Genomic DNA, 220,803 nt, shown 5'->3' on the forward strand with positions numbered 1-220,803 from the left:
GTTGTAGGAAAAAACATTCAAGATTCTACATCACGCACATGGGCTCGCATTTCTAACTGATGGCAATAAATTTGTTTCGTAATTGAAAAAACTATGCTGTAATACTTGTATAATCATGCATTATTCCAAAAAAAAACGTGTTTGGGGAGACGTGGAGAATAGTCCTGTGAAACTGCTTTCAAATATGGAGTACGCCAGTAGTGTAAAAGGCATCACACTTCGATAATGCACATTTCAAAACAGTGACAAAATAGCCTAGTCCTAAAATCAAAGTTAGAACGTGAAATCACAACAAAATCCTGGCAGGTGGTTTTGAATGGACAACCGCCTTTTATTAAATTATATTTAGGGCGTCACATAATCACTGGCGCAGAGAATCTCTCCTTACGGCCTAGTAAGACACTTCATATCCAAAAGTATGCAGAAACATAAAACGTTCATGTTGATAAGTTGTATTTAAAACCTTCTTAAAGCCGGTAAGTCTTTCGCAAACACACTTTTGCTGCCACTAATGGAAATCAACTCCGGGCTATTTATGACAAATCCCACACTAAGTCCTTGGGATAAAATGTCAAAATAAACTTCAACAATAAATTTCACATGATATTAAAAGAACTGCATCGCTATGAATATGAATAACTCTGAAGTCAACTCCGAAGTGCAGAAAAAGCCAACAGATGGAATTGGAAAATAGGATTTCATCCTGGCGATGACAAAATTCGTAATTAATGGCACTTTGCTGACTTAAAAACAACCCCAGGCTAACCGAAATTTATTTGATTGTACATAATTGTCATGCCAACGTAGCTTTTAGGAATTCTCCTTAAAATGCATCACTTTTAAGTGATGGTCAAACTTCTCACGTGGTGAAATATTTTAACAGCAATTTTAAAATCAGAGAATAATTTCTGTTATAAGGTTCCCCACTAATCAAATACGGAGACTCACACACCTGAACCTATTTCTTATATTTGTACGTAAAATAAAACGATGACCTCTCTTAAACGTCAAACTATCACAGACCGCTTGTGTATCAGTGTCTCTTAATCCAGTTTAAGGTACTTTCTGATAACGTGATGGCACACGTGTATTGACATTTTCATGACACTCGAGGTTGTTGTAAAACGATACCGCTACAGTATACGCCATAGAGACGTGACATATAAACGACCCCCACTGTAGTTTTACAAGCATGTACAGTACTTAAGCATCCTTGATCTCTATTCAGAAAGTGATTAATTACTTAAAGACGGGTCTTTGCCTGGAGATCTTTTTGGTTTATAATCACTCATTGTTTGCAAACTCCTGCTATCTTTGCTATCTGTCTTGAGAAGAAGGCCAAGAAAACTAAAATAAAATTTCGAGTATCACAGTGGAAAAAATAACTTCTAAATACGTTAAGCAATAAATGTGGTCCCATGATAACTTAACAATATTGATATATCATTTAATTTGGATATCTGAACTATTTTCTGCTTCTGTCACAAAAATTGCAGGCAACTCTTCCCGCGTGGACGACTCTGTCAACGGGGAAGCCACCCGTCTTCGGACATATTTCGGGGTAACAGCAATTGCGGGTAAGATTAGTTTTTTGGCTTCTTTGTCGCCTTGGATGGGAGAATTTCCTAAAGACTTGCTCCGTTTTCTCGAGGAAAACAATGCTGACGTCGTGAGGCTCCTATCTAGTAACGTCACGGCCGGTCTCTGAGCTAAAAGTTTGTGCGCTTTTTTCCTTCTAATAATTTCTCCTGTGAGTTGCCCCTTAGCCTTTTCTATCTCTGGAAGAAGGTCTTTCTTTGAGCCCCTGTATCCATATTTGTCATATTCGTCTTTATTAATACTGGTTTTTATCGTTTCTTTATTCTTCGCCGCGTTCAGTTGGTCGAGAACTATTTTCTCCGCGGCGTGTTCCTTGAGCGAATCTCTGAGGCCGTCGATCTCTCGCGAGAGTTTCATTTCGTGCAGATGCCAGGCATAGGACATCTGTTTCTTCTGAAATTCCAGTTCCTTCGTCTCTCCCCTGTTCATGATCGTCACCTCCCTGCTTTTCCGTTTGCACTGGCTCTCCAGAGATTCTATCTTCGTCTCGAAGTAGAACCGTCCGCTGTAACTATCCCAGAACAATTTCCTATCTTTTGCCGTCACTTTGGCCGATTTTCCGCGAGTCATTGTGATTCTGAGTTACAGTTCTACGACACTGTTTCTCCTCTGAAAATATTCACGAATAAAGAAATATGTTTCCTTGATCCTAGAGCAGACTAACGCCACGCATGTTTACGATAGCTTGCACTGTTTTTAGCCGTCAGCTCAGGCTGCAGCGTAGTTTATCAGGTGCCCGCGGTTGAATTACAGACCCAGACCCGCTTGTTGCTACTTGTTACCAATAACAAACTTTTTATTAGCCCAAATTCCTCTCCAGCTTTCAACTGTGGTATTTCACGGAGCTCGGCGCTTTTAAAAGCTCCAGATGTATTAAACTTTCAGTCCTATAGAAACAGAGACAGATGAATGTGCGTGACCCTTTTCGAAGTCTAGTCGATCTTCGTATTATCTAAGACTTGTCACTTGTCCTTTGCATCGATTAATCATTGCCGCATTCAGCGCTGCTTTCAGACGGAGACACTTAACAGTGAAAGGACGTTTGTTACACTGACAAACTACTAGAATTGTTGGCTCTTTTCACTGGCCGTTTAACATTGCGTGAACGATTAATATTCTCAGTGTTTGATATTATGTGTCTTTCAGTCGATGTTTGACGCACGTTTTTCATCCTTCCTCCAATTTCTGAGCCACTGATACAGAACAGTCCTCCTATCTCGTAGTGAACTTGTTGTTTAAAAGCTTTTTTGTTGAACAAAGACTCCCGTTCATGGCTCAACCCAGGCTCTGAGTAAGATGGGTAAATGTTCATAGACTAAATGACAGGCATGTTTTTTAAACATCCCATCGGCGTTGATTCCTGTTAGCTATGACGACGTGGCCGTGAGAGCACTTTAAAAAGTTTATAATCCCCCGCAGCAGAAGTACATATAAATATCTTCCTTTTATCTCGACCTTATTACTTCGCTGTGTATATTTACACGGGAAGAAATCAGCTTTGGTTACAAGTAAGATCCTTTTGTAAGAGACCACCCTCGGGCTTACTTATCTACCTGCGTCGATTTCCTATCCAACTTTTAAGGTCAGATCGATAGAAAGGCCCTTCTTCGTCCCTAGGCCATTCAATTGTAACGATACTGTAACGTTGCTAGCACTCCGCGGTCGACCTTGAATAAAGTGAACGTCGTTGTTATTGAAAACCCTTGACAAAAAGTGTTTTTTCGGTGAGCGAAGCTATACATTTCTCCCGGCTGTTTTAAAGCTCATATTACGGCTATGAATAGATCTAAAAACCTGAGTGTCCTCGATGTGTGCCTTCGTAGTTTGGGTAAAGTTACAGTGCTCTACCCAAACGGGTGCATTAAAAATTCAGCGACAGTTGGATGGCCATTATCGAGTCTTTTGACAATCAATACCCGGGTCTTGACATAAAGAGCGCTAGACCTCTCTCTCAGAAATTTGAATCGACCGATTCTGTGAATTTCCAAGTGCTGCTAACAATCTGGTGGTGTTGTCCCGGAATAATCGCCGCTGAGAGAATTACCTCGCACCTGTTTTTGTTCCATGCTAAGCGTTAGACCCTCCTATACTGCCTACTGCACTACCCAATATATTCAAGATATATGTTTCTTCTCAACGGGTTTAATGTACGTGAGTCACTATGGCTGGAAATTATTATGCAAATTCTGCTCCATTACGTCACTTTACAACACGTAGTGGTATCTGTTATTGTGATCGCATTCACGTGAAAGGGCGACTATAAATTTTGTATGCGCGCAAGTAATGTCTTATAAGGCATGTGGCGGCTTTATTCAATGAAGCGCATAGGAAAAGAAAGAGCGTTAAATGCGGCATCGGGTGATTTTCTCACGACAATGCTTTCGTATTTTGTTTACGCGTAATGTATTAAATATGAAATATTTCCAAAAGTCTAATAGAAATATTTACATTCACTATGATCTTGCGTTTGTCAACGCGACCTGTGGGTGGCTGTTGTTAGAATAACCCAAGTTTAACAATACGACCTCTAAGGCCAGTCAAATGAATGGGTGACGTCAGAGCTTGTATGTTAATATTGTTAATTTAAGTTACGGATCATCTATTCCGATCATAGCACTGCACTTTTGACTTTGTTACAAACAGTGAAGTTGCTTTTGAGTCTTTCAGCTATTAAAACAAACCGCAAAACATAAAAACAATTGTGTGTTTAATGAATTTATGATTTTCCGACAACAAGAATAAATAGCACTAGTTGACCGGTATAGAAATGTTACGCTTTTCTTTCTGCTTCTATCGGACTGCTATTAAGACGGCTAAATCATTCACAACAACAGTTCATTGTACCAAAGAAGTGTAACTTGCAAAATAAATCTCAAGGCAAATAGTTCACATAGAGTTTACATTAAACGACGCCTATTTTATTACAACCAATAAATACCTTCCCTGTCGCATAAGCTTAAGAAAAGTACAAATAAAGTCATCCTTCTTGTCACTTAAGACCAAGTGTTCCAATGTCATTCTTTGATTTCAAAGCACCGTTGGTAGTCATTTCAGCTTCCTTTAATCTACCACTACTATAAGTGTATATTTGCATGGAAGTGTGTACGTATAAACATTGATCAATACAGTGTCATTGCACGGTTGGGAAGCGACGTCACCGCTACCACACTCACATGCGTCACCGCTGCTGCATTTTAAAACTGGGAGTTCTGTTATAGTGGGGTTGCCTGAGCGACGTCGGCGGCGCTTTACTATGGATTAAAGGCGTTTGTAAAACTCTCCCAGGCCGAGGAAGTCTGATCAAACTCGATTTGTTTTTTGACCAATCCGATGAATCGTTTCTAATTGTTTCTCTTGTCGACTTCGAACACGCCGATACGTTTCGCTCTTTTAAACTGTCTGAACTCTTTTCATCCCCATTCCTTAAATAAGATAACAACTTTTTACGTCTTTTTCTCTCCCTTTCTTCGGGAGAGTCTATTGCAGCAAGATTTCTGTTCATGACATTTCTGAAGTCCGTTCTGCACTGTTGCACAAGGCTGTGGGACAACCTCTGTCGTTGCAACACGGGGTCCAGCTCCTCCAAAGCGCGTGAGATCTGCGGGCGTAGCGCTTTCTGGGTATACTTGGCGTTCAACGCCACCGAGTTGTTGGCCGCCGTAAAGAAACTATGGCTATCCAATACTAGTCTGTACGCTTTTAGACGCTGCAGAGATTCCTGAACTCTCAGGGTGGCGGCGCGCGCGTGCGTGGCGTGGAGAACACGCTTCTTTTCAAGTGCGCGTAAACGTTCTTTTTTATGCTTTTCTTCCAGCTCGTTGACAATTTTGAGACGGCGTCTGGCTTCGTCGGAGAAAGTCGAGGCGTTTCTCAAGATGGAGTGTATCCCCATAGACGTTGCTTGATCGCGTATGCTTTCCTTACTCCGAACCTGTGGCATTTTGCAGAGTTGGTTAATTCAGAGAAATGTCTTTCTGCTTTCGGTGCACATCATTTTTCAGCTGTCTTTTTTGTAGAATACTGACAGTTATATTTTGGCTGTAACTTTCAGCACAAGACCCTAAGATCGATTAGTTTTAAGTCTCCTGCGCGAAGTGCCATCAGTTAAATTTTCGCTCTGAGTCACTGAGATCACGAGTTTATGAACCCACCCTCAAATTCTTTGCAAAAATAAATCCATAATTGTTTGAGTGCAAAAGAATTCAGAGAAATACAACCATCGTCCCTGTCCTCGAAGAAGGGCACATTCTGTGAGTTCCGTTCACATCAACCACATACTTTACACTATTGTCTTCAATCTGATGACTGCAAAGCGCGAAAAAACTCTGCCGAGCACGTGCATCATGTCTCGGGTCAACGCTCTCGTGGCTGTGTGCTTCCAAAAACCACCCTAGCTGAAATGGAGAAAAAATACACCATGTAGACGTTCAACAAAATACTTCAGTCAGTTATTTTTGAAAAGTGACATTCACCAGAGAGATCTCTTCGAGTATGTCGTCTACGGCGTATAGCTAAATCTGACAACTGACGTTTTAAAGGTCAACTTTTACTTGAAAAAAAAGTTTGTTACTACAATACTTAGTGCTTGTGTCCCGACACAAACGTCTTTAACAACTGGTCCATGAACGCTGTTGCTACGCGTGAGAATAAACACGTCGATAACGCAAATCCGTCGCTAAATCAAATGGCTTTCTTAATCTAATTTTCGAGGATTTTCTTTCCAGCAGTAAATTTGTCAACAGCCAATTATTAGCGCCACAATCTTCGTAGCCTTTAAGCTGCAGCATTGCACCCTAAATATTAATTTGTGTGCCAATGGAGAGGCTAGTCTTTTTGTGGAATCTATTTACACTGTTCATTTTTTCATAAACCACCGCTTGGCACACAGACCGCTATTCATTGTGTCCATTCGGCATGGGACTGATCTGTAAAGTATAACAGAAAGTCATTCTGTACTCTTTATGCAGCGGGGTAAACATAATTCTATAAAACAAATAAACAAACAATGGAAATTATAATATGCCGTTCCGCTTTATACTTTTAGTTTGCATAATTTCATTTACTCGCTTGCACCTGTAAGTTAGTCCGATCAGCCTTTAAAATTATTTAAGATAATCAGAATATTTGCCTGTACCACGTGCTTTATAAAAATCTTACCGATATTGTGTGACGCGTTTCTTCTTAAATTAGTTTGCCCTTGTTCTAACCGTCATTTAGAAACAAAGCATTTAAAGTTAATGAGTCCCTAATTTTAAGAAATAAGTTGATATCCGTCCCTTTCGAATTAATAACGAATTGCAATTACTCTCCACGCCTGAGTCTCTATTTCAATTAATCACCAGCATTAATTGGCTTCAGGTCATTTCGAATACGAGACACATGAGTGCAAGGCCATTAAATGTCAATGTTTTTATATTTTCAGCAAAAATATCGAGCTGCTTATCACAAAGATCAAAGACGCCGCCTCTCTCTCTTGACCCCAGGCTCTGTCCATACAAACACGCCCCTCCCGCCGAGATTTTTAGTCTCCAGTGGTCAGTACTGGGTTGCTTTTGATTGGTTTTCACTTTAACGGAATTGATTTACATGAATGAGACACTTTATTGCTGTTAAACGCACTGCCGAGTGTGACAAGAAATCAATCGATCAAGTCAATATTAACCTCGGACAGTTAATCGTGTTCGATATCATATTAAATGTCTCATTACCCTACGGAATCCGAGGTCTTATATAGAGTATCACCCATGGGTTGTCTACTGAAAGCGTGTCTTTGTTTTAGTCGTACCTCAATAGATTAGTTACGATGCCGATTGTTATTTTGATCAATTCACTCCGTTGGCGAACAAGGAGTAGCAATAGTAATTAGGACACGTAATTCATTGTGTTTTCCAGTGTAAGTCACTCTCGCATAGTATGCCTTATTTGATTTTTCTGCACTTCCGTGTTTTAGCATTGCATATAAAAACTATGTTTTAATTGTGTTTTTGCAACTTTGCGTGAATTTATCTTGATTGAAATAGACGGCTGTGCTAAACTGAAATACTGAAATACACGCCCATCACTGAGGCCTTTTAAGGGATTTTTAGAAAACATGTCAAAAAGTTCGGAAATCAGTTACCGCTGTGAATATCTTTTAAGTAAACTGATCTCTCTCTCTCTCTCTCTCTCTCTCTCTCTGTCTCTTTTATTTATTTATTTTTTTTTTTTCAGAACCGTGGACGAGTCATGTGTGGATCTACATTTCATATGGTTAGGATGTGCACGTGATCTTGAAAAATATGATTATAATACATCTTAACAGAAACCTGTCCGAAATGATATAGTTGTGAGCTAAGAGGCAGGAATATTTTAGCTTAATAAATACATTCAATTTTCTTCTCTGTCTCTAAAAAGAAAAAAATGCAATAAAACCTCGGAGCAGTAACATCGGACAGCATATAAGAATATGGTGATGTACAATGTCAGAATACACCATAGAACGGTTGTCTAATTAAACAAAGTGGCTGGATTTACAGCATTAATTAAACTTTTTCATTTATTTATTTTTTGTTTATTTAATTACTGTAGTTAGTTATTTTTGCGTTTTTTTGCAGTTTTTAACTTGATTTCAAAACTTCAATCCAGGGGAGCTATTTGGTTCAAGTAAAATAGTTAATTACATCATGATTTTCACCAACGTGGGTTAGACTTTAACTCTCGTTAAAAATAAGCCGGAAGGATAGAAAAAACGCCTGACTAAAGAGAGAGAGAGAGAGAAGGAGAGAAGGAGAGACCTTGCCTCGTTATTTTACAGAAACCAACATCTATGCCTATTACATGTCTGTCACTTACCGGTATTTTATTAAGTTTAAAAAGCTAAAACATCTTGGATTCAATTTCACTGAAAGCGGTTAAAACAGTAAATTTTAACAATTCCTAAGAAACCGCATCAATCACTGATCCTTTCAAATAACTTTAAAAAATAGGCTACAAAACGACCGTTCACAACTTACCGTAGTTAGACACTGTCTTCTCTTTCCTTTGCTCGTTCCTAACAACTTGAAACAGTATTAGTAAATATGACAAATTCGGCTTTTTAGCTGCAGGGAACGGCAGAACGACACGACCTGCTGCTGCACTTTAGTCGCATTTATCATAGTTTGCTTCCCACATTATACGCAATTAGCACCCACGTACTAGTGTTTGTGATTGGTTATGATCCCTGTTGACGAGGCCTGGTCGTTAAGAACATATCTAAATAACGCAGACATTGTACACAAATGATCCCTTATTTACACGTTTTACGTGACAATGACGTTACGTGTCACTTGTATGAAATGGCCGTGGTGGTAGTCTATTTGATGGAGTATAAGTTTCAGCCCTTTGGTGCCACTTTGTGGAATGTTTAGAACCGGGAACACAATGGGAATATTAAAACTGGTTTTGATGTATAAAAAAGAAAGTTAGGTGTGATTAGGGATGATTAAATACATATTGAAATTATTGATGGAGACGAGAGGTCATGATCGATTTATTCGAGTTTAACAGAGCAAAAAACAAATTTTGTTTGACTTGTTTATTTAGGGACGCACATTCCAAATACATCCTAAAATACTCATGCACAAGCGTTTTTTTTTTTTTTTTTTTTTTTTATTATGGCAATAATGTACTACAAATATCCCCTCCTGGATGGTGCATCAGAGATATTACTGTTGATCGCCACTTCCCTCGGGTACCGTCGTGGGTTTGGGCCTGCCCCCTACTGGCACGCACTTGAACTCTACATTGAAAGCTCCAGGTTTATCCGCTTGGGGCACGCCTCTGCAAGATAGGCCAGATACGCAGCCACATGTTTTGTCGTGGATGCCAAAGAGCGTCTCTCTGAAGGACTTGTCACACACCGCTCCCTGGGTTAGTTTTGGGTAGCAGTTGCCCATACGGGAGAAAAAGTTAAACCAAGCTTTGGCGCAGCATTCGCTTTTATCGCATTCTTTGTCGCTCGTGCAGTCTTTCCCAGGTTTAAGCTGTAATATGAGGGGTTGTTGTTTGATATGCGAAAGCGGCAAATGTGCTTCAGCTCAGTATTTCTGAATGATACATTGTACACTGTAAAAAAGTGTTACAAATGTAGAAAAACTTCTAAAATTTAAAAACTAAAATAATATAAGGGAAATATAGCTACAGGTCAGATTTGTGCCAATGTGCTGATTTTTATATCATCACATGAGAACGCTTACGGCAAGTTGTCACGTATGAAAATTTGAAAATGCGGGAGCTGGCCCACATCTGCTCTAAAAGTCAAGGTTAACGTTGGGCAAGTCGTTTGTAAAATTGTCTATTGAATTTTATTAAGGCTAAGTTAAAAAAACTTAAAAGATTTGTAAGTCGGGCTCAAGACTAAAATCGGAAACAAATATTCTTTTTTCATACAAGGAATTTTTATTGGCATTTTTTTTTCCAATTTTGTCAGCCAAACTATCTTAAACCAATATTTAAAAAAAATATTAACAAACTAACCTGTCCATACACAGCCACAAAACAGAGAGCAGCTAAAATACCCGCCTTCATCATCGTTTCGGTGTTCTGTATTGAACCTGGTGTCAACTCCTATATACAGTATACTGTATGTTAATGCCACAAAGCTGCGACTTAAATGGTATTATGGCGTATTATAATGGAATACCGTGTGAAGAAAGACGGATTTCTTCATGTGAATCCTGCAGGTGATTTTCACGTAAGGATATTTAGTCCATGTTATGAAATTTACCGGGCATAATTCATATTTACAGGGTTGCTACTTAATATGGAATATTTTTTATCATTGTTATTTTTGAGTGCTGATTAAAGTTTTTTCGGGCTTGAGTCATTAAAAAAGTATGTCACTGAGTGATAATATCATCCAGTCTTCTGTTGTGAGATATTTTGGTCAATAATATCAAATCTGACATAAGATGCCATTCAAAAGAAAGGAACACCCCCAGAAAAGCATATCAACAGTTTAATGTCAGTATAAACTTTAAGATAAGATATTAAAAAAAATGATAGCCTCCGGACGGTGATATGTTACACAGTCAAAGATCTCTTTACAGTAAACCATGAAAAGTCAGTAATTGCGGGTATGAACTCCAGCAGCCGCTTACAGCGCCCTCATCCTACATGGCATACCTTGTGACAAGTTTTTAAGAGTTTGGGTGGGGGTATCATTCCACGCAGTGATATTTGCCTGTCGCAGTTCATCACTATTTACCGGCCGAGGACCATAGCTATTAATTCTGTGAATACCTTCCGCCCACAGATTTTCAATTGGGTTCATATCTGGAGAGTTTGCAGGGCAGGGTAGTTGCTGAACCCATTGGTTTTGAAGAAAAATAGTGATTCTGCGGCCTCGATGTGGGGTTGCGCAGTCCTCTTGGTACACAAAGTTGTTTCTGAAGATGACTCTTACCAGTCGAAGCATTGTTTGCTGTAGAATGTCTCTGTAGGAATCCTGGATGAGGTTGCCTCCTAGAAAAACCAACTGGTTCTGGGCACCGACATGAAATGCTCCCCAAACAGAGACGTTACCATCCCCTGCTTGCACCTTAGGCAGTGCACAATCATCGTTTTATGCCCTTCGTACACGTCAGTGGACACGGATTCTACGATCATCCCTAAAAAATCCATATCTGGCCTCATCACTGAAAACGACGTGATTCCAGTGTTTTGGCTGCAAAAGCACGTGGTCCCCAGCCCATTGCAGACGTCGCTGTATATGACCTGCTGTTAACAGTAGTTTCCCTACTGGCCTTCGTGCAAAATAACCGGCTTGCAGTAATCTCTTGTTCACGAGGGACCTTGAAACGGGCGTTTGAATGACATTCTGCCTCTCTTTTCTGAGGACACTGGTTGCCTTTGTACGACCAGCACGGCGTCCTTTAAGGAGAAGGCGACCCTGTCTTCTTGGTGTGATACGCGGACACCTTGGTCGAGGTATTGGAGTAGGTGCCCCTGTTGCAGCATTTCTTTGGAGGACTTTACTAACGGTTCCTGATAAATGTTGAATTATCTTGCAATGGCTGTCCGTTTCTGGCCATTTTCTCTGAGAGCAAGAATCCCATAGTCAGCTGCGTTGCTTAGCTGTCGAACCATATCTTCACTAAGGTACCTGTCAAGTTTCAGAGCGATCCCTTTGTTGCTTCTCTAAACACACTCCAAAGATTGACCAAACCCATGCGTTTTTATACAAGGGCAGAAATTGCCGAAAAGACCACCCCTCACATTTCTGACCACAGAACATGCAACTGCATGCATCAATTGTTTCGAGAGTTGTGTGGTAATTAAGTAACACACCTGGCTACACATGGAGTGACACCTCAGCTTTGGATTTAAAGTAGTTAGAGAGAAATTAAATATTTTGTAGAAAATTTACTCGCCAAAAAATAATATTCCATATTAAGTGGTAACCCTGTAGTATCGGTTGGAGCACCATACACACGTACACACGCTTAGCACTGCCTACACACATGCATGCTTTTACAAAAGCAGGGGCGCAAATTATTTGGAATTTTTTTTAACATTTTTTTAAATTCAGTTCATTGATTTGGTCAGTCATTGTCATCCCACGCAGATGTTTAATCAATATTACGTGACGCTGATTTAACTTAAAGGTTAAGTTGTCGATATATTGGTGCAGAACACTCCACGTTTTCACCGCAGTTTTCCCTCATCCTCATTCCAGCCTAGTAATTCATTTAAAACGCTAGCAAACGCTCTTTTCAAACGTCATTTACAGAATCAAATAAAAAAAATAACTAGATGGGCATTACATTTTAATTCATTAAGTTTAGACCAACTTATTTAAAACTTGAAATTCTAAAACAAGAATCGGCAGATTTCATATCATATTCGTGATGACGTGTCCATGTGTCACGTGACTCTGCGTCACAGTGTCTGATGACGTAGATTACTGAAGGTCGCCGCTTCCGGAGTCAGGGGTTGGCTTGGGGGTCGATTTGGCTATTACGGGGGAAGTTGGAAGAAGAACACACTCTGTACTTCTACCCACGGGAAGACCTGAGTTTCGGGGAACAAAAAGACATATTTAACCAAGTTTAAAGCTTTGACGTCCATAGTAATTAGCCAAATTGTTTGTTCTTTTATAACACTGACCATGTATCAACACTGAATATCTGTTGCAAATTGATTGGGAGTTCTTTAACCATCAAAGCATATGACAGAATTTCGTTTTTAAAATGCACGAAACACCATCAGTGTACATGTATCAAAAGTGTATAAGGAATTCAAATTAACTTCTACTTGGAAAAAGGGAAAAACGTGACACTGATACTTACACTCAGTTCCAACCTCACAACCACATGAGCGATCATGGATTCCAAGCAAAGATTCTGTCCACGACTTCTTGCAATGGCTCCCAAGCTTGACCTTAGGGTGGCACTTGCCCCCGCGGGAGAACACTTGAAACCAAGCCTTTGTACAGCACTCGTTTATTTCACATTCGCTGTCGTCCACACAGGGAGAGAGTTCCGCCTGAAAAGAGAATTATTATTATTATTATAATTATTATTATTATCTCAAATGTTGTAGAATTTGTATAAGAAGTGTTACTAAAATAATGAAAATTGCTAATTTGTAATGTATTCAATCAATAATTCACTTTACCAGCAGCCCTGTCTGCCATTCAGTTAGTTACTTTTCAGGCAGTTAGTATGCTGGTCAGAGACTGAATTGGCTAAATAAGTAAGCTGACTTTAGTCGCTTAATTAGATACCAACTAACAAAACAACAGTACATTCTTAGAAAGCTGGGGTTACAGTGTTAGACGTACTAGCGCTGAACAATTCAGATAATAAATATAAAGAAATTATAGAAGAAAAAGCTGTAAATCAATGGCAACGAATCGTCAGATAATTTAAAAATATGATTCAAAATGGTATAATGATACAAAGATTGTACCTGAATACAAGCGGCCAATAGAACGACTGCAGCAAGGACGGTTAGGTACTTCATCGTGGTGGCAGTAGACGCAACAGCAAGAACAGATGAGAGATGAATGAAGTTAAAGCCCGATGATCTGCTAGAAAATATATCTGCCGTAGCACGTTATCAGGTGACAGTGTACTCGTGCACTGTACGTGTCTCAGATAGTCCTGCGTGAGCGGGCTGTCCTAAAAGAAGGATGTACGTGTATTTAAGGTCAAAATTTCAACCACCTACACAGGGGATGAGAACTCCCGCAAAATAGTAAATGTTAAATAATTTTTATACTGTGGAAATCGCCTATTTCCTTCATTTTATTGATTATTTTCGTTTAATTACAAAGTTGGATAATTTGGTTAACCAGAGAACTTTCCAAATTGATTAAAAGTCAGTTTTACTACTAGTACATATGTCACCAAATATATTTTACCAGTCAACGTGGATCACGAATCAATAATTGTCTCATTTCAAATCCTATATTTGATCTCAGACATGTACCCTATCACCTCACGACAATGACCTGTCTGACACCCACGAAGGCGGCGTTTTGATACTTAAAACTTTTGTACTTATAACACATATTCTTTTAGGATGTAAAGGCTGTCAAAATCATTATCACCAACATCTTCATCATCATCATCATTATTATTATTATTATTATTATTATTATTATTATTATTATTTGCAGGGCGGATGTGAGGTCTAAGTGAAACGTTAGAAAGGCTTCTCTAGCGCATTCAAACGTCTACACATTACACATCTTCACGATCAAACTGTCCACTTCTGGACTGTTTGAAACGGCGCTGAGCGGGGTGAAAGACTGACCGAATGATGCTCTTAAGTCACACAACAATTTAACCATTCACTGTAGTCTTTAAATCCTAGCAATGTATCGTAACTCCAGGATCTATTGTATTGGCATCGAACTCTGTAAAATACGGGTGACATCTTGAAAACAAATGTTGTTATTGATTATCTGATGACGTCAGTTGGATCTCTGTCGGTTCGTGTCTAACTCAGTGTCCGAACCCACCCTAAGTTTATCGTAGATCTTCAATGGAGCGGTATTCGGTTGAGAACATGTCCAGCTGATGGGGGTATTTATCTTACTTCGTGGTTTTTGGATTAATTGACTAAAAACAACACGTATTACCAGTAGATACCAGTACAGTGGTGGTTATGATGTACAGTAGGTCGAATATATAAATTACTTATTTTACAACTGCAGGTCATCTCGTTTAACAGATGTTTGGGAGTGAAAATACAAAAGTATGGGTCACCAAATCGCACACGCACGCGACAAGTTTTTAACAATCCGTCTAGCTGATTGCAGAAAGTGTTGAATTATAATAATTAATGATAAAAAATAAAGCTTCAAACTGGGAATACTGATAAATCACACGTGGTTTACGGAATTGATTCAAAATGGAAATAAGAAAAAAACACTAAAATTCTCATGTTGTGAAATGTTTTATTGCTGTGAAAGTTCAAATCTTTAAAAAGACGCTGGTCATCCTGGTTGGAGTTATCCAGCGCCAGAGAAGCATTTATTTAAAGAAAAAATTATTAAAATTGTTACCAAGCAGTTTAATATCTCCTCAACCGGCATTTAAAATTTTTAAAAGTCACTGCTATATTTCATGATACATGTGAATCCCATACAGCCGTATCTCTTTCAACTTTGGCAAACTCTAACGCAGTTTATGCAGTTGGTGGGGTACTTGGGCCCGGTATAGGGGACGGGATGCCTGTAGATGGCGCGACGGTGCTCGGCCTGACGCACCTGTGTTCCCCGCTGCTGAAGAAGCCCCCGCTCGTTATTTGCAAACACCTCAGCCCCGCCTCACACCCGCACTCCTTCTCCCGTAAACCGAAGAGAGGATCGAAGACCCCGACATGGCAGTCGGCTCCCTCCTTCAGTTTGGCGTGGCAGTCCCCGTCTCGACCAAACACAGAGAATAAACTTAACACACAGCATTCGTTATCGTCACACTCGCTGTTTGAGGAGCAGGCGGAGACGGTTGCCTGTAATGAAAATAAAGGACAGGTATTAATTTCATCAGTTTTATTTGAAGACTTTTCTTGATAATTTGGATAGACCTTCTCACTAAATTTTTCCTGTTTTTTTTTTTTTTTTTCATTTATTAATCTTATTTTCATTTATTTATTTATTACAGTGTATTGTTATCTACACTTAACGGAGAGCAGCTGCTTGTGATCAAAACATACCAAGTCAGTAATGACGTTTGATACTATATCTGATACATTTTCCCCAACAACGCCGAGCTTACTTGTTTTATTTATCAATTATTATTATTATTATAATTATTAAAAATGATCACAAGTTAACCGTAATTATCTAGTGTTGAAAACATGGCCTACAAGTTTCGGTACTGTGTAATATTCACAAATTCTAACATCATTAACTGCCTTCACTGTACTACAGTAGCTAGGCTCAACACTTACCCCTAAATACGCCACAGCTACGAGAACGATACACACAGTCTTCATTTTAGGCTCGTGTCTATGTCAAAGTGACTGGAAGACCTGGGAGGACAACTGCCGAGGTGAAGGTCAATCATCAGGAGATGTGACAGATACAGTGTGATGCCTGATAAGACTGCACTCCTTTTTTTGGCTTAAATTTTGATCAGGCATATGTATCCTTAGTTCTAGGTCATTTGAATAAATTATTATTACTATCATTATTATTATTATTATCATTATAGCATAACGTGTACAACAACACAAGCCACTGTACATATAACAGTGTACAATGTACAGGCAGAATATGCCACATCAACAAATATGTTTGGAATGTTCTGCATAGATTGTAATAATAAATGTTCATGTGTTCATGTAAATACTTTGTAATTTGCAATAATACAATAACTGGGTAGTAGCTGTACCTGTGACATATTAGTCATATTTTCTATATTCTTATGATATAACACACTGAGGAAATCTTCCTGCAACTCCAGAATATAACCTGTTGCTTTCATAGGAGGGGAGGGGGTACACATCGTCATGATGCCTTAAACAAGTGTGCATTTACAAAGAGCACCTGACATATACGTGCATACAGTTTATGTTACCACGGGTTCCCTGCAATGTGAGACAAAACCAGGGAAATATAACACCTGTTGTCGATATGACACCTTGAACTGCTGATCTTGTCGGATGCATGCCTGTAAACACCGGAAAATAATGTAGCAGAATATGGGGGTATGTACGCCGACAAAACCTCTCGCCCCCCTCACCCCATACCCCACCATACCCCCCGAAGGCAAACAAAGAAGGAGAGCGTTTTCGCGTATCGAAATATATGTATTGTAATATACGTAGCGAAATGAGACAGACTTCGCTCAAATCTTTTGTGCGAAATGAAAATGTATTCAATCGTTTTAGGCCTAAAATGATCTTTTTTAAATACAGTATTAACTGTGTTAGTAAGCTTGCCTCTCAGAGAGACGTCACCTCGCCTGAGAAGTAAGTCGCTCACAAATTTGAAAATTCGTATGGTGAAATGGTTTATATGCGAAGCATGTGCAGTGTTGGTTTTAATTCTGTTTGATCTCGAGTTCAAATCAAATTTGAACCAGTAGTAGTCTAGTTAACGTTCTTACGAATAATCAGCCCCTGTTCTCCATGAGGTAATTGTGATTGCGAAAATTGTGAAAGTTTTGTCTCACCAAACGCAATGAGCAAATCGTTTTCTTCTGCGTGAAAAGCTACTTCTCCATTTTGGAACTCCTCTTCCTCTTCACGCATATCATCGCCAGATTTTAACTTATTATTTCTCCCATTTTAATATATCTGACAAAATTCCTAAAAACCAGAATTTCCTGTGGGGGAGAAGGGGACATTGGCGGGCAACTACATGTCAAGTTACGCTGGCTTCTTAGTTACCACACGTGTTGAGACTATGTGCATATATTTACGCTTTGTTGACTTGGATTTCTATATCGATTTCCAATTATCGGACTCGTGTTATCCAACGTGTGCCTTAATACATTTCTATAGGCTGTGCTTTTGCTTATCGATTTTCGATGCCAGAAACCGTGTGTGCTAGAAACTGTGCATTTTCCATACAATTGGTGTAAATATTTCTATAAATATCAAGTACAACAAATCGAATATAACCCAGCACTTGTAGGAAGAATAACTTGATTTTTCAGATAAGAATTCATGGTGCAAGGGCAGGTGAGTGTATTTGTATTGTTTTCTCTATTTTGGTATCTGTAGCTCCAATCTACTGAAGGGGATTTGAAGGTTTTTTTATAGAGAGAGTTGGAAAGTGAGGAAGTTATTATGCCTAGCAGTTGGAGTGTATTTGGCCTTGAGTTTTGAGTGGATATTAGCGCATGGTCTAGGAGTCATACTGAAGCTTTGTACATTTATGGCAAAGTTAAGTGGAGTCAAGAGTGAGTCTGTCAAGTTCAGTCTCGAAGAACGTTTTTATTTATTTATTTATTTATTTATTTATTTATTTATTTATTTATTTATTTATTAATTTTGGAAATACCATACAATGACAATACGGTACAATGCGTTTGAAAAGACAACAATATGATTACTTTAAAATAAAAACAACAACTGTGATTGAATATGCTTATAAAGCAGTAGTTACAATTAGGATGTCTGAAATTATTTCTTCACGAACATTAAAAGATGTTGTCTTGTCTTTAAGGATTTAGCCTACTTAACACATATGAAAACGTCCGAATGTCATATTTTTGGGTCTAATTATCCTACTAAGCTTCTTACTTTTCCTAATTCCCTCTGAAATGTCAGGAAGACAAGGCAGTCTAAATGAATCATAATTCGTTTAAACTAAGTTTTTTTAATTAAAAATTATATGAGACATTCTTGCTGGGACGGGTCGAGCAATGTTTCGTTGGTAAGAAGGAGAAAATACTTTTTTCGAGGAAAATAAGATCTTGCACGAAAATCCAGTATAAAATACTTTAAAACAAAAGGGTCAGATTTGATATTAGATATACCTAGAAATATATGTAAAGTTATAGAGTTTTAAGAAGATTAATTCAGCTAGTATCCAACAACCAATGTTTCATTAAAACTTTTTATTCATTCAAATGCTTTTTAAATTCCCTTTATCATACAACTCAAAACTTCAATCTATTTCTGACCTTCATACTTCCTATCATTAAATGATAACAATTACCAAGTTTCGCCCTCTCCACGAGCATCTTTTGGTTGGTGACAGGTAATTCGCCATTGGTGACACTTACATCATCTTCACTTGATATCTAACAATATCCAAAGACCTCTTATTGTATGATTTGATATTTTGTCATAGGGTCCACGATCTGGGTTACCCATGACGTCACAAACCGATGTGGAGAAGGGGACGCAAGGAGACGCCGAGGAACCCCAGATTTTGAGAGCTATAGAAGCCAAAGATGTCAGGGAGTTGACTTACCTCATCGAAGGAGGGGCTGATATTAACTGTTATTCCAAGGTATGTATTGAATAGTACACAGAAAAGGCGTCGTCTGTATGTGCCTTGAGTTAAAGTGGACTTGTTTCTTAGATGTCTGACATAATCTCTATTAAATATGTCCATAACGTTATTTTAATAATAATAATAATAATAATAATAATAATAATAATAATAATATTTTAATTTTATATTAAAATATCTGGTATGTACTGCATCAGTTTTTGATTTGCCCTCGTTAACTTTAGGATGTTTTGCTTAACTTAAAAGTAACTTTAATCATTACATCATTCAAAGGCTGCTAACCATCTTCCCCTTTTTTTAAATCCTATATGGTATTTTTAAATTAAAATTTATATGCCCATTTTCAGCAATAATCTGACCTGGCAATGAGAATATTTCTGTTTTTTTTATGGCATTTTTAAATTAAAATTTATATGCCCATTTTCAGCAATAATCTGACCTGGCAATGAGAATATTTCTTTTTTTTTTTTTTTTTTTTTTACAAATTTAAATACCTGTATTTCTATCTGTAACCTAGGATGGTTTCTCAACCCCGCTTATTAAGGCCATCGAGTGTGAGGACTACGAAATCCGACGTCGTATGGTTAAGATCCTTATAAAATGGAAGGTCAAGGTCAACCAAAGGCTGCGAAAGGTACTAAAATATATGAATAATAATAACAATAATAATAACTTTTTCTGATCAACATATTCAAACGACATCATATCGAAAATCATAATTTTAGTTTAAACTCCTACAAATGATGCAGGGAGAACATTCCTCTTTAGATGTTTAGCCGTTTCTCATTTTGACTTTCATAAGTGCGAAATTAGCAGTTTCACTCAGTTTCTACGAATCGTGCTTCTTTTAATAGTAGGCCTACTCTTTGTACAGTAAAATGATTTCCATAAGTGAATATTTGCAATATGGGTAATTGGCTGAATAATCATAGCTATGGCCTGCACTATAATTAGAAAATGAATTAAGGAATATCCCTCAAGTGGTATCTCCTCTTCACGACTTCCGCGCCATAGATCACAATGATGTTTATTGTTATGTCCTCGTGTCTTTTCCAGAGCGGGTTCACCGCCATGCACAAAGCCATAGCTCGCAGAGACAGGGAGGTCATCAAGATGTTAATCAACGCTGGTGGTGATACAACCATACGTGGATTTGTAAGTATAACTCTTAATGGTTAACGTCCATGAAGTAGCAAACTATTGCGCGCGACCACCTTTTTCCTACTGTGAAAGGTCGCACAGTAGCAAAGCATGGGAAATGCGTATCCACTTGCATTACTTTTTAAGATTGCCTTATCTATTTGTTTTTTTAAAAATGAACATCTTCCACAAACAAGCAAAAATGGTTAATGCATCAAGTTGCTTATTGTATATAAATCAACGGCCCTGGATACATTTCATTTATCTGATTTTTGTTCTGTCAGACAGTTCTGAAAATTGGCATTTCACTAACTGAAGAATATAACAACAAAACGTGTTCAAAATCTGTATAGAGGGGAGCTTTTGCTTTTTAGCCTATCCCATTGTCTCCAACAAGAATAAAGTATGTGTTATTAACATCTATTTTTTTTCAAGAAAAATGTCGTTACTGTTTCAGAATGGCTCTCCGGTTCTTATGTGGAGTGTCAATGACCATACCCTGCTAGGCTGGCTGTTGGAGAACAACCATTGCGATGCGGACACGAGAGCGGAGGTGAGGAATGCGGTAGATGTGCTTTCTCAATTGCTGCAATGCAAATTTGTCCAGCTCCGCTATCGCAACGTGGGAGCATTTACTGTAATAGTGTGCTTTGTTTCTTTGTTAATGAGGTTCCCTATTAAACATGTTATGACTCCCAGAAAAGACGCCCAAAATATGGCAAATGCAGAGAGAATGCGTAGAATACTCAAATGAAAATAATAGAAACTGGCACAAAGATTGCATAAAAGCAATTTGAGTTATACATGTACTAGTACATAAGGCAGAATCATTAAAATTGTCTCAATTTGATGAAATCTAATTAAAGTTAATATTATATTTATGCTTATATTCACGTAATCTCGTAAGTTACCCTTAATATTGAATTTCAGCAAATGAACGGGACCGTCCTTTTTTACTACGAGGAGCAGGGTGACGACTGGGCCGACGCCATAGAGACAGCCTTGGCCCACGGCGCTCACTTGTACCACCGGGATTACCTGGTATACTATAGACTTCAATTATAACGTCAAAATATATGACTTCGCTTTGTCATCATGCCCAATTGCTAATTGCATTGAGATAGCAAACTTAAAACCTGTAGGGTATAGTCAAACTTTGATGGATATCCCTGGTCTTTTTTGTTATATTATTATTATTATTATTATTATTATTATTATTATTATTATTATTATTAGCTCACGTTCTTCTCTGTTTAATCTCAGACTAATAAGACCGTCTATGACCTGGCGGAAGAACACAAGAGGAAAGATATACTTATCAAACTGAATAAGGTAAAAGAAGTGAAAATTTCATTGCACACGTATACAGACAAAATGCCATACGTCAGCAACACAAAGTATTCATCTGACCCTCTTTGAACCCATCTACGTCCTTATCTCCTGATTCAGTTGTCGGTTTCGAAAATTCAAAAGATTTGAAGAATTAAAGATGAAATTTAGTTTTAACTTATAAAACTGTTTTCTTAGTTAGTATAAGTAGAGGTCCTCTTAAATGAAATAATGTATTTATACAAAAACAAGAAACTGCTACTTTTAAGAACCCGAAGTTACTTCACTTTATCAAATAACTACACATTAATTTCAAATTGAACAAACCAAAAAAACCAGTATGAAAGCTCAGTCAAGGCCCATCGTGTTTTCTTTTATGAGGCATGCGTGTCGACAGCGTTATGCTTGCAACAGAACTAATCAGTGTTCAACGTTTTAGCACTTTATGAAATGTTTTCTTCTTCTCTTAAAGTGTCAAACTACAAATGTGTAGATTGGAATGAAATATCTTTTATTTTCCAAACAAAACAAGATAGATTTCACACCCCGAACACGCCTAGAAGTGAGTTTGTTTCTTGTGTTCCCTAAATTTGTTCTTATTTTTATTGCAGCACATATTCAAGCTAGTCGACAGAGGTGATTTTGATACCATTTGGATGGAAATCCACAGAAGTTTTGATCGCTGGAACAAATTAAAAAACCAGGTGAGTGTTGCTATATGTCAAGTTCGAGGACGGCCATGCAAGTGCTAGTTATGTCTGGATAAAAGATAACAATTCATTTTTTTTCATAGAATATTAAATTCAGTTAAAACAAATGTAAGAGTTTAAAAGATACAAACATTTGAACACTAACCATTTTAGTCAGATCGGAGTCCCCGCATCTAAACTTGTAGTTTCCCTGCCTCCCTCCACCCCCAAACCACCACAACCACCACCACCACCACCCCCGAAACACCACTACAACCACAACCACAACCACCACCACCACCACCCCCGAACCACCACCACAACCACAACCACCACCACCATACACATATTCTTACACGCACACGGACATAAATATCGCCATAGTGCCGCAATCACTTTATACTTGTCCAAAAACATTAACGCAAAGCATATAAATCAGCCTTGGTTCATTTCAGGACGGAAAGACTCCGTACGAGCTCGCAATGGAGAAAGGAAACGAAGAACTGTCCCAGTTACTGGACAGCGACAATATCAAGAGGTTCCACGTAAGTTCTGTGTTTCCTAAAATACACGTTAGAAGGGAAACATTACTTGCATTAGAATTATTTCTGAAACCTTATTGTTAATCGGTAACCTTATACTCAAATGTTCTCTGCTGTATAAGGAGATAATATTAGTTCTAACGTTTCACAAATTTTAGGAGACTATTGAAGAATGTGTGGCCAAGGCAGGGGAAGGGGACATTGATGCTGTGAGACATTGCTGTGAAGACGACTTCATAGACCCAAAGTGCCTCAGCAAGGTAAAGGTCATCAGCCTGTAGAAGCCATTGACCCGTTAACGTTTTTTTTTTTTTTTCTTTTTCATAGCTGACTATGCAAACTCACACAATTTCGTTTATTTTTTATTTATGCATTTTGTTGACATCATTATTTTCTTTTAATCTTATTTATCATGTATTTTGTATTTCTATTTTTATATATTTACTTAGCTTATTTTAATTTATTATTTTAACCATTTTTCGGTGTTGGAAGGTAGAGGATATAATGTAGATTTGGTCAATGTCCAGTATATATCTAACAAAACTGAATAACAGCAAAATTTTACCATTATAAATGAGCCAATTAGATGTTTTTTTTTCTTGAAAATTAACTTTCCCTCTTAATGCTTTCTGCAACGCAGACATTAAGAATTCGCAAAAAATGAAAATACATCGTACTTTTACGATAAAACAATAATTAAAGAAAGTTTAACGCGTCTTTCCAGTCGTGCCAGAACCCCATCCACACTGCGGCAGAGAACAACCACAAGAATGTCGTGGAGTACCTGCTCAGTACAGGGGTGGACGTCAATATGCCGGACGGCAAGGTAAGGGGGACATAACGACCATACAGGGTTACAGTGCTAAGACCATCCTTCATGACCAAACTGAGGAAAAAAAATAAATTATCATTTACAGCTTTTCAAACACCGCAAAGCTTTTTATCTTTAATAACTCAAAGTTACACCAAGTACTTTCATTTAAAACGTCTTCATTGTCTCCAAAAAGATATTCTAAACTTCTATCTATTTTCTACTGTTTTTCCTCTTTTTATCACAAGTAAGAAAATACAGGTGGCGAGACAATAAACAGTTTATTATTTATTTATCTATTCGTTTGTCCACAGTACTGCATGACGGCGCTGCACTATGCCGCAGGGAACGGTCACCTGAAGACGGTGGAGTTCCTGATCAACAGGGGGGCCGACCTCAACCTCACGGACACGGTGGGTAGCCTGCTAGTCTTCTAGTCCCGGTTTCACAAAAGAAAAAACTTAAGTCAGGTTCTCTTGCTAAGAACTTAATTAGCAAACATCTTACCTTATCAGAAGCACTGTAACATCACTCTCATGGAAACCCTAGTCAACTAAGCCAGGGAAATGAGTTTTTTGTTTGTGTGTGAAACTGGGGCCTGGTCACACTGTCAGTGATGTCATACCAAATTCTTGATCTGATTATTCGTCATTATTATTTTTATTATTATCATTATTGATGTAATATTTCAGAACGGTATGACGCCTCTAGAGTACGCAAACTATATGGTACAGTACGAAGGCAAGGAGTTTGACTTGCTGCCGCTAGCCGAACTTTTCTTCAAACACGGTTATGACCCAAACAGACCAACCTCGGTGAGTACATGTGCCGCATGGTAGCCAACGGTACCTGGTCAGCAACAAGGGTTACACAGAGGACAGAAACCCGTGATTGCCCTCAGACGCAAAATTAGAGAATAATTGTCAAGTTTCGGCTTTCAATGAGCTCTTTTGTTTTTAATATCTCACGTTTAATGAGAAACTAAACCCTCCGGAACTTTTAGGCATACTATATTTAAAACTTGAATATTTCGGTTAACCTCATGATGTCAAAGGCAATTTTACGAATTCAATGATTCTTTATTTTATTTTAAAATATCCAAATGCATTAAAGATATTTTCAAAACGTCATTGTTTGTTTCAGACTGGGTTGACGTTCCTGCACGAAGTTGCCACCTACTCTCAAGCTCTTGTTGACCTGGCGGTAGAAAACGGCGCCAACATGCACCTGAAGAGCGTTGCGGTAGGTTTTCTCCTCAAAACAGTTTTTTTTTCCTTATATCACACGGAGTGTCAGAGACTGTCTTTGCATTTAATTTCAAGGAAAAGGGCAACGTTTGCGCAGGACATGAAATTGGTTAAATGATCGCACTTATTAGCTAGGAATGAAAATACTAATCGGATAAGACAGTCAAACGTCTTTACCCTTACTCTTGTGTCTTGTCACAAAAAATATTTGATTCTTAAAGATGGGTCAGACAATCGAGCAGATGCTAGAAAACGACATAAAAGAATGCAAAGATGACGACCGCAAGAAGATCCTGATGTACATGAGCAATTATATCCAGGAAAAAGCAACGCAAGAAGCGGCAGTGGTGAGCTCAGACAATTTCATTCGTTTCAGAGATGATTTTTTTTCATTCTGTGATATGTTTAGATAAAACTTACCATTTCTTAAAGTGAAAAGTAAAAGTTTCTCATGTGTATAAAATAGATAGATGGCAATACATATATAGGCCCTAGTTAGGGTAATTCAAAATAAACTATTTGTTCAACATCCAGAATTTTCGTATCAAATTCTGTTTCATTTTTCTTGTTTTATAAATATCCTATCGATATATTGCATCAATGTTTTCCTTAAATTTATTTTGTAGTGAAATTATATAGGATTTTGTAAACAGTTGTAACTTTGGAATTTATTCCCTCTTTCATTGAAAGAAATAAGTTGCTAATATTTACCCCAGTACGCATATACTGTATCTTCAGTGATACATGTGCACAATAATATTTAGCATTAAACCATCACATTGAATAACTGACATGCACAACCATAAAATCAAAGAATAAATTTAATGTTTCAGAACTCCCTAAGCGACTCTCAGTCCGACAGGTTCTCCGAGCTAGACCGCCTAAACGACAAGACAGACCAAAACGTAGATGCACCCCTAGAGAAGGACCAGAAAAAGCAGTCCAAATCCTGTACAATAATGTGAATTCGTTATACAAATGGTTTACTGTGAGGCGTCTTATCTCGTAGTATGTGTATATATATCTATGCTGTCTTCTCAATCTCTAAATCTCACACAAAGAAAACAGAAAGAAAACAGAAGAAAGCAGAAGATGGCTCCCATCTCTCTCCGAGTATTGAAGGTGCCTCAGACAATTTTTTAAATCGTGTACAATACAACCACGGAATAATAATACTACATCTAGCATATCTTCAACCGCATTAAAATCACAAGGGAATACTTCAAATATTGAGAGGGTCTATTTATTGGCATGTATATGTACAAATGTATAAGTATATGTACATGTATATCAGTCGGGTACCGGGTATGGTGTAAATATGCGCTCTGTTTCCTGCAGTCGTTTCTTTTTTAATCATTTGACCTTGCGACGTGTTCTTATTACGTATGAATGGGGGGGGGGGTTAGAGTATCTTCCATATCGAGAAGACAGTATTCTATGTAAAGTAATTTAACGATGAACAGATGCAGGGGAAATTGTTAATAACGTACAGTCAAAATTAACATTTCGGTTGGTATGTATGCACTGTATGGGGAATTTCTATTTCTTTTAACTTCCTTCGCATATGAGTCAGTATTTATCTTGTGAGCACTAGTGCTACATTCGCTGTTTTACGTAGCAGTGAAGTCATGTATTATAACGTTAAGTCTTTTTTATATTCTAAGATATCATGACTGTATATAAAAGTGTTCTTTCTGATCTATTTCAAGTTTTATAGCACGATTGAATGATGCCCCTTTCTTTGTGATTTGTGTTTCTTAAGACTAAAATATATAACGATATAGGGTAAATGATTTGAAGGTTTTTTCTGTTTAATTTTATCGCATGTAATAGACAGCATTCCAAAAACAGGTGTGTAAGTTAGATACTTCGGTGTTTATATTTCGCAACAATTAAAACAATCAATAGAGTAACCAAATTAAAGCACTTGCTTTTCAGTGTGCATAGAGTTATAAAGAAAAAGGAATGGACTTCGGCAAACAGGTCTACTGCATTGTAGATTGTGCACAACATTGGTTTATACGCCTAGTGAGTGGTAATTCTCAATTACCACGATTTGATCAGAAATTGGAAAGAATTTAATGAAAAGCAATAAAAGAAGGCCCTACTGGGATTCGAACCCAGGATCTCCTGTTTACTAGACAGGCGCTTTAACCAACTAAGCCATAGAGCCGCTGATGTATCTCTGTACTAGACCGACTTTCTTTTTAAAGAAACAATGCCCGCTTTCTGTTCAGACGAAGATAAGAAACACTGTCAATTAAAATTGATAAAATCTGTTGCGCGTGATATGGATCTCAGTGCATTCGATTGTGAGTAATTGCTTCATTGTGAATGATACAATTGTAAATTGCCTTTGAGAAAAGAACTTTCCTACACAGTTTGAGTCTGTTGGCCGTTTGTAAATGAAAAAGGGAGAAAAAAAGAATAAATGAATGAAAAATGAAAGAATGTGTGAATAAAAAGTTGACAGATTGTCACTGAGCGGGCACGTTTCATATCTACGTCAAAAGACAGAATACAAAAATTAAAAAGCAAATGAAAGAAGTTATTAATAGTCCAAATATTGCTGAGGAACGGAGCCGTGGGAATATAACCGGCTGTTGCCTTGATACTGTTGCCAAGCAAACCAATATTGCATCACCGTTGAGAGGTATAGAGTTCCTAATGATAAAGCTGCGCCTTGCATTATATTACTAGGAAAACAGCTACCAGTACTTTTTCTATGTTGAATCTTACAAGCTGTTGTGTTTTGCTACAGTAATTCAGGAAACCAAGTTGTCATGAATTCTTTTGGCTTCAATTTGAGAATCCCTTCGGGAAACAGCCACGTTTTCTGGAGAAGAACTACTTCAGTGGCAGTGACAAATGTCATGATCATTCAGCCATGGGCATGCAGTAATCTCATAATGAAAGTAATTTTGTTTCTCTGATTCGCAGGAGTTGGGAGTAAAATAGATGAGGGACTAAATTTTTAACGGACAATATACTTATATGCCGCTTCAAGGAACTCCGGATTATTTTACATATATCTACATGCTGATGATTTATTCTCAGAATATTATTTCTGGACTTATCTGTCAATTTTGAATTCAGTGATGCGTATTCCGTATTCTTTGACTCGGAGCTTTTAAACCACTCGTGGAATTCTCGATAAATTCTAAAGATGTTTTGTTTAAAAAAAGATCACAAAAGATACCTGGAACCTTATTTACGTGATTGATCATCATTACAGTTGTATGTCGCATGTGAGTCCAGTGATGATATAAGAGTACTGCCAGATTTCCGCTGCCGCTGACCCACGCATTGAGACTGGCGTGAACATGTTTTATAGCGAGACGATCGTCCAATGACCGATCAAACGAGTAGTCAAGATCACTACACAGTAAATTTGTGATTATAGTCACGGGTCCGTGAAATTTTAATCAACCAGCCGTACCTGATTGACTGTGCCTGGTTAAATATTGGAGCTTTGTGACGGCCTGTTAACCCCTTCTGTGTAGCGGTTACGCAAGGAACATATTGGTCCACTTTGATTTTTCAAAGAGCAAGGACGAGTTTTCAATTTTCCTTTGCGATAACTATAGAAGAATCATTCAAGGTGGCAAACGGTGCTGGACTTTTGACCATTGTCAATGTTAAATGAGAACGTTTCTAAATCAGGGGAGATGTTAAACCCAAGTCGTTCCAGCAGCTAAATTAAACTTCTGTCAAACTAAATGTGGTGAACTTGTGGAATGGTGATCCATGATGCAAATGTAGGACCTGAACATCACACTCAGCGTGACATTGAATAAGTCTTATAAAAAAAAACGATAAAGACACTCTATTCACAATGATCTGTTCAGAACGGGGACTGATGAAGTTCAAGGCCAGATTGGAGAGAACGGGGACGGGAAACGCTGGGGGCGTGGAAAGTTCTGGTAACGCGCAGCAAAGGAAGAAACCTCGGAGAAGGAGCTCGGGAAGGGAGTCTGAAACTTCCAGCGGTATAGAGTTGTCAGAGCAAGATGAGGAGGAAACTACGTTCGGCAATAGGTGAGAGTTAATGGTTCACCTGCAGGGGCGGATCTAGAGATATTTTCTGACAGTCTTCTAAATTATCATTGTTGATCCATCTTCCATTTTTGACCGTCTTCCGACAGAAAACATTAGATGGCTGACAATGTAAAGTTGAAAATCTGACAGTCTTCCAGAAGACCCAGAAGACGGCCTTAATCCGCCCCTGCATTGTTTTCTTCAGATTAATAGCCCAAGTTGCATAGTTATCACTGTAGAAGTGGCCTTTATAAGCTTCGGGGTAAATTTGCAGTGCATGGCTTCATTTGTCACAAAATTAAAGCGATACATCTCATGCCTTAGGCTTCGTTATTCGTAAAAACGTTCAAATCATCACGTATTCATAGTTAAAGAATGACGTGTAGGACTGTCTATTTTGAATGCCAAGTCTTACGAAAGTTTTTAACATGGACCTTATCTCTCATTAGGTCCATGGATGTGTACAAAAAATATCTGGCTATTCCTCTGCTCTTTTTAACTTCATATTCAACTGGCGGAGAGCAACGAGTGTAACGATTGGAGTAACGATTGGAAAGTGTAACGATTGGAGTAACGATTGGAAAGTGTAACTATTACCAAGGGGATAGTAACGACTGGAAAGTGGGGGAGGGGGGGGGTAGAATTCAACACGTGTTTTTCAGAGTTAAACTAGAACCTGAAGTTCCTACCGGTACATGTACGATATATATAAATTGAACATTTTGGTTTGACCATGCTTTGTGTTTTTGTGCACGAAAATGAAATAATCTCACCAAAATCGATTAAAAGAGAGAGAGAGAAAGAGAGACAGACTCTGTCGTTTGTGGCCACACTGGTAGACCTACTGTGTGCGTGTACTAGTATATGTTAATTAATGAAAACATTGCGTTTCACTAATTTTTTTGATTGCAAGAGATAAACGTTATCTGCAAAATATCTAAAAGAATGCGTGAGTGGGGTGGGGGTGGGGAGAAGAGATTGAGGGATAACAAACGTAATGTGATGAGAAACGCACACATATGCAAATCACCGTCGAAAGATGAAATCAACCTCTTTTATGTCTTCATTGTCTCCTTAACAACAAAGGGTATTTATCGCCTTTATTATGAGACGGAGAGAGATATAGCATGGGAAAATATCGAGGGCTCTATGGCTTAGTTGGTTAAAGCGCCTGTCTAGTAAACAGGAGATCCTGGGTTCGAATCCCAGTAGGGCCTCTTTTATTTCAATATTTTCTGTTCGTTTGTTTTACTATATGAAGTACATACATGCACAAGACCAATTATCCGAACGTCCACTCTTGCATGCCATGAGTGTCAGAGTCACTGTGAATCGGGCTGATATGGGATAAATATGAAATCAAGATCGAGCTGGCAATAGCGGAATCTAGAACCTACGGTACGCTTGCAACGCACTGAGAAAGAGATGCTGGCCAGTTGAAGATAGGAAAATGGGAAAGGGTTTGTGAGAGCTGGATAGGACGAAAGAGGAGATAGAAATTATCACCAGAATTAACCGTCAGAACCTGGCTATAAAAAGGGGTCATCTATGACGACAAGGATACCTGTATTTTCCGATACATTATCAATACCCGGTGTTAGCAATGCGAAGGGACAGATCAATATCTTATCGACAAGTAAACCAACACGTGTTTTCGTAACGTTCAAGAATTATTGATATTTCCCAAAAAATCGAAAATAAAATTGATACTCGCGTCCATAGGTCAAAATAACACATGTTCTACAATGCCCAAATGTACAGAGCAACCCTATGAAGGACACATTACGAGTATTGCATTCTGCCGTCTTGACTTTATAGGAAAACTGTGTTTCTACCATTTCCTCAGGGTTAGGCCATGTAGTAAATCAAGTATAAAATACCGTTCATAAATAACTTTTAAAGGAGCAATGGACCGCAGAAAGGGATGGGATCGCGTTCGAAGCGTAGACAGCCAAGCGTCCATTTCGTCCATCATGAGCGAGTACGACGCCGGCGGGTGCAGCACACTCGAAAGCAGCTTCGGTTCCTCGTGCGGTTCCAGGGGCAACGTCTGGTACGAGTTAAGACAAATTAACGCCAAAAGAGGTAAAACTGTGAGTGTTGAGAACACCAGTGTTAAGGATACAAAACTCTCTGTACAAACAAGTGAAATACAAGTCAATATCACACGGCCCGCGTTCAGCACTGCTGAACTTTCAGACGCTGCCACACCGCTGCTAAATGATGAAAATACGAAGCACAAACAGAGACGACACATTTTTAAAAAACATACAAATGAAAAACCCAAAGTTGGCGGCGTGGATGACGTCACTGGCGGTCATTCAGCATCCACGCCTCTTCTCGCCAGTGGCGGGAGTGACCACGAGGGGGAGAGTGACTCCTCCCAAGCCACGGTCAAGTCACCCATCTGGGTACTGCGAGGGCAACAGAGCAGTGGTAGCTACAGCAGTGACGAGAGGGTCGCCGGTGCACGAAGGAAGCGACGACGATCTTCTAAGCAGCTGCCGAAGCTGAAATTGCCGGGGAGAAAACGGAACAACGCACGGGTTGAGATCAGTAGAACGCCGGAGACGCCAGTTAGTGCAATGGTAGAAAATACGGTGAAACGCAGGTACAGGACTCTGTGCATTTCGATGTTTTTTTATCGTTTTTTTTCACGGTATCACAAAAATGCAGTTATCTTGACCCGAAACAAGTATGACAGGGGGGACGCCATGCAAATGCAATGTATTCCCCCAAAATCTTATGCGTTGAAAGCATAAACTGTACAATTGCCGTGTATAGCGCACGCTCAACACAAATACATGTACATGTATATTACGGATATTTAATTTTAATTTTACACATCCGTCAATATTAACAAATCCGTTAAATTCCAGCAAACTTTTTCTTTCTGAATTCCACTTAAAATCATATTCTATTATTTCCTCTCTCATACACTTTTACCTCCAGGGTCAGGGTGGTATTTATGGGTCCAGAATACGGAGGTAAGACCAGTCTCATTCACTCCATCATAGGCGACTCAGCGGAGACGGTGCAACACAACACCGACGCCGTAGCGCAGTTCTTGTGGTTTCCTTTCACCGACAAAAATATCGGTAAGATTTGGGTCAAGTTACCAGACTTTTCAAGTTATTATGACAACCTTTGGTTATTAACGTTGCAATAACGGCGAGAAAAAGCGAAGTGTTCAGCACAGTTAAAGTCACCAAGAAGTTGTTCCACCTCCTGTAGGTCACCGACAATGATTTGAAATCCAGGGCGCGTGGTGCTCGATTCCTTCACAAATTAGTGAATGTAAATTACTTATGATTTAAGAAATTCACAGAAAAACTTAATCGGTAAGGAATTTAAGTTAGAAATAATACCATGCATTTGTCGTCAGAATTTTATGGAATAACAATTTAAAAACAGCGCACATGCGTTGGTGTATTAAAATGCAGTTAAAATAAGGATCCATTGCCATTTAAAGGATCAACCCTTTTCTTATTTCTTTCAAATAATTTACTCACATTAATTTCAATTTATATTTCCAGAGTCAATCTTGGACTTTCAACTCAGCAGAGAAGAGAAATTTCTGTTACTTGATATATGGGATTTGTCTGGCAGACCGGTAATACGTGATTTATAAAATTGTACTTTTAAGATGGTGATACGAATGTTTTCTTTTTCTATTGACTGGTTTTCTAAAATGTTATATGATGTTAAATGTAATATTTTAATTCTAGTAGTACATACTACATGTAAATTTGATTTCTCTCTCTCTCTCTCTCTCTCTCTCTCTCTCTCTCTCTCATTCTCCATTTGAAAAACTGTAAAAAAAACATTAATCAAATGTTTGATTAATTAACATAATATACTGAAAAGATGCAATAAATAAATAAATAAATAAATAAATAAATAAATAAATTTCCATAACTATCTCTCTCTCTCTAGATCTACCAGGGCTGCCACCAAGTGTATATGACAGGTACCGCCCTGTATGTGTTGGTATTTGATGCGGCCGACCAGGCAAACTATGACGGTGTGACACAGTATATTGATGACATACAGTATAAGGTGGGATAAATAAATTGGAACCGGTGTGACAGGAATGGTTGTCTTAAGAATGGAAGTCCAGGGTCCCCTATAATTAGTACAGGCTATGGTAAGTCGGGATATTGGGGTTAGTAAATAGGACGAATGTCACCTGTACAAAGTAATGGGGAACGGACTACGGTTTCTAGCGGACTACCATTCCTGTCACACGTTTTTTTTTTGTTTTTTTTTTTTAGACCAAATCTCATTTTATTTCAGGATAAATGCGCAATAGGTCTGGTCCACAGTTTTTAGTGTCTAAAGAGATAGGATTTGTTTTGAATACGTTGTAGTTTTTTAACGTTTCCCGTTGCTTATCTTGTTATAAGTATTTCGTTTAACTAGAAAACTGCTGACTTGTCTGGGTTTTTTTTCCGAAGCGTGGAAGTATAACTGGGACTTCCCTGCTCTAAAAGCTTTGAAATATTTTATCACTTTAAATAAGTGTCACAAGGCAAAAGGTGATTAGTCCGGCTACAAAACAATCGTTGTTAAACTCGGCATCATTTAGCCTCATGTAATTAGATATAATTTGGATTCATTATACATGTAAATGTGAATAATGGATCTAAGGGCATACTGTATAAAGTTGTGATGTAGATGGTTTGATAAGGTGAACTCGATTTCCAATGTCGCATAAAACTGGTTTTTACATTGTTTGAGGTAGCACAACAAGCGTGGATGGTGTAACGGTTAGCATGGTTGCCTTCCAAGCAATCGATCCGGGTTCGACTCCCGGTCCTCGCAAATCCTTTTTTCCTTCTTGAAAGGATAACAACTGTTCGTTTTGGCCAAAATAGAATTTTCCTGGGGTAAACGACAAGTTTACCATACTTAACAATGGTAAATGAATCCATTTCAACATGTAAAGTTAGTCCCTGTTCTTTTCTAAAAAGTTTGTTATTAAGAGATTATTACAGAGTATAGCCATCTGTGAAGGTCCGATGACAAGCACAGATTGCAGAATAATTGCTATAACTGCCATTTTTTTTTTTTTTTTGTTAAATGGAACATATTATATTTCTATGAGTTGTTAATAATTTATTTATTGTGTAATAGATCTCATACGAACAGTTGTTATCCCTTTTACTTTTTAAAGTTAAAATTTGTCTATTAAAATATGATCGCAAAAAAATGATCAATTTTCTCTGTGTTACTGCAAGTGCTCTAACAATATTCTACACGTTTTTAGGCTCCTGGCAGCTCTATCATCTTGGTGTCCACAAAGACGGAGAAAGTTCTGCCCCCGGAGAAGCTGAAGGCTAGACACGACCTAGTCAGGTGTAAGATAATGCAGAATGAGACGAGACAAGTGGACAGCATAGCCAGCGAGATACATAAGCTAAGGTATGATAACAGCGGTGTATGGAATATTTAGACTAAAAGCTGTTGCCAGTTGGGTTGCGTGACGTATAGACAGATAATTATAATATTATAATGATATATAAATTAATGAATAGGCCTACATACACACATACACGTAAATAAATATAGATTAAGTTTTTGTTATGATGACATTCTACCTGCAAAAGTCCCAAGCCAAAACTGATGTCATTTTATGAAATATGTGTAATTTTTATTTTTGTTTTTATCTAGAACCTTTTTCGATTTTTTTTTTAGATTTTATGTATCTTAATATTTTTTGTTCATAAAAACCTGTACATGTTTCTTTTTTATGAAGTGTTCTGAACTTTAAATGGATTTTAGACTCCAAATAGATACATGTATCATGTGTTATTGTTATAAATGTATTACATTATTTTCATGGATTATTTATCAAGCTGTACTAAACGATTCTTTCCATTTCATTTGTTGAACTATTTTTTTACCACAGTTCTGAAGAGAGCGACCTTCGAGTGGACAGGAAAATAAAAGAGTTAGAGTATAACCTGAAGCATAGGCCTAGAATACACTCTACCATCATAGGGGCAAGCTCTAAAACTGCAGCGGTAAGAAAGAGAGAGAGAGAGAGAGAGAGACGCGCTCTTGTGTCTTGTGTAGATTTCTGTGACTAAAATGCCGCTATGACAGCAATGTAAATAACACCTGTCAAAAAAATTTAGATATTTTTAAAACATTCTCTACCGATCTATCCAAATAGAACACGACCGTCTTAATTTCATAATATGAGAACAGGGGCTTCACTACAAACGCTGCTGTACGCAACGTAATGTGACGAGCTCGAACTTCATAAGATCGGACAAATTATTTAAAAAAAAAACTATGAGCACTATATTATTAAAATATTTTCAGGGCGTTGAGGAGGTCCGCAAGGTTCTCTTGAGCAAGGCAGTGAACTTTGACATCTTCCCCCATCTAAACTGCCGGGTGCTCCCCGAGACCGTCTCCCTCCATAACTACATCACCAGCCTACGCCAGGAGGGCACCTGCCTCCTCAGCTGGGAACAGTACCGGGACGACGCCATTAAACAGGCTGGGAGAGAGTACGGAGAGCATTTGGAGAAGGAAACGGCTTTCATGCACAAAGTGGTAAGACGAGGCAGTCCCCAGTGAGAGGGGTATATACAGGCCTAATGTATGTTACTCTTATTTATCTATTTATTTATACTTCACTCATTTGTCTGATTGTTGATTTTGTGTTTAGAAATGTACAGACATATTTTTCTACTTTTTGTAAAATCCTGATCAAAATGCCATGAAAAATTGAACGCATTTTGCGATCTCTTGGGTAAAAATACTTTTTAATTTTGGTCTTTCTATACGGTAGAATTTTCTATTTCTGGTTTTTGACATTTGCGCAATATTGCAAACGCTGTCGTTGTATTCGATTAGTTAGCATGGCCATCGGTAGGTTGAAATAAACAAGACATCTGTCCTTTTTTTCTTATTTCACCAAAGACATTTTGCTGATAAGACTGCTCTTAGAGTATTTCAATGGCAAGGGACGGTTAGCCAAGTTGAACTGCAGCTTCATGCTACGCATTTGATAACGATTTAAAATCTCATTCAGTTTAACCTGGCACAATTGTCGTAATTTATCTTATATAGAGGCCTATGGTTTTTACTCCAGGGAGTCATTCAAGATTTCCATTTCAACGACGACAACACCCAGAGTAACTCCAGCCACAACAGTCACAGTAGTCATTGCGCTTGCTTTAGAGTCATCTGTATCAACCCAGTGGGTCTGGCGAAGATGTTTTGTGCACTGCACCTAGACGATCACAAGAAGGCTTTCAAGTTTGAGGCGTCCAAGTTCTGGCCTAGTAAGAGCAACGAGGCACGCCCTGATCCCGGGCTCCTAGTCAAAGCGTTGGAGGAGATCCCTTTAAAGGGACTCGTAAGGGAGGTCCTGCTCCCTCTTCTGTGGCAGGTAAGGGGCAATATGCATTTCCAAAAGCTGTTATTGTGTATGTCATCTCTGGTATTTTAAACCAGGCAGGGTTTGTAAGTTAAAACTCATGAACATTATCAACAGACCACACATCAGAAAATAATTGACTCCATTTTGCAATTCAGAGATATCGAATGAGATACTATTTCCAGGATGTCAGCATGAACCAGGACCAGATAACACTGATGATTCAGCTACTGAAGCGACTCCACCTTTTAACGTTGCACTCTAAAACAAAGAATGGGTTCAGGAGCCTTGCTCTTCCTCTCTATCCACACTTGTCTCCAGATGTCAGGTTTTATGCTCCTCTCATGAACCGTTTGCCTGATAAAAAGCCTGTAAGTCATTAGTTTAAGAAAAATATATATCAAGAGTTTAAAATGCACAGCACAATTGCCTTCACACCTGCCGCAATTGAGAGCACATCTCAATGCAATCAAGTACTAGTATGCAGTTTGTTGTTTTGGTTGTTTTTAGTATGTCAACAAAGTCATAAACACCAATTAAGCACACTGACTTAATGGTCTTTACTGTTGTTCAAGATACAGTAGAATACCTTAATTACTATTAAATTTATTCAGTTTTCTCATTGTTAACATTTTAAATGGTTCTTTCACCATCTACATCATAGCTCTCTCTAAAAAGCACCCAATGAAAAAGTAACCTTTTCATTTAAAGCAACTAAATTGGACCGAAAATCCCCTAAAAGGTGATCTACAGCTGAGCTGGTGCTTCGAATTCCCACTAGGGTGCGCCAGAGGTGCTCTTCCGAGAATGCTGGCCCTCTGTAAAGATCTGCAGCATGGTGCGAGCTATCAACATTACTGGAAGACTGGGCTGTTACTGAGAATAGCAGAGGTGATGTAACACCATTACTATGATTTTGTGCTTTCTTTGGCTGTTTTTTGTTTTCTTTCTTATTTTTATAATGTTTTTGATGGTTTAAAGAGTTTAAGGTTTTTTCTAATGTACCTGAAAAAGGTTATTGTATTCCTTCAGTTTTCCTTCCCAAAATGCCAGTTTATTTATCATAAGTCTGGGACAGCCAAATTGCCATTTAGAGAAACCCTTCTAAGCTCATTGTACACAGTGTGTATGTTTTTTCAGGTGCATAATGCAAGACACCAATAGTCTGTTTAAAAAACCCAAATGCCTACATTTGGCAACATAACGCTCAGTTTCTTTCCAGTCTGTATATATTCTCAGTGGGTAGGTGCACATTTGTGTACATTAGGACATCAAGTACCCCGCAGCTTCTGCATAAAAACGGTGAATCTCCATTTCGTCTGTATTTATTCTTAGGTGTACGTTTGTATAACAACCCCTACTGCCACATCTCTGCACATAGAAGCCAGGACAAATGGCGAGGAGCACCTTGGAGATGAGAAGTCAGTGGTGGAACTACTTTGGGTACATTTAGCTCTCTTTATTCAGTCACTCCAGGAGTTTTTAGGGAGCTGGAAGGGAACCCCATACACAGTGAGTTTAAGTGTTATATACAGTATTAATTCAAGATCTGATTAAGTTATTTGGTGATCCAGTCACTAAATGTTTTATGCTCCATCACTGGTGGATCCAGGATTTTGCTACAGGTAGGGGGCAGGGGGCTTTTTTTGGGGGGAAGGGGGGGGGGGCAGAAAGAAGAAATTAAATATAAGACAATAAAAGGCAATAATACACATACTGTAATAGGGATAGGAAAACTATACTATGTATTATCAAAAGCATAGGGATGGGAAAACTGTCTTATTCTGCCTAATGCCCTGGTTGTTGGGACAGAGAGAGAGTACATCACCTAAGTTGGAGGGGTGGGGGCATGTGGATCTGCAATGCAGGGGCGGATCCAGAGCTATTTACTGACAGTCTTCCAATTTTCATCTTTGTTGATTCATCCTCCAATTTTGACTGTCTTCCAACAAAAAAAATTAGATACCCGTCAATATAAACTTGAAAATCTGACCGTCTTTCAGAAGACCCAGAAGATGGCCTAAATCTGCCCCTGCAATTGTCAGCATTTAAATATGTACATAGTCACTGGGCAGTTGGATAGAGATTCTGCAATATATACCTTACTAGTAAGCTTGACTATATGATGGAAATATCTGATAGCAAACAGTCACTAGTAACAGAGCCACCAATTTTTCAGACTGGGAAAGTGAAAAATAGCTCAATCAAAGAATGTTATTGAGCATGTAGAGTAATCACAGATTGCAATACGGAGTAAATTTACAGAGAAAGATGAGGGTATATATTTTTATTTACGATCCTCTGATTGGTATCCATAATATTATGATACTGTCAGAAAACGGGTATATTAATGACTTCGAACACAAATGAGAATGTGCAAAATTACATTTCCTTATCAGGTGTGGCTGAAACCATCGGGAACAGTTTTTTACAAAGGAGCAAAAGTCACAGAGCCACAGTCTTTCCCCCTCTACCAGTGTCTGCACAGTCTACACAAGGGAACCAGTGTCAAGTTCAAAGATGGTGGAGACACCAACCTTCAGCTGGACCTAGAGGTGTTGTTCCCAATACCTGGTGAGAATGGAGTTTCATGGCACTGAAACAAACCTGAGTTCTCTCCCCCCCCCCTCTCTCTCTATCTCTCTCTCTCTCTCTCTCTCTCTCTCTCTCTCTCACACACACACACAGACACATACATACACACACGCACACACACACACACACACATTGACTGATATATGCCTCTCTCTTTTTTCTCTATTTCTCCGGTTCTCTCTCTCTCTCTGTCTCTCTCACTCATTAAAGGACAGTTCTATAAAATCCACAAAATCCACAAAATAAATAAATATCATTTATTACACTCCTCCACCCTTAGTTTTACAACTGAGTTAAATAACTGGAAGCTGACCCCCACTATCAATACATGAAGGCTTCAGTTGGTTTCCAGAAGAATCTGAAACTCGGGGTGACAACCACTATTCAATCTGCCGGTGATAACCAAATCAAACAAATAATGAAATATTGAACAGTCTTGAAGTTCACTTCCAGTCCGGTATTGACTTCCAGTTAATGAGCATAACTCATTTGACACTTTGAGGACAGAGAGAGTATGTTCCCTGGCAGCCCTCTAAGGAAATGTTATTTCTTGTTAATGTGCTAAAATTGGGATCGACATACACAAGACTGAATTTATTCAATTTCCTTGGAGAGTCTTCCTGGTGATGAGTTTATTTTGTTCAGTTAGCTCAATTTAGGTATCAATGGATTCTTACAGACCAAAATTGATTTTCCATTCATTTTTCCCCCAAGTATAGCCTTACTGGTGATAATACCTTATCTACTCTCCTAGGTGTTAATCAAGTCACTGGCTTCTGTTATCTTCCTTTAAATCAGCTACTTTCATTGGTCTCTCAGGCATTTCACTCGGGTTACTGACTGCGCAAACAAGTCAGTTTTTCACACGTTTCATGGACTTAAAAGATATCCATATATTAGCACAGTCCTCCTTTGAAGTATATTAGCACAGTCCCCATAATATTAATCCACTTATCTTGTCCACTTGTGCACTATTTTTGTCATTTGTTAAAGGCCATGACTTATTTAATTTACAATCTCAACATTGAACATTACCTAAGGAGATTATAGTACTAAATCATGCATGTGAGATACATACTGTAAGCCATTTTAATTTTTTTGTTTTATCTCAGATTTATTTAGTAATTAGGAATACTGGTACCTGTAGATTTGAAATGCCAGAATTAGGGTTCACCATAACAGTAAACTTTCAAGTACTTACATTTGGTGTTTCAAATTACAGTGCTACCCAGTGATTTGGTAAATTAAGTTTTTATAATGGTCTTGATGGCAAAGATTTTAGCTTTGTTTATATTTTGTGTCCTAGTCCACTGTAGATAGACATTTTTGCCACATACACTGTACATGTTACTAGTACCTCAATATCACTGCTTGTATATGTAATATCTACCTGTGGCTGATTGCTGTTGAAATGCCAAGACCTTTTGGCAACTACGTAAATCCAAGATGGTTTGGATTTCACAGCTACATGGTTTGAGTTTATGGTTGTTCTAAAGATGACAAATAATGGGATGAAATAAAATGACATGGAAAAATAGAAAAATCTGAACATAAAAACAACTTCACACTCCATTGTCCTTTCTTTTTTCTGAGAAAATTGTCAGGACATCAGTCAATATGATGTCAGCCAGTGACCTTATTGGACACGTCCAAGAGCATTTCCTACGTATGTGCTTCATAACTGTCCAATCCTAGCTCTCAGCCTTCCCTTGTTGGCTTTTCATGGCATTCAGTTTACTGCACACTGTCTATTGATCATAATTCAGGTCTGCCACAGCACACAGTGGAGGAGTGGATCCGCCAGGTATTACTGAGACGAACCAGTGTGGTTCAGCAGTTTGAGGAACAGTCACCCTGTGGCACCCCGCCCACACCTCTCGCATCTGTCCCAACGGTGCTGTTGCCAAATGACATGTTATCTTCCACAGGGAGTCATGGAAAGACAACAGTCACTAACAAGAAAAAAGTAAGTATTTCACAGCCCACTTGAGGCTGAATTCTTTTTGCCCTAAAACTGCTGGATACTGGTACACTGTACTTCTAGCCAAGTTGAGCTGGTGTACCAAATCTGTAAAGGGTTTGGTGGAAAATGGTCAAATGTATTGATTTTTCTTCCGCCAAATTAGATTATTTTCTAGGAATAGTTTAGACATACTGTATTATCCAGCAGGCCTAGGAAAACTATTTTATGTGGACAGCTACCATTAACAAAAGTAGTGATGGTGTGGGGAGAGAGATAACAGCAAAGATGTACTTGAAATTAGACATCAGTCAGTTATCCATTAGCTCAGGCTCCAGGTCCACCATGAAATACCAATTTTTTCATGATATATTATGAGATTCAAGTATACATTTGAATTTTAGAATTGACCAGGGCATCTTAATTAGTACATGTAGCTCTACTGCTGCAAGTTACTTGGCAACTGACTTAGGGCTGCTATATGACTGAAAAACTGGGGAAAGTAATTTTCTACACGTGAGCCGTCCTTGGCTCCCTCCCCCCCAGCCCCCCCCCCCCTCCACACACACACACACACATACATGTATATACACTCATACATACATACAAACACACACACACTCTCACACGGAAGTCGTATTCTAAGATGGGCTAGAGGATTTTGCCAATAGAGGGCTTCGTGTGAATACTAGTTATTTTACATACCACTTGGTGCGCTGTATTCACATTCACAAAATGATGACGTAGACGTATGACCCTATTAAGCTCAAGAAAAAATATAAGAAGAAAATAGGGATAAGCGTACTTAACAGCAAGTCACAATTAAAATATATTATGTTAACGTGTTTTCTTGTGTGTGTCGTTTTAAGGAATTGTACATGTAATGTGATAACAGAATAACTCAAATGCAGTGTATGTTATATTAACCGGGTATACTATATAAACTACCAATTGAGAATTGTTGAGGGTAATGCATTAGTACCCCCCGCCCCCTTAAAGTTACTCTTTTGCAGCTGAAATTGTCAGTTACATCTAAGAGCATAGATAATCTAAGGATACTTGAAATTAAACAGATTAATTACACTGTAAAAAATCACACCAATGGTCTCTGTTAAAAATTAGAATTTTGAATCATAGTTCTAAATTGTACCAAATGGCACTGTTCGGCCTATTGAGGGGGGACGTGGGTAAGCTTTCCATCTGTAGTCTGTCATGCCAAAAAAAGCCGGATCCCCCTTCAAATAATCCTGGATCCACCCCTGACATGCATGGATTATTTCTAAGTAGTAGTATCAATCCTGTGTCGAGAAAAGTGGCAGCAGGGTGTGGCTTGATTTGTCCATAGAAGTAGATTTGTCCTATATAAAGTTTATAATGTTAACCTGTAAATTGCCCCCCCCCCCCCGATTTGTGAATTTAATGCTAGCCCAGGAAGCATAAAAGCAAATGCTGTATATAAAGAAATAATTAACTTATTCTTCCAATTTATTGCCACCAACAAAGTATAATTTAACATATTAATTGATCCATTCTTACCAAGACAAATGTTCAAAGAAAAAATAATTAAATTTACAGTTTCGATATGAAAGACATTTGTGGATGGATTGTGGATATTTTTTGTTTAAAGACTTCTTCGTTCTTTAGTAAATTCAATTTTTTGTTTCTTTTTCCTGTTAGGAATCTTGTAACTGAGGTTGTAGAAGTGAATATTTTATTAATTGTGTATTTATTTACTGAGCTGCGCATGATATATAATCCACCGAGCTTAAACCTGTGAAACATATTGGGTCGAGAATTTTGCACATAAATGCCCACTTTTAAGCAATGCCGTTGGTTATTAAAAAATGGCAAAAACTAAAAAAGTGTAATACCAAAAGCATCAAAAATATATTTATTCTCATAAAACTTATAGTACTTTTAGCATTACCATGTCACCCACAGAAAAAAAGTGGTTTGAAAAAAAAATAAAGAAAAAGATGCAGTTGATAAAAGGGAGTTTAAATAAATCTCAATTATGGAATATATTACATACATACATACTTATTTACACACACACACACACACATTTATATAGGAGATTCACATTTCACATTGAATACATTGTAAACAACTCAGAGAAATATAAATTCTATTTTACCACTAAAATGGTGGTTCTTGCAATTATTCTGGAATCTGTGCTTGCCACTTAACCATGTGACCTTCACAGATGACTAACCTCTGATAATCTCTTAAGAGTTGAGGGAAATCCGAACTTATTTGTTCTCTTGGGTAGAGTACTTTTTCGTGTAAATAAACAAAATCAATAAATATTTGGTCAACATTTTATCATCTAATGTGATCTTTTCTTAAAATAAAATTCATTCACACTTGTCTTTAATAATACACAGTACATCATTGGAAATAAGATAAGAGGAGAGCCTCATCTTTTAATTAATATTTTACAACAATCAGTAGGTTAATCATTTTAAGTTACTGTTGCACATATATTGATTTCTGTTAGATAAACTGCATAAGGTGTGTTTACTGCAGGTAATAGAGACCTTGGGTTGGAAGTGGAAAAAGTGTTGTGAACCATCCAAATTTAATTTTATTTTAAATAACTGTATTCCAGTATATCAATTTTTTTCATAAAATTAACTTAGAGGGCTCTGGCATAACTTAAGATTGACTGGCCCTTTTACTTCACTTGCAGTGTTTCATTCAGATATATATATAAAAAGAAGGACATAAATACAGTACAGTATTATACCCTTAATTCAGATGCCAGTGCACATGACTTTAACAAGTCCATCACCCAGACACCATTTTCAAAGAAATACCAACAGCATCCCATCTGCACCTTATAGAAATAGTAATAGTAATAAAAAATTTAAAAAATAATATATTAATGTAATGGAACCCCCACAGTTAAAGCAAAAGTTTGATCCAATATTCTTTATATATAATATTTGATGTGAGTATTTGGCAGTATATAATAGTAACATTATTTCCTGGATTTGGTAGTAGTGGCCCATTCCAGAATTATACTGGATCCATTATCGTTTGTTTTAAATAGAGACATGTCACAGTTATAATCACTGGGCCACATAAGATTCCCCTTTGCACTTGTATAATTAAAAAAAACTGTCACAAGTGTTGCATTATGACAAAATTAACCTGCTCTTATGCCCAAATGGTATTATTTTGAAGTGCTTTTTATCTGCAGCCTCTGAAAATCAAGAAAAAGATACTATTAGTTATTAGCATTAAACATCAAACCAAAGGGACAACACAGTGACAGTTCCAGACAGACAGGTGGGAAAACATGACCCCATCTATTTTGGAAGGTACAAGAATCCAGGAATTTTAAGTGTCAAAAACTGTAAGATCCTTTAAGGCTTTTTCTGGGCATAGTAAACTTTAAAGCAATCAAATGAATTAAATTCATAAATTTAAATGTTAATGCATGTCTTGAAAATAAATATGAATACACATTACGTTAGAAATTATACAAGCTAGAATTACATTTTTTTTTTGTATTTTAAATCTAATATCCAACTCTTACTTATACATAAATATCATAATTATCATTATCATTTTTTAACAAAAATAAATTCCATATTCATACCAATATTTCTTAAAACCAGAATGGCCACATTTAGCCTATTATAAAGTCTGGCTGGCAGATCTTTGGTGTTTTGCCCAATCCATATACCAACAGGTGCTCCACTGCCTGAATAAAAATGAATAATGATAACAAAATTTCTATTGATATACCAGGTAAAAAGGAAAATCCCTACACAATGGTTTAATGTTTATATACAAATATGTCTATATACAAAGTTAATTTTGTTGTTCAATAATTTATGGGTAACTGTCTGTGCTGTTCGTAAAATGTTAATAAATTCACATTGGGTGTGTATACTTTTGCTCTGTGTTTATGTACATGGTCTGGTCATATTGAATAATGTTTAACCCTTGCTCGGGATCTAAGTAATAAAGTATAAAAATTATTTTCATTGGCCTACAAATGTTTCTCTTGGGGACTCTTTAGAGGTGTACAAGTTTAGAACTTATACTGAAATGTGTGCTTCCTAGGTAACATAACTCACATGTATACACCTCAGCCGACAAGTGTAGCCATCTACATGTAGTTGTTTTTCATGGCCAATGGTGACAAACTGGCACCCGATTATTTACTCCTGAAGAAGTTGCTGAAAATATATTACGAGAAAAATTATACCTTTCAACCAAATCATAATATTGAATTGTCTGCATCTTGCACATATAATTAACATAATTTATATAAACACAGGGGCAGATTAAAGATTTAGACCGTCTTCAGCTTACATAATTGGTGGGTATCTAATTTTTTCTGTTGGAAGACGGTCCAAAAAATAAAAGATGGATTGACAAAGATAATTTGGAAGACTCAGAAAATATCTCTGGATCCGCCCCCGTAAACCTTTTATTAATATATATATATATATATATATATATATATATATATATATATATATATATATATATATATATATATAATTTTTTTTTTTTTACATGACGAGACTACCCCCAGTTTCTTGTGATAATGTTCTATTCTTGGCCAGTCTCTCAAAGGGAATTGACATAGGTGAATTTACCCTCCTTTCTTCCACAATACTAAGTACAATAGACACAACTAAAAAAATAATAAGCCCTAGTCAGTTCAATATGTCTTCACGTTTCACAAAATACAAAAATTGGTGTTGGGTGGAGAATAAGTCAAATGTCAGATCTAATACAGAGTACTAAAATTCTCCAAATTATGTCTTTTAACTTGTTTTAATATACAAATAAATGTAGCGATTTTTTTTATTAAAACAGGATAATTAAAAATTATATAGATTTGTTACTGCCTTATGTCAAGCATATCTTATAGCAGAGTTACAGTTATTGAAGAGATAATTAACTGCCTACATTTAATTTAGTAAAATCAATTCAAATACAAAATTTAAATCTAAGAGTCCCATATAATGGATTGAATACTTACCAAGACAGCACAGTACATGTCCTCATCTAATGCAAACTCTGACACATATAATATTCTCAGGTCTTTTTATATCACTGACAGAGAAAAAATGAAAATCACAAGCAAGTGGAATTTAATTCAAATTAATCTATTTATTGCAATTTGGGATAGAAAACAATTGTACTAACTAAATGCCACCAAACCTATACGTGTATGAAAAAAAAAGAAAATGTAGAGAAAGAAAAGTATTGAGAATAATGTTTTTTTTTTAAACATAAATAAGGAAGGTAACCTTTTTTAATAACTACTACATATATATCAATGCATTTTAAAAAGTGCCAGTACATTTAAAGGTGGTTATATAAAATTCAATTTTTTTCATTATACAGATATTTGAGGTTTAATTTATAACACCTATCACAAAAAACAGTGCAATGTTCTTTGAGACATTATGAAAAGGAGAAAAAATTAAGTCAAAAGAAATATTTATGTATGATGGCTAAAAAATTATTGATTTTTTTTTCTTTAAAGCATATTCATTTACCTATTCAAAGAGAATATGGCTAACCTTAGAAAAATAAGCCATGCCTTCATAATATACAATCCTGGACATTACATGAAGGCTCACATGGAATGAAACACCTGTAAAAAGAACAATTTAAATGATGATGTTTCTACCTCATATGACCAAAGCATTCATTTTCTTTTAAAGATCTTGGAAACATCTTGACAGCTTTAAAGTTATAATATGTATTATTCAAACACGTAAACATAATAAATTTAAATAGCGACCTTCATTGCTGTCATATCAAGTTTACCGCTATTTTCAGCTTAATATGTCTACGTCATCATTTTGTGAATGGGAATACAGCGCACCAAGTGGTATGAAAAATAACTAGTTTTCACACGAAGCCCTCTATTGGCAAAATCCTCTAGCCCATCTTAGAATACGACTTCCCTCTCACACACATACCCTGACCACATATACCTGACTTTACTGTATGTATGCCCTAGAGAGAGCAAAAGTTTTGAACACTATGAATTAAATCTGTTATCCATAAGAGGCAGTCAATGTACCAGTACAATAGTATGTACAATGGAAAGAGTAGAAACATAGGTAGGTGAGTGCACATGGTGATTTTATTGTTTCCACACTATGAAATTCTGACCACAGGCCACCATATGCAGTTGTTTTAAGGGTACAAATGAACACGGAACAGGTAGTTTGTTTTTAAGTTGATTGATTATCTAGTGCTAGAAGCCTGTGTATTTGCTGATTAATGCCTAGAGAACTGAATTGATTTTTACCCAGAGTTTAAAGATGTGATTATCTTGTATTCCCCATTGAGCTTAACTTTATTGGTTTCTCAAAGCACATATAATCAGATATATATAAGAGATGGAGAAAGAAAGAAAATATTTATATGTTTAGTTTGAAGTGTTTCAATTATTTAATCAATTCTGTCAAATTTAAATATATACTACTGGAAGATTATAAAGTTCAGATTTTTTTTGTTGGAATCAACAGAAGTCCTGTAGCCTGCAATTTTGAAAGAAGGTTCCCCATAGTCTTTTTTCAGTCTATAAAAGTGGATCTTTTTACCCCCTTAAGTTGATCCAACTTGAGAAATAACATACAGCTTTGTTCAAATTTTGTGTCAAAATGGATTTTATCAAGCGAAAAAGGACAGTTCTTCCAGAACCAGCACACCAATCTCCTCCTATTGGCTATTTGTGTGTCATAGTACAGTGCAAGTCTCTGAAACAGCTGTCTTAAACCCCCTCTTGCGTAGCTCAGTGACAACTGCTTAACTGCTCACTTGTAGATAAAACTAAAACCGTGCTTTCAACAATAACCACCTTAATTTATGAGAACGCATTTGATTAATGAGCCGTAGGATATTTCAAGGATTGAAACTTAGCTGCAAAGTACATTCATGTGTATCAAACGCAGATTTGATAAGAGAACAGAAAGGTTTTCTGATAAGATTTGAACGTACTTAGCAAACGTGAAGTGAGCTGGAGGCAGTAAAGATTATTGCGTCAGTGCATCATATTCATTTGTCTGATATCTTTAAGCGCTGACTGCTAATTAGGGCCATTATTGGGATAAACTCCCAGGCATACGATACAGTAAACCAGTCTGGACCATTTGAATTATGCTACTCCAGTGTACTCACAATCAAGGTAAATATAAAACCATATACCATTACTATCAAGTGCAGGATAGCTTTTCAAGTCTGCAATGTATATGACTAATGGTTACTATAATATGTGCATTTGCTAGCTGTGAAAAAGGTTTTTTATGGTCTCTAGATAAAATTATAAAACAGATTCAGGCATTCAGCTGCTAAATCACTGCATTTATGTAAAAAAAGATCTATAGATGGTGGATATGGCTCTCATTATTCAATTACCTCTAAGGCAGAAAAATAGCTGTTTTATCAATTTACTTACTTATGGAATCATTAAAAATATATTTCTATGCAGTATTTTTAGTGTATAGAATAGAACTAAGGAGTCTGCTTTTCAATTGTGTTGCTACCACTCAAAAGGAATGTTCTAGTTTGAGGGACTTATTACTTTAAAAAAAAACATAGTTGTGTTTGTAAAATTCACAATTTCCCCCAGTTGAAATGATTGAGCCAAAAGCCATTCCTGTACAGTGAGCTGTTTGGAATTTCATAACTCAGAGTTTAATAATTTTTCTTTTAGAAATAATTTTACACATGCAGTAAGAATTTCGGAAATTTTCCTTATATTCTTATAACTACAATGAAATTTACATACATATGTCATTCACGAAGGCTTATGCTCAGGCACAGTTACAATTACAGGTACAGAGGTACTAGTATGTACTAAGGTCCGGCTCTTCCCCAAGGAAGAACTAAATACCCCAGTACCGGAACATATTAACATGTCCAGTGCTAAAAGTATATTAATTCTCAACAGTATTACTGCCCCTCCATGGATTTTACAAATAAAAGCCAATATATAACATGTACATGAGTACTGCAGGGTAAATTCTCAACATAATTTTGATTATTCGTGGATGCTTGATGGTATGTAAGGCCCCATTCAGAATGGATGATCCCAGTACTCACTGATCCGCTGACTAAATATGGCCGGCCACAGATCAAAAGCAATGCTGCTGATTCCTAATGGTCTCCCCCACCACCACACGCACCGTTGCAATAGGGGCCTAGCAATTAAACCTCGGAGCAGGAATTTAATCCGTTTAAAGGTGCATGCATGTAGAGTCTTGGAGACCATCAGGAATCATTGGCATTGCTTTGAACTGTGGTCAACCGTATTTAGTCTGTGGATCAGTAAGTACCCAGATCATCCATTCTGAATGGGACCTAATACACCCTGAATTCCAGATAAAACTGTTTGATGGTCCAAGATAAATGGTAAAAAGTATATTGTACAATGTAGTTCTCTGATTACAGTAATTACTCGACCTTTTCAAAGGGGGTAAACTGTGAATTTAACAGATAATATTTTTAAGTCATTACATCTTAAAATTTGAACGTTCCCATTGAGTGGTAGAAAAACAAAATTAAAAAGCAGGCTACTCTATAGTTTGATTCTCTGCAGTAAAAACACCACAAATGCTGTATAGCAATATCATTTTTGTGATTAAAAAATTTATGTATCTGAGAGCCGATTGAAGAGATTGAGTAATTAACATACTTGAAACTCACCCTGAAATTCAGGGTGCCCTGTCTTGGTTATTGAGGAGAAATATCAATAAACTAAATTGAGCACATGGTGAGGTCCTCATAGGTGCGTGCTGAGGAAATTAAAATCAAGTTTAATTCCAAGACTCAAAATGAGTTCTGATTGCGTGTCTCATTCTGTTCTGCTCTCTTGCCAGGCATGCAATTCCTCCTATCAGTACATAACTTGTTTGATGTGCCTTAAGAACCATTCCCAATGAAAAAAATCATTCTTCATAGATCAATCCTACTTTGGGGGAACTTTTGCTTAATGCAATCAAACTAACATATTAACACGCCTCCTCTTGTTCCAATGTACTTCTATAATCACTAGCTTTTCTGTATTCTACTCAACACCAGGAGGCATGTTAATCTGATTGCATTCAGCAAGAGTTCCCATGGGTTTGGATAGATCTATGTGGAACGATAGTTTCATAGGGAATAAGCCCTTAGTTTGTATTTTTAACCAGACCAAGTTAGACTATAGAGTTTTATTGGTGGCATTTGGTCATTTGGTGACATATATACTGAGCTTAGTTACTTAGATCCCATGTTCACGCATCCACATACGTAATTGTAGTATTTACAGTCAGATACCCAGTATTGATGTCTGTTCACACAAGGAAATAAGTTACATTAGAGGTTCAGACTAATATGCATCATTTGACATCACAAAAGTTTATAATGGAGCAGGCTAGGGCCTTACACTGAGGCAAAGGGAGAGTCAGTGAAGTTTAAAAAAAAACTCAACTTATATACTGGATATATACAGGTAACTTCATTTTGGAAAAAAAAAATTTTCCTGGTGTAAAGGACAATTTTCCCATGCTTCTCAATGGTTAATGAATCCATTCCCACATTCAAAGTTAGTGCCTGGTTTTTTTTCTAAAAAGTTTGGCTTTTTGTAATATTCTGTTAAGAGATTATTTATTACAGAGTGTAGCCATATGTGGAGGTCACATGATGTGATGGCAAGCACAAACTCAAGAATAAATTTGTGTTAACTGTCATTTTGGTGGTAAAATAGATTTTATATTAAATCTGTGAGTTTTTTGCAATGTATTTATAGTGAAATATGGATATCTTATGAACAGTTGTTATCCCTTTAACAAGTATATATATATATATATATATATATATATATATATATATGGATCATTTTGGTGGATCAGAGGTAAAGGCATCATTGACAAGCCTGCATATGAAGTTTTCTGTAGATCTGATAACATCAAACAATTTATTTATTTATTTATTTATTTATTTATTTATTTATTTATTTATTCATTATCTTTTGTGGTGGCTTTGCAATACAGAAGTGGCGTGATTTTCTTTAATAACTTCTGACTAAAGACCTATGAAGATTGTGTCAATGGGATTTGCATGGTTTAATTCTGAATGTTGACTAAATACTTACTGATATAATAATATTTGGCACATACTGTTGTGAGTGTATGCCATTAACACCTCTATCAATATGCTGTCAGATGGGACTAACACCCCATTTCCATAGAACTTTAGATTGATCTATCCCTGTGGGGAGTCTCACTAGATTACTGTCAGCTTGGCCGGCTTAAGCGTCTGTCCTGCCTACTAAAAGCTGTAAGGGGGTAATTAACTATGGTGCCCGCTCGGCTGCCTACAATTTAGAGTGAACCCCCAGGGAGTTAGGTCGATCTAAAACTTAATCTTTAGATCGATCTGAATCTCTGGGAAAGCACCCTAAGCTGACAGTAATCTAGTGAGACTCCCCATGGGGAAAGATCGATCTAAAATCTGTGGGAATGCAGTCTTACATGGTTTAATTCTGAATGTTGACTAAACAGTGGCAGATTTAGAGGGGGGGATCCTACCCCCCACCCCTTTCAAATTCTGAAGAAAAATATCACACCAGTGGTCCGCTCTTAAAATTATAATTTTGACTAGCTGAATCATAGTTCTAAAACTACCAAATGGCACCATTTGTCCTCTAAAATACCTTTTTTCCGGGTCCTTAAGCAGGGCGGGGGGGGGGGGGGGGGGGGGGGGGGGGGGGGGGGGAGGGAGGGTCAGCTTCACATCAGCGGACCACCCTTGAAATAATCCTGGATCTGCCCCTGCTACTTACAGATGTAATAATATTTGGCACATACTGTAGTGAGTGTATGCCATTAACACCTCTATCAATACGCTGTCAGATGGGACTTTGACTACTTACAGTTTAGGTTTTTTCATTTCCTGGCCAAGAAAGTGAAATGTTTACATACACCAGGGATTTTTGCAATTAGCTTTCAAGTAAAACTGCAGGTACTTGGTACAAGGCAGAGAGTGGTTCACAGCAGGTATAGTGTATGTCAGGTAGGCAATACTCATCATTGGGTATGACATGGTTATCAGGGGTGGATCCAGAGATATTTTCTGACAGGCTTCCGAATTATCTTTATTGATTCGTCCTCCACTTTTGACCATCTTTCGACAGAAAAAATCTGACCATCTTCCGGAAGACCCAGAAGACGGCCCCTGGTTATGTGGTACCAGTACCTTGAACAAGAAATATTAGAGTTCCGTATTTGATTGTTAGAAAAAAACCTGGCACATTTACATGTTTGAAAGCAGGTTGAACCAAAATATTCAATTAAGCCACTATAAATAAGGATGGTAAATATACTGAAGGTAAATCCATATGTTACTATTTGCCCTATTATCTATTCATGGGTTTAATACACTAGTGAATTAAAATTTTGCTTTGAACTACTCATTGCTTAATTTGTACTATTGTTATAGTACTAGTAAATGTTGTACCTTATATTATTTGTTATAACCTGAAAACAAATTAAGGCATGTCCATGTACGTTGTACCTCAGGGATTGCCTTTAATTATTGAATAAGATTCCAGAGGGCAGGTGAAGGGGGGAGAGGGAAGTGGTGGGGTAAAGCAAGGAGCCAGTTTGGCTACTTGTATAAGAGAGGGGAGATAATAACCTATAATATCCAATTCAGATATTTCTGTGATAGTTTATAACATCCTTTGGATAATACGGTAAAAAAAAAAAAACACTGAAGAAGAAGGTCACTGAATATATTGGCTTCATCAATTATCTAAACAACTTAGCAGCTGACTTGGAAAATATGTCAAGTCAATAATGTACAGTTACCTGGCAATTGCATACGAATGAATACATGCATGAATGGGATGTAGTCAGTTACATGTAATGGAAACTGCTCCTTTAAATATAGATTTAGAACAGCTTAACTTAAACAGCTTTCCAACAAAAGCATCCTTAGTAAATTGTTAAACCTGTATCCATTATATCTGAGATCTGCAGAGAATCTGACTACAGGAATTACGTTATAGTTAAGGCGTGGGTAATTTTATGAGAAGCAATTGATCTACTTAGATTGGGTTCCCATACTTAGATCGATCTAACAGGATCCATCCATCTCCGAGGGGTTTATCACTATATTGCTTCCATTTTAAACAGCTTAGATGTCTGGCATGCCTACTGAAGCTGCTAAATGATAATTAATTCTCCCCAAGCAGCTTCAGTAGGCGTTACAGACATCTAAGCCAGTTAAATTGATTGCAATTTAGAGAGAATCCCCTTGGAGATAGATCAATCCACAGTTAGTACGACAGGGTCTGGGAATGATCCCTCAGTGTGCCAATTATACAACATATAAACTGTAGATATCCTTGTAAAAGTAATGGCATCTTATCCATTCTTTGTATAATCACTTATATAACCATTACGCTTTAGAATAATGCAATAGTCATTCATTAAAGACTAGCTAGCTGACATACTCTGGGGACTCTGACTGGTGCTAATGTTACAATGTTTGGGCAGACATCATGTCAATAAAGCTGCTTTACTATCAGAGACAGGGGAATTTTGTTTGCTGAACTTTTTTTGAGGGGTGGGGGGACTTTCTGTACATGTAGTTTAATTTGCAACAAAGGTGTTAAAGCATGAATGCACATTTTTAGCTCCAAATAATTAATGGTATGTGTACTACATGTAGTACCAGTATATTACACTATATAGTATTGTGCACATATTTTATGTGAGTATATAGTGCACAAATATAAGTGCATGTGAGAGTAATTGTGTGCAGTGTGTGCATGGACACTTGCACAGTATGAGAGAAGGACTTTACTAATAGCTAGCAGTGCATGCTTATGCAAACCCATAACTTTTAAAAGATTGGACATTCCTTTGAGTATAATTATATATAATAGTACCAGCAAAAACTAATGGGTCATAACTTTTTAAAGAAGAGATTTATAGAAATATGTACAGTTGCTACTGTTACTCTTAGGGTGCATTCCCAGAGATTTAGATCGATCCAGAGATTTAGATTTAGATCGACCTAACTCCCTGGGTGTTAACGCTAAATTGCAGTCAGCGGAGCGCGCACCATAGTTAATTACCCCCTTACAGCTTTTAGTAGGCAGGACAGACACTTGAGCTGGCTAAGCTGACAGTAATCTAGTGAGACTCCCCACAGGGATAGATCGATCTAAAATCTATGGGAATGGGGTCTTAGTACAGTATGCAGCTCTTGATAATCTTACTGGTATACTGTAATGTCTCCATTATAAAATCAATACCTTCAGCTTATTTCCGTCATTAGAGATTAAAGGCATAATTGCTTCCGTTAACACTCTTGGGATGATGAATACCACTTATTGTGTTAGTTAACATTGTATTGTCTTAAGTACTTAATGGCAGACTAAGTGGTAAAATAATCTAGTAGCCCCCCCTCCCCCCCCCCCCCCCCCAGCGACCCTGGATCAAATTGAGACACAGAGCTTATCTTTTCCAGACAAAAGCATTGTTTTTGCTACCCCCCCCCCCCTCAACTCCCCTCTCCTCTTACACCCTGTTTACGTGCATGGATTGTGAGCCTGACAGTGATTAGGCCTACAACTTTACAATGACTTTCCTCAGTGACTTTCTTTGGTGAAAGAGCATGTTAGTTTCCTAAATCAATTTGTTTGATTATTTTGGCAGAAGTTACTGATATTTTTATTTGTTAATATTGTCACAATGTTTTTTTTTCTATTAGGTTTCTGTTTATTTGTAGTTTTGCTGCCTAATTTTGGAATGCTTTAAATTTGGTGGAAACAAGCTGTTTTAATGATGGGCACTTATATATACATGTAATAGCCCAGATATCTGATACACCAAAAGGATTTATCAGGTAGAAAAGGAGGTGGAGCAAAATTTTTCACTATACCCCACTATAGTTGCCTTCAAGAACTTGATTTGAAAATATACTGTAATTTGTAACCTTTTTTTTTTTCAAATCTGTCATTTAAATCAATGCTAAAAACACAGTTGTCAGACCTTAAAAGTCATCTTAGCTTTTTTGAATTTCAAATTATCTTTTTTAGTCAGTGGCTTGACCTGAAATTTTATTGATCTACCTGGTATAGATCTTGATCTCAACAGATAATTATGGCAGTCCAGTCCATATGTTTATACTATATACTGGGGTAAAGAAACATCAACATGCATGCAGTAGGCCATCACAAGTGAAAATGTAGCTACATTTATCTAGAATTGCAGCAATTAAGCACCCGCATAAGAGTACAGTACTGTTAACGGTCATTGTTGCATTTTTAATTTGAACAAATTACAAAGCACTCCATCTTTGATTTAGTATGAAATTACTGCACAGCATTTTGCTTAAATGTTTCTAGTAATCTTATAGCACCTAAAGACCTGGAACTAATGGACAAAAGCAGGAAAAGCTTTGGGATGATTAAACTGTCTATCCGGGCAGTTTTGAAAAGGTTAAGTTGCCCAGTGGCAGATACCGATTAATAATGATGCATTGTGGAGTTGATTGTAATTATATACTGATCAGTGTGAGTCATACATCTCATTAAGGATACGGTGTTTAAGCTTTTTTATGATATCAGTGTCTGGAAATGTCCTTAAATCATATTTTCTATGTTTACTTGTATTTCCTGCAAAGCTGAACTTATCTTTACCAATTCAGACCTTATACAACTGTAATTGATAAACCACTCCAATTTAAATAATTTATTAAAAATTTTATTTTGTAAAACCCATACCTGATGTCAGTAATGCTTTCTGAAATGTTCGCAAAAACAATTAATAAGAATTACAATTGTGTTAATTATTTATAAGGTCCCAGTCCATGTGAATGGCCTGGTAGATCAGCAATTCTTGAGCTGATTAGAAGCTGAAAATAGAAATGATTAAAAAAAAACATTACTTTCAGTTAAATTGGGTATCTGCAGGGATTTAATCATTTCTACATGTATTTTGATACCTCTCTTTGCTGAAGTTTTTTGTAGCTTATAGTCCTTAGCCATAAAAGAAAATGAATGAATATAAATACATCATTTAATGTGTGAATGATGGAATGAATAGATAAATAAATGATACAATAAATTAATGAATAGATAAGGAGATAGATAAATGAAAAGATGAATAAATAAATCTTATGTACAAGGTAGATATCTAAATGAATAAATATCACATTCGAGAAGGTAAACAGAACGAGTAATAAAAACTCAATCTCAAGATTCTAGAATGGAGACTCCTACAGGTCTAGCAGTTAATTAAACAGTTCATGTAGGAGTATCACAAGGTATTAGGGGCATACACAAAGGTTTATTTTCCTGTTGACATTTGCTGTGCACAGTTCTTCAAAATCAGATTACTCGAGCATTTAATAGGGTTTTTATGACTTACTTCAGACCTCACATTTTCTCAGCTATGGGGTAATGAAACCCTCTTCCTGATGACAAATGAGCAATTCTTGCTGGTTTTATGACAATATATCATTGCTAGAAAAGCACTCACGCAGCTCAATACAAAATTGATGCAGGTTAGTCAAACATCCAGACATTTACATTCCTGATAAATAAATCATCTCAGCGTTTCTCATTTGACTTCAGAATGTGGTGATAAAATGGAAAATTGATGACACAGAGACAGCCACTAGTGAACTAGCGCCTGATCCTCTTGGAGCTGATGGAGGCAGCATAGACTGTGAATCCGTATCAATCAAATCTAATGGACAAAGCAAAGGGAAAGCTAGCAATATGATAAACAGCGACCAAGGTGCAAGATTGAAACAAGTCAATTCATCCAGGGATGCTGCAGTAATGAATGTCGGGGAAAACAATGCATTTAAGTCAGCGCCAGCTAGTGGCAGGTCGCAACCCGGTGAAAGATATCATCCTGAAAGCCAGTGCAGCGAGACTGGATTAAACGGCGTGTCAATAACATTACAGCATGACCAATTAGACCTGGGACATCAGGCAAAACATGCTGGCATGGGCAACAAAGCTGTCAAATGTGTTGAGAAGGAGTCGGATCCTGAATGTTTTACTGAGGAGGACTGTCAACAAGAAATGAATCGCGTAGCCTCTGGATTTGTTGCGGCGGTTCTTGCTGGGGCTGTTGCGGAGTACATAGCACAGGAGTTTGAAGACAACCACAAGGCCAACCACATGGTAGTGGCAGCACAGGTAAACACACGTTTCACTTCTTTAGGGGTGTGATTTTTCTTTTTTTAATAATAATGTTTTTTTACCTGCACTAAGGATCAGGAGGTTATGTTTTCACTCTTGTTTGTCTGTCTGTTTGTTTGTCATCAACATAACTCAAAAAGTTATGGACCAATTTTGATGAAATTTTCAGGAACTGTCAGAAGTGGTCCAAGGAAGAGATGATTAGTTTTTGGTGGTGATCTGGATCAATAATCAATAATAATCAAAAATTGCTGCCTTGGCGGAGGTCTGCGCTCTCAGAGTGCTTTTCTAGTTAACTTTGTTTTTATCCTTCTGGGATAATTGAACAGCATCTTCAATTTTCAGCCTCCCCCCCCCCCCCCCAAATCATACTCCTGCTTCCTAATTACTATTTACTATTTTAAAAAAATTAAAAATTTGTACTATTTATTTATTTATTTATTTATTTATTTATTTATTTATTATTATTATTTTGTAAATTGCTGTTATATATTTTTTGTTTTTTATTTGTATAAATGTATATGTGTAGGGACTAGTTCTGAGTTTGGTACTTGACAAATGTGTGACCTATTTGCTCTGAAAAATTGTACAGAATGGCAAACAAAAGGTCAATACACTGTCTCTTAGAATATATAACAATGACATTAACTCCACACCTGCATTAATAAGAGGATGTCACACATGCAGACTTTACCTGTGTATAAATGTGAATAATGTACGCAGAAGTGGTTCACTGGTCTATGGCATTTGTTTAGAGAATTACAGTATAAGATTCGTGATGTTCTTGTCGGATCTGTGGGAAAAATGAAATTTCAGACATTTTCTAAAGAACTGTTCAATTTTTTTCACTAGTTAGCTATTGACCTCTTCTTTGCATAAACAAATTTTGTCAGCTCTTAATTTGTCTCCACACTGCACTGGATCGCTAGTCTGACATTTATAATGGCTGACCCTTTTTTGCTCCAGATCACACAATTTCTTGCTGATTCAAGACTTATTTATGAGATTTTGGGCTGTCACAAGTGATGGCCAGATTATTGTAGTCTAACAGTTAGGGATGAGACTGCCATTTAATGAAAAAAGTCTGAAAATATGACATGGGGCCACCTGCATCAATCTCAATAGTAATATTTTTGGCTCACAAAAGTCAGAAATCTGCCAATAGTCATATAAATTACATCACTGAACAGTACAATGAACCCAATTATACATGGACTATTTTTATAATTGTATAAAGAAAGCAGAAATGATATATAGAATATATATTATCATTATATATTTTAAAAACCTTACTGTAGCTAGTGCATTTATTCACCACATGCCATGGCAGAAAATTGCAGGGCTGAATATGAAAGACATTTACTGGTATATCACTACCCTTTTTCATTTAGCTTTATCATTAGGGTGAAGAATATTATTGTCCCATTTATTCATGAATCAATACAAAAAAATTTGACAGATAAAATGGCCTCTGAAATTACACGCAGGAGAAACTGACAGCTTTTTATTGTTGTTCGTGATCAGTATAGTATTGTAGAGTAATGGTGTTTTTGCTTATTCCTTATCCTGTGCAGATGAAAACCCAGTTTGTCTTCAAACTTCATTTTGGTTATGATGAAAGAGTTGCTTATGTATTAACTACGTATGCTACTGGCCAGATCATACCTGAACTAAAAACACTGCTGTCTATACAGTGTTAGAATTAAATCACTGACATGTTACCAAACAATCTCTTTTGACTGTTTGGGTAATTTGAGATGCACAAGAGATTTAAAAATTACAAAACAGTCAAAAGTTGAAGCTTTTACACAACTTAAATATTATATCAAGGTTACTTTCTGATTACTTAAAAATGAAAATCCAATGCACAGTTCCAAAGCATACATGTAACACGTACATCATCAACATCACATACATTTTGTACATTATTTTGCCAATGTAAGTCAAAAAATTTACTTATTATCATCAATAATGATTAACATGAAAGCACTAGTAATATATAAGGATTACAAATTCCCTCATGTACTTGTATATCTCTGTATTACTGTGTTTGTTGTGATAGTACGTTGCCTCTGGTGGCCAGGTTTTTCACTGGATCTCAAACTTGTTTATCATAATTGAACCACACCTGTAAAAATGAGGGTCTTTTTGTGACAATGGCAAATGTACAAGCAATTCTTTCATCCCTGTTACTCTACCATACATGTGCATATACCAGTGTCTCTCAATTGTTTTACATATGCAAATATAAAAAGAAAACATATCGGGAATACCAGTATTCAGTGGCGGATTTTCAGTTTCTGAAATATACCGGTACATATATCACACCAATATTCCCCGCTTGAAATTAAAATTTTGATTAGCTAAATCATAGTTCTAAACTGTACCAAAGGGCACTAGCTGTTTGCCCTCCAAAAAAAACAAAAAAAATTTGGGGCCTTTGAGCAAACCCCCAACCCCACACAAGGGGGGACGATGGTTGGCTTCGCATCCGAGACCTGTCATTCTGAACCCCCTTCAAATAATCCTGGATCCGCCCTGAGTAGTATTTATCCCCCATGCAAAACCCTGGATCTGCATTGAAAAGTCAAGAATCGTCAAAGTTTGTGCCAGTGGAAAATCTGTCATTTCTTTGCAGTCAGTGCTTATATGTACTTATATGTTTCCTGTCTGTGGCTCTGTTCACAGCCAAGTTGATCCGCTGACTAACTGAGCCTAAGATCAAATATGGCACTCACTTGAAGACATATCCAATAATCCCCTAATAAATTCCCCACCTCCCATGTGTACCTTCCTTGTAGGAGCAGAGCAATGGATCGAGTTGCACTGCATATTTGATCTATGGCTCAGTTAGTTCACTAATCAACTTAGTTGTGAACAAAGCCTTTGCGTCCTTCATACTACAATGAAATGGTATCTTATAAATGTTTTTCTCATTATTACCTATTCAGCCCGTCCAGGTGAAGCTAGATATGATGCAGTGTCCTCATTGTTCTGTGCCTGTAAGTTTACCAGCATGCTGTGTATATATAGAGGGTCCCATTGGGTGTTTTATTTACTCTTGAAGACCACGTTTTATTTCCCCTAGATGCATGAAACGGCATGATCTGTGAAGCACCCCATTCCAATGACTCTTCATTGTGGCTTTTTATTCTTTACCTTTCGAAACGAAGGGATTACTTCTATTGTCAGTGAAATGAGAACAAAGTTTTATTTACTGTTATTTATTTATTGTATATATATATATATATATATATATATATATATATATATATATATATGCTGTGTATATACATGCTGTGATGACTGGAAATCTGCTTCTATTGTATTATAATGAGTGTGCCTCTGCTAAAAGAGTTGAGTTTCCAATTATCTCTGAAACTCCGGGTATAATACTAGTCCCTCACCCTACTAGTACCGGTATGTACATGGTACACGTATGGTTTACTGTATGCATTATATTGAATTTCATGTATTTGCACATGTGATATTATTGACTTGACAGTGAAACATTCAATTTCCTGATCGTATTTATGAGATTTTTTTTCACACTCCGTTACTCTGAAATCATTAGCTGAGATGTAATTACAAAGGTGCCTATAAATAAGGGCATTAATTTTGACATTGTCAGGAAATCTTCTTGCAAGGTCAGTCAAGTTGCATATTGTGGCATATGTAAAATAGACATGATAAACCTTCTGGTACCGGTATGTACAAAACTAAGGCTGTGTTCACATGAAAAATCTATTTTCTAAAAATCTATTTGCGGTATCTTGTGATCACGGTCTGTGCCCTGAATACCCGGCAGCGTAATTACCGGCAGCGACGAGAATTAATTATTACAGCTTTGGAAGCAACTGGCTAGCGCTGCCCGTATTTATGCCGTGGGGTATTCAGGGCACAGACCGTGATCACAAGATACTACAAATAGATTTTTAGATTTTTAGAAAATAGATTTTTCATGTGAACGCAGCCTAAAACAATCATGTATTTTTCTTCCTGCAGTTTCGAGACAAAAGTCAGTGATAATATAATCCCACCTGTATCCATGCATCTTTGGGTTCATGAGTCCTTAGGTCTTTGAGGATGTGCATGGACACGTCGGACTTCAGTGCAATTGGGGGTTGAGTTGTCCCTGGGGGGGAGGGGGGGGGAGAGATTGATTGCTATAAATTCTTTTCATGTTGTGATTTCTGCTAACTCTTCCTAGTCACTTTTAATCAAAAAGTTCAGTATTTGGTATTGGCAGACCTATCATGACATATATGTACATGGGGCCTTTAACTTCAACTACAGTGTATCTCCTCCTAGGCCATTAGAGTGAGGAAGTCAAAACTTTTTGGGATTAATAGACCTTTTATCAGGCATGTGGATGGGCCAGTCAGTTATGTGGGCATTGGGGCTGTGTTGTCCCAGGGGGGTAGGAGGGGTGGATTATCCTTTTTTATTTTTTTTTATTTATTATTATTTTTTTTTTTTTTGCTGATCCTTTTTATGCAGTTACAATGAAGATTATTTGCAACAATTTTACAAATTGGACCCAGGCATTGTCATACAGGTATACTGCCATAGATATCTAGGGAATGGGGCCCCTGAGGGTGAGCTACCCTTTCAGTGTGGGAAAGTGCAGGGACATTCCATGGCTACCTATCGACAATATCTAGTTATCATTTGGAATTTCTCTAAATTGCTTTAAATTGTTTTCCTTCAAATTGTTTTGAATTTTTTTTTTTTTTTTTTTTTTTTGGAAAAAAACTTCAATTATTCATGAAATTTATTTCAATATTTTCTAAAAAGAACTTCGAAAAATATCTGACATAAGGTTGGAAGTATGTTATGTACAGTTTGCATGCCCTTATGGATAGTGTTAGTTCTGAGTGTCTTTTATTGATTTGCTGTCACCATTATTTTACATTATCAATCACATACAATATGTACTTCAACCCCACCCCCCCTTCATTAAGCAAACATGGGTTTTCAAGGGCAATTAATTGTTTTCTTTCATAAATTTGGCTTGCCTGGAGAGTCCATTGAAAAGGTCACAAAAATCATATATAAGAGTGTAAGGTAATGCCCCAATCTTTTCAATGGGCAAAAATTAACAAACTTTCAGATACATCATTTTAAATTCATTAAAATTATATTTTTGTATAGCATTTGTGGTGCTTTTAAAGCATAGAGTAGAACTACAAGGTAGTCTGCTTTTTAATTTTGAAGCAACCACTCAATAGAAATGCTCTTTTTTGAAGAAAGGATGACTTAAAAAATACAGTATCTGTAAAATTCACAATTTTCCTCCATTGAAAAGATCAAGTCATTACGGTAATTGGATTTGTGAAACAGTAGTTTGGAGCTGGTTGAGGTGGGCTCATCCATGCTTCCACACTCATTTCATTTCTGGTATCACCCATTTTAGATTATTAAATTGACTGTCTGATGAAAATGATTTGACTGCTTTTGAAAAGACTGACTTGATCAGCACCTGGCCATTAATGATGTTTCCCTGAGAATGAATACAATGGGAACCAAACAGCTAATTGTATTTCTAAGACTTACTGGTACTTACTAGCTATTGAGCTAACAAGTTTGGGTTCCATTTTGTGTGTGTGTGATAGTGATTGACATTTTTTTCTTGACACTGTGTTTGCATTATCTAATGTCTTCATTTGAAAAAAATCTATAGTCAGCTTAATTTTTAAAAAATATTTTCTTTACCTAATACATGCAATATTACCACACATTGTATACTTGTAGTAGTTCTATATACTATGTATTACATTAAAAAAAATATTTTATTTAAAATTACAGCAAAACTGAACTTCTATTATGGAACTGATGAATCAAAAAGATGTACAAATAACTAATCATCAAATCATCCAACAAGTACATTTTACACATTTGTCATAAAATGTACAGTATTTCATGCTACTTATTTTCATTTTCTAATTCAGTAAGTTTGGTTCTGACAAGTATTTTATTTGATTAAGAACCAAATGAGAGATGGGTCATAGTAACAAACAAAAATAGTTTGTTCCGTAATGACTAACATTCACTTTTAAATGTTCATCTGAAACGTAAACTTGCTTACTTCAGGTTGAGGCAGCCAAATATACAGCTGCAGCAGCAATGGCCGCCCACAGCGGGGATCCCCAAGCTGCAGCAAGGGCTGTCATGGAAGCTGCTCGCTCTATGCAACATGTGGTAGACACGGAGCCACCGGACCAACATGCGCAACATCATAGGAGAGGTGATGCTATCACAGTTTTTTTTATCAAAATATAACTATTTCAGCAATGTAATTTTTAGATTTTAAGCAATCCTTTTTCATACTACTGTAGTTTTCTGTTCCTTCAAACTTCCCATCTTGAAGAACTTACATTGATTTGTCACACTCAAAAGAGGGTAGGGAATACCCCCCTTAATCAAAATCACCAAGATTAAAACAGCTCAATCTCGGATCACCAAGATATATTCAGACCAATCACCAATCACCAGGACTTCCTGAATCACATTTCACACAGAATATTGGGTTCAAATAACGCATCACGCTAAAAAAAAGGCCTATATCATGTTGAAAGCAAAAGGTATTCCCTACCCTCTCAAAAGTGCCTTACTTCCCAAATGTAATTTGTATGTGAGTTTTATTATGAAGCAATTGAAAACATTTTGGGGATTTTGCCATCTTTTATATTTTATCTCACTTTATAATTTATGGCATTATTAATTCTTTTTTCATTTAATGCCTTTAGGTGTGTGCTCCAGATGTACATGTTCTGTCTCCTAGCAGCTGGTTTCCATGGCTGCACAACATGGCTCTGTCTCCTAGCGGCTGGTTTCCATGGTGACACTATGTCTAGGAGCACCCTAGACATTTGTTTAATGGACACCTTCAACAAACTGCTCTCTGTCAGCATTTTACTGCTGTCAACAAGAGACTGCCCTTTTCAGATGGATAAAACAGTTTTATGGCTTTTAAGCCCAACCATCAAGACTGATGTCATGGTAACAAATCATAAAATGCATTCACACAGTGTCCCTGTAGGATTTGTTACTGTACTGGCACTTGTTATGGTTATGGCAGACAAAGGACAAACATAATGACAAGGCTCTGTTCACAGACAGTGGAGTGGCTCACTGAGATTGAAGAAATTACAATTTATGTAGATGATCAAGCTGACATGCTATGTGTGCACATACATTTCACATGTAATCGGGAAGAAACCCATTGTACTACTGCCGGCTGAAATGAACAGTGGTTCATTTTTTTTTTTTTTTTTTTTTTTTTTTTTTTGAAGAATACAATGTCCCGATTATGTCAAAGATCATCTTAACATACTGATATATGTTGGTTACATTACATTTCTTAAAGAAAATTGGAGAGCATACGAAGTTCAGTACATCTCCTATATACATACTGCAGAACACCACATCATTTTAATTTCAGTGTTTACACTTAGTTATACAGTATTCAAGGGATATAAACATTGTAAACCTTCTGCTGAATACAGCCAGGTTTCATTAAATATTAATAGTATTGATTTATCAAGCTGAATTATTAATCTGTTAATATCCATATGTGGATCCAGGGGGTGTGGTGCCTCCTCCCAATAGGAGGTGATGCCTCCTCCCACCAGAGGGTGGTGCCTCCTCCAAATAGGGTGTGGTGCATCCTCCCACTAAAGGGTGGTGCATCCTCCCGACCCAAAACAATTCAGTAGATTCAGCCCACTTACTTCCATTCTTTTTCATTTCCCAAAAGGGGCAAGAATACAAGAAAGGCCAACAGAGAAGGCTTTCAGTTGAATCAATATGCTGTCAAACACACTATTTTCTTTTCATTTTACTGTGGTCGGTTGGGGGGGGGGGGACTAAGAAATTGTTCCCATCTCCTTTCTTGATATCCTGTAATTGTTTTGTGTATTCCACTAGGACTGCGTTCTTTGTATGTTATACATATATATATGTTGTAAGATGTCAGATCTCTAACCTTAATTTATGTTTTATTTTTACATTACATCTGATGGACGATAAATGAATATAACGGCATCGCAGTGAGGTTTTACAATTGTAAGTTTACCTAATGAGTTCTCAACTTAAACCTCTCGTCTGCCACCTGGGAGCTTCGATGCCAATTTCTGTTGATTAATTCCTTTGTGAGATATGAACAGTATATCCAACAAACTAAATGGGCAACGGTTGTTATCTGATATATGAAAATGGCATTTGCCATAATTATACCGTGTTCATAATGCTGTCAGCACAGATTACCTTCTCAGCTGTTTCCTGCAATGACTTCAACGCACTTGCAAACATTTTGTAAAACTGAGCCTTTTTTTCTGTTGTGAAAAATATATTGATATTCAGGAACAAAACGTTATTCTTCGTATTTTTATTGTTAATTTGATCTTGTTTAATGTTTTTGGACCCGATAGTCAAAGTTCGACAATTTATGTTTGTTCACGTATATACTTTTCCATGAAACGCAATTTTCAGATCAGAACAAGTACAAGCTCGTGTTATAAAATCAAGATGTTTAATGGAAAACGAAATGTTAATTCACAGATATGTCTCTAGCTAGATAGATGGTCATTTTGGGCTGAAGTCACCCTGTTGAGGAATCCCATGTGGAAACAATTATCTCTGCGCGCGCGCCAAAGGCTTTGTACTTGCTCTGCATGAGCTGAGCTTCACAACGATGTGATAACTGCTCGTTACGCAACCAGTCTAAGGCTTTTTTTATCTGTCACAGAAGAGCAAGTGATTGAAGTCAGAGCAATTAACTGTCTTGATTGCTGTCACGCAGACTTAGACTGGACCTGCTAAGTGGCAGTGCCTGAGCAGTTATGCAAACAATTACCAGCCATGTAATCAGCCTTGAGATTTCTCAAAAGAGTGACTTCAGCTCAAAGTGGCACAAATGTTCTTTGGACTATGCTGATCATTTTCAAGGGCAGTGCCCAAAATTTCAAAGCGTTGCTTAGCAACCGTTGCTAAGGAAGTGATTTACCTTAGTAACAAGCTAATTGGACCTTTCTTGTTCAGATTAAATTATTTAAAAAGGCTTTTAATAATGTTTCAAACCATCAGAACTATCACTATACTATTTTAAGACATTAAAAACCCAAGTAAACCATTGCAACAGTTGCTAGGCAGCATATTACCCTAGCAACAAGTATTTAACATGCTGAATTAGCCCAGACAGTTAGTGTTAAGGTTGATTTTTTTTTTTTTTGAGTTCCTCTAGACAGAGGGGATTTCAAATGTCATTTATAATATCATTGATGTAAAAAAACCAAAATCATTTTTACACCATCTTTTATGGAAAATAGTTTTTTAATTTCTTTCAATTTTTGAGTTTTGACATAATGGTTGTGATAAGATTTCATCTGGAGTTAAATTGAAATTTTCCTGAATTTCACTCAAAGAACCAATAATCTTTGCCAAAAGGGATAAGAAGTTGCTTTTAGTATTTTTAATCCACCTTTTGTTACTACCGATTCCTGACATTTCGCCGAGAAAAACGCTCTCCACTTACTCTTATTTTCTTCATAAAGAAGTCTTTTAAGCCATGTAAAGTTTAGGGCCTTGGTAAAATTTTTATTTGCGGTACCTTTACCGTCCATTTTTGTAATCAGACGCCATCCTTGCTCATTTTATTTTGTATCTTTTTCCATTCCTGATAAAGTTAAATATGATATGCATATTTTAAGTATTGGGGGGGGGGGGGGGGGGGCTGGTAGGAGAGTTAATACATGCCCTACGTAAGATGAGAAATACTAAAGGTTTAACCAGTGTTGACTTTCCTATAATTGAAAGGTTTCTCATAGACCAGATTTCCAAGATATTTTTCATTTTGTTCAATATTTTCTAAAAAGTTTTTTCACATTGTATTTTGTCAGTTTCTATTCTCTACCAAGTAACTTAAATACACCTGCATGGTTCTATTTTAATTCTATTTGTTAATCAATGAAGTTCAAAAGTTTCTGTTCACACCCAAAGGCCGTTAGATGCCATATCGTACTTCCACCAAGGCTGCTCTACAACAATATAAGAGTATTCTTGCGAGATGAACATATCTGAATCAGCACTACGGTGCCATGTCATCAGATACCATGTGCTCACTCTGGTTGGACTTTTGCGGAACAGTGGGCCTAAGTGGACACATTTGCCAGAAGCTATTGACCTGTCCAGAGTTGCTCCAGTGTGCATGTAGGTGCAGATGTAGAGGCTGACAATGTGCAAGGGCAAAATGCACTGTATATTGCACATACAAGGGAGAATTAACTATTATTATTATTATTAACTATTGCAAAGTTTTATAAAGAGTCATAAGGTGATAAAAGCATGGAAATGGCTGGTTACTAATTTTGAACATGCTGCCTCAAGTATCTACACTAGCAATTTATTTGATCGGATATGTGTAAACACACAATTGGTTCAACTTACTGGATTAAAAGTATGAACATCTTGCTCAAAAGTGTAGTTCTTAGCTAGTATTATAGATTTGCCTTACTTAATAGACTAACGCAACTTTAAATGCTTGTTGCTAGGATAATATGCTGCCTAGCAATCGTGGCTAAGGTTAATTTGGGTTTTAATTGCCTTAAAATAGTCTAGTGATAGTTCTGATGCCCTGAAACATAGTTATTAGCATTTCTAAACCATTTAAACTGGACAAGAAAGGTCTAATTAGCTTGTTACTAAGGAAATTCACTTCCATAGCAACGGTTGCTAAGCAACGCTTTGAAATTTTGGGCACTGCCCTTGAAAATGATCAGCATAGACCAAAGAACATTTGTGCCAAGTTTCATGCTTTTTCCACATTTTGAGCAATTTGGCCAAAATATAGCACCAGTCATCCAGACTAAAATTCAGTCCGACCTGTACAAATGTAGCAAGCACGTTTCGTTGGCGCCAACTTCCCCACCCAGCAAACTGTATATCCTTGTTAATATTTAAAAATTCAAGCGAACCTGTCGCCTGCTTCTTGCCATACCTACTGCTACTGCTGGAGTGTCTCGATAATCCGAAGATTAATTTGTCCGAAAAATCGTTTGTAGGCGCATCTGATGGACTTTCCTTAGCTGCCAGTAAACTATACACTTTATATTCATGCATTCGAAACTTTGAACCAAGAACCTTGGGACTATTGTTACGGCCACGCCATGAAACAGTACGGGTGGATATAAATATATATAGGGATTTTGTCACGGGGAGCCACAATGTAATTACTTCGTTTGGTGGGGCTCATATACATTATTAGACGAGGGCAGGTTTTACTGAAATACGTACAATAATGTTAGACATGTTACAGAGAGAGGGGCACACGACAGGGACACGTGACAGGGGCGTGTGCCCGTAGTTCCGTCCCACGGTTCCTCCATTGCTGACATGTCCAAAACGGGAAACTTTGTGTACATTGCAAAATGCATTACTGATGCTAAAGTATTTTGTTGTAAATTTATATGTTCAAAGGTATCAAATAAACACACACCACTTTGACCGTTCAGCGTAAATATTTTTGATATCGACCACAAAATATTTTCAAGGGTATGAATCGTACTACATGTACTATAATAACCCGGTTTATTCTGTATCTACAATGCCAATTTCTACTATGAAAACCTATTATTTGTAAATCAGGGATATCTTGAACGCAGATCACCTATCCGCATGCACTTAAAATGTCATTAAACAACTTCCTTGGCAGTTCAGGTTTGACACTTGAATCGGTATTTATCCACGAATTGATCTGGTCGCTGCCTCATTATTTCCATTCTCGGTGAAGTAATCCAATTCCCCTGGGGCCACTTCCTTGTACTGTACCCAGCCCGTAATGCAATTATGTCAGAAAGAATATCTCTACCAAATTTCTGTTATCTTATTAATTGTTGTCATTGAAGGCAATAATGTTTTTTGATTACTAGGTTTACAATAATAAGTAATAAGAAGAATCGGGTTGGAGAGAGGGGTGAATTGTCGGATAAAGATTTGTTGTCAGTGGCTTAATTCTGAATTCGTATTTCCCCTGCAATACACATCTGGCGTCTAACAATCGTGTATTCTTGGGCAATTTGAGAAAATCCAAGAAGGCCTTCATTTGCGACATGAATATGGGTTTCAACTTCTGCCAGGGAGGTACAGTGTCCACAATCAAATATACCTTGTTTCTAAGTATTTTCACGTCCTTTTTACCCCTATGCTATACTGTATACCTAATGCATGAGTAATACAGGTAAACCACTGGGTTATTTTAGAGTGTCCAAAATGACCCCCATTGAGCATACGGGCTTCAACATAGTCCTACTGTCAAGGAGTATTTTTGTTCCTTGTCAAATGAATTCTGATCATCGGCGTCTTCTTTATTACAACTATGATAAACATCAGGTGGTTAACAAACGTGCCCAACTACTTTATTTTAAGGTGAATCATATCTCCAACACGGCAAGTTTGGTAATATTGTTTTGGATGTGAAACATTAAAACAGTGAGCTTCACTACTGCAACCACTGCCTCCACACTTATATGACGCAGTCATGGTCACCAACCAAACTTTAAGTAGAAGTATATATGTTTCTAGGAAACTGGCAAAGTCGTCGTTTCCTTTTGTCAAATAAATCAGATGTTTTACATGAAACGCAATGAAATGTTTATATGAATGCACCTGTCCACATGGATTTAATTTTTACAAGCAACTAATTAGTTGAAAGTGCTTGCAGCTGAACAAATTAGCAGCACAAGTCTGATCTGGCTGTGTTCTGGAGAACTCTTAATTAGTGAATATCTGGCCTCAGTTTACATCTACATATACATTTGTGTCCTTAACTCATATGCTACAGTCATTACACAGGCTAAACAAAAAGCAGCAATTATTTCCCAGGCTGTATTACACAGACTAAAGAAAAACAGTATTTTTTTCTCCCTTGTTTGTTTATTTAAGTGACATGTGAATGAATTAATTTTTATAGTACTAGTGCATACATTTTTTATGTATAAAACAATTTATTAGGTAAAAAGTGCTGGTCCAGAATGTGAATGTAACGCTAATGGTTCAGGTTACCACGCATCAATTCCATTACACCAATTCCGTAGAAACCAATGCACTCCTGAATCATTATTGAACTGAACGGTCTAGCAAGGAAATGCATGTTCTTTGGCAGGTAAGAAATGGATGATGTTTTCCATACTCTCACTTGTCTATTCACGTTTTTTACGGTGAATACGGTCTCATCAGAAAATATAAAATGGCAAAAGTTTTTACCTATTCCCATGCGATGATTCTTGCAACCCCGTGCCATCTTTGTTTGTTTATCAATGTGATAAGTGGTTTTTCCCCTGGCAACCTTGGTGTGAATTTCTGAAGCATGTTGCTTTCTTCGAACAGCGACCACTGCAAAGCCGATTCGCTGCGCGGTTCAAATCACCTAAGCCTTGACAGCATAAAAAGACACCCGGTGTCTCTGTCATTAGTCTTCTTCGGGCGGCCACTTGGTGTTGACTTGTGGGCATCAGCAGTGTCCTCCACCCTTCTGCAAACCCTTTATACAATTTGGCCAGATACATCATATCTAGCGGCTCTCACCTGAATGCACCTGTCCACGTGGATTTTATATTTACAAGCAATTCATTAGTTGAAAGTGCTAGCAGCTAAACAAATTAGCAGCACAAGTCTGATTTTGTTCACGCTGTGTACTGGGGAACTCTTAATTAGTGAATATCTGGCCTCAGTTTACCTCTACATATACATCAATCTGGCGGCTATCACATGGGGGGTATTTATATTAACCACACTCGGAAAAACAATCCAAACTTCTACAACTCTCTCCCTCCCAGGGTTTAACCAATTAGTTACAACTAAAAGCAGTACTGTACATGTCAAAACATGTTTGTGTATTATTGCTTTTCCAACAGGCTTGGAGTCATAAAAATAATTTGACTTTCGCACTTTTTCAAGGAAATTCCCACAAAAGTCAGAGATGGCCTTTGTAGGAAATTCTTCGAAAAATGCCCACATCAGTTGGCAGTGCCACTGTCAGTGACGTCAATAAGAGCATCGCCAATCAGTGGAATATGTCGTTACAAACCCTTTACTGTCAATCATTTGTTATTCAGCATAATGACCACCTCAGACTTACTACCAGACAACCAATAACTGAATAGTCCTAATTGGACAACAGTCATGACTTATTTGTATATGTAGCAGTACATAAGCGGAGTTACAACATGAACAAAAGAACTCAGCGTGTTCGGTTCTTCTGTGGTGCGGTCTGTTCGGAAGGCATTTCTCAGCTTTTCAAAACCTGTTGACGCAGCTGAACATCTTTGTTGGTGTCGAGAATTGGGTCCGAAGACGCGCCAAGAGCATAAAAAACCTCCAGGTAAGGCTTAGCTAAAAAAAAAGAAAAACGGAACAAATGTAGTTAACGTAATTCAACTACTGAATAAAAACGTTCGCTTGATTCAGATTTTTATCCAAAAAAAAAATAAAATAATAATAATAATAATAATAAATCCCATGGCAAAAATTATATACAATGTCAACTATTGCAATAGTTTTCAATATTTGTTTCATCTTATTAATATACATTTATGCGATAACCATTTGTAATAACGTGAAATAAACGGGCACGTGGCGTTGGACAAACAGGCTGTCTATACTATACAGGGTATCTATACTATTTGAATAGTGTCTGTTATGGGCCAGCGACCTACATGTAGTGCCAGCGACCTACATGTAGTGTCACCTTGAATGCTGCATGCAACTGCACTTTATACACAAGACAAGTGTACAGAGACACACACCCATAGCAACAGATAAATATTAGGTTTTATATCAGTTTCTCAACCTAACATTTTTTCTATATGATGTGTCTTAGAATCGGGCACATATGAAAAAATTGAGATGAATGACAGTTTATGGAATCAAAATATTAATAGAAATCATCTTTGTAGAAATTTCGTTGCGCTTTGCGAGATTCCCATGGGCATATTTTATGGTAAGTTATGAATAGCTATATTCATGTATTCCAGGTGTTTGTGGTTATAGGGACGCCTTGCTGTCCACTTTGATGACACGGTTTCATGACAAATAAACACCTTTCATATGGACTTTGTGATCTGTCTATTAGCAAAGATATTATTAGATACCGATATGATACTTAAAAGTTCGCTGTAATCTCAATGTTCCTTTCAGAAGTGCTTTGAATAAAAGGGTGATTGCACTTATATAGCATTCATTTTTTCATTTTATCTAACCTTTCGGCCCTATTGCTAATAAGAATAACATGCAATGTTACAGAATATAAAATGATATAACACAAAAGTGATTATATTCTAAAGATGACTATATTTTAAAGATGTAGGCCTACCTCATTTTAGTTTCCAAATCTTTCTTTTTTTAAAGTCAGTCTCAACTTTTTGCATTATGTCGCTCAAAGACGTACAAATTAATTACCAATTATTAACTATTGATTACTTAATGGATCAGTACCAATGTCTAATGGTTTCCCACTTTGTTTTATTAAAATTTCAGAAAAATCCGTCCATACCTCTTTCTCTAAGGTTGCTAAGAGACAAACAGACTAACTTATGAACGTAACCAAAACATAAATACCCCTTTTCTCCAAACGCCAACCATGATTGATATTAATACTAATTTAATTTCCTAATGTACTAATTATACATACTTCAAAGAAAGCTATACATAGAAACCATATATATATATATATATATATATATATATATATATATAATTCTGTTTTGAACAGCAGATTTACACAGTTAAGTGGATGGCAGGTGATGAATACATATGTGAAATTATACAAACATTCTCCATGCTATCTTATTACAGTCCACCCAGGCAAATCTATCGGAACCTAGAATTAGTGTCTCTCCGATAGTGTCTCTTTGTTTCAAAAAATGCATTTCCTTTTACGTTTTTTCCCTTGTTTCAGGGTCTCATTGGGCCCTAAAGAAACTTTAGCTTGGTTGCCATTTTGACAATTCACTTTCAAACAAATGACCTATTACCTTAAGCCATTCCAAGAATCAAGTGTTTTTCTTTAATCAATAGGTAATAATTATTTTGTTTTTAACCTACAGTATTTTGATGGATTCAGTAATTGATTGAATTGCTTGGTTAATTGTCTGATTGACTGAAGAAATAAGAATGAAATTGCTCACAGAGCAAGGGCTTGCGAATTATAGCACACAAATATTAAATAACGATGATTTACTGTATACAGTTGGCACATATTAAGCTTTGATTGCCTGACGTAAATGATATTTAACACACTCTGCTGCAATGCACCCCTTTTTTTCAGAAGATGCAACGTAGATAATAGTTTGAATTAAATTTGGTGGTAAGGTCTGTGCTGCTGATTTTGAGTCCTCAACTACTGCAGTAATTAATTGAAAACCAAACATAAAAATAAAATAATAACGATCATCTATCCCCGGGGACAGCTCAACCCCAAGGGGCCCATGTACACCCGTCTCCCAATACTCAAGGGCAGGACTTCCTCATTTTAATTGTCTAGGAGGAGTAAGCAGATATTACAATGTGAAAAAACTGTAGAAGTTGTCCCCTAGAATCTCTTCACGCAAGTTGGTGAGATTTCATCTAAAACTAGTTGATGTCGATGGGTAGCTGTCGCATATACCGCACTTTCCCACAATGAAAAGAGTAGCTTACCCTCAGGGACCCCACGCCCTTGATATCTATAACAATCCCTGGGTCCTATATGTTGTTACAAATGATCTTCATTATAACAGCCTAAAAGTAACGTAAAAGTCATCTAACCCCCCAGAGACAGCCCAACACCCACGCACAGACAAATTATGACTGACCTATCCCTGATGATAGGTCTACCACTCCAAAAAAGGTTTAACTTCCTCACTATTATGGTTTATGGGGAGATAGCTTAAGTTACAACTTTCTCACCTTAAGAGTCTAGGAGGAGAAAGCGGAAGTTACAATGTAAAAATAATTTAGAATCATCTTCCCCCAGTGACAGCCTAACCACAAAGCACACCTAAATCCCAAAGTGCCCTTGCACATCCCTTATCATATGTCTGTCCATCCCCAAAGTTTCAACATTCTTATTGAAATGGTCTAGGATGAGGTAGCAAGGGTTAATTTTTGCACATCCCTTATCATATGTCTGTCCATCCCCAAAGTTTCAACATTCTTATTGAAATGGTCTAGGATGAGGCAGCAAGGGTTAATTTTTAGTCGATTACTTGTCTTGGTGGACGTCTGTGCTCTCAGAATGCCATCAAATGTCTCCAAAATGTCCTTGGCTACACTGTCCTGTTGCTCGTTGATGAATATTCTGCATAAAAACCCCCAAGTCGTATGTTCCTTTAGAAGTTGGCAGCTACATGTATTTTGTTCTGTGCAGGTATAAGTCCTCTTAGTATAGGGAATTCCCACAAAAATGCCACTACTTTCAGGTCTAATTATCTTTATGCCATTTTTAGATTTAACTTCCCTGCTGGGATTATAAACACATGCATACTTGTATTTTGTGTGGATTTTTTTCAATTCGTTTTAAATACTGAACTAATTTTCATCGAGGTTCATTTTTTAATTCTTTTACATGTCTTGTTTTTTAAGTCATTTTTTCACATTCATTTACCTATTGAGGCGACAGCAGACAGTAGCTGAATTGTCAAATCATAATCAATATCTACATGTATAATTCTCAGCAAATTTTTAATATTTTTATAGTTATAGAGAAAGATTTTGCAGATTTTGAGTCGACTGCTATTGCCTGGTTAATCGATCTATCGGCACTGAAAACTCCAAATCAGAACCACTCTCGACAAGAGATTCTACAATTACCTAGACAGCTTAAGCATTTTTTCGCCATCATTCCTATTTTCGAAACCATGACACCTGATAACACGATACTTTTTCATTTTCCTTGCCAAATATCGTGATATCACCATGCAACTCTAATTATTGCAAAGCTGGTTATGCAGACAAACTCAGACCAAGTACAAATACAGACCAAGTCGTCCACTATATGCGTCATACAAAAGCGTAATAATGTCGAGGTGCATACAGTAGGCGACTCGTGTCTCAACTAGTACTAACGTTATATGAATTTGTATTTAAATCAACATCTTTCTAAAAAAAAAAAAAAAAAAAAAAAAAAAAGGCAAGGAAAAAAACTTAATTGGAAACCTAACGCTACCTAACTGCAAATTATACCCGGTGCATGGATGACAGTCTTAGGCTTGATTAACCGGTGGTCTCATACCAAGATAATCCTATTAAGGCAACATCCTGGCAGAAATCTTGGGTCCGCCTCTGTTCTGGAAATAAAGTCTCTACTACGAGTATTTGTCAGATGATTATAATTAAAAATTAATTTCCCAGTTTTACCTTTGTGACTGGACAACTAATATAATGAACAAAAACTGATGAGATATTTTAGCATTATTTTTCTTTACCCATAATGGTCGTTATTTTCCAAATGGCAACCAATTAGTAATTTTTCAGTCAGAAGCAATTTATTCCCAAACAAAATATAATTTAAAACGTATTGGCATTACAAGTGTAAAACAACGAACAACTATGGGTGTATAAACATTTCAATTTTCATGAATTATTACCTTAGTTATAAGGGACGTAACTACTGTATGAAAGCAACCACCTCCATTTACCTGAAAGTTTTTGAATTAGAATTAATGGAATGCTGAAGATATTGAACAAACTTACCCATAACCCATTGCATTTGTAAGGTTCTAAGGTACCAGACAAATCTGGGTGCCTCGGTAAGGCAACTGGTCCCACGATACTGCAGCACGATGGAGTCATTCTTTTTAATGATTGGTACTGACGACCTGATAAATGATTCTGAAGCCTTCTTTAACCAGCTTCCAAAAAAGTATGAGGAGACACATTAATTGCACTCAGTTCTTATAAAGAGACTACGTAGCCCTAATTACATCAAACTCGAAGAACGCACTTGTTATTGTGACAGGTGTTTAATTCTAATTTTCTTCGTCTTTCTGGATATTTTTTCGAGATTTTGCAATAGAAAAACATGCCATTTTAGTGTGGAATAACGTTGGAACCATATACAGGGGTATTGTTTAGTTGTTAATATTGAAAGTTTCGAATGTTCCTCTTAAAGATCGCATGTTAAACATGAGACTATCACAAAACGACAACAACACGGTTATTATCTTTATCCATAACTTTATGCTTCTCCTTTCTTCAGTGAAACAGAAGTTGGCGTTCTTTTATTTTCAGTCACATTCAAAATATTACTGAACAGCTTCAAATATCTTAGTGGCTTTATTCTTTTACAGATATGGACCTCCTCAATTCCACCAAATTGGAGGACGTCACAATTGGTCTTGATATCAACTTGACATATGACCTCGGCCTCGACAAAACATACGACCCTGACCTCGACTTCAACCGTTTCTATGACAACAACAATAACACCAATGAAGTATACCAGATACCGATGCGTGTTTGGGGCTACTTAACGATACCAGTAGTTGTCTTTGCCTTTTTGGGGAACTTTTTAGTAATATGCGCTGTCTTGATGACCACTAAACTTCACAAGAACAGCAATGTCCTTATCATCGCCCTGAGTATTACAAACGGCCCAGTGTCTTCACTTGTCCTCGTCCCCTACATATACACTCACGTGACATGCCAGTGGGGATTGGGCGACAGGGCGTGTGCTCTGTTAGGTTTCACAGGCTGGGTAGTATTCAGCGCTTCTTGCCTCATCCTTGGATTCATCACCATTCAACGCTACTGTGCTATTGTATGGCCCTTGTGGTTCCGCACTACCATGATGCTGAACAGCAAGCTAATCAATGGGGTTTTTGTGGTTATCAGCTATGCGTTCCCCTTTGTGATCCACCTTCCTGTTATGTTTGGAGTTGGTGGAGAGATGGGATTTGACCCCATAGAATGTCGTTGTAGTATGCTGACGTCCAATAGCAAAGCGTTTCGATTCATCAGCAAGGCTTTGGCATGGGGCATTCCGACTTTCACCATGATCTACTGTTACGCCCACATTATGTACTCAGCGTACAAGAACAAGAAGGGACTCCTGGAAATCAATCAGGCTCAGCATCAGCAGGCTCAGAAGTTTCGCATGAACATACGAATTGCTAAAATGTTCGGAATGTGTTTTCTGGCTTACAACATTCTCCTGGTGCCCACCACCGTGATGGAAATCATGACCAAGAAGCTGCAGTCGAGGAATGGTAGTGAAGCCGCCACCCTTTTGTTCATGTGCACCTTCGTTGTGAATCCTATCATCTACGGGTTTACCAATAAGAACTACAGACATGCCTATAAGAATATATTAACTGGGAGGTGTATGAAAAACAACGCGGTGAGACCGGGGGCAGAACCAGGACCCAGCATAGAAATTCCAGTCCTACCAAGCACTTCGCGTTCTAAAGAGGGGGAGCCAGGCCATCAGGTATCCTCATCCTTTTCAGGTACCATAAGTTAAGAGGTTCACAAAAGGCTTCTAACATACAGTTGTGTTAGGGTGTCTGGGAGGGCCTCCCATTCACAGATAAAGACGAGTATGCGCTAAATTTGTCATGCCTGTTGCCTTCTGCAATTTCCGACAAGCAGTCGCGCTACCGGAAATAGACGGGGTCATGTCGATACTCCCCCGCACCGTTACTCCCCCGCACCGATAATCCCCCCTTAGTAATTTTTTGTATTATGCTCATCGATACGACCCCACACCGATACATCCCTGCACCGGTACATCCCTGCACCGATACTCCCCCGCACCGATACTTCCCCGTACCGATACTCCCCCTCAGTATATCTGTAATTGTGGGGGAGTATCGGTGAGGGGAAGTATTGGTGCGGGGATGTACCGGTGCGGGGGAGTATCGGTGCGGGGACGTATAGGCATGTAACCAAATAGACATGCACACACGACTAACGGAAATGGGTTAACATCGCATAATTTGCGATATTATCTATGGAAAGGTATATTAAAAATGGGTATAGAATAGAACTGTTCAGCTGCAGGGTATGGGGCAACTTATGTTGATAATGCATATTTGCAAAAGTACCCCAACGGGAGATGTTTTTCAACGTTTATCTTAGGGTGCATTCCAGAGATTTAGATCGATCCAGAGATTTAGATTTAGATCGACCTAACTCCCTGGGGGTTCACGCTAAATTGCAGTCAGCCGAGCGCGCACCATAGTTAATTACCCCCTTACAGCTTTTAGTAGGCGGGACAGACGCTTAAGCCGGCTAAGCTGACAGTAATCTAGTGAGACTCCCCACAGGGATAGATCGATCTAAAATCTGTGGGAATGGGGTCTTATTTACCGTGTATACTGCTCAAAAGAAGTTAAGGAACACAAGCTTTTCAGATGCTTAAGATTGAACCATGCCTACTGTATTTCAAATGAGCAAGTCATCATTATGTATGGATGACATTTCTACTTTAACTGTGTTACAATAAATATAAACTTTGCACTAGTTAAATGTCTTAATTATAATTATTTTCGGGCTGAAATGGGGCATACTTAAAAATGAGTATTATTTGGCCACCCAAATTCTGGTTAAACCCGGGCAAAAATAGGGGTCCTGGTTGCAAACACCCACGTGAATAGCTATCGTGAGAATCACTCTGCAAGAGCTTTAACTGACACGTTCTTTGGTCGCTTCAGACATTAATTACTCTAAGGAGAGGCGAAAGTGTGGTTTCCAGAGGAAGACAAGCATGAAACGGAAGACTCTTACAGCTGTAAAATGTTTTTCTTTTCTTATTTATTTATTTACTGACGCCTTTCTTTTTATGCTCATTTGCATAATGATAAAGTCCAAACAAAATGAACCCTTTCTTTAAAGCGATTGTTGACAAAGTAGTTATACTTTCTAAGATATTGAACAGTGAACGTTCTTTTCACTGTCTGCTTTTCAAAAGCGTTCCCAAACTTCTTTTGAGCAATATATTTGTCAGAATCTTTCTGGAACCAGTAGGTCTTGCTTGTACGCTACAAGACAAAAAATTACTGCCAGGTATTGTATTTAGGGTGATCACTGTCAGGGTGACCTACTGGTTCAGAAAAGCTTACGCACAGAAAAAAATTGATCAAGTGTATATTAACGTGAAGCACTAGCATGATTGATTTAGCGCTCATATCTTATATTTTTTAAGGAAAAAGTAAAAAAAGGCAAGCTACACTTCATGTGCCGTTGTTTCAAATAAGGCTATATTTATATGATCAAATGGAAGAAAATTTGATCCATAAGTAATAAGAGATAAGCATTGCTTTGCTATCAACCAAGGGCTAACACCTTATTGAGTGTGATTCATAATTTAGAAATATGTAGTAGTTACAACACGAGTCGTCCACTGCATACCACATACAAGAGTGTAATTATATCGAGACGCAGCCAAGATTTGCTCCCGTAGACGTTGTTGTAATTAGTTTACCCCACGGTTGGAGCTTCGTACAAAAGAATGGGAATGGACGCATCAAAATGTATGAAAATACAGGCGAGCGTGTAAGCGAAATATAGTTGCAATTCCATCGTGTTGTTAGAAGCGGCAGCCGTTGGATATGTCAATTACAGCTACTGGCCGTACACTGTATGCCACATACAAAAGCAAATGATATCTCGGCTGCTCCTCGATATAATTACTGTTGTTATACAGTTGTTATTACTGTTATTATATTATATTATATTATATTATATTATATTATATTATATTATATTATATTATATTACTGTTATTCTGTTGGGGCATACAGTGGACAACGAGTAGTTGTAACGTGTACTAAGTCATGCTTTATTGGTGCGTAATTAATATGAACAGTTTCTTACATATTATTAGCTATTGTATTGTACGATATTGCTTTTCTTTTAATTATAAATATACATGTAATATGCTTAGTCACCGCAGCACTTATTTACAAAATATCACGTCCAATATTTTAAGGACAAAATGGATTCATATGCATGGTCACAAGTGGAGGGCATTTCATGAAAGCGTAGTTGTTTTAAATATCTAGTTTTTTAATAATGTAGAAAACGCACAAAGCAGGAATTCATTACTGAGTTTAATCTACCATATGAAAATATAAGTATTATTAAATAACAATAGACAATAACTCTGATGGTATCTGGTAATTAAAAAGATATCAGGAAATTGGGCGTTTAAACACTTTTTTATTCATTGGAGAGCTTCCTCAGCTGTGTTCAAAGAAAACACAGCAGCGGATGAAATTCTTCATTGGATAAAAACACTTCGCTCTTTAATTGCCCATGCCGTTTTCGCATGTCGTTATGTAATATACAAGTAGCTACTGGTATAGTGATATACCCTATCGTATTCTCACTTGATCACCTGTAATTGCATGTGTGTGATTACAGTCAGATTGTGGACAAAACAGTGTAAGCCTAGCTGGGATCGATCTGAGATTTATTATAAAACAGCGGATTTTTCGAAGTTTGGCAATTGAATACATTTTATCATACCCCGTGGACATTTAGTTTCTCAACTATTTATGTGTAATAGTGTGACGATATTTCAGGACAAAATACATACACTTCACACTGTTATGTCAAAAAAGCCTCCTTTCACGGTTTATAATTATGAGTATTACCACGACACCGACAATTGGGAGAAAACTTAGGATGTACACTAAGATATATAGAAATACTTTATATAGCATGTTGTACCTATACTTTTTTTAATTCTCACGAGCACTTATTATTTTTATTTTGTCTTTGTACTGTGCAATCGTTGTTTGAAAGGCTCAGGTTTATTGGTTCAGCTAAAGGGATAACGAATCTGCGTATGTGATCCATATTTCACAATAGACACATTGAAAGCAGCTCATAGAAATATAACAGATTTTATTCTACCACCAAAACAGCGGTCATTGCAACTATTCTGGTAGGTATGCTTGCCATCGGGCCAAGTGACTTCCATTAGATGACTTTCCTCTGTAATAATCTCTTAAGAGAATAAATAAATAAATACTGCTCATACGAAGTTTAGGACCACCCGTTATTTAAGTTGCTTTAGATTGAACCATGTGCCTACTGTTTGTAGAATTAGTAATTATGAGACAAAGTCATCATTCTGTATTGACAACACCTTTATGAAAACTAAGAGAGGAAATCAAGGTCAGGGTGACCTACTGGCTCAGAAAAGCTATACGCACGTATTAAATTTGTAATAGTTTATAATAGAACGCATATAAAACAAGCATTCTCATTACCGAGTGCATTTGAATCCATCATACGGATAAAAAGTATTATAAGACAATAACTCCATTGGTAGCTGGTATTTAAAAAGAAATCAGAAAATAGAGTATTTTAATATAATTTTAATAAAATTTAAACGATAATGTTTAAAAACACTTTATATTCATTGGAGAGCTTCCGTATGTTCAAAGGAAACAAAGAGCCGATGCAATTTTTTCTTAATTAAAAACACTTCGGTTCTTAATTACCCGTGTTTTATCCACGTCTTGTCAGACATTTCCCATATCTTGTTTATCTGTATCTTTTTCTGTAACAATGTCGTTATGTAATAAACTAACAGCTATAATGATATAGCTATTTGTGATATCGTATTCTCACTTGATCACCTGTAATTGCATACATGGTTGTCTGATTGCAGTCGGATTATGGACAAACTAGTGGAAAACAAACTGAAATTGATCTGAAATCTGTTATGAAACGGTCGGTTCGTCAAAGGTTGGCAATTGAATGCATTTAAGGCCCCGTCAACATAAAGGCGGAATGAGCAAGAATGCCGCCGGAAAGACAATTCTTTGTACGTTCCTGGATATTCGAAGAGCATTATAAAATATCTGAGTGCATTCCGAATATCTTTACCCATTCTTACTCAAAACTTTTGAAGTGCATTCCAAGTGGAGAGATATCGAATGGCATTCTAAGTGTATTCTAACTGCACTATGAGTGCATTCTAGATATTCTTAGGGCATTCCAACAGCATTCGAAACATTCTGATCGCGTTCGAGGGAGAACCGAAATGGCAAGACACTTCAGATCCTGCTAGAATGAGCCGAAATGCAACTCGAATGCATCTCGATGACTGCCGAAATCCTATTTCAGCCAGAAATCGAACTACACTCGTACTACATTCCAGCTGCATTTGAGAGCTAACACAGCCGAAATGTGCATTAATCATTCCAGGCGGATTCAAGCACATTCTGATTATTTCAACAGCATTCTTACAAAAATGTAGGTCAATTTGAATTTTTTCCCGAATGCAGTACGAATTTCGAAAATTCTTCATTTTGGCTGGTTCTGCTCGATTCCTGCCGATTCCAAATAAGTGAGACGGGGCCTTTACTATAACCTGTGGACAATTAGTTTCTCAACATTTAAATTTAATCGGGTAGTGTAACGGTCTTCCAGGCACATCAGTTATGTAATGAAGGCCTCCCTTCATGGTTTATCATTACATGTACGAGTATTACCACGACACCGACAGTTGGGGGAATTTTATGATGTACACTCAGAAATATAGAAAACGTAAATACAGACAGTGGCTGTCTATGTACATACATACATTCATATTCTGATCACTGTGTCAGAAGGGCATTAAACATTCGATGACACTCTTGATTGCGCGCGTGGATGAAAATGAATCACTGCTTACGCGAGCAATAAACCGCGAATCCTTTTTTACGTATGGGTCCCCCGTGTGACATAGCGCACTATTTACACAGTTGGTACATTACTGTTGTCACCCACCTGCAAATATATAGACGTTGATCACCATACAGGACCAGCCAATGGTTATTTCAAATATATATATATATTTTAACTGCAATTACCTTACAGCATATTATACTTTTATTCTCACGAGTACTTATTAGTTTTACCTTGACTTTGTACTGTGCAATCGTTGTTTTTAAGGGATGTGTCTCTTGGTTCAGTTAAAGGGATAACAACCCTCTGTATGAGTTCCATATTTCACAATAAACTCATTGTAAACAGATTATAGAAATATACCATATTCTATTTTACCACGAAACGGCGGTTTATTATCGCAATTATTCTGGAAAGTGTGCTTGCCATCGAGCCACGTGACTTCCATTAGATTGCTTCGTCCTGTAGTTACTTCGTTTACTTCACGCATCTCTTTTCACATTATCGCAAGCCCATAAACACAGCATACACTACACTTTCTCCCCCAAGTGGCTGAAATTATTAAAGACAAAATGGATGGAGAAAACAACAAAACGAATAATGGAGATCCACCCGGCGAAGTTTCTTTTTAAATTCTTATCAGCAATAGTAGACTTGATTCTGACTTTTAAGGGCAGTAAACGTTTTTTAAAGTGGATTTAAATCCTACACAGTATAAAAATTTTATTCCACTTTTATAAATATTTCAGGTTTAGTTGTTAATTTTATTATTATTATTATTTATTTAATTATTTTATTTATTAATTTTTTTTTTTTTTATTTTTTTTTTGCACTCAAAGGAAAACAATTTTTCATACCTACATTGTTTTTAAATTTTATATAGGCTTAATAAATTACTGGTACATGTATCTCTTATCTCTCATTTTCGTGATAGTTTGGATTATAAAACTCTAAGTACTTCCTATTTCCCCCAAACCCTAATCGGTTCATTCAGAAATATAACAAGTAGGTGTCAAACGTTCACAAGTAGCAATCTATCACTAACAATAGGCAGGCTTAAATTGTACCTGTTATCAAACGTGTGTATTTTAAAACACTTAGTCGAACAACTATACGCACGCGACTGCCTTTCGTGCGCTTTCCTGTTTTTGTTGCTTCCTTCATGATAATGCAAATGGTTCGAGATGCGTACAATTGGATAACAACTGTTCATTGTGGTGAAAATAGGATACATGGGATAAAAGACAATTTCCCGTACATTACCAGGGGTTAGTGAATCCGTTAAGAATTCAAGAGTCAAGAATTATTATTATTTATTTATTTATTTATTTATTTTATTTATTTATTTATTTTGTAATAATCTCTTAAGAGTGCTGAAATGGAAAAGAAAATATATTGAATTGATTATTATAATTCCTGTTTATGGTCTTTTCTTCAGCCACTGAATTATTTTCAAATTATATAACAGATCGGTTAAAATGCAAAAAAAAACTGGAAATACAATGTACATTGTAGCGTCCTTCCCGTGCAACTGACTGATGTAAGTTCCACTGTCAGTGTTATGGATATTTATTATTCTTATTCTACTGAATTTGTTTTTTATGAAACACAAAATGCTCAAGGAGCTTCGCTTTGCTCAACTACTGGAACTATAAGAGAGTGGCAATTCAAATTTCTTCTACTTTTCATATGCCATACACATGTAGTGTTTGGTTAGGAAACGTCTGACAGTTTTTCAACCAAATATTTTTGAGAAAGGTTTAAAAAACAAAGTACAAGCGTGATATTAGTCACTTTTATACTTTCTGAATAAGCTTTTTACTTTCCATATCATTTAGAAACATAGGTGTACTACAAGATAATGGTGTGAATGATTATCTTCGTTAAACCCCACTTCAAACGTCGAAGATCTATACCTCGATCACGCATCTCTTCAACATCATCGAAAGCCCATTAACGCAGCATACACTACACTTTCTCCCCAACTGGATTATATCATAATAGACAACGGAGAAAACAACAACACGAATTATTTGGGATCCCATTCATCTAGCAAATTCTCTTTTTCAATTCATACCAGCAAAAGTAGACTTCTGGCTTTTAAGGGTAGTAAACATTTGCATGATGATAACTGATAGTAAAGTCAACAAAAAGCAACATTCTTTAAAGATGCATACAAAGTCAATTTTTTGTCACAAAAACCAACCAGATGCCAGCATATAGTTTCAAGTAGTATAACTAAGAGAATTACCAAAAGGCATTGTTTAATTTTACCTGAAAATGATGTTTGAACTGATTTTTCTGCTGGCATTCTAAGCTGTGCTTAATGGGGCAGGAAAGTAGGTCACGAAAGTAGGTTAAATTTACAACCAAAAATTTAAAGAAAGGAGCAGTCTAAAGGTCTTTTATGGCTGATCGAGTGATCAGTAGAAGTAGAGTAGAAGTGGTTTACATGTGTTACTGGGAATCCACGCTCCAGCGATGCTCGGTTCGTATGTACCTTTAGAGCGATTGTTGGCATCTATTATTTTTACGTTTTAAGTTTTATAACATTGAACGTTCTTTTTTAATACATACCTAGGGATGTTATGTGACCGTGGCGATATGCTGATCACTGAAGCCTGTCTATTCAGACAAGCTTCAGTGAAGATAGAGGGAAACCTCGAGCCGCTACCCAGAGTTATCTCGGTTCACTCGACATTTCTGCGTAGCATCTCTCGGAAAACTCGGATTTAACCTCGATGTAGTCTAGAATTTCACGACTACATATTGGTTAAATCAGTCCAGGTTTCTAAAATGCTGAAAGCCGAAGACAAAGCTTTATATGTAACCTTCTTGGCATCAAGAGCATAGCGACTTTGCTTGCGTTATACACCTAGACAAATTCAAAATCTCTCACGCTCTTAAAAATTTTAATGTTAAAACATAAACTTTTCACGTTCAACAATTATTGTTAATCATTTTATTACATATCATATGGGTATGGGTTGAAAACGGGAATCATTTTACATTTAAACCACAAGTGCATACAAAAAAAATATTTGTAAATCTATAACTTTGTAACGACGGTTGTGTTATTTACCTTTTGTTTTTAAGTTGTTCATTCTTCCTATTTATCAGAAATATCGGTAAAAATCAAATCTATTCCCCCTTTGAACTTGCAATTACATGTAGCACATAAATGCTCTGAAAACCAGCACATGTATATTCCGAAACCGCCTCGTACATGTAGTAAAAAATGTCACTAAAACGTAGAATCATTTCTCCTGGACTTGTGGACTTGTAATAAACATCCGACTGACCTTGACTATATTCCGAAACTGCCTCGTTGTCAGAAATATCACAAAAACGTAAATTTCTTTCTACTTTGCACTTGTGAAAAATTAATTTGACAATATTCCAGTCCGACGCTCCTTGTTTATCAGAAATGTCGCTAAAAAGAAGTGGATTTGTCTTGGGACCTTTTTTTCTGCAGCTCCCCAGCTAGGTGTGGCTCAACTGAGACGCTCATGGTCAGTGTCGACGGTTGATTAAAAACTGTTCAAGCGAGTTGAACTTCCACAACAAGCATTTAGCGAAAATTGACCAAACTGGTCAGACATTACGTGAGAATTTGGCGGGAGATGACCCGCGCACGTGGACGAGTTTATTCCATATAACATTTCTGATATAGGGTCACTTTATTCGGTTTTAAGGGTGTTTTAGGATGAAATGACTGTATTTTTTCTCGATATGTATGTCAAATAATACACTGTCACCCTTTCGCGATAAATGCCATAACACCTCGAGCGCCAGCGAGAGGTGTTCATGGCATATATCGCTCTGGTGACAGTGTATTATCTCACACATGTCTGCTTTTCTTAGTATTCAATAACTTCTTTTGAGCAATATATTTGTCAGAACCTTTCTGCACCTCGATATAATTACTGTTGTATATCGCATACAGTGTACAGCCAGTAGTTGTAACTAGTACTAAGTCATGTTTAATGGTTGCATTATTATTTTAAAATTTTATTATCTATTGTATTGTATCGTGTTTTTATTTTAAATGTATTGTTCTAAGTCAAGGCATAGGTGTATTTGATTTATTTAATTATGCAGTTTTTCACTGTCTTTAATTTAACTAGAACACGCACAAAAACTAGAGTTCATTGCTAAGTGCAGGTGATCCCAACATACGGATATAAAAAATATAAGACAATACTTCTGATGGGAGCTGGTCATTAAAAAACATCAGAAAGTGAGGTGTTTAAACACTCTTCAATACATTGGAGAGCTTCCTCAGCTGTGTTCAAATTAAACAAAGCAGCTGATGAAATTTCTCATTGGATTAAGACACTTCGGTCCTTAATTGTCCATGTTGTTTCCACATGTCTTGTCTCTTGTTCATCTGTATCTTTTTTTATGTTAATGTCATTATGTAATATACTAGTAACTATAGTGATATAGTCTATTCTATTCTCGCTTGAGCATATTGAGATATTGTCAACACCTTTGAGAAAACTAAGAGAGGAATTCGATGTCAGGGTGAACTACTGGCTGAAAAAAGCCGCGCCATAATATATAATTACCTTTGTATGTCGTATACAGTGGGTGACTAGTAAATGTAACTAGTATTTACTCATGCTTTATTGGTGCGTAATTAAAATGAACAGTTTCTCACATTTTATATCTATTGTATTGCATTGCATTGCATTGCATTGTAATGTATTGTAATTTGAGTGGAGTTTGATTAATGTCACGTACAATACTTTTAAAGAAATAATGGGTTCATTTACATGGCATATTATGAAAGCGTAACTTCCGGCGTAGTTGTTTTTAAATATGTAGTTTTCTATAATTACGCAGTTTTCCTCTTTCTTATATTTTACTAAACACGCACAAAAACAAGAATTCATTGCTGGGTGCAGTTGAATCCATCATATGGAAATAAAACTATTATAAGGCAATAACTCTGGTGGTAGCTGGTGATTGAAAAAAATGGAGTCACTTTAAGTCACTAGCAGCCGATGAAATTCTTCTAAAAACACTCCTGTTCTTCGATGTCCATGCTATTTCACACGTCTTGCCCTCCATTTCTTGTTTATCTGTATTTTTGTGACAATGTCGTTAGGTAGTAAACTAATAACAATAGTGATATAGCCTTCACTTGAGCACATGTAATTATATACATGTAGTCGTACAAGTATGTTTTAACGTGCGATATTTGCAAATAGGCATTAGGAATAAGAAGGGTGTCTGATTGCAGTCAGATTGTGGATATATCAGAGGAAGATTTACTGAGATTGATTGATTTGTAGAAGGTTTGCAATTGAATGCAGTTTACTATATCCTGTGGACATTTATTTTCTAAACTGTTTACTTATAATCGAGAAGTGTGACGATCTTTCAGAAAAAGATACATACAATGCTGTTCCAGGTACATTAATTATGTCAAAAAGTTTATAATTATGAGTATTACAACGACACCGACAATTGGGAGAAAACTTAGGACTTAGCATGTTGTACCTATACTCTGTTTTAATTCACACGAGCACTTATTAGTTTTACTTTGTCTTTGTACTGTAAAATCGTTGTTTTTAAGGCAGGTGTCTCTTGGTTCAGTTAAAGGAATAACAATCCTGTGTATGATATCCATATTTCACAATAAATACATTGTAAGCAGTTCATAGAAATATTACTAATTCTATTTTACCACCAAAAAGGCGGTTATTTCAACAACTCGGGAAAGTGTGCTTGCCATAGGGCCACGTGACTTCCATTAGATTGCTTCCCTCTGAAATAATCGCTAAAAGGGATTGTTAAAAAAAGGCAAACTTTTAAGAAAAAGAAACTGGGACAAACATTTAATGTCGGAGGTATTCATGTCAAGGGTTTGCCAAGAAGTTGCAAGAGCAGTGTGACCCAGGCTAAATATATACCGCTCAAAAGAAGTTTAGGGCCACCCGTTATTTAAGTTGCTTAAGATTGAACCATGTCCTACTGTTTATAAAGTAAGCAATTCTAAGACTACGTCATCATTCTGTATTGACCGACATTTCTACATGAACTGTGTTGCAACAAAAATTGTTAAAGATATCAATTATGATTATTTTGGGGCTAGAATACATAAAAATTGGGTAAAATTATTTGGATTCTTAAATTCCTGGTGTTATACCCGGGTAAAAATTGGGTATCTGATAAATAGATAGTATGCTTGCAATCACCCATGTGATTAGCTATCGTGAGAGTCGATTTAAACATTAATTACTCTATGGGGAGGCGCTTTTTATCCCTTCGCTTTTATGCTCTTTTGCACAATAAGTCCAATAGTAAAGTCCAATAGTAAAGTCCAAACAAAATGCAAAGCGATTATTGACAATTACTGTTTATACGTTTAAATTTATTGGACAGTGAACCTTCTTTTTAAATGTGTGCTTTTCAAATGTGTTCCCTAACTTCTTTTGAGCAGTATATTAGTCAAAACCTTTCTCTTGTCAGTAGGTCTTCGTTGTGCGCTATAATACAAAGCAGAACTGCCAGATATTGTCAACACCTTTATGACCACTTATCAAATCAAAGTCAGGGTGACCTACTGGCTCAGAAAAGCTTACGGAAGTATAAAACTTGTAATAGTATAGCATAGAACGCACACAAAAACAAGTATTCATTACTGGGTGCAATTGAATCCATCATACGGATATAAAAATATTATAAAACAATAACTCTGATGGTAGCTGGTTATTAAAAAGACATCAGAAAATGGAGTGTTTAAACACTTTTTTATTCATTGGAGAGCTTCCTGAGCTGTGTGAACGAAAACAAAGCAGCTGCTGAAATTCTTTATTCGATAAGAACACATCGGTTCTTAATTGCCCATGTTATTTCTTCGTCTTGTCCTCCATTTCTTGTTAATCTCTATCTTTTTCGGTGACAATGTGGTTATGTAATATATTAATAGCTATGGTGATATAGCTATTAGAGATATCGTATTCTCACTTGAGTACCTGTAATTGTATACATGGTTGTCTGATTGCAGTCAGATTGTGGACAAACCAGTGCAAAACAAACTGAGATTGATCTGAAATCTGTAATGAAACGGTGAATATGTCGAAGGTTGGCAACTGAATACATTTTACTATAACATGTGGACATTTAGTTTCTAAACATTTTATATATAATCAGGTAGTTTGACGATTTTTCAGGACGAGATACATACACTGTTGTTCAGGCACATCAGTTATGTAATAAAGGCCTCCCTCCATGGTTTATAATTATAAGCATAATCATGACACCAGGGAGAATACATTTTAATATCACCCAGTGGCACATGGTAGCTGTCTCAAGGCGAGGACACAGTTATAGCTCGTAATTTTGACTTTTTTTCCAAACGAGCAATTTCCGACGCTGGACCTTAATGTTGTTTCGAATAAACGATCGCTGCATGCATAAGTGCCAAGTTCTTTTATAAGGAGTTTTAATATTTCAATATAACGAATTCTCCAAACCACATCTATACATACCCAAACACATCTATAAATGGACCAGGAGTCAATTTTTTATCGATTTTTATCGAAAATCCCTACAAAGTCGTGTGTGTGTGTGTGTGTGTGTGTGTGTGTGTGTGTGTGTGTGCGCGCGCGCCTGCATGGGAAAGCGATATTGCCAATTATTATTTATACGTTCACAGTTTTTGGACAGTGAACGTCCTTTATAAATGTCTGCATTTCCAATGTGTTCCTTAACTTCTTTTGAGCAGTATATTAGTCAAAACCTTTCTCTTGTCAGTAGGTCTTCATTGTGCACTACAAAACAAAACAGAACTACCAGGTATTGTCAACACCTTCATGAAAACTAAGAGAGGAAATCAAAGTCAGGGTGACCTACTGGCTCAGAAAAGCTTACGCAAGTATAAAAATTGTAATAGCACAGACTAGAACGCGCACGCAAACAAGTATCCATTACTGAGTGCAATTGAATCCAGCATACGAATATAAAATATTATGAAACAATAACTCTGATGGTAGCTCGTAATTAAAAAGACATCAGAAAATGGAGTGTTTAAACACCTTTTTTTCATTGGAGAGCTTCCTGAGCCGTTTTAAAGAAAACAAAGCAGCTGCTGAAATTTTTATTTGATAAAAACGTTCGGTTCCTAATTGCCCATGCTATTTCCACATGTCTTGTGCTCCATTTCTTGTTAATCTCTATCTTTTTCGGTGACAATGTCGTTATGTAATATACTAATAGCTATGGTGATATAGCTATTAAAGATATCGTATTCTCACTTGAGCACCTGTAATTGCATACATGGGTGTCTGTTTGCAGTCAGATTGTGGACAAACCAGTGGAAAAACAAACTGAGGTTGATCTGAAATCTGTAATGAAACGGTGGATATGTCGAAGGTTGGCAATTGAATACATTTTACTATAACATGTGGACATTTAGTTTCTAAACATTTTATATATAATCAGGTAGTTTGACGATTTTTCAGGACGAGATACATACACTGTTGTTCATGCACATCAGTTATGTAATAAAGGCCTCCCTCCATGGTTTATAATTATAAGCATTATCGTGACACCGGGGAGAAAATTAGGACGTATACTCAGAAAAATAGAAATACTGTGTGTAAAGACAGTAACTGTGTCTATAAACATACATTAATATTCTGATCACTGTGCCAGAAGGGTGTTAAACGTTCCATTTTTTTAATTATTCGGCTGAATAAATTCTTATTTTATCTCTTAGCCTCATTTTTGTGATAGTTAGTTCAAGAATTCTTTCCTTTTTCCCCGGAAATCCAAATTGATTCATCGGGAAAACACAAGTGGGAGTCAAGCCTTTCATAAGTTGCAAACTAACCCTAACAATTTGCAGGTTTACAATTTACCTGTTATCAAACGTGTTTATTTTTGAAGTATACATTTGTTTTAATTTTAATATCACCCAGTGGCACATGGTAGCTGCCGCAAAGCCAGGACAGAGTTATAGCTCGTAATTTCTTTCTCCTGACATTTTTCCAAACGAGCAATTTCTGACGCAGGACCTTGATCCTCTTTCAAATAAACGATCGCTGCGGAACTGCAAGTTCTTTTAAAGTCTTTATAATTATAAGGAGTTTTAATATTTCAATATAACCAATTCTCCAAACCGCATCTACATACACAAACACATGTATAAATGGACCAGGAGTTAATTTTTTTCGAAAAAAAACCTACAAAGTCGTGTGTATGTGTGTGCGTGTGCGTGCGTGCGCGCATGCATGCTAGAATATAAAAATTAATTTAATAATAATTCCACTGTTTAAATCATGGTAATACTTAGCTAGAAAGAAATTGGGGCCACTTTCAATGTTAAACATTCGTAAACCATTAAAATAAAACCACTCGTTTTTGAAGTGAATATTGAAGAGCACATCCCAAGCGTTGTGTTCAGTGACATAATAGCGCAACTACCACAATAATGACCAGCACTTTCCAAGTATTGTGCTCAGGATCACGTCGCAACTAACACAATGTGGATCAGAACATTCCAACTGATGTTCTCAGTACCATGCCGCAACGCACACGATGACCTTAACCGCGAGACTTATGGCAAATGTTTCAACGCGAATGCTGGCACTGGTCTGTATGGCCGCAATACTGGGCGAGTATCGGTCACTGTAGAAATCCTGGTGCCTTGTGACGTAGCTTGAGTTGATTTCAGACAGCCGTGTGCAACCTGGGTGAAAATTAAGAAATGAAGATTAATAAGTTGTTTCCATGATTACTTCATGCACATGAAGGCCCACCTGTAAAAATCGGTATACTGCAATTTGAAAGTAAAAACACAATCAACTGTTTTACAACAAGATTAAAAACCAGCAATGGACATACTTCCTCACTAATTCACTGTAGTCAAGAGTATGAAAAAAATTAAATAACGAATCAAATCAAGATTTAGTAACTTTCCAGGCGTTCGCAATCTACCGCGAACAACATGAATTCTTGATGATTTGACACATTTTTGCGTTAATTAAAGATACATCAGTGTTATGCATTTGACATAAGAACCTGTTAATGCCATGACAGACGTAAATTCGTTCGAGAGTAGACGCAGCACTTCCGTCACCCCTTGCTCTCCATTGTAGGTCAACCCGTACAAAACTGGTCGACCAACAAATACAGCACGTGCACCTAAATGATGAAAAATACCATACAAATTATCGAATAGGACACATCATAATTCTACTTACTTTTTTGCAATACATCCTCGTGAAACAAGTTCAGATTTACCAATAAATTAGAGGCTTATACAAAGAGGAAGAGGCACCCATGACACCCATGTTATAGTTGTATTTCAAACTATTAAGATATGAATATAGACTTCCTTAAACCAACATGTATTACCTGTTGGATATGAACCCGTGAGATAATAATGATTCCAGATTTATCAACTAATTACAACACTATTATAAACCCATATGCATTCACCAAATTAATGGAAATTGGGAAATTGCAATGCATGTTCTTACTCCAATGTGTCAGAAGCTAGAACTTCATTATGAACATCGTTCTTATGAAATAAATAACATCTGAACAGCTTATCTTTGCACATTCCCACAAAATACATTTTTGTTTGTTTGCTTTAGAGATGAGGGGGCTATAAAGAAAAAAGGAAGTCAGATTTTAATAGGTCTACCTACATGTATTAGTTATTGTCCTTACTGTTAACTTTTGCTTGGAAATTGAATTTTTCTCGCAGCTTAGTGTGATTTTACGTCGATATTTTTTAAAGAGCACAACCGATAAAATGAACTCTGAAAATGGAATTGGGCGTTGTTTCCTGCCTACCTATAGCACGAAATCCATGCACTAGCACTCCTATTGACGACTCTGATATAAACTGGCAGAGTTACCAGTGTAGATGTCAAATTCGTCAATGGGAGTATTAACTCATGAATTTCGTGCTAGCCTACCTAGAGCCAAGGCGGTGAAAACGTCCCGGCCAGTTCTAACACCACTGTCTAGATACACTTCACAGCGCCCTCTCACGGCTTGAATCACCTCAGGCAGAACCTCCAAAGTCGCTGGAACACCATCCAGCACCCTTAAAATGGAATATCAATATAATATTTCAACATATCTTATTAGATTTAGAACTAATACCAAGCTCTGCTCTTATCCAACGACAGACAGAAAGACAGACAGTAGATCACAGTACAGAAAGGCAGTGGCACACGCGTCAGCAGACATGTTCTCACACAAACAACACCTGCACAACTCTCACCTTCCACCGTGATTAGACACTATAATAGCGCTGGCCCCTCTTTCCACGGCATTTGATGCATCTCCACCATTCAGCACCCCTTTTATTACAATCGGCAACTTTGTAATACTTTTCAACCACGTGATGTCGTCCCACGTGGCGGCGCCTCTGCTCTTGAATGTGTTAGTGGGCGCATTGGGCAACGACCAATGGCCCATATTCAAAAGTCCACGCATTGCGGCCCACGTGACGACCTTGTACGGACGGTCTACAGTTACCACAATGGCATTTGCACCTATTCACGATATATTATGAAATGCAATAAAAACATATATGTTACCTTTTTACTCAAATGTCCTGTTAAACAAATAATAATAATAATAATGCCTTATGTCAGTTGTCTTTATAACTCTGTCCTTGAGATCGCATTCAGTCTCAGAATCGTCAACATGGTTATAAATATGGACGTGTTAACTTGAAGTGGAAGAAATCAGTTTCAACTTCGATGATCGTCATTATTCGTTGTTTTCCGGGTATTACGTAAGACAGTCACTCGACACAGCCGGATTAATTTTGATTAGTTTTAATAGATGGAAGCGAACTTGTGAAAGAGATTACCCCCCCCCCCCCCCCTCAACTATATGAGTAACGCTCAATGTAAATTGGGTCATAAGAAAGAGAAAAGGATCCACGGGTATACATATGTAATTCTTTATAATGCTGAACTACTCTTTGTATTGGTGTAACAGACACGACTTAGGTCGCGTTCACAAACAAATATGGCGCGCACTTTTTCGATGGATTCCTGCATCCCACGCGCACCATTCCAGCATTTAATATTCGGCTCGCTTTCAAGTGGGTCTGGCTACAGTTGTTCCGTTGACCAGTTAGTCCGTGGATCAACTGGTTGCGAACGTGGCCTTATAAATAAACTGATGCATTTCAAATATATTTCGGTAGACTTACCAGCATTCTCGGCACGTTTCACCCACTGTGAAGTAAGGTTCAATGGTCTTAAGATGTAGATTTGTTGCCAAAGTTCAGCGTTAGTCTCATTGACGACCGTTTCTATAGTGGTTGATGAAGCACCGCCTAGTATCATTTGGAGGTTCATATTTTTCGCAGCAAAGGCTGTGGCAATCTCACCCATAGGATGAAATAACTTCTGAAAGGACGTCGGACAAATCCCTTTTGAAGAAAAAAAGGGTCGTAAATATTAATAAGAACGTAAAATGAGAGTAAAAATATTTCTTAACACTTTATAAAAAGTATAGGGGAGAATTGTATCAAATGAACAATAATAATTACGTACAGTAGATCTACAATAAGAATTTCAAATTTGCTAAGTTTAGGCAAAAGGACAAGATATTTTTTGAGGAAAGCGAGGATAATTTTACAATATTGTACAGGGCATAGTAGTTGTAAACTCCGTGTTTTTGTCTAGGTTCGATTGTGCTGTTCTCTTTCTGGAGAGAAAAGGGGACCCCCCCCCACACACACACACACACGCACGCACACACACACTCACACACACACACACACACCTTACCGGATTTGCAATTGCCGGTCGGTGAATTACTGATACTAATATAACTGTTATAGAATATTTCAGACCCATCTTTTTTCATGAATCCTGTACACAAAATTTAAAAGGAAAGACGATAACATCCTCATCTCGGTTAAAAAATACCGTACCGATAGGAGATGCCACTGGACGCCCCAGAAGCGTCGTAGAAGTATCAATGGTGCTGACATCTCTCGCCATATAGCGGGGCCTTAATCTGTAGCGTTTGAAAGCCTCCATATTTTCCCTGTATGTGGTCAATTCTGTGCCGCCGCTCTGCATATATTCTCGGGTTTCGTTGGATAGATTACTCTCTGCGTACTTTCTGAAATCATCGACGTTGACAAGGGGGGTGGCTTGCGATATTCCACCACGAACCTGAATAACAAATAGGCCTATGGTGCATTCAGACACTTGGCAATCTGTAACGAAAGATACACTCCATGGGTTTGAATATCCCCCAATGCTTATTTTTGCCATCCACTGCTTCTTATAAATCTTACATACACGTTTACAACGACTGGATTCCTTAAATATTTTTGTGAAGCGTACCTGATGCTGATATTTAAGTGACGGGCCAGTCATTTTATACGAAATCAACTTTTATAGATTTAATTAAAGGTTGAATCCAAATGCAGGGAGGGATAGGTAAATGATTCATGAGTACGAAAAAGTTGCTTATTCCCTCGAGAAAATCCATTTTGGCAGGCAAATCCATGCAGTGGCCCTTTAAGTCTCTCTTAGTCTCTCTAATGTCTATCAATAATCTAAAAGCCTTCTCACCGCATTCAAAAGTCTTCTCTTCGCATCCGTTTAATTTGTCTAATTTATTTTTCAAAGTTTGTACGATTTTTAATAATTTTATTTTTAGGAATTTTTAATTGTGTAGTGAATATACTTGTAATATGAGGTGCATTGAAAAGAAAAACAATGTATAGTAATTATTATTATTATTGTGCTGCATCTAGTCAAAATTAAGTCCCAGGTTATCTATTTTTCGCATGAAAAAACCCAGTGCCGGATTTAGAGGGGGTTCAGTGGGGTCCCGACTCCCCCTTCGGTTTCTGAAAAATATATCACACCAATATTCCCCTCTTGAAATTAGAATGTTGGCTAGCTGAATCATAGTTCTAAACCGTACTAATGGGCACCGTTTACCCTCCAAACTTCACGCCACGGGGCCTATGGTCGGCTTTGCATCCGAGACCTGTTGTTCCGCCCCCCCCCCCCCTTCAAATATTCCTGGATCCTCCCTTGAAACCTACATATTTAATACTGTTTACTAGCCTACACCAAGTCTTCGTTTCCTGTGTCTGTGACTAATAATTGTGTATTTAACAAAAAATGTAAACAGAGGCTGTTTGTTCGGACAGTCACTTTCCCAATCCGGAGCGTACACTATACATAAAGCAAAATACAGCTATAGTATAAAAAACATGAAGAGAATATCAGGAATGTGGATAACTGTTGCTTCTTACCTTACTGCTGAACTCCAAAGTAATCAGCAAAAACATCAAAAGAAAACTCGACATCGTTGCAGCTCTGTTACTGTGGTGGTAATTTTGTCACTGTGTGGTGTATTAGCGACAAACACCAATGGAGTACGTTAATGCATATCTCTCTCTTCACAGAGTAACATCGGTATTCATCAAGAATTCTATTCCTGACTGGCCATCGGCTTGAAGGATTAATTTCCTTGACCCGTGACCACGCGTCGCGAACCCTCTACTCTTGACCTTACTTTAAATATTTGACTGGGTTCCCATACCTAGATCAATCTTACAGGATCGATCCAACTCCGAGGGTTTTTTCGCTAAATTGCCTTTAGCTTAAGCAGCTTAGATGGCTGGAACGCCTACTGAACGATAATTAATTACCCCCTAGCAGCTTCAGTAGTGGTGTCTTCGTTTGAAGTGCCAATTAAGTGTTGCTGGAGATTCCTATGACTCTTCTGAACATCAGATTGAAAAGTCATACCTTATTATTATTGAAACGTCTTAACTGACATGAGGCATGTGCGCCAAGTGGAAGTACATAGTTTCTCACTCTTGGGAGGTAATAAAGTGCATACACATATTATACTGATTTTATTTATGCGTGTTATTTTTAAAAGAATTTAATGTCAATACTTACAAAAAAAAAAAAAAAAAAAAAAAAAAACAGTAAAGATTTTATTAATCAACTTGTATTCCTTTCTGAGGGAGAATTTAACATGATTGATTTCTCAGGTGTGTGGGTGATATAGCTTAGGTTTTAAGTATCAGGTTATCACCTGATCTTTCATACAAACCAGGGTATTGCTGTGGTGGATCCTGCAATGGACATCATATGTTCAGTGATACATAATAGTAAAGATGGATTGGTTTACAGTACGGGCCAAAGAAAGCTAGAAAGAGGCAACTCCAAGAGGTACAGAAGGTAAGCTGCTACAGTGCCGCCGGAATCTCCCCTTACTTACCCTCCGGGTTGCTGCGGGTTGTGCGGACGACCTGGCTCGGTAACTATGGAAATAACATTGTCATCCATTCGCTGTTTGGTTTCTGTTAACAATAGTTCCATACCCTGCCCGTCGGGCAATTATCGTGACAAAATTTCTGCCAACAAAAGAGCCTAACCCTAGCTCGCTGAGATAAAGATCGAAGGTGAGCGTGGTCGCAATTAAGTGTTCGTCCAAGCGTTAATTGACCTTTAATGCGCGGTGGCTTCACTCTACTTTGATCACTCTACTCTGATACGGAGATTTTAAGTATAAGAACTTGCCAACAGTGATTTTTAAAAGTCGCTTTACCAAAAGGATTCGGTGATGACAGCAATTTTCGTGTACATTGTAGCTATGGATTGATTGAATTTACATAGAGTTTAATAAATGAATTTATGAATTAATTAAAGATCAAATAAAACACTACTCGTACTTGTACATGTAATATTTATTATGCTTCAAACTGTCTTTACTATATACATATTATTAACAAGATTGAAATTATTTTTATAGTATGTCCTTATATTTCTATTAGCTTTGTTCATAGACGAAATGCATTTTTTCCAAAAAGACTTGTCAGTTGTTTCAGTGATAAACATTTTGTTAGCCATATCTTTAATATAGTTCAGTCTATATTTGCATATAGGATCTCGCCCATCTACACCCGTAACATTTCTGTCCTTTCGTATTCGTTCATCAATCGTAAACAACCTTCCCATCAACTGAACGCATAAGTTGCCTGGTGAACTGGCCCGTTGTCGAATTTCGAATATTTCTTTATTTGACAAGGCGAGAGGTGGCCGGCCGAAAGACGAATTCCTTGATTTTGTAGGACACAAAGTAGGAACTGTGTACGTGACCGGTGGCGGTAAAGTTGTGCATGTAGACCTCAACGGTAAGGGTGTCGCACAGAGGCTTGGGAAAGGAGGAGGAGGCGGCGGTGTCACACATGGACTTGGAAATGGAGGTGGCGATCTAAAGCCCAAACTTAACCAAAGGCCTTCTTCATACTTAAAAGCATCAAAAGAAATTAATTTAAAAAGCTGGATTACAATCTCTCGGGCTAACTTCACTGGTTGGCACGTGTCATCTCACATTAATTAACAATCAGTTCAGGTTAGCTTTATTCATGCTGGGTAAACACAGTGATTAAGCCCTGACTATTACATAATCAATACTGTGTGACACGCGTCGTCTAAAATTAATGTTAACATTGCGATGACACTCTTTAATCCAAACTAATCAACTGGTCACGTGTCAACAGGATTGTTTGTGTATCTGGACTTCCTAAACGGCCAAAAAGTATTTTGTTTAATATGACATGTTTATGTCACTGATTTCCATGCCATCGTGTCAGCTGCCAAGTAAACGGTATAAATCAACACTCAAATTTTTGTTTAATATTGCCGATAAGCCACGAAGTGGACGTATTTCAAAGGTTGACCTGCGCCAGTGGTGTAATGAACGCGGACTTTTACACAGATGTATTAGGTGAGGCCCTGATCCCAGCGATACGTGATATGTTCCCAGACGGCCACAAGTTTCAGCAGGACAACGACAGCAAACATACCAGCCGAGTTGCTGCTGCATTTATTGAGCAACACGGTATTAATTGGTTTCGCACCCCTCCAGAAAGCCCCGACCTTAACCCTATTGAAAACGTATGGGCTGAAATCAAACATCACCTGCGTACGCGTGCTAAGCCTACCACGAGGGAACAATTTGTTGACGGCATTAGAGAAGCATGGGAAAATATTAACGCAGAAAAGTGTAATAAATATTACACTAAAGAAGGTTATTCCAGCGGTAATTGAGAGAGAAGGTCGTGTATCAGGCTACTACACTAGAAACACATGTAATAAAGGCGATGAGACATTGATATTTATTTGATGTATTAGCTATTTAAAATTTTCCATTTTAACTACGCTTTTGTTGATCGTGACTTATTATAATCAAATAAAATTGTTATACGTGTTTTAAAACTAAGCCTGATTTGTTTTTCAGACTTTTGTTCTAATATTCGACTTGCCTTTACTCGAGTCTTCTGTTGCAGTTGATATATAACCCGGTATTGTTTGCTCGTGTCGATAGCAATCTCTATGCATCAGCTATAATAGAAACCTTAAGAGAGGCAATTAAGAAGGGGCAGACCGTGTTCGTTAAACCGACTAATTTGGGTGTCTGATAAGGATTGCTTGGGGATTCCCCTACCCTGTAATTATCATACGGCCTCTATTGTTTGACCATGTGGGGCAGGGTTGGGAAACCATACGGCCATTTGGTAAGGGGAGATTCCGGCGGCACTGTAGAAGGAAATTTGGAAATAGAGTGTACATAAGACACATCACGTGAAAATTGGGGTTTGGCTATCGTTTGGGCGTGGTAGTCAAAAGGGTATAAAAAGAGACCACTGGCTCTCTTTTAACTACTTGCTTACTTACTCACTTACTTACTACTTACTTATTCACTACTTCATTTACAGTTCTTCGTGTGGAATTATCTTAGTGCCGGCTGCAGTGATCTTCAAGCTATTAATTTCAAGTAGCTATCCCGGAGCAGATTGTTATACAGATCACAGACTGGTAATGGCGAAATTAAGGCTCAAATTAAAGGGATAATAACTCTTCGTTTTGGCCAAAAAATGAATTTTCCTGGAGTAAACAACAATTTTCCCATACTTACCAATGCTTAATGAATCCATTTTCACATTCTAAGTTAGTCCCTGTTTTTTTTCTAAAAAGTTTGGTTTTTTGTTAAAATCTCTTAAGAGATTTTAACAGAGTACAGCCATCAATGGAAGTCACGTGATCTGAAGACAAGCTCAGATATCAGAATAATAGCTATAACTGCTGTTTTTTCTGGTACAACAGAATATATTATATTTCTATGAGTTGTTCACAATGTTTTTATTGTAAAATAAAGATATCATACGAAGAGTTATTATCCCTTTAAAAATTATTCAAAGAGGCAAACGAAAAATAAGGCTGGACCTTGCACACCTGAAGTGCGATTCAACTCTCCGGGAAAAATATCGTGTAGCGGTCGAAAATAAGTTTGAAAGTCTAGAATGGTCCAACGAAATCGAGCAGAATTGGGAAAATTTAAAAATGTGTATAACAGAAGCAGCAGAAAAAGAAATACTTAAAAAGAAAACAGAAGCAAAACAAACCTGGATGACAGAGGAAATTCTTACTCTAATGGACAAACGAAGAGAAGCAGAGAACAACAAAGCTGAATATAAAAAACTGAATCATGAAATCAAAACAAAATGTAACAAAGCAAAGGAAGAATGGCTGGAAGATAAATGCAGAGAAATTGATATTCAACAAAGGTTTGACTCTCAGATTCTACACAAAAACGTTGAAGAAATAACGGGAAGAAAAAGAACATGTACGGCGACAGGCTGTTTAAACGCTAAAGATGACACTGTAATCATGGACAAAGAAGGCATACTTAATCGCTGGGCGGAATACATCCAGGACCTCTTTGAGGACGATTCCAGAGACGAAAATTTTACAGTAAAGAACAACTTTGAAGGTCCCTCAATTATGCAAGATGAGGTTAGGAAAGCAATGGAAAGAATGAAGAAAGGCAAAGCTACAGGCCCAGATGATATCTCAATCGAACACCTAGAAGCCCTCGGCTCTTTTGGCATCAAAACTCTTACAGATCTTTTAAACGATATTTACAACTCTGGCAGGATTCCAAAAGATTTATACAAATCGGTGTTTATTGCCCTCCCGAAGAAACCCGGTGCCATTGAATGCGAGCTCCACAGAACGATTAGTCTTATGAGCCATGTAACTAAAATTCTCCTTACAGTAATTATTATGAGAGCAAGAAACCGAATTCAGCCTGAGATAGCAAAAGAGCAATGTGGCTTTGTCGAATGAAAAGGCACGACAAATGCAATATATATACTACGAACACTGTTAGAAAGGTCTTTGGAAATGCAAAAAGAGGTATACCTCTGCTTCATAGACTACACTAAAGCTTTCGACAGGGTGACGCACTGTGAATTATTGAAACAACTCGAGCATTTAAACCTGGACGGAAAGGATATTAGAATTATCAAAAACTTATATTGGGAACAGAAAGCTGCTATGCGGGTCGATAACGACTTAAACTCATTCCAAAAAATTAAAAGGGGCGTCCGGCAAGGGTGTGTACTGTCTCCTGATCTGTTCTCTCTCTACAGTGAAGAGTTAAACAGCAAGAAGACGGAAGTAATGGTAGTTAGCCGAAAGAAAGAAATAGCTAACTGTAAAATTTACACAAACGGAACAGAACTAAAACAAACCCTTTTTTTAAATACCTAGGAACTCGCATTGCAGCCGATGGGCGCAGCGACACGGAAATAAAATCAAGGATTGCTCAAGCAAAGGCAGCTTTTCAAAAAATGAAATCAGTTTTAACCAACAAACATCTATCAATTATCACGAGAAAGAAAGTTTTACAATGTTACATCGAACCTATTCTTATGTATGGATGCGAAGCTTGGACCCTAAGTAAACAAATGAAGAAGAAAATCGAAGCAACGGAAATGTGGTTTTACATTCGAATGATGCACATACCTTGGACTGATAGAAAAACAAATACAAATGTGTTGAAAGATGCAGACGCCAAAAGATCGCTCTTTAACAAAATTAGAAAACGACAAGCAAAAATTTTCGGCCACATTATGAGGAATGGTGGTCTTGAGCATTTGACCACTACAGCCAAAATCAATGGGAAAAGAAGCCGCGGAAGACAACGGGAAAAAATCACAGACGGTCTGGTATCCTGGATGGGACTGGAGACGACAGTTGACTTGCTGAGAGCCAAGCGGGACCGAGATGTGTGGAGAGACATGATCGCCAACGCTGAACAGCAGGGCACTGAATGAATGAGCTACTTTCTAGGCAGTTGCTCACCAGGCTTTTAAAGTGTATTATCAATTGTTTCATTGACGGAATAAATAACTTTTCGGAAAAATCAGTGACTTGTCCTTCCTTGATTATCACCGGGATAGAGAGACTAACATCGGGAATAGACCCCCACGTTCACATACAATAAACTCGGTTGATACGCATATACATGTAGTGCCGGACACTTGCAGGTTTACGTTGAAGTGGTATGACAAGTTCCTCCCCACAAAAAAAAAAAAAAAAAAAAAAAAAAAAAAAAAAAAAAAAAAAAAAGTTCCTTCCTTGATCACGTCTGATATGGAAAACTTTCGATGGGTATTTCTTAGACGTTAAAGGAAACCCTTGCGATTTTAACCCCCTTTTTTTCTAGAAGTCTCGGCGTAAAGACCATGCAAGACCAATACAATACAAGAGGTTCTTCATGATCATATGTTTTGAAATGCTTCATTTTGCCTGGAACGCGTCTTGATTTCGTCTTAAATACATTCCAAGTGCATCATCGCTACATGCGGTGTTGTAACAAGTCGCAGACTCTGGGACTAAGGCGCATTGATGTCTTGCTCTCTTGTGCATGTCATAAGATTGATAATTTTTTGTTTTTTTTAATGAACATTTTAATTTTAATAAAGTCTAAATATACTGGGACTAATTTGCCTTACATTTGAAAAAATTAATATCTAAATTATTCATAATGAGAGCACGCCGTGAGGGAAGGGATTTTGTAGTCTGTCACAAAATCCCACTCAGGAGTGGATTTGAATTCATTATGCATGTATAAGTGAGTTCATGCAAGACATAATCACTGTGCATATTGTTCTCACCTTGTTTTCGATCTGCATTAGTAGAGACGACCTCGCCTTGCAACACAGTTAATGATTGTATAATTGAATCAAAATGAGTCATTATGATTAAGTGCCATTTATTCCTTTACACAGGGTGGTCCATAAAAAACGACATATTTTACAATTTTGATGCAATTAAGATATTTCCAACTTTCTTTTTCCATAAGGATGACCATTTTACCCTTGCAAATTCTGCAGAAATTGGAAACCTTAAAGGTAGTCAATTTGACTGTCGTTTTTCATGGACCACCCTGTATATTGGTACCACAGAGAGCCACGTGGTATTGTAACGAATTTTTCGTAAAGAAATATTTCCAAGAAATCTCATTAGATTTATTATATTGTTGATAAACCAGTGATTTGTTTTAAATTTAATGCTTTTACATTTTGGCTATAGCACCTTGCCCGCGAGTTCAGTTGGCACAAGTATGAAGAAGTGTAAATCCGTCCTCTAACCCGTGTCTCCTTGTGCTGAAGAGTAGTTACAGTTATACATGTAATAACTGTCAATATCGATCATTTTTTTTCTTTTTTTTTTTCACGTAAAATTGACACTCTGGGTCACGTCTAGTGGCGCGTTTTCTGTAGTATGTGCATTATGCACCCTTGTTCCATTATTGAACAGAAGCCTACATATAGGAAGTAGAAAGAAAAAAAAACTGCAATAAAAGAGTGTTATGGTACAGTGGTGCAAAGTGTGTGTGCCATTGACGCGATTCAGATGTGATTTTCTAATCAAAACACATTTCAACACAAATTAACAGTTATAAAAACATTGTGAATATAAACTACCACTACCCGAACTCGAGCTGTAAACTAGTCCTACGCCCGTCATACGTCTTGCATTCCTATGCTAAAGTTAGTAAAGACCGTCATAAGTTGTTGACGCGGGGTGAGGATAACGGCCCTGGTACGTCTTTATTTGGCATTCGGGTGAATAATTTTGAAACTGGCTCCTCAGTTTGCAGGTCTTACGTACTCAAGCGTTGTGCCATCCATGCATGTATGATGTAGTGATTTCTGGTTTTTACAAAGTCTTAAAACGTGTTCAATTTCTTAACACGGAGATCTCACTATTAAAGCGTATGGCTGATTGGGAAGTGTTTGTTTTGTCAGAAGTGAATGTTGCTTAAAACATGTATTCTAAGTTAGTATACTCAGTGCAATGCTGTAGCTAACACAATGACCATAACCAAGAGCCTGCCAGCAAATGTTTGTACTCGAATGCTGGCACTGGTCTTCATGGCTGCAATGCTGGGCGAGCACCGGTCACTGTAGAAATCCTGATGCTTTGTGACGTAGCTTGAGTTGATTTCAGACACTCGAGTGCAACCTGGATCGAAAAAAGCGAATTAAAATAAATATTTTTGCAAGTCTAGTTTGTGCATACTAAGGACCATCTGTAAATTTAATTTTATCCCAATTTGAAAATAATAACACAATTAAATGTTTTACAACAAGATCATAAGCAAGTCCACTATTGTGTAGTCTGTAGAACGAAAAACTCATTTAAAAACAAAATATACTCAAAGAAAGGGTAACTATTAAGGCGTTATGCAATCGGTGCCTTATAACAAGACTTACTGATAAATTAAAAAAAATTGCATCAATTGAAAATTCATCAATGTAATGCATTTGACAAAAGAACCTGTTAATGCCATGACAGACGTAAATTCGTTCGAGAGTAATCGCAGCACTTCCGTCACCCCTTGTTCTCCATCGTAGGTCAACCCGTACAAAACTGGTCGACCAACAAATACAGCTCGTGCACCTAAATAGTGAAAATGCCATACAAATTATCGAATAAGACACATAATATTTTACGTACCTTTTTTGTTTCATCTCTTCATGACACAAGTAGATTTACCAACAAGTAAAAAGATTTCAGGAATCTACATGGCATCCATGTTAGGGGCATTTGATAAAACTTTCCCGAATCACCTGGATACAACACTATGAGATAATATATAACGATCTGGTGCAGATTTATCAAGTAATTACAACGGTAAACCCACAAATGATATGCTTCTTTCTTCTAATATGCATTCACCAAAACTAACTATAACGAACTGTGTTTTTGCGCACAATTGCCATTTGCCAATACAAAATGAGTTTAAGATCATTTTAATGACTTTTTAAAAATTTTTGACTGCGTATATTTGTACATTCCTATAAATTGAGAGAGAGAGATTACCTCGATGTCCCTTATTCAATGTTGATTCTTGCTCAATGAGTGAAATGTACAGTTTCGATAGTATTTCACAAAAATAAAATAAATCAAAAGATTACAAAATAGTAAAAAGTTAACACACTAAATGGCGTTGTTGCCTGCCTACCTAGCGCCAAAGCAGTGAAAACGTCCCGGCCAGTTCTAACACCGCTGTCTAGATACACTTCACAGCGCCCTCTCACGGCTTGAATCACCTCTGGCAGAACCTCCAGAGTCGCTGGAACACCATCCAGCACCCTTAAAATGGAATACCAATATTTCAGTTTAAGACAATGTTCTCACAACACTCAAAACTAAGGCCAAGTTCTACACTAAACCAAGACAGACAGACAAAAACAGACAAACAGAGAGAAACGAAGCGTTACACATGGCCTCAAGCAATCGGCACGTTTGCTCACCTCCCACCGTGATTAGACACGATAATAGCGCTGGCCCCTCTTTCCACGGCATTTGATGCATCTTCGCCATTCAGCACTCCTTTTATCACAATCGGCAACTTTGTAATACTTTTCAACCACGTGATGTCGTCCCACGTGGCGGCACTTCTGCTCTTGTAGGAATCAGTGGGTGCATTTGGTCTTTGCCAGCCAGTCTTATTTAGAAGCCCGCGCATTATGGCGTACGTGATTGGCGGGCCTTGGCGGTCTATAGTTACCACAATGGCACGCGCACCTATAACACCAAAGATGCCAATTATTCATGATTGATATTTAACAAAAAAAAATTGATGTTTAAATGCCTCTTTTGAGAGAACAAAACTTCGTCTCAATATCAGTAATCTTAAACCATTTTGTAACACTAGTACTGCTCTTGCAACAGCATTTGGTGTCAGCACAACCACTTGAAAGCTTGCCACGTAATCCCTTAATGAACACTGGATTCGGACTCGGTTTGGGAAAATTTCAAGTGGGTCGACCATATTTGATCCACAGACTAGTTAGTCTGTCCTACTTCATGTGGAATATATATACAATATATAGTTTATAACAATGATTTGCGTCTTAGAAATACACTAGTTGACATTTCAGTTACCTTACCAGCATTCTCAGCACGTTTCACCCACTGTGAAGTAAGGTTCAATGGTCTTAAGATGTAAATTTGTTGCCAAAGTTCCACGTTAGTCTCATTGACGACGTTTTCTAAGGCGGTTGACGAACTAGCGGCTAATATCATTTGACGATTCATGTTTTTCGCAGCCAAGGCTGTGGCGATCTCCCCCATGGGATGAAATAAATTCTGGTAGGACATCGGGCAAATACCTTATGAAGACAAAAACAGTTTCAACGTAAATGATAGTGACAAGCAAATGATGTTTACATTATTATACGTATAGGATGGAATTCTCTGTAAAAAAAAAATAAGGAAAATAATTCCACATTCAATATATACCCGACCCGAGTGACTTACTGCCCCAATGCCCCTTGTTTATTATAATGGCGTTATATAGTGATGGACTTTGGTAAGCAGTTCATGTTTTATTGGATTGAATTATATGAAAATGACACTGGGCAATGAGTGCAGGGGGGGGGGGAGGGGATATAAACTATACAGAGTATCTATCTACGTTCTATTTTCTCTGGATCGAATCCTGCACACCAACCCCGGCAATCTTACATAATGTATGAAAGGCCACTGAAAGGCGTTAACAAGTTACTGTTTGATACTATATAGTCACTGACTGCGTTGTCATAGTACCGATAGGAGATGCCACTGGACGCCCAAGAAGCGTCGTAGAAGTATCGATGGTGCTGACATCTCTCGCCAAATAGCGGGGCCTTAATCTGTAGCGTTTGAAAGCCTCCATATTTTCCCTGTATGTGGTTAACTCTGTGCCTCCGATCTGTATATATTCTCGGGTTTCGTTGGATAGATTACTCTCTGCGTACTTTCTGAAGTCATCGATGTTGACAAGTGGAATGTCTTGCAATCCAAATGCCTGGGTAACAAATGTAATGCATTCAGACACAGATTACATCTACTTAGTCACAGTGAAGGACTCCAAGAACCTCTTACTTTTTTCGATGAGAATTTGTGAACAATTTTTTTTCTTTTGTTATTTCTACTGTCATTATTATTATTATTTGTACCTTGTTTTGTTCATCTCTTGTCCACCATTCCCCTATTCACGTATCACAGATTTATGAAAAGCGTGAGCGGGAGTACAAAAGTCGGTGTTTGGTAGATCCCCCCCCCCCCAACCCACCCACCCACCTTAGTGTGTACATTAAGCAAAATCAAGCAATGTTATATTAACAAAAGACATGAAGAGAATCTCAGGAAATTGTATAATTTTGTTGACACCTACCTTACTGCTAAATCCCAAAGCAATCAGCGATAATATCAAAAAGAAACGCGCCATTATTGCAGCTCCGTCACTCTCGTTGGAAATTTTAGCGATAAACACATCAGTGACCTAAAATTTAAATTCTGTCCTCCCTCAATCCGTTCAATGACCTACATAGATAATACTGGTGCTATTCTGATTGTCGAAGAATGTTAATTTAGAACAGGTTTCCCAAAGTTCTCGTTTCCGTTTCTTCTCTAGTTTTCCACGCTCTGGCATTTAAAAGGAACTAAAACTGTAGTACGGACCAGAGTGCTTGAAAATGATTGTTGGGACATGCTTGGCTTTCACTTAGATTTGTTTAATAGCATTCAAAACCTCAAATAGTGCTTTACGCTATGACGACGATATTAGTCAACCATAGGACATTTACCATACCATGCGCATGCATAGTAGTTATCACTCAATGAAGAACCTTAAAACAAACAGCCTCGGTTTTCATAGATTTATTACTAATGGGTCTTCCGATAAATATCGACAATGATTGTATAATTTTACAAATTTTGTCAATTCTTATGTTTTTCATAAGTACATCTTTAAATGCAGGCTTATATCATAAACAAAGATGCCTTAGTATAGAAATAGAAATCCTTAAATACATCAGTCAACACATATGCTGTGAATTGGTCCCAAAAAGTAGGTAAAAAAGAGGTTCAACCGTTTTGACCTCAAATATGAAAAGCTTGGAAGACCCCTGGGCCATCATATTTGCACAGCCATAAAAACATAAATTGCTGTTTACCTAAAGCAATGCTCAACCTTTACATACATGCAAAAGCTGAAGTTTAGGGAGTATAATGGTTCTGAAGACTGGAAATCTAATATAAATATACAATGTTTGACTGTTATATAGCCATTCCACAGTCAACAAGTTGTACATTCATATTTAAGCTACAAGCATGGGTTAAAATTGTCATATAATGCAAAGACATAACTAGCCAAGTACATTAATTATTGCCAAAATGCCAGGTAAAACACATATAATACTATGTATATCAAATAGTTTCATTACGTGGCGGGAATATTCACAAGAGCAGAAACGTGGAAGTACGTGAGCAAACTAGTATCACTTTCAAACATCAAAACATGTTGTAGTTCAGTGAAAAAATACACAAATATTGGCACAAATAGGATTTGCAGATCTCATATACAGTACAACACAAAATATACACATATTGCATATTATTACACTCTCCACTTGGCAGTCTCAGTCTCATTCCATAAACAGTTGCTAGCCTTTATTTACAACCACATTGCATGTTAAAAACTAATATATACAGGTATTGCTATCGAACTTTAAGGCACAGGCGAACCCAAATGTTGTCTATATTTTAAAAAACATTTCTGTTCTACACATTGATATCTCTTAGCCCTAAAATATATATATGTTGAATTCTAATACAAAAAGACAATTAAAATAAACATCACATGTACAATTTGTAAGCATTAGCAATACACCAAGGATATATCAAATTGTGGTGCACAATATATCTATTGTGCCCTCTTACTATTAGAAAAAAACTAGAGCAATTAAAAAAATGGCATCGAGCATTGTCCCAGATATAAACAATATGACACCTGCAAGACAAATATGTAAGTTAAGAAGAGTAAAAAAAAGAGATTCTAATGATGTTTCTGGCTGATAAGTTCTGTTTTAAAAAAATATGCAATAAAACCTAGCCAATTTTGTTTTAGTTTGATTTTTACATAAGCTCTGTAAGCTGTAGCTATGTTATGTGTGCATTCTATTGCATCACATAGTTATATTAAATATATTACTCAACAAAAGAACTAAAGCAAACCATTGCTTCTTCTAACTTAAAATCACATAGTAATGTTTTTCAATATTCGCTTATTTCGTCTTGGCTGCCTGCCCTTTTATGGCTTGCAGCAGTATCCATGTATATTCAAAGAACATTTAAATCAAATAACCTAAGAAAACTATGAAATAAGAACAAAACAAGGTGATTTTGCAACTTATAAAAAACAGCAAATGCAATTTTTAATTTGACTAAAAATTTAAAAGATTATGTACAGATGGCAATGCAGATTACGGAGTCATGACAGAGCCATTTTGGAATTGGCTGCCATATTGGAGTCCGCTTTTATGTCTGTAAATATGGCACACATAACTTTTAAGTGCGCCATTGTGTGCATGTGTACATTCTTAAAATAATTCTATAAAAATACAGTCTACCATCTTTAAAAGGCATAAAATATATTACAAAAGGAACTGACATTTCAAAATATTGAAATGTGCAATGTAAGCCCTTAGTCATATTGTTAAAATGCACAGCATGGCACCAAATTGTTGATGCAGAATCCATACGTATTTTACCATTGTCAAATACTGCCAAAAATTACAATCAGATACACAGAAATAATAATGATATTAAAATCCTTTGAAATTCATGCTTTTGACAATGTAACACTTCATGGCAACATGTTTTTTTTTCCAATATCACATTAAAAATGGAATACTTTCCATTGGAAACCACCACTCTTTGCGCGGCTGCAATTTGCCTATACTTAATTCTGCTATCTACATTTTGCATAACTTTTTACTGCAAGTTCAAGCTTATAATCTCTACAGCATATTTTCATAAGATCTCTATATCTATAAAGCCTTCTTTAGGAATTTTAACAGTTATTTTATTCTTTTCCCTCATAACTCTATTTCTTTGTTCATTTTTTATCCAAAGCAATTTAAAGAAACAGAAGCAGGAGAATAACATTTTACCTTGACACTGAGTCTATCTACTTTAGGTGGTTAGAATTTAGGTTGTAAAAATTTTTATGAAGCATTTGGGATGTAATAGAGATAAAATATACTGTGGAACAGCACAATTTCATCTAATGCAGTGTTCAAAACAGTGCAACTTACGCATTAAGAAATAAGCTTGTACTCAAACAGGAAAAGCATCCCCCCAATATTTGGAGTCACGTATCTGACATATCAAAATAAGTACACAAAACTAAAAGGTCAGTAATCTGCTGTTGTCGAATCCCTTGCCAATGCAAATCTCCGGCAATGCCTTCATGGTTTCTTTCACAGTCACATCTCTAGTGTTGACGCATAACATCTTCAATAAACAGTTTGGCAATGTCAAAATAGACTGGTGCAAAAATACATACTGGATACCTTTAACCAAGGCTTCAGATTTGAGGACATACTGCCTCCAAAGTCATTAAAGTTTTCTTTAAACACTGATCATTTTAAGAATCTGAGGCTTTGGTGAAGCTAGCATTTGGCCCAGTTGCATATATGTAATATATACTCCTGATCTGAAATTCATTCTAGACAATGATGTTGCATAATTTTTTAGACTGGGATCTGATTTTTTTCTTCTTCTTCTTTTTCATTTTGATCATACCACGGTCATCCTGGAACCGGACGACTCATTTGGCATCAAATATCCTTGATCGTGAGGGACGTTGACATATATGTCATCTAAGTTGACACGATTTTGGCCTTGCTCTAAAGTAGTTATTACGCTGCTGACTGCTTCAACAAGCTCCTGGAAAGTGGGCCGATCCTTAGGGACAGCTGCCCAGCAGTGGTGCATTACCCTGTACCTGATAAATAGGAAATAAAAATCAAGAAATTAGAACTACTCTAGAATAAAAATCTTAATTCTTTCTAATTAACAGGGCTCTTGGCTTGGCTTCAACCAAGAAAGTTTTATTGAGAAAAAGTTTTAAGAGAGAGAGGATGAAGGGGGGGGGGGGGTACTCACAGCATATCTGGACAGTACTCTGGCTGCAGTAATCTTCTGTTAGATTTAAGATATCTGAGGATATCCCAGTTGTCCACATCAGGGTATGGAGTGACCCCCCTGGTCATCAGTTCCCACAGTACAACACCGTATGACCACTGAAAAGAGAGGGGGAAAAATGCAATCATTTTCTTCGATGATATATTTCTCTATGTCGCCTTATCTCTTTATATTCTATAATAATTCAAAAACATATGTTCATCTGTTCATGTTGTATAATAACTCATAAACATACTCTTGATTTTAACCTCCATTTCACCACACTATTTTTGTTAGCATCTACAAAATAGGCCAGGCTATGCACCACTGCATGTGTTTGTATGCCTGTGTGAAAACATTAATGCATGTATCTTTTACCAATTAAGGCAATATTAAAACTTCCCCAAACATTTAAACTGTGTCTTTCAAATAATTCATAATCTGGCTTATTTTGCGTCTTCCTCACTGAAAGATTATAAGATTATAGCCCATACAAGAACAAAATAAATAAATAAATGTAATTTGTAGACTAGAATACTTACCACATCTGTTTTGGAGTTGTATATATTTTTCTCCATGCTCTCTGGTGCCATCCATTTCACTGGGAGTTTTGCTTTTTTATCCTCACTACTGTAGTAATCGTGCTCGTAGATATCTCTTGAGAGCCCAAAGTCTGCAACTTTGACGTGCATCCCATCATCCAACCTAAACATCATAAACATTATTGTTTATAATGGTAAGAAAATAAACCAAGTCCCCATGCCTGTAACATGACAAGGACCTGCTTCTATCTTCTAATACTCTCTAACTTTTGGGGCTCACATCAATGATTCAGTTGTGATTGATGTGGGTAGAAAATATGTTATGTCTCTTTTTTATAAAATTAAAAAAAGACCCTGTCTTTTTTATTGTTGCAAAGTTAGGGATTGGGGTCCAGGGGAGAAAAGATGCCATGTCTCTTTTTTTTACAAAATTAAGAAACAATTTCCTTTTTTTGCAAATTTAGGAGTTAGGGAGAAAAGATTTTATGTCTCCTTTTTATAAAATTAAAAAACAATTTCCCTTTTTTTTTTTTTTTTTTTTTGCAAATTTAAGAGTTAGGGAGAAAATATGTTATGTCTTTTTTTATAAAATTATTTCCTTCTCTTTTTTTGTCCAAATTTAGGACTTGGGGAGGGTGGGGGGTGGCAACCTACATGCAGTTCCTAGCTGCCAGGTCTCTGTGGACAAACTTCAGTTCTGCCAGGTAAGCCATCCCCCTGGCTATCTGTATGGCAAACAGGATCAGGTCACGGACTGTGGGCATCTGGAAAGAGAAAAAAAACATCACAATGTTATATCCTCTGTGATAGGTGGGTCAAAATGTTAGCTGCTTTGTGATTGGCTATCAATAATGTTATCTGCTTTGGAACATAGAACAGGCATGCTTACTGGCCATTGGTGAGGGGAAAGGCACAAACAACAACAGACACACATGAATTCACAGACACACACATCCACACATTTTCTCTCTCTCTTTTTCTCTCTTTAGCACACACACACACACACACACACACACACACACACGCACTTATCCTTTAGATAGCAATACATCAAAAAGCACAGTTCTCACATTCAAACAAACATCATTTGTAATAATATCAACAGAGACACTATTTCAAACTTGTCCTTCCTGGCTTTCCACTTACATGGCCCTCGTTCCTAATGTAAGACAACAGGTCTCCATGTTTCATGAAAGGCAGCACTACCAAAGGGGTGTTGTCAGTGTCCATACATATCCCCACCAGCTGCAGTATGTTACAGTGGTTGAAGTCCTTCATGATCAGCGCTTCCTTCAAGAACTTCTTCCGATCATCTTCAGAGTTTTCATAATCTTAATGAATAAAGGGAATTAAATGGGTAAAAGTCTGAATGCTGCCTGGATTGATTTAAAAGAAATGTATTTGAGATATATTTGGATTGTATTTTTTTTTATCACATTACTTCAAATTGAGCTCAACAAGATATTTATTTAGCTCACAAACAACTTAACTAATGGTACAGACTAAAATCTTTTTCCCTTTTTTACAATATATCAAGTTAAATTAAACATATCATAACTACCACCTAACAAAAAAAAAACAACACATATGAATTCATACTCATAACAAACACCATAAACAGTTCAAAATTAACTCACTAATTTTAAATTCTTTGTGCAATGTTTTCACTGCCATTAGCATTTCTTCCTTCTGTCCTTTGACCGTCAGATAGCCCTTGAACACTGTTCCAAAGTGACCTAAAGTAAAATAATAATGCAGATGACTTACTTTGTACAAAAAGAAAGAAGTATCAGAAATAATGGGTTAAACTGTGGTGTAAAAGTTACTGTTGCATGTGCTTGTACAATCTAACACACGCAGCACACACAAATGCACATGTACACACACAAGTGACCTTACTGTTAATATGTAAATTGAAAGCAATGAATATTGGCTAAAATACTTTTTACTAAATATTTGCTAGATATGCTTCAAACTCATTTCTTTAACAAATGTAATATCAACATGCACAATTCACTGACAGCTAGATCAGTTCAGTTCACAAACTGATAATTGAAACAACCAAAAAAAGTTTTTACAAGAGTCTAAATTCCATGGCACATTCCTACAACTAGATCATACCTTGTCCAATTTTTTCTCCTAATATCAAATTATCCCTCTCAATGAGAAGATGAGAGTCCTGGATGAGAAGTAACGTTTCACCGTCCACCCCATACTCATCTGAACCTCGACCACCTCGCCGACGTGACGTGATGACCCCTCGCCTTCTTGCTCCTTGTAATGGGCTGTATTCTGAAATGTGGTAATATTTATTGTTATTATTCGGTTAAAAAAAACAAAAATATATAAATATATAATTATGAGTAACTTAATATGACAAACACAAAAACTGATCATGGCTTTACTGGAAATCCTATTTCTGGGTAAACACCTTAAAGATATTTTAACAATTCACTTGAAACAATTCTCACAAAAGACTCTTCAAAGATATGATCATTATTCATAAATGATTGGTGGTCCAAAACAACTGACCATTGTCATTACTGCCCTGCCTGTGGACTCTCAAATGTCCATTATCACCATTCCTGTGCGGGTTGGCAGTATAGCGCACCAGGGGCTCGGGGGTCGGTTTCGGCTTGAAGGGCCCCTTTTTAGCTCTCTTTAGGTAGAACAGGACAGATGCCAGAATGATGACCACAAAGGCACACCCGGCTCCGGCCCCAATGCCCACCACCATGATGGAGCTGGACACTTGCATGTATCGCAGAGAACCGATGTTGAACTTTAAGTTGCCCACTGTCACCTGTTGAAAATACACAGTTCAGAAATAATGACCAAACTTGCTTAAATGCTACCATATCTTGTACTAGTAATTTTTTTTTTAAAGTGCACATTAAAACTATGTTGGTGTTTGATTCCTTTTCTCTGAAAATACTGAACATGTAATAAAATAACCAATTCCCTGTCCACACATGTAAGGGTTTCTAACACTTTTTCAACTTGGCACTTATTTTAGTCTTCAACAGTAAAACAGGGATCATCTCCACTAGGTCAACACACAACACCAGGTTGGAAAGCATGGGTCCTTTTTTTTTCCACAAAACATACCAGGGCTCCCTAAAAATTGCCGTGACCTTACTATTAACAAAATACGTACCTTGACTGGATAAAGAGGTTCATTGGGGCCAACCTGTGCTGGCTTATTGCCTGGTTTACATAACAAGTAGCTGGACTCAAGGGCGGTCACGGTGCATGGCGCTGATCCAATAGTCACACTTACGTCACCAATGTTGTGGACCAGATGAAGATACTTGCCCTGATGTGAAAAAAGAGATTCTGGATTAATTGCCCCTTTCCACACTAATGAATACAACTGTTACAGACTTGACAAGTTTTATAAAGCTAGAAATGCATTTACACACTGGTAACCGAAAAACACCCCTTGAAAACAAGTACATTAGTTCTTCATAGCTCAAAATGACAAACACGCTTATGATTAACATAACTCCTATCATAATACGCAATTTAGATTTTTACAAGGCTTAAAATGCATTAACACAATGGCAAATGTAAGAAAAAAATTGATACATCTAACATGGTGATTTACAAGATTACCACTTACATTTATCTTAATCTGCTCATCATCAATGTAAAATGGATTGGGGCTGTCCTTGAATGCAGTGTAGACTGGATCAGGGTATATCTGCAGAGGGCTCAGTTTCGGATGAGTCTGGGAGAAATTCCGCAATTTACTCACTCCATCCATTAGAAACCAAATATCGGCCGTAGTAGGTCTGGCTGGTGTTGGTGCGATTGCGATGAGATGGGTGACATTTGGGGTCACACATTTCATACTGAGGCCATCGTTTGCAGCTACACATGCCTGCAAGTAAACGCCCAAGTGAATGTTGTATTGCTTTTCTTGTCATTGTTGAACCATTTCTTCAAACTTTCAATTTAAAAATTTCAAAGTTTTAATTCATGTTAAAATATGCTATAAAAATCATGATATCACTTTGAGTTGCACATAAATGATTTTAACTATGTTTCAGTACACATACAACATTATTTGCAGTTGAACAGGTGATTATGTGCCTTCCACATCATTGATTTTTCAAAATATATGACCTCTGCATAAGGCAGCAATTAAAGACAAAATGAAGCATTTCAAAGGATAAAAAACAAATGTTTAAAAATCTTCACAACTTTATTACAAAAGCATACTGATACACTTACGAATGGTGCAGTGGTGGTTTTCTGTGGCAGGGACAATCCCATTCTTGGATTTGCCACCACGTTCAGGTAGGTACCACGTACTGTTATTGTGGTGCCGCCGCTAGTACAGAAAAAGAAAAATGAAAAAATTCCTAGAGCTTTAAGGTTAGATGATGAAGATAATGAATTAAACTGTCAAGTTTGCTATTTATTTTCAAACAAATTATTTTTTTAATGAAACTTACCTTTAAGTTAATCATAAAATCATTCTTTCAGTTATTTTTTTAAAACAAATTAATATTCTTACAATCAAAAAGTGTTGATTATATGCCTTTTGAAGCATGTACAATACTTTGTCCTGGATGCTTTTGAATATTGAAACGATTCAGAAGAAAGGACACAACAAAACAAGAGAATTATGACAAATAAAATCAAAATTAATATCATTACAAACAATTTCTAGTATAATCATAAAACATTAAACTGACCACCAGTTTTAAAAAAACCAAAATCATGCTCCGAATCATGTTTTATCATATTCACCTTAAGGTACTTAATCTTGGTGAAATAGACGTTATGGTCGGATCTTCTTTATAAGTATAGCGCAAGTTTCTATCACTCAACACAGCGCCATCTATGAAGACCTCAAGGCGGCCACTGCCAATGTCACGTTTTCTCCTCACCAGGTAGCGCCTGATGTACTTGTACATGACAGTCATGTTCCAAGCTGTGGTGGTGCACTTAATGCTATCTGACAGCGTGCTAAGATAAAAGATCCAATGCATTCTTATTAATTTATAAACTGGACATTACATGCAAATTTCATAGTAAATGGTTTTTAAAATAGGTTTTTTAAGCTTTTGTGTGCTTTTAATCTTACCATAATGTGAAATAAGCCCCACAAGACTTTAAAATGAAAAAGAAACTGACTTAATATCTTTCAAATTAATTTGACTAGCAAAGTAATGAAATTTTTATTCATGGAAAAATGTTATTCTAAAGCTATGTGACAAAATTTACTACTGCAAAGATAACATGTCACATATATAACCAAAATACAAATATAAATGACAAAACACTCATAAAAAATTGACAAAGGAAATAAAATTTTTTTGAAGTTAATTTTGATACTTTGATCCTCTGTAATATTTCAAGCATTTCAACTGTCTTCGACATATGGCATAAAATTAGTTATGAAAATGTACTTATATATTCATAAAATCATAGGACATGAAAATCTTTTATAAAGTAAAAAAGGCATCCTTTCCCAAAACAGCCAAAGCCCTGCATGCCTCCTTCTATGGAATAACACCAAAATCAGAACCATGAAAAACGTAGACTTCAGTTTGTCTTGACCAGTACCTGTGTATAACACATGGCAGGTTTGCCACTGTGACCGCCTGCCGAGATCCTATGTTCAAATTCCTTCCCTTGATCAAAATATCGGTACCACCAGATTGGGGCCCATATTTGGGAGTAAGTGAGGAAACGGAAGGTTGCTAAACAAAACAACAGCAAAAGCGAGACTTTTACAACTAGGAATCGTTTCAATATTTTCTATGGTAAGCAGTGTAATTTTTTTTACTTCCATGTGTTAGAGTTGCAATTTTTATTTTAAAAGTAGATGGTATTTTTTTAATTTGTTTTTTTGTTTTAAGTGCTTTCATTTTTTGCATATCTTCAGTGTCAGATGAGAAGGGAGTGTTTCAATCTTGTTACACTTTGGATAGTGAGAGCTTGTTAAAAGGGCAGGAATGAAATGTTAAAACAACCAAAATGCAAAGGGGGTACAATTATGTACTGTCTCCTTTTTTTTTCTTTTTTGCTTTTAAAACTTTTTTATATCCAAAAAACAAACCTGAAGTGTTGATTATATGCCTTTTGAAGCATGTACAATACTTTGTCCTGGATGCTTTTGAATATTGAAACGATTCAGAAGAAAGGACACAACAAAACAAGAGAATTATGACAAATAAAATCAAAATTAATATCATTACAAACAATTTCTAGTATAATCATAAAACATTAAACTGACCACCAGTTTTAAAAAAACCAAAACAATTCCTCAAAAGCAACACAAGTAAAATAACTAAATTTAAATCTCCACTAAGATAGCCATGCAATTAGGGCATATCACAACAAATAATTAAATGCAGTTCAAATCATAAATTATAAATCTGATAAACCACTTTGTAAGTATACATTGTTCATGTAAATTTGGTAAATAAGAGCCTAATTATTTAGGTGTCACATTAAAAATTCTGTGCAACTGTCTTCAGTGAACCCATATATACTTGCAAGCTTGTACATTTCAAATCTTTAATTTCTGTTAGGTTTTTTTGTCTTATGTTTACTATTCAATTCCAAGTAAATATGCATATCCAACTGGAAAAAAAGCAGAGTTGAATGGGGGCATACTCAATGTGGAACCCAATGAATAGGTGCTGTCAGCATTGCTTCACATCAAAGTCTAAAGACAGTTTGTTTAAATACAAAAATGCCTCCCCCTGCCCCCAAGAATTTTTTTTTCATGAATGATATAAAACTTCTGAACAGAAAGATTTACAAATATTAACAACATACTTACAAGGTTATGGGCACTATGACAGTAATGTAAATTTAAGTCTAATTACACCTCACACAGGTCTTACCTTGTATGCAAAGACATGCTGCGAACGCGCCTGGCCTTCGATCAGATACTTGACAATTGTCTTTGTTCTATCAACAACTCGAACATACACTTCTCTATCTATTTCTCCTTTGGCCGAGACACCAGTGGTGCACAGAATTCTGGGGAAAAAAACAGAATTCAGAGATACATTTTGATTTCTTCCACTAAATTGATGCTTTCGATTGCAGATGTATGTATGTACACTATCAGTATGTGTAAGTTGATCTAACTCTGCAGGGACTCTTGCTAAGTGCAATCAGCTTGACTGAATGACATCCCTCCTCTTGTTTACAATGTACTTGAACAATCACCAGCTCTCCTGTATTTTACTTAACCACAGGAAGAGGCACGCACTCAGCAAAAATCTTTGTGGAGTTGGATCAATCTATGTAGAGATAATGTGTCTATGGGAATGGGGTCTAAGACAGATTATCAAAAAAAAAAAATCAGAGGCCTCTGCAAACTCTCCTCTTTCATCAGCATGCCTCTGCCATTATCTTTAATTATAATTTCACCAATTCACAGGCGATGGCCGAGAAATATTGATAAAAGAGCTCAGACATTCCAGTGACCTTTGACCCCAAGGTTGCAAGTTTCCCCTCACCTTGAGGAATCCTTGTAAGTGACATTACACGTTGTGTCGGCAATCTTCACTTCCACCACTGCCTGGCTCTGATTGGAGCCAAAATCCCGCCCCTGTATGGTCATTTGTGTACCACCTTGGACAGGTCCAGTTTGTGGGGTGACCTGTGGAGTGGACATTTTTTATCAATGATTAATTGTCCATAAAAAAAATCAACCCACCTGGCAATTTTTCTCCATGATAGAAAGTCAAAGAAGACAAACTTTCAATATGGCATTAAATCTCACAAATATGTTTTACCATGTATTTTTTACAAGTAATTCATGTTTTCATTTTACATGCTTGGTAAGGGTCAATGTCATGCTAAAAGAGCGGATGAGAAGGTGCAATGCTTGTATAATGATTCAATAAAACAACTGACAAAAAAAAAAAAAAAAAAAAAAAAAAAACAGAAAAAAAACAAAGGATTCAAAAGATAAATTAAATTCTATGTAATAACCCACATTGTAAAATTGTCACCATAATGAAACATGCAGGTGAAATGTTTTAAAATTTTAAAATTATTACTATGAGCAATTTTCTGATTAAGATATCAAATGTTCTTACAGAATAGATGAGCGGTGCACAGCTATCCTTGGTCCATCTCTTGAAGCACTCTTGCCTCATCTTGCACTCGCCTTGCCCCAATTCGTTGGCACACCACCCACAATTCAGAGGATCTGAAGCTGTCACGCATTCTGAACATTCGTTGTACACCTTACAAGACTCTAGGGGGAATTTTGTGATCTGGAAAATAACAGGAGCAATCAGATTTAATATATGATTGATTTATTTATACCTTATTATTATTATTATTATTATTATTATTATTATTATTATTATGGATAGGAAGGGACATTGTCCAAGGAGAAAATCAAATCTATTTTCCTTTAAACAGCTGAACCTGAAAAACATTAATCAATATATGGCATTAATATAAAGGATTTAAGTGGGTGACACAAGATAAGTATCAAGCATTCAAGTCCAACATAATGAAAACAAGTCCCTATAGATGGCAGCACAATATAAACTATTCCATACAGTCCCAATACCAAGTTTGTTGCTACATATGAACAGTACCTACTACTGTACAGATATTGTGTCCTTACACTGCAGTTTACCATGTTACAAGTATACAATATGATAAATATTAAAGTTTAAGACAGCCAGTGTTAGTTTTGACTTAATGCAACCCACATTCACTGCCAAATGCAATAAGGACATAGGACCAAAGCAATAATTTTCCATTCTACATTCTTTCTCTGACATTCTGACAGGTCTTGCCTTATGCCTGGGACAACTTCAAAGAAAATATCTGGGCCAGTCACACCACACCCATGATGAATTCAAATAGTGCAATTATAAGAGACTTCCTTGTATAAAAACCTAACCAGGGACAAACATAAACATAAAAATATGTTCAAACACAGGCTACTGTGTGGAGATGGCTGATGGAAAAATGTTGACCTTCCCTATAAAATGAGCTGAAATCTATCTTTTTTAATGTAATTTCCACATGCATCATCAGACACAAAAATGGGAGTAAGTCCAATGATATCTGCTATCCTAATTTGATAAAATAAACATAAATAACAATGTACAAAATCCTTAAAAATGAAGACAAAAAATGTTTTTGCCCATATTACTGCCTAGTCAGTGATAGCCTACATAAAACCTTATTAAAACATCGAAAATGATAAGTCCTATTTTGTTCAATCTATCTATGCCCCCAACACTAAGATATGCATGTGACTTCAAGTCAGTGGTAAAATGGGACAATGAGAAGGAAATTAGGAGGGTGAAAAAAAATGAAAAAAAAAAGAAAAAATTCTAACATGTACACTATGGAGCCTAAAAGCAGTAGGTGTCACAAACCACCTGACCCTTATCTTCCATGGCTGCTCCAGTGCACTCTAATTCACAATTTTGGGAAACTTTACAAACAGGATTGCTTGTGGTTAATATCTTTTTGTATTATCACCCAAAGTGGTCTAGATTTAAGGGTTAACCACCCCCAAAAAGACACTCCCATTTTCTCCGCCATTGCCACGCAATTCATGAAAGCCCACTTATCACAAACATATGGAAATAGAGCCAGTTTAAATCGGTGAAATTTCATCAACATTAAAACATCAACATAAAAATCACCAATTTTATCTTCAACAACAAAAATACCAAATACTAAAATATATTTCATCTATAAATAAGATTTCGTTTGGATTGGGATTGATAATTATCCCTGTCACATCTTGTTGCTTGTCAATTCTACAAAATCAAACTTTAAAATACATGATTTTATTATCACAAAATTATATTTTCAAATAGCATTTATGGTGCTTTTACTGCACAGAATAGATCTAAAGAGTAGCCTTTTTTAAAAATTTTGTTGCTACCACTCAAAGTTCTAAATTTAAGAAATTATAACTTAAAATACGGTATCTTTGAAATAACAATTCCTACCATTGAAAACACCAAGTATAATCACAGAATATCTCTATAAGGATGATGCAGGGTATGTAGACACAGGAGATCTGACTTGGGGAAATTTTAAAACACACAATTAGCATACTTTAAATACACGAATTAGTTTTGGCTGTTAGTGCTCATTTGGTGTGTAACTCTAGCAGGGAGGACAAAATGACATCATGTTTTGGGGGCAGTTGTGTTTCAAATTTATGTGTTCAAGTGGCAAGGGCGTATTTCCTTAATTCTTGGCAAAGAGTGAGATGAAATATTTTCGTTAGCAAATGTTCTTTCGTAACAAAATGACTTTTTTATATCCTTTGCTTCAATGTCGATCAAACGTCTTCTTTCATTGGCATTTAATGGAGGTGACAATTACCCCGAGTATCAAGGAAGTCAAACAGAGCTAGATCAGCATCACCATGAAAACTGCTACTCCATCATCCTCAGGCCACATAAATAATATTTGCCATACTATGCTAGCACAAACCTTAGATTTGGGAGTAAAAATGTCCAAATTAACAACTCAAGACACGAATTAAGTACCCCAATGTGAAATTAGTAGGCACCAACACAGCACCAGAGTGGTTTCTGTGTCCTAATTATAATGATGTGCTCATGGCTACTAATTTTGTGTTCAGGTACTTAATTTGTGGCTTGAGTCATAAATTTGGTCACAAATCTGAGGCCCAAGTTCGCAAACTCCTAATCCATTTTTAAGGCCTGATCCTTAACACAGGGATGGGTTTGCAAATGTTTCTTCATAGCCAAAATTTCAATTTTATTCTGTCATTCTATCATTGTACAACTAGTGTCAAGTCAAATAGAAAGTAGCAGTGACAACTGGCAATTGGTGCTGAAAACAATTCTCTTGCAATTAACTTCTAGACACTGGTGTCAATATGCATTACGGAAACATAACTGGCACTTTTAACAGCCAATTCAGCTGACAAATCTGATTAAAAATTATTCTAAATTCTAGTTTAACCTAGTCTCTCACTGAAACTGGTGCAAAAATCAGAAGTGGTGGTTGTTCACATAATAAGACACAACTTTATAAAAGATCTCTAATGAGCATGCGTCGGAATCTCAGGTTTTCCGTGAAACACTTATGCATTTACTTGATAGTATAGAACATTGTAAAGTTATTTATTAAAGACCCTTCAGTAACCAATAATTTAGCATATAAAGTCAGAATTTTAAGAGAGAGAGAGAGAGAGAGAGAGAGAGAGAGAGAGAGAGAGAGAGAGAGAGAGAGATCCCAGAAATGAATAAGTAAATTATTATACAGGGACTATACAGGGACAGAAGGGGGTTTTGAGGGGGAGGGGGGGGGGGGGGCAAATTAAATCTCAAGTCTGTTATATGCATCAATGTAGCTACCAAATAATGTACACCACAGGAAATCTGGGCCATAAACAAACCAAAGTACACTATAATAGCAGGCACCCACACAAGACTGTATGCAACCAATTAATAACAGAGCAATTGTAGAAATTTATCTACTCCCACTATTTCCCCTTTTTTCCTTCAAATAAATAATGTTCAAACTTAATTAAAGCCCCAAGCTTGTTTTTAAGGCATCTACGAAACTCAGAGCAGCATGTCTGGTTGTAATATATAACAGTAAATCAGTGTTTTGGCAAAAAAACTTCCCATATAATTTTGGCAGCCATTTTATTTCCTAATCTCATTTCCTGGGCTCATGCAATGAGTGTTTTCTTGATAACAAATTTTCAGTAGAATTTTTGTTCTGGCTTAACTAAATCAAGACATAAAACTGACCCCTAAAGTTTTTTAAAATTAATTTTACCGTTAGTGACTTAAGGGATAATGTGATTGTTTCTGAGCTTCTTTCAGGCAAGGATAACTTGACAATAACAGGATAGATTACCAGAGCCCAGCTCAGTCCAGTATCCACTATAGGTCTTGAATAATTTACTTGAAATCATTTGACTTCAGACATATTTTCAATGTAGCTACACCAATACATTTTTTAAGTGAAACAAGTTACCTTCTGTAAATATTTATTTTATATGGTGAATGCTTCATATTCTTTTCAGTATGTTAAACTTTTTCCTTCGTTTTTTGTTGTTTATTTTCTTTTTTATATCCATCAAAGCTATCACAATTTATGAATAAATCTGGTTTAGTGCCAGCAGGATTTGGTGGATGAAAACGTTAACAAAAGGATATCCCTGCGTCGTTTTACAGACCACTGATCTTATAAGAGATCACACAAAACATGAACAACTGCCAAAGTGCCTAGATCCCTTCAGCTAGCTCATTTTTTATTTTGGATGCATTCTCATGGGGAATAAATATATTTTCTAGTTTCCACGTGATTTAACTGTATTGATCATAAAGTTGCCAGCCAAGCAGCACCCCACCTAATGAACAACTGAAAATACCTTCTTCCTTCTTCAGCTAGTTCCAGGGACCAGTTTAACAAAATAACCTTTTCTCGTAAATAGGTCTAAACTTTTACTTCAGTTCATGTTTAAAGTCACAGCATTTCACTATCAAAATTACTGATCAGAAACAATTGGCATGTCTTTTTTTTTTTCTGTTATAAAGAAAGGCCCAATATTCCACTTAATAGGACTACTTGTATCACCAATTTTCTTGGGGTCACAGTGGACATTTTGGTCTAAAAATTTAGATCAATTTTCAGGCTTAGGTTGATTACAGGTACATTGCACTTTTTATTGCAGAGATCACACCTCCATCAACTGTCTTTTATCTGACGTTACAGCAACTTTGGTGACAACAACAGTCAAAAGAAGCCCTTGTCTGAACCGACTGTACTGTTTTCTCAAAAGCTGTCACATGTTTACCCAGCCTTCACATGCAATGTCGCCTCACCACAGAGACACCCATTTGTACTTGATCGAAATAAAAATCATTTCTAATTGCACAATAATTCTGAGGCTGAAACCTGATACTGATAATTCCCTCTTACCCATTGTTGGCGACCCCAGCGGTCTCTTAAAGTTGCACGACCCTGAAAATAAGGTCAGCGGCAAATTTTCCACATCCTCAACCCTTAACAAGAAGTTTAATTGAAGAAATAAGAGTTTATCATGAGAACTCTTTTTGGGCCAAGGAAATTGTTCTCAAAAGTGAAGTAGCAACAGTTTAAAGAAGATACCACACATAGCTGAATAAAGCTTCCCTGACTCTTATAATAGCGTATAAGTGAACCACCTTGTGTTCAATTTTAAAATTCAAGTTGCAAAACTGACAAAAACTCGGCTACTCTTTGTTTCCTTCTCAAGCAAAGTTCTTTTCTTAATCTTTTTTTTTTTTTTTTTGCCAAATCTGTTTGAGCTAACACAAGTCTACAAAGCCTTCATAACTGATAAAACTTGAAAAAAATCATTTCCATCATTTTTATTTGCTTATTGCGTACTTCCTTTTAATTTTTTCTTGCTGGCATCAAATAACTTGTATGTCAAGAGACTACAATCTATCAAAAACAAACAAACAAAAATCCCATAAATTAAATTATAAGCATAAAAAAGTTTCATCATATTTTTAATCCAAGTAGAAGGAAATATCCAGACTCATTTTCAAAAATCAAAGCCAACAAAACTTTTGAGCAGACTGAGCTTATTTTACTGACTCTTGGTTTATTTCCTCTGTTTATTTTTTATACTGTTTGTATATGTCATAATACCCATACATATTTTATGGGTGGGGGTGGGGGATTATGGTGAAGTCTGAAAGACCCATGTATACAAGCTCTATAAGGAGCGGGGGTCAGGGAAGGGAAGTTTAAAAACCACCCTTTTGGCCAGAAAAAAAGGTTGACTTGATCTAGATTTTATACCATTTCTTTAGCTGGGTCAACTTAAGGGGTATAAACAAGGTCAAGTTTTTTTTTTTTTTTTTTCCAGAAAGAGATCCCCCCCCCCCCCCCTCCATTGACTACAGGCCTACGTTTTTTTTTTTTTTTTCAGCACATAGTCTTTAATCATCCAGGGGTCCCAGGTAACCGTTGAATGGTCCAGCAGGTATTGAAGTGGTCTGTACCTGTGAACAGTGTATCCAGGTGTTAAAGAGGTGTCCAACTGACCATGATGACCAAAGGGACAGCCAAGTGGAACTGCAGGTGATTAAGAGGAGATTAACTGGTCACAGACCAAGGGTCAACCACCCAACAGGTGTGGCGGGCAATGTGACCCTGGACTCAAGTTTTTCCACCCTGTATTATGAAGATAAGAACTTGACACAACTTAAAATGTCTTGGCATATCAATCATAACTAACCCAGAGAGTGGCTGTTCATTGCATTACTTTCTATGATATATAATTTCAATATAATTTCACATGGCAGGCCTGTAGCCAGGGGGGATTGGAAAGAACCCCCATTTTTTTGCTCAGAAAAAGGTCCCCTTTCGGTAAAATTTCATCTAGGTACACAAAGATTTCATGAGAAAAGGTCCACTTTTTCAGAAAAAGAACCCCCCTTTTGAAATTGCTGGCTACGGGCCTGAAAGTGTTTATAAGATTCTTTTCTGGTGGGAAATGGATCCACAGCAGTATTTCATATAGGACCTCTATATCAGTGCCTCTCCAACCCACTCTGTCTCTTTCTTAAAACCCCTTTCACCTCAATGCATTACATAATACCTTCTCCCACTGAACACCTGGGCAAAACAGTAGCAGCATCGCATCACGATTTAATGTGTTCATCGCCTTCCCAGGTCAGACAGAACCCACTGAACCAGGGTGAAAAAAAAAGACCAGCGCTTATTAACTCCCAAATCCTGTCAATCAAAAATTGAGTGGAAAATAGTCCTGAATGAAGAGGGCAAAATTGAAGTCAATAGCTCCCCCTTTGTATAGCGTCATAATGGGGTACATCCACCTTGCGTTACCTGACCGCCATGTATTATTTCTCTGGGCCATTAAGTTACTAAGCTGTGGGAAAACCCAAAAGAGGCTTGGGAATTAAGTTCCAGATTTTAGATGAAATTACTCGGCTGGAGAGTCTGCGGTTTCGTGATCTATGGGTAAAGGACTTATCGAGGGAAAAGCTGCTTAGAATGTGCCTTCAAAAGGCTTGCTACACTTAGAACATTTAACATTTCAACCTTCATCACTGGAATAATCATGAGCGATACCAAATTTTATCAAACCCTAACTCTACCAACAGTCTGCAAAAGTCAAATCTAATGTGTGTGCCAGAAGGGCAATAGAAACCCAGATTATCTGTTGAAAAATATCTTCATTCAACAATACAAACACAGAGATAAAGTGACCTAAATCAATTGGCATTTTCCCTTCTGCATATGTAGTTCAACTGATAAAATTGCAATCTGCTGTTACAGTAGTGCATTCAGTTTTTTTTTTTAGGTAAACATTTGTAAGGTAAGATATGTCTGAATTTGTAAATTTTCTATCCATCAAGTATTTACAAGTATTTATTAAAGTGATGCCAAAGGGTTAAAATGAATGAACATGCTTCATCATCATCATCATCTGCATTGGGATCAAAATGTCAAAACCTTCGGAAAAAAATAAAATCCTGTCGCTTTGCCCTAAAACAATAGCCCAGTTCCCAGCAAACCCACCAAGTGGCCAGCCAGACTTGCCAGAATCAGCCCACTGGGCACAAATTGACCATTGGGAGCTCCTGCTGGATGGCCATCTCCCATTACCACAAGAATATATCACGCCAGTTAGCATGCCAGACAGGAGATGAGGGCTTGATTGGTTAATTAATTCTTCACAGGGGAGTTCTCAGCTGTAACAAATATCCCTTTCATTCCTACAGGTAGCAGTGATTATATTGCACAAGTTCCAGAAGCAGCTGTGGTGCCTTTTTTCCGTTTGTTTAGGACATTAAGACATGCTGTATTCGTTCATTTTCACATTTGAAACGTTTATCACTTTTTTCTGCTTGTTATTTCCTCTTGTTTACGGTTTTATTCTGTTTGGGCACACATTGTTTATTAATTTTCATTCTTTGAAGGCTGATAATTGTACCTGTTTGAAATGCTCACTTTTATAATTGGAAACACTTTTAACTTCACGAAGTAATTTTTGTGCCATGTTATGAATTTAAAAATGGCCCACTTTCTACTACTTTAAATTTTTTTAACTAATATGCCAATGGTCAATGCACATTCTAGAATAATGAAATTATGGCCACAAACACATAAATATGCCATCCAACCCATTTCAACTTTTTCAGTGCATATTCAGTGTTTTTCTTTAAAGCTGCACTACTATTATAATCCAAAATATTATCAACACCAACATACACATTTGATTTTCTTGCTATCAGCAAAGTATTAACTTTTTCCCATATCAATGAATTTAAGAATCAGTTTTCATTTTTATGCTGACCCAGACACCCGTTTGTCTGTGAAATCAACAGGTTGAATGCAGCACACCATGCAGTATCTATTGGTTTATCAATCTTAGACTTCCAATACAACAGTGCATTAATGCACCTTAATTGAAAGCACATTATAGGTATGAGCCAATTTCACTGTTAATCTTAACAGATTTCCAGGTTGTAATAACTCACACCCAGTGTCCCTCTTATATAGACGACATATTTTCTCGACATGTTTTCCTGCTGGTTAACAACAAACAATTGCATTATACCAACAACCACTGGCTATTTCTCTTAGACACATACATAAACATGGGGCCTTTAGGAAAAACATGTCACTTGTGTAATAGATTATGAAAAAGGTCGTTTCTCTTAGTGCCCTACATCGTGGAACACAAATATGTCAAATTAGTAATTGTTGATATACTAAGCAGTGCGCCGCTGGGTCGCATCTGGGATATCCCAGGCCTTTCCAAAAACCCCTACCATTAAGTTTGTTTTTACTTTTAATAAATTGGTTGACACATGGAAGCACTGAGTAAGTTCACAAAATAGTTTTCCAATAGGGCTTGGTCATTATCATCTTTTTTTTTTTCAAAATAATGAAATTCACATCCGTTTCACCAGTTACGAGTTTAACATGTGGTCAACTCGACTCAAGGATGTTATCTCTGCACTGTCGGTCAGTTTGTCTGTAAACTGAATAGCAAGTGACAGCAGCAGCTCACGCTTGGACAACACCTAATGAAGCAAGGTTACTCTCTCTTCCTTGACCAGTACTTGATAAACAGCCTGATAGTTCACTAAAAGCATATCACCATCAATCGGGACTTTAGAGCACCCATATATATACAGATTTTCTTCAGCATTCTAGTACATAATGATGTGATAGAGTAGAAACATGACACCACAACTATGTGTTATATACTGCATTAAAATGTCAAATTATGTAAACCTACTTTACATCCTATCACTAAGTAGTTACCCACAAAAAGTCCAAGTGGATGTCAGATCAGCAGATTAGAGAATTCGAGAGCCCTATTTTTACACACATGCACACACTCACACATGTATGTGTATATGCATGACTGCACATCATAAGCAATAAGAAGCATACAGAGCTTCAACTTTTCAAAACTCCCAAAGATGTACTTAGAAACTTTATATTCAACACTTTATACTTTTTTTTCTATCATCAGGTATTTGGTGCAAGGGAAATAATTTGTACAATAATATTTACAATATTTACATAAATATAAGTAACCAACATGTAATTCAGATCTGTTATTAGTTTCATGGTTATCCATAATTATGTTCTAAATGGATTTTACCTAATTTTTTTCCTTTTTATAAAAAATCTTCATTGGTTTAGCATATAAAGTGTAATATGAAATCCTATATCTCAATCTGATTTAAAGCCAACATTTTCCACAAGCTCTCCAAATCATCAGCACATAACATCAGAAGCCTGCCACCTCACAAAACCCTGGTATATTTTTTTTCTTTTAATCTGGACCACATTTGTGTCTTCAGAAATGAATCTGTTTATTTTCCAGTAATGACTTTCAGATGTGCCCCAGTGTGGGAAAAGTCCTCCTATTTTGCTATGGAGACTCTTTCAAAGGATATTAAAGTGAAAAGGCGCATACAGTTTTTGCCCCCATACATCATTTTCTCCCAATCGAGCCACCTATTAAGTTTTACTGCAGCATCTGTGGAGATCACACCAACCGAATTCAACACCTAATGCAAAATGTCCTACGGTTAAGCTCAGAAAAAGGTATTCCAAAAGCTAGTAACTTGTTCATATTGATGCAAACTTGTGCGAAAATGAGATTTTCTCATTTTTTCAACTTTCCCCCCCCCAACTGAGACACAGACTTACTGTTTTTAGTTTTTTGAATAACTTATGAAAGCTGTAGTTTGATATAATCTTATTTAATGCTGAAGATAGACATCAAAAATATGTACTTTTATAAAGTGAAAACATACAAAAGATGATATTATCTTAGACATCCAACCTATTATCTAAGAAAATAATGTTCCACAGTTTGTCAAGACAGTTTTGATTAAGTGTCCATGAAAAAGATGTGATCACTTCCTGATGAATCATGGAAACTGGTCACCTGACTAAATTTCTCTCAGCCTTGGTATGACTTTGCATATCCCTGAAAGTATCACCACTCTGACAAAGACCAAAATCTGAAAATCTGTATGTAAACTGCAACTGAATGACTGAGATTGAGGACAGAGGTTCTTCTAAGCTTAATCATTTTCAATTTCCAAACTTTCATTTCAGTCATATATTATTATTAATTATTATTATTATCATATATACCTATGTATTGCCAGTGTATATCTAATGCAATTTCTCTTTTCTTAATTTTCTTTGAAAATGGGGGGGGGGGGGGGGGGGGGGGGAGGGGGGGGGGACAGCAATACTAGTAAACACATATACAGGTGCACATACACAATCTTCCATGTACACTACACTGTAATGACACAAGTAAAAACCCATTATTGTAGAAAAGGTCTTTTACCACTGCTTTCACAAAAAATAGGGGGTGAGACTATAAAACAGATCATCCACAGCACCTCCCCCCCTCCCCCCCTAAAAAAACTATCCCAAGCATAACAATAAAATAAAGGACAATTTTTTACAATCAGGGAAGAAATACGCTTTCAGCATAAAAGTGGTATGTGATTTTCCAAGAGAATGTTTTATCCTCCTCCTGGTGTCCACAACAGGTGTCTGCATTTCTTCAAGAACTCTTGGAAAGATCTGTTAAGGAATCCTAAATTTAGATCTGCCCATTTTTTCAAAACCTGTTCCTCTCCACTACCTCCTACGAAGGAAATTTTCAGAATATTTGGAGTTACTGCATCGTATTTTTCTTCCTGAGTTTTAGCAGTAATTTAAAGCAATAAAAATAGGTACAGTTAACAACCAAATTTTGTCCATGAGTTTGTAAAAAAATACTAAAACGCTTATTCAAATATTAAACCAGAAGTTTTATCTTGCAAGGGCAGCTCCCTTTCTTCCATTTTTGACCAGTTTGTCTTTTTGTTTGAATGCATGCATGGCATGCCCCTCAATAAAGTTGCGAAGAAAAGAAAAACTGGAACTTTGAAAGACAAACATTGAATATTACTCGAGAACACTGTCCTTCCTAAAAAAAGCTCCACCAAAGGTAGAACTTCTAGAAGCTTATCACACAGGTAGGAGAGAAATTTTTTGGATATTTTTCTTCCCATGCCAACGGCTAGCTGAGCCGTAAAACTTATCAGGTGGTCTTCTAACATTACCTGCCTGTTAAACCTGATAGCAAAATAAATTGTTTACCTTTCCGTCAATACTGACATTAATATGTTGTGGGTCTTTGAGATTATTCTTAATAAACTACACTCGACCCGGAATGCGTTTATCTCTCCCTCTGTTGGTATCGGGGAAGGATTTAGAATCGTAAAGTGGGCTAACAAAATAATCAAGCAGGTAGAGTATTGTGCTAAGGAATATAATACTGAAGCGAGAATTTAATTGCAGGCAAACAGCTGCAGTGTATATTGGATTAGACCGACTGCCAAGTCCTGCTTCCACCCTGAGTTTCAAAGTTAAAAAACTATGTCTCAAACTGAGTTTCCTTTACAGCATTCTATGACTGAGGAACCAAGGTCACTGGTAAAACTAAGAAACCCAGGGCAATGCCTCACCCTTTCTTGAGTAAAAACTATGGAATGTTTGGTCTCTATTCATGGGTGCAGGTATGTTTATTTGCGACTGCGTGCCTCTCTAAGTTCAAGCTGAAATCGAAGACTTTCCCCTAGGGTTGGTGTTGTTCTTGAATGTAAAAGTTCAGTTTATTGTCCAGGGTTTAAATTTGGATCCAGGCTAGCCTGTGAAATACAAGCGACCCTGGAGAGACTGTCATATTTTAGAAATTCTCCCTTGCCTTTTTGCCATATAAGTTCTCCCTTTCTCTCTCCCTCTCTCTCCTATAATTTGAATATGGACATTCAACATGTCACTTTATGAAAAGTAAATGATTTCAACATAAATTTAAACAGAACACAAATGCATTCTCAAACTCAGGCAGTTTTAATTTGTTGTAAAACTTGGGTAGTCAACATTAGCTAGTATTCTAAAATGTCCAGGCTCTTATGCCTTTTTAGCAGTGACTTCTTCCACCGGTTTAATAATACCTGGATATCTCAATGCTCTGCAATCTCTGAAGAAGCCTGACAGACAAGAAACGGGCCAAAAGTTCAAGCTATCACAAACCTCTTGTTTTGACAGGAGTAAGCAAACATCTGTGATCTTTGGTGTTCGTGCCATGCAACTAGTTTTTTTCTTCAAATAACAAGGCAGCGTAGTGCACAAACCCCTTATTTCATATTAAGTTACATGTAAGGAATGCAAACATGGACGTTTGTATATGTGTAAATCTGATGAAAAAACTGCTGGCACATAAACTCTCTTATTTTACTAACTACATCTGTAGTATGAAAATGTAGACAAAATGTGCAAAGGAATATAGACATGCGGGTTCCATGGTTAACACAAATGACAGGCATATCACAGTCAATGTTTGTGAGAAGAGCTGTTCCAAGACACCTTTCTACTCAAGTCGGGACAGTGTGATGAAAGCTTTTTTAACATCTGAAGCTAATCGACCGCCTTCAGCTTCAAACATCGTATCGGCTTGATCTATCCAACTCTTTTGGGGATTCTTGTTAAAGTGTATTCAGAGAAATCAGAAAAAGAACACTCCCCCCCCCCCCTCTGAAATTGCTGGCTATGGGCCGGCTGTCTGTGATTACAAATCCTTCCCACAGTCTGCTTTGATATCAAGCTTTAATAAAGCTGACATAAATTAACTAACAATGTATCCTATGTTGGTGATTTGTTTGTACAATGCCATGAAATACATCAATATGTACAAATATAATGATATTGGTTAAAAATATGATTTAAGAAGAAAAGAAGTCAACAACAATGTGTGCAGCAGAAGGTATTGCTTAAAAAGAAAAAAATTAAAAAGAGAAGGGAAAAAAGAAAGTCATGCCAGGACAAGGTCCCCTGAGGAAAGTTATTGGACATGTCCTGTAGGCTGCTGCTGTGATAATTAGTATTTAACCATGTCTCCTGCTATATTAGTACACTGTTCTCCTTGTACCTTACACCTAAATGCATAAACTGACTGATTTCATGTGAGTTCAAGTTGAATACAGGCAGGCTGTGTCCTTGTGGACAATGTGCTACTGGGGAATGTGGGCTACAATGGAGAAGAGTACGACTTAAGAGTTCTGCATTCTGAGTTTTACAAAAGGAGTTTGCTGTAGTATGTGTGTGTGTGTGTGTGTGTGTGTGTGTGCGTGTGCGTGCACATCATGTAGGTGCACATGTGCATGCAAGTATGTTACATACACTAAAATGGGAATAATTTCTGTCCGGCACACTCAATACTGAAATGCCACTAAAGAGTTCTGCTTCTTCAATTTCATCAAAGTACTTTGTTCTAAGAGTGTGCATGTCTCTCCATAAATCTGCTTGCTTTTCTAAATATGTCGAAAATTCAATATGAATTTATAAGGCTGTTTTATTTGGTGAGTTCCACATGCTTAAATGAGCATAAGTTAAAAGATTTTTCAACCTTGTCAAAATGGGGTTATATATATATTTACATGTTGTGCTTTTAATATCATTTATTTCAGCCATTTACAAGTTCACAAGTTAGTACGATAAGTCAATTTGAAATAAACATCTATATGTGAAGATGGGCCAGCAGACTCTCTTCAAACAGGCAGCTGAAATTTGGAAGAGGCAGTAAAAAACCTATGAAAAACTAGGCCCAGCCAACTCAGTCACTTTAACTTGGCAAAGCGCAGACAAATTAGCTCACTGCCACTGGGGTGCAATGAGCTTCAAGTTACACATTAAATTGAGCATCTTGGAGACATATTTTCACAGCCAAGCCTTTCATTTTTATTAGACAAGCAAATCATCCAGTAGCCAGTCACAATTTTTAAAAGCGGATCTTAAAACAGCTGGATCCTCCTGAAATCCTTAAATGAAAGAGGAAAAAAAATTATCAAATCCCCTACCCTCCCATGGATTTGAAAGAAAGTTGGAGTCAAGAAGCATTTTCCAGTTCAGTAGTTTTTGTGTAAGTCTCAGAGGAAATGAGAGCAATTTCCTTCAAGCTTCAGAAATCTGGTCACAGCCGTGAACAATATTAAGAAAGAACCAAGACATTCAACTGCACTTTTTGCAGAGGCAAAGTACAAAAATTGTGACATTTCAGTCAACTGAAGTCACTAATCTTTCAACTGTTGATCTTTTCTTTAAAGGATTTGTATATAGTTTATATTCTGTCGAGACATATCTTTCAGTCATCTCATGTAAGTTTTCCATCAGACAACAATAGTGTTTGCAAATATTCACCAAATTCCCAACTTGGTGTTAGTCTAAATTAAATTTAAAACCTAAAAAAATTGTTTCCAAAAGGACAAAAATAAGGCCAAAACACTAAGTGACCCAAAGTTGCACTTTCCCCATACATGGCCTTGTGCAAGGCATACCATGCTACTGAAGAAAGGTTAAATGGGGAAAAAAATCAAGCTTATTACAAACAAATGTGGACCTTCTTTCAGTCACCATCCATCAAAAGCAGGGTTGCCTGCTGCCCTTAGGATTCATGAGTCCAGAATACAGGTCACATTGTAACTGGTGTGCCCTTCTCTGAACTGACAAACCATTTTAGCTAAACATCCAAAGAAAAGATTGGAACCCTGTATAACTTATGAAAAATTATCAACACACTGAAGATTTTTCTTCAGAATTTTTCTTCTGCATTACCCTTTTAATTATAACTTCAATAATGGGATTCACAATCTATGCATTGCATACTGCATTGCATACAACATAACTGTGGTTAACCTTGTATAATACTTTTCTTTATGATGCAGTAAAATTAAAGCAATAAAATAAAAGGTACTTAAGCATGTAGACAAGTAAATTGTATAAGCTGGCACACAATGGTTTAATCTGTAAGTTTATTTCTTTCTAAATTCAGTGTGATGCCAAGGTAGTAGTCAAGTGCCTTTCTACTTCATACCCATACAAAGAATCTAAAAGGCCATGTTTTTTCTTTCCTTTTTTTTTCAAAGTTGCACTAAGCCTTTCATGGGAAATCATTATAAGAGAAAGACATTACGTCAAACCTACACACAAGTACATGCGAATCACATGTTAAATCTCCATGATCCATTACTATTTAAATAGATTTTTTTTTACCTAATAAATGACGATGTGTCATTTGCTCAGCATTTCATTTAAAAACTTTCAGAACAAGTACAGCAGCTGTAAGGAACAAATAACTATCAATCTTCAATGGCAGGAACTCAAAGGTTGACAATGGGTCTTAAAGTGTGGATTTATGAGCATTTATTCTCCTCTTTTGTCACATTTAATGTGGTAAACTGCAACAGTTATCTGCCTCCGCTACCGACCCAGCTTCCTTTCTGTTGCCAACGGCAGACCCGGAGTTTCAGAGTTTACGAAAAAATTTTTGGTTACATGTCATTCGTTTGATCGTGAATTATGAAGACTACTGAAAAAAAAATGAGTAAAAGCTAATAACACTCTTGAGTAAACTAGGGCACTTAATTTCCACGTCCATTCTTTACTGTTAAGACTTGATCATAAAATTAAGCCCATAAAATCTGTGCAAGTTAAAATTTGTCTTGACTAAACCGCTGCATGCACTTTTTCTTTGTCCAAATCTCTGAATCTGTAATTCTGAAGTCATCATGAGCAATCTTTTACATATGGTGCTTTTCTGAATCATAATTATGTCAATTATGTGACTCTGAAAAGAACAATCTCCAAAATTAAAACTAAACATAAAATTGACATCTCTGATACCTTAAACTTCACTGTATGTATTCTTTTCATGAAAATGTTGATCAGTCAGGTTTTTTTTCTGGTTATAAATCATGTTGGAATCAGAAAGCCATTTGTTCTTAGGAAGCATGCAATCTAAGTGGCAGTGCTTTTCAGAAAACACCCTATTGTATTTCAGTAGGTAAGAAAACCAAAATAAGTCTTCTTCAGTATATCTCAAATACTGGTCAAATTTGAACTGACACATCATTTGTTTGGAAAACCAGTCATGGTTTCAGAAGAAATTACATAAAGTGAGGATATGGCTACTTTCCCTGCTTACTAAGCAGAGTGCTGGTATTCCAACCAAACACACAGCCATCCCTTCTTGTTTCAACAAAACATGGGGTCCAATTGCCTGTGAAATTGTTCAATCTCTGTGGACAACTAGCTCAGATGACCAAAACATAGCTATATTTCCAGAATTGACACCTCTGATGACGGGTATTTAATTGTAATTGATCTCAAAGTTTAGACTAGAAGCTTGTTTTAGTTTTATTAAAACAAGACCACTTCCTTTCATTCCATTAACTCAGAGAGCCAGTGATGTAATACCTGAAGTAGTTGCCTTCTGATAAAGTGAGGAGCCACTTAAAGATAACAGCTTGAGGGCTTGTCTAGAAGACGTCTTAACTTGAGTGTGTCTCTCTCAACTCACACAGTTGACATCTTTAACATAAAGAAGCAGGTTTTGGGCTAACTTTATCTTTCTTTGCATTTATTCATTAACTGATATTTGAAAGAAGAATACTTACAAACATCTTTTAATTGTACAGAGATAAACAAACATCACTTTTACATGATTTTTTTTTATGCAGTTAAAAGAAATATCTGACTCAAGGGTGCATATATCATTTTTCTTGTTTAAAATATATTTTCACTTTTCCACTACCTTGTACTATTATAAAAGAAAATAGCTCCTGCAAATTCCATCCCTGGGAGTTAATTATAACCTTTATAAAAAGTACAAAATATTTGAGTCACAGCAAGTCAGCATCAAGGCATTCAAGATAATAACAAAATATCAGAAATGCCAGCTATTTAATACACTCAAAAGCCCAGCAGATCAACCACCCTAAATCTATTCAGTTTTGACAAGAATTTCATGCACAATTTAATTGAAAATGACAGGTGAAACCAGCATAAACAACTGCCTACTGCCAATCTCTGGTGGCCAAATACTCCTATCAGCTGCTTCAGTTGTAGCTGGCGAATGTCCTACTAGTATGTGGTTTCACCTTATCTTCCTAGAACCCCTTTCTCTCTCTCTTTCGCTCTCTCTCTGTCTTTCTCTTTTGCGAGAAAACTATTAGGTGCCAAGCACAAGTTTTTTTCAATCCAGGATACAAATGCCTCTAGAGGACTAGATTTGAACCAAACACACTACGACTTGCTATATAATGTATGCTCACATAGACAAAAACAGTTTTTTAGAGGAATGAAGACTACTGCATTCAAATATTGCAAATTATGACAAAAGTATTGGAAATAAAGACTGTAAAAAAATAATTTTTTGAGGGGGGGGGGGGGGCTGGAAAACAAGTAGGAAGAACTTACCTTGGGACCTGCCATAATGTACAAATTCTTCCTCTCTGGGTCGAACTCCATGTCTTTCTCTATTGCGATCCCTGCATCTTCACTCAGCGACACATTCATGTATGGTTTCACATTTTCTGTGCCATTAAGAATTGCCTACAATATAATTAAAGAAACAACTTATGTCTTATAACAAATGTTAAATGTAGACATTAAGACATATGACAAAGAATCATTTAAAAGATATGCCTCCAAAAAATGATAAAATGGAGACAACTTTGACAATGTAACCAGTTAGAGTTACCGATGTTGTTGATTGTTTTACATCAGGTAATATATTTGTCACTTGACAAAGAACACTAACAGTTTCAAATGTAAACAAGAGGCAGAGTAGTCGGTGGTGTAAATTTTTGACAAAAAAAATTGACAGTTACAGAGAAAAACTGCCTTAGACAAAGCACATCTTCCAATTTCACGAAATGGGGTGGTGATACTGTGTCCAGTTCTAGTTCATCTCCACACCAAACAAACAGAGTAAATATTTGACTTGTGATTGATACTACAAATTTGCAAAGTAAATACGGCATAGTAGCTGGCACTAAAAGCTGTACTTTTATGGCTTTTTAGGCTGTGACATCTGCCTGTGTGTCATTCTCAACAGAATGGAATCTTTCAGTGGAATTTCACACAGTACTGAACATATTTCCAGAGAAATCAAAACAGTCCAAGTAGGTAATAGACATGATCCAAATATTTAACAAAATGTATTACTATTTCACTTAAATAAATAAAATAATCAGCAGTAAAACAATTTTACTTTTACAGTAAAAAGCTAATACAGTAAGTAGTTTCATAGCAAAAAGTAAATATTATCCTGAGACCAAAGAGAAGTTTATCCCCTTTAATTCAAATCATACCTTCATAATGCGTCCATCATTGGTCCCAATGATTGCTACTGTGTGAGTCTGGTAAGTGGTGATGGCCACTGCAGTAAGTACAGTGTTGGAAATTTTAAATAATATTTCTCCATATATGGGTTCCGATCCCTGAATGGCCACATTGTCTTGTTTTCCGCAAAAATGGTCGTTCACAGTCACCAAGTCTGATCTCTGTAAGAAGAATTTAAACAGGTCTTGTAAATATTTAAAAGGAATTAATAATTATTAAAAATTTCAAATGACAGCAAACTACGCCTCATATCTAATATTTTAAAAAATCTTTTTATTCAACTTTTTTTCTTCATTTTTAGATATTCATATTTTTTTTTCAAATAAGCTTTTTTTTTTCAATAGTAAATTGCCTAGTAAAAATATGTATTGGAAAGAATTACTATTACCACTTACACACTATGGGAATGCAGAGGGCAAAAATAATTTTTGCTGCACATTTGTTCACAAATCATGTTTGAAATACACTTCTAAACTAATCTTATACAAATATGATCAATTCAAGAATTTGAAAACTAAATAACATTAATCTAAATAGTTGTGTGGGAAAGTATAGATAAGAAGAAGAGATATTATAAGCATACTCTTTCACATACACACTACATTTTTCATGTTCCACTTGACAAAAATATTTATTATAAAAAAATCAGTTTATTCATAAGTAACAATAAATTTACAGGAACCTGCTTACTGACACGGAAAACCAAAAACCCCAAATTTAACCTTCCTTAATGAAAAATTTAAAGAAATAAGTGGGAAAGGGGGAAATCCTGGTGTAGAGTAACAGGACCTTATGTCTAACCACAGCTTTTCCTCATTTTGAACAGAGGCCCTGGGGTAATTTTTGCCACATTGCAAAATTAAGTCTATAGTAGAGTACCAGTAAATAATTTTGCAATGCTTTTAAGCTTAATTTAACCCATAAGCTTTGTCCAAACTTGGTGCATTCTAGGATAATTTCATCATACACAACAAAAAAAAATAAGACTAATAGCCAAGATTCAATGACGACTGAAATGTCTTCATCCACATTACAATAACATAATAACAAAGCGGAAAAGTTTTTCTCAGATTTCATCACAGTTATTAAGGATATGTCTCTTGACACACTAAGATTCATGACTGCGCAAGTTCACTTCTCAGTTATGAATACCTAAACAATTATAATAACCAGACACACATTTGATAATAAATTATAAATATTAATCATACATGCATTTTAAATAATAAAAAAAAAACTAAAGCTGTTTGTAGTCAAACTGCATAGAAGACTTCACTGAAAACCAAATCACATTCATTATATATAATACATACAGGTACATGTGACCTATAGACACCTGTGGTGCGATATTTGATATTGTTACAATAGGTGAGATATGTGAAGGATAGGCCAGTCTTTTGTCATGTAACACAGAACAGTACAGAAAGACCAAGAATAATTCACTTGCAACTAACTGAACAACAGAATATCATCAGCAACTGCCTCAGGACATCCATTGATCATAACCCAAATAATGTTGTTAAGATACTCATTTTTCTAGTTCAGTTGTTATAAGTCTTTTATTGCACAAGTGAATGAGATTCTGTTTTATTTTCTGCAAGTTTACTAGAAGGACATGGTAACATCTCACAGATCTAAGTTTTTTTTTTTTTTTCATTTCAAGAAATTAATACAACTGCAACTCAGTTTCTTAATTAATCAAAGCCAATTACCCACAATCTTATTGAGCATCAATCTATAAATAACATTTGAATTAACAAGAGCTATCATTGCATATCTAGTATATTAAAACAATCCAAGTTACAATTATAAACACACATTTACACACAAGCACACACACAAACACAAAATACGCACAGAGAAATGGAATATATATTTTCAGCATAAGCAAAAAAGTCTGTATAAAAGTGACAAAAGACACTGGAAGCCTGATACAACATTGTAAAATCGCTCTAGACTGAAAAGTGTTATCTGATGTCTTCAGAAAATAAATAGTACGTTATTAGTCAATGGTTATTTCATACCTAACACATCTGTAAAATTTCTCCAATTTGTAACTGACAGCGTAACTTAACTGCAAATCATCTGCCTACTAGTACATGGAGAAAAGGTGCATTGTACACCAGACATGAAAATATCGCACTTTATTTTATATTCACTATCAAAATTATACCGAATTCTAATGAAGAGTAGTTCTGTCAACCTTACCTCACAACTTGACGCTGTAGGAATGAACCACTTCATAATGCTGGCATCTTCTTGTCTTCCCTCGTAACAGTCTCGTTGAGTCTGCGTAAACCCCATCATGACATCGGCCATTTTAAACACGCACACAGCCGAACCTGACATGGGATCTGGAGACGCGCTGCCCGGATGACTCTTCCCAAAAGTCACAAATAAAACTTTCTCGTTTGCCTCAAATTGTATATAGGCTGAGCTACCCAAGTCTGATCCAGCCACTCCAAAGTAGGCTGCCGTGGCAATGTTGTAAGGTTCGATATACCCACATTCCAAGGGCATCTCAGTGTAGGAATAATACCCCAGATCATTTTGACATACCCTTGCTAGCCTAGTGTTATATTTGTGCTTATTTAGCCCTTCTGGTTGAACGATGAGAAAATACGTAAATCCTTGGTCCTCAAAGTTGTAAATATATTTCACTCGGAAAGTACTTTTGTATTCACTGGCAATATCAATGGCTGAAAAGACATTGTACTCGGCATGCTCATAAAGATATTTCATATCGTATGATTCTTTTTCTGCTCTCAGACATCTTGTGGAGATTGACTTGGGGAGGAATTCGGAAGGTCTGTCATCGTAAGACACACCAGTGTACACAACACTCCCTTCACAGTAGTGGGAAAAATTTGTCGGGCGGCTCCCGAAAAAAGCAATAGCGCTCTTCTTGCCCCCTACATAATTCAGCGTCGAGTTCCCTCTGAGGAGCGATCGCTGTGAAATGTTCTTCAACGAACCGACCGCACACAATCCTTGGTGTGTGCTGCCACAATACAGAAGGACTTTATTGACAGGATCAATCTCCAAAATCTTATTATAATTATCCACCACATTTTTTCTGAAATTGCAACTTGCAGAAGGTGAACACAAGACATTGTCCAACACGGGACCCGTGGTGATATTGTGCAGCAGTCTCAAATCTTTATCCAGTTGATACACTTGGTTTTTACCACCAACGAAGACGTGGCCATTTTCCTGATTAACAGCAACTTGCGTTAGATGGTCATATTTTGTTCTCTCCACAATACTGGGATTGTAGGTAGGGAAAGGCATAGAGACATATCCAAAAGTGCTTTGTATGCCAGTGACAAATACTGCAAAAAATACTGTCCTCACTTTCAGGAATGCAAAACCCATCGTCTTTCTGATGAACTTTTCTGTGACAAAAAATAATGATGTTCTAATCCACAGCTGCAGGTAATATGCCTCTGTTGCCTCCTAATCCATAGGCACAAAACTGAAATATTCTCTGTAACAATGTCCCATCCAGCTTGAATTTCCTCACTGGACTGACAACAATGTTAGCATGAGACTTCAATGAGTTCACTGTTATGTACTTACTTCACTTACGATATGGTATTACCAGATTAGTGAACAACAGGCAATAACCTTTATCTAAATGCTTTTCAATAATGTCATAAAATGAACTGGAGATTTGTGGCTTCTATTGATCAATGGGTTTGAGCCGACTGTGTCTGACACCTGTTGATTGCATGAATCACTTCCCAGCACTTGATTCCATTTCACCAATATCCTGATTTCCCAGAAGGTCTTGTTAAGTTCCACATCCTATATCTATTAAGGACAAATCCTGCAGACAAACACGTTTGTTAAGTAAGTCCTCCTCTTCTCTGAAAAAACAGGATAAATGCAAAAGTGTTACGCTAAATGGTGATGAGCAAGTTGAGACGAACAACTTTGCTGAGAGCAATAACTTGTCAAACCTGTGTAAAACGTGAATGACTTTATTCCACGCGGTATGATTCACACCTATTTTTCGTAAATCACCATGATAAACAATGTAAGATTGATTCGCCCACCTACGCTCTGTGCTCATGGCACTGGCACGTAATTGCATTACAACTTTATCAAAACACAGTAACTTTTTATAAACTTTTTCAAAAGTTTTACGCGGCCAGACATTCACTCAGGTAAGAATAAAGTTGTAATTTAACTCACCTCTTGAATAAGTAACTGCCCTATCAAAATTGAAAACCCCCAGAAATTGTCGATGGAGTTATCAAAACACGGACAGTTAAACTACGGACTTCCAGCGGTAACACTTACCTACTTAGTACTCGAAAGGGTTACAACCGGAAATAAATTGTAGGTCAACATGAACTGGGTCACATGCCATCAAGACACGGTCAATCCCAAGCCGACTTTTTAGAATAATTGCCATCAATAATAAAATTACTTGATTATGCTTTAACAAACTATTAAAAAATGTACAAACTTCATTTTTTTCCACTTTACATCTCTTATTTTGTATTTGATAATTCAAATCTAACCGCGACGGATACCAAATTCTACAAAAGACGCATGCGCGACCGGAAAGACGCTTTAAATGTTAGTTTATGTTACTGTTGTTGTTCCCTTAGTTGTTTGCAGTCGATTAAATGACACCGGTGTAAGCGAAAGCCAAATGCACACATAGAATAACCTGCTGAGTGCTAAGAAAGGATCGCAACGATGCCAGTTCGTTTTAAGGTTTGGATTTTAATATTTTTACTCAGGTTTAACGCGAATGCCGGCTGTGGCATTGCCTTCTAAATGTACTTGTTCAGTGCTAGCCTATGCAATGCTGGTGACGTTGACAGCTACATTGACAACTGTCATTCCATGACTGCCCTAGATTTAGATTAAGCAACAAAAGCAATGTATGAGGGACACGTATCTTAGTGGAAAGTTATTGAATGTGTCTATTTTAATACAATAATACTTGTAGGAGTGCATGTATTATTATATTACTAGTAGCACTATTATTACATGCAGTAGTATTACCAGTCTGTGCTATGACGTTTTCTACCATATATAATGAAAACTGATTACATTTTGATACGGGTAAGCATATCACACATTCCCATTTCTTAATGGAATATCAATATTTTGATTACCATTATATTTGTCACTTGTTTTTCTAGCAGCAACAAGATATGAAAGATGCAAAGCATATACAGGGCTATCACCTCCTAACTACCAGTATGTCTGTTGATCTCTAGGCCATAGGAACCTCCAGAGCTCCTTAAGTTCCTTGATTGTTGACTCTAACTGATCCATATGACATACTATTTTTGTTTCCAGACTGATTCTGAGTACAGGCGTAGTTTTAAATGGAATGATTCATACCATGGTGCAACACCAACAAAAGAACAACTTCAACCTGTAGCAGGCTTATCCTCTGCAGACTTGGGCCAGTACAGTAGGTCTTCATCTGAGTATTCTTATTATATGGCACTAACATATCTTCCATACTCATTACATGGCCAATTTCAGTTTGCAAAATAAACCATTGGTATTGTGAATATCATAGGCAGTCCCAACAGTAGCATCTTCCCATCCTTTTTTTTTAAAAGAGGGAAGCACCAACCCCATCCTTCCTTAAAAAGCCTCCCCCCCCCCCCGCCCCCTGCGGTACTACTATTAATACCCCCTAGCTGAACTTTTGTTGAAAAATTGGATACAACTAATATTAATGGTTTACAGTGAACAACACTAATTTTATTAGGTCAGTACAGTATGGATGGATATTTTGGTCCAGTGTTAGTGCATGGTGTCATTTGAAGTGAGATAGGCGTGGGCTGTGCTTATTGCCTTTGCCATGACCCTGGTGATGCGTTGGTTGCTTTGCCGTCATTGTTTTGTGTAATATGTATGATTTTTTTCTTTTTTATAGCTCCAACCTTAGCTGCCCTGATAGCTTCTGTGTGTGTATATTTTTTCTCTTTTTTTTTTTTTTTTCCCAGGTACAAGTAGTGTTATTCTGAGGTGTTTTTTGGTTTTTCTCATTAGCTTATTTGTTATTCTGAGGTGTTTTTTGGTTTTTCTCATTAGCTTATTTGTTTGAATTATCTCTGTTATTATTTCCCTGACTCTATTTCCCTCTTTTCCTATAAGCCTTCATCAGAATACCAAAGGAAGTTCACGTGGTTGAGTTCGCCAAAGAGTGCTTCCTTCTCACCCACAAAAGAACAGATGGCGCCTCCAGCAGGACAGCCCACCTCGCTTAGTAAGGCAAAGGGGGAAATGGCTTACTAGTACATTTGTGCTGCATATAGTATTTTTGTAGATTTTTTAGATGCATTATAGTTTTTGCTTTTTGTTTATGTTCTAGTATTTTTGTAATTGTATTGACTACTGTTTCAAGTATTGAGTTAAAGATTACAACCAAAAAATTATGCATCCAAGTCACATAACCATGTTCCATCTAAGGATCACAGATCACTGTTGACAAAATTCATATTCGCTTTAGAATGCTTACCTGGGTAATCTACACCATGAAAATGCTTTTATCACAAAAATTAAGTTAACATCAATCTCCCTGATCAAGATTTTTAAAGGAAAGAAAACAATGCCATCTTATAAAATGATTTCTCTTTGCATAATATTAATATGCTGGGATTGTGCTTTGCTTTGTATTGTACACATTTTCACCAATATCCGTACATACATAGGTACCTTACATGCTGTTTTTCACCCAGGTGGGGGCATGTACGGCATACCCACAGAACCACCGCTGCAGAGAAAGAAGAAGCCCATCCCTCTCACAACCACAGCCACCACTAAATACATCAATGGAGAGTATGAGTCGTCAGGGCAGCGGGTAGAAGACGAGTACACGCTGATAGGTGATCAGACCAAGTTTGGTCAAAGCATTAAGTACAGGAACTTGAAAAATGATCGACGAAAGGCCTTGGCAAAGACTTTCAATGTAAGAGAATGTTGGGGAATGTATACTACTAGTATTGCTGTATTGGTTTTGTTTTAGTGATTATTTTAAATATACATATTTCTTGCTTTCAAATATTTCATGGTTTTTAAGGAAGTATGGGTCTAAGACATTAATAATGATGCTAATGATAATGTACTTTTTTACAAGGTGCCTACTGACTTTTCAAATCATTTGAATCAACTTCAAATATTACCATAAAACATTTTTTTGGAAAAAATTCTTTTTTAAAACATTTTTCAGGAAAATTCATATTACATAATTGAAAAGGGAAAGGATCAGTTTAGTAGTAACATTCCTGCATATTTCTTAAACCGCACAAGTAAGTTATAGGTGATTAGTACTACGTGGGATAAACCAAGCAAACTTTCCCTACAATTAGGTTCATATAATAGTGTCATAGAATAGAATACGAGTCTGTGAATTAGCACATTCTATATCCTAGGTTGGAGGAAAAAGACAAGCTGCCAGACTTAAAAATGGCACCAGTTCAGACGAGCCTGGGCCAGCCCCAGCACCCAAGGTCAATGTTGACACAGGGAAACCAAGGGTGCCACCTGCTCCAGCAATAAAATCTGCACCACCACCGCCGCCACCCACGAAATCCAAACCCCCACCACCGCAAAGACCGCCCCCACCAAAAGTCCAGATTGATACTGGAAAGAAAGAGCCACTGAGGGAAAGGAGGGAAGGAATGATGAACGAATTTGTGCAGACTGATATGGAGAAAGGGGTTGCTGATTCTGGACAGGAGGTTCCTGTAAGTGATTATGGGGGAAAAAGGGGAGAAAAGCAGAGAATAAAAAGAAGTGCTGATATTTAGAAGTGATAGTACAAGAATGGATAAAATAATTCTTCATTTTTTATAAAACAACTATATCTTTAAAAATAAATGTGGTTAATATTTATTGACTGTTAGTTCCTGTAATTTGGCTCAGTTTTATTTACATTTTAAGGAAATAAATTCCTACCAGCAATACATTAAAATTGTAAGAAATTTATGCAATAGCTCACTTGGTTTAAGCCAACAATGAAGAGTGACATGAGTGATTCTTAGTTTTATTTTAGAGATTTAAGGTCAATTTAATTATCATTATGGTCTGTTAGTTCTACAAAAAAAATCACAGATCTCTGAAACATTGTTTAAGCAATTTCTCTGTCCTGAAATTAATTATCCCTTTACCATTACTCCTGATTTCAGCCGGATTATGCCATGAAGTACAGAGCAGGGGTACCGCCACCCAGGCCGAAGAACCCAAAGAGGGTCTCTGAATACCAGAAAGAGTTCAGCTGGAAGAAACCTGTGGAGTCTGTGCCATTACTGCAAGCTGAACAGGTAGGAGGCCCAGTGGTACTCTCAGGAAATAGCTTAAGTTGGTGTTATTGTTAGGATTGATAATGTCATATGTATTTCTATAGATATTTGATAGAATCTGCCACTCTAAAAGTGTGGGGGAAACATTAAATGTTATTGTTATCATAAATCTTTTTTTTTTTTCAAATGTAAAATTTTTTATCTAGAACGTTAGGTTTTTTAAATAATTATCATGGTAGTTTTGGTTTCAAAGAATAAAAACATCTTCAGTCTTAGTTCAAAATGTACAACCTTTGGTGAAAAACATTATACTTTTCTCATCATACAGTATATTTGGTTATTTAGGTTGTATACAACAGTAGTATGGATCTTCCCCCTTACAAGAGTGATAACATTCCACGCACAACAGAATACAACAACCAGTTCAAACCCTGGACAGACTTTTACAAACCAGTGGAACCAAAGAAGAGTGAGAATGGACCGGAGGGAGGAAGAAAGAAACACAAGGTATAGTCTTACTACTAAAAATTGTGCTTTTCTTTTTTGTTGTTGATTGAGTAATTTGAAATTTGCTATTTGACATAGTATGCCATGAAATGGCAGACACAATGTGCCAGATTTTTAAGACTGGTGACTATACATATGATAAACAGTGTGTTTTAGATTTTTAAATAAAATATTATGAATTTCTATTATTATCAATTTGTAATATTGAATGTTAAGTTTTATAGGAATAAATTTACATATGACACTAGCGAGTGGATATACCAGCTGAAGCCTTAAATATTCAAGCACCCAGTTTATATAGACAAAATGCGGCTCTCCAGATGTTTTGCTTGCATATATATTACTATGTTCATAGTGAGTGTGGTGGAGAGCCCCTATATATAATGAATTTAAATCACTGTATGGTGATCCTATTTGGCATATTTTTAAAAAATTCTTTGTAACTGATTTGTTAGAAACTAAAGAAAATGCATTGATAATGAAATTCTGATTTTTTATCATTGTAGATGAAGAGAAGTAAAAGTGAAGCAGGTATGGAACATTTTTCTTTATATATAATTTACATTATATACTAGGTGAAGTATTTGATATTTATTTTCATATCAGACAAAAAAGACAATTAAGAGGTTTTTCAAATAGCTTAGTTTAGATTATTAGGTTTATATTCAACAAGTTGAAAATAGGTTATATTTGTATGCTAAATTTTCTATTCAAGTCACTCCTTCATCTCCAATTTCTCACAGCCTTTAACATATTTTCTGCAATTATATCTTGTTCCAGAACTCCGGTTAAGTCCTGACAAGCGTCCTCCTGCTGGGATTCACCAGGTCACCTCTCCTGATGACAAGAGACTGGTCAAAGAGTCACTCAACCCACAGAGGATATTTTTCCCACATGGAAAATACAGGTAAGATTTGATTATAATTATTATTATTATTAAGTTTATTGTTTGAAGGTCTTAAACTGACAGCAAGATCATTTTCCTTAGTGGAAAAGACAATGAAATTGTTTATTTACTTTAAATCACTTATTTCTTAATTCATTCAGTTTTGTTGTGTACATTTGTGAAGGAATCTTTTTTTATTTTTTCAACTTCAGAAATGTTAACTAAACTATAACCTATGTACCAGAATTTAAGATTTAGTGATCTTACTTTTCTGTATTCATAATTTTAAAAACTATTGTTGAGACTACCATAGCAATTTCAGGCCTCCATGGAAATATACCTAAACATAATTTACCAGCATTTAAAATTTATCGATATTACTTTTCTGTGTTCATAATTTCAGAAATTATCGTTCAGAGTACCACAGCAATTTCAGGCCCCCATGGAAATATACCTATGAGGATGGAGCCTGGAGAGGCGCTAACCCTCCTCATATCATGCCAGTAAAGGTAGGGGTGCAAATCTTGGAAGGGCTATATTTATGGATTATAATCACTAATATATAATGTTAAGTAAAGGTAAGGGTGCAAGTCTTGACAGGACCATATTTTTATTTAAATGATTGGATTATTATTATGTTATGATGGGTCAAAATCAGTTCTTTGCCTTTTATTATTTTTATTATTATTTATGTATTAATTTATTTTTTGATGTGCCAGTAAAGAATATGTTGTGATTTTTAATAGTGTCAAAGGGGTTTAGACTTTGCCATGACTCGAACCAGAATCTGACACACTCAAGACACATCATTATTATGGCAAAAAGACTAAAACCTTGAATGATGAGCAAAATATGCTTCTTGCAGGAAAACGAATCGGACGCAGAGGCCGGACAGCAACCTCCTCCCCCCTCCCCTGGCGCCAACTGGTTTGCTGAGGTCGTAGAACTGAGGAAGAAGGCGGAGGAGTACAGGAAGAGAGCGCAGGGAACACATTTCTCCAGGGAACACCTAGCACAATTGCTGGCCCAGCAGGCAGAGCTGTGGGATCAGGTCAGCGAGAGCAGCACCCTGTCTGCACTGTCTCTGGAACAGCCAGCTAAGAAGCACAGGTATGGTGGAAGGATTAAAGTTGTTAAGAAGTTGAGAGAGAAAACAGAAAAGAAAGGCAAGAGATTGGTGTGTGTGTGTTGGGGGGTGGGGGGGGGGTCGGGTTGTTGTGATAAATGCATGTGTGTGTGTGTGTGTGTGAGAGAGAGAGAGGAGAGCTAGTTGTGTGATACTTTTGAAAGGATCTTAGTTCTTTTTTCTTTTTTCATTTACTTGTTTATTTATTTCATTTTTTGATTGAAACTCAAAAATGTTCTTCAAAAGAATTATGTGCTATAATTATAGTCTTTAACAATGACCACTGCAGATGTGTGGAGGCACATTATAATTGACATTCATTTATTTTGCTCTGTCCGTAGGAGAAAAGAAAACAAAGAGAATGAGCAACCTCGAGAGTCCAAGAGAGCTGCTCCTCCTCCTCGACCTCCCCCACCTCAGGGATCTGAACCAGTCAGAAGAAAATTAGCGTGGGAGAAGAGTGAAGAAGATGAGAGAGCTTCAGGGTAAGAAGAGATCCCACATGCAAGCTAAGCTAGTTAGAAGATGTCTTCAGAGTAGTTATATTTGTAGACCTAATAATTTAAAACAGTGGTCAGTTACAGAAAGTCATAACAAAAATATATTCAAGTGTTGGAAGAACACGACAAAGAACAGCAAATAGCTTTTATCCTTATTTTTATTAGGTGAAAAATAGAATTCATACTGCTATAATCTCAACATCTTCAAAAATATTTTCATTACATTCACTTTCTTTAGGTTCACTAAAATGTTCGAAGACTGACATGGCAAAATCTATTTAACATAGTCATCTATCTGAGTTTAGCAGTCTAAGCTTAGCACACAATGTAACTGATAATGTTTGGCTGTAATTTTTTCATTCAGAATTGGGTCAATAGCAAGTCCAGAGGGTACGCTAACGTCAGGCTCAATGTCTGACAATGAAGGTACCCTTGGGGCAGACGATGATGATGATGAAGGTAGAATTCCTACTCCACGGCTCAGAGTGGAACAGGTTCAGAGGTAGGCTGAAATGATGAGGGTTATAACTATAATTATACCTATTTGCTGTGATTAATGCATATGTGGTTTACCAAACTGAAAAGTAATTGGAATAGTCAATATTTTAGTGTTTATGTCTGTTGCTGTCATTTATGAACAAATTTGCTGTGTAACAAGGCATTTTAATGGTATTTGAATCATATAAAACCAGTCTCTTAAGGCAGCCTATTCAAAGTCAAAAGAAAACCCTCTACATTTTGAATTTGGTGGATCAATATATAACCCAATGATCTTAATTTATTGATATATTTTATCACTTTTTGAATTCCTCTTCTCTTCTGCCAGACAATCTAATGTACAACGACATCACTTGGATCGCACAACACCCGCAGTGGGCGGGGCACTCCTGACCTCACCTCCTCCTAGAAAGAGAACTCCAAGAAAAACACCCCCACAAAGTCAAAAGTCACAGCCTCAATCTCAACCCAGCAGGGGTCGCCGTGTCAGCAGTAGCACCAGCAGCAGCAGTACAATGTCCAACCAACCTCCACGGAAGGAAGGAGTAAGTTGTTCGTGTGGCGCTAGTACTAGTCGTGTGTTACCACCTTCTTCCTCTTCCTCTTCCAAGCCGCATTCTGTTCCTATTATTTCTGCCGATGCTTCTCACCCTCGACATACAGCTGCTTGCTCTCAGAGAAATGCCCCATTGCTGCCACCGCAGAGTGATGTGCACCACACTGCTGAAACCAGCAATAATGTAACTGGTGGTCATGATGCCTCAGTCCAGGTCAGGCACCATAGTTATGAAACCCAGTCTCTGACCAAGAACAAACCAAGACGTTGCAGCTGTGGCGTGAGCGATGACGAGGGGATGGTCAGTGCAGTGGACGAGAACGGTCAAAGGGACCAGGAATGTCAATATGATGCCACTACTGACCAACAGCCAGGCCAAAAACACCCTAAAACATCTTCTGAAAATATGACCGCTGACCAAATGACCTGTAGGAAGTCGAGTTCTAAGACCACCACAGAGAGTGCCTATTATTCCTATCCAACCAGTGGAAGCAGGACAACAACCCTAGTATCCAGTCAGGTGCCATTTCATCAGTCATCTCGGTCAGCTGATACAGATGATAAAGACAGAGGAAGGGTCTTGGGTGAAAAGAGAGCTCATGAACAACAGGGATCTTTACCCTCTTCACGGGCTCACTGGCAAAAAGATGCCCCAACAAGAAGGACAACTTCTGCACCCGTTTCTGCCACAGAAGAAAGTCAAGAGCATGGGTGCATTAATGTCCCCCATAGTCACAGCGTGCCAACTCTTGTCACTGCAACTGCTTCTGCATCACATTCAGCACGCGATTCAGTGTACAGCTTACTGCACAGCTACCCAACGTCCACAGAGCAAGCTACCAGTCAAGCTGTGGCGGGATCGTCCACTATCAGAACTGGATGGTCAAGCAGTCAGACCACTTCAGCCCCCACTGCTGCCTCCATGCCTTCTGTGTATACTAATCAGAGTGCTGTGTCTTTGCCTCATAAAAGTCTAAGTGTGCCACTGTCCACCCTCCCTGCTTCCTCACAAGGCTCTTGTATCCAGGTAATAGAAACAGTTCTTCTTCTTCTTCTTTTCTGGATGTGTTTGTTGTGGTTGTTAAAACTGTTTTTTTAAGTAAAAGAAACTAATGGGGACTCTATAATTTGTAGAGTGGGGTGGGAGCAATGTAGGCACTTAATTAAGGTTAAACTTAAGTCACTTTTTAATTTGGAGTGGAAGTTATTTTGTAATCTTGTGCATATTTTTATCACAATGTATATTTTTCTAAGCAAATTTACCTCCTTCCATTTTGGTAATAGGCCAGTATATCATGTATATGTGAAGTCCTTTCTTAGTATCAGGATATATATCTATATATATATATTTATATATAAGTTTTGTTCATCCAATCTAGCCGCCAGCTGTTAAGGGCTCCTCTCCCACCTTTGGTATGCCAACCCGCGACAGCCACATGCTTATTGACGACAGCGTCAGCTACGATAAAGGCATGGAGACCAAATATGTTCACAGTCCACAACCAAGCAAAGGTAAGGGGGGAAAAAAGAATGCATATAACTTGATATAAGGATATGGAATATGACCTTTTGTATCCTACCAAGACTGGGTTGTTTGCAGTAGACCATTAATTATATACCTTTTTTATTTCTGCGTGAGAAACAGTTGGCACTGATTGGTCATGCATATTTTATCATTCCATAATTTTCTCAAGATAATCCATCTTTAGGATTGTTGTCACTTTTTTAATTATAAGTCCACTTGGAACACATTTTCAGCAGCAAGAAAAATGAAATGGACAAGAACGATTTTGTCTGATTCCAATTAAAGAGGCATTTCTGCTCCTTGTCATTAATTAAAAATTATATTTCAAATGTTTCATGCTCGTATTCCTTGAAATTTTGTTTCCCAGCCAGAAGAGATCGCCCCAACTCTGGATCTATGCATGGGCGTCCTATGACAGCCATGCCTCAGAAACGTCAGCCTCAGCAGCCGCCAAACTATCCGTCTCCTATCCCTGAACAGATGGGGAAGACATATGCCAAACCAACTCTAGAAGCACTGAGTGAGTGATGGGGGATTATTATTATTTTTTATTATTATAATTATTGTTGTTGTTGTATAATGTTGTTGCACTACTATATGTTGAATGATACATGTTTAGTTCTCAAATTTGTGATGATTTTTATAAAGAAGAAAAGGAGATTAGAATACATTCAAAATACATTTTCAAAATTGTATGTATTGACATTTTCATGCACTGGCTAGCAATATTTGAATATTTGGATAATGACCAAGAGTTGACAATGTTGTAGTATTGCATGCCAACTTGAAGCATTCTTCTGGGTTCTATGTTTTAGTTGTTTCCCTTTTTTCATAGGAATTATAAGTTGGACTATTTTTATTCATTTCCGACACACACACACACACATTTTTTATATTTATTATTTTGATAGTTTCTGTATAAATCCTAAAGTTACATAATTGTAAAGTGAGGTTGAACTCCCTTTAGTGCATATAAAACACTTCTATAAGGCTTAATAAGACTTAAATTTATTAGAAGTGCCAAGTAATAAATTAAATTAATCCATCATTCATAAAAAAAAGTGTTCAAATTGCAAACTTAACGGAAACTGACAAGGGACATATATACAGCACACACAGCAATTGCAGAAAATATCAGTTCTGATGTTTCTTTTTTTTTTTTAATATGAAGCAATGCTTTTTGGTTTGTCTTTAAGGTCATTTCGTCAGGTATTGCGCAGAAATTTGACATGCCAGCTCACTTCAAATGCACCTTTAAATATGCAAGGAGAATATTTTAATATATTAACCTTTAAAAAAATTAGACATTGTAATTTATTAAATTTTTTATTTCCTAAAATTAGAAGCACAAGAAAGACTGGGTGAATGGAAAAAACAAGATGATGATACTTTATCCACTTCAACAAGATCTCTGGCATCAAGCTGCTCTCTAGCATCTGAAGTACTAGAAAGGGCTCGGAGCAGACGTGATGAGTTTTGGGGAAAGCAACCTGGAGAAACTGGCAAGGAAAACCGAGCCCGCTAACTGTTTAATCCCTAAAATATGGGGAACTGAATTTAAGAGCAAATACCTTTTTAAAAGTTTTTTAAATTAAATTATTAGGCACAGTGGTTTCTTGATTGTGAAATTACAATATGAAATACATGAAAACGAATGTATTATGATCAAAATCACTATAAGTTTGTTTTTCTAGACATCTTTTTAAATAGATTTATAAATTAGATAATCAATTGATGAAAATATCAAGGGTAGATTACCTATGTAAAAATTAAACCATTGCAAATGTCTATTGTTATACGCAGATTCTCTGGCATTTTAAAAAATATTAGTGAATGGACACATTTTTATTGACCTAGTTTTGGGGTAAGGTCATGGGTTGAAGCTCCATGGTTATTTGTAACCTTTTTAAACATCATCAAGAGTAATTTTTTCTCCACTTTTAACTTTATTGGTCTTGATGGTTTCCATCTAAGGTGTCTGCTGTTGAATTTTTACTGCAGTATGATAGCATGATTTATTTACAATTAATCAGTTTTATTAAACATTTTTTCCTTCATTTTGAGCTCATAGAAATTTAACCAATCTGCATGAAGTGCGTCTTTTACCGATGTAAAATTTGTAAATATTCTTATGATGCAGAATTAATACTTTGTCATATAGTTTCAGTCTTAGACTGTGATATTTTACAGATTGTTAGTTATTTTACTTTCAAATGTCAGTTATTTCATCATGACATTACACTTTAATAGATTACCACCTACAGGTTAAATAATTAAAGTGTTGCATGGGGTTTGTTATCTGCATGCTTCATTTTTTTAATTATTTTGTATGTGATTCTATTTATTTCAGACTGCTTTTGCTCCGTCTCGGTTTTCACCTTAGGTTTTGAACGTTATTTCAGATTTCTGATCTGTCCGTTTATGTTATCATATTACCAAATAAATGAACATGGGTGTAAAATAATTATATACTTTGAAAAAAATGCTTTGTTAATGTTATGACATACTTCATAATTGTAATGTTCACATCCCTACAGGCAGCATTTTGTATGGTGAATAAAAATGACTTTTTGAAATAAAGCAGCAAGTTTTCATTGGATTTTATTATTCTGTAACTGCTATATTAACCCTCATCCACAAGGAAATGGAACCCTACGTAAACCCTGAAACCGGGCCTCGGAGGCCCGGTGTACCATGAAAATCTGACTCCCCTAAAATGCGACTCCACAGTCAGATTTTCATAATGAAAATGTGACTCCCCCTATGAAATTTTGATTCCCCCCCCCCCCCCCCCAAAAAAAAAAAAAAGTTTGCAGGTAAAACTTTTCATGAAAAAAAAAAAATTAAAGATTTGTATTTTACCACCCAAGGAATCCCCTATGAAAAAGCTATTTATTTGATATTTGATGATCATTCTGACATCTTTTCTTTTAGGATACTTTATGAAGAATATATTGAAAATAATTGAAAGTTGGAATGGTAAAATTCTGGGTGAAAATAATTTACTAAATTCTTCATTTTCATATGCATGGGATTTGGACCCCATTGACTCCAATTATATTTGCTGTTGTTTTTCTCATTTTTCCCAAAGCTGAATGAAAAATGGGGACTGATGATTTTAAATGGATAATAAATTTGCATTCTTGTACCCATAGGATTTTGACTCCCTATAGGCTTTCAAATATTTCCAATATGATCTTCATAAAGTAAAAGTTAAAGAAAGGTGTTGAAATGATCATCAAATATTAAATAGCTTTTTATAGGGGAGTTATTGGGTGATAAAATGCACATTTTTAATTTTCTTATTTTTCATGTTTTTTTTTTTTTTTTTTTTAGTTTTTTCACCCAATACTTTACCATCCAACTTTCAAATATTTCCAATATAATCTTTATAAAGTAAAAGTAAAGATTTTGAAACGATCATCAAATATTAGATAGATAGCTTTTTCACAGGGGAGTCACTGGGTGATAAAATGCACATTTTTAATTTTCTTATTTTTCATGTTTTTTTTTTTTTTTTAGTTTTTTCACCCAATACTTTACCATCCAACTTTCAAATATTTCCAATATAATCTTTATAAAGTAAATTTAAAGGAAAGATGTAGAAATGATCATCCAATATCAAATAAATAGCTTTTTCATAAGGGAGACAATGGGCGGTAAAGTGCACATTTTTAATTTTCTTATTATTCATGAAAATTTTCACCTGCAAACTAAAAAAAAGTGCCAATGTATCCTCCATTTTACATACTACAAGATCACAGTCATATACTCAAATAAAATAAGATTTATGAAGTTTTGTGGAGAAGGAGTCAAATTTTCATGGGGGGAGTCAGATTTTCATTATGAAAATCTGACTGGGGGAGTCAGATTTTCATGGGAGTCAGATTTTCATGTTACAACGGTCCTTTGCTCGCTTTACCTCCACCTGGGTGAGTATACACTGTGTATGGAACATGCGGAAAAATCTTTTTTTTTTCCTCAAAATGGAAAGTTTCGCAAAGGTAGCGCAGTCTATCAGGTATGTAATAATGATAGATTTAAACTGATATCTGCATATCAGGTGACCAAGGTGACTGGTTACTCATAAATAATAATTCCTCCAGGTCTTGAATCTTTCACAGGCAGATTTCATTGACCATACTGATAGTCATAGCACACATGATATTGCTTGTGTAAAGCATTTGATAGCAAAGATATTTGAGGTTACATAGACTTATTTATCCCATGTGGAAGTAAAATTATCAAGGGACCGGACCTCAGAGGCCCGGTTTCCAGGAAATGGGACTAACTTTTGGAAAAGTTAATTTCTACATATGGTGTAAATTATTTCAAAACTAATTATTAATCCATTGATGGGGTATAAGTTGCCTGAGGATTACATGAAAGGACCAGGCTCAAAACCTCATGCGAACGAAGAGAGAGCAAAAGATACATGGGTCCGGGCCTGCGAGGCCCCTGAAAGGTGATTGAGGGTTAAGTGGGTTTTAGACATAACTTAGCTTGACAGTAGTTCTATATTATTTCTCACTTACCTTTTGATAAAATCATTAAGCATTCCTCATACCATTTTGTTCATAAGACAGTGTTTCATACCTTAGAACAATGCTGTTGGTTGTGTCTAAAATGCCTATTTCAAAGTCGCCAGTGCTTTGGAGAACAGTTTAAGACTAGTTTTCCCCCCTCTCCCCTTTCCTTCACAAAACTACAAATCTGCTCTTTATCACGGATATTTGAATAATTGATGTAAGTCAAGGTGCGTAGATTGTGAATTCTTCCATCTTATATCTTCAAGGGCGTATTATGATATGCGTGGTAACACTTGAGTTATAGATGTATACAGTACAGTTCTGGGCTTAAATTATGCAATGATTAATCCCTCAAGCCTTAGTCACACAAAAATGATATAGCTCCAACATACAAATCGAAGTATCTTTTATCGTCGGGATATGCCACACAACCCCCCCCCCCCCTCCAAGCTTCGGTACCATTTAGGCACCACTATCAGCGTTTGCTTGTAAAGGCTGCGGTCGGAAATCAAAAGCAGTAAAATGGCATTAGCACGTATTCAACAATTTCTCGACATCGCCAGAGTTAATGGAACGTTTGTGCACGGTGGCATAGTACGGGTATTCACTACGATTCAGATAAGCGGGACCAAAGATGGACCTCTCCTCTCTTATGATATAGATGAACACATGTTATTGATTAGCTTTTTCATACATCTATCAGCGACGCAGATTTAGTTTGTGCACTTTTCTCCAACGCGAGAAATGGAGATATGTGCAAGAATTAGCTAGAGAATCTGCGAATATCTTGTGAAAAAAATCCATCTGTGTCCTTGGTAAAGGGTACACGAAGCTTTGTCATAAGGTTAATTATAATAACTTCTTAGTAATTTGAAGTTCCATGTTTATCTATAAATCTTTGAACATCATAAAGAGTATTTTCATCCATTTTCTACTTTAACGCTCTTGCTGATTTTAGTGTTAGTTTTTAATATAACTAAGAGAAGAAAGACCAACATTTTAAAGCGGCTGCAAAAGTTGAAAACGTGTACAGCTTTGGGAAACAGGAAGTGATACGTTTACACCCCTCCTTTTCCTTTGCCTTCGTAGAGAGCTGGCAGCCTGTCTTCACCACTAATAACTGAATAATGGATTAAAGTGACGCTCTTGAAATATTGATGCGGAAAGTATAAGCCTGTGATACAGTTATGCCAATTTTGGTCGACCATACCTTATAAGCACAAGAATTGTATTTTACTAAACAGATACGAGTCTTTCGTTTTTTAGGGAGTCGTAGCAAAGCCGTCTTAACCCAGGGTGGAATCTACGAAATATACAGGTAGTAGTAGGCCTATGCATGGCAAACACAAAAAAAAAAAAACATTTGATATAAAGAGATAACCTTTAAAGGTTATTTATGTTAAAACAAAATCCCCCTAGATTGGGCGCACGTACCCTACATTAGATAGGTTACCACACTGAACAAATTCAACTGCACTTGGTCATAATAAGGGGCATGATAAAAGGGTTTCGGAAAGTTACACACAAATATACATGTGCATGTACTTGACGGGGGGGGGGGGGGGGGGGGGGGGGGGGGGGGGGGGGGGGGGGGGGTAGTTACCCTTTATTAAAAAAAAATATTTTACCCTTCTTCCCGTCGATATTCTGCTACTCAGATATGACCCTTCAGGTCATATTTTCTATGGCAGGTGCCTCCACAACCCGAACTCCTTTAAACCAAGTTACGTGTTAGGCTGTGCTCAGAACAGTGGACTAACTAGTCCGAGGGCCAAATTTGGCGACCCACTACTAAGCTTGCCGTCTAATCCGCTAATAGACACTGACTATATTCCGTGGCCGGCCATGTTTGACCCTCTTGGTACGTTTTGGGTATAGATCGATCTATCTTAGGTATGTGGGTAGGGTCTAAAAGTCGCCTACCTCTACCAGCAGTGTTGCGACAGCAGAAGATAAAATGAAATTACGTCTCTTTTTACCCGCATCATTTTCCAGAAAAAGAAACCTCTTTAACCATCAGTTGTCGTCGGCAGTATGAACTATGACATAGCCTCTTTCGACCAACGGGGCGTATGTCAAATTACAATTGGTAAAATTATTGGTTAAACTTTGCATTAAGAGCACGTGGCAAACTCTGAAAACAGTTCAACTCCTCCTCTCTCTAATTATCCCTACATCTTTTACGTCACAAATCTCACAACCATACACATCACAGCTATTTAAAAAAGAAAGAATTTATGTAACGAAGCTCAGTAAGAGAGTTGCCCATTTTATAAAAACTCCACGATTATCAAGTGCACGGCCTGAGATTTTTTCTTGAAATTGTTATTGCCATGTCGCTTCAAGGGTTCTTTCTAGGCGCGATCATACTGCAATTTGCCTTGGCCTCTGCCATTGAATTCGACGATCCGAGATTACCTGACCCGGGACTTGCCCCATTTCTGCCGGTCCCACCGGCTGCATGTGCTGGTAAGTATATTAACAGTAGATTACAGATATTTTGTGATTTTGTGGAAAGTGTATATATACATATATACATATATACATATTCAGAATAGGTATAATTGTACAATGTTCGCATGAATGTCCGGTTGTCTGAATGCATTTTATTCCACGCAGATTGCCCAAACTCAGAGCCATCTGGGAGCTATCATTATTACATTCACTTCATATAACAATCTAAAGTTATTAGTTGACAAGAACGTTATAACAGACCGTCACCGCGATCACTGCATGAAAAAACACCTTTTATCGCCTTTCATTCATCTACAAAATGTTATCGAAAGATGATCCCTCATCTTTCATCATCCTTTCCTGACGAAAAGGTCATCTTTCACCATTCATTTGTAAAAGGTCATCTTTTTATCAACTTTTACGTCTCGGAAAGACCGTCATTCACATTTTCATTAACTTTCAGTTTTCAAAAGTTCAACTATCACCTTTTACACTGCGAAAGGCCACCTTACATTCCAGCTTTTGTTAACTGGAAAGGTCTCATTTTGTTAACTTTTATTTTCTGAAAGCTTAAGACTAATTTTATAATAATGCGTGGTGATCTTTTGTATGTATACTATTTATTTTATGTACAGGACTTAATTCCGTATCTTACATTAAGCGCATTATGGAAAAAGCGAATACTTTTGCAAATTGTTTGCATGATGAAATGTTTTGCACTTTGATTAAAGTATTTAACTGATAGATTGAATATGGTGATTTGCATTTCGGAGAAAAAATTATGCAATCTTGCATTGGCTGGAGTTTATGTATAAATATATAGCATTCAGAGCAGTAGAAGAAGTGTTCACCGAATTTCACTTGAGGTAGACATGTAATTTTGACGCTTTAAACGACAAACAACTTTCAGAATCGAAAGTAACTATATTTTTATTCCAATATTGTCAGGGTTTAAATACAGCAAATAAAAAATTATATGTCAGAGGTCACATCTCCATATTTGCCTAGATAATTACTTTCACAGGAAATGATCTCCATGCTTCTGGACAGTAGCTAATTATGTCAGGATTATAGCATTGATTGCACCAAGTCAAAATAGTGTTTGAGGTCACCTCTCCATAATTTGCCTGGCTAGAGGCTCGTCTCTAAACAGAAAACCACCCCTCCTCGACCAAAAAGGCAATAGGATCTCTCGTCACTAACTTTGTTATTTTCAGTAATGTCAGGATTTTAGCATTGATTGCACCAAGTCAAAATAGTGTTTGAGGTCACCTCTCCATAATTTGCCTGGCTAGAGGCTCATCTCTAAACAGAAAACCACCCCTCCTCGACAAAAAAGGCAATAGGATCTCTCGTCACTAACTTTGTTATTTTCAGTAATGTCAGGATTTTAGCATTGATTGCACCAAGTCAAAATAGTGTTTGAGGCCACCTCTCCATAATTTGCCTGGCTAGAGGCTCGTCTCTAAACAGAAAACCACCCCTCCTCGACAAAAAAGGCAATAGGATCTCTCGTCACTAACTTTGTTATTTTCAGTAATGTCAGGATTTTAGCATTGATTGCACCAAGTTCAAAAAGTGTTTGAGGTCACCTCTCCATAATTTGCCTGGCTAGAGGCTCGTCTCTTAACAGAAAACCACCCCTCCTTGACAAAAAAGGTTATAGGATCTCTCATCACTAACTTTGTTATTTGCAGTTATGTCAGTATTAGCATTGATTGTATCAAGTCAAAAATTATAATTACAATAAATGTCAGAGGTCACCTCTCCATAGTTTGCCTGACCAGGGGATCGTTTCTAAGGATAAAACCACTCTAAAATTGTTATTATGTGTTTTAGACTCCAGAGAGCAAGTTTTACCTTTTACATAATCCCTAATAGTAAGGCCCTGGGCATGATGGAAATATTTAACCGAAGTTGGATAGGTAGTAATCAGCTATGCAATTGGAATTTGTTTGTATTGGAACTGGTTATATTACTGACAGACTGTTTGCATATCCTTCATTCATCTTGCTTACACTTCTGTAGTTAATCTTAATATCAGAGGAAAATTATCAACCATACATAACTGTTTACTTATTCTCTTGCTCAGAGCGAGTCAGTCTCCCCTTTACCATTTTAGCATGTTTAATTCCATAAATCTGATGGAGAGGGGGTCTGAGGTAAACACAATGAGGTTATACACGTAGGTTAACAATTTCTATTGTAGCTGCAGACTGGGAATTCATGTATAACAGGAGCACAGGAATGCTGCCTTCTTTAAGATGTTCATCTATTTTCTTGTGACGACAGGCACTGCTTTTTCATCGTTGTGACGCCCAATTCCTTTATAAAAGAAAAGACATACTGAATAATAGAGACATGACAAAAACACATGACAATATTTTTCTGAGAACTTAATTCTTTTCTATAATGTGCAGCTGTTTTAAATAGTGTCATTTTCGGTTGTATAAGGCTGTATTCCCAGAGCTTTTAGATCGATCTCTCCCCGCAGGGAGTCTCACTAGATTACTGTCAGATAATCCGGCTTAAATGTCCGTCCTGCCTACTACAAGCTGTAAGGGGGTAATTAACTTTCGTGTCCGCTCGGCTGACAGCTATTTAGCGTGAACCCCCAGGGAGTTAGGTCGATCTAAAGTAGATCGATCTAATCTCTGGAAATGGGGTCTAAGTCGAATCCATCCCCTTTCACATTAAAGCACCCCCTTGTAATCCAACACATGGGAATATTCTAACACTTTTAAAAATGACAACCCCTTGTTGTTACCCCGTATCGTGGACGTGCACATATATTTCCAAAATTCACAGTGAGTAACAGGTCAAACGTTAGAACAGACAAAGGCCAAGCCCAATGAAACTCAGTTTAACTCGATCCTTTCTCGAGAGACGGCCAAATTACCCTGCAACATGCAGTGCGTCGAGAAAGATTCCCGCTTTAATCCCAGAAGTATGCTTTGCTATAATTTGTGTTAAACATACACTGTGCGAACAAAACTGAAATCACTATATCACCTACCTTGTAAAACGATGACCGTCTGCCCCGTGTCTATAGTGATCTATATAATTGTCTCTTGCTGTTTTAGTCTTGAGTAAAACACGAAGTTAAAGGTTGCCGTGCGAGCTTTTCTGCCATTAATACTGCGTTATAGGTCAATGCTAGAGAATCGGCGCGAAAGATATCCCATTACAGACTATCTGCGCATGCGCAAGGCCAGGCGGTTGAAAATGCGCGGACTGTAAGTCTGTGTAGGCCGGTCACAGAAGATAATTTCCAAGCCACCGTATTGATTATGGTCGACTTCTTTGCAAGATGGCATTTGTTGCGGCGATATTTTAACTGATGAGGATGAAGAGAATGAGTAAATGCATCAGGTAGGTCTAATATAACATTTGAATCACTCAGTCATAATAAGGGAACAAACAACCGTGTCACTGACGCCCAAGATGGGTTTTATGCACGGAGAACAGACCGTGCTGAAAAAAGATTATCACGATCGTGAAACAATTGTTAATCGAACACTCTGTCCTATTTATTAGAACACTGCAAAAAGTTTACGTCAAAGTACGGCCCCGCGTACAAGTAAAGATTCTGTACATGTATATAACTGGCCTGTATTAATCCCATAGAGTCGACCTACATTCCTTGACCTAAATTCCAGGCAGGGTTATATAATCAATGCACTGGTTCACTCGCAGGGTTCATACAGCACTTTAAGTGCTTGAATCTAGTATATATTGCCCCTTGTACATGTATTCAGTCTGTTTATGACATTAAAAGTACTTGAAATTGTTATTAGCCTTACAAAGGGCTTGTATTTATCATTTTCCCTAAAAAATTCTGGGATTTGATCAGTTAGAAATTTGTCGAATGATTATTTCAAACCTTGTTTTTAACCTGAATGTAGACATGCTGGGGGAATGCCCTTTTTAATCTGTCATTTTTTTTCTCATGTTTCATTATCATTAAAATACAAAGTTTGTGTGAATGATGCACCTCTTTTGTATGCAAACTTAAAAATGACAGTAAGATGCATTGAGTTATTGAAAAGTTATTGATTTAGAGCCTCAGAAGTCATTCAATTTGCTTTTATGTTGCTGTATGAACCTTAAGCAGTAATCATGAATATCTTCATCATTGCATGTAGTTATTTCAGCATTCATATTTTCATTAATGAAAACTGTTTGTATGACATTACACTAAAATAATTCACTATCTTAAAATATCTATTTCTTTTTCAGATGCTATTAAAAGACAGGCTGTCTGAACAGCATATAAAACAAGCAAAGTGGATGGACTAAGGCAAAAAAATTGGAAGAGAAGAATGGGGTATGTAATACAGGAGCCTATATAAGTTCTGTACAAAGCCCAATCAAGTTGCCTAGCAGTAATCATGAATGCATATTTTCATCATTACTTGTAGCTATTTCATTATTCATATTGCCCTAATTGAAAACTTTTCGCATGATATTACACTCAAATAATTCACTCTTTTTATCTATTTACCAGGTGCCATTAAAAGATACTACAGTTCTGAAAAGTAGGAGGATGTTCTAAAACAAGCAAAAGGACTGGATGAGCTGAAACAAAAAATATGGAAAAAAAGGAAGGAGGTACTATTATAGAAGCATGTTTAAACCTTGTAAAATCTCTCTTTTAAGACTTTTGATGGCTTTAAGTCCATAGTTTGAAAATACTTCTAACATCATAAAAGTTGCCATTGTTTTCATCATATTTGATTAGCATTAAAATGAACTGTTACCCAAAACAGCATTTATCATTACATGCATCCTATTTTTCAGGAAGCAAAAGACAAAGATTTGGGCAGGCAAAGTGTTCTCTTGACAGACGATTCCAGGAAAACTACTCCCAGGAGAGCGGGAAGTTATGCATATATAGTAGGACTAGTGGATCTGGCTGAAAGTACATTTAGAGAACATTTCCTGGGCCTTTCTTGGATAATCAAAACAAAAAATCAAATGTCCTTGGATTATCAAAAAACTTTCAAAAGACAAGCGCAACCTGCACAAAAATGTTATAATGGAATAAATTATTAAAATTTATACCATGTGTTGTTCTGTTTATCAATATATTATTAAATCGCGGCAATAAATATTACATTAAAATACGTAACAAAAGAAGGAAAAATGCAATCTTTTCTTAAATAAAAAGGTTTGAAAAGGTTATCTTTTGTATCTGAAAAGTTGCACAAAAGGCATCTGAAAGTTGGACTTTTTAGCAGGAAAAGGTAGAGAAAAGTGGGTCTTTCATATGTCTTTTAGCATGCAAAAAGTTGATGAATGATGAACTTGAGAATACCTTTTCTTCAAGCAAAAGATCGTCTTTTTGCAGCAAAAGGTTTATGAAAGTTAAACTTTTGAGTAGAGAAAAGGTGAAGAAAAGTGGGCCATTTGTATACCTTTTCACTTATACAAAAGTCATTTAAAAGATCGTCTTTTACACCTTTCCTAAAAAAACGAAAGGTCTAGGAAAGGTGTGAGAAGGTGAATAAAAGGAGGCCTTTTGATCGCCTTTCAGGATATATAAAAGCTGATTTTTCATGCAGTGGATACTTCGGCAAACCATAACCAGGATCTCCAAATTACAATTTCGTTCAAGGAACCTTTTATCTTCAATTTTATCTATCAATCTTTATTATCACGTACGTGCCGCCCATATATATCTATTTTACTTTTGCCTGTTTATTAATTTGTTTTTGTTTTTTTTAAATCGATGTACTTCAATCTTTTTTCAATCAACGAAAATTAAATTACTGGTCTACTTTTTTTTAAACCAGCTAAGTTGGGTCTGTGTACCTGCGGCGGGAAAGGAGAACCACATTTTATCACATGCGATGGAAGGAAGTTCCCCTTTAATGCCCCTATAGGTAATATCGGAAATTTGGCGTCCGGCTTCAATAATTGGTGGTACGTGTGGATCAAGCATGCCCTTTACGAGGGTGGACCACGTACATACATCAGTGCAGTTAGGTTTGGGTGCAATGGCAATGTAGTAGACTTTAACTTTAACCCCCCTGGAAACACAGACGCTCCTGAAACCTATGTAAGTCGACATTGACATAATCACTAAGGCCCCATTCAGAATAGGGGACTAGCTGGTCCGGGGGTCAAATATGGCGACCCACTTGAATACTTCCCCACGGGATATCTTTTCAGTGTCTATTAGCGGATTAGACGACAAGTTTTGTAGTGGATCGCCATATTTGACCCTCGGACTACTTAGTCCCCTTTTCTGAATGGGACCTAAGTATCGCTGGATGCTTTAACTGTATGATAGCTTTTTTTTTTTCAAATCAATCCACTGGAAAAAAGCTTTCTTCTTATTTTTCATTTGGAAGCAAAGGACATTTAACCTATATTCTTCTGCCATAACCAAATCGCTTATTTTTCCTGTTCCTCAGAACTTCGGGACCTTAAGAAAACCAATCTGCAAAATGCTTCATTTACCAAATTGCATCATTTGTAAGAATGTTATCAGCAGGATAGGAAAGGGGGGACGACCCTCCAGCGGCTCAATTACTCAAAAGAATGCCGCCTAAATCCTGTGATTGTCTCCCCGCCTCCACACGGGCCATTAAACGGATTAATTCTCGGCCCTGAGGTTTAATTGCTAGGCCCCTGCAGCGAAGACGCACGTGGAGACGGGGACCATTAGGGAATTAAGAACATCGCTTTTAAGTTGGTCGGCCATATTTAGCCCTCAGAACCGTTATTTTGCGGATCAGCTTATTTTGAATAAGGTCATAGTAGCCTGTGAGCGTGGTAAGTGTACCATATCTAAAGGAGGACGAAGTACCATAGTAAAAAAATGCAAGGGGGAAATTTTTAATAAAATTGAATTATATTTGGCGTAGAGAAAAGAAACAAAAAGAACCACGACTACTCTCTCACTGCTAAGTTAAGGAATATACTTTCTGTAAAAGCTGATTACAGTACGTTTGGGGCCCAGTAATCAAACAAACGTATACTGTTCTCTCAGCCAGGACCAAAGATTATTTTTTAACTAGATGTAACGGGGCCGGTGCGGTTGTTTGGCGTGTGCGCGAGGTTCGTAAGAATGACACAACAGTCTAAGATAGGTTTCCCTATTAATACAGTTTATTACTTTAACCCGTTACATATACAGGGACATCTAGCTCAGGTAGGCACAGCGCTACGGTAAGACAGTGACCCAATCGTTCCCTCGATCTAGGCTCTGATTGACCCGGCCGTCCTCAGTCCTCAGTCTCCCTCTCGTGCTCTCGTCGTTGCTGGTCACTCTGACGTCCCTGGGATCGGTCTAGCGTTAGTTCTCCGGTGTAGAAATCGGGACGCCCTTTATACTGAATTTTGAGGGTGAGGTCACTGTTTACCGTGCCTGATGGTGACAGGATAATTCTCTTTATATAAACAGTTACTAGTTATACTGGCTACTTGGCCTTAAACTTCTATTCTATATTACGCTCGTTGATAAAACAATACTTTCACCCGTAATTGATGATTAATAAACATAATACTGGGCGCTTACTATAATACGTGTGCGGCCCTTCGAATGTATAATCTCATAAGGCTCGATGGTCACAATTGCATCTTCAGTTAAGGTAGCACCGTCCAACACCGACTTTCAAGATAGCTTAAGATTTCTCTGTACCTTTGAGAGATTAAAGGATAATCACTTGGAATTGCTCTTGCAGAAAATCCGAGATAAAAATAGAGATGACAGCGGTGTGACTAATATATTCACAGGAAGCCAGGTGTGGCATTGGTCTATTACACAGAAGTTTTAATTACTAAATGTTATGTAAAAGCTCATCTTGCTACCGCATAATGATATCTTATAACGAAAATTATTATGAGAGTAGTATACAAATAAGTTGACTGCTAAAATAATTGATATATTTTGAGTAATTATCAAGAAATGAATATTAAGATGAGTAAATATGTCTATCTCTAAAGATAAAATATTAAAACATTAATCATAACAAAGGAGTGAGCTTCATTCAAGAATTCTGTCCTGAAATTCTCATCAATGCATGAACAGTGTCGCAAGAGGTCGGCTTTTTTTTTTTTTTTTCGGAGGAACTATATTAAACAAAAACTTCAACAGGCATGATATCCAGCTTGTATAGCCAACTGCACTGCTGAATAATTAAATGTGCAAAGAATGGCTGAGCAAACATCTTTTTCAACTTATAAGTTTGGCAGTATTTTAAGGGAATCGGATTGAAAAGAGTAATCGATTGATCAATTTCGTCATTAGAAAGACAGATACCGTTCCAATCTATGTGCAACATGGGATAAATACAACCATGGATCTCAAAATTATCGAATAATGTGGGTGTGTGTGCTTTCCAGTCCGTTACACTACCCTGAAGGTGCATAACAGGCAAAACAACAGCATCATCTAACGTTGAAATCTGTAAGGCCAGGACAGGTCTATGTCCGTAGGATTTGCGAAAAATGAGAATGGCAATTATAACGAAAAGCAGCAAAATAACAACTGATTCGGTGATGTAGGGTAATACAAAAATTGGGGAATCAATTTCAAAAGTAGTCGGAAGTGCGGTGGCTTCAAAGGTTAGATTAAAACCACGAACAGAGACAATGTTTTGAAGCGAGGTTATGATAACAGACAGTTTAGCAAATTTATAAGATAAAAAGGCGGTAAAGAGAATGTTAAAAGCCGATAGACCAACAGCGATATAAGGGATAAGGGGTGTAAGGTCGTCAGATTGCTGACTGTCGGGAAGTGTGTCTGCTATTGAATGGTAAATTGGTTGCTTCCGTTTTACCGCAGACATGATGCGTTTGAAATTTAAATGGTCAGTCCGTTCGGAGGCGATGATAGAATCAATTTTATTGTGAAGAATCTTGATTTTCGGAATGGTTAAGGAAGGAGGCTTAGATAACAAGGTATCTCCCATGAGATCGTTAATGCGCTCTTCCGCAAACAAGTGTTGTAGAGCAATGAGGTTAAAGGGGTATTTGACGGTTTCATCAAAAGAAAAATTATGACAATTATATAAACGTTCCGGAAAATAGGCTATCTTAGTATTAATTGTGCAGTGATAGGGTAGGTGCACGACACAATGATGACAATTGGAGATATGGGACGTCTTGGTATGGGAGCAATGTAGCATTATGACGTCCACGTTGGTGAATAATATGGTGTCTTTGGTAATGAAGTGTGCGGAAGAGGAAACGGCATTCTGTTGAAATGTAAAATTGCAATTTTCTAATATTTTTGGGCGTAAGTTTAGGAAAAGACTGCTAACACAGCTCTCAAAACTAACAGGAATCAAAATTGGATATTGTGGACAAGATTTGTGGAATGTGCCTCGACATAACGACCAGTCTTTATGCGTGAGGATGGAATAGTGAGTCTCATCATCGGAAATGGCAAAAATGGATGGTAGTTTGATTAAAGTACCATGGAGAGACTTACGCTGGAGAGGGACCGGATACGTTGTGACTGAGTACGCGGTGAGCGCATGAGGGTAAGTCGTTATGGGAAATTTTAGTCTAATGAAGAGTGACTGATTGTGGAAGGCTGTAACGAAATGTGGATGCTTATAGTAGAAATTTGGAGTGGTGTGAATCAAAGTTGAAGTCGGGGCTTGTTCCTTAAGTTTCGACTGAATAAAAGTTATAGTTTCTTGTATAAGTTGTGGAGGTAAAATTAGTGGACTCAATAAACCTTGCGCTAACTGAATAATAGCTGTTTGATACTTAACCATATGAGAATATAACTGAATTGCTGTTAACAGTTCATGCGATTGTAAATTGTACATTTTTGCATTAAGGTTAATTGCTGCCAAATTTTGTGATACTTCCGTCGCTATCATTCTCGTCTCATTGTATAATGCTTCAGAGATATCCATCGCCTTGTCTACCCTATCATCTAAGACAGACAATAGCGACTCATAATTAGAATTAGTTGAAGACAGTTGAGTAATAAGCTTTTGCTGATTTTCTGCAATTTGAGCTACGTGAGATGCTAAATTTTTGAGATCTTTATTACTTGCGGTGCCAAAAATTGATTTACTGATTTCAGCAACGAATGGAAATATGCTGCGTTTAGATCTAGATTTTGCCGAAATTTTCTCCACATTTAAATTTGAAAGTAGAGGGTCGATTACTTGAGACATATCATGCATTGACTTCATAATGTCGCTTCGGATGCTTCTAGCCGTCTTTAAACCTGAACGATATAAATTACAAACTTCTCCAGATCTACAAAGATGAATTGGGTGGTTTTTAACGCTAAAGTCGGGTATTACTAATTCATAAGTATGAGACCAATATTCCACATTTGGCAAGATTTTACCAATAGGAGTAAATACTGTGCCATAGTTGACTCTATGGATGACGTCACTGTCGAGGTTGAGTGCAATAGTCTGGCTGACTGTGATCATGCCGATGACTAGCACCACGGACAAAAGTCGTAGTGACTTCATTAATTCCTTGAATGTCGCATATGTCGAAGCATTGCCGTTGCATATATCCATCTCATCTGTTGAAGAGAGAAAAAAAAGAGTTTAAAGTAAAGAAAGGAGGTACCCTGATGAGATGGTTATTGCAATCGGTTACTTCGCGTAGTATTGTATGACCGGTCATAACATATGCACGATGATTGACATAATTGATAAGCGCTGTCGAATCTTAATTTTATTATGTGTGTGGATTTCGCTGTCGTACAAATGACATTGGGTGTCCGTACGTGTCAGTATATAAAACATTGATACTGAATATCTGGGTTGATACGATAGAAATTTCTTGGTGAAACATACTAGAATATATCGTAGACGTGTAATCAATGGGAACACGTGACGCCGACTTTATGAATATTAATTATTTCGAATGAATTCATCTTTTACGTGGTTTGCCTTGAAGCGTTTTGTTAACATGAAATTCCCGTATCAAAGCTTGAGAAACGTTGGAATGAGGCTCCCATGATGGAGGGTAATCGCCTTTCCATTTCACCAAATAATGCTTAACACCTCTAATGGGTTTGCATTTGAGAAGTTTCTCGACTTCAAACCATTCATCTGGATCTGGGACAATTTGTTGTTGCTCAGTAGGGGGTGTAACGTTTTGAGCTTCAGGGGGGTTCGAATCGTTTTGTGGTAATTCATTTTCGTCGTGAACAGGCTCTGGTAAAGGAGCTTGTGGTCTAAGCGGACGGTCTTCAGGGTCGTGATACAATTTCAGTCTGTTCGCATGTACAGGTGACGGGTGAAGTTTGTTTGTGCTACAGTCGCGTAACTTGAATGTGTAACTAGAGACACGATCTGTAATATAGTAAGGACCTACAAATTTAGCCGTCAGTTTAGGGCTTCGGCCCTTCTTGACACGTGACCATTTTAGTAAGACTCTGTCACCTATGTGAAAGGCGGGAGGGGCTGCCGTGCGATCATATAAGCGCGTATATTTCTGTTGCGCTTGCGTTCTGTTGTCATGGGCTATTTGACGTGCTAACTCCAAGTTTTTCTGAATATTTTCTATATAGTCTTCTACTGATTTAGGTAAGGAATCTGGAGGTTTTAAAAGTGACTCCAGCGGAGTATTCATTTCTTTTCCGTACATCAAATAGAACGGTGAAAATTCAGTAGACTGCGTTGCAGGTGTAGCACGTAATGCCATGAGTACCCCTGGGAGAATCTGTGGCCAATCGTCTTGATTTTGATTGCAATATATTCTAATTGATTGGGCTAGCGCGGAATTTTGTCTCTCTACAGCACTGTTGCTGGCAGGGTGAAAACTGCTTGTTAACGCCCTTTTGACATGAAATAACTCACTCAGTGTCTGTACCAGCAGGGACGTAAAATTACGTCCGCGGTCAGTGACTATGACCTTGGGTGCTCCATATCTACAAAAAATCTCAGAGTAAAGAATTCGAGCTACTTCCTCTGCTGTCTGGGTCTTTAATGGAAAAGCTTCAGGCCAAGCCGAAAAAGAACAGACAAGTAAAAGAATGTACTTGTAACCTTCACGTGATTTGGGCATAACTAATATGTCCATGTGAAGTCTGTCCCATACACCTGTTATTGGGAGTGGCTGAAGAGGAGCGGGTCTTTGGCCATGGTGACGTTTTGCCTTTTGACATGAGTCGCATGTTTTAACATACTGAAGTATTTCAGTATACATGCGGGGCCAATAGAATCTGTTTCTGATCAACTGATAACTTCTGTCAAACGCAAAGTGAGCGCCAGACGCTAGGCTATCATGGTAGGCCTGTAAAACGTCATCTCTGTATTGAGTGGGCACCGCTAATTGGCGTATGATATTTCGTTCTGTGCCGGACGTTCTAGAACGAGGTTGATAAATATGAAAAAGGAGGTCCTTATCCATAATGTATTGATCAGATTCGTAAATTGTCTTTCTCGCCAATTTGGCGTCATCTGGGAGAGTGCCATTTAGCAAATATGCAATGATATGTTTGAAGTCATCACATTGTCGTTGCATTTGGGCCAATTGGGATAATTGTTCTTTTTCCACAGAGGGAAGAATGGTGAAAACATCAGGCTCTGAGGTGGCAATGATATGTTGAATAATGTGAACTGGAGCATCTGTTTTCGTGGGGCCCATATCATGAACAAATTTTGTGTCAATTTCTCGTGTTGAGTCAACCGAAGACATGGCCGTAATAGCTTGAATAGGCTCAGAATTTTGGTAAGTGCGCCGTGACAATGCGTCAGCGGGATTTTTATTACCTGCACGGTGTACGATTGTATAATCGTATTCCTGCAGAGCAAGAGCCCATCTGATCAAACGGGGTGAAGAATGTTTGATTTGCTTTAGCCATTTAAGTGCTTGGTGATCGGTATAGATCGTAAAAGGTTGACTAGACAGATAAACGTGGAAAGCTTTAACACCTTCTACGACTGCTAGACACTCAAGTTGTGTAATCGGGTACAGTTGTTCAGACGCCGATAAAGATCGGCCACCGTAACTAATTGCACATTCACGTCCCTTATCATCTAACTGACCCAGGATGTATCCGAGTGAATGCCCAGAGGCATCTGTTGTCAAAATAAAGGGTTTTGACATGTCGGGAAATTTGAGAATTGGAGGGTTTACTAACGCCTGTTTTAGCGTTTTGAAAGCAGTGTCGCATTCCTTGGTCCACTGAAATTTTACTTCTTTATGCAGTAAACTGTTTAAAGGCTTTGCAATATGGCTGTACCCTTTGATAAAACGGCGATACCATGTCGTTAAGCCCAAGAAACTACGGACTTGTTTGACATTAGTGGGGGTAGGAAAGGACTGAACTGCTTCTGTCTTTGAAGAATCTACCTGTATACCATCTCGAGATAAATTATGTCCAAGATACAAAACTTTTGGGACACAAAATGAACATTTAGAGGGCTTTAACTTCAGGTTTGCCTGTCTCAAAATGTGAAACATTTCTTGCAGATGTGCCAGGTGATCTTCGAATGTTTTTGAAAAACAAAGAATATCATCGATGTAAATGATGACATTTTTCCAATTCATGTTTCGAAATATGTTACTCACTAGATATTGATAGCTTGCTGGAGCATTTTTCAGCCCAAACGGTAAACGTTTGAACTGATATTGACCACTATGCGTGACAAACGATGATTTTTCTTTAGAGTCGTCTGATAACGCTATGGTCCAAAATGCTGTATTGATGTCAACTAAGGAAAAGTAAGTTGCCTTGGAATCAGCTATCGAGTCAAAAATGTCCTCTAACCGTGGAAGAGGAAAGCTTATTGATTTAGTAACAGCATTCAATTTCCGATAATCAATTGCAAATCGAAAGTCACCTTGTTTCTTGCGTACCAAAATAACAGGTGAAGACCAAGGAGAGGTGGAAGGTTCAATGATATCATGATGCAACATTTCATTTATCTGGCGATCAATTTCAGCTTTTGCTTGAGGAGTTGTTCTATAAAACCTTTGGGTGATTGGGGGATGATCACCGGTATCAATAGTATGTTTGTAAACGGGCACATGACCTATTTCAGACAAATTTGTAGCAAACACATCTCTATTGCTACCTATGAGTGACAATAATTGGTCCTGTTGATCAGATGTGAGATGAGATAACTCAAAGGGGATTTTAAGTTCTAAGGCCGCTTTCTTATCTTCCTCACTGATCGGTTTAATGGTAGGGGGCTGAGTGGGAGTGAAGTCAAGGTGGTGCAAATTACCTGCGCTTATGCGTGACACTTTAGCCACAATGGAGTTTGCATAGATTGTATAACTATAAGGCGTAGTGTTAGCAACGCGGTAATGACAGTGACTGTTAGTCAAGGTATTGATGGTAGAGGCACCTAAAATAGTATTCAAATTTGAGGACGGTTCTAAAAGAACAAGCGTCGAGCCACCTTTGTCAGGACGTATGCGGGAAACCTGAACTTGCACTAACCGTTCCGTGAAAGGCTCCACGGTCACAGTTGATTTTGATCTAGCAAGTCCTAAATTGTCTGAAATCGTCAAACATACCGTGCTATCGGGATCGCGTAGAGTCAATTCATGTGTTTGTAAATCAATCACTGCACTATGGTCATGCAGAAAATCCAAGCCAATAATAAAAGGTCGGGGTAATATTGGAACAACGCAAAAAGTATGGGTATATTCCACTTTACCGATGAAAAATTTGAGACATGCAAGGCCCAAAATTGTTTGCGCGTCGCCACTCACTCCACTTACTGTTGTAATTTTAGAGGGAGGGGCAAGATCAGAAAAAGGAATGCCTAAAGTTTGAAACGTTTGTTTGGAAACACAACTGATGCTAGCGCCAGTGTCAAGAAGACCATTGAACTTTTTGTTTTTGATTGTAATAAAAAGAGAATTTTGTAAAGATTTTTCCGATATCGTACCAATAGATCCAGCCTGTTCTTGCGACTCTACTCGTCATTGTTTCTTAGATGACCTACACACTTTCGCCAAATGACCAACTTTACCGCAATTTCTACATGTTAAATGAAAAGCAGGACAGAATCTACGTAAATGAAACTCACCACCGCAACCAGAACATGGAGTCCGTTTCTGGTTATTATAGCGTTGATTCCATTGGCGTGTCTGTTGACGTTGAAAACGTGGAGGCATCGTCTGATTTCGCTGCGCTTGAGGAACACGTGGGCGTAACTCGTAGTCGCGGAAAGGAACACCGGGGTGGGGCGCTGATCGGTACTCTGAAGGTCTTGGTCTGTCATTTGGAACATGTATAGGGTTCAACTGTGCGGAGTTGGGCTGCGGCGTGGCTAACTGAGAGATTTTGTTGTTGATTTCAGTCAGCTGTGTACCCAGGGCTGTTAAAGTCGCAGCGGAAGCTGAGGGTTGAACCGCTGTTTCGGCCTGTCGAGCGCGAGCGATTAGATCTTCAAAGGTTTTAGGCTCGTGCTGTGCCACGAACGGTCGAATCTCAGGCAGTAGGCCATGAAGAATGGCCTGTATAGTTTGCTCATCCGGTAATTTTACTTTTTGGGCTTCCCTACGTACCTCAGCAATGTAGTCTTGTACTGCCTGTGACGGTTTCTGGCAACGCTGAAATAAGCTAGAAACAGTAGCCCACTTTGAACTCGCTGTCGGCTGGAATCTAGTTTTGAAGGAATCAGCGATGTTGTCCATAGTGTTTTTCTCATCGTCAGAGAGCGTATCAAACCAATCTAGGGCAGCGTTTCGAAGAAGTAGAGGAAACGATGAACGTTGTTGTGCGTCTGTTAAGCCTTTAAACTTTGCATAGTTCATAAAGTGCGACAACCAACGATCAGGGTCCTCATTTTGAGTGCCGTGGAATTTTTCAGGCAACAAGCTTAAATCTGACGACATATCGTAGGTGGGCGGAGGAGGGGTTGACGGAGCGGAAGATAACGAGGTGACGGAAGTTGTCGAGTCTCTATCACTTTCTGTATCTGACGTAGCAGCTGATTCTAAATCTTGCTCTGAAGGTGGTTGAGGAGCTTCAATTGAAATTGTTGGCGGATCAACAGGGTTGTCGGTAGTTGTTTTACCGCTGGTTGTTGGCTGTGGTTGAAAAAGGCTTGATAGGTCTGGAGACGAGGAGCGGGAACGGGAGGTAGACGTTGGTGAGTTGGGTTCACGAGGTGTGGGGAACGACTGTTTAAGTGCTGTTAACGACACTTTCTTACCTGACGTTCGAAGCCTGGTATTTGCGGAAGGCGTTGACCAATAGTTCTCTGGCCTCGCTGACATCTGAAACAGGCAGGGAGGTCTGGAAACAACAGGTTTCTCCACCACTTTTGTAACGGGGCCGGTGCGGTTGTTTGGCGTGTGCGCGAGGTTCGTAAGAATGACACAACAGTCTAAGATAGGTTTCCCTATTAATACAGTTTATTACTTTAACCCGTTACATATACAGGGACATCTAGCTCAGGTAGGCACAGCGCTACGGTAAGACAGTGACCCAATCGTTCCCTCGATCTAGGCTCTGATTGACCCGGCCGTCCTCAGTCCTCAGTCTCCCTCTCGTGCTCTCGTCGTTGCTGGTCACTCTGACGTCCCTGGGATCGGTCTAGCGTTAGTTCTCCGGTGTAGAAATCGGGACGCCCTTTATACTGAATTTTGAGGGTGAGGTCACTGTTTACCGTGCCTGATGGTGACAGGATAATTCTCTTTATATAAACAGTTACTAGTTATACTGGCTACTTGGCCTTAAACTTCTATTCTATATTACGCTCGTTGATAAAACAATACTTTCACCCGTAATTGATGATTAATAAACATAATACTGGGCGCTTACTATAATACGTGTGCGGCCCTTCGAATGTATAATCTCATAAGGCTCGATGGTCACAATTGCATCTTCAGTTAAGGTAGCACCGTCCAACACCGACTTTCAAGATAGCTTAAGATTTCTCTGTACCTTTGAGAGATTAAAGGATAATCACTTGGAATTGCTCTTGCAGAAAATCCGAGATAAAAATAGAGATGACAGCGGTGTGACTAATATATTCACAGGAAGCCAGGTGTGGCATTGGTCTATTACACAGAAGTTTTAATTACTAAATGTTATGTAAAAGCTCATCTTGCTACCAACTGCGTTACATAGATGTTCACAGATATGTCTCTGGTTAAATAGATGGTTAAACTCTGTAGGCCTACTGTGAGCAAAATGTCCACAGAATAATAACTGTCCTGGTAGTGGGTACGTTTACAGCAGCACTTTAAAACCAATATTATAAGAAAGAAGAGTTGATCGCCACAAACAAAAAGAACTGTTTCAACTGTTAAGGCATGGAGGCATGGTGCCAGGAGTGGTTAGAACACAAAGAGAACTAAATCTGTCCTGCCCAGGGGCGTAACCAGGCATACGCACGGATGCACCGTGCGTACAATTTTTTTAGCCAACCATGATATTATTCTCCATAAATTCAGTGTATATTTCACGGAATATAATTGTACCTGGGAATTTTCAAAATCTGTGCGTACAATTTTAAAAGGTCTGGTTACGCCCCTGCTGCCCTCTACCCTCCCAACATCTCATCTAACGATGAGTCCATTCATAAAACATTTACTTCTCTAATATCTTTATACTGCCATTGCAGATCGGTGGCGTTCTTCAGGCGTACCCTGCTGCGTGGAACAATAAACTGCCTCCAGCTGGTATATTCTGGCCAATAAATTTCGGAGTGAATCCTGCAGTAGTGGTGAACACGTTCAGCTTCCCCAACATTCCTGGTTGCGACAAACCGAGGACTTATGTGGCCGCTCACTGCACTATTGCTTGGGATATCAGAGTCTCCGTGTTTGTTCGCCTTCGCACCGTAGTTGTCCAGATATACCCAGATTATTGCGAGAACATTAGGGGAATATGCGGTGATTACGATGGGGTTGCTGCTAACGATGAAACCAATCTCGCAAACGTGCCTCCATGGGCTCCTCTGCTCATGTAGTAGAACCAGATCCATCCAGCCAAGGGATTGAGGTATTTGTCTTCGGTTTAGTGTTATGTTCGCTTTTTAATGCATTTATGTTCATATGCAATTACAATAATATTTTTTTTTTTTTAACTTTTACTTGTAAATTTACTTATACATTTCATAGCTCTGGTACAGTGTTTTTGCCATACCAATACTTTTGTAGCATGCTTATAGAAGTACTTAACCTTCAGTAAATTAGTAATTATGCATAAAGTGCGAACAAAAAAACTGTTTAATATATATAAAACCCCAACTGTTTCAGAATTGGAGACAACGGACCATACGATTACGGATGACGAAAATATATGTGGGGCTTTACTGCAGCATCTTCTCGACATCACTGCGATCTTTCGTGCACAAGATTCAAAACTTTTGATTGTTTGACACTTTCTGGTATTATTTTTAGTATTATTATTATTAAGGCGGTGTTATATAATATAATGATAACCAGTGGGGTTTGCAAATAAGGTGGCACGTTACTGTGGAGTAGCACCCGGCAACACGATTCATTTAACTCCACTTGCATACAGACACAATCAAAGCTATCTTGCAAACACACACGACAACAAGAAAATAATTGACTATCGCATTTCTTTGCTTTGTTTCAACCTGTTCAAATTAGGAATCTTCGCGACATCACTGCGATTTTTCGTGTACAACATTCAGAAATTTTTGATTGTTTAACAAATTATCCATTAATCAGCAACGGAGTTTTAAATTACTTTAAACTCTCGAAAGAAGACATATACAGGGTGTATTTTATCTATTTGGTATTATTTTATTACCATAATTAAGGCGGTGTTATATAATTAAATAATAACCAGTGGGGTTTGCAAACAAGGTGGCACGTTTCTGAGTAGCAGCACCTGGCGACACGATTCATTTAACTCCACTTGCATACAGACACAATCAAAGCTATCTTACAAACACACACGACAACAAGAAAATAATTGACTATCGCATTTCTTTGCTTTGTTTCACTCTGTTCAAATTATGAATAAATGTTGCCGAATTGAATTTTTTGGTGTTGTACTGTCAATGTCTTAAAGGGTGAATTCCCCCCTCTCTCTTTTTCTCTCGCTCTTCTTCTGAATTTAATAACATCTCACAAATTAAAATATTGGTACATAATAAAAAAAACACTATTATGTACTTTTTCGTTAAATCAAACGATCAAATAGTTGGTAAAAAATACATTAATAATAAACATAAGAGAAATCATCGTTTATAGAAACGGGTACTCGTGAAGATGAACGCCCCCCCCCCTCTCTCTCTCTCTCTCTCTCTCTCTCTCTCTCTCTCTCTCTCTCTGGAAACGAATAATACAGGTATGCCCCAAGTTAAAACACCAGTGTTAAAAAGGAGGTCATCCTTTGCGCTTTTTACGTTCACCAAACGAACAAGTGATAAGCGGGCAATACAAAATTTAATCATCTTACAGAAGAGAAATTGCTGAATGTTCGAGTTGGCATTTGTATCAAAGTCAAATGAATCTCTTCTCTTACTCTCTATTGGGACTGGCTCTCTGGGTGATGAAATGCAAATTAAAAAAAAAAAAACTACTAGCTGGGCGGAACAGAAATGTGTGGCTACATGTACATCCGTGTGTGTGCCTTGTAAGAAAAAAAAAGAAAAAAAACCCCGATCTCTGCGATTCTGGTGGAGGTTGCCCTCCCCCTCTTATTATTTCGTTTCCGCCGGTACAAATATTACCTGATCCTACTTTATTACCCTACGATTGTCACAGGTATAAAATAAGCTTATGAAAAAAAATTGACACGTATACAAAATCAAGACTTGTTTCAAATTAAAAATACAGGTCACATAAAGAGAGGAAATTTAGCTAAGATTAATTGTAAAAAAAAAAGACGGGTTTTTTTTATTTAATAATGTACATTGTGTAACTGAAAATCTTGGCAATGTAAAATTTACAGTTGGCAGTGTGAACTGGAGCGTGTCTGCCGTTATTTGCGTTTAAATGTTATGCAATTATTCGGTTTTTCTGCTTCCTGCCGGCATATTTTAATTTGGATGACATGCTATAAAATTAAAAGATTGAACTTTACATCAAAGTATACGTCTTTCTGTTTTTTACTGCATTTTCTGCTTTGACTCGCTCGTATAACAAAATAATAGCTGATGCAAATACGCAGTAAATGCAACTTTCTAGGATTCAGACAATTTTAATTACAGAAATTCTGAAAACATATTTTATTTTATTTTAATTATTTATTATTATTATTATCATTATTATTCTGTAATGTCCGTCCACCTTAGACTGATATTCAACAGATTGTTACAAATTTCATAAATTTGTTATGTCAGGTAAATTCATAAGTATAAGCACGAAATCGCCGCATCAACTGCAGAGTGACTTTGGGCTTGGTATCCGTTCATTTTTCTAAATATTATATGAAATCACTATATTTTAGGTAATATTTACACCAATCAATTTCTGCCTGTGGTTGGACCTGAGACACTTGCCGTAGGTGGTGGTTGTTATTTCAGATGTCTGGTCTGCATATTATTCAATAACTACATGAACGTGTCTAAAATGCCTTTTTCAAAGTCGCAAGTTCTTTGGAAAACAGTTTAAGACTAGTTTGCCCCCCCTCCCCTTTTCCTGCACAAAACTATTAATCTGCTCTATATAAAGGATATTTGAATAATTGATGTAAGTCAAAGTGCGTAGATTGTGAATTCTTCCATCTTAATCTTCAAGGGCGTATTATGATATGCTATAGAGGTATATAGTATAGTTCTGAGCTTAAATTATGCAGTGATCAATCCCTCAAGCCCTCAAGTCACACAAAACAATATTAATTCAACATACAAATTGAAGAATCTTTCATACACACATACAACCCCCACCCCCAAGCTTCGGCACCCTTTAGGTACTACTGCGACTCAACGTTTGCTTGTAAAAACTGCGGTATGAGGCTATTCCTCTCTTAAGATGTAGATGAACACATGTTATTGATTAGCTTTTTCATACATCTACCAGCGACGCAGATTTATTTTGTGCACTTTTCTTCAACGCGAGAAATGGAGACATGTGCCAAGAATTAGCCAGAGGACATATCTGCGATTATCTAGTGAAAAAACAATCTGTGGCCCTGGTAGAGGATACACGTAGCTTTGTTATAAGGTTAATTATTAAAAGATGTTGGTAGTTTGAAGACCCATGCTTGTCTATAAATCTTTAAATGTCATATAAAGAGTAATTTTACCCATTTTTTCACTTAATTGTTCTTGCTATTTTCAATCTTAGTTTTCAATATAGTTTCAAAATGGCGTGGGGACATTCATATGGTGGCAAATACAAACAACAATGCTTATCACAAATAGACAGGAATAGAGGGGGAAGATCTTAATTTATTTTAAGTTCGTCAATACACCCTGGCTGTTATACACCTTGACATTTTAAAGCGACTGCAAAAGATGAAAACGTGTACAGCTTTGAAAGACAGGAAGTGACACGTTTACCTCACTCTCCACCCCTCCCCCGTATTCCTTTACCATCGTAGAGAGCTGGCAGCCTTCCTACACCACTGATGTTTGAGTAATTGAGTTAAGTCAAGATAGAACGTGGATCCCTTCGTTTTGATTTTCTAAGGCGTAATACGATATGCGCCACGACGCTCTTAAAATATTGATGAGGAAAGTATAAATCTGTGCTATAATTATGACAATTGTGGTCAATCATATCTTATTAGCACAGGATATGTATTTTAATAAACAGATTCAAGTGCCTTTCTTATTTTTATTTTAGATAGTCGTAGGAAAGCATTCTTAACCCAGGGTGTCAACTACGAAATATAGACATTTGACATCAAGGGATAGCCTTTTAAGGTAAAGGCCTATTTACATGTATGTTAAAACATAAAATTTCCCCCTGTTCGGGCGCATGTACCTTACCTCTGGTACGTTACTACACTGAAAAAATCCAAGGGGCATGATAAAAGGGTTTTCGGAAAGTTGTGCATGTCCTTGACCGGGAAGGGGGGGGGGGTAGATACCTTTATTGAATTACCCATCTTCCCGTCGATACTCTGCTACTCAGATATGACCCTTCAGGGCATATTTTTATGGCAGGTACCACCACAACTCCAACTCATTTAAACCAAGTTAAGTGTTAGGTCGCACTCAGAACAGTGGACTAACTAGTCCGAGGGTCAAATATGACGACCCCCTACTAAGCGTGTCGTCAAATCCACTAATAGACACTGAATAGATTCCGTGGGGAAGTATTCAAGTGGGTCGGCCATATTTGACCCTCGGACTAGTTAGTTCACTGTTCTGAATTTGTAAATATGAATGTGATATCAATGCAGACCTCGAGTTAATCTAATGTACACCCAGACGACAATTTTGGTGCAAACCATATCTGAAGGTACCCTGTACCGTAGAGAGATTGTCACTAGACATTCGCAGTTATACCTCTGGTCAAGATTTTTTACGGGGCTTAGATGTACAAATTAGGGGATACCGGACCCCGTGAAACAGGAGACTCTGTTTCAGTCGTAATACTAGGATTGGCAATTCAGTAACTTGTCGAGATCAGTATACAGAGAGAAAGTCACGCTTTAACAGTTGATAAATCTTTCCTATTGTGTTTATCATCATCATTATGCACAGTTTCATACTAACAGTTCAACTAAAATGTATATGGGAATGACATTGAACAATCGCGCTTGAAGAGGAATAGCGGTTTGTTACTTTCAGATTGTGAAAGGTCTTCTGAAAAATTATTAATTTTACTAACTATGGACTGTTTTCTCTGAAGCTGCTAAACGTTAGTTAATTACCCCCAAACAGCTTCAGTAGGCATGCCAGACATCAGATCCCCTGAAGCTGAATGCAATTTAGCAAAAAAGCCCTCGGAGATGGGTCGATCCTGCTAGATCGACTTAGGTATGGGGATAGGGTCTAAGACTCGCCTACCTTTACCAGCAGCGTGGCGACAGTCGGAAATGAAATGAAATTACTTTTCTTTTTGCCCGTATCATTTTCACCAAAAAGAAATCTCTTTAACCATCGGTTGCCGTCGGCAGTATGAACTATGACATGACCTCTTTCGACCAACGGGGCGTATGTCAAATTACAATTGGAGAAATTATTGGTTAAAATTTGCATTAAGCACACGTGGCAAACTCTAGAAACAGTTCAACTCCTCCTCTCTCCATTTCTCCCTACATCTGCACAGTGACCTATGTCACAACCATACACACAGCAGCTATTTAAAAATGCAGTGAATATGTAACGAAGTTCAATAAGCGAGTTGTTCATTTTCTAATAACTCTTATAACGATTATCAAGTTCACGGCCTGAGTTTGTTTCTGGAAACTGTTATTGCCATGTCGCTACGACAAGTGTTCCTTCTACCTGCGATCATACTGCAATTTGCCTTGGCCTATGCCATTGATTTTGACGATCCGGCACTACCTGAACCGGGATCTGGGGACCCGGGTAAGTATATGTGAAGTACAGGGTAGATTACAGATATTTGTGAAAAGCACACGCACGCAAGCACACACACACAATTTTATTTGATAAATGCTGACCATTTTCAAGGGTAGTGCCAAAAATAGCAACCGTTGCTAGGGAAGTTGCTAGACCGTTGCTAGACCTTTATTGTCCAGTTTACATGATTAAGAAAGGCTGGTAATTAGGTTTTAGGACATCAAAACTATCAGTAGACTATCTTAAGGCCATTAAAACCCAAATTAACCTAAGCCACAGTTGCTAGGCAACAAACATTTTAATGCGCGTAAGTCAATTTAATAAGGTAAATCTATATAACTGGTCAGGAACTATACTTTTGAGCAAGATATTCACACTTTTAATCCAGTATGTTGAAACAATTGTGTGAAATTTACACATATTTGATCAAAAAACATTACCGCTGATACCGGAAGGCAGCATGTTCAAAGTTAGTTACCAGTCATTTCCACATTTTTATCACCTTACGACTCTTAATAAAACTTTGCCATAGTTTAGGCTTTGTAATATCTCATTTGCAATATATAGTGCATTTTTAGCGCCCTTTTTATTTAAAAATATATACAGTTTCTTCATCTGCTCCTAAATGCACACTTTATGTCTCGAGCACAACGCGCACGCATGGATTTTAGGACCGTACTTCCCCCACGAATTTTGAGTGCATGGAGGCCGTGGAGCTTGTAGAGGCAGAGGAAAGGTATCAATAGAAAGGCACAAGTCTGCCTTGCCTTGCGCAGGGGCCACGTGAGATTTGTCTTTTTTTGAAATATCAAGCAGGGGTGCTAATTGCAATGTGCGATGGCCGTGGAAATTGTATTCATTTTAGAGTTTGTACTGCTACCTGCGTACGTGGCCCGCGCTCACCACTAACGGAGAAAATGCATAGTACGTTGAAAGTAGTTCCCTTTTGCGTCACTTTTGCTTCACACTCACCTCACACGCTAGCGGTGACGTACTGACGGCGTACGTCAGTTTTGCCTATTGTTTTCCACTTATTTCTTCGACCTCCTCCTTTCTTTGCTGCTCTCTTTCTTGGACTATGATGATCATTTACAAGGGCAGTGCCAAAAAATCCAATGTGTTGCTTAGCAACCGTTGCTACGGAAGTGAATTACGTTAGTAACAAGCTAATAATATTAATGAACATATATTAATATTAGAAGGTATCGGGGGAGACAGGATTGTGCCAAAAGTGACGTCAAGTGTTGTAAGACGTGAACCTGAGTAGTCATTTTTAGCTGGAGGTGAACCGGATTTTAGCTGGAGGTGAATGGGCTCAGAGAAAAAAGCAGTTTTCCCCACAACATAGTGAGATAATGTTTTTTCTTTTGGTATTTTAGGCAGAAAATACTTGTAGAAATAATACGTACATGATATGAAAACGTCTTACTACATGTATACTTGAAGGTGTAAAATCGTGCTTAGTTTGCAGTCAATTTGTTTTAAAATATATGCTGCATCGGCAAAAAAACATCAAGGGAAAATAATTCCTTCCAAATCGTTGTCATGTGGAATTTATGCATGTATGTAATCTGATGTGTCCATGTTTTAGGATCCTTGAAGGACCTTGTGAAAACCAGGAAGTAGTTCGCAACTGACAACAGAATCGCACCGAACCACGACCGCTGTACAATGATTTGTCTTTTTATGTACAGACACAGATGTGCCTGTACATATAGCCGACACCTGCGTCAGTCGTCGCTGTCGCAGTGCACTTTCATCGATAACACGATAACATAATTTACTTTTGGGCTCGAAACTTACAGAACTAATGATAATTCATAATACGCCGATCAAGCTCGAAAATCAGCATGATCGGGCCAATTTTTGTTATGCAGTTTTCATTTTTTTCAGCCTATATGCAACACCGATAACACGATTAGTGGAAAACCATTTTACCTTTAGGTTTGAGATTTACAGAACTGATGACTATATGCAGGTCAAATTCGACAATCAGCATGATCTGGCCATCATTTAATAAGTTTTTTTTGCTTTTTTCAGCATATGTGCAACACTGATGACACATTTCACGGAAAACCTATTTTCTTGAAACTTACAGGAGTGATCAATCTTACTAAAATACAGTTCGAGTTCGAAAATCAGCTTCATCGGACAATTTTTACAAAGTTATGCTGTTTTTTTTTCTTTTTTAGCAAATATGCAACACTGATAACACATATCAAGGAAAATTGATTAGCTAGTCTAGAGAGATTTTTGAAAAAAGGCTCTACATAAGAGGCAAGTGGCATTTTGGGGTAAAAGTTGGGAACCAGGCTTATTAGCATAATTTTGGAATGCTGAATCCGATTTACCCGGTTCCCCAGCGAAAATTTGCGTTTTTAACGGTCTAATTTGCAAAAAACAAAATGGCCGCCAGATTTCCCTTTTTCTGCAATATCTCTGGAACTAGACAGGCGAATATGACAAATGAAGTGTCTTTATTTATATTTTCAGTGTCGAGGAACATTATTAAGATGTTTCTGTTATAATTAGATTTACGCAATTTTCCTAAATATGCAAATTAGGATCGCTATTACTGAAAAACCGGTTTACTTCTGTATCTCTGTAACTAGGCAAGCAAACATGACAAATGAAGTGTCTACACCTATGTTCTCAGGGTCAGGGAATGTGATAAATCAGATATCTTGTCTGATGGGTAGCACTGACTTTGTGAATCGTGTCCGAGTAGCACCTTTTAATTTTTCTTCCCTGTATCTGTCAAACACTGGTCAATCTGCTGATAGTTAGAACCTGCCTTCAGAACTACTCTTACGTACGTGTCAGCCAAACTACCAAAGGTTACTGCATTGTCAGGCTTTCCCAGTGAAATTGTCAGTGCTTGCCCATCAATTATAAGGTAAGGTGAGCAGAGGCGGATCCAGGTTGGCAACGAGTTAGGGGCCTGGCCACCAATTGCTTCCATAACTTCAAAAATGGGTTCCTTGTCCCTAATTTAGTCAAGTTTGATAATCTATACATGTTTCTAGATCAAAAATTGATGGAAATATGAAATGTTATATATTTTGGCACCTAATTTGCATAATTTATGCTAATTCATGCATCGATAGAGCGTGTCTCTTTGGATGAAAAATTTTCTTTTGGCCCAAGGAACATTTATGCCAACTTAGACATTTGTACTATAAAATGCAGCGTTTTCCCCCCTTAACAAGCCTACTAATAGCTTTTCAAGCGTTTCACAGAAGAAAAAGCTAGACACGTTGGCAGTGTTACACGTTTAGCTATGTGTTTAGCTACACCGGCATATGATTCTATAACAAGTCTATCACAAGCTAAGCACATTGGCTGAGCACTTCCCCCTGCTAAGCGCGTGAGGCTGCTAAACATATGGAGCTGCTATAGGTGTGGAAATCTTTAACGCGTGGAGCTGCTGAACAACACGTTTAGCTTTTCAAGCTTGTCACAGAAAGAAAATGCTTCACAATCCCATGTATACGATCCCATAACAAGTTTATTACAAGACTCAACAATTTGGCTTAACACTTCCCCTTGTAAACGTATGGAGCTGTTGGAGGCGTGGAGCAGCCTGCTCGAACGCGTTGTGTCCTTCCTTGCACCAACGTGTGATTATTAAAAATAGGCCTATTAAGGATTAATCCAAATAACAAATAACGTTTTCACGACGTTATCAGCTGGTTACATGATGGTGATGGTATAGAATAACGTTATGTCAAAATAGATTGGTGTGGTTTGGGATCAGGATACAAATTCTCTCATGCAGATTCTGTCCAAGCGACCCAGATTTTACTCTGAAACAATGTTTCAATTTTTACAGAATAATGGGTTTCGTTAATATCTAATCCATACCTCCACGATAACCAGGTTATAGCAATTAATGATAATAATAATAATAATAATAATAATAATAATAATGCTTTGAATTTACTTTTTCTCTTGAAAGGGTACACATTGCAGGATCAAGAGAAAAAAAATAAACATGCTGTTGATAAGTTTACAGTTATTGTGACGAAGTCATGTGTAACAAATGTTTTAAGCAAATAAACGTAAAATTTTCACTGGATAACTTTATTTGACAAAAACAAAATCATTAAATTTCCGTACGTTTAACTTGATATCAGCTTGAAATAAATAGTAGATTTTATTAAAATTTATTCACTATAATATTATAAATGTGCATGTCTCTCTAGTGCAAAATGAATGTGAAGATGAGTATTTAATTAATTCTTCGCAACCCAGATGTATATGATGAATAACCAATATTCAGTCTCGCTCCCCTTATCTTGGACGCTAAAGAACCTAGTGGTACTTTGATAAACTGAAGATCTACGTTGTATTTACGTTAGGTCAGTATGAGGAACAATTAAGTACGGGAAGATGATAATGTGTTATGATAATTACTTTCAGTCTTCCACAAGGACATTATATACAAGGTAATGGAACTACGTTTTTGATTTAACAACTATTCAAGTAGATTGCTGATAAAGAAATAATAATTACGATTCTTTTCAGAACAAGTTTTCTTAATTTCATCTATAAATATGAATATGAAGTATCACATATTTCGAAATATATACAATGCTTAACATTAATAAAAGTGCAACAAGAAAAAGGCACAGTTCATTTTGGATGAAGGCATCTCTGTTTAGGCATAATTAGCTTAGATAGTTTTCATTTCAACCAAAGTGAAAGTATTAAAGTGCCAATATCACGCAGTTGTTATGATCACAAGTGGTCTAAACTTAACTAATATAACCAGAAAATAAGTTTGAAAATGATTGAAAAATTTATCACATATTTATGTAGGTTATTAGGGAACCCAGATCGGTCGATCCAAACAGAAGTCGATGGGATAACGCTAAGGTGCCATACGTCATAGACGCGAGTGTGAGTAAGTTTGGCGTGCTTACATTTTAAAACTACTTTCCGTGTTAAGGATTGTTTCAAACTGACATATTTTTCTTGCTCCATGTTCATATAACCATTCAACGTCTTTTTTATGTGTGTGTGTGTGTGTGTGTGTGTGTGTGTGTGTTCGGTTTCTTTGTAACGGAGAAAAATTTCAGTGTTTTAGAATAATGATGATGATGATGAGTTTATTCGTTGTAGTTATAGGCCTCTGACCTAAAATACATAACAATCTGTACAAATGCAGAAGACATATACAATCAAGGTTTTATGCGTACAGCAATAAATTATGAATACACCATATATGTGCAAGTATTTCATTTACCTATCCGGACGGTTAACATTGTTATCTACATTCATTTTTCATTGAAGCTAAAGTGGGAGAAGAGAGAATACGTGACGCCATTAAAGAGTATGAAACAAAGACTTGTATAAGATGGATAGAAGGGATACCCGAAACAGAAAAAGGTTATATAAATATTACAGCCGTACAACCAGCAAATACGACGGGCACTGTGTAAGTCTCTCTCTCTCTCTCTCTCTCTCTCACACACAAACACACCAGGGAATTAAATCGTCTACGATATAATTCCCTGTTTGCGCACACTCACACACACACACACACACACACACACACACCAAACGTAGGCCTTTACAAATTGTTGAACATCGATTAACACAATATATTCATAACTAGACCCCTCAGTGTATTAATGAATTGTATTGTGTCTTTAGCTGTCAAAGCTATGTTGGCAGAACTGGTGATGTGCAAAAGTTGACACTGATGCCAGGGTGCACCAAGAATGGCGCCTCTACAGCCATACACGAAATGATGCATGCCATTGGTTTCCTTCACGAGCATCAAAGACCAGACAGGGATAACTACGTGAATATTCACAAGGAGAATATCAATAGGAGCATATTTGATGGTAAAAGAAATCAAGTATATTTACATATTAAGGTTAATAACATAATTGTCTGATAGCTTGTCTATCTGGTCACTCATCCGCTCGCATGTCTGTCGGTCAGCCAGTCGACTTGCATGTTTGCTTTTCTTCATAGGCCTATGTGTCCACTACGGTAATTCTTCGTCTAAACGTGCTATATGCAAACCATGTTGTAATGTATCTAATTAATTTTTAGTTTTTGGTACACGGTTCAGAGTTTGTTGATAGAATAATGTAGGTGTTGCTCCACTCAGCTTCGTTATTCCTGGACTTTTTCCTATGTTTTTCTTGTTCTGTAATGCTAACCAGTACTATATATTTATCTTTCTTGAACAAACACACTCACACAAACATACACCCATGCTTATCAGTGTGTGTGTGTGTGTGTGTGCGTGTGTGTGTGCGCGCACACGTGTGTGCTGCAGTTGCAGCAACCAGATCCCTGGTTACAGGTGTTCTGGGACATTACATCAATAATGCTTACAAAATTAAATCTTTAATTCTCCTAAATCTATCAAGATCTTGATGACAGGTGTTCTGGGTATGAAATTTCTTTTCTTATTATTCATTTATTTATTTATGATTATTATTTTTGTGTGTGTGTGTATGTGTGTGTGTTCCAAGTTTTTTTTTTTTTTTTATTGTCAATAATATCAGAAATATCAATCATAATCCAGCATTTCGTTAACATACATAAAATATATACAGTGGGAAATAAACACAATGTGAGGAGGTCACTGAAACACGTTACCCAACAAATTCCATCGTTCAGTATATTCTACATATTTTCCATTACTTATATACATGTATTTTTCCATTTCGAAATAGTTTTTTAGTTTATTTTGTAGACATTTAAAATCTAATCTTTTTTCATTCATTCTTTTTCCATATATATAATACTTCGTTACCAGTATGAGTATATTAATGGCTGCACATTTTGTATCGTTTTTCAAAAACAATATATCTGTTAAAGAAAAATTAATATTCAAAAGTGCTTTCTCATTTATCAAGTTTTTTTAATCTTCCCATAGCGGTTGGACCAAATCACAATAAAAGAACAAATGTTCAATGCTTTCATTTTCCTTTTCACAGAAAGAACACAATGAGCTATCTTTAACCTTAATTCTTTTAAGAAATTCATTTGTTGCAATAATTCTATGTACTATTCTATATTGAAACCATCTTAAAGTCGTATCTTTCGTAAAGTAGAATATATTTTTATTTATCATAGTCCAGTCTAAATTTTCATCAATATTTATTTTCATCTCCCATTTAGCCTCAGATGCCGGTTTACAATACTCATTACTAATCAGTATGTCATATATTGACCGCGATCCTTTAGATTATTTACAGATTATTTCTATAAATTAGGTCTGTAGGGTAGCGCCAATTTGACGTTTTCTTCCCTTAGCTGTGGCCACCGTTGTGTTATTGCAGTCTTAACTCCGAGAAATAATGTAAACGGACATTTAATGTCATACTGGGAAGTAAATGATTCGAAAGAATGCGGTTTTCCACTATTTTCAAACGGGTCATTTACTATATTTACACCCCTGTCATTCCAAGACTTGAAATAAATATCATTATTATCCACCCTCACCTCTGAACAATTCCATATAGGCTTTTTCAAAATATCTTTCAAAGTATCTGAACTTGAGATATCTCTTTTAAACTCCGCAAGATAAAGAACGATTTCTTTCCAAAAATAATTGGTCATATTTTCCGCACACCTAACCAAGTATAAGTCTCCCCGATCAATAAGTCGACTTATATTAATATTTTGTGTATCTATCATAAGTCTAACCCAATCTGTGTCATTTTTCGTCATAAATTTAAAAAGCGCGTTTTCCAATCTCTTTATCGTTTCATCTTTTGGTTTAGGTAAGGAAATAAATAAGTGAGTAAATTTGGATAAAAGTAGGGTTTTCACTACTGTAATTTTTCCCAAAGGGGTTAAATTTCTCCTATTCCAACACGTTATTTCCTTTTCAACTTCCAGTAGTCTATCCGAGTAATTTAAGTCTTCAATATTTTCCAAATTTGCATTAAGTGTTATACCTAAGGCCACAAAATTGCTATTTGTCCACTACAAATTATATTCGGGGCAAAGAACATCGTCTGAACCGCGTTTAAGTCCGACCCAAATTGCTTTTGTTTTTTCTATGTTAGGTTTTAAGCCTGAAAATTTGAAATATTGTTCTAATAGATCGAGAGTGCTTTTCAAGCTATTTTCCGTGCCATCAAGATATATCACCATGTCATCTGCGTACTGAGACAGGAGATATTCTTTTTCTCTGATACGAATTCCTTTAATGTTTGTATTATTTCTTAACAAAATGGCCATAATTTCTGCACATAGATTAAATAAATATGGTGAGACGGGATCTCCTTGCCTGCATCCGCGCCCTATCTTAAAGAAGGTAGAAAAAATGCCGTTCTGAATAACGCAAAGGTTAACATTTTGGTTCATTGTTTTTACCCATCGTATGAGATCATGGCCAAAATTGAAGTACTTTAGAACTTGATAAATAAACCTCCATGAAATCGAATCGAATGCTTTTTCAAAATCAATGAGAAGAATCATTCCAGGTATATTATAATTTTTACAGGCCTCAATTATGTCGTAAGTTATTCTTGTACTCTCCCCGATAAATCTACCTGACAAAAATCCTTTTTGGTTCTCATGCAATATTTCTGGGAGGATCGGTTTTATTCTATTTGCTATACAACTGGATATGATCTTATAGGTTACATTTAGTAGCGTGATTGGTCTCCAGTTTTTTAGATAATCTCGTGGTTTGTTTGGTTTAGGAAGTATATTTACAATTCCCTGTCTTTGTGTAATAGAGAATTCGCCCCTGTATAATCCATGATTAATTGATTGTACAAAATAAACTCCTAAATTTGTCCAAAAGAATTTGAAAAACTCATTCGTGAATCCACCTGGACCGGGAGTTTTATCATTTTTCATAGCCCGAAGGGCAGCGCTAGTTTCATTATATGTAATCTCTCCTTCCAGTCTTTGTGAAATAGTTTTGTTAATTTTATTGACCTTCAAGTCTTTTAAAGTAACTTCAAGATCTACCTTTTCGAGAATGACATCTTTAGATGCATAAAGCTGTTTAAAGTAATTTTGAATTTCAGAAAGAATCTCTGTCTGGTCTGTTACTATTTTATTTTCGTTATTCCGCACCTTTGTTACTGTTTTATTAATATAGTTCCTTTTTTTCCAAGGCACAAAAATATTTACTAGGTTTTTCGCCATATTCGACCCACCTAACGCGGGAGCGTACTATATTTCCCTTTAGTTTTTCTTTTCTAAGTTCCTCTAAGTCTCTTTTATATTACGCTAATTCATCAATATTTTCATTATTTTGATTTTCCAGTTTACTTATTTTTTCTATTAAATCATCCTCAGCCTTCCCCCTCTCTCTTTTCTTTGCCGATGCATAGGATATAGAATGTCCCCCTATATTTAAAAGAAGTTGCTCAAAAAAACCGCTGGTCGTCAATAATAAACGATAGTATCTCATCGTCAATATTTGGCACAGCTCTTAAAAAGGGAGTGGCCGCATATTGCATTTTTGTTTCATTAATTACTTTACATACTAGATCTCTATACTCTTTATCTTTAAGAAGTAGGTTATTATGTTTCCAAAAGCCTTTACCGCGTTTAAAAGAAGTGAATTTCACAGTCATTTCTACTATAGCATGGTCTGTTCTATATCCTGGCTTGATTGCAATGTTTTCAATCATATTGAGTAATTCAGATGAAATTAAAAAGAAGTCGAGTCTAGCTTTTTTAACTGGATTGCTAGCCCTACATGTATACCTTTTCGCTTTACCATGTTTTAATCTCCAGGGATCATTTAAGTTGTGTTTAGCTTTTATCCCAAGTACCTTCTCTCTGGCTCTAGGATTATTCACAAACCTATAATTATAACAATCTAATTCTGGCTCCTGTACAAGGTTCCAATCACCTGTAATCAACAAAAAATCATAATCTGAGTTAATTATACACTGATCAATATACTCATAAAATTCTGGCGTGTCCTTGTTTGGACCATATATATTAATTAGCAGCAAATTAAATTTCTCAAACAGTAAAATTTCTAAAATAAGAATATTTCCAATAGCATCACATTTACTTGTTAACACTTTATACTCAAAAGTATTTTTAAACAATATCGCCACGCCTCGAGCATTTGACCTGGCTGGGCTTAAATAAATCTCAAAACCCCAACAACTTCTTATTGTATTTTTTTGGCTTTCCGTGAAATGCGTATCTTGTAAACATATTAGCGAATATTGCTTTTTTCTTAAGTAATCAAACACATCTTTTCTTTTCTCCACACATCCTAGTCCCCTGCAATTCAGGGTGGCCGTTCTTAGTTCTGTCATTACTTGAAGAAAAAATATACATATGTTTCTTTGATATTAAATCAATTTATTCTTGTTCACTAGTATTAACTCCATCGGAATGCAGAGAGTCTTCCATTCGCTGTCGTCCCTCACGCGGTTGAAAAAGTCTTGTTACAAAACGCGTAACGTCGCTATATGTTGGCGCGCTTTGGGGGGCTTGTCCGTGATCCGTGGATCTCTGGGTTGCAGGGCGTGGCTGTGGTTCCGTATTCTGAGGTATGCTGCGTGGATTTCCATTGCGTGGATCCTCCTGGGGATGGTACTGTCCATTAAATAGATGTCCGTCAACATAGAGTTTATCTCTTACCATGGTTGTCCTGCGTCCTTCTGCCTTCATCTGTCTTTGAATCGGATACAGTATACGGCGCCTCTCCTCTGTCGCTGGAGGGAACTGTTCGTTAATACTGAACGGTTTTCCCTTAAAGGATTTGCTTCATACCGTCAGAATGGCCTCAACGGAACATATTCTTCAGAAAACATGCCCAACTAACGATATCTTTATCCAAATACACAAATTAAAAGCTCATTTTGTAAATTTTTGGCTTTAAAAAACGTCCTATTTGCTCGGCCTGGGAGTTAATGAGCTACGTGGTCACGTGGTCCGATGACGACAATCGAGCCACTGGAGAACAGAGCGTGCTTAGCTGTCAAACTGAGCTGCATTGTCTACCTGTAAGATGACTTCTCTGGCTTCTGATAAAAGTTAATACTCAGTCAAATCTCTTACCCGAGGGATCTAAATCCTCATGAAGCTGTGTAAAACCATTCCCGTCTAGTCAATTCTTTAACGAGCATTTAATTATGGTTATCCCAAGTTGTATAAAACACTGCATTTGAATGAGTAAAGGGTACTGTGGATTATTGCATATGAGGGCCATGTTATTTGTGAAATTCAATTAATTTTATTAAACCGCTGACACTCCGTCTTGGATACTTTTCTTAAACTGAGGTAAACGATGCCCGTTACCTTTACAAGTCCCATCTTAATCATCCATCTAACTGGAACTTCCTTTACCTCTTAATTAGAGGGTTAAATGGCTGGCGATATTTATCTCAGGTAAAAATCTACCTGTGCTTTAGTTTCAAAGAGAAGCTCCCGCAGACCTGGGGGTACTAGATAAAATCTGAACACCGGGTTTATTGAGGAGCTAGAGAAACAAAGGAAGAATTTTTCCTGCACAGCTTCATAGGAATTTTAGCACGGACTTGATCCAGCTTAGACCTTCTAATTAACAGGGTGACATGGGCAATTTTCAAATACAAAATAAACAAATAATAAAACTATATTTCAGTTAGCCTCCTCTTAAATAAATATACCGTTCTGGATAAATTAGAACATTTATTAAATCGACAGAAAATTTTTGACTTAAATGATGATTTTATTATTAATGGAAATTAAGCTACTATATGGGGCACATTTGCTGAGATTGCGCTGTTCTTGATGTTTTGCGTTAGTCTACATTTTGCTGTGCGTGCTTGGAATTTTTTTATTTTTTATACTCACGTATGTAAAACTGCACATTTAGTAAACATTCAAGTAATGATTTTTCCCATGCTACTTATAGCAAACAATGCTCTTTTACCTTGATCTGCTACATGTTTTTGGGTTTGACAAAGCATACAAATTTGCAAAAAGTTTTGTGTACAGACGCAGAACTTGTATTTCAAGGTATAAAATCATAAATCTTTTAAATTATTTTATACTTCAGATGAAATAACATTCAGAAACAAATCCTCAAAGCATAAACGAATTAGGATTACGAACCATTTTAGTACATAAGTTCCTATTTTTTTCTTTAATATACCGCTTTTTTTCTGTTTGTTCTTCAACACGTTTTCTTCCACGGAAGTAATGCCTGGGCATACGCATGCTTCAAGTTACCCTGAGAGTAATTACTTTTATTAATGTTCGCGACGGTGTTTGAACTCAGTTGTTTAAATATTGATATTAAACGTCATTTACAAATACCAATAAAATCACCCCATGAAATAAATGAGATATTTTGAAAAATATGAAAGCCCACCAAGACGATTTTGATACCTGTTATTACCTGGGTTGGGAAGTGCAGCGGTGCATAATTAACAGGTCTGTGGTAAACGAGCTTTTGGTCAACTACAATGCATTTAAAATGCATCAGCAATCAGTAAGTTTGCCAACTGATGACAGTTAATCTGAAAGACTACCAGCTCTTGATATGATCTAAACCACCTGAGGTGACCATGATCTAGAGCATCGCAACTATTGTCACCGAAGTTAGTAAGTCACGGAAGACCGTCACAGACAAAGAAAGATTGTCACAGAGAGCTGCAATTTTGGTGAATCCCACGGCAACACACCGAGGCATAACGAAAATTCCTCAACTCCGTTCAACACAACTTTCCTTAACTTCTCCGTCTGTACAGTACGCACCATGCAGCTCAGTTGAGTCTCATAGACCTTTATCGTGATTGTCGTCACAGTACCACGTGACCTAGATCTGTTGCTTCGTTTATGCATATTGAGGTGAGGTTTACTAAAACGCTTTTTGTCTACTAATAGATTGTTTTTATAATTTTTAAATGACGGGGATCGATTAAAACATAACTGTAGTGTATAGATTAAGTGCTGGATCTTCAGAATTCGAGAAATGGATTTTTATATGATTATTGTCCTTTAAGGAGGCGAGCGTTATCTTTCACAAGCTTTAGATCCTGCTGCTGTACAAAACGCGCTACAATCGGCCGCGGTCTCTCTCTCCAAGTTTTGTCTTTTTTTATTATGAATTTTTTTAAACATTTATGAAATTTATGATTAGCTTTAGGTAAAATATCATAAATATAATCAATTTTATATATTTATCCCGTATATCAAAAACATATGAACCCAACCTCTAATATGGTTCACATTTTCTTTTTAAAGATAAAGGCATTGAGATAAACTTTGGTCTAAAAGCAGAAAGCGTCACCCTGGATACACCTTACGATTATACCAGCAGAGTGCACTACTCGACCTACGCAGCCAGCAATGGTTCAAAGACTATAACTTCGAAAACCACACAAGCAATAATTCCAGCAATGGTGCTTTCGGACCTTGATGTCTTGGATATTTGCCTTTACTATGATTGCCCCTGTCCCGGTGAGTAGGCCTATATCAAATAGCAAAGGAAAGAATGATGAGAAAGATATCATAGGACCCGCTGTCTTTGAAGCTTCTGCTGTAATAGTTTATTACTTCATGTACATTAATGTTTTAGATCAAATAAGGCATAAATGTAAATCTATTTGTTAATGACTGAAGCCAGTATTAACAATTATATTAAAAGCATTGCATTTAAGCTGCCTGCAAAATAGTATCACAGTAAAATATTAGCGTTAAAGATTGATCGGGTCATTCCTGAGTAATGTTTAGAATTCTTATTATAAGAAAGACAAGAATTAGGACTGGGTCCTTTAGTGCCCTCTATAAAAGCAATTCTCGGTCTGCTTGCAGTAGAGATTTTCGGTCAACAAGTGACTGTGAAAATGAGGTAGGGGGAGGAGTTGGAGGGTTAACCGGTCAGTACTGCAAAGGTGAAAATATCGCCTGAAATATCACTCTGGGTATATTGTTTGTCATTGTTCATATTTGCGCATGTAACCCTGCCTGGCAGGCGAGAGATGCAGAGTCACATGGGTTCTCACAGTTAAAACGATTTACTTGGTACTACATTCAACGTATCAGTCATGCATCAATCTTTTAGATCCACCTTTACGCTCAATCATTTGCCAAGATGAAACGAAGACCATTAGTTGCCCAGCTGAACAAGTGCTTAAAGTGGTAGGGGCTGTATTTGGAAGAATAGAAGACCAGGGGGTGACCTGCCCGTCTCCACAGCCAGACGATTTTAAGACCAACGTGAAGGACTGCGCTCAAGCAACGACAATCAAAACCGTGAGAGCCAGCTGTGAGTTCAAGTCACAGTGTACGCTGACGGCTACAACTGACGTATTTGGAGACCCGTGTCCCGGCATATACAAGTATCTCATCGTCGTTTATAGATGTAAACCTGCAAGTAAGATTCCATGCACGATTTTAATGTTCACAGTGCAATATCTTTAATATGTTTATTATAAATGTACAAGAATACCTTATTACATGACTTGGTAAGATGTAGACTGGGTTCCCATACTTAGATCTATCCATCTGGCTCGACCTAACTCCCTTGGGGTTCACGCTAAATAGTTATCAGCTCAAGAGGCTTAAATGTCTGTCACGCCTACCGAATCAGCCAGGGGTAAAGATAATTACCCCCTAACAGTTTAACTAGGCGTGACAGACGTTTAAGCCGGTTAGTTTGATAACAATTTAGTAAGACTCCCCAGGGAGATAGATAGATCCAAACATCTGTGGGAAAGGTCCCGTAGTCAAGATGATTGGTGCTATATATCGTAAAATTGCTCAGAAATTGCAAAAAGCACCAAACGTGGCACAAATGTTCTTTGGAATATGCTAATCATTTTCTAGGGTAGTGCCAAAAATACCAAAGCGTTGGTTAGCAACTGTACAGTTGTAGCAAGCTAATTGGACCTTTCTTGTTTACATGACTAAGAAAGGCTGGTTATTATATTTCAGGAAATCAAAATCATCAGTAGACTATTTTAAGCATTAAAACCCAAATTGAACTAAGCCACAGTTGCTAGGCAGCACATTACCATAGCAACAAGTATTTCAAGGTGCTAAAGGGCAATCTATATAACTGTGTACACAATAGAAACGCAAAGAAACACAAAGAAAATATTGAAAATGAGAATTTTCTTGGAAGTCTGTTCCCTGAGAAATCTTTCAATAATAGGAAACAGTAGTTTTGATATGTAACAGTGCTTAAAACTTTACTAAATCCTATCTTGGCGCATATAATTACTCTCCCTCCCCCAGATCACATATTTAAAACAATGGATACAATCATATTAAATTTTATCAGGAATGGTAAAAGAGGCAAAATAACGCGAGCAAGGATAGTGCCTGATAATAAAAATGGAGGGTTAAAGGCGCCACAATTAAACTTTACCAAGGTACTAAAACTTTCATGGCTTAAAAGACTTCTTAATGAAGAAAATAAGAGTAAGTGGAAAACGCTTTTTTTTTTTTTTTTTGTCAGGAAACAGGAGTAATTAATTGTGGACTTTGACTTATAAACGTTATTGATTCTTTGTGTGAAATTTAAAAAAACCCTTTGGTGAAATTTAAAAAATCCAAATGAAATCCCATCACAACGATTATACGAAAACTTGAAAATTAAAATAAATTAAAAAAAGTTAATCCGTACAAGATGGTGTAAAAATGGTATATTTTACATTAATGATATTATAAATGACCTTGGAAATTTCCTGCCCCTAGAGGAACTCAACGAAATATTCAACCTTAACACTAACTTTTTGCACTAATTTAGTGAATGCTACCTCTTCCCACTGAAGTAAATTTTAAATAGTATCTCATGAAATAATTGACTCGACTAAAAATAGTTACCAAGTTAAATAGCACGGGCTATAAAAAAACTTAAGTAATGATAAGTGGCATCTGACATTTAAGAATCAGATGACACAGAACTGAGGACACTCCAATTCAGAATAAATCATAGACTGTTCAATACTTATGTTTATCTTATGCCAATTAAAAAAAGCATCACAACAATGAATGTTGGAATACTGCTAGAGAAACTATTCTTCACTATTTTTGGTATTCCCCAAAATGTTTGGGCATGCATCATTTGCTCCGTAAAAGATAATTTAGGTGTTGTCATTATTTAAGGTAAAGAACACACTTGATGGTTTGGAGACAAGTAAGTTTGTTAGCGACTTTGATTATCAAATCCAAGATAGCCGCCAAAATCAATATAGGATTCAGTCGTCGCATGGGCCTGCAGATTGTATATACAATCAGTATTTTAATAAGTGCAAAAATATGTCTTAAAATATTTTTAAAGGGTTTCGCCAGATCTGCAAAACAAGTGTAGCTTAACGAAATTGCTGACTTTAAGCAAAAATACGTCTTTGATTGTATGAGGAAAACTGTTAGCCATTATTCTGATCAAAACCAAGATGGTTGCAAGTCGCTGTTTTAGAAATTTGGTGTACTTTATCATTTTAAAACTGTGGGGCCCGATTACGTTTGTAATACGTCAATTAGTACTATCCTGGGGGCTCAAAGAAGTAATTTCCGCTGCTGGTTTGGTAGCGGAGATAATAAAAAGGCCACTCAAGGTGAGTTTTATTGAGTATGTTACCAAACCTGGTTCCCAAACCATCATGTTCATGCATGATAAGCTCTGGTAGTCCCATAAGACCACAGCCAGTGAGAATTGATAGCTTTGGTCAGTGTCTCCTTTGAGGAACAAACATTAACAATATGTAAAAACACGGTTTTCAGAGAAGTATTTAACAGCAAACTCATGAGTCGTGGTCTGAAGTCAAGGAGAAGTCCTGAAAATTCCCTTTGTCCAAAAATAGGAAGAACTGCTGCCATTAACTCCATTGCCATCAACTTTGTCCTGAATGAATGAATGCCTGGTTTTCTAATGAAAACGATTCCTTCTTCATGGTGTTGGCGGTAGATTATGGGTCTAATATCATTCTTGCTAACGGTTGTGTTGCACCGTAGCTGTTACTCACGGTGTTGGTTTGAACTACAGTTTCAAGGGGTCAAACCAAATATAGTGATTGTAAAGGAAAGAAAGACATTGACAAAAAGTGACATGTAGTATAATGCAGTTTGGCAATTTTCCAAAATGACAATACCCTACTTCATCGAGTCCATGCAACAAAAATTTTCATTTAGCAAGACATCTTGGATTTGACGGACAAAATGGCCACCACTTACCTCCATAATACCAAAAAGGGTTTCCTGTTCATATATTAGCCCATTAACGATGGTTAATAACAAAAATTAGCATATCTTTGAAGTCCTTAAAATACCCTCTTTGTCCCTTAAAATTACCTTCTATCATCGAAACAATAGCAAAAATGACTTTTGCGCCCCCAAAATAGTAAGAATCGATATATAACACATACATGTAGCCTACGTCAAGCGCTTCAAAAATCATCATAAAATAGCAAAAATTTGTCCACTTTCAAAATGGCGAGGGGTGGCCATCTTGGATTTGAGGTCGCCAATTGTTTCTGTAATGTCAAAAATGGGTTCCTTGTCCCTAATTTAGTCAGGTTTGATAATCTCTACATGTTTTATGCAAAAAAGTAATAAAAATATGAAATATTATATTTTGGTGCCTAATTTGCATAATTTATGCTAACTGTGCTAATTTATACATCAATAGAGCGTGTCTCTACGGGTAGAAATATTCTTTTGGCCCAAGGAATATTTGTGCCAATGTAGACATTTGTACTACAAAATGCCCCCTTATAAAGCCTACTATAACGAAAGTAGAGATACGGGATCTCGGATTTCCGTTTACAATTTCGTTCAAGAAACCTGTCATCTACATGTATAATGGCGCTTCACACAATAGTATAATTGCACTTGTATTTCGCATACAGCCTTGCCTGTATTTTCATACGATTCTGTGCGTTCATTCTATTGTTCGAAGCGCTGGCCGTGGTGTAAGTTACAACTACTCGTCGTCCTCTGTATACGACCAAGGAGTTATAACTGTTATAACTCCTTGATACGACATACTTGTAATAGCAGATTGTATCTCGGCTGCACCTGATATGATTATACGCTCTTGTATGTAACAGAGTTAACGACGAATAGTTCCGCTCATATATCTATTTTACTTGAGACTGTTCATTTGTTTTTTATCAACGTAAATTAAATTACTGGTTTACTTCTTTTTAACCAGGTGAGATGGTTTGGTGTACCTGCGGCGGGAAAGGAGAACCGCATTTTAGCACATGCGATGGAAGGAGGTTCCCCTATCCTGCCCCCATAGATAAAATCGGAAATTTGGCGTCCGAGCAGAGCTATTGGTGGTATGTGCGGACCAAGCATGCCCTTTTCAAGGGAGGACCACGTACATACATCAGTGCAGTTAAGTTTCGGTGCGTCGACAGTATAGTACACTTTTACTTTAACCCCCCTGGAAACTCAGACGCTCCTAAAACGTGGGTAAGTCGACATTAACATAATCATTAAAAATCGCTGGATTCTTCTACACTACTATTAGTTTTTTTAAATAAATTAACTAGAAAGATTTTTTTCATTTTGAAACAAAGCTCATTCAGCCTGTGTTGTTTCTCACATAAAAAACTGTTAACTGTTCATGTATTGATATTCATAAAACATGCACTTCTTTAATATCTTTATATAACTATTGCAGATCGATGGCGTTCTTGTTACATACCCTCCTGAGTGGAACAAGAAGCTGCCTCCAACTGGTACAAATGGGACAATTTCTGCAGGAAATCCTGGAGTAGAGGTGGGCACGTTCAGCTTCCCCAACATTCCAGGTAGCGACAAACCGAGGACTTATGTGGCCGCTCACTGCACTATTGCTCCGGGTATCGAGGTCTCCGTGTTTGTTCGCCTTCGCACCGTGGTTGTCCAGATACATCCAGATTATAGGGGGAACATAAGGGGAATATGCGGAAATTACAACGGAGATGCTAATGACGATGAAACCAATCTGGCAAATACGCCTCCATGGGCTCCTCTGCTCATGCCCTAGAACCAGATCCAACCGGCCAAGGGATAGAGGTAAATGTCTTCGGTTAAGTGATATTTTCACTTTTAAAGCATTTATGTTAATATGCAATTACATTAATATGTTGTTGTTTTCTTTTTTACTTATTACTTTTACTTGTAAATTTACTTATACACTTCATAGCTTCGGTACAGTGTATTTGCCATACCAATACTTTTGTAGCATGTTTATAGAAGTACTTAACCTTCAGTAAATTAGTAATTATGCATAAATTGCGAAAAAAACTGTTTAACATATATAAAACTCCAACTATTTCAGAATTGGAGACGACGGACCACACGATTACGGACGACGAAAATGGGGCTTTACTGCAGCATCTTCGCGACATCACTGCGATTTTTCGTGCACAAGATTCAAAAACTTTTGATTGTTTGACACATTCTGGTATTATTTTTAGTATAATTATTAAGGCGGTGTTATATAATATAATGATAACCAGTGGGGTTTGAAAATAAGGTGACACGTTTCTGTGGAGCAGCACCCGGCGACACGATTCATTTAACTCCACTTGCATACAGACAAAATCAAAGCTATCTTACAAACACACACGCGACAATAAGAAAATAATTGACTATCGCATTTCTTTGATTGCTTTCAATCTGTTCAAATAATGAATCTTCGTTGTGATTTTTGTGCACAAGATTCAGAAACTTTTGATTGTTTATTATCAATTTGTTGATTATCAATTAATCAGCAATGGAGATTTAAATTACTTTAAACTCTCGAAATAAGACATATACAGGGTGCATTTTATCTATTTGGTATTATTTTATTATCATTATTAAGGCGGTGTTATATAATATAATGATAACCAGTGGGGTTTGCAAACAAGGTGGCACGTTACTGTGGAGCAGCACCTGGCGACACGATTCATTTAACTCCACTTGCATACAGACACAATCAAAGCTATCTTACAAACACACACGACAACAAGAAAATAATTGACTATCGCATTTCTTTGCTTTGTTTCACTCTGTTCAAATTATGAATAAATGTTGCCGAATTGAATTTTTTGGTGTTGTACTGTCAATGTCTTAAAGGGTGAATTCCCCCCTCTCTCTTTTTCTCTCGCTCTTCTTCTGAATTTAATAACATCTCACAATTAAAATATTGGTACATAATAAAAAAAAAAAAACACTATTATGTACTTTTTCGTTAAATCAAACGATCAAATAGTTGGTAAAAAATACATTAATAATAAACATAAGAGAAATCATCGTTTATAGAAACGGGTACTCGTGAAGATGAAACACCCCCCTCCCTCTCTCTCTCTCTCTCTCTCTCTCTCTCTCTCTCTCTCTCTCTGGAAACGAATAATACAGGTATGCCCCAAGTTAAAACACCAGTGTTAAAAAGGAGGTCATCCTTTGCGCTTTTTACGTTCACCAAACGAACAAGTGATAAGCGGGCAATACATAATTTAATCATCTTACAGAAGAGAAATTGCTGAATGTTCGAGTTGGCATTTGTATCAAAGTCAAATGAATCTCTTCCTCTACTCTCTATTGGGACTGGCTCTCTGGGTGATGAAATGCAAATTAAAAAAAAAAAAAAACTTCTAGCTGGATGGAACAGAAATGTGTGGCTACATGTACATCCGTGTGTGCCTTGTAAAAAAAAATAAGAAAAAAACCCCCGATCTCTGCGATTCTGGTGGAGGTTGCCCTCCCCCTCCTTCGTTTCCGCGGTACAAATATTACCTTATCCTCCTTTAATTATTACCCTACGATTGTCGCAGGTATAAAATAAGTTTATGAAAAAAAATTGACACGTATACAAAATCAAGCCTTGTTTCAAATTAAAAATACAGGTTACATAAAGAGAGGAAATTTAGCTAAGATTAATTGTAAAAAAAAAGACGGGTTTAATTATTTAATAATTTACATTGTGTAACTGAAGATCTTGGCAATGTAAAATTTACATGGAACTGGAGCGTGTCTGCCGTTATTTGCGTTTAGATGTTATGCAATTATTCGGTTTCTCTGCTTCCTGCCAGCATATTTTAATTTGGATGACATGCTATAAAATTAAAAAATTGAACTTTACATCAAAGTATACGTCTTTCTGTTTTTTACTGCATTTTCTGCTTTGACTCGCTCGTATAACAAAATAATAGCTGATACAAATACGCAGTAAATGCAACTTTCTAGGATTCAGACAATTTTAATTATAGTAATTCTGAAAACACTTTATTATATTTTTACTTATTATTATTATTATGATTATTATTATTATTATTATTATTTTGTAATGTCAGTCCGCCTTAGACTGATATTCAACAGATTGTTACAAATTTCATAAATTTGTTTTGTCAGGTAAATTCATAAGTATAGTCACAAAATCGCCGTATCAACTGCAGAGTGACTTTGGGCTTGGGATCCGTACATTTTTCTAAATATTATATGAAATCACTATATTTTAGTTAATATTTACACCAATCAAGTTCTGCATGTGGTTGGACCTGAGACACTTGCAGTAGGTTTTGGTTGTTATTTCAAATGTCTGGTCTGCGTGATATTATTCAGTAAGTACATGAATGTGTCTAAAATGCCTATTTCAAAGTCGCCAGTTCTTTAATTGGAAAACAGTTTAAGACTATTTTGCCCACCTCTCCCTTTTCCTTCACAAAACTATGAATCTGCTCTATATAAAGGATATTTGAATAATTGATGAAAGTCAAAGTGCGTAGATTGTGAATTCTTCCATCATAATCTTCAAGGGCGTATTATGATATGCGTGGTAACACTTGAGCTATAGAGGTATATAGTATAGTCCTGAGCTTAAATTATGCAGTGATTAATCCCTCAAGCTTAAGTCACACAAAAATAATATTAATTCAACATATAAATTGAAGAATCTTTCATACACGCATACAACTCCCACCCCAAGCTTCGGCACCATTTAGCGTTTGCTTGTAAAAACCGCGGTCGAAGGCTACTCTCTTCCCCCCCCCCCTCCCCCGTATTCCTTTGCCTTCGTAGAGATCTGGCAGCTGTCCTTAACCGCTGACATCTGAATAATGGATTAATGTGGATCCCTTCGTTTTGATTCTAAGGCGTAATACTATATGCGCCTTGACGTTCTTAAAATATTGATGTGGAAAGTATAAACCTGTGCTATAATTATGTTGATTTTGGTCAATCATACCTTATTGGCACAAGAATTGTATAAACAGATACAAGAGTCTTTTATTTTTGAGATAGTCGTAGGAAAGTCTTCTTAACCCAGAGTGGCATGTATGAAATACAGTAGTAGCAAACACAACGCGTCGTCTCGTATTAAGTTTAATTGATAGATGAAATGTAAACCACAAAAGACGACTTTCATGGAGGGGCACATGTAGCCATGGAAGGTGGCTTTATCCAAATGGGTGAGAAAATTATACCGCTAAGCATGTGCCCATTTGAACTGATCAGATTTTGATTTTGCGAACGTGTTGCTGCTGCATGGTGGTCATTGTGTGAAGAATCTGAGAATCCGTTTAACATATAGTCCAACCCCCCCCCCCATTAGATCCTTACGGGTAATACACCTATGTAAGGGTGAATTAATAGCGTGACACAAGTGGGTCAAAATCTAGTGCTTAGACTGGGTTCCCATGCCCAGATCGATCCAGCTGGATCGGTCTTACTCCCTGGGGAGTCTAACAGCTTTACGGGGCGTGACAGTGACAGTGCACGCCCTAGTAACAGAAATAAATGTCCGCAATTTAGATCTCATTCCCAGAGATTAGATCGACCCAACTAAATCGACCTAACTCCTTGGGGTATCATGCTAAATAGCTGTCTGTTGAGCGGGCACTACAATTATTTACCCCCTCACAGCTTGTAGTAGACGGGACAGACATTTAAGCTGGATTATCTGACAGTAATCTAGCGAGACTCCCTACGGGAATAGATTGATATAAAATCTATGGGAAAGCGCCCTTAGTTGGAATGGTCCCTTAGCTGCACAAATTAGTGTATAAGGGACCCTGTCGCATGTTTCAGTCGTAACACTGCGATTGGCAATTCAGTAACTTGTCGAGATCAGTATATAGAGAGAAAATCATGCTTTAACTATCAATGAATCTTTCTAATTATTTTTATCATTATCTTTATGCACAATTCCCTACTAATAATAGTTCAACTGAAATGTACATGGGGATGACATTGAACAATGGCGCTTGAAGGGTAATAGCAGTTTATTACTTTTAATTTGTGAAAGGTCTTCTATAAAAAATAATTATTTCACTTACCATGGGCTGTTTTCTCACAGAGAAATACTTATGTGCAGAGCACTACCAAGGCAGGCAGTCAAAATAAAATTTTCTCAAGCCACATATCATGGCGCCTGACAAGAAGATCCCATTTCAATACCTAGATCGATTTAGCAGGATCGATCCATCTACGAGGGGATTCCCGCTAAATTGCGTCCAGATTAAAGCGGCTTAGATCTGGCACGCCTACTGAAGCTGCCAAACGTTAGTTAGTTAACCCCTATAGCAGCTACAGTAGGCGTTCCAGACATCGGAGCCGCTTAAGTTGAATGTAATTTAGCGAGAAACCTTACGGAGATGGTTCGATTCTGCTAGATCGCTTTTGGTATGACAATGGGGTCTAAGACTCGCCTACCTTTACCAGCAGTGTGGAGACAGCGGGAGATGAAATGCAATTACTTTTCTTTTTGCCCGCATCATTTTCCAAAAAAAAGAAAAAAGAAAAGAAACCTCTTTAATTATCGATTGTCGTCGACAGTTTGAATTATTTGAACTATGACATCTCTTTCAGCCGTATGTCAAATTACAATTCGGAAAATTATTGGTTAAAATTTGCATTAAGCGCACGTGGCAAATTCTGGAAACAGTTCAACTCCTCCTCTCTCTATTTCTTCCTACATCTGCATCGTGACTTTTACGTCGCAACAACACATATAACAGCTACTTAAAAAAATGCAACGAATATGTAACGGAGCTCAGTAAGCGAGTCGCTCATTTCTTAAGAACTCCACGATTATCAAGTTCACGGCCTGAGCTTATTTCTTGAAATTGTTGTTGCCATGTCGCCACGACAAGGGTTCCTTCTAGCTGCGATCATACTGCAATTTGCCTTGGCCTCTGCCATTGAATTCGACGATTTGCCAACACCTGACCCAGTACCTGACCCAAATCCGCCGAACCCACCGGATCCATGTGCTAGTAAGTATATGTGAAGTAGATTACAGATATTTGTGGAAAGCGCACACACACACACACACACACACACACACACATAAAGTAGGCCCAATCTCAGATACATCTGAGAGCTCTCTTTATCATACATGAATCATAGTCTATCATTTCACAATGCAATATGAAATAATAAGTCGACAACAACACTATAACCGACCCCGATACTTTGGCAAATCATAACGAGAGTAGAGATAAGGGATCTCAGATTTCCGATTACAATTTCGTTCAAGAAACCTGTCATCTTTCTGTCTATTTGATCTCATGTATGTCACATTCAGTGTAAGACGAACAGTTGTAACTTGTACGTACCGCTCATATATCTATTTTACCTACGACTGTTTATCTATTTATTTATTTTTATCAACGTAAATTAATTTACTTGTCTACTTATTTTAAACCAGGTGAGTTAGGTCAGTGTACCTGCGGCGGGAAAGGAGAGCCGCATTTTATCACATGCGATGGAAGGAAGTTCCCCTATCCTGCCCCTACAGGTAGAATTGGAAATTTGGCGTCCGGCAAGAATAATTGGTGGTACGTGTGGACCAAGCATGCCCTTTACGAGGGAGGACCACGTACATACATCAGTGCAGTTAGGTTTCGGTGTGGCGCCAATAAAGTAGACTTTAACTTTAACCCCCCTGGAAACTCAGACGCTCCTGAAACGAAGGTAAGTCGACATTGGCATAATCACTAAGGACCGCCGGATTCTTTTAATGTATGATTAGTTAAAAAAATAAATTGACTGAAATTTATCTTTTTTAATTTTTTTATTTGTAACCAAATGTCTTTTAGTCTATATTCTTCTGCCATAACCGAATCGCTTACTTTTCCTCTTTCTCAACACTTTGAGGGTCTTAAGAATGATAAACCAATCTGCAAAATCAACATCATTTATCAAATTACACCATTTGTTATCAGAAGATTATGAGAAGGAGGGCAAAATATCCTCAAATTCTGGATCCTCCAGTGGCTTAATTAATGCAGTTCATGGAAGAAGTGAGGAGAAACTTTTGTGTTAAAAAGCAAACCCACTACCGGTACTAGGGCCCGATTAATGTATAAGAGCGCATTCAGAACAGATGATCCGCGTGCTTTCTGATACGCCAACTAAACATGGCCGGCCCCACTTAAAAGCAATCCGCCTAAATCCCCTGATGGTCTCATCGCCTAATCACGCGCCATAAAACGGACCAAATTGCTAGGCCCCTGCAGTGAAGACGCGTGTGGATGCAGGGAGAGCATCATTGGATTAGCGGCATCACTTTTAAGTGGGTCAACCATATTTAGTCCAAGGATGCTCAGTGACTAAATTAATTATCATTTATACATATGTAATCTGACGGGTGACATCATAATCTCGATTTTGGGGTAAAAACTGAAAAATCGGTGTCATAAATTTTTCTTTTACATGAGCACCCACAATCACCGTTTCAACGCCGATTTAATGGCACTATTTAGTACTCCATTTTTATTCTTTAAAATCAGCACAAAGATAGATGCATTATTGAATAAATTTAATTATTTAAAAATGCAGGAAAAAACTCATTTTTGGGTATCTGGATGATAATAAATGGTTACATTGTCCTTAAATAGATGGCTAATCTTTTTAGGCCTACTGTGAGCAAAAAAAGTCCACAAGACTATAACTGCGGCCATGGAAGAGAGTTCGTTTACAGCAGCATTTTTATTTAATTTTTTCTGAAGGAAGTGTTGTTTGCCACAAAAAAGATCTGTTAACTGGTCAGGTATGGAGTGACCATGGTGCCAGGAGTGGTTAGAACACCAAAAGAACCAAATTTGTCCTGCCCCTGCTCTCCCAACATCTCATCCAACGATGACACCATCCATAAAACATGCACTTCTTTAATATCTTTATACTGCCATTGCAAAACAAGTCCATTCCTAAAACATGCACTTCTCTAATATTTTTATACCTCCATTGCAGATCGATGGCGATCCTGTAATGTACCCTCCTGCGTGGAACAATAAACTGCCTCCTGGTGCAACCGGGGCAATTTCTGCAGGAAGCCCTCAAGTAGAGGTGGTCCAGAAAATCTTCCCCAGCATTCCCGGTGGCGACAAACCGAGGACTTATGTGGCCGCTCACTGCACTATTGCTGCGGGTATCAAGGTCTCCGTGTTTGTTCGCCTTCGCACCGTGGTTGTCCAGATACATCAGAATTATTGCAAGAACATGAATGGAATATGCGGTGATTATAACGGAAAAGCTAATAACGATGTAACCGACCTCACAAATGTGCCTCCATGGGCTCCTCTGCTCATGCCCTAGAACCAGAGCCAGCCGGTCAAGGGATAGAGGTATTGGTCTTCGGATAATTGTTACTTTCACTTTTTAATGCATGTTTGTTTATATGCAATTACAATAATATATTGATTTTCATTGTTTTTTTTAAATTTTGACATTTACTTAGACACTTTTGTTGATAGGTCTGATTTTTCGTTATACTGTACCAATATTTCTCTTGCATGTTTATGCAAATACTTTATCTTTGGTAAATTAGTAATAACGCATAAAGTGCGAACAAAAAATGTTTAACATAATCTTATATAGAACCCCAAATATTTCAGAATTGGAGACGACGGATCATACAATTACGGATGAAAAAAACACGTGGGGCTTTACTGCAGCATCTTCGCGTTATCACTGGAATTTTTCGTGCACAAGATTCAAAAACTTTTGATTGTTTGACACATTATTATCCAACCAGAAATGAAGGTTTAAATTGCTTTTAACTCTCGAAATAAGACATATACAGGGTATATTTTATCTATTTGGTATTATTTTTATTGTCGTTATTAAGGCGGTGTTATATAATATAATATGATAACCAGTGGGTTTGCAAACAAAGTGACACGTTACTGTGGAGAAGCACCCGGCGACACGATTCATTTAACTCCACTTGCATACAGACACAATCAAAGCTATCTTGCAAACACAAACATACGACAACAGGAAAATGCTCGACTATCGCATTTCTTTGCTTTGTTTCAATCTGTTAAAATTATGAATAAATGCTGCGAAATTTGATTTGTTGTTGTTGTTGTTGTTGTTGTACTATCTTAAGAAATTGTTACTCGTAAAAGGTGAATTTCCCCCTCTCTCCTTCTCTCGCTCTTTCTCTCAATTTAGTAATATCGCACAAATTAAAACACTAGTACACAATTTAAATGGTCGTGTTATGTGCTTTTTCATTACATCATACGATCAAATAGCTGGCAAAAATATACTTAAATAATATGTATAAAAGAAATTATTGTTAAACTGTCTTGAGAAACGAATACCCGCAAAAGATGAAATACCTCTTTCTCTCTCTCGCTCTCTCTGGAAACTAATATGCCCCAAATTAAAACACCAGTATGTTATAACAGAGGTCGTTCTTTGTGTTTTTATATTCACCAAACGAACAAGTGATAAGCGGGCAATACATAATTTAATAATCTTACAGAAGAGAAATTGCTGAATGTTCGGGGTCACATTTGTATTAAAGTGAAACGTATCTCCTCTTCTACTCTCTAATAGAGACTGTCTCTCTGGTGATGAAGTACAAATCAGAGGCGGATTTAGAGCGGAGGGGGGGGGGTGTCAGGAACCATTTAACTGCATTTTCTGCTTTGACCCGCTCGTATAACAAAATAATAGTTGATATAAATATGCAATGAATGCATCTCTCAAGCATTCAGACAGTTTTAATTATAGTAATGCTGAGAAAAATCTACTTTTGTAGTTTCATAATTTCGCTATATCAGGTAAATCCATAAATAGAATCACAAAATTGCCACATCTTACATTTTTCTCAATATTATATGAAATCACTGCATTCTTAGGTAAAATTCATATTACATTATAATACATCGACCAACTTCAGACTACGGTTGGACCTTGGGCACTTGCCTTGGGCTTTCAGTGTCATTTCAGATTTATGGTCTCCATAATATTATTCAGTAAGTACAAGAACGCATAAAATTGTTATGTATGCTGAAGGATATTCTTTGTTGATGTTGCAACATTGTTCACGTCCCTTCAGGCAAGATTCAGAATGGTGAATCAAAATAACATTTAAAAATAAAGAAGTGAACCTAATGATTTTTTATGGAATTTTATTTTCACCGCCACATGTAGCACGTACCATACATATCCTTTGCTTGACACTATTTAATTATTTACATTGCTGCTACTGTCAACTACTGTAATATTTCTCTACACTCATATCTGCAGCATATGTACACGTTACCCACTTACATCTGCACTGTATTGCACTTGACACAATAAGGAACATTTCAGTCTTACAATGAAATGGACACGTTTAACTAATAAAAAAAAAAAAAGAAAAACAACTTTAAGGTGGCTCCGTAGGAAACCTGAATCGATATCCATGGACAGGGCAGGTCATTTTCTAACTGATGCCGTTCTGCGTGAAGTTATTCCCAGCCCAAACCAGGTTGGAAGATGAAGGTGTAATGGACAGTACAAATCAGCAGTTGGTTTCTAAATAGTAGCAAAAGCTTCCATCAAGCAAAATGTAACATCACCTCTTAAAAATGTACAAAAGTTAGCATGGTGTACCAAAAGACTCTTCATATTCTCAAAAAGATTTCAGCTGGGATTATTAGACAAGGTGCACTTCCAAAAAGTCCCATGAAATTCTGAGCATTTACACACAACTAAACCTTAATAAGTTCTTCAACAATTCTTGAAATGAATTAGAGATTTATTAATATGATATATTAGTAACTGGAATGGTCTTTTGAAAGAGGCAATACTTACTGGCATGGGAAAATTGGTGGTCCATAAAAAACGACCAATTTTACTTTCCATCTATATTCAAAATAGGTTATAGTTCATGGACCACCCTATAGTTTAAATTCACACATTTACACCTGTACATTAAATTGAATTCACATTATCAAGTTATACAGAGCACTAAGTAAAGTGCAGTAAGCAACATAATAGCTAATCTAGATTGTTTGAAAATGACATGTTGACTTTCTATACTGAGCATTGTCTATCAGACCTACTTAACAGTACCAGCGGACAAACAAATAGATAATAATTTACAGTCTTCTAGTATTTCTATACATCAACAACATTGTTTCTGTCCTTACTGAACAACACATTCCCTTTTGAATAATTTACAATTCTACATAAACCAACTGTTCTATCCTCTCAAAACTAACAAAACATACAAGAGCTCTCAGCAATATTTGATTGATACACAGATGTTCAATACTATTCTGAAACATTCACAGTGATTCCTTTTCCCTTGGGATCATCAAACCTGTCCATGGTCTTAATGTTCACCATCATGCTGATCCCCCAGGTGAGAATGAGTAGAAGGATCAGAGTGACCATGAGTCCAGATAAAGTCCCTATGGTGAAGAAGCCGACACAGTCGCTGGCATCTAAGAACTTATCACTGGACCCAAATGGTTGGATCTAAAAAGAAAACCATTCAACATGTTTTACCCTCTTTAATAATAGCTTTATTATTATTATTATTATTATTATTATTATTATAAGTAATTTTGAAAAAAGAAACAGGGAAAACAGGATTCTATGGTGTAATCTAGCTCCACCTTCATTAATTTTCATGTGGCTAAATAGGATTCTGCCATGGTCATACTTATCCAACCCTTTCTTGCAGTACAATTTGTTTTCCTAGCTATTTTGACCAATTTAGTCCACTTTAACATATTGATCCACCTTAAGCCAAGTAGACCATTTTCTTCTTTTGTGCCAATATTCAAAATATGATTATTTCATTTTATATCTCCAACTTTCCTAATTCATTTCCAATTCAATTTAACATTTTCCACTCCACAATTAACCTTTTTCATCTTTTGCGGAAATACGAAGTGCGCATGACAGGAACCGCGCGCCACAGGGGTCATGGTGGTCCTCTGCTGTTTCCAGCATGGCAATGCTAGGTGTAGATGATGTACAAGGTGCGCATATAAAAAGGTCGTATGAAGCGTGCATTGCTTTCTGTCAAACTAAAAAGGTGGCTGAAGCACAGAAATGGGTAAACTGTAGGAAAGAACCAGCTACTGCAGTATTTGGACGGAGAATAAAGCAATTAAATATTTTCTTTCTCAGTTTAAATACGATGCGCTTTTCAACTAGACTTCACCTAAGCGTCCGAGCCTTGGCTACACTTTCAATAGTGATGACGAACTAAAGCTACGGAGTTCTTTTAAATGCTTCCGATAATAAAGATATGCGAAAGAGACTCGTTATTTTTTTATATATAAAATCAAAATAGCCAGTAGACTCGTACACAGCTTTCAAGAGTGTGGACAGGTGCGCAGGCCTACGTCTTCACAATTTTGTACATGTTGTATGCAAGCTGTGGCGATATCACCTCATGTACCGGCAGTGTCAATTCATTACGATATTGATGTCTTGTTTGAAGGATATCTTAAGAGATTTTTAAAGTGATAAAATGAAAAGATTTCCTGCATTGTTTGACTCGTAACTACTGTGTATACAGGTAAAACTGACACGCAGATCGTTCGTCGGTGAACTGATTAAATCGTTTGGTACCTGATAAGGCATCAGGTGTTACTTGTTCAATTGTTCGGTAAGGCGGGCGGCCACAACTACGACCTTTCCTCTGTAATTAAAACCTTTTAAGTGTTAAATAGGTGAGACAGGAATTCTCGACTCTTTCCCAGACGATAATTAAAGTTTACCGTGTCTTACTCTAGTATATGTACAAAATTTACGACAGGTAAAAAATGTCAGCCTTTCGGTCTGACAAGTATGAAAATTTTGTCAATCTGAAACAAAAACAAAATTATAGCAAGAGCCCAAATTATTTGATTTTTAAACGTTTTTATGCGTATTTTCATCGTTTTCAATCACAGACAATTAAAACATTCAAGTAAAATGTTTCCCACACATTTCATACTTTTCAACTATCTAAGACAGTTAAATATACGTAGGCTTACTTTAATACTAAGCATATTTGTATTACTTTACAAATACGTTGTGGGATTATGTTTATTATCCATTTTGTCTTTACCATACATGCATTATGTACGTGTAGCTTACAGAAAGGCTTTTCTGCATTTTTTGTAAAAAATATGCCCATTGAATTTTCCAATTCTCTTGTCATTGAGTTCAGAAATAAATAACTTTTTATTTCGCCGATACCGCGTTCAACAAGAGCCGATGTACTTTCTTCTTCGTATGTCTCTGTTGATCTTGATAATATGAGCCCCGTTTGTACAAATCAGTAATACGTATACGGGACTGAATACATATAATAAAAATTTGATTAACGTCTCACGTTAAAAAAAAATAGAACTCACCCTGCTAAGGGTTATTAGAGACTAAAACCTGTGATGGGCCTACAACATTTAAAATGATCACTTATCAATAAAACACACACAAAAGGATATTACATACAAAACTTTTCAAACCTTCTCTTTGTTGTTACACAAAAAGTCGTGAAAGTTCTTGAATTTTTTGTAAGTAGAATCCCCGTGTAAAACTTTAAAGCTTTTACTTTCTTTTCCATAATCTCATGCTTGAAGTCTTTTCTTAATTTTTAGGCCCCGGCCTATTCTTCAATTTTTTCTTCAAATCTTTATAATGTTTTTTTTTTCTCGCATTTTTTACCCCCGAGTTCTATTTACCGACAGTTCGTTATATCCGTTGTTTAACTAAGCATTTCTGTTTTTTATTAAAGCACCGTTGATCTCCTAATATTATAGTTTTTCTTCCCGCCTTAGAAATGTTCAGCGCAAACGCGGTGCCCTGCTTTTGATCCAAACTTGCTATATTTTCCTTTCTTTCTACCATATTTTTCATTCTAACGGGTTTGTTGGGAACTTATTAAACCTCTTGTGTCGATCTCGCTTACTGTTATTGTAGTGACAAAAAGCCCGTAAACCCAGCCATGGTTTTAAGCACCGCTGTAAGTGTTTCGACGTTGCAGGGCTCCCCTACCCACAATGCAATTTCCATTTCCGGAAAAGATGAAAAAGGCTAATACTGAAGGAGCCTGCACCTGCTGAAATCACTTGACAGGCACTGCTGGTAGAGGTGATCTAAAAATCTACTGAAACTTACCTGTAAGTTATCAAAGCGAACATCAAGGGCAAGCTCAAAAATGTTTCCTTTGTACTCAGTCAGATTGGCCTGGGTGTAGTTAGTGGAGTACTTTGAACTGCAGGAATAAGAATATCTGGTGTCCTGTAGATTACTTGGCACGGACAAAACCGTCGGGTCATCCTCCGTTATGTTCATGCTGAGGGTGCCGTTTTTGATCTTGTAGGTCAGCTGTAGAGCACTTATGTTCCACACATTTCTTGCTGTATTGGCAAAAAATTTGAACCTACAAAACAAGATTAAACATATGGTTTCATCTCAACCTATGGTGAATGTTCCATGGCATCGGCCTCAAATTTTTAACCACTGCGCAAATGACTGACAAGTCTAGATTGTCCAGCAAATTCCTATCAGAATATATCTTTGTGCTGGGACCTTGCTGCAATGTTTAATATTTCTACAATTTAGTTTACAATACATCATCCTTTGAGCATAAAAACCCGCTCTCTGTAATAAACTTCATTTTGTTCATTTCACTTAAAGTATTCATATTTTGTAACTCATTAAATCATTTTTTTTTTTTTGGTATTGTTTTTAAATAACACTTCACATACTGACTTACTTAATAGTCAAATCTGTCATGGTGTAATCATCAATAGTAATCTCCCCTGGATAAGTCAATCCAATAACTCTGAAACATTGACAGTAATTATCTTCAGCACTTTTCTGCACATTTATAACAGTAATGGTTAAAAATTCATAAAAAAAATTAAAACATTTTGCAGTTTAAAAAATTTCGCGTCAGTATGTACTGACTTTGACAGGGAACGTTTTTTTTTTATAAAACAAAGGTAGTCAGTAAACTGAGGTGAAATGAAAATATGGTATGGCAATTACAGGGGCAGATGTTTTGGATGGTGACAGCAACAGCAACAATATGAGAAAACACAGTGACCTGAATATATACAGACAAATACAGCGTCTGTATATAAAAATCATTTACTTACGATGAGTTCACGGATGCTGACATATTCAAACAACTGGTATCATCAGTAAAAGTCGGGTTGGGTGGCAACATGTCAGAAGTATTGACGAACGTCTTGATGTCTTTCTCCACAGTTTTATCCATGATGGAACTAACTGTGAAGAGGGAGATGTAGACCCCCGTGGTGTAGAACAATGAGCAGTTGTTGAAGTTAAGGTATGTTGAAGTGTTTTCATTTGTGGCCAAAAGATGGCGCCCCAGGTGTGGATAGGAGACTGGAATCTGAAAATGAGAGACTTCCATGCTTAAATCATAAACTGTAGAATCATTATGTTTGAGTATTTTTGGTGAGATCTACAGGAACTTCTTAGGCATTTTTATTTCTTCCCACAATTTTTAAGGAGTACTTTTTTCTTTGATGTTACCTTAGATGTTTCTTCAGCTGTGAAATATGCTGTAAAAGGCACACCGGAATGTTTTGCTTTAGATGTCAAAGCACCAATCAGATCATCTGAAAAATATATTAGTGAAATATGAGATGGGCTTGGGACAAAACTGTTGTAAGAGAATTTATCAATGGCTCTAAGAACAAAACATCTCCTTTCTCATAGTTTTATTCTGGATATGGCTCTCAAACATATACATGGAAACAACATCAAAACAATAACCAACTAGGAAGGATTTAATCCAACCATTTACATTCATTTTCAAACAAAGTCTCACCATTCTTTCTGAACTGCTTCAACTTCTCCCCTTCTTCTAAAGTCACATCTGGCAAGTGGACGATAACCAAACCGGGCTTCTCAAAACTCAAAGAGTCAACTTCCTGAGGAGCTGTCACTTCTTGCACGCTGTCCACATACTTCTTTTTCAGTTGCTTTATGGCAGCGACTGGGCTTTCTACAGAAGACAAGTGGGTGGATGTGTGGCTCTCCATTTGTTCCTACAACAACATGGAGATACTGTAATTTCTTTTAAAATTCTTATCAGGGGTGGATGGAAGCCATCCTCTGTATTACGAAAGACGGTCAGAATTTTTCAAGTTAACTGTGACAGGCATCTCATTTTTTTCTGTTAAAAGACTGTCTAAAATGGAGGGTGGATCAACAGAGATAATAATTTTGGAAGACTGTCACAAAATATCTCTGGATCCTTCCCTGCTAATGCTTTACTTTTTTTAATAAAATCCTTTGAAATACTGTAGAAATGATGGCCTTTCTACTGAAGACATATTGATGTATGGCTGTCCACTTGTTCCTACAACCACAACATGGAGACATTATTGTAATGACTTTGAAAATTCTTGTTTTAATTTTTTCTAATAAATTTGGTTGGAATTCCAAAGAAATAATAATGTCTTAAGATACCTTTTTTAATATCAGGGCTAACATTTGTTCTTATATATTGAGGTAGCTGGTTCCATAGCATGGGGGCTGATATGGAAAATGCCCCTTGTCCATAGGTTTTTTTTTCTTGCATAACATTATAGCTGACATAATACTTTCTGGGATGAAACCAACCATTTTTTTTTTTTACTCTTAATCAACATTTAAAGTAATATATAATAACAAAACATTTAAGGAGGGGGCAGGGGGGGAAGAACCAATTTTGTTCAAATGTTGATTTATTACCATGGTTGAAAGTTGGCATATCAAAACATAATGCTCTGAATTTGTCATCAGTACTGTCAAACACAATGAGATTGCAGATAAGATGTTACCAAACAGGATAATACACAATGCTGCCTATACCATGTATATACACAGAGTGAACAGTATACTGTATATATTAGTGACAAACTTACTAACAAATCAAGTCACTGGTTTAACAGAATGAAAATGCAGACATAAAAAGGCAGGAAAAGGGTGCTTAATTTCCCAATGGCTTTTTAAGCCCAGGTCCAACAGCGTTATCATTTTACAGATTTTTTTTCTATCTGATTCAGTAATGTTACTGTTGTACAAGAAAACTGACCCAAAACCCTTATTCAGCCATTTGTGTAGTACTAAACCAAAGCAAACAGTATCCACAAGTTGACCACAACACATTACCTTGATATTGTGAAGAGCTGCTCCATCTTCACTGTCACTGTATGCATTGCTGTACTGAGTGAAATCTTCAACACTCAGCTGAAAAAAAGGAGACAATAAGAAATTGCAAAAAACTGAAACATTACTTTTTTTAAAGAAAAATAGGTCTTAATTTATTATTTCTGTAATTTATAATTAAAATACAGACTTTTCTCTCTTCTTTCTGAAGGCTTACAGCATAAACCATATTATCAGAATTGTCATGTGTCTTCTCCATTTCATGATTATTTTTGTATTCTTTTTTAAGCCATATAGCAAGCAATAAACAAGAACTCTTAACCTACATCAACTGGTAAATAAACAACAACACTTACCCTATCTTGCACAAAGACTAATACATGCTGTGCTTTGTTTGATAATAATTTATCAATATAAATATTCTGAAAATCAGGAGTGCTAATACTATGACCATCTAAAGAGGGAGGCAGGTCTTCGGGCAATCTGGAATATAAAACATGGTAAATAAAATATCTGGGTATCTATTAAAGATATCCACAAAAAAGGATTCTACTTACAGTAATGCAACTCTCTCACTCTGAGACCGAATTTCTTGAACCAATGTGTATGTTTTCAACTAACATCAACAAGAGTGTCATAGACTGGGTTCCCATACTTAGATCAATCCAACTGGATCGACCTAACTCCCTGGGGGTTCACGCTAAATTGCTGTCAGCTCAAGAGGCTTAAATGTCTGTCACGCCTACCGAATCAGCTAGGGCTGAAGATAATTACCCCCTAACAGCTTTACTCGGCATGACAGACGCTTAAGCCGGTTAGTTTGATAGCAATTTAGTGAGACTCCTCAGGGAGATAGATTGATCCAAATATCTGTGGGAATGGTCTCATAGACTCTGGGTGTTGTCATGATTATTATATTTGAATGTTGTGAGACAATGGGATATCATAATTAAGTGGCTTATTGCCCATATTTTTTCACTTGAATCATAAGACAAAAAGATACTCAATCTCTCAAACACATTATCAATTTGAGTGAAATTCAGTGTTGAATTTCAGACATTGGGCAGGACTTTTTATCCAAAGTAAAACCTCAACTGTTTTGGTTTATTTATTCTTTTTTTTCTTTATGATTTGTTTCAATATCTAAATATATATACAGAGAGGATTTGCGAGTAAGAAGATATCACAAAAGCGTCAGCTCTATAACTGTTGAAGATTTTCATTGCTGACGATCAATAATATGATGAGCACAAGCCGTCTCGTGACTACAGTCTACAGAAATGATCACTTTCTAAATTACGCTAAAAATCCTACAGATTGCTCTCAGGTATGACAAGCATACTTACAGGCTGTTTGACCATATTAAAACTGGAACTTTGCTCACTGCATCAGAAAATCCTAATGTTAAAGAAAAAACTGAGAAAAACGCTAGCCGCTGTAAAGAAATCATCTTGGAGGTCAGAATCATGTGACAACCGGTGTTGTGCCAAAATAGGTACGCTGCCAAAATAGGTACGCGCCGCACTATTTGGCACTATAGCTGCCAAAATAGGTACGCTGCGAAAATTAGTACGTCGTTGACAGCGCCGCACTGACGATCTTTGGGCATGTTTTCTTTTTAGTGAAACTGTATGTTTATCGATATGACACTTTACTAAATCAATCACAACGAAGGAAGATAATGTGTAGGTTTATATTTTGAATGATTATATAGTGTCTTTTTCTTAGTAATAAGATTTATAATGCAGGAATTGCTTAACCGCATATATCAAGCCTTTGATTCGATCTTCAAGATAAAGGTGGAATTTTTGGTCACCCAAAAGGTAATAAACATAAAATATTGACATGACCTATTGCGGATCAGTTTTACTACTTGGTTCAAGTTAGCAGGTCATATATTTTTGGTGATTTCTCATAGGAAACAAGCTGCCAAAATAGGTATGCCAACTGCTAAAATAAGTCCTTGACAACAGCTTACTTATATATGTATATTCTGTCACGGTAGGCCCC

At 37.0% G+C, this 220,803-nt stretch overlaps 17 protein-coding genes, 5 long non-coding RNA genes and 3 other non-coding genes across 32 annotated transcripts; 11 read left to right on the forward strand and 14 right to left on the reverse strand.

Moving 5' to 3' along the window:
- Positions 1-307: 307 nt before the first annotated feature.
- On the reverse strand, positions 308-3,736 carry LOC147761199 (uncharacterized). The gene has a single exon (XM_087015583.1). It carries the CDS (start codon positions 2,167-2,169, stop codon positions 1,444-1,446), a length of 726 nt encoding a protein of 241 aa, XP_086871709.1. The 5' UTR covers positions 2,170-3,736; the 3' UTR covers positions 308-1,443.
- Positions 3,737-4,289: 553 nt separating this feature from the next.
- On the reverse strand, positions 4,290-6,642 carry LOC147761200 (uncharacterized). Its single transcript, XR_015335080.1, has 2 exons — positions 6,178-6,642; positions 4,290-5,993 (listed from the first exon to the last, which is right to left on the reverse strand). It is a non-coding gene; the product is annotated as an uncharacterized LOC147761200 (long non-coding RNA).
- A 2,579-nt stretch (positions 6,643-9,221) lies between these two features.
- LOC147761201 (uncharacterized) lies at positions 9,222-10,195 on the reverse strand. Its single transcript, XM_087014636.1, has 2 exons — positions 10,096-10,195; positions 9,222-9,602 (listed from the first exon to the last, which is right to left on the reverse strand). Exons 1-2 carry the CDS (start codon positions 10,147-10,149, stop codon positions 9,285-9,287), a joined length of 372 nt encoding a protein of 123 aa, XP_086870762.1. The 5' UTR covers positions 10,150-10,195; the 3' UTR covers positions 9,222-9,284.
- A 2,174-nt stretch (positions 10,196-12,369) lies between these two features.
- On the reverse strand, positions 12,370-13,719 carry LOC106151931 (uncharacterized). The gene is made up of 3 exons (XM_013525367.2): positions 13,531-13,719; positions 12,909-13,104; positions 12,370-12,630 (listed from the first exon to the last, which is right to left on the reverse strand). Exons 1-3 carry the CDS (start codon positions 13,582-13,584, stop codon positions 12,521-12,523), a joined length of 360 nt encoding a protein of 119 aa, XP_013380821.2. The 5' UTR covers positions 13,585-13,719; the 3' UTR covers positions 12,370-12,520.
- Positions 13,720-15,005: 1,286 nt separating this feature from the next.
- On the reverse strand, positions 15,006-16,161 carry LOC106170191 (U3-aranetoxin-Ce1a-like). The gene is made up of 2 exons (XM_013549964.3): positions 16,021-16,161; positions 15,006-15,579 (listed from the first exon to the last, which is right to left on the reverse strand). Exons 1-2 carry the CDS (start codon positions 16,063-16,065, stop codon positions 15,256-15,258), a joined length of 369 nt encoding a protein of 122 aa, XP_013405418.2. The 5' UTR covers positions 16,066-16,161; the 3' UTR covers positions 15,006-15,255.
- Positions 16,162-17,413: 1,252 nt separating this feature from the next.
- LOC106151901 (uncharacterized) lies at positions 17,414-26,590 on the forward strand. Its single transcript, XM_087016338.1, has 16 exons — positions 17,414-17,757; positions 18,875-19,036; positions 19,557-19,673; positions 20,096-20,194; positions 20,637-20,732; positions 21,110-21,220; positions 21,443-21,511; positions 22,120-22,212; positions 22,653-22,742; positions 22,898-22,999; positions 23,464-23,565; positions 23,865-23,963; positions 24,243-24,365; positions 24,694-24,792; positions 25,019-25,144; positions 25,631-26,590. Exons 1-16 carry the CDS (start codon positions 17,743-17,745, stop codon positions 25,760-25,762), a joined length of 1,635 nt encoding a protein of 544 aa, XP_086872464.1. The 5' UTR covers positions 17,414-17,742; the 3' UTR covers positions 25,763-26,590.
- Positions 26,591-26,896: 306 nt separating this feature from the next.
- Positions 26,897-26,970, reverse strand: Trnat-agu (transfer RNA threonine (anticodon AGU)). Its single transcript has one exon. It is a non-coding gene; the product is annotated as a tRNA-Thr (tRNA).
- Positions 26,971-29,817: 2,847 nt separating this feature from the next.
- On the forward strand, positions 29,818-65,356 carry LOC106151899 (uncharacterized). 3 transcript variants are annotated; one of them, XM_087015683.1, is made up of 17 exons: positions 29,818-31,446; positions 31,788-31,933; positions 32,372-32,448; positions 32,772-32,894; positions 34,105-34,259; positions 34,747-34,861; positions 35,166-35,402; positions 35,944-36,243; positions 36,390-36,602; positions 36,943-37,122; positions 37,567-37,743; positions 38,631-38,805; positions 40,593-40,792; positions 56,406-56,981; positions 59,936-59,986; positions 63,078-63,231; positions 63,734-65,356. In XM_087015683.1, the coding sequence occupies exons 1-17, from the start codon at positions 30,743-30,745 to the stop codon at positions 63,766-63,768; spliced, it is 3,618 nt and encodes a 1,205-aa protein (XP_086871809.1). In that variant the 5' UTR covers positions 29,818-30,742; the 3' UTR covers positions 63,769-65,356. The 3 variants fall into 3 exon arrangements, with proteins under 3 accessions (XP_086871809.1, XP_086871810.1, XP_086871811.1); XM_087015684.1 differs by having other exon boundaries at positions 29,820-31,446; positions 36,417-36,602; XM_087015685.1 differs by lacking the exon at positions 59,936-59,986 and having other exon boundaries at positions 29,823-31,446.
- Trnat-agu (transfer RNA threonine (anticodon AGU)) lies at positions 29,979-30,052 on the forward strand. Its single transcript has one exon. It is a non-coding gene; the product is annotated as a tRNA-Thr (tRNA).
- On the forward strand, positions 33,588-33,659 carry Trnag-ucc (transfer RNA glycine (anticodon UCC)). Its single transcript has one exon. It is a non-coding gene; the product is annotated as a tRNA-Gly (tRNA).
- On the reverse strand, positions 44,394-46,727 carry LOC147761202 (uncharacterized). The gene is made up of 3 exons (XR_015335148.1): positions 45,795-46,727; positions 44,878-44,979; positions 44,394-44,498 (listed from the first exon to the last, which is right to left on the reverse strand). It is a non-coding gene; the product is annotated as an uncharacterized LOC147761202 (long non-coding RNA).
- A 10,952-nt stretch (positions 65,357-76,308) lies between the features above and the next one.
- LOC106151898 (trace amine-associated receptor 6-like) lies at positions 76,309-77,605 on the forward strand. The gene has a single exon (XM_013525337.2). It carries the CDS (start codon positions 76,309-76,311, stop codon positions 77,476-77,478), a length of 1,170 nt encoding a protein of 389 aa, XP_013380791.2. The 3' UTR covers positions 77,479-77,605.
- A 14,301-nt stretch (positions 77,606-91,906) lies between these two features.
- LOC106151924 (uncharacterized) lies at positions 91,907-97,821 on the reverse strand. Its single transcript, XM_087014579.1, has 7 exons — positions 96,913-97,821; positions 95,566-95,812; positions 94,837-95,058; positions 93,892-94,165; positions 93,581-93,711; positions 92,676-92,798; positions 91,907-92,343 (listed from the first exon to the last, which is right to left on the reverse strand). The coding sequence occupies exons 1-7, from the start codon at positions 96,964-96,966 to the stop codon at positions 92,168-92,170; spliced, it is 1,227 nt and encodes a 408-aa protein (XP_086870705.1). The 5' UTR covers positions 96,967-97,821; the 3' UTR covers positions 91,907-92,167.
- A 6,152-nt stretch (positions 97,822-103,973) lies between these two features.
- On the reverse strand, positions 103,974-108,457 carry LOC106151897 (uncharacterized). 2 transcript variants are annotated; one of them, XM_024077380.2, is made up of 7 exons: positions 108,198-108,453; positions 107,588-107,828; positions 106,930-107,151; positions 106,291-106,564; positions 105,999-106,129; positions 105,311-105,433; positions 103,974-104,995 (listed from the first exon to the last, which is right to left on the reverse strand). In XM_024077380.2, exons 1-7 carry the CDS (start codon positions 108,249-108,251, stop codon positions 104,820-104,822), a joined length of 1,221 nt encoding a protein of 406 aa, XP_023933148.2. In that variant the 5' UTR covers positions 108,252-108,453; the 3' UTR covers positions 103,974-104,819. The 2 variants fall into 2 exon arrangements, with proteins under 2 accessions (XP_023933148.2, XP_086870707.1); XM_087014581.1 differs by lacking the exon at positions 105,311-105,433 and adding an exon at positions 105,491-105,603 and having other exon boundaries at positions 104,858-104,995; positions 108,198-108,457.
- A 209-nt stretch (positions 108,458-108,666) lies between these two features.
- LOC106151934 (hepatocyte growth factor receptor) lies at positions 108,667-143,760 on the reverse strand. Of its 2 annotated transcripts, none has more exons than XM_087014583.1 (20): positions 143,584-143,760; positions 141,487-143,147; positions 139,248-139,439; positions 138,352-138,486; positions 120,609-120,788; positions 120,024-120,166; positions 119,400-119,538; positions 118,111-118,247; positions 117,292-117,510; positions 116,770-116,869; positions 116,156-116,416; positions 115,691-115,849; positions 115,066-115,336; positions 114,655-114,825; positions 114,171-114,269; positions 113,680-113,864; positions 113,188-113,297; positions 112,534-112,696; positions 111,974-112,110; positions 108,667-111,812 (listed from the first exon to the last, which is right to left on the reverse strand). In XM_087014583.1, the coding sequence occupies exons 2-20, from the start codon at positions 142,651-142,653 to the stop codon at positions 111,605-111,607; spliced, it is 4,176 nt and encodes a 1,391-aa protein (XP_086870709.1). In that variant the 5' UTR covers positions 142,654-143,147; positions 143,584-143,760; the 3' UTR covers positions 108,667-111,604. The 2 variants fall into 2 exon arrangements, with proteins under 2 accessions (XP_086870709.1, XP_086870708.1); XM_087014582.1 differs by having other exon boundaries at positions 143,476-143,665.
- A 58-nt stretch (positions 143,761-143,818) lies between these two features.
- Positions 143,819-155,738, forward strand: LOC106151943 (stabilizer of axonemal microtubules 6-like). 4 transcript variants are annotated; one of them, XM_087014584.1, is made up of 16 exons: positions 143,819-144,006; positions 144,601-144,718; positions 145,998-146,227; positions 146,691-147,005; positions 147,447-147,581; positions 147,906-148,067; positions 148,574-148,598; positions 148,848-148,974; positions 149,357-149,462; positions 149,819-150,063; positions 150,421-150,564; positions 150,944-151,081; positions 151,406-151,622; positions 153,013-153,145; positions 153,526-153,678; positions 154,502-155,738. In XM_087014584.1, the coding sequence occupies exons 1-16, from the start codon at positions 143,989-143,991 to the stop codon at positions 154,681-154,683; spliced, it is 2,448 nt and encodes an 815-aa protein (XP_086870710.1). In that variant the 5' UTR covers positions 143,819-143,988; the 3' UTR covers positions 154,684-155,738. The 4 variants fall into 4 exon arrangements, with proteins under 4 accessions (XP_086870710.1, XP_086870711.1, XP_086870713.1 ...); XM_087014585.1 differs by lacking the exon at positions 144,601-144,718 and adding an exon at positions 145,414-145,525 and having other exon boundaries at positions 143,824-144,006; XM_087014586.1 differs by lacking the exon at positions 143,819-144,006 and adding an exon at positions 145,414-145,525.
- Positions 155,739-159,729: 3,991 nt separating this feature from the next.
- Positions 159,730-166,217, forward strand: LOC147761203 (uncharacterized). The gene is made up of 2 exons (XM_087015216.1): positions 159,730-160,156; positions 165,937-166,217. Exons 1-2 carry the CDS (start codon positions 160,021-160,023, stop codon positions 166,215-166,217), a joined length of 417 nt encoding a protein of 138 aa, XP_086871342.1. The 5' UTR covers positions 159,730-160,020.
- On the reverse strand, positions 161,053-163,285 carry LOC147761204 (uncharacterized). Its single transcript, XR_015335145.1, has 2 exons — positions 163,158-163,285; positions 161,053-162,466 (listed from the first exon to the last, which is right to left on the reverse strand). It is a non-coding gene; the product is annotated as an uncharacterized LOC147761204 (long non-coding RNA).
- On the forward strand, positions 163,330-165,202 carry LOC147761205 (uncharacterized). The gene is made up of 4 exons (XR_015335144.1): positions 163,330-163,513; positions 164,381-164,468; positions 164,649-164,752; positions 164,942-165,202. It is a non-coding gene; the product is annotated as an uncharacterized LOC147761205 (long non-coding RNA).
- Positions 166,218-167,962: 1,745 nt separating the features above from the next.
- On the reverse strand, positions 167,963-170,653 carry LOC147761206 (uncharacterized). The gene has a single exon (XM_087015359.1). It carries the CDS (start codon positions 170,644-170,646, stop codon positions 168,226-168,228), a length of 2,421 nt encoding a protein of 806 aa, XP_086871485.1. The 5' UTR covers positions 170,647-170,653; the 3' UTR covers positions 167,963-168,225.
- A 4,361-nt stretch (positions 170,654-175,014) lies between these two features.
- On the reverse strand, positions 175,015-177,169 carry LOC147761207 (uncharacterized). The gene has a single exon (XM_087015360.1). The coding sequence runs from the start codon at positions 176,318-176,320 to the stop codon at positions 175,019-175,021; it is 1,302 nt and encodes a 433-aa protein (XP_086871486.1). The 5' UTR covers positions 176,321-177,169; the 3' UTR covers positions 175,015-175,018.
- A 509-nt stretch (positions 177,170-177,678) lies between these two features.
- On the forward strand, positions 177,679-179,064 carry LOC147761208 (uncharacterized). The gene is made up of 2 exons (XR_015335191.1): positions 177,679-178,052; positions 178,310-179,064. It is a non-coding gene; the product is annotated as an uncharacterized LOC147761208 (long non-coding RNA).
- A 4,340-nt stretch (positions 179,065-183,404) lies between these two features.
- On the forward strand, positions 183,405-203,485 carry LOC147761209 (uncharacterized). The gene is made up of 8 exons (XM_087015217.1): positions 183,405-183,516; positions 188,806-188,950; positions 189,169-189,362; positions 196,702-196,917; positions 197,432-197,833; positions 201,617-201,882; positions 202,094-202,470; positions 202,736-203,485. The coding sequence occupies exons 1-7, from the start codon at positions 183,405-183,407 to the stop codon at positions 202,439-202,441; spliced, it is 1,683 nt and encodes a 560-aa protein (XP_086871343.1). The 3' UTR covers positions 202,442-202,470; positions 202,736-203,485.
- Positions 203,486-207,364: 3,879 nt separating this feature from the next.
- Positions 207,365-210,735, forward strand: LOC147761210 (uncharacterized). The gene is made up of 4 exons (XM_087015705.1): positions 207,365-207,653; positions 208,088-208,353; positions 209,632-210,005; positions 210,276-210,735. Exons 1-3 carry the CDS (start codon positions 207,515-207,517, stop codon positions 209,974-209,976), a joined length of 750 nt encoding a protein of 249 aa, XP_086871831.1. The 5' UTR covers positions 207,365-207,514; the 3' UTR covers positions 209,977-210,005; positions 210,276-210,735.
- A 1,053-nt stretch (positions 210,736-211,788) lies between these two features.
- Positions 211,789-220,300, reverse strand: LOC106151940 (V-type proton ATPase subunit S1-like). Its single transcript, XM_013525381.2, has 9 exons — positions 220,140-220,300; positions 219,150-219,276; positions 218,797-218,874; positions 217,469-217,688; positions 217,171-217,256; positions 216,768-217,027; positions 216,383-216,451; positions 215,782-216,046; positions 211,789-213,141 (listed from the first exon to the last, which is right to left on the reverse strand). The coding sequence occupies exons 1-9, from the start codon at positions 220,259-220,261 to the stop codon at positions 212,935-212,937; spliced, it is 1,434 nt and encodes a 477-aa protein (XP_013380835.2). The 5' UTR covers positions 220,262-220,300; the 3' UTR covers positions 211,789-212,934.
- Positions 220,301-220,803: the final 503 nt, after the last annotated feature.

The sequence above is a fragment of the Lingula anatina genome, chromosome 6 (assembly GCF_051362555.1).
Source record: "Lingula anatina isolate TDL-2025a chromosome 6, LinAna3.0, whole genome shotgun sequence".
Lineage (NCBI taxonomy): Eukaryota > Metazoa > Brachiopoda > Lingulata > Lingulida > Lingulidae > Lingula > Lingula anatina.

Bases quoted from the DNA above. Each gene is read 5' to 3' on its own strand.
- LOC106151943 (XM_087014584.1), top strand. The intron at 151,623-153,012 runs GTAAGTTGTTCG...CATCCAATCTAG, and splicing joins AACCTCCACGGAAGGAAGGA to CCGCCAGCTGTTAAGGGCTC. The intron at 153,146-153,525 runs GTAAGGGGGGAA...TTTGTTTCCCAG, and splicing joins CAGTCCACAACCAAGCAAAG to CCAGAAGAGATCGCCCCAAC.
- LOC106151899 (XM_087015683.1), top strand. From the start codon at position 30,743: ATGGACCGCAGAAAGGGATGGGATCGCGTTCGAAGCGTAGACAGCCAA. The intron at 56,982-59,935 runs GTAAACACACGT...TTACCTATTCAG, and splicing joins ACATGGTAGTGGCAGCACAG to CCCGTCCAGGTGAAGCTAGA. The intron at 59,987-63,077 runs GTAAGTTTACCA...TGCTTACTTCAG, and splicing joins GTCCTCATTGTTCTGTGCCT to GTTGAGGCAGCCAAATATAC.
- LOC147761207 (XM_087015360.1), bottom strand. From the start codon at position 176,320: ATGTCAGCGAGGCCAGAGAACTATTGGTCAACGCCTTCCGCAAATACC.
- LOC106151901 (XM_087016338.1), top strand. The intron at 20,195-20,636 runs GTAAGTATAACT...TTACTGTTTCAG, and splicing joins ATACAACCATACGTGGATTT to AATGGCTCTCCGGTTCTTAT. The intron at 23,964-24,242 runs GTGGGTAGCCTG...GTAATATTTCAG, and splicing joins ACCTCAACCTCACGGACACG to AACGGTATGACGCCTCTAGA.
- LOC106170191 (XM_013549964.3), bottom strand. From the start codon at position 16,065: ATGAAGACTGTGTGTATCGTTCTCGTAGCTGTGGCGTATTTAGGG. The intron at 15,580-16,020 runs GTAAGTGTTGAG...TTTTCATTACAG, and splicing joins TAGCTGTGGCGTATTTAGGG to GCAACCGTCTCCGCCTGCTC.
- LOC147761210 (XM_087015705.1), top strand. From the start codon at position 207,515: ATGTCGCCACGACAAGGGTTCCTTCTAGCTGCGATCATACTGCAATTT. The intron at 207,654-208,087 runs GTAAGTATATGT...ATTTTAAACCAG, and splicing joins CCCACCGGATCCATGTGCTA to GTGAGTTAGGTCAGTGTACC. The intron at 208,354-209,631 runs GTAAGTCGACAT...CCTCCATTGCAG, and splicing joins CAGACGCTCCTGAAACGAAG to ATCGATGGCGATCCTGTAAT.
- LOC147761201 (XM_087014636.1), bottom strand. From the start codon at position 10,149: ATGATGAAGGCGGGTATTTTAGCTGCTCTCTGTTTTGTGGCTGTGTAT. The intron at 9,603-10,095 runs GTTAGTTTGTTA...CTCATATTACAG, and splicing joins TTGTGGCTGTGTATGGACAG to CTTAAACCTGGGAAAGACTG.
- LOC106151940 (XM_013525381.2), bottom strand. From the start codon at position 220,261: ATGATTCTGACCTCCAAGATGATTTCTTTACAGCGGCTAGCGTTTTTC. The intron at 217,257-217,468 runs GTGAGACTTTGT...TATATTTTTCAG, and splicing joins GAAGCAGTTCAGAAAGAATG to ATGATCTGATTGGTGCTTTG. The intron at 213,142-215,781 runs GTAAGTTTCAGT...TTTTCTTTTTAG, and splicing joins TTCGCTTTGATAACTTACAG to ATCCAACCATTTGGGTCCAG.
- LOC106151898 (XM_013525337.2), top strand. From the start codon at position 76,309: ATGGACCTCCTCAATTCCACCAAATTGGAGGACGTCACAATTGGTCTT.
- LOC147761199 (XM_087015583.1), bottom strand. From the start codon at position 2,169: ATGACTCGCGGAAAATCGGCCAAAGTGACGGCAAAAGATAGGAAATTG.
- LOC147761203 (XM_087015216.1), top strand. From the start codon at position 160,021: ATGTCGCTTCAAGGGTTCTTTCTAGGCGCGATCATACTGCAATTTGCC. The intron at 160,157-165,936 runs GTAAGTATATTA...TTTTTAAACCAG, and splicing joins CCCACCGGCTGCATGTGCTG to CTAAGTTGGGTCTGTGTACC.
- LOC106151931 (XM_013525367.2), bottom strand. From the start codon at position 13,584: ATGAAGTACCTAACCGTCCTTGCTGCAGTCGTTCTATTGGCCGCTTGT. The intron at 13,105-13,530 runs GTACAATCTTTG...TTCTCTTTTCAG, and splicing joins TATTGGCCGCTTGTATTCAG to GCGGAACTCTCTCCCTGTGT. The intron at 12,631-12,908 runs GTAAGTATCAGT...CCCGAAACTCAG, and splicing joins TTGTGAGGTTGGAACTGAGT to GTCTTCCCGTGGGTAGAAGT.
- LOC106151897 (XM_024077380.2), bottom strand. From the start codon at position 108,251: ATGGCGCGTTTCTTTTTGATATTATCGCTGATTGCTTTGGGATTTAGC. The intron at 107,152-107,587 runs GTACTATGACAA...TGTCTTCATAAG, and splicing joins TCCAGTGGCATCTCCTATCG to GTATTTGCCCGATGTCCTAC. The intron at 106,130-106,290 runs GTGAGCAAACGT...TTCCATTTTAAG, and splicing joins GTGTCTAATCACGGTGGGAG to GGTGCTGGATGGTGTTCCAG.
- LOC106151934 (XM_087014583.1), bottom strand. From the start codon at position 142,653: ATGGGTTTTGCATTCCTGAAAGTGAGGACAGTATTTTTTGCAGTATTT. The intron at 138,487-139,247 runs GTATGATTTGAA...ATTATATTGTAG, and splicing joins ATGATGGACGCATTATGAAG to GCAATTCTTAATGGCACAGA. The intron at 119,539-120,023 runs GTGAGGGGAAAC...TTTTTTCCCCAG, and splicing joins ACTTACAAGGATTCCTCAAG to AATTCTGTGCACCACTGGTG.
- LOC147761209 (XM_087015217.1), top strand. From the start codon at position 183,405: ATGTCGCTACGACAAGTGTTCCTTCTACCTGCGATCATACTGCAATTT. The intron at 196,918-197,431 runs GTGAGTAGGCCT...CCTGCCTGGCAG, and splicing joins CTATGATTGCCCCTGTCCCG to GCGAGAGATGCAGAGTCACA. The intron at 201,883-202,093 runs GTAAGTCGACAT...TAACTATTGCAG, and splicing joins CAGACGCTCCTAAAACGTGG to ATCGATGGCGTTCTTGTTAC.
- LOC106151924 (XM_087014579.1), bottom strand. From the start codon at position 96,966: ATGTCGAGTTTTCTTTTGATGTTTTTGCTGATTACTTTGGAGTTCAGC. The intron at 95,813-96,912 runs GTAAGAAGCAAC...TTTGTTATTCAG, and splicing joins CTTTGGAGTTCAGCAGTAAG to GTTCGTGGTGGAATATCGCA. The intron at 94,166-94,836 runs GTAAGTCTACCG...TATCGTGAATAG, and splicing joins GAAACGTGCCGAGAATGCTG to GTGCAAATGCCATTGTGGTA.
- LOC147761206 (XM_087015359.1), bottom strand. From the start codon at position 170,646: ATGGATATATGCAACGGCAATGCTTCGACATATGCGACATTCAAGGAA.